The sequence below is a fragment of the Notolepis coatsorum genome (genome assembly GCF_963971535.1).
Source record: "Notolepis coatsorum genome assembly, chromosome: 18".
In the NCBI taxonomy this organism is placed as follows: domain Eukaryota; kingdom Metazoa; phylum Chordata; class Actinopteri; order Aulopiformes; family Paralepididae; genus Notolepis; species Notolepis coatsorum.
Window position 1 is genome coordinate 78,753,707 of NC_140182.1, and position 225,188 is coordinate 78,978,894.

Genomic DNA, 225,188 nt, shown 5'->3' on the forward strand with positions numbered 1-225,188 from the left:
TCTGAGTCAGGGCCTCGTGTCCTCATTATATACAGCAGGGGCCAGGGGCCCTCACACGCCTCCTCTCCGAGGCTCACTTACCTGCTGTCGGTGATCGGGCAGATGCGGAGGCCCAGGTGGAAAAATAGGAGTCATCCTTTCAGTTGATTCGAATCCGTCAGAGGGGGGGCAGGTTTGAATTACGTCTCTTTCAAGCTGGTAAAGTTGCACTGAAATCCATCCACGCGTCTATTGTCCTTTACCATACATTATAAAAGAGGCGCAGCCGGCGAGCTCGCGTGTAGTACCACCCTACACCCTACAACACCCTACACCCAGACACCCCGGTGCGCAGTCCAGGACAGACACATTAAAACTGGAGTTGAAACTCGACGCCCCCTAACATTGCTCGGAAAGACTCAGGCTACACAACGAAAATATATTTATTAATATTTCAGGAGTTCATTATAAGTCTCCCCTTCGAGGAAAGGCCCGATGGTGCGACGGTTTGCGTTTGTGCATCCAAGCGTGTCAAAAGAGGCGCCTGGCGCCGGATGTACAGTATGGAATAACTGCATTTAGAGTGATGGACATCCTTGCATCCTGTATAAAATGTACCATTAAAGATTAAATGCACACGTCACCTTTTTGTTTTAGACTAGTCTTAGTTTTGTATTGAACCAAAATGGGCACAATATAGTCAACTGTTCCAAATGGATACAATTAATTTACTTTTAACATTAAAAAAAAATTCCCATATGTGTTTTCCCCCTCTAATATAGACTTGAAAATGCCTCAACTGTTACCTTGTGGTTATTTTGGATCAACCACCAAATTTATAGGGACGTAAGTCAACACACACACACACACACACACACACACACACACACACACACACACACACACACACACACACACACACACACACAGTGTCCATACCAGAAATTAATGCTATATGATAATTGTGCGTCCAATATAGCTATATTTTGCTGTCGTAAATGTTGTACAAATAAAAATATCAATTGATTAACAGTTCCCATGCAAAGGTCTTGATATATTTCTATATTTTCACTGTATTTATGACGTCCTGGATCGATACGATATTCTAGGAATAATATACATCAATTCACAATCATAATGACATCACATCACACATCCAACTCTTATACGAATATAAGATTATGAGCATAATACATTTGCTTTGCCTTTTGGTGGAGTGTTCCTTTAAGAGTTTATAAAACAAAAAAGGTTTATTGCATCTACATTTAAATTTAAATCAATGGTTTTAACTGAATTTCAAATGCATTCAATTCCACACTATTCTAAATATTTTCAGGCAACAGTTGTTGTTTTTTAGATTATTTCCTATGTGGTAGTAGATAGTAGATGTGGTAGTACTCATAGATATATATATCTATGGTAGTAGGCCTACTCACCGCGGTTGGACGCCACCAAAATTGTCAAGTGTGAATAGGCTATCTACGGTATATGAACGACTGTCATCTAGTGGAGACGGATATGGATGCAGCCTGAGCACTTTCTAATTCCACCGATTCGATTCAAAACGAAGAAAATAAAAAAAAAAGTGTAAATGTAAGAGTGAAGTGCAATAATAATATACAATGTACAGGTAATTAAACTGGGTATAAAATATATAAATTAGTACTACCGAGTATAATGCTAATCAGTATGTACAGAGTTGTAATATGAATATGTAGTCAAATATGTAGTAGCAGTACTGTCTATCTGTATGTCATGTATGTCATATATGTTATGATGAATTGAAAATGGGGGACCCTGATGTAAACAAGTCGAAAGTCTTTCTCTGGTCTGCATCCCCTTAACAATTGTATGTATTGAGCTGTACTGTACTGTACCCATTCTGCAATCTGTTAATAAACTTTTCAATCAATCAATCAATCAGTCACTCAGTGAGTATATAGTCTACACAAAGACACTATGGTATAGTAAGTCTTACTGGCCAGCAGCGTAACTAGTAAAGAGTAGGTAAGGGGAATCTACAGATAGATATATAGTATCTATATATGTAAAAATGATACGCAGGTATGTACAGATGTGGATATATATATATATATATATATATATATAGCAATAATAAATATAGGGATAGCATCGGGTTAACATCGTTTTATGTCCAGTGAGTCTGATTGGACTGTGGTTTCATTCGTACATGCGGGAGTCGGGACCAATCCCATACAAACCGTGGCCTACCAAATATCAATCTTAATCAGGCCCAACAATGTGACTCTTCTGACAATCATTTGGTCGACACAAGCATTCACAAACAGCAGAGTTTATATTTTTGTTTATTTATTTATTCAAGTTACAAGGGGAAGCACATTTAGTTATTATTTTTTTGCATTTAAAATTGGGAATATCTGGACCTGTATCGTTGATGCAAGGGTTAAAAGACAAAATAAAATAAAAAATAAAAAGAAGAATTCAACCAAACACAGGCTTCAAATAAGTATTGCATTAATAGAATAAAAACATGTATTAATACGGTGATGAGTAATATCCACATGTTGACCACTAATAAAGCTGCACAATATGCTTGGTTGTTTTCACTTTATTCTTGTACATAGCAAAAAAAAATAAAAATCTTGCATGAAGCCATAACACCCCTAATAGTCATATTCATTTGGGAACTACTGCCAATTGTATCCGTTTTCTCAACTAAGGCAGTTTTAACTCTGGATCTTTTAAACGCGTTCTCATTCCACGATGGAATGTTCATTGTCACGCTGACCTCACAGCTACGTGTTAACAGGTATAATATTTAGCAGGTTTGTGGCGACACCAGATCTCATAGTTTTCACGATAGGCTAAACCCCTTGTCACTCCTGACGTCATCGCCGGGAGTCTATAAATAAAATGAAAGGGATTAAATAAATTCAAACAAACTTTTTTTTTCTTTTTTTTTTCAAGATGAAGAAATTAACCTTATGTCGATGGTGAAAAGATTACGATGAGATTATAAATTTCCGTACAGAAATCACACATAATACAAACATCTGCCTCGGGGGGGGGGGGGGGGGTACAAGCACATTACGAGCTGTCATGTCAACACTATTGACAGCTCAACGTAGCCTCGTGCGCATCTGTCATGGTCCGTTCTCACACAAAGCGGCCAAGTACAGCGGTGCGGCTGCGTTCAATTAATTTCCGATGTAGAGGAGTGCGTGCCTCAGGTACACGCAGGGTGCTGCACGCGCTCTTCTACATCAGAAATTAATTGGACGCTCCTCTACATCCATACATTGGTGAGAACGGACCGTTAGAACAGTAATATGAACCGCCACGGTAATACCTCATTCTTTTTTCCCCAACCCTCGCTATAGAGGGTACACACACATTTACAGGCACACGTCGTTATGAGGTAAAACACGTCTTGTGTAAAGACCTGGAACAGAAACCTAACTATAGAAGCCTTAAATTAGTTTTCTCTGAAACAATACTTAAATATGCCCTTTGCAGATGCCATGTCTAGATTCTCAAATTTTATCCCAGAGATGGCCTCCTCAAGGGGGTGGGGGAGGGGGGGCTGCCTCTTTATCATCATGATTAATCTGTCCTCTTGTTCATTATACTGATGCCCCAAAACATCACCTTTAACAAATAAAACCAAGCCTGTGGGAGATTCTTAATTTATATATATATATATATATATATATTTTATTAGACATGAGTGAGTCGTTCGAATTTGGTCCCACTATTTTGGCAGCCATGGGCGAATCCACAGAGTAAATCCAAAAAAAAAAACTGTGTGCTCTCGTTTAAAATAAGAGAAAAGGGATTTACACATACGATTGGCGAGTGGCAGAAACCGAGAGCACTTTCTGTATGAGAGAACTAGGTGAATAAACAGGTGGGAGCTATTGCTGTTAAAGAGTTCACCTGTAAAAAGACACCGACAATAAGGACAGTACATTTGCATAAGAGAGAGAAAGAGAGGGTTGCAAAATGTCTTTGGAGGATCCAATTAGACGAATTATAAAGAGTCATCTCAAATCGAAACAAAGGTGTCTACTTCTCCTCTTTACAGGACCATTACGTTTTTTTTTCTTAAACTAGTGAGTTATACATTAGATAAACCATACGTTATGTTAGGAATCACCACCCGGCAAACTAACTATCCCTATGCAAGTCAAACACCTATTATAGTTGAACACAAGCAATAGGCAACGTTGAGAAGTTCCAACAAGGACCTGGTTAAAAAGGTGCTGTAAGCGGTATTTATTTTGTTAAAATAAGTAGCTCTACATTCTGACAGCCATCACTGTTATAGAGCGTTTGGTCAGTAACAGGTCTCCCAGTCCCTCCGCTCTGCAGTAAACACAACATAAACGTTCTGGTATCCTGTTCCAACTTTATCCAATCAAGCTCTCCCAGATATTTTTACTTATTTCAAGAAATCTTGCCAAGCCAGATTTTCCTCACTACTTCTCGTTTCAGTACTTCTCGTTTACTGCAGAGCAGGAGGGACTGGGAGACCCATGTTACTGACCACCAGACACTCTATATCAGTGATGGCTGTCAGAGATTGTAGCGCTATTTAACACATATTTTAACAAAAAGATACCGCTTAGAGCGCCTTTAAATCTCCCACCCCACGCCACAAACACCAAACCCGGCGCGACCCTGCCCGCCCCTCACACCCGTAGGCGCCCCCCCTCCCTCTACTACAGCCTTAGCTCCACAAAGCCCTACACCACTTGACTTTTGTATCATGCCACGATATACAAGAAAAAAAAAGATACTCAGAGAATGACAAACACTTTCCTAAAACGGAGAGGAAGAGGAGGAGATGGAGGACGAAGACACTGGGAAAGACAAGGGACATTTTCTTTTTTTTTCTTTTTTGCGAGCCTCGTCTCCTCACATCCGCTGGGCATCAGTGAACAGTGTGTAATGGATATAGGTGAGTCACACGCAAGCACGCTCACGCACACATTATGGTGTGGCATTTTGGGTGAAAGGGGGTGGGGGGGGGGGGGCTGCTGGTGCTGCATGTGTGTGTGGATTGGAAAAGGGATGTTTACACAAGAGTTTCCATAACAACCGGGTGCGGTGGGTTCCGTGCGTGGGTTTGCATACTGGCCCGAGGGCCACACAGAGGACAAAGTCTTGTCGAAAGGGGTCACCTGGGGCCACGCCGACCGAGTCTAAGTGGCCACGCCGTGGGGAGGACGCTGGGTCTATAACGGCACCCCCGTGCCTTCACACAAGGGAAAATAATGAGAAATTACAAACGCTCGCTGGTTGAAAGTAGGATTTCCACACTCTTTCGATGGTGCGAGCACCAGGAAAACAATGTGATCGTCACCCCGCAGTTCTCTGACGGAGAAGAGACGGGGATAACTGTGCCCCCGGTGAACCGATCAAATTAAAATATCAAAAACTAAATAAAGCGAGTTAACAATAAAAGAGGCGGTGGTGTGGGGCTGAGGGACTAGCGGTGGCGGGGGTCGAGTGTAAACAAGTCTAGACTCTGTCTTGACATGGTAACGGCGACCAGCCAGATAGTCTGAGGGGGACCTTCTGCCCCCTACACTGGTCAGTTTGGTCTGGCTGGCTGGGGAGCAAAGGTCAAGCAGAGGGGGGAAAGCCTCAGCAGAGGGAGCAGCCAAAAAATAACGAGAGAAATTAATGTTTGACTCCTTTATGGTCTGGGTCGGTTCTCAGTGGGGGTGGGTGGGTGGGTGGGGGGGGGGGGGTGATGAGTAATAATGAAACCCTAAAGGAGGCAAGACGTTCTGCTATTACAAATCGCAGATCCTCGTGTAGCCATAAAAATCCTTGCTTCTTTTGTCATAAAAAAATTGTCTCGTTTAAATATGAATATAATAGCCAGTTTCTGCTCCTCAGGAAGTGATAGTCTTGGGTGGTGAAGGGGGGGGGCTCCCCTTCACTACAGCTCCATGTCCTGCGCCTCGTCCTCGGAGAAGTCTGACATGGAGCTCTCGGACGAGGAGTCTCCCGCTCCCTCCTCCTGCTCCTTCAGAGCCTCCTCTGTGGCGTACTTCTGGATGTACTCTGGGACACACACAGGGGGGGGGGGGTAAACATTCAGTAAACGTCGAGCCCTAACAGTGACTTAGTAATGGTGCCATGGCTGGGGTCCTTAGTCAGGGCTGTCTTGGCTGTCCCAAGGTCCAGACTAAAATAAATAATAGGTGCCCTGGCCTGGACCTCTGTGGTCACAGGAACATCTTGGAACATCTTGCCTGAGGTACTGAGGCTAGCAAACTCAGGATAATCTTTCTCGTAAAAACACTTTCTTTATAACTATATAACTGATCGGGCATACAGACCCTCATCTGCACACTTGATCAGACCTACTTGCTCAGATGCATATATTCAGAGTTAATTATATAGTTTAGACTGCCTATTTTACTTTTCTACTATACTATAATTTTATTGCCTGTATTATGTCTTCTACTCTTACCCTACCCATACCTGTACCTCCCTCCACCATGCTGCTATGATGCCTGAATTTCCCCAAGGGTATCAATAAAAGAATATCTTATCTTAATAAAGTTTATTGTCCTTTATAGACAATTTAAGACAGTATTATGAATTATGGAATGACCCGATGGTATTCCTTAAGCTAGAAAAGATCAAATATTCCATTAGAGGGTAAACTCAATAGTTCCATACTACATGGGACCCCTTAGTATCTTATTTTGAAAGGCCTTTTAGCTCTTTGGTGGCCACGCCCTTTCCCCATCTGTACTCAATAGTGCCAGCGTTATTGACCATTTTAGCGATGTTTGCAGACCCATTGTGTGTTCTGTATTATAGCTATGGAGACAATAGTATGACTAATCAGTTCATTTCTACACTGTAGTTTGTAGTTTATTACACGCTAAACATCGCCCATTTCCAAAATAATCCAGTCTTTTTCCATAGATCGCAAGATATGACGCGTTATATGCAATAAGCCCAAATCGTTCTGGTTGATCACTTGAAACCTCAAATCAAAAAGGTATATACTAGGGCTGACCCCTATTAATCGATTAGTCGACTAATCGGTCGAAAGGAGCCGTAGTCGACTGGCCAACCTCTTAGTCGAATATAATAAAAATAAAAAAATAATATTAAAATTTTTATATTTTTTATCATTCTTTCCAAAAGAAGAGGCCTAGAAGCATGGCTAACGCTAATGGCACGCATACCAGAGGCTAACTGCCTACGAAAACAGGCACTGAAAGAGGATTTCACCCATCTAATGAACACACGACTAGACAAATATCAAGATGTATCCATCAGTGGACCAATTGCATGCTTTCGCAGAGGACAAGAAGCCTTCAGTCGACTCCTTCAGACATTAAGCACCCCCCACAGCCCAAATGGAATGATAAATTAAAAAAAATAAAAAAGTTTTAAAATATTATATATACCGTAATTCCTCTAATAGTAACCGGTATTCAATTAAAAACCGGGTCTCTATTAATGACCGGGTGCGCTGTTGAGCTAAGCAATTATAAGCCGGCCTCCTAATACAAGCCGGGTATATTTTGTTATTGTTGTTATATGCTGGCCTGGCTGTGCAGTAAATACCATATAATGGTATGGTGTTAATGTTTACAAAGAGAGTAAGCCTACCTCAGAATTGTATAAAACAAAGTTATTATTATTATTATTATTATTATTATTATTATTATTATTATTATTATTATTATTATTATTATTATTATACCAGTATTGTGATTGCACTATTTTACTTTATTTAACTTTTTTTGACCACCTGTAATTGCACTGTTTACTACCGTATTTCATACAGTACTTGGTTTCAATAAATGAACCCAGTACATTTTACTGGGTTCAAACTGACACAAAATGTTGATTTATTCATTATGATCGGTTTGAAAATTAGAAATATAGGCCTCTCTCTTATACATGCCTCCTCCTAATACAAGCCTGGTATCCGCTACAGTTGAAACAAATACAAGCCGGGGTTACTATTAGAGGAATTACGGTATATATATATATATTTTTTTTTTAAGTCGACAAATAGTCGACTAACAGCAAATTTTGGCCAATCCTAGTCGACCATCCAAATCCTTAGTCAGGGACAGCCCTAGTATATACCATGTACATATGTGCCTTCACAAAATCATCAAGGGGGGGGGGGGGGGGGGGGGGGGGGTGTTTCAACTAGAAACTGCGATCGTGTTTGTCGAGCATGTTTTACGTCCGGTAAAACACGACACTGATCGTTACAAAAACATGTTTCAGGTTCGGTAAAATAGACAGAATATACCTTACCTTAGCCAGAAGGTATTCCAGAAAGAATAATTCCCAGTGATCGCATCGCCATCGCGATTACCTGTGTATACGTCTACTCGTGTATAGGGGAAATAGGCTTCAGGCAAAAAAATCTCGAGGCGATCGCTGTGTCTGTCTGTCTCCGAGGACAGCCCTTGCAAAAAAGAAAAAGAGAATAGGTGTATCCACACCAAGCCATTCCAGTTCAAATGGTAGGCGATACTGCCACCTGGTGAGATTCGATCGTCATTGCAATTCCAACGTAGGCAGATGAGCCAGGGACACCTAGAGGGCTCCGGCTGACCGTATAGAAGGAAAAAGATCCAAGGATCAAAACCAGAGAAATCTCAGGTATGGCGCTCAACGCATGGCGAGATAACCCGACATATCTCGGGTATGGCGCCCAATGAGTTAAGACCCGTCCCCAAAATTAAACAGGAACTGTAACTCTCTCCTTTGTAGGGATGGGTACCAAACTCGGTACTTTTAAGGGTACGGACCGAATTACGACGCTACTACAGAGTACCGATTCACGTTAGATCAATCGGTGCCACATCTCGATACCTAAAAATTGTTAGGAAATAATCAAAATTCCAATGACACGCAATTGTCATTTCATTATATAGACACAGACCAGCTTGGACCTTCAATAACTCAAAATTGTTATTTCATAATAGACACAGACCAGCGCGGACCTTCAATGACTCGCATTTGCATTTCATAAGACACAGACCAGCTTGGACCTTCAATAACTCGCAATTGTCATTTCATAATAGACACAGACCAGCACGAGCAACGGGTCCAATGAGTCTAACAAATTAAAATATAAAAACTAACTGAATAGTAGATGATAAACATTTAATTTCATTAGCTGAAATAACTTTGGGTGCCAAAAACGGCTTAATACGTTTCTGGGTAGTTTTTCCTTTTTTTCGATATTTTTATTCATTATCCATCCAGGGAGCCTGGTGTTACCATAGGGAATGAGTCTGAGATCACCAAAGTGCAATACTGGCCGCATCCAGCTAGACGGTGGTATCGAGCACCCTTTGAAACCTTGTATCTTGGCCTGTGCGTCGATCTAATGTCTCCGGGTCGGCTTTTTCTTTTCGGGCAAGGGGAGCGGTTATAACGGTCGGATTGAGAAGAATCAAATGCTCCCGATGCATGATGTGTGGTGGATTATGTTGGCGACACGATAAGACATCAATACTTGGAATCGCGATCAGATAATTGGAATATTCTTTTTGGGGTACATCCTAGTCAAGGTAAGGGCTATATGATATCAATCTTGCGTTGATCCAAGCATGTCTTCACCTCGATCCGAACGTGTGTGTGTGTAACGTTAGTCCACAATGTATGCCTTTGGTGACGATCAAAGCATCAAAAAACAACCCCCCCCCCCCCACCCCCTTTCATGCATTCATGATGAAAGATAATACCTATGATATAGATTTGATTTAATAGCGGGTCCAGGCAAGAAACGGCAACGGTTATAGTATAATACACGCATAAGGCTATTCCTCAGAATTTTGAGAATTACCCCAGACCGATCTAAAAACGATATAACGCGCGAATGTATGCATGGAAAATGTATCTCTTTTTTGCATCTTGACCGGAAGAAAGTCACTGTCAAATGACCATAGTATTGTATCCATAGCTATAATATAGAATATAGCTCTACAAACAAGGTGACTGACTCCTATCTTTTAAAGCGTGGCAGTGAATAGATGGGGCCCGAAAACAGTGTGGCACCCAATGTGTTAAGTCTACTATAAGCCATTCTCCATTTCTGCATGTGTGTGTGTGCGCTCGCGCTAGGGCTGCACGATTAATCGATTTTAAATCTACTATAAGCCATTCTCCATTTCTGCATGCGTGTGTGTGCGCTCGCGCTAGGGCTGCACGATTAATCGATTTTAAATCAAAATCGTGATTTGGAATGATGCAATTATCAAATCGCAACAAAAAAAATATCGCAATTTTTGGTTTTTGATTTATTTAACCAGGAAGTCCCATTGAGATACAAGATCGGTTTGGGAGAGGGAGGTAAGGGGTTTTAGATTGTGTGTTGTGAAGTTTAGACTTCAGAGAGGGAGAGTAAAGTACAGAAAAAAAGGTACCGTTGGGTACCGGTATCGATTCCCAGGTAAAAAGAAAAATTCTCAGGCTCTGTGTCCCGAAAAGACCCACTGCGTAGGCCAGATGCAAACCGCATTTTACAATAAACCTCTGTGGGGCTGTAAAAAAAATTATAAATCGCAAATTTAATCGCAATCGCAATATCTGTCAGAAAAATCGCAATTAGATTATTTCCCAAAATCGTGCAGCCCTAGCTCACGCATTCTCGCGTCCCATCTCTGGTCTTTGGAAAGACCAGATGAGGTTAGAGGACTTTGATAGTATTTACTGAGGATGGCCAGATAATGTTGATATTTAAACTTAAAAGAATAATACATAATACATTTATACATGATCATGCTACATTAAAAAATGGTTGTAGGAACGGTTTGGGAGAGGGAGGGGTTTTAGTTTATGTGGTGTGATAACAATGTTGAAATTGAGAAATTTAGACTTTAGTTTAACAACAGAAATAACATTTTTGTTATAATGAAAGTACCGGAAAAAGGTACCGTCAGGTACCGGTATCGGTTTAAATGTGAACGGTACCCAACCTTAATCCTTTGTGATTGGCCTTTCCCAAGAACCGCTCACTGTGCTCTCAATATGCTAAGAGCAGTGTTTCCCAACCGGGGGTACGCGTACCCCTAGGGGTACATGGGTGGTCGCCAGGGAGTACATGAAAAGATTTTTTTTTTAATTATAAAAAAAATAACTTTTTTTTCCCAACTTTTTTTTTATATATATATTTTTTTTTAACAAGTTCAGCATTTCATATTACCCATTCTCCGCCAGGCATTGTACCCTTCTTATACCATCCTCTGCCAGCTCTATTTGTCTATGGAGATGTTCACCTTCTTTGCAGGGCTATAACTTTTTAAATTGTATTGCTAAATTGACATTACTATGGCCCATTCAACATCAATTATCTATCGTTCAGGGTGTAGGAACGTTTTACTTTTTCATTCACACATTCATACTAAAATACTGTCTAGAGTAGAGCTGCCGCGATAACCGCATTACCGCGGTATCGCTGTTGCATCACGCCCACCGCAGAGTTGGGCTGAATACCGCATCACCGCTGATTTTTTTAATAATAATAAAGTAGCGCCCAGACGTTGGACTTGCGGCTCTGCAGATATACCCTACTAGGTTCCAAGCGACCCTATTGGGTAGAAGTGGTACCAGAAAAGTCATGTGAAACATTGCAGACCACTGATTGGTCAGAAGAGAGACGCGTCACACATTGGAGTCTCTGAACAAAAACAGAAAGCCGCCATCTTTACTGCCTCGCTAAGGATGTATTTCATTCAGGATTTGTTTGCGACAGCACCAAGTGTAATAAACAGAAAAGGATGGATTCACTGTGTATTTGGCCTCATTTATTGATGAAACAAAACAGACATCAACCCAATTTACCACAGAGCGGAAAGTTTAGTGTCACAACAAGATCGCTGATGTGTTAAGTTTGTTGTTATTAGCCTAATACTAACGTCAGCAGATATACACGAGAGGTAACGTTAAACCCGGGTTGCTTGGTAGAATAGACACAATGAGGTAACGTTAGCTTTAGCACAATAGACACAACGAGAGTCTGGTTAATGTTGTTATTGATTGAAACTGTGTTAAACTCTGGCTTGCTGCAAGCCCTCGGACATGCCCACGGAGCTTTCAGTGTACACAAGCGGCCCCGCCTGCATCCCCACACGGAGACAAACAGAGTTTTTTTTTTTTTGTGCGCACTGTGCGGTAATAACCGCGGCGGTAGGAAATATTTCGCAAATTTGTGCGGTAAGGAAAATATCAATACCGCGGCAGCTCTAGTCTAGAGTATAAATATGTTTATCGTTTTCTGCTGTATTTCATAGAACGTGAGATAGCCATTTATGCATATATTAGATCATCAAATGCAGTTGCGATTGACGCCAGATTAAAAATGTCAACTGTACATGGTCCTAGACATTATGACATAATTTATGTAGTATGGGTGATATATATATCAGAGCAGTTTGTATGGTTAATAATAATCAAAAACGCTTTGCTCAGCGTGGAGCAAAAAGATCGCTATTATGGGATGTTGATCTAGATGAACCATTTCCGGGTTGTATAATACTATATACGTCCAAATAATGTTGTTTATTGAGTTATGGCAACGTATCGATTATCCAGTGTGTCGAGATGGAGTCCCGGGAGCGATAGCGAGTGGCGGACGGAATAGGGGGGACACCAAGCACTTCCGGCCCCGCTTCCGGTTTGGCAACTCGCCGATCGGCCACCAGGTGGCGGTATTGAAGCGCTGGAGAGTTGAGTGGAGATCTACAGCACCAGTCATGGCTCCGTGGGTGAAATGTGAATACCATGACGTTGAAATATTGATCTCGATGACGTCGTAATCCGTCATTGGCAGATTAAGCATGGCGAGGAATGACGTCTTAATCCGTCAATGGCGGAGAATGGGTTAATTCCCACAGTGGCATAAAAAAGTGTCTTTTCAGTACCGGTATATAGATTGTCTGTCAGTATAGTCATATACTGTGCCTGCTTGCGGTTGTGATTTTTTGAGATAAATCATTGTTTAATAATAAAATGTGTGGCAAACAAGGTATGTTTATCTCCGTTATATTAGTGAGAAATAATGCAACCTTGGCCCAAAAAGCTAGTACTCCTGGACATTCCCACATCATATGTATGTATGTTATGTATGTCATATGTATGTAAAGAGGATATATTTGAGTGTATATGGAGATACAATGTGCTTCTCCATATTCACCCATGGTATGTCAGAATCATTATTGAACCATCTTAGCAACGGCCTGAGCATAAAAGAGAAATAGTACTGTTCGAAATTATGAACCGATAGCCGTCCTGCTTTTTCTACTGTAAAAAAAAATGTATGTACAGGGAAACTGTACCCAAATAAAGAATAATGCATGCCAAAATTGGGGGAATTCAAATTAAGTAATAATTTGATGGATATAATATTATTATTGGCTATACTTGTTCTATCGCGCAACGTTCAGCTTCCCACCGGACTGTCAGGCGTTACACCGAGCATCATCATAGTGTAGCTAGTTAGCAAAATATCAAGCCTCTTTCAAAATGTCTGTTAACATTATGGATCAATGGCTGAGTCGAGCTGGTTCATCCAGCAACAACAGCACATGTGATACTGCTGAATCAGGAGAATATAATTTATTTATTATATTCTACTATTGTGGTTTAATTTAATTTACTGTACTTTTGAATGTATATGACAAATAAAACATGAACTTTAAAGTTTGAAAAGGTCTATAAATAAAGTTTGTTCTTGTGACTGACATAAAACTGACATGAAATATGATGTCCAACGGTCACTCTCCACATTACAGTTGCAATAGTCTTTCTACTATTACCCTGCCCATACCCTGTACCACCCCTCCCCCATGCTGCTAGGACGCCCGAATTTCCCCAAGGGGGATCAACGAAGGAATATCTTATTACCATGTTTTCCCTCATTGTTACACCAGTCGGTCAGTGTGTGTTAAGAAAAGGGGCCCCCACCTTTGATCTTGTGTTTGTAGTCCTCTGGCCGATGCAGGTACATAGCGGCAGCGTCTCCATTCAGGGGGTCGATAGGGTTCGGGTAGGCGAGCAGCTGGGGGAGGAACGACTCGAAGATGTTGGTGAGATCTGGGGAGGGTTTGGAGAGAGAAATCCAGTTAGTACAACAAGCGCAGCGCACGGTCAGAACAGCTGAGAGGATCGTTGGTGCCCCCCTCCCCTCCAGGACATCTACAATACACGCCTGGGCCGCAAAGCACTAAGCATCACGGGTGACATCACCCACCCCTCACAAAGTTTTCTCACTCTCCTGCCCTCCGGGAGGAGAATGAGGAGCCTCCGAGCCAGGACCAGCAGACTAAAAGACAGCTTTATACACCAGGCTGTCAGGAAGCTGAACTCTCCCAGCTCTCCCCCCCGCTCTCACTCTGCCACCACAGAACCTGGACTAACCCCACCCCCCCTCCCCACTGCCACACACACACAAACTCACTGCCACTATTTATTTTAGTTTACTGCCATATCCATCATCTCACTGCCACTTTACTGCCACTATTGTATTCTACTACCATTATTTATCAGTTATACTTACTATGTACCACTGCTGCAATTTTTTTGTTAAGTTCTCTTTTACTTCATATATTTATTTCAATCATACATAAAAAAAAAATAGCCACCGTTTATACTGTATATATAGTCCTGTATAGTGCATGTACATCATGTCCCATGTTAATAGTGTCCTATATGTTACTTTATGTTTATATTAAATATTTTTTTATATACACCGTGGGAAGGGGGAAATGAAATTTCACTTCTCTGTATGTCTTGCACATTATGAGAAGAGACAATAAAGCTGACTGACTTTGAGTAGGTTGAGAGGTGACATGAAACTCTAGGGGTGACAGTGGCTCAGGAGGTAGAGCGGTCGTCTGGTTATCGGAAGGTTCCCGGTTCGATTTGCGCCCCTCCCAGGCAGCATGTCGAAGCGTCCTTGAGCAAAACATTTAGCAGGTTGGCAACTTGCATGGTTGCCTCCGCCGTCTGTGTATGAATGTGCGAGTGAATGTAAGGAACAAAATTGTAAAGCACTTTGGATAAAAGAACTATATAAATGCAACATGTACCATTTTACTCTGCAGGTGGAGAGGCCTTGCTCTCGTAATCCACCATGATGTTATGCCGTTATGAAAACCACCACTAGAGGTCTCTGTTGTAACAGTATGCTCCAACTCCAATGTTGTTCTGACCTGTGTTCCAGTGTAATCAATGTTGCAACAAGTCACAGTGCTTTCATCATTAGGGTTAGAATCTAAAATCTATCTTTATCTGCTAACCAGAGTTTCACCACTAAGAGTAAACTCACAGCTCAAGATAGGATTTCGCAACGGTTGAGTTCCAGATGTTGACATTTAAAACAGGTGAAAAGTTCTAAGATCTAATCTGGTTCAGATGAAACTAGTGGTATTACACCCCCACACCATATCCTGAGTAAATAGAATAGATGCTGCTGACTGAGGAATAGTCATTTGATTAAAAAAAAGAAAAAATGATTTCAGGATTCACTCAAAGAGAGGGGAAGAGGGAACTACATTAGGAAAACTGGACAGTTAAGGGAGATATATCTCAGAGGACCCCTTTTAGGACATGGCCAGGTTTGCCTGCTTAGAAATGTAGTTAACTGCAGGTGAGTATGTTGGCGTCATAACATAAAACATAGCGAAACAACTTTTAAATACATAATAGAAGAATCAAGTTTCCCAGGGTTGTGGAGGTCACAAAACAAAAATCGTTTTCACATCGTCTATTCAATATTTTAATTGTAATAACCACAAGTCTGTCTCTATAACAGAAACAATCTCCCAGGTTTTTGGAATCTGGCACGAACATATAAATGGTTAACCATCTGTAGTGTGGTAGTGAAAGGGGTAAACCCTTTGTCATGTGGCAGTGAAAGGGTTAACCGTCTGTAGTGTGGTAGTGAAAGGGTTAACGTCTGTAGTGTGTAGGGCTGTCTTAAATACTTCGAAGCTTCGTTCGATGGGCATGGGATTCGAATATGAAAATAAAATTAGATTAAAAAATATATACCGGTATATATGATTTTTTTGTTTTTTTAAATTGCTAAATCAGCTCTGCCTCTCTTTGTTAACTACAACAAGCAATGCGGTTTGTTATTTAAGATGAGGTCGGACTCGGCACTGACAGATTTGTGTTCATTGTGCTGCTTTTATAAAGCCTCAAATGACGGCTTACAATATTTCATGAAAGCAAAGTGTTTTGTTTGTCTAAGATTTAAAAAGGTTTAAACTTTACAGCACTGACAAAGTTGAACAAAGTGGTGTACAAGTTCTCACATCATCTCGAATCTCGGCCCCGAAGCTTCGAATTCCAAAAAAAAAATCGAAGGTCAGCCCTAGTAGTGTGGTAGTGAAACAAATTTGTACATAACCTCATCAAACAAACAAACAACAAACTCATTGGCCGCCAAAAACGAGTATTCTCGTGTTTCGTCGCCAACCGTTCAGCACCAAAAACGAGTTCTCTAGTTTTTAGATCCTTTGATCCCCATTCTAAACACTCGCTCGGAGCTGCCTGCGTCTCCCTGGCACCGCTGCCTACGTTAAAATTGCAATGACAATCAAATCCCGCCAGGTGGCAGTATCGCCTACCTTTTGAACTGGGGATATCAGTTTGTCTTTCAGTACTAAGGTACCCCCGGCTGCTTCCCCCTCAAAGTGAATCAGGACATAGCAATCGGTCGGAGATTTGATGCCTCAAACCTATTGTTTCCCGTATGATAGCCATGCCCAATATACACGAGTAATTGCGATGGGACGATTTTGGAGTACCTTCTGACTAAGGTTAAGGTCTATTTTAGGTAACCTGCTGGTATTTTTTTAACCTAAAACATGCTTTTGTATCGATCACAGTGTCGTATTTTACCGAACCTAAAACATGCTTTTGGTAATGATCACAGTTTCGAGGTAAAACGACCCCCCCCCCCCCCCCTTGATATACGTTGACATATATGGTTTTGAAATATTTGGAGTTTCAGGCGAGCAACCCGAACGATTTGGGCATATGCACATAACACGTCATATCTTGCGATCTAGACATCCAGACATTATATGTACTGGAGATCCCCTGTCAACTCTCTAACGGTTCAAGAGCGCCATCTGGTGGCCGATCGGCAGATCGCCCAGGGAAGAAACAGGGAAGTGGAAGTTGGTGCTCATTTCAATTTGGTCCGATCACTCGCTATAGGTCCCGGGACTCGAGCTCGACACAATGGATATCGATCCGTTGCCAATAACTCGATAAACAACATGATTTGGACGTATATAACCTGGAAATGGATCGGGTATTTCTATATCCCAGAATAAAAAAATTCTGTTCCACGCTCATCTCCCAACGGCGAGAGGAAGCTACGGTGAGTTTCAGCGTTATTTTGTAATGTCTTCTATACTAACTGCTCCAATGATCATATCACCCACACTAGATGAATGATATAACGTTGCCCACGGAATTATAAACGACCCCCCGCCCAACATCAGATCATACGTAGTAACTTCTAGAACCACGTCCAGTTGAAATTCTTTATCTCGCGCCGATTGCTATCAAACTGTATACAATCATCAATATAATGCATTTAGGGCTATAAATCACGTTCTGGAGAAAGCTGCAGAAAACGATAAAAACATACTTATACTTTAGACCGTATTTTAGTATGAATATGTGAATGAAAAAGTATAACGTTGCTACACCCTGAACAATAGATATAAGACTTTGAATGGGCCATGGTAATGTCAATTTAGCAATACAATTTAAAAAGTTATAGCCCTGCAAAGAAGGGGAACTTCTCCATGTTAAATAGGGCTGGCGAGGGATGGTAAATTATGAATTTAACCCCGGCGATCAAAGGGTTAATAATTAATAAAATTATAAAATTTTATAAAATGTTCAATCAATTAATCAATCAATCAGGGAACATAGGACCCGGGGGAACATAGGGATGATCCCGTATTTTAAGGTCCCCAGAGTTTGCTCTGAACAGGGTGAATCTACATTTTGCAATGATGCCCCTCTAGTTCATGGAATGAACTCCAACAGTCCTTAAAGCTTGAGGTTCTCCCCTCTGTTGCAGAGTTTAAAACCTTGATCTCCAACCTTTGTCAATCAAGTTGTTATCCTAACTGAGGTTCCCCTAATTTACAGTCACGTCGAGTGTACATGCACAAATAAGCAAAAAACATGTAAAATCACACAGCATATATCATAACAGAGACAATAAGTCGAGGCAAAGAGCAAGGATAACCAATCAATTAAAACATTTACAACTTGATTGACAATGATTGGAGATCAAGGTTTTAAACTCTGTGGCGGCTGGGTGGCGCAGCGGACATTGCGCTCGTCATCAACGCAAGAGACACCGGGTTCAAATCCAGCTGTCGGCGTTGCCTCCGGCTTGGGCCGGCCGTCATACTAACTCAATTAGCAGAGTTAGCGGGTGGAAGTCGATGGGTGGTAATCTGGACGTTGTGGACAGCGACTCCTACAGGTCGGTTGGGGGACGCCTGCACAGCAGAGACAGGAAATGGCGGGGGTAGTGAGCCTCCCACACGTTACACCTCGCCAATGAAAGTCCGCGCTGGCAGGTGAAAAGATGAGACAGGCTGCCTCCTCGTGTATCGGAGGGGACACGTGATGCAAGGCTTCTATCCTCCCTACAACCGGCCAGTGGGGGGCATATGCGAGCAACGTTCAAGACAGGGGAGGGGAAAATTGGCACCGCGAAATTGGGATGAGAGAAAAAATAGAAAAGTGGAAAAGTGGATAAATAAAAAAAAAGTTTTAAACTCTGCAACAGAGGGGAGAATCTCAAGCTTTATAGACTGTTGCGAGTTAATTCCATGACCTAAAGGAATCATAGCAAAATGCAGATTTACCCTGTTCAGAGCAAACTCGAGGGACCTTAAGGACCAGCCAGTCACTAGAACGGGTTCCATAATTCCATTCTAATAATGTAGTATAAGGAGGTAGCTTACCAATAAGGGCCTTAATAATTAACCAGTGTTATACCAGTGTTGCACCTCTCTCCTCTGCATCAGAGAGGGCCAACCAGCCTTCTCATAAAGGACACAGTAATGAGTGTCGTACCGATCATTAGTGATGAATCTGAGGGCAGAGTGATAGACTTGAGTCCAGGGATTTAAGGGTTGAGGCCGCAGCATGCCTAAAAATGACATCACCATAGTCCAGGACTGATGAGAAAACTTCTTTGACAACTCTCTTCCTACTAATCAAAGGAAAGCTGGTTCTGTTCCTGTATCGAAAGCCAATTGTCTGTCACAACTCTGAGGCAAGGTATTTACATATAACCATGTCTAGCTTATATGTATATACACACACACACACTATACTAGCTTTGGTTCAGCATATAAACAGCTTCCCGTAGCGAACGGCACAAATGACCCCGGAGCGCTCGATGTTCTCGATGCACAAACAAAGCAAATTGCCAAGCCAATGAAACACCGGCGAGCTCAGAGCCCAGAGTGCGGGCCGAGGAGGTCCGACTTCCTCTCTGTTCCACCGGCAAGCTCAGAGCCCAGAGTGCGGGCCGAGGAGGTCCGACTTCCTCTCTGTTCCACCGGCGCGCTCCGAGCCCAGAGTGCGGGCCGAGGAGGTCAGACTTCCTCTCTGTTCCACCGGCGAGCTCAGAGCTCAGAGTGCGGGCAGAGGAGGTCCGACTTCCTCTCTGTTCCACCGGCGAGCTCAAGAGCTCACAGTGCGGGCCGAGGAGGTCCGACTTCCTCTCTGTTCCACCGGCGAGCTCAGAGCTTCATATGGAATGTTCACACATGGGCAAAAGAATGCATTGCTGACTAATCACTCTTGAGCTTCCTTGAAGGACTAAAATGGACCATGTGTGAAAATAACCTCTAGGTTTGAGAACAGCCCGGTAAGTGGCCTCACAGGTTTGGGAACATTTAATATATATATATATATATATATATATATATATATACAGTATATATCCATCTCGCTGGGCAGGGCGCGACCTCAATAAGAGCTTGTCAGTTATCACTGACGTGTTAAAGAGGCTAGAATAAACAGTAGAATAAAGCTTATACACCTGCATATAACCCATATAACTCTATGATGGCATGTACAATAGCACTGTATATATGTATATTTATTTATTCTTACCGTATCCACATCATACTATATCTATATCTGTATTCATTCCTCAACTACTCTTACTAGTTACGCTGCCAGCCAGTAATACTTAGTACCATAGTGTCTTTATACCTGTATCACTGTACATACCATTAATACTACACAAGCCTGTACATACATCTGATTAGCACTATTACTCAGTAGTATCAATTTATATATTTTATACCCAGTTTAATCACCTGTACATTGTATATTACTATAGTACTTTACTGTTACATTTGCACTCTGGTTGGATGCCAAACTTCTTTTCGTTATACCGTACTTGTGCTGTATGATGACAATAAATTTGAATCTAATCTAAAGACGACTCACTTTCTCAGTCAAACCGGCTTGACTGGTTATAAGATGACACCAGAAAATGTAACCAGTCTCTACTGGTGATTAGTAACTGTAGTTATCACATACCGTAAAGGGCTGTCCATGTCTGGTTGATGACATCTAGACACACCGTTCCTGACCTGAGAATCATTAAGACAGGAGTTTAGTCATTTGTTAAAGCAGAAGCAAAGGAGCTACATGTCAGTCTATTAAAGGGGCACTTCACCAAAAGAAAACGCTGATTTATTTTGCACATAATCTCACACATTTTCAGTTTGACAATTATTGAGAACATATATTACAGTAAATAAAATGGTACTTCTTACTGTCTTTTACTATTATAAACATTACTATTATACCTATACTACTACTTATCATGCTAATATGTCTACACTACTATGCACTCAAGAGTGTAACACTCAAGTTCGATACTATTTGACAAACAATGCCACTGAACCTTAGCTGCCAGAGATGTACCCCTCCTGCTGACTTGTTGTTCACAATTTGTAAGTCATTTGAATAAATGCATCAGCTAAATTAATAAATGTTAATTAGTTTGAATGTGGCCACCAGTGTTGTCGTTGGGGACGTTGAATCCTTGTGTTGTGATAATGTGAATGTGTCTGAGATTATGTGCAAAATAAATGAGCATTGTTTTAGGTGAAGTGCCCCTTTAAGTGAAGAGAAACCAAAACGAGAGACAGTGATTTAAAGAGAAATCCCAGCCTTTCATCAGGACCTTTCGAATTTCAAAATGTGGAACTACTCAACTACAGTCAAACACCTTAATTTATAATACTAACCATTATCAGAATGCAACTATGACTGTGGCTGTTAATACGTATATGTTTTCTTAGTTAGATTGCTTATCCGCACCCTAAAACGCATACAGTACATAACTGACGGTTGAGATTGGACTACTTACGCTTCATCGATGTTGGGATGAAATATTTTATTCATGAACCCTATAAAAACAGAAGCACATACTTTCCGTCATTGCAGTGGAATAGGCCCTTTTCACAGAGGCCATTTTGACATGTCATCGCAGGGTAAACATAGGTTAAGATGAGATAAGACAAGATATTCCTTTATTGATCCCCTTGGGGAAATTCGGGTGTCATAGCAGCTTGGAGGAGGGGAGGTACAGGTATGGGCAGGGACCAGGGTAATAGTAGAAAGACATAAATATAGGCAATATAATTTGATCAGACTATAAAAATATGAGGGAAAAATAAACATTGTAAACAATATAATTAACTCAGAATATATAAATATGAGGGCGGCTGAGTGGCGCAGTGGGCAAGGCGCTCGCCACTAACGCAGGAGATGCTGGGTTCGAGCCCAGCTCTCTGCGTTGCTTCCGGCTTGGCCGGTCGTCATACTAACACAATTGGCAGTGTTGGAGGGTGGGAAAGCCGTGGGTGGGGATTGGACGTTGTGGATAGCGACTCCTACAGGTCGGTTGGTGCGCCTGTACAGCAGAATCAGGAAGTATCGGGGGCAGCGTGAGCCTCCCACGCGTTACTCCTCGCCACTGAGAGCGACAGCTGCCTCCTCGTGTGCCGGAGGGGACACGTAATGCAAGGCTTGATCCTCACTGCAGCCGACCAGTGGGAGGCATAGTCTAGCAACGTTCAAGACAGGGAAGGGGAGAATTGAAGGGAGAATTGGCGAGGCGAAATTGGGATGGGAGAAAAATAGAAAATAAGGAGAAAAAGTGAATAAAAAATAATTTATATATAAATATGAGAAAAATAAACTGTAAACTAAAGGTGTGTGTATGCCCCATCGGTTATATTATACATTTCAATTAGGTGGGCCAGAACTATTTCAGAGACACAATACCCAGGGCCCTGGCTCCGGCACACCTAAATGGAAGGGAGCCATAATTAATGCTGTAGCGTTAACTACACCCGTGTTTACCCTGCGATGACATGACAAAATGGCTGCTGTGGAAAAATAACCTATTTGAAGGAGAACAGATGCTGGGAGAGGGAAATAGAGCACAACCAATAATGTGGTTAGAAGTGCTAATTCCAGGATTTCATCAGGGTATCTGCAGGTTTCAACAAGTTAAACTTAAGACATTTTTAATACCACTTAGAGCAAAATGTTATACCAATTTCACAACCATACTAGCAAAAGAAATACATAGCGACACTGAACTGGCAGCTGCACTTACGTTCCAATTTAAATTCTTGCGCATTCCATACAAGCTCACCAGACGCAAAAAAAACAATGACTTGAATACAAAAACATAAAATTTTATATTATTTAATCTCTCGACAGGCTTAATACCTTTTAAGCCTTAAATAGAGAATTATGAATTAAATACTTTTTAATACCCGGCAGATACCCTGTTCATGTTTCATGCTCAACAAACCTACCTATTGATGGGGATTTGAAGGGATATTTGTCTGGCAGGTCGACCCGCACCTTCCACACACCTTCTTCATAAGCCGCTGAAAGACAAGATTTGTTCACGAACAGTCCAACAACAAAACATAAATAAACCCATTTAAACTAAAATGGCCACCAGGCCAAACAACATAATCCACTGTGTTAAAATCCACCTTTTCTTTTCAAAGCAAGAGTGATAACAAAGTAGAATGCTTCAACGGTGTGTAGATTTCAGGACAAAGTGTAATGCAAGTGTAATGCAAGAACGTAATTCCAAGAAGAATCAAATCTAACATGTAGGAGGAAATGTCAGAAGGTGCTTACTTTCTGGTGGTCCATGGAACTTCACCACAAACTCGTTGAGTCCACTCAGGATGGTGACCTCATGCTTGCTCTCAATGCTGAACTCCGGTCAAGGAAGAGACACGCCGGACCAGAAGTGACACCACAGAATAATAAAAGGGAATCGACAACTAGGGACATCCCGATCAGGTTTTACTGCCCCCGATCCAGATCAGAGTAATTTAATATCGAGTACCTGCTGATACAGAGTCCCAATCACATATTAGTATTTTCCTAGATAATACAGCAAAACAGTGCACACTTCAAGTCTATTAAAGTTAGTAAAACCATTTCAATGTAGGTAAAATATGCTTGGTAATTGAATAATTCTGCTTAAAGAAGAAAATTGACTATATCACAGCTTTCCCTTAATGGTTTTCGTTCATATTTTTAACAAAAGGATCCGATTTGATTGGGCTAAATACGAGATAAAATAAGATATTCCTTTATTGATTGGGCATCATCATAGGAGCATGGGGGGGGGGGGTATAGGTATGGGCAGGGTAATAGAAGAAAGACATAAATATAGCTATAGGCAATAAAGTTAGCTATAGGCAATAAAGTTAGATCTGAATATAGAAATGAGACAAATAAACAGTGTAAACAAAGGTGCAGATGAGCGTCTGTATGCCCTATCGGTTATATTATACATTACAATATCCGATCAATTCAATCACGCCGTGATCGGCTCCGTCCACATCCACTCTGAAAAAGACGGCTGGATAAATCGAAAACCAACCGGGATCCAAACGATGGAATGCGACACGATTAAGAACAAAGACGGACTCGCTCTCTCGAGCCGGAAACACGCCGGAGCACAAGGTCAGACGCACTGATCAATATAACATGGCACACATGGCATCGGATCAATAATGCAGGGATCACCGATGGACCGGCTGAGCTGACACCACGCATCTCAACTTACCACCTCCACCGACCTCACACTCGACCAGAGGACCAGAGTTCACAGGACTCAGCGGGATCACCTTAAGACGAGACTAAGAGAGCGGCTTCTCGCATCACAGGGGAAACAAAGAGCCTTTTAGACTCATTTATTCATAGTATATTTGATTAAAGGGGCTGTAAGTGTTGTTTTTTGTTCAAATAGGTCTACATATTGAAATAATAGCTCTACATTCTGACAGCCATCACTGATATAGAGTGTCTGGACAGTAACGTGGGTCTACCAGTCCCTCCGCTCTGCAGTAAACACAAAATAAATGTCTTGGTGTCCTGTTCCCACTTTATCCAATGGGGAGAGAACTCCACAATGCAAAAATAGTCTGACAAAAATAAGAAATAATGACTAGTTTTATATGTGCTTGAAACAAGTAAAATAATCTGCCAGTACAGTCAGCTAATTTGGCTTGGCAATATTTCTTGAAATAAATAATACAGTAGGGCATTCTACCGAATTAGTTCAAAGTGCTGTCCCACAACAAGAAAAACTATTTAACAAAACAATTAAGTTACTATTCAGACAGATATTTACTAAGAATATGTTATGATAGGTGCGGCTGAGTGGCACAGTGGGCAAGGCGTTCGCCACTAACGCAGGAGATGCTGGTATCAAGCCCAGCTCTCGGCGTTGCTACCGGTACGGCAGAAACAGGAAGTGTCGGGGGCAGCGTGAGCCTCCCACGCATTACTCCTCGCCACTGAGAGTTCGAGCTGTTGCGGTGAAAAGATGCGACAGGCTGCATGTGACATGCAGTGTTGTGCTAGTTACTGAAAAATAGTAACTCAGTTACTTTACTAGTTACTTAATTTCAAAGTAACTTCGTTACTGTACTAGTTACTTACACCCAAAAGTAATGAGTTACTGTGAAAAGTAACTATTTCGTTATTTAAAAAAAAAAATTTAAAAACACAAACAAATGTTGTCCCGAGTCGATATAATAAGAAGTGCGCCGGTTGAAGGAACAGCCTTGATGTCGCCGGAGCGTTTCATTATAACCATTATAATTCAAGGGTACTACGACTATGCGTGCACCTCATGGTACCAAAGCACCTCAAAGGCGCTTAAAACAAAATTACAAACATCACAAAACAAACTGGTCAGACTACTACTTGACCTGAACCCCAGAACCCACCTCACCCCTGCCCACTTTGACAACAACCTAGGATGGCTTAGAGTAGACGACAGAGTACAGCAACTTGCAATGGGCCTGGTCTACAAGATACACTATACGACTAAGGTACCCATGTACATGTCAAAATACTTCCCAAAGGTCAGTGAATACCACAACCACTACACCAGAGGAAGCTCAACAAATCATGTAAAACCCAGATTCGGCTCAAACAAGGGACTAAACACGTTTCGCAATTATGCCACAACAATGTGGAACGCCCTACCCAAAGCTAGGGGTAACAGTACTGTATATTTGAATACCGTTTATGTCACAAATGTATCAGTACTAAATACCTATATGTCCCTATGCCATAAATGTCATGTATGTTGTGTATGTCATAAATGTCTATATGAATTGAAAATGGGGGACCCTGATGGAAACAAGACAAACGTCTTTCTCAGGTCTGCATCCCCTTAACAATTGTATGTATTGAGCCGTACTGTATTGTACCCATTCTGCAATCTGTTAAATAAAGTTCTCATTCATTCATTCATTCACCATCTTGCAAGTTGCAACGTTGTTTAAGATATCAATCAAAGCATTGCAACGTTAGAATAGTTAGGATATCAATTGTGCATGAAAGGACTATATTTATATTGTTTGATTAGTATTATGAGATTCCCTGGCAGATTTCGTACAGTCAAAATCCGTTGATCAACTTGAGTTTCAGTGAACAGTGAACACATTGCACTCACCAAAGTCTGCGGTGGTCGAGATGTAGTAACGTTAGTCCAATTGACTCCAGCAGCGCCTCAAACATGTTCTTTATCTCGTTTCCATGTTGTTAGGCCTGCCACGATAACACATTTTGCTGGGCGATTAATTGCCCCCGAAAATATCGCGATAAGCGATATTATTGCGACCGGTTAGAGAATTTTTTTGTTTTGGAGAAATTTATTTCCCAAAAGTTCTCAATTTTCTTTAAAAAATTCACTAATATAATGATAATAGCATAATAATGCAAGGACACCGTTTCAAAGTGCAATAAACTTTTATTTAACATTGGAAGACATTTTAAATATCCTAAATAAAAAAAATGCTCAGTTTGATTGTTTATTATGAAACTGGAAACAAGCCCTCTGTCTGGCTTTTTGTGTCATCCTTTTAACATGTACATGTATTATTAATGTACCTTGCGCCGCGGTACCATGTACAAAATGTTAATAAAGTGTGAGAAAAAAACTGGAAACGTAATAAATAAAAAGGCAGTGAAACAATAATCAAATAAACACCAAAATATATACTATCTCTATTGGAATGGAGACTTCAGCACAAGATAAACTAGGGATGGGCAAAAATAATCCAGATCGATTGATCACATGATGTACTCGAGTACTCGTGGAGGAAAACGCTGTACAAAATAAACGTATTTTCCGGTGTTTTAGACTTTTATTTTGAAGCCCACCGCTCCGTCTTTTCCGGTGTTTTAGACTTTTATTTTGAAGCCCACCGACCGGAGCGGAAGTATTGTTGTTATTATCCTAGCAGCCAACTTGTCTCGTCCGGTTCTGTGTTTTTGAGCTAATGATAAAACAAATGTTGAGATTGTTGGTGAACAACTAACTTTAGGTTAGTTTTAACGTTAGCTACTAACGTTAGATGCAGCTACTACAGGCAATCAACGATGAGGAGGAAGCATCAAAGCCGTATATAATAGAATAGCCGTGGTGCGTACTAGGCACGAGAGCGCAACTGTGTTATAATAAATTAATTTATGTTTAACTTGTCCCCGTGTCCAGTCCTTTGACCACCCGTTCATTGTAAACAATGATGCATGTAATTGTATTAACGTTATTCTGTGTTGTAGCTATGCTATACGTTGTATTTAGTTTGTTAGCTATTTAGCTAATGTTGTTAGCATTGAGTGAGCATCAACGAACGCTAGATCTTTAATCTTTATTTAGCAGTCCAGTTTCTCCGGGCAGTAGCGAGTAACTACTTCGGTCTAAAAATAGCTAACGTTACACTACAAATAACGCTACTTGGTTAAAAGGAGCAACACTATTGAGAAATGTAGTTAAGCTATGTGGCGTTGCCCCACGGAGCTCCTGTGCTGTGCTCTGTAGTAAGGCCAGCGGCCCCCCACACGGAGAGTGACTGACGAGGGGTACTGGTTCCGCCTCATTAAAACAAACGCGCAAATAGCAATTAATCGCGCCCGTCAAAATCATTGCATTCATTTTAATTATCGCGCCGATTAATCGATTTATTGCTTATCGCGGCAGGCCTACATGTTGTATATTAATTATCTCTCCAAGTAGTTGCTAAATGGTTTGTTAGTTCGCTACTACTGTTTTGTTTACAATAGAGAGGGTCTATTTCTTTCCATAGCCGCATTTCTGGTTTGCGCATTTATGATTGGCCAGTGGCCACTGACTGACGCTCTCTGGTCAGAGAACGTCAGAGAACGTCAGTCAGTGGCCAATCAGAAATGCGAAAAACAGAAATGCGGCTACGGAAAGAAATAGACGCTCTATTGTAAACAAAACAAACTCAGGCTAAATCAAACGGAGTTAGGAGGAGGCTCGCTATGAATCTACATAAAAAGAACGCAGTAACGAACTAACAAACGATTTAGTAACGGTAACAGCGTTACTGAATTTAAAAAGTAATGCGTTAGAGTACTAGAACGGCAAAAAGTAACTTCGTTATTGTAACGCGTTACTTTGTAACGCGTTAGTCCCAACATGTGACATGTGATGCAAGGCTTCTATCCTCAGCCGACCAGTGGGAGGCAGTCTAGCAACGTTCAAGACAGGGGAGAGAAGAATTGGAAATATGAAATTGGGATGAGAGAAAAATAGAAAAATGGGGAGAAAAAGTGGATCAAAGGAAATATATGTTATGATCTATTTAAACCCAAGGCATTAAATTATATTATGATGAGCTAAATATATACAAAATCATCATTTATAGGGTACTTTATATTGGGAAGTAACTGTCCCAAACGCGTCTAGTTTTTTACCAACGGATTTCCAGTTCCGCGTTCTGCGATCTGATTGGCCACTGACGTTTCTGGTGTGATCTGATTGGCCACTGGCGTTTCTGGTCATGTGACATGTGCGCCCAATCGCGTGACGCGCCCATTTCCGCCTCTAACAGCCTGCAAACTACCTAACGCCTAGTTTATCACTGGTTAAGCTTAGGCGACTCTTTCGAAGTTGGTTAAGGTTAGAGTTTGGAATCAGGGCTGGTGTTCTATCGCCCTGCTCTAAGACAAACTCTAACCTTAACCAACTTCGAAAGAGTGCCTAAGCTTAACCGGTGATAGAAACAGGCGTCACACGATTGGCGCAACCAGAAACGTCAAATCAAATCAAATAAAATGTATTTGTAAGGCCCGACAACACACGTTAATTTCCCCATGGGCCGTACATGTCTTCTTTAAACAAGTCAAGAAGAAACATAACAATAAGTCAAGAACAGAACAAGAACACCATAAGGTCTAACAAATTTCAAATAAATGCAAATAAATGAAAGAATGCAAGCACTCCCAGACATACCCCACGCGAAGGTAAGGAAAAACTCACTAAAACCTAACAATAGGGAAAAAATGCTCCACAGGCAGTGTGGCCAATCAGATCGCAGAACACGAACGCAGAACTGGAAATCCGTTGGTAAAAGTAATCAGGCGTACCAAACCCTGACATGTAAATTTCAATGTATGTAAATAACTTTTTTTAGATTTAGTTCAATGGTGTAATTTCAAAGATCTTCATGATTAAGTTTAAACAGAAGTTGAACGATTTAGATTTATTGTGAGTTTAATTTTTTTATTAAAAAAACTACTCAAAAAACCATGTCCCTAGTTTTCATGTCACTACCGAAACACAGGAGTTTTAGTCCATTGGCTGAGCCTGGTTTTTAGCCACACCCCTGCATTTTTTACCAGGCATTGACACTGCCTCCCTGTCCCTCATGGCTGCATGGTAAGTAGCTAAATCCCATACTTTTGAAATAAATGTGTTCCAAATTCTGAAAATCGGTGTGTAACCATAATAATTGTCACCACCAAACACATATATTCTTCAATTAAGTAAACTTTTTTGGGGTTTCATGCAGAATATTATGTTTTTATGTGTGTACACCTCTTCAAATATGTGTATACTAGCCATGTGCTTGCTAGCATTCTTTAGTTATGCTCAAAGTTAGCCAGAAACAGTCACTACCGAAACATATGGTAACGTTTTGGTAGTGACAAAATGGAATGGTAAGTAGTTAAATCCCATCATTTTGAAATAAATGTGTTCCAAAGTCTGAAAATCAGTGTGTAACTTTAAGAATGGAACATATATTCTCTTCAATAAAGTCGTTTTGGGGGTTTTATGCTAAATATTATGTGTTTATGTATTATGCAGTCACTACCGAAACACTGGATGTTTTGTAAAAAAAATTATATTGAGTTATAAACTAAAATGTTATGATAATGATTGATTAATGCATGTTAAATTTCTTGCTCTTTTTAAATAAATGTGTTCCAAAGTCTGAAAATCGGTGTGTAACTTTTTTTTTTATCCACTTTTTCTCCTTATTTTCTATTTTTCTCCTATCCCAATTTCGCCTCGCCAATTCTCCCTTCAATTCTCCCCTCCCCTGTCTCGAACGTTGCTAGACTATGCCTCTCACTGGTCGGCTGCAGTGAGGACCAAGCCTTGCATCACGTGTCCCCTCCGGTACACGAGGAGGCAGCTGTCGCATCTTTTTACCTGTACCGCGCAATCTCTCAGTGGCAAGGAGTAACGCGTGGGAGGCTCACGCTGTGCCCGTTACTTCCGGATTCTGCTGTACAGGCGCACCAACCGACCTGTAGGAGTCACTGTCCACAACGTCCGATCCCCACCCACCAGCTTTCCCATGAACGACCAGCCAAGCTGGTAGCAACGCCGAGAGCTGGGCTCGAACCCAGCATCTCCTGCGTTAGTGGCGAGCGCCTTGCCCATTGGGCCACTTAGCCGCCCATCGGTGTGTAACTTTAAGAATTGTCACCACCGAACATAATTCTCTTCAATTAAGTAAACTTTTTGGGGTTTCATGCGAAATATTATGTTTTTATGTGTGTACACCTCTTCAAAGATGTGTATGCTAGCCATGTGCTTGCTAGCATTCTTTAGTTATGCTCAAAGTTAGCTAGAATTGGCACTACCTAAACATATGGTAAAGTTTCGTAGTGATGTGATCATTTCGGTAGTGACTAAATAGAATGATAAGTAGTTAAATCCCATCATTTTGAAATAAATGTGTTCCAAAGTCAGAAAATCAGTGTGTAACTTTAAGAATGAAACATATTCTCTTCAATAAAGGTAAACGTTTGGGGGTTTTATGCTAAATATTATGTTTTTATGTATTATGCAGTCACTACTATTTAGTTATAAACTAAAATGTTATGATACCGATTGGTTAAATGTACGTTCAATTTAATCAATCATTAACTCTGAAATCAATATGATCAGTGTTATGCATTTTACAGAGAAAGATTGCTTTTAGATTTTGATCTAAATGTATCAATTGAACTTAGAAATTTGGTAGACATTTTATTTTTAATGATTTAATTGTGAAAACCTTCAAGAATAATTTTCAAAAATTATAGTGTGTATTACTATGTTTCGGTAGTGACCATTTTTGGGGGGGGAAAACATTCCAAAAGATTCTGAAAATACAATATAAAAATTGCCGGTATGCTCACTATGATACTTTAGATATGGTACAATATATATTCTGACAATTTTGGGAATAAACATACAAAAAATTCTAAATATTTCCCACCTGACTTTCAACCAATTTGGTAGAATGGCCCATATATATATATATATATATATATATATATATAGGGTTATCTCTCCTGATTGGATGAAGTGGGAATGGGATACCAGAATATGTATTTTCTGTTTACTGCAGTAAGAGAGTGGAGGGACTGGGAGACCCATGTTACTGACCAAACACTCTATATCAGTGATGGCTGTCGGAATGTAGAGCTACTTAACACTTGTTTTAACTAAATAATACCACTTAGAGCGACTTTAAGTCATCTTGGTAGGAAAACAGCTGGTGACTGTAATCAAACAGGTGATCGTCATCAAATGACAACCGTGACCGAAGAACAATCTTGATGGCATTGGGCCAAACGCATCACCAGTCATGAGAACACTAGGAATACTCCTTTCTCAAGAACAGGGCGGCACTGTGACGCGGTGATCAGCACTGTTGCCTCACAGCAAGAAGGTCTTGGGTTCATACCCCAGCAGGGGGCCTTTCCGAGGAGTTTACATGTTCTCCTCGTGTTCTGTGGGTTCCTCCGGGTACTCCGGTTTCCCCGACCCCCACCATAAAGAAAGACATGCATGGCATGCTGGGTACATACTCCTGCCGTTGCCCTTGACCGAGGTACTGGCATTGCAACTGCAGATGGTCCCCGGGCATAAAAATGACTTATTCTTCTTCTACATGATGTCCGACTCGATACAAATAGAACCACGCTCACACAAATAAATCTTTTCGGACTCAAACTATCCATATGGATGAAATTACTTCGGGGCATGACGTGAGGTAACGCAAATGACAACATCCGCGAGTAAACACAAAGAAGTACATAAACATTACGAGTGACGGAAGAACAACACAGGGTCTTCCACCTAACCGAAGGAACCACTCGTCGCCACGGCCGTAGCACTGGCACGCGGCAGGCACGGTTCAGATAAGGATCGACATGCTGCTGAAGTCAGATGCTGGTAGGTGAGGTGGATTACACCTGTTTACCCTGTGATGACATGACAAAATGGCCACCGTGGAAAAGGGCCTATTTGAAGGAAACGGGACAGATGTGGGGGAGGGGGAAATAGAGTATAACCAATAATGTGGGTAGAAGTGATCATTCTAAGCTTTCATCAGGGTATCTGCAGGTTTCAAAAAGTTAAACTTAAGACTTTTTTAATACCTTAGAGCAAAATGGAATACCAATTAAAAAAAATAAAACACAGCATCACTGACCTGGAGGCTGCTAATTTAAATTCTTGAGCATTCTATACAAGCTTTCATGCTCTTCAAACGTTTCCTAACCTATCGATGGGGATTTGAAGGGATATTCACTCTTTACCTGCTTTTTGTAGGTAACTGTTAGCGGGAGGAGGGGCGGCTGGCAGCTGGGAGAGGATGTGTCATAATTACCGGGTGTGGTGGCGGCGGTGACAGCAGGAGACGATATTGAACGTCTGACAACAAAAACAACACAGTGGAATGACAGCCTACTGTGTATCTAAAGAAAAACATAGTCCCACGCACCAACGAGAGCGGCGGTTAACCCCGTTCCCTCATCCTCTCGTAAATCACTCTCTTCTAATATGACAACCCGAGTCGGCTTTAGATTTATCTTACACACAAATACGTCCCGTTTAGACAAACCGCCAAACCATGAGGACTATGGCTAGAAGACAAACAGTGGGGCCGAGGAGTTACACGAGCCACCGACCGTATGCTGGAACATTATGGCTGAGAGGCATTCAGATCATCTACCAGGCAGGCAAATATGCAATTTTTCTATTAAAAAAAAAGTTAAGTGGTGGTGGTTACATTTTGGACGGGAAACCTTTCAGTCTCCTATGGTGGAACACAAATATCAGACGAAATAGCTTGGATCTGAGAATGCAGTCTCTCGAAGTATAAAGATTAGATTCAATGTATCGTCATCATACAACACAAGTACAGTACAACGAAAATAAGTTTGGCATCCAACCAAAGTGCAAATGTAACAGTAAAATGCATTATATACAATGTACAGGTGATTAAACTGATAACATATACATGAGTACTACCGAGTAATAACACTAATCAGATGTAGAGCGGCTACGTGGCGTAGTGGGCAAGGGCTCGCCACGAAATGCTGGAGACGTTGGGCTCGTCAGTTCGAGCCCAGCGCTCCACATTTGCTTTCAGTTTAGCTGGTCGTTCATACTAATACACATTGGCCGTATTAGGGGGTGGGAAACTGATGGGTGGGGATCGGGCGTTGTGGACAGCGACTCCTACAGGTCGGTTGGTGCGCCTGCGCAGTAGAATCAGGAAGTGTCGGGGGCAGCGTGAGCCTCCCACGCGTTACTCCTCGCCACTGAGAGATCGAGCTGCGCAGGTGAAAAGATGTGACTGCTGTTACCTCAAGTACCGGAGGGGACTTGTGCTATGTATGACTTAGTCCACATTGCAGCCGGCTTGTGGGAGGCAAGAAACAGCGTCCGTGACAGGGGAGGGTTGAATTGGATGATACGAAATTGGGATGGGAGAAAATATAGAAAAATGGGAAAAAAAGTGGATTAAAAAAAACACTAATCAGATGTATGTACAGAGTTGTAGTATTAATATGTACAGTCCGTGATACAGGTATAAAGACAGTATGGTAGTAAGTCATACTGACCAGCCAGTGTAACTAGTAAGAGCGGGTAAGGGATATTATGTACAGATAATATAGTATCTATAGAGATATGTAAAAAGGATGACGACAGATTATATATATATATTAGGGCTGTCAAAATTAATGCTTTAACTCTGTAGATTAATTTCAATTATTTAAAGCGTTAAAAAAAAAGTATCTAGATTAATCTATGGAGTGAAAAATGTTCAACGTTCTGAACTTTCAGCAGTATATTAGCTTGTTCTTTTTTTGCATCGACTCATGCACCTTTTTGAAAAACATTTGACATGAAGATGGAACACATATGTTGTTAATATGATTTATATTACTGGTAGTTCATACAAGACATTATGGTCCAATAAGCCAATCTGCACTTTAACATAGGCCTTGGTTGTTTTTATTTGATAGCGCCGCGGATATAAGAAAGCGGTCTAGCTGAGTCAATGTTGATGGTTGTTGAACATTTGTATTTCACAGGAGAGAAACTGTATTCAAAGAAAGCTATTAAAATAGTCTTTGAATCTAAATATACTTTCTTTGTGTTGATTTTACATTAATTCCATGATTTTACTCAAGTACATATCTGTTACAAGCTTCGGTTTTAAGTAGAAAAATCCTATTTTTAATCTAGATTACAGAAAATTGTGAGATTAATTAGTTAAATTTTTTTGTATCTATTGACAGCACTATATATATGGCAAGAATAAATATAGTGCATTACAAGGCTTAATGGTGCTTGCTCACACAAGAAAGACAAAACAACAACACATCTAGAAGTCAGGGAAGATGTGACCATGACCTATAACAGCTGGACCTATAAAAAAACATGTACCAGACAGAGGTGTGCAGTGAGAAACTGGCACCATGTCTTTTCACCACCAGTAGTTGTCCATAGAGCCCCAAGACCTGGCCCGTTAACGATATTCACACGGCGGCCATTTTGCTCTTATGTCATGCTCAGGTTGGGTTCCTTTTCTGCCCACTCATGGAAATTTAACCACACAAGCGGCAAACCACCACTCTGCCAAAAGCCCACATCATATGAGAATCCCCTGTATTGATCTCTTCCTGTGATTTTTTTTCCTACTTTTTCTCCCCATTTTTCTATTTTTCTCCCTTCCCCAATTTCGTATTGTCCAATTCTACCCTCCCGTCTCGAACGCTGTTAGGCCATGCCTCCCACAAGCCGGCTACAATGTGGACGAAGCCTTGCATCACGTGTCCCCTCCGGTACTTGAGGAGGCAGCCTTCACATCTTTTCACCTGCACAGTGCAATCTCTCAGCGGCGAGGGAGGGACACGCCGCCCCCGTCGCTTCCTGATTCTACTGTGCAGGCGCACCAACCGACCTGTAGGAGTCGCTGTCCACAACGTCCGATCCCCACCCACCAGCTTCCCACCCCCTAATACTGCCAATTGTATTAGTATGAACGACCAGCCAAGCTGGTAGCAACGCCGAGAGCTGAGCTCGAACACAGCATCTCCTGCGTTGGTGGCGAGCGCCTTGCCCACTGCGCCACCTAGCTGTCTTCCTGCGACTTTCTATTACAAAATGTCTAGACTAAAATATGCTTAAAGTTCACTTCTTTTTAAGATCTATACTACCCTGGAAGAAAGAGATATTGTAATAGTACCTTCCTGGCTAAATAAAAGATAAGCACATAGCTAGCTCTTCATAGACCTTAGATGTTTCTCAATTCCATTGTAGACATTTGTTTACTGGTGAGAAATGGACTGAGATTGAAATGGAATGGACAGGAGTACAGAGTTTTTTTACATGCTGCACATTCATTCATTTCTTGTATGCTACCATGTCACTAGTCAGTGAGCTTGAGACATAACCCTGTAAACAGATAAGACATGGCAACCAAGATTTACAGGTCCACTTTACTGCCCACTTGCCAATCGTTTAATTTTATTTTATTTCTAACCATCATCTGGTGCCATCTGTGAAAGTAAATTCCTCCTTTTATTGGCCTAAATGTAAAATATGATGGCCTTAGCCAAGGGAGATACATTTTTGCAGAGAGGGGGAGGAGATAGAGAGTGGGAAGGGAGATGGAGTGTGTGAGAGAAAGGGGAGAGAGCGAGATCACAGCTGCTGCAGCAGTGTCTCAGCTGCCTGTGGAGAAGGAAAGTTTCTCTGCTTCTAGTCGCTTATCAAACCCAGAGTTCTAGACTATATCAAACCCAGAGTTCTAGACTATATCAAGCCCAGAGTTCTAGACTATATCAACACAGAGTTCTAGAACTTCTAGACTATATCAGGAAACCCAGAGTTCTAGACTATATCAAGCCCAGAGTTCTAGACTTGCCCAAAACAGAAACTCTAGTGACTGCTAGAGAGAAAGAGAGTTGAGACTGATGATTATTTAGTTGTCATATTATGTTAAAATATAACCAATGTGTAAACTATTCAACACTTTTACACAAGTGTTAGTTTTAAATCATACAGGACACACTCAAATATTTGTCTTGCCATGATATGTCATGTAACACAAAATATTAAGATGAAACATAATGAATGTACAGTACACCCTTACAAGCGATGTAGACCCATACTTTGTTTAGCTCGTTCGGATTCCTGGCTTAAGTTTATAGGCAGCCCAAGTCGACTGACTGGTATATTCCCAACCCCCCACCCGCTGGCTGCGTGTAGTGTACAGCATGCGCTGTTGTTCCTCGATCAGCTGTCTCTGAAGTCCCGCCCTCTACCATGTTCCGGATGGTAACAGGCTAACCAATCAGAGAGCGTGCTCTAGCTGCAGGACAAAAACAAAACAATTCAGCTCACGCTGTCTGAATTCTTCATGCAAACAGTGGGTAAAAAAAACTGTCATAAACACTATGATACCAGTCTTTAGAAGCTAGTTAGAATATTATATTAGTCGTGGAACTAGTAATCGTCGAAATAAATCAAACTGTTACGGTTAGTATTAGGGCAACTTGCCACTCAAAAACATTAGGGGGTGGATTTATCAAAGGAAAATATCATTATATTTACTTGGTTACTATGGTTCGCGTTGTTTGTTTCAGATTCCGCGACTTCAAATGTCTGGATTTTATTTTTTTTGCCTACCAGCCATGACTTCACAAAAATAAAAATTGAATATTTCATATTATTTTCTACCGTGAAAGTGTCACCTAGCGTTACCTGGGGTATTCATTTCCCAGTGATTTAATACAGGATAAACAGCTCAGAGCTTAGAATGTGTAGCTGCCCACTTGACATTTCACTTAGCAAAAGGACAAAGACTGTCTGTAAAATCAACTCAATGCAAACAATTGACATGTAATGTATACATATTCTCACTCAACTCAGCGTCGTCACACTGGAAGAGTTGAGCTCATTTGCCTTCGAAAATCATGTGTAAAACTAACAGAACAGACGAGTGACCTGGTTAATCCTTCTTTGCATTGTAACGCTATGCGGGCGGGGTAACAAATTAACGTTAAACGGGTAACGCGTTAGCTAGCATTAACCCCACTGAGCTAACAACTAACGTTAACCAGCATTGTTGCTACATCGCGACATATTTTTGCAATACACAGTCGATACGCAATACCAGGTGTCCATTTGCGATAACGTTAGCAAAGTTGGCTAACTAGCTAACATTAGCTAACGTTGGTTCGCAACCTAGCAATCTTGATTTAGCAACTTAGCAGGTCAACCAGCTAGCTAGCTAACGTAACGCCAAGCGCAGCATAAAGCAACGACGATGTGTGGCAACAACCAAAACAACATTTTCACACTTTTGACATCAACATCCAGCTAGCTAGCCGTCTCACAGCTAGTCAGGCATATTAATACACATTCAACGAACGACAGACAACAATAACTATCATTATAATCAACGCGAGAGAGCTGTCAGTCTTCGAAACGAGGAAAAGCCAGACATTTGGTCTCTCGTCGAGACACTGTTGTTTATGTACTGAGAAAACAAGGATACAGTTTCACCACGTCGGTATCCATTCGCCTCTTGCCCGGACTTGGAGACGACATTTTTGTATTCCTCTTTGAGAAGTGATCTGAAAAATCTAGTGTAACCCCTCAACTTGACAATACAACTCCCTCGCAATAACTTCCAGTTTGTCCATAAACGAAATCTTAGCTATCGCATTTATTATACCCACTTTCTCTCAACTGTGAAAACGTCCAGCCCTGTCTTGTTGTGTCCTCCTGTCCCGAGGCTCGTATCCCTCTGCGAGTGACATCAACCTCCAGCGACATTGACTAGTGAGAGGAGGGGTTGAGATGTAGAAGTAGGTTTCGCTGAAATAATAGACTAGTGTGTGTCTCGTTTCGTTGGGACAGAGATTCGCAGGAATTGTGGGAGCGTTACCGAATAACGTTCGTTCGACGTGTGCTATAATTGTTTTTATTCGGATGCTGACGTTGCCATAATAGTGGGGTTGCTTAGGGTTACTTTATGGAGAAGAATATTTTCTGGTGCATGTTCTATGGCTTTTATATCTATGCTCTTGTAAATTGTAGTCTTTTCACTACTGTAAGCCATTGTTGATAAAAACACTGCCTAAATTGAGAAGATTAGATATCATGTTTAGCATAGTCCACAGTCCTACCGAGTATGTAAAATAGCACACCGAACTTTTTATATGATAATTACAGTAGGCTTATTGGAAAATATTCTTAGGGGCTCTGTCTACCTGGATCCATGTGAGGTCCCCTGCCTGATAGGAACATTTAGTCCAGAAAGACTTAACCAATCCAATGACTAATTATTTTTGATAAAACTACTGCTACAGTGCCAACAGCTTTTTCACAGCATCACTGTGAAAGTCACACTGGCTGTCTGGACATTGACCAGCTCTTAAGATCAGCTTGACATAATCTGCCTGTCAGCATATTGACCAGCTCCTAAAAGCAGCCTGACATATCTCCCTCAGGAATAAAACATTTTTGTGCACTGATATGTAATCCATACGATGTGTCCTTAACACATAATTTTCATGTTTTTCTAAATACTGTGACCACAGGAATCTTCTCACATCAATATGGAGTCACCTGCTGCCAACACCTTAGGAACACCTGGCCTAGACACGGCCTGTACCCACTTTTGATGTAGATGTGGAGCATCTAGGGTGGTGAGGGAGGGGGCTTAGGGTGTTAAATGCATACCTGTCAACCCTCCCGCTTTTCCCGAGATTCTCCCGTATTTCAACCTTGTCTCCCTGCCGTCCTCCCGTTAAAATATGTTCCCGTATTTTTCCTGTTTTTATTTATTTATACAAAATGGCTGCAATTCCCCTCCATGACGACCGGCAAAGGTTAGCACAGGAAGTCAGACCGGAAGACAGTTGCCGAAAAACTGTTGGGCAAAGTGGGGTTGTTCCCGGAGAGCTCACTCTCGGCCGTGGTTTCTCACACAGCACCATTCTTTAGTCCAAATAATACCCTATACTTTATACTATATTATTGTCATTCGTTTAATGTAAAGTCAGTCTTACATTGGCACTGCTTTAATGTTGCATTTACCTATAATCCATTGCTGTATTAGACCCATGTGGCAGTATAACTTTTGTAAAGTAATGAAGCGCAAATGTAAAGTTAATCAATACACAATGAAACAATATCTTTATCTATATCACATGTCAAAACTACTTTAATAAAACAAGATTTCAGTTTTTCATTTCTACTCATTCATCCAAAACAAGACAGCAATTCTATTTCTGCATGCACCGGGAGAATTTAGCTCAGATTTGGAGTTGATAGAATGGACATTGCTGTTCTTAGGAAATGTTGCACATGGTGGAAATAATGGAAATGAACATTTCTAACATTAACATTTAGTGTATGTTTAAAGTTGATACATTGAGGCATGGTAGAATTTCACTTTATATTACAGCAGTATCTGTTTTTAACATTACAGTGTCTGACACTATAGACACATGTTAAAAGTCAAAGTCAGAGTTAAGAGTTAAGATGGCGCCGCTACGTCCGGCCGCCTGTCTGTGCGCTCCGTCGAGACTGTGCTTACTTTTGCTAATATTTATAGTTTTAAGAGTTTTGTCTGTACCAACAGTAGGTGCATTTAATGTGTATGACCGTCAGTCACTTATAGACATCGGATTACGGGAAACTTACCGACTAGATTACTCCCTGGATCAGCTTTCTGAACCGCAGCAATGGCCTGGTGAGATCTTGAGGACACCAGGACCAGGTCTTGACCCCAGGAACAAAGGAACCATCAGACGGCGTGGGAAGAGAGCTGGGATCCGTAACAGACTGAGAACCAGACGACACCGAACGCCACTACCCAGTATATTGCTAGCCAATGTACAATCGATTGACAATAAATTAGACGACATCCGAGCAAGGATTAAATTCCAGAGAGAAGTTAGAGATTGTAATGTTCTCTGCTTCATTGAAACGTGGCTGTCGCCAGAAACCCCGGACCACGCCATCCAACCGGCCGATCACTTCTTCATCCACCGCAAGGATAGAACAGCTGAATCCGGCAAACAGCGCGGAGGTGGGATCGCCTTCATGGTGAACAACAATTGGAGCGATCCAGCCAACGTGAAGGAATTATCGAACCACTGCTGCCCCAACCTGGAATATATAACAATCAAGTGTCGTCCTTTCTTCCTTCCGAGAGAGTTAACGGCGATCATCCTTGTAGGAGTGTACATACCACCGCAAGCCAGCGATAGTGTCGCGCTCTCCAGACTTCACGATGAGGTAAACAAACTCCAAGCCGCGAACGTTAACGCCGCCATTGTAGTAGTGGGTGATTTCAATAGCGCCAATCTGAGAAAGGTTTTGCCTGACTTCTATCAGCATGTGACTTGTAACACCAGAGGCGGTAACATTTTAGATCACTGTTACTCGCAATTCAAGGGTGGATACAAGGCTCATTCTGCTAGTGGCTTTGGGAAGTCTGATCATGCGGCCATCTTTCTTTCTCCAAAGTACAAACAAAGAATCAAGAGCACACCTGTAGTCTCGCGAGAGGTGCAGAAATGGGATGTGACGTCAGAGGAGACGCTCCAAGCTGCGTTTGGGTGCACAGACTGGGGGGTGTTCCGCGACACAGATAACATTAATGTCTACACGGAGACAGTGCTGGACTTTGTTCGTACTTTGGTGGAAGAAACAATCCCCACTACCACAATTAAAGTTTACCCAAATCAAAAACCCTTGGTAGACAAATCCGTCCGTGAAGCTCTGAAAGCGCGCACCAAAGCATACAACGACGGCCTGGTGGCAGGCAACATGAATGACCACAAGGTGGCGCGATACAACGTAAGGAGGACAGTAATAGAGGCAAAACGGCACTACAGGGATAAAATTGAACTCCAGTTTGAACAGGCCGACTCCAGAGCTATGTGGCAGGGGCTCAAAACGATGACGGACTACAAAGGCACCTCCCTCAAACTGAACAGTGACATCTCCTTAGCAAATGACCTCAATACCTTCTATACGAGGTTTGATGCTGGTAATAACAACACCAGCCCACAAGCCACGGCAATGGGGGGGGGGGGGGGGTCTGCTGCTGATGGAGACTCAGTGTTCAGGGTAACAGAGCATGAGGTGAGGCGGACCTTTAAAAAAGTGAATATCAGGAAGGCAGCAGGACCGGACGGCATCCCCGGCCGCGTCCTAAAAGTCTGTGCCGACCAACTGGCCCCGGTATTCACTGACATATTTAACCTGTCCTTAGAACAGGCTGTCATCCCCACCTGCCTGAAGAACTCCACTATTATCCCTGTACCCAAGAAATCCAAGCCTGCTTGCCTCAACGACTACCGCCCTGTAGCTCTCACCTCCATAGCCATGAAGTGCTTTGAGAAGCTAGTAAAGGGCTACATCTGCTCCTCCCTCCCCATCAACATGGACCCCCTGCAATTTGCATACCGCCCCAACAGGTCCACGGAGGACGCCATAGCCCATGTGCTGCACACAGCAGCATCACACCTGGACAAGAGGAAGGGGAACTATGTGAGAATGCTATTCATCGACTACAGCTCGGCATTCAATACCATAGTCCCCTCCAAACTCATAGCCAAGCTCAGGGACCTGGGCCTGAACTATAACCTCTGCCAGTGGGTCTTGGACTTCCTGACGGGCAGACCCCAGGTGGTGAGAGCAGGCAACTGCACCTCCTCATCCATCACCCTCAACATAGGGGCCCCCCAGGGCTGTGTTCTGAGTCCCCTCCTCTACTCCCTGTACACACACAACTGTGTGGCTCAGCGGAGTAGCAACACAATCATCAAATTTGCTGACGACACAGTGGTGGTGGGCCTGATCTCTGCAAACGACGAGAGGGCCTACCTGGATGAGGTCAAGGTCCTGGCGGGATGGTGCCAGGAAAACAGCCTCTCCCTGAACGTCAGCAAAACAAAGGAGATGATTGTGGACTTCAGAAGGTCGGGGGTCAAGGACTACAGCCCCCTCAGCATCGACGGGGCACCGGTTGAGAGAGTGAACAGCTTTAAGTACCTCGGAGCCTACATATCCGAGGACTTGACATGGACCACACACATTGACAGTGTTGTGAAGAAGGCACGACAACGCCTCTACTTCCTCAGGCGCCTAAGGAAGTTCCAAGTCAGTCAGAAGATCCTTAAGAACTTCTACTCATGTACAATAGAGAGCATCCTGACTGGCAACATCACCTCCTGGTTTGGGAATAGCACTGCACAAGACCGAAGCAGACTACAAAGAGTGACGCGTTCAGCCGAACGCACAATTGGAGGGGGGCTCCCCACCCTCCAGAACATTTACAACAAGCGGTGCAGGGGCAAGGCTAAGAGAATCATTAAGGACTCCAGTCACCCGAACAACTGCCTCTTTGAACTGCTGCGGTCAGGCAAGCGATACCGGAGTCTCAAGGCGAGCACAGAAAGACTCAGATGAAGCTTCTATCCCCAGGCCATCAGGCTGCTCAACGAACAATGAACACTACACAACAACCATCAAACGCACATAGCACACACATCCACACGCACACACTCACTTTAAACAAACACACTGTAGCACCCACTCCCCACACTTTATAGCACACACTCACTTTAAACAAACACACTGTAGCACCCACTCCCCACACTTTATATTTATTGATAAAGGATTGCACTACAACTCGTACACCTTACTGTAAATTGTACCTCATCCCATTTCTGCTTTGCACTATATAGTATTGTATATTAGTACACTGCATAGTATTGTATATTATATGGTAACTCAGTTACGTCTATTCTGCATCGAACATTGTACATATGTCTATACTGAACACTGTGACCTCATTTTCTACTTCTAATTTACATGCTATACTATGTTATTGATACTTATCTTGTAGCACAGTCTCTGGAGCGTAACAGTAAGAAGCATTTTGTATAAAAGTATTCTGTACTTCTGTATGACAACTATTAAAGAAACTTGAAACTTGAAACTTGAGTCAACTTAGTCATTTTCCAATTTGTGCAAGACATACAGAAAAATTCAATTACGTGCCCCCCTTCCCATGGTGTATATAGAAAGAGACAATAAACACAAAAGTAACATAGGACACAATATACAACACACAGGACTATGTACAATATAAACAGTACCTACAATTAAATTAATGAATTAATTAAATAAGAGGTCAAAGAGAACTTAGTGTTCCTTAATTTGTGTCAACGTTATAAAAATCCTATTGTATTCAACAAATTAATTATGATACACCACAATGTGCCCTTTCTATCTATTCTAAATCTATGGCCTTGCGATTCCACGGCTGCGCAGTGCCGACAAGAGCAGGCGCTCCATCTCCTCTACAGAAACACTGACACTTCCATTCATTTAATGCAGGGATGGATGTACACAGCATTTCACTTTCAACCAGGTATCTGATTAATTTAATGTAGCAATTAGTAGTTCACCCAGTCCTTGGGTACATACAGGTTTTGACCAGCAGATAGCAGCGACGAGGCAGCTCAGCAGAGAGCAGCTGTCAACAAACATCCTAACAGAAAATATATACATACAAGGGGGAGGAGACTACATTGGGAGGCGGCGGGGGAGGGGGGCGGGGCGAAATCTCCAGTTTTTTCAAATCCCAATGTTGACAGCTATGGTTAAATGTACTATCTGTTTTATTTATTGTTATCTAGTCATTGTTGTGTTGAGTCGAAGTTTTTGGTGTCTTTTTATGTATTATTATTATTGTTATTATGTTGTGAATTGTGTTGTTTCATGTTTGAAAATTAAAAAAATTTGATCACAAAAAGATGTGGAGCATCTAGTTTTTAGCGAAGTCTGTCTGTACAGACAGGTGTATGTTTGTCTGTCAGTCTGTCCCAAGAACTTAAAAAAAAAAGTGTTTGCCACGACATGTGATAGAGACATGCAATTTGCCATAATGATAGATAATGTCCCAACGCATCACCACAAATATCACACCAATTGGCCTGTTGGTGGGGCTATAATCAAGGGTCAAATTTCTAAATGCCATATGTACGTTATGCTGATTGACCCAAGATTCTGTACACATGACCACCCATGTCCACCATTTCGTTTTTTTTTAAATAACTATTTCCCCTAATACTCCTTGGTTGTCCATATGATTCTCACAAAACCTGTTGTGTGTCATCTAGGGACAAACGTCTTTCATTGTGTGATTCTGAAAGCCAAACCATGTGACCGCCACATCACATCACATTGACAAAACATGTTGTAAACAGGAAGTGAAATGTCACTGGAACGCTTTGTCTGATTTTCACAAAACATCACACACTTGCTTCTTCCATGAAGGGGAAGAGGTGTGCATAGTCTTGTGTCATTTGAATAACTGAATGAAAATGAACTTGAAGAAGTCTTTATTAGTAGCACACATTGCTACAGCGAACACACACGTGAGATGGGCGACACACACATGCATTTTTGGGGGGGGGGTCGCTGATGAAATTTCCTCTCTGCACTTGACCAATCCTGTCATCCTTCCCCCCAATGGCAGCTGGGAGCAGCCATTTTTCTGGAGGGGAAACTCTTGCGAGAACAGGAAGAACTTGCAAACTCCACACAGAAAGGCCGGGAGATACCCCACCTGGGTACCGGGCAACCTGGTTCCCCAAGCGGGAATCGAACCCACGACCTTCTTGCTGTGAGGCGACAGTGTTAACCGCTAGACCACGTGCCACATTTGAACACATGCTGGTGCTATTCACAAAAGCTATTCACAAAAGCATAATAATGGATACAGTGCTCAGGTTAAATCTCATATCCTGGCAGCAAGAACCAGTAGAAATTAAGGGTTTCCTGCAGCCAAATTGGTCGCATTATCATGAATTTTGTGCTTGTTTCAGTTTATTCCAGAGAGTATATTACTCAGACTACTTTACATTGCAAGAACTTGGCAAGATTGGCAACATAACTAAGCCAGTTGGGGACCCAACTTAATTCGGGGACCCAAGTGGTAGCCTAGATGTAGCTGTTTGACGGCATTACAGATTCTACCTTTAAACTTCCTACAACCTACCTTTGAATCCAAGGATGTTCATTGAAAAACACTGAATATACACACCTTCTAGCCTGATCACCCAAACACTTTGTATGACAATTCCCAAATTGCTGATGTTGAAGGCAGAGGTTCTGTGTAGGATTGTTAGTAACTGTCTAACTGCATATATAACTGTTTACACCAGTAACTGTCTACCTGCATATATAACTGTTTCCACTAGAGGGCGCCCTAGGCGGAGACACTCAGGAGTACTACCAGGTGGCGAGTATAAGTAGCTATGTCTCCTCCCACTTCTTTCTCTTCCCCCTAGTCTCTCAGTGAGAGAAGACCTGTATAGTAACTGCTCTGCCATGTGAATAATAAACCACGCCGATTAAAGGCTCAAGATAGAAACCATGCCTCTTGACCACATTATTGTCGCCCTATAGCCGAATTCTGTTAACAGGTTATGGGCCCAGATAACGCCGGGGCAAAATAATAAGGGTACTGTAGCAAGCTTAGCTGAAGTATAGGCTAGGTTAGCGCCGGGAGCACCGCGTGGCTGGCTAGACGCTAGGCCAACAAGAGCTAAAGCTAAGCCTACCACTAACGAAGAGGATGGAAAACAAGAGAAGGGGCAAATGGCCATCATTCAATGGAAAAGCAGAGAACTATGAGCTCTGGGAAGAGCGCATGCTGTGCTGCATGCACGGTGCGGGGCTGAAGGAGACGATCCTGGCGGCCCCCACGGGAGAACTGACGGCGGAAGAGCAAGCCCTGGACGACCAGCGTAACGCAAACGCGTACTGTGGGTTAGCGCCGCTGCTCGACGACACCAGCTTGGGGCTGATATTCCGCAACACTAAAGACAGAGGCCGAGAAAGCCTGGAGGTATTGAGAGAGCATTACATAGGGCGAGGAAGACCCAGAGTCGTGGCTCTCTACATAGCATTAACGGGCCTGAGGAAGGGGCCCACCGAGACTGTGACCGAATACGTCAACAGAGCGGAGCAGATCACGACGCCATTGAGGAATGCCGGAGAAGCACCAAGCGATGGGCTAATGATGGCGATGATGATGAGAGGACTACCGGAGCTGTACAAACCGTTCACACTCCTGGTAACACACGGCTCAACGGACATGACGTTGGGACAGTTCAAGGCTAAGTTAAGGAACTTCGAGGCCTCAGAAGATGCCCACCCAGCCGCCGCGGAGGCGGGAGAGAGGGTGCTAAAGCGACGCCAAGGGAGAGAACCAGGACCACGATGGAACTGGCTGAGAGAAAGGCCATCGGAGAAGTGACTGCACAAAGACTGTCTGGTGTAGCTTCTGCAGATCCACAGGGCACACAGACAGAGCGTGCATGAAGAAACACGACCAGAGCGCGCGATATGCGCATGGACGAGACGACGGCCATGGACGAGACGGAGGCCACGGACAAAATGGCGGCTACAGACAAAATGGCGGCTACGGACGAGACAGCGGCCATGGACGAGACGGAGGCCACGGACAAAATGGCGGCTACGGACGAGACGGCGGCCATGAACGAGACGGAGGCCACGGACAAAATGGCGGCTACGGACAAGAAGACGGCTGTGGACAGGATGACGACAGCGGACACGATGGCGGTGACGGTCGACGTGAGACGGATCGAGACGACGTCCGGAGAATAACGGGACAAGAAGACTGCGCTTTCGGGGCGCGGACGGCGGGCACCGCCAGACGGGCCCAGCTGCAGCGGGCCCAGAGAAGGGGACTGATCGTGGACACAGGTGCGTCGTCCCATATCATCAACGACAGGAGTCGGTTCAAGAACTTTGATGACACTTTCCACCCGGAGAGGCACAGCATGGAGCTGGCGGACGTGTGTACAGGGGCAGTGTTTGTTTACTTTCTCAAAGCAAAGAGTGACACACTCCAGGCCACAGAGAAATTCCTGGCAGACGTAGCCCCTTATGGTACAGTAAGATGTCTGAGATCCGACCACGAAACCGAGTTCACAAACAGAGAGTTCCAATCACTGTTGAGAAGGTATAAGATAAGACACGAGACGTCACGTCCATATCCCCCACACCAGAATGGCGTGGCAGAGAGGGAATGGCACACCCTTTTCGAAATGGCTAGGTGTAAGCTAGCAGATAGTAACTTACCTAAGAGCCTATGGCATTATGCGGTACAAGAAGCCGCTTACATCAGAAACAGGTGTTTTAATAAGCACTCAGGCACCACCCCGTATACAGCGCTGACAGGAAAGAAGTGTAATCTAGCCAGAATGCACCGATTTGGATCAGTGTGTTATGTGTACCCGCAGGACAGGGGAAAGCCCAAGTCCAAGGGTGTAAAAGGATTTTTCGTAGGACACGACAAAGGAAGCCCTGCTTTCCTAGTTTATCATCCCGGTAACGGGAGAGTGCAGAAACACATGCTAGTCAAGTTTGTCACGAAGGCAACACGTGAGAGCGAGACACAGACAGAGGAGCCAGAGCTGGACTCCAGAGTAAGGTGTGTAGAAACAGAGACACATCAACCCAGTGTACTTAGTACAGTCGTGCAGACAGACAGTCAGCAACCCCCAGAGGGCGATGACGAGGAGCACCCGAGGGTGACGTCAAGTGCCCCAAGCAGTGGGAGGTATCCCTCAAGGGAACACAAACCCCCAAAATATCTGACAGACTCTGCCAGGAAAGGGAGTGACGAGGAGGACAGTACACCTACCCCCGTTGAGTACTACTACAGGGTAGTCAGTGGGGTAAACCCAACCTTTAAAGAGGCCACATTGTCCCCCGCAGAGGGCAGACATACAGTGGGAGGAAAATGGGTGTATTCAACCAAGTTACCAGAGGGCAGACAGACAGTGGGAGGGAAATGGGTGTATTCAATCCAGGAGGGTATTGAAGGCCACGGCAAATACAAAGTATAGTTCGTAGAAAATTGCTTAAATGCTGAGGGAGGGTACCCCATGTTTAAATAATGAAGAAGGGTGACTAATTGCTTGAGTGCTGAAGGAGGAGTAGAATCCAGGTTTGAATGTCTGACTAGAGACCATGTTTGAATACTGAAATGAGTCCTATGTTTAAGTACAGAGGTGGGTGATTTACAATGTTTAAATACAGAAGTGAGTCAATGTTTAAATACAAAAGAGGATCTATGTTTAAGTACAGAAGTGGAGGATTTGATCACCGCACCAGACAACAATAGAAAGACCTAGGCAGGTTAAACCATTTTATAGATATGGACGTAGAACAGTCTGCTAATTGTGTAAAAATATCCCAGAAGAGATATGTGGAAAAGATCCTGAGATGTTTTGACTGAAGTAAGAGATGTATAGAAAAACTGTGGGTAGGTTCATTTAGTTAGACAACCTGTACTCGCCCTGACCTATGTTTTGTAGTGAGTAAGAATGTCATAGTATTTTTGCTGACCCCACAGAGAAGCATTGAACTACATCAAAAATATGTTTTTCGTTATCCCAGAGGTGCTGCAGACGGACAGCTGTGTTTCAGAAAAGACAACAAAGGTTTAAGGCTTAAAGCCTACAGTGATAATATCAGCCTGTGAAGCTGAGTATATGTTTCTAGCTATGACAATGTAAAAATGTGTTTATCTAGAGCAACTGCTCGAAGTGATGGAGATAAGGTTATGAATATATTGCTCAAAATGCAGTAAGTAATTGAAATGTATCCTCTATACCGAATATGGTGTTTTTGAAGAATGGGCGTTCTGTCAAAACCGTTTAAAATGATGGACATTGTGTATATATGGAGACTGTTGTTTATGAGGACAACCAGGGGACCATTGTGATTGCTAGGAACCCAATGTGTCAACATATATGTAAACATGCCATTATAGAAAATATCATCTCATCAGGTATGTCATCAGAGAAGAAAGAATGCCACCGGTTTACTGCCCAATGGACGACAAAGTAGCAGACACTATGAGGAAACCTGTTTCAAATTAAAATTGAAGGGATTTGCAAGGGTTATGTTTAATGTGAAGATATTGACTGTCATACCCTGTTGATGTTTTTGGGATTATATTATTTCCTTTGTAAAAATGTTTTTCTAAGAAGTCAGCCAGTATGCTAAACCCTAAGTGGGAGTGTTGAAGGCAGAGGTTCTGTGTAGGATTGTTAGTAACTGTCTAACTGCATATATAACTGTTTACACCAGTAACTGTCTACCTGCATATATAACTGTTTCCACTAGAGGGCGCCCTAGGCGGAGACACTCAGGAGTACTACCAGGTGGCGAGTATAAGTAGCTATGTCTCCTCCCACTTCTTTCTCTTCCCCCTAGTCTCTCAGTGAGAGAAGACCTGTATAGTAACTGCTCTGCCATGTGAATAATAAACCACGCCGATTAAAGGCTCAAGATAGAAACCACATTATTGTCGCCCTATAGCCGAATTCTGTTAACAGCTGACATCCTCAAAAAGGCTACCACCACTACCAATGGCGTGAGCCAAGTCGACCCATATTATTCAAGTTTGGTGATTACAGCTAATTTTTCACATCATTAAAGGTAGAATCTGTAATGCCTTCAAACAGCTACCTCTAGACAAGAGAGCCCTGCTTGGTATTGAACCTTGTTTACACTTTTTGTTTTGGTCTGATGTGTGGGTTGGAGTTGAGTGGGGATGGGGGGAGGGGTTGCAATTGCTGGAGGAGATCTCGATAAATTCACAGTATGATAAGTTAGTATAATTTCAGAAGAGGGTGGCTGAATAACTCCATCAAAGCCCTCACGAGAAGCCGAGACGGCTGAAGCATTAACCTTTATGGTAGAGAAAGACAACTTCTCCAGTAGTGACTAGAAATCGGTCCATGTTCCTCTCTCCACACCATTTTTGGAACACATGCCACTTCCTGGCATATGCCAAGGAAACTATAAAAGAAGGAAGGGTCATCATGTTAGAAGACTAGCGTTCTATGCTTTGCTTGGTGTCAAACGTTGGTGCCAGTTCTATTAAAGTCTGTATTAAAATTCTAAATATACAAGCTATCTGAGGAAATATACATCAACCAATATATCAAACGTTAACTAATATTTTTTAATAATATCTGGACTTTGGAGAAGTCTATATTCGGCATGCAGGTGTGACGGATCATACTGGGTCTGCGTTGTGTTTGATGTTAAATGAGAATGTCCCGAGGGGGAGTCGAACAGGGGGCTCCCGCGTCCGCGGGCGACGACACAGGCCGCTGCACTAAGAAGTGAATTCACTCCTAACTACCGTACCTATGCGTCTGTTAACCCTGTTATGGGGAAGTGAGTTTAATTTACCAGCCCGCACTGCCACAGTCACTCGTCAACACACCTGTTTCCGTGACTGTGGACATACCCACGGGCTTCCCCGTTACACTCACCTCCCTAAACTCACGCCCCTCAGGACATCCGGGTCACTGGGCACCACTGTGACGGATCATATTGGTCTGCGTTGTGTTTGATGTTAAATGAGAATGTCCCGAGGGGGAGTCGAACAGGGGGCTCCCGCGTCCGCGGGCGACGACACAGGCCGCTGCACTAAGAAGTGAATTCACTCCTAACTACCGTACCTATGCGTCTGTTAACCCTGTGTAGTAGAATTCCAGCCAAACTGGTGTTTATTGTACTGTATATCATGAAGCACAGAATGGCGAAAACACAGAGGTAAGATACATACACTTTTCTCCCCCCCCCTCCTAAAGTACAAGAAACGAGACACCTCTGACTTAGTAATGCAGCTGTTGGTTCAGGCTTCCTCAAATCTCTGTGGAGGGGGGTTGAAACAAGCAGACGCTTATTGAGTAAGAGATAGTGTCTCGTTTGATCCTTCCTGGGAAAGTCAATAACATGGGTGATTTTACAACCCAGGGCCCTAGGCCATCTGGTCCAACAAAGAAACTGCCATGGGAAGATGCCAGTTTGTCTCTGCTGAAAACAAAAGAGCAGATAACCATCTAAGATCAAAAGAAAAGACCATTTGAAACCACATCGTGACGCAATTCGATGTAAAACGTCACGATAAGGAGTTAGCCAATGAGAATTGAGAGTAAGTGTCCTCCAATAGGAACACTCGAGGAGAGGTTGGAAAACGCCCGCTTGCCGTAACATTAGAGGCGGAGCCTAAATTTGATATTAGCAGACTCCGTGCTAGTAGAGGAACAACAACCCACCCGAACAGAGACCCAGGAAGCGACAAAGAACACACACCCTTTTTCTCCACAACAGACTGAGGAAACCACGCAGCAGAGAGACGGCCGCGAAAACCTACCATCTGAAGAAGCCGAGACGAGACATGCCCATAGATATTGAATATTTAGCCTAAAGTCTGGTGAACCTCGGCATAGTGAGGTCTTCCATCAGGTTTTATTGCAATTGTTCTTTCAAATCTTTGATTTGTATTGATTGAAATCCTTTTTATTAAACACGGGTTCCTTTTCAAACTGCTCAGAACTCGATTTCTTCAACCGCCGCGCCGTGTTCTCTGAAGGTGTACGAGCAGAAAACCATCACATACATGGTTATCTGCATTTGTAGCTAAGTAGTACTTCAAAGAGCTTTTTAAGGTTTAAACACAGCGCAGAGTACGAAGATTAAGCTAGGAAGTTACTACAATTTTGGTGCTGTGGCCCTTGAATAGAAACGTCCGTTTTGAACGAGAACAAAGGAGAATTTTTTTTTTTTTTTTTTCCTCTTTCTTCACCTCAAACAACGACAACAACAACAACAGATCGTCTTCGCGTAGCTCGGAGAGTTACCAAAGGTGAGTGTTATGGAGTGTACGGGTGTTCAATTCGAACCAACGGGGGGGTTGCTAAAAGTATGACTGTAATTAGATATTAAATGAAATGTTCTGACCAAGGGGTAGCGACTCAAGGCTGTGTGTGGTTATGGGTCCTGTGAGCAGGATTTTTAACCACGCTGTGCTGTCGTATTCCTTACAGTAAGAGAGTTAAGCACAATTTTGCGTAGTATTTTCTACAGTAGAAATTTTAGCATAAGTGAACGAGACGCTGCCCGTGGTCGGAACATAAGAATAGGTATGGAAGTATTTAGGAACAATGTCTAGGTTTGTGCTCAGGGTTAAGCAAGGGGAACGTGTGCATAGTACGCCTTATAGTATTGGCTTAAGCACATTTTGCGTAGTATTTTCTACAGTAGAAATGAAGCATGAATAGAGTCTAGTTTTACCCTGGGCACCGCCGGACGTGTTAAATTTAAACAACGATAGGCTGTGAACATTAGAAGGGTACTTAAGCGGGACTCGTATGTTGCAAGCTATGGTTAAACAATTACTAGTGTATGATGTTTGTGTATGAGTGAAAAGCGTTATGGTTAGGTTTAACATGTGTGAAGTATATAGATTAAATCTGTAAAGTGGCACTTATAATATGACTGAGAACGGTTTTTAATATTGAATCGGGTACACACGCGACGTCCAAAGTGCACACACGCAACGGCGAATGCGCCACCCAGCTTCGTGGTGGGGGGCGCGTGCGTGTCGTAGCGCGCAACATGCTACAAACGATGGCTCGTTGTGGCTCGCCTGTGGACGGTTTAATACTGTATGTTGTGAATGGGGCGATAGGGGTGAATGTTTATGGTTAGGAGTGAATGGTGGGATGTGTGAGAGTATGGTTATGTAATTTAAGTCACCGATTGGCCGTGGGGGAGTTTAATAGAAACGCCGGTTTTCCGAGGCCCGTCGGACGCAGCAGCGGTTAGCTGCTGTATTAGCCTCTGGGCACCGGAGCGAACGGGGGGTAAAGTAGACGTAATTCGAATGTATAAGGTCGATCGATAGTGTCTTGGGATTGCGGGGATATGTAGGGCACTTAAAAGTTTTCATATTCGTGGCGGATAAAACCAGTTATGTAATGTTTAAGGTGATCGGGATTATCTAGAACCCGACCCGGAAGTCGTTCTAAGCTCGCCGGAAATGACGACGGAGGGGTCAAACTAGTATTTTACTATTATGTTTTTATATTTCTAATTAGATCACTACACTGGCGTTTTGAGGGGAATAGGATTCTGTTGTGGGGTATGTGGTATTATATTAACGTTGCGAGGGGACGGCCCGCGCGGCGGAACGGGTCGTTGGGAACGTTTTTATGGGATCATGGGGGAAGCTAAGCTAATGCTACCTAGCTGCGCTAAACGGCTAAAGCGGTCGCCGGATGTGACGTCGTAAGCGCGCGCTAGGTTGAAGCTAACGAAGCTAATATGCTAAGCTAACATGCTAAGCTAACTGTGCTGACGTCATGGCATGACGGGACTCTCGGTATGTCTCGCGAGGGGGCGTCCATCTTGGAAGGGGCGCCGAGCGTCCATCTTAGAAGGGGCGCCGAGCGTCCATTTTGGGAGGGTACCGAGCGTCCATCTTGGTAGGGGTGGCGAGCGTCCATTGTTAAGGGGAAGGTGGAGTTTATTGGGAATGCAGTAGGGGGCAGAAGTGTACAGGATGAATATGTTTGGATTCTGCTCACAGAACGTTTTCATTGTACACTCTCTCTCCCCCTCTCTTCTTCTCTCTCTCCCCCTCTCTTCTTCTCTCTCTCCCCCTCTCTCTCTTTTCTCTCTCTCTCTCTCTTCCTCTTTCTCTCTCTCTCTCTTCCTCTTTCTCTCTCTCTCTCTCCCTCTCACCTCCCTCTCTCTTTCTCTCTCTCTCTTTCTCTCTCTCTCTCTCTCTCTCTCTCTCTCTCTCTCTCTCTCTCTCTCTCTCTCTCTCTCTCTCTTCTCTCTTCCTCTTTCTCTCTCTCTCTCCCTCTCCCTCTCACCTCCCTCTCTTTCTCTCTCTCTCTCTCTCTCTCTCTCTCTCTCTCTCTCTCTCTCTCTCTCCCCCTCTCTCTCCCCCTCTCTCTCCCCCTCTCTCTCCCCCTCTCTCTCCCCCTCTCTCTCTCTCCCTTTCTCTTTCTCTCTCTCTCTCTCTCTCTCTCTCTCTTTCTCTTTCTCTCTCTCTCTCTTCCCTCCCCTCCCTCTCTCTCTCTTTCTCTTTCACCCCCCCCTCTCTTTCTTTCCTTCTCTCACCCTCCCTCTCCCTTTCGCCCCTCTCCCTCTCACCTCCCCCTTCTTTCCCTCTCCCTCTCTCTCTCTCTCTTACCCCCCCCCCGTCTCGCTCGCTCCCCTCATTTCAACACCGCCTCTCTTCCATGTACTTCCCCCCCCTCGGCCCCCCCCCCCCCCGAAACGCTTCTCTTTCTCTCCTAGGTTAGGGCCTGTATATAGAGTTTTTTATGGGTTTCAAACGCGGTGTAGTGCTAGGTATATTGTTAATTGCTGTTTACTGTAAGGTTTCAAAGGCGGTAGATTGAGTTTGGGACTTATTAAGTTGGTTAGGTTACATAGGATGGACAATTGTTAAGTATTTGCTGTGTGCTGTGGTGATGTTTGCGGTTATAGTAGTTTGTGTGAATGTTATCAGGGTGTGTGTGACGTACGTGTTCAAGTCTCTCGGCGCGGCTGGTTCTGCGTCTGGGGACCCACACCGCTCGGTTGCGCCTGCGTATGCAATGATGGTGATGAAGGTTGGCGCGGAGGGTGGCAGGGTGGGTGTGGGCGTTCCGATAAAGCCGTGGTGCCCGGCGTCCGCGCTGGCGACTATTCTCTGATCTGGGTGGTGGACATTCAGGGTTGGGGAGTGGGAGGGCCGGGGCGTGCGTGTGGGTGTGAGGCGGGGGACGTTCCTGGACGACCGTGCGTTGCAATTGACGGGATAGGATTGTGTGTACAATTGTGTTTTTTTTCCCCATAGTAGGTACGTTTGGAGGGCTGTGTGATATGGGGCGGTGTGCCCGGGGTTCGGTGTTGGGTCTGGTCGGCTATGTGTGGCCGTCCGGCAGGGCACTGGACTCTGGGGATACTGGCCTGGAGCACGGGAGAGGTTGCCGGGATGCTGTCTGCTGTGTACCTGTGGTGAGGTGGGTTTAGGCCGCTGTGGAGAGGCTGTCAAGGTCTTTTCAGAAAAACAGGGTCGACACCTCACGGCGTGCGTGGCGCGGCGTCTGTGGCATTCTTTAGATTACCTCTGGGGGACACGTGTCTGGGTGACAGGTGTCCCCTGGGGGGTGTGGTACTAAATAATGGAAAAGAATGTAAAAAATGAATGTAACTATATTAATCAAGATGTTTTGGTTTTCCGAGGAGTATCAAAATTGGAGCAGGATCAAGCGGAAGTAAAGGAGAGCGGAGATTCAACAAAAAATAGGAACCCAGTGTGTTGACAGAGATCGAACGAGATAAGCTGTATCGTTATATCGTTATTTTCAAACAGATCACACTGTGTCTTGCTAAATATTTTAGTATAGTGTTGCCCGACATTTCCAATGCATAACGAATAGTGGAGATAACAGGGAAATGCCACTGTATTAAGTCTGGATGTTTTTGCTTTCTTCCCATACAGGTGCTCGACTGGACAGGAGCTCTGAACGATTTCCATAACCATCTGGGGAAACGGGCCGGCTGTAATGAGCCTTGGTATAAGTATGAATGATAAGCCAGTTATCAATCCTTGTCTGCACAGTAAAACGTTGACAGTGTGAGTGTTTTAACTCAAGTAAGTAGAAATAGGAAAGACAGAGAAACTTGTTTTTTCAAACGGTAATTACAGGAGTGTTGGAAGTGGAATGAATGACAGGAACATAGGAAGTTCACCTTAGTGGAACATTGATAGGAACAACTGGAGCGGTAAATGCAATATTATTAACAATAGAATAACAACAACAACAATATGGAAAAGGGGCTTAGTGATCGGGCCATTGGGGGGAGTAGGCCGAGAGCCTCTGCAGACATTTCCCAGATAGACTTTACCAGTGATAATGATCTGATCAATATGGACTTCTCTCATGTGACCAGTACGACAAAAGGACTGGCAATGTTGACTTTGGTTCCAATACAGGGGAGTGAACCAGTGACGACGGTGTTACTCCAACCAGAACCGATTCAAGCTGGAGTGTCCATTGCAGGCGACTGCAGTTTAACCAAGGTACAGAAAAAGAGACTGAGGAGGGCAGCGTTGTTACAGCGGTCCCGTGAAATCCACTCTGGCCGGATGGCTGGAACTGAGACCGACAGCAGGTATGGAATACACGAACAGCTTCTACAGCCCCCATGTCCAACCTGCCCTCAGCACCGAAGCCAAGATGAGAGGCGGGAAGAAACACATTCCATTCGGAGGACACAACGACTTTGTGGTCAAACCCAAACACATGGTGATGGAGAACCCCTCCCCCATCAGGCCGTTCCAGTACGTGTGTGCTCCAGACAGCGAGCAGACCCTCCTCGCCGCCCCGGCCCAGTTCCTGCTGGAGACCTTTCTGCAGAGCTGCTGCCACAGGCTGTTCCCCAAAGCCGTCCGGAACAGAACCAACCCTGTGCTGTCCATCGACAGCTACCTCAACATCGGCCCAGCCCAGTGATGGGAAGTCAAACCGCCGGTGCTGAGATGGGGGAAGAGGCAGCATCCTATAGACAACAGAGAGCGTTTGTGACAGCGTTCGAACAACACGAGGCAGTTCATCGAGATCTGATGAAGATACAGCTGGAGATTGGTCAAGCCGCACACGAGATTCAGAGATTGGGACAAGAACTGGCAAGAAAGGCTGCGCTACTAGAAGCGACAGCTGTTGAGATCATGCTTCAGGCGTCTGACCTAGGCCGCCGTGATCAAAGAGTGCCCTGTGCTCCGTTGCCCGGACAGGGAACTGGGCCGCGATACAAAGAGTGGCAACCACGGCCGAAAGGAGGAGGCAGACCCCGGAATCCGGGAGGATTCCGGCCACGGGTGGTGGTGTGTTGGACATGTGGCGTGACTGGTCATATCTCACGGGAGTGTGCGAACAATGGCCCGGCTAGCTCAGTCGGAAGAGAATGAGACTGATTAAAATAAGGATAGAGATGAGGATACATAGATAAAGTTTGATTAGGTGTGCGAGTTACTAAAATGGTTTGGAAGACTAACCAGGGTAAGTTGGGGCTATAGAGGGATGACGTAACTGAATATTGCATGAGCTAATCAAACTAACAAAATTAATGGTTTTAGACAGGAACAATGGAACATTTAATGTTAGACAGAGTTGGAAACAAAGGACTATTTAATTTTGTTGCAGGGGTATTTATGCCTCTAGATGATAGTTAATTCTGTTGGATGAGTGTGTAGCATTTAGGCACTCACAATTTTTTTGATTATTTACAATTTTCTTTGTTTTTGTTTGACTATATTTTTTAGGAACTGGCTGGCTGGGAGGGATCTCTCGCTGGTCAGGGATAGCAGGTGGTGGTGACACAGCGAGACTGGTAGGAAGTCTGATATAATGAGCTGGAAACTGAGAAATGGACGGGAGCTGGTTCATGGTTTGTTTTCCGCTCATTAAGAGTCCAGATGTAGAATCTGGGGAGTTGTGTCACATGTTGGGTTATGTTAAGTGTTGGGAAAACATATTTCTCTGTCTATAGAAAGCTCTGTAGGTTTCTGGTCGTAAATTGGCCAGATAGTGTTCATGTAGGGTGCAGACATGTGAATTTGATGATTGACCTATGGGAGGCTCTGCACCGGCTTGTTGAAAGCTGGCGGAGTGTGTGTGATGAGTGTTTAAAGAGACTGTGGTTTGTTGACCATGCACATAGGGGCTGTTGGTGATTGGCCTCGTCTAGAGCTGGCTGTCCGGACCGAGGAGCTGTCGGGAAACAAGGTATTGATAGTGAAATAATGAATATTCCACTTTTAAGGGTGTGGATAGTTGTGTTGAGCTTGAGATATTTGATCTAGTAAAACAGTACAGCACAAATAAGAAATGAGACAAAGGTGATTTGATTGGATGCTAACGTAAGAAGCTGTAAAATACATAGATAAATGATTTGGAGAATTATGTATTGTCAAAATGCGGAACAGTAGAGAATGTATCTGCGAAAATAAATGTTTCCAATCTATTATGTGTTTTGTAAATAATAATCCAAAAATGCAAATAAGGACAGAGGGAAAATCGTTTCCCTCTGTGGAAAATTGAATTAAAAATAAGCTGGTAATGATCTGTCAACACACAGGACTGATTTGGTTGAACGCTCTCCCTCTAGTACGGATGGCTTGTCGTTCGTGCGAACTTCGCGGTCTGCGTTTGACACCGCACGAAATGATGCTAGGTCGCTGCATGGTAGTACCAGGTTTGCGCGCGACAGGCAAAGGTCCGAGTTTGGACATCCTGGACAACGACATGCGTGAGTACGTAAAATACATGTCGAAGATACACAAAAGTATTCTGGTTCATGTCTCCAGTAGACAGGAGCATGAAACCGGGGATGAGGTGAATAGGCAGACTACACCTCAAATCATACCAGGCGACTACGTTTATGTCAAAGTATTTAGACGCAAGTGGTTTGGCGCGAGACGGGAAGGGCCATACAAAGTCGTTCGAGCCACCGAGAGGGCTTTACAAGTTGAAGGATCGCCTATGTGGTTTCACGTTACTCATTGTGTAAAAGCAACCAATACGGACCAAGAATGGGAACCTGAACCACAAGACCTTGACGGTAAAACCGGGGCGTCGCAACCATTACACGAAGGCGAAGTGAAGGCGGCGCTAACCCCAAACGATGGGGAAAACCCGGATGATTATGGCGAGCCAGACCGAGGGGGCCACGATTGGCCACCAGTAGAAGATGAAGGTTTTTTACAGGAACCAGACAGAGGAGAGGATTATGAATTGGAACATAATAACTTCTCCTCTGTGGACATGGAGAAGGTACTAGAAGAGCCAGAGGAACCAGTGCTTAGCACAAGCCCGGAACAAGATACTCGACCACAACGAGTCATCAAGAAGCCTAAACGATATACATAGGCAAAGGAAGGGATAGTGTAACTGATAGGCCTTGGAGAGGGCGTGTACATATTAATTTTTGATTTTTGATTTTTCATTAGCTAAGCTCTCTCCTTTTTTAGAAATGTTTAGATAGTAAATGCAATGTAAGGTCTTTTCTTTCAGAGTGAATTGCACAAAACAGACACATTTGGATAAAAAACACATAAAGTATAGTCTAAAACCTGGTAATTGGTACGATCATCTTTTTGTATAAAGGGACGGACCTAGACGGAAGTGAAATTGATATAACTGATAACATTGTATATAACCTGCAAAATGAGTGGAAATTGTTAAACGGTGTGCGTGAATAGAGAACTGTGTAAATAAAAGATGGGTCCATAGTCGGTCAGTGGGGGAGGGAGTAATGTGGGTGTTGAAAGCAAATGATACTAACAGATATGGAAAATGAGTCAGAAGGATTCTGGAAACAGTAAGGTTAAGGTAATTGTAAACAGTTTGTTTGAGGAATTACTAACATGTATCTTGGGGATTATCAATCCCCAAACCGGGGAAACTGTAGTAGAATTCCAGCCAAACTGGTGTTTATTGTACTGTATATCATGAAGCACAGAATGGCGAAAACACAGAGGTAAGATACATACACTTTTCTCCCCCCCCCTCCTAAAGTACAAGAAACGAGACACCTCTGACTTAGTAATGCAGCTGTTGGTTCAGGCTTCCTCAAATCTCTGTGGAGGGGGGTTGAAACAAGCAGACGCTTATTGAGTAAGAGATAGTGTCTCGTTTGATCCTTCCTGGGAAAGTCAATAACATGGGTGATTTTACAACCCAGGGCCCTAGGCCATCTGGTCCAACAAAGAAACTGCCATGGGAAGATGCCAGTTTGTCTCTGCTGAAAACAAAAGAGCAGATAACCATCTAAGATCAAAAGAAAAGACCATTTGAAACCACATCGTGACGCAATTCGATGTAAAACGTCACGATAAGGAGTTAGCCAATGAGAATTGAGAGTAAGTGTCCTCCAATAGGAACACTCGAGGAGAGGTTGGAAAACGCCCGCTTGCCGTAACATTAGAGGCGGAGCCTAAATTTGATATTAGCAGACTCCGTGCTAGTAGAGGAACAACAACCCACCCGAACAGAGACCCAGGAAGCGACAAAGAACACACACCCTTTTTCTCCACAACAGACTGAGGAAACCACGCAGCAGAGAGACGGCCGCGAAAACCTACCATCTGAAGAAGCCGAGACGAGACATGCCCATAGATATTGAATATTTAGCCTAAAGTCTGGTGAACCTCGGCATAGTGAGGTCTTCCATCAGGTTTTATTGCAATTGTTCTTTCAAATCTTTGATTTGTATTGATTGAAATCCTTTTTATTAAACACGGATTCCTTTTCAAACTGCTCAGAACTCGATTTCTTCAACCGCCGCGCCGTGTTCTCTGAAGGTGTACGAGCAGAAAACCATCACATACATGGTTATCTGCATTTGTAGCTAAGTAGTACTTCAAAGAGCTTTTTAAGGTTTAAACACAGCGCAGAGTACGAAGATTAAGCTAGGAAGTTACTACACCTGTTATGGGGAAGTGAGTTTAATTTACCAGCCCGCACTGCCACAGTCACTCGTCAACACACCTGTTTCCGTGACTGTGGACATACCCACGGGCTTCCCCGTTACACAGGCAGACACACAGGAACACACACACATGCAATTAGTTGGGTCACCGATGCGATTGAGTCTCTGCACCAATCCAAGTGCTCCTGTCCGTCTTCATCAGGGACGCGACAGCGTTAGTGATCTGTTGTGCATGTTTTTCCATTGGGTTTCTCTTATCGGGGGGGGGGACCCTTGCAAGCATGGGGAGAACATGCAAACTCCACACAGAAAGGCCTGGGAGATACCCCACCTGGGTACCTGGCAACGCGGAAACCTGGTCCCCAAGCGGGAATTGAACCCTGGACCTTCTAGCTGTGAGGCGACAGTGTTAACCACTACACCACCTTGCTGCCAGTCAACAATGCAACAAATTGACGAGGATTCTGATATCCGAGGGAATAACCTGTTTAAATCACAGGTCACGAGGAGATGGCTGATCCCATTCAACTCAATGTCGGTTGAACCAAAAGTTTCCACACTTGGCACCAAATGTGCGCTACACAGTGACGTAATGACCCTTCCTTCTTTTATAGTTTCCTTGGCATATGCGGCGATAGTGAAAGGAGCTTGCATGCTCTGAAAGGTTCTGATGACCTCAAGGGAGGACCGTCAGTCGCTGGCCAACAACGGGCAGTCGGCAGATCGAGCCTTTCACTTGGGACAACGCTCCCCCGTAAATGGGAATGGGCTTAAGGGGCTGACGCAGACAGCCGTATCAGTGCTGGAAACCACAGGATAAGGGTTCATTTCTCTTTCCTCATCCTCTCCAGTAGACTACTGATCAGTCGGCAGTGTAAACGAGTGCTCTCGGTCATAGTACTGTAGGTGAGTGAAAGTGTCCATAGCCAGCGGTGGTTGGTCCTGCGCTCTGCTAGCGAACTACACACAGGGGACAATGAATGGTCTCTTTGGATGCAAAGATGTCCACTTTTTCTTCGCTGAAGCGGCGACAAATCGTGCAGCGAAGGGAGCGGCTCCCGCCTACCTCCGGTCAATGGTCTCTAACTACACACCCTCAAGACCCCTCTGCTCTACATCTTCTGGCCACCTCAGACCCACTCCTATCCGAGCTCCGGGAGGGTCATCAGCCGGCTATTTTCGGGCCTTGCTCCATAATGGTGGAACGAACTTCCCACCACAGTCAGTACACAACCAATTTTCCACTGTTGACTAAAACACATTTCTTCAATCAATATCTGAAATATTCTTCTACTATCATGCACTCTTCCACTAAATAATCTTCCTTGCCTATATTACTACCTACTATACTAATATGTCTTTACTACTATGCACTCAACACTGCAGCACCCAAATTCCAACACTGTTTGAACATTGTTCATCAAAGCATCAGCTAAATGACTAAATGTAAAATGTAAAAATGTGAATGCCACTCGTCTCTTAGGGGACCACCACAGGACACGAGATCCGCTTCGCCATTGTTCACCCCCACAATGGGGAGGGCTTCGAGGGCGCAGAGGTGGGTCAAGGCCTAGAGCCATAACTCCACTGCCTCTCGGTGGACGGTCCATGAGCGTACACAACCCTGCCTGTAACGAACAATGCCACTGACCCTTACAGTAGCTGCCAAAGATGTACCCCTCCTAGTGACTTGTTGTTCACAATCAGCAAGTCGCTTTGAATAAAAGCCTCAGCTAAATGACAAAATTGTAAATTGTAATCCGCAGTGGTCTGACTGTAGGACGTGCTGGCCTTTCACCAGCCTGTGAAAGCGTTTCAGAATGCATAAAACTGTGCTCAACTGTGGATGTTGATGTGGCTGGTCTGGGACTCTGGCCACCGGCATCCCACAGAATGGGTTTGGCACGTCCTGTCCCAGTCCATTAGAGACGTGTCCATGAATGCGGTGACATATAATGTGACTGTGCCCATCGGGACCCCCCCCCCCCCCCCCCTCGCCAGGGTGTGGGGGTCTCCCCAATGGTTCAAGTTGCCCATGACTGTCAAGAGGATGGATAGCATCCTCTTTTTGTGGTGCACTGTGTCCACTTTGAGACAAGTGAACTAATATATGTAGCCTATGCGCATATGAAGTAAGCCTAGTGTCATCACTGGATGGGCCACTAACATCAGACAGAGCAGTTGCATAACGGTGAGGGCTGTAAAGGCCCTGATGTCTGCCACTCAAGCTAGCTGAAGGGAGATCAAGAGGGGGTTATGCTTGTGACTTACTGTCACCCTGCACCGTGGAACTGCCGTTAGTGGCATTAGTGGTGAGGGAGAAATGGCTGGAGTTGTGTTTGTGGGTTTCAATTCTTGCCCTTTCTGTTATGTCATGGTAGCTTGTGGGCTCAAATGCACAACACTGGAGGCAGAATACTGTTTAACCCTGTAGGGCGTTTATTACCGTGTAGAGGGGGGGAAATTACGCACACGTAGTACGCGAGCTGAAGTGCAGGGGATGTGTGAGGCAGGTATGGAGGGTTGAGCTGAAGTGCAGGGGGTGTGTGAATGTGAAGCAGGTATGGAGGGTTGTGGAGGTGAAGCCGTAACACTTTCAAGAAAATGTAATGCGTTCGGTCAAACGCTTTTTTCCCTGTTATTTTCAAACACACTGCATTGTCGTCAGCCAGTCACTTGGCTTCTGTTGGGGCTAGGAGGGGTTGCTCTGCTGCATGGAAGGCAGCCATTGCCTCATTGAAACATGAGCAAACCTTTGTCAGAGAGGGGACCGGTGAGTGTTAGGATAGGGGTTGGCGTTGTCACCAGCTTGGCTGGCCGTTCACACTAATACAATTGGCAGTATTAGAGGGTGGGAGAAGCTGGCGGGGTGGGTCCGGGTCGTTGTAAACAGCGACTCCTACAGTTCGGCCGGGGCGCCTGCTAAGCGCGGATAGGATCTAAGTGGGATAGTGTGATCCTTCCACACGCTACGCCCTCTCAGTGAGAATCCGCGCTGCCAGGTGAAAAGAAGCGGTTGATTGGCTGGACGTGTGTCGAAGGAAGCACGTGGTAGCCTCCACTCTCCCAGACCGACTGTGGGGGGTAAGTGCGCAGCGACCAGGAAGGGGATTTGGAATTGGCATAACGACTAACATTGGGATGGGAGAAAATCTGAGGAAAAAGGAGGGGGAAAAAGATCAAAAAAAAAAAAAAAGGATAGGGGTTGGCGGAGCCCAATTGCAGAACACAGGAGGAGAGAGAATGGAGCGGTTTAGGTTGGTTTTAATTGTTACCCCCCAAGCAGACAGGTTTACAGGTCAAGAATGTGCGACAGGTACAAGAATGTTCATTAGACGAGGAATGGTGCGTTCCGTTCGCGTTCCGTGCGTTCCGGGGCGTCCAGGTGAGCGAAGTACCGGAGCGGTGGTCCTGGGGCACAGAGAGAACAGGATTAGGACAAGGTAATTCAACAAGGCTTGAGTAGCAAGGCTAGGGTTAGTTGTCGTACCTAGGAAGTTAGGTTAACACTCCGACGAGGGTAGAGCAGGATCCGTGGGCTGAAGTACCATCTCGCTGACGAGGGAATCCCTCTCAGCCGTGTCAATTAGCCCACTGGCAGCGTGGGAACCCGGGGATCGGATGCTGCCCATATAAGGGTGTGAGAGGATGAGGGGTGAGGAAGGCTTCCGCCGTGATGGTGTGGAAGGAGGAGGGGTGAGGAAGGCTCTCGCCGTGATTATAACAGTGAGGAGCCTGGTCTTCTGCACCTCAGCCAGGGTTGTCTGTGTCAGCCAGAGATTTCTCTCTAGGTCATCAAAGACCATGCCATGACTGGGCCAGCAGTGCCTGGGCCAGGAATCAGTGATCACTCAGTGTGTCTTTCCCCATTGCCAATGACGATAGGGCAGAGGACAGCAGAGCTATGTTGTTAGCAATTTCCATACTCTGAGCTGCACAAGCATATGACTTGTCAGCTAGGGAAGCAACATACTGGAGCAGACACTGCTTTGGCTGTGGCTTCCTGTCTTGATGCCAATCAGCAAGCAGACACAGAAAGGCAGTCAGAGAGGACTCTGGGCACGGGATACACACTACCTGAGGAGTCATTCACCCCCAGCAGGATCTTGGCAGGCAGTGTCTACGTAGGGATCAATGGGCACGGAAGCACGGACAGAGCCGTGTCCTTCTGGTAGACGGGTGCTGGCGGTAGTTATTGACCATACCGTCAGGCTTGGGGCAGAGCGGGGGCACAGGAATGTGAATCCCCTTCACCACCACTGCAGCCACGATAAGCTCTGGGAAGTCTGTATGTAGCTCTCGCATAGGATAAGATAAGATATTCCTTTATTGATCTCCTTGGGGAAATTCGGGCATCATAGTAGCATGGGGGAGGGGAGGTACAGGTATGGGCAGGGTAATAGAGTAAAGACATAAATATAGGCAATGCAATATAATCTGAATATAAAAATACGAGAAAGATAAACAGTGTAAACAATATAATTAACTCTGAATATAAAAATATGAGAAAAATAAGCAGTATATACACAAGGTCCTATACCCTAACTGGCATGATGATACTGTATGTCACTGTAGTAGTCCGTGCAGGTTTTGGTGGTAAGAGTTAGACACACTTAGTGGTCAGACATTCGTAATAGTTCTTGATTTCCGCGGCCATTAGTGGAGTGTCAGGCGGGGGGGGGGTTTGAGTCTGTGGCAACACCAACTGCTCGTTCGGGAGGTGCTTCAACGTCTCCTTAAGCATCAACTATTTGTTAAGGCAGAGAAGTGTGTGTTTCACACTGACACCGTTTCCTTCCTGGGCTTTGTGTTGACGAAGGGTGATCTTCGCATGGATCCAGCCAAGGTGAGTGCAGTCTTAGACTGGCCATGGCCTTCGTCGCTCAAGGAGTTGCAACGTTTTTTGGGCTTCGCAAATTTTTACAGGCGCTATATTCGCAATTTTAGCGCCTTAGCCAATCCATTAACAGCTCTCACTAAGTCCTCTCTCCCTGGCTTTGAATTGTCGCCTAGGGCAGAGTCGGCCTTCTGCGACCTCAAACGTCTATTTACCTCCGCCCGGCCTGTACTGATCCGCCACAATGCAGAGACTCCGTTCATTGTGGAGGTGGATGCCTCTGACATCGCGGTGGGATTGCGCTTTTTTTTCATGCCAGCTGTCTCCGGCCGAGCGTAACTACGACGTGGGTAATCGGGAATGGAGACATTGGTTAGAGGGGGCGGCACATCCTTTCATAGTTTGGACTGATCATAAGAACTTGGCTTACATCCAAGGGGCTAAAACGCCTTAACGCTCGCCAGGCCAGGTGGGCGTTATTCTTCACTCGATTTCGATTTTCCATCTCCTATCGACCCGGTTCCAAACCGGACGCACTGTCTTGCCAGTTTGATCTTCCGGGCCGGGAGGAGAAGCCCCACCCTATTATTCCACAGGCCTTGATTTTGGCACCCGTGTCATGGGGCATAGATAGGGTGGTAAGATCGGCACTGACACGGATGTATGTGCTGCAGTGGGCGCATACATCCTCTCTCACCGGCCACCCTGGGGCCGCCAGAACCCTGGAGTTTATCCGTAGGAGGTTTTGGTGGCCAACAGAGGAGGGGGATACACGCTCCTTTGTAGCGGCCTGCCCGGTGTGCGCGCGCAGTAAGACCTCTCGCCGTGCACCGGCGGGTCTTCTCCGGCCGCTTCCTATTCCCAAACGTCCCTGGTCGCACATATCCCTGGATTTCATTTCTGGCCTTCCTCTGTCGGATGGGTTCACTGCCATCTTTGTGGTAGTGGACCGATTCTCCAAGGCGGCTCATTTCATTCCCCTTCCCAAGCTCCCCTCGGCTCGGGGGACGGCTGACCTGGTGGTGCAGCACGTCTTTCGGGGTCCATGGGCTTCCAGTGGATATTGTGTCCGACCGGGGCCCTCAGTTCGCCTCCAGGTTTTGGAAGGCGTTCGCCGCCGGTCTCTGTGCCTCCGTCAGCCTGTCGTCTGGGTTCCATCCGCAGTCGAACGGGCAGACGGAGCGCGTCAACCAGGATCTGGAGGGTGTCGGTTGCCCGGCGATGTGGAGTAGGAGGTTGGCCTGGGCTGAGTACGCACATAATACCCTTCTCTCCTCCTCTACTGGTATGTCTCCCTTTCAGTGTCAATATGGTTTTCAACCTCCTCTTTTCCCCGAACAGGAGCAGGAGGCTGAGGTGCCATCGGCCCAGGCACATGTGGCTCGCTGTCGCAGGACGTGGAACAGGGTGCGGGCAGCGGACGGCGCTGCAGAAGGCCTCTGTTAACACTTTCAGTGCCAGCAGGGGGCGCACGATTTAGTGCTTGAATGCCCATCATCCACTTCAATGTTAGCGTTAATAACGCCTAATCCATGTTTTAAATTATGGCTATGTGTCTAATCTGCCCGTCGCTTATCAATGACTCATTTTCCAGTTAACATTGTCGAAGCGGATTGTTTTTTTATTGGTTCATTTCCGTTTTATAGCATTTAGAAAAGCCCTCGTTTTCAAAGAAAATAAAAAGATTCCATAATAAACGCCCTGTACTGGAATATTCTAGAATACACAAAAACGTTGTAATTTTTCGGCCTATTTAGTTTTCAAATAAACGCTAGATTATCGATAGTATAAGTGTACGTATGCACGCTGGGGCCGCAAGCTGAAAATCGATTACCTCATTTCCTCAACATCACACACACACACACACACACACACACATAGGTCGAACGCTGAGAGCTCAGCGAATACAACTCTGATTATCCTAAGACTTGTAAAATAGATTCCTTACCTCAGATCAGATGTTCTCCAAAAAGATCATTCCAATTCCTGATCGCCATTCCAAAAATCGATTGCTTTTATTGATCCAACGCTGGGTGCTCGAAACACATATTCCACGCTGTTCTGAGGGACCAGAATGACTGCAATCGGCTCGGATTACATGCCTGAGAAGTAAAATGTGGATTCCGGATTTTTCTTTTCTCATCCATTTTCATTGAGTCCATTCCAAAAGTGTGCATTATCATCTGGGAGACGATAGGGGGCGCTTTTTTCACATCTGAGCTCCTGATGGGTCTGGTTTCCCAACGAGAGACTCGGTTGATGAAATATGAATTCAGATCGCTAATAAAAAAATAACACGCTAATTGTCATGGTGGGCATTCAGGGGGCGGGCTGATAACACGTGTTATGTCGTGGTGGGCTCTCAAAGTGTTAAGGCTCAGCGGCAGGCTAACCGTAAGCGTCGTCCGGCTCCGGTTTTCCGTCCTGGGCAGCGGGTTTGGCTTTCCACCCGTGATCTCCCTCTCCGGGTGGAGTCCAGGAAGCTGGCTCCTCGCTTCATAGGCCCCTTTAAAGTGGTTCGTCGGGTGAACCCTGTGGCTTACAGGCTGCGGCTCCCGGCCTCTATGAGGGTTCATCCGACATTTCATGTGTCCCTGTTGAAGCCATTCCTCTCATCGCCCTTGTCCCCGCCACTCCCTGCGGTTCCTCCGCCTCGCATTATTGATGGTCAGCCTGTCTATACGGTGCGGAGGATCCTGAGTTGTAGGCGGAGGGGTAGGGGGTTTAAATTGGCTGTCACTGCTAATTGATTGGAATGTTTGGTTGGTGACTACTTATTCTTTCTCTGTTCCCTTGTTTGTTGTCGAGGCTTCAGAAAACCGTTAGTGTGGGAAGGAGCTGGTCAGAGTTTGCTGAGCCATTTGCGATGCACTTATATTCTCGCTGCTCTGTGTGTTTTAATAAAGACACATCCTTAGAAATAGCTACCTATCTCCGTCTCTCCTTGTCTCCTCCACCATTGGACTCACTACTACTCACCCCCATACGTAACACTTCTATGTAGGTTATATTTTCACTTACCCTGTGTGCACAACAACAGGCACTTTTGTTCAACCTACCCAACTGAACTTCAAAATCCAGATTACGCAATGTCAGCAACCCAGTCTGTCAAGCTCTAGGGCATAGGTGTCAAACTCACGGCCCGCGGGCCAAATGCGGCCCGCCACGTCATTTGATGTGGCCCCCCAAGAGCTCAGGTAAAAAAAAATTATTTTTTTATAACATTAATATTGGGTTAAAAAATAGCAGTGTTAAAATAATTGTGGGTTAATGCGTTAATAAAGCTTTGACTTTGACAGCCTTAGTTATTACACATTCTTTACACATACATGTATGTTGAACATCTGAGGTATTGATGAAGTAACAAAGGAAAAAAGCCAAAAGCACTTACTCCTCAGACATTCTTTGACAATTTTACAGCCCAAAATACAAAAAAGATCCAGGCAGAATAGGTAACAAAGGGTTGAAGAAATATTGTCTGAACTGTCAGATGCAAACTGGCTGTGTGACATAACCGAGCATCTCGCTCAATTGAATAAGAAGCTGTAGGGACGCAAACAAGTCCCACCCAAAACTTGACCAATATAGTTGTGAACTGAGAACCCTTATTTTGTTATTTTTGAGTACAGTTACAGTTGTGTGTTCATGCAGACACATAATAGCAATTTCATTACGAATTGAAAATGGGGGACCCTGATGTAAACAAGTCGAAAGTCTTTCTCTGGTCTGCATCCCCTTAACAATTGTGTGTATTGAGCTGTACTGTACTGTACCCATTCTGCAATCTGTTAATTAAAGTTAATTAAACTATCTTCTATTAGTTGGATGTATGGCCTCTGCAAGGTTGTGTGCAGCCATTTGTTTTTGTAACATCTGCTACATCTGTCCCATGTGTTCTTTGCAGCTCACAGTTGTTAGTTCTGCCCCTCTTGACTGTGACAAAAAGGTTTTGAACAAACTTAATGTCATTTGATGATATTCTTCTTTGTTATTTACTTGAATGGTTTGATCATTGATTGATGGAGTAATATGGGGTTCTGATAAACTAAAATTATTTGTTAAAATAACATAAGCTAACATATATTTTTACATTTATGCAAATGCATATGCAATATGTATAACTTGAATAAGTGTGAGGTTTCTGTCCTTGCTTTCTCACTCGTTCTGTTCCTTTAACCACCCTCGCTTTGTTTTCATTCATTTTTTCTGTCAAGTATTTCAATTCCCTCGTTCACACGTTTCTCCCCGTTGACGTCATCTGAGACGTCGCTGATTGGTTCTCTCACTTCCCCACGCTTGTCAATCACATTCCCCAGCTGTCACTGCTTTTCAATCAATCGATCCCTCATTATTTATACCCCGTTTTCCCCACCCTAAGTTGTTGGATCGTCTTGATTTGTCGCTGGATGTTTTTCCCCGTTGCTGCTGTTTCACTGTGCTGTTCTCCAGGAATTCCTAGAAGCCTTCGCTTGGATACCTGCTCCGTGGCGCGCGCTCGCCTCCTCTGTTGTTCCTGTTCCTTTTACGCAGCTCGTCTGGGTGAGTTTTCTAGATTGACTGTCTTGACCTATTTCCGATTTTCGTGTGTAACCTTTACACTGAAGTCTACCACCTTTTTGTCAAACAGTCACTCACCCAGCCATTATCGATTTTGCTCTTTCCTTTATGGAATAATATTTTTTGGGATCTTCCACCTCCCTCTGTGTGTTTGCTCACGCCGAAGATATTATTTCACATTTGGACAGTGTTTGGATTTTTGCTCACTGTGTGTTTACACGAAGATATTATTTCACATTTGGACAGTGTTTGGATTTTTGCTCACTGTGTGTTTACATGAAGATATTCACTTGGGCTGTTTTTGGAATATTGCACATCACTGTGTTGTTAACACGAAGAATATTACACCCTGTCCTCCTGCTCGTTTCAAGTCTGCTCTGTCACTGACTCGTTCCCTCTCTCCCTCTCTCGGTCTTGCACAACATCTGAGATCCGCCGTGAGAATTCTGCAGAGCGGTACAGAGGTCTGCTCCTGCTTCCCAAGACTACCCTTCCGGGAGAAGCTGCAGAGCAGCAGAACTTTGCCCCTTGTTCATTGTACCTGTTCTTGTTGACCTGCTTTCCCTGTTTCACTTATTCTTATTACCAAATAAACAAGCCCTCGTATTTGGCAACTCTGAATCCTACTCTCTTGTGTCGTTAGCGTTTGGGGTCGGTGTCAAACCATAACATTACGATCCAACCAATATGACGACCCCAGCCGACACAGAGGGGGTCAGAACCGCACTTGCAATTCAAGTCGAGTTGACCAGGGATCACGGTCTCCAACTAGAGCGGGCTGCGGCTGCGGTGCAGAACCTCAGGGACCAGGTCCTGCCTATGCAGGGTTCAATGGCCGCTATGGCGGGACAACAGTCCGAGATTCTCGCCCAGCTTAACTCGCTGGGCGACGCCGTTAATACCTTTCATCTCTCACACCCTTCAGGAGCATTCCCCGCAGCCCCAGCAGATCTCGCACCTCGGGAACCCCTTCTCTCCGTCCCACGGCTGTTCGACGGTAATCCCGAGGAGTGTGCCACATTCATCATGCAATGTGAGTTGGTTTTCCGTCATCAACCAAGCCGTTTTTCTGCTCATGGGTCCCGAGTGGCTTATATAACCAACCTACTTTCAGGCCATGCTGCCCAGTGGGTCACTTCCTCCTGGGCAATGGAAGCAGATTTTTTGTTCTCCTACCCAGACTTCGTGGCGGAGCTCCGCAGAGTGTTCCACCATCCAGCCCGAGGTCTGGACCCTGGAGCCCGGTTGGGGACCTTCCGACAAGGGAGCAGCAGGGTGACGGACTATGTCATGGAGTTTCGACTGGCGGCGGTGGAGAGTGGATGGAACGAACCTGCTCTTCGCCTAACCTTCATAAGGGGGCTCAGTGACGCAGTCCGGGACCAGCTCGCTACCAGGGAGGTGCCCGACTCCCCCGAGGAGCCTTTTACCATCTGGACGGACCACAAGAACCTAACGTTCATCCGCGCTTCCAGGCGCCTCAACGGTCGGCAGGCGAGATGGGCCAGTTTCCTCAGTCGGTTCGACTTCTCGCTGACCTTCCGCCCCGGTTCCCGCAACACGAAGGCCGACTCCCTGTCCCGGATGCACTCCAAGGGGGCTCCACCCTCTGAGGACCCATCTCCCATCATCCCGGAGGCCCGAGTGGTTGGAGCCATCACCTTGGGCATCGAGGGTGTGGTGAGGCGTGCCCTACGCTTCCAACGTGCTCCAAGCAACGTCCCTAGGAGCCGTCTCTTCGTCCCTGACTCTGTCCGGTCCCAGGTACTGCTGTGGGGCCATACCAGCCGGTTCGCCTGCCACCCAGGCGTCCATCGCACGTTCTCCTTCCTGGCTCGTCGTTTCTGGTGGCCCACCATGCGGAACGACGTCAAGGAGTTCGTATTGGCCTGCGCGGTCTGTGCCCGCAGCAAGGCCTCTCACCAGGCACCCTCCGGGCTCTTGCAGCCACTTCCCGTTCCAAGCCGTCCGTGGTCACATGTGGCGCTCGACTTCTTCACTGGTCTACCCTCCTCCCAGGGGAACACCTGCCTTCTGACCGTGGTGGATCGATTCAGCAAGGGGGTCCACCTCGTGGCCCTCTCCAAGCTTCCCTCAGCAGCCGAGACGGCGGACCTCCTGACGCACCACGTGTTCCGCCTTCACGGTTTTCCCCAGGACATCGTCTCTGACCGGGGGCCCCAGTTCACCTCCCAGGTATGGCGGGCTTTCTGCAAGGGATTGGGGGCAACGGTCAGTCTCTCCTCTGGCTACCATCCCCAGACAAACGGGCAGACGGAGAGGATGAACCAGAGCGTGGAGTCTGCTCTTCGGTGTGTGGCAGCCGAGAGGCCGGCATCCTGGAGCCGTTTCCTTCCCTGGGTTGAATACTCGATCAACTCAATGGTCAGTTCCGCCACCGGCCTCTCCCCTTTTGAGGCCTCCCTGGGCTACCAGCCCCCTCTTTTTCCCGCACTGGAGACGGAAGTGGCAGTTCCCTCCGTGCAGGTCCACCTCGACCGCTGCCGTCGCGTTTGGGAGATCACCAGGACCGCGCTGCTCCGGACATCTGAGCGCGCCTGTCGTGGTGCCGACCGGCGCCGGGTTCCCGCGCCGACTTACCGCCCTGGGCAGAGGGTGTGGCTCTCCGCGAAGGACCTCCCGCTACGGTCCTCGGCCAAGAAGCTCAACCCTCGCTTCGTCGGTCCTTTCGAGGTCCTGAAGGTACTCAGTCCGGCGGCCCTGCGCCTGAAGCTTCCTGCATCCATGCACATCCACCCCGTGTTCCATGTCTCCCGGGTTAAGCCCGTCTCCCTCAGTCCCCTTATGCCTCCAGCTCCTGATCCACCGCCTCCTGTGCTAGTGGATGGTCACCCCCAGTGGCAGGTCCGCCGGTTGATGGGCGTTCGTCGGCGGGGCCGGGGGTTCCAATACCTGGTGGACTGGGAGGGTTACGGCCCTGAGGAGCGTAGCTGGGTCTCCCGGCAGCTCATCGTGGATCCCGGCTTGATCACCGACTTCCATCGGGCCCATCCTGACGAGCCGGGTCGGCCTGGTCGCCGGGTGGCTCCCGTGGAGGGGGGGGTACTGTGAGGTTTCTGTCCTTGCTTTCTCACTCGTTCTGTTCCTTTAACCACCCTCGCTTTGTTTTCATTCATTTTTTCTGTCAAGTATTTCAATTCCCTCGTTCACACGTTTCTCCCCGTTGACGTCATCTGAGACGTCGCTGATTGGTTCTCTCACTTCCCCACGCTTGTCAATCACATTCCCCAGCTGTCACTGCTTTTCAATCAATCGATCCCTCATTATTTATACCCCGTTTTCCCCACCCTAAGTTGTTGGATCGTCTTGATTTGTCGCTGGATGTTTTTCCCCGTTGCTGCTGTTTCACTGTGCTGTTCTCCAGGAATTCCTAGAAGCCTTCGCTTGGATACCTGCTCCGTGGCGCGCGCTCGCCTCCTCTGTTGTTCCTGTTCCTTTTACGCAGCTCGTCTGGGTGAGTTTTCTAGATTGACTGTCTTGACCTATTTCCGATTTTCGTGTGTAACCTTTACACTGAAGTCTACCACCTTTTTGTCAAACAGTCACTCACCCAGCCATTATCGATTTTGCTCTTTCCTTTATGGAATAATATTTTTTGGGATCTTCCACCTCCCTCTGTGTGTTTGCTCACGCCGAAGATATTATTTCACATTTGGACAGTGTTTGGATTTTTGCTCACTGTGTGTTTACACGAAGATATTATTTCACATTTGGACAGTGTTTGGATTTTTGCTCACTGTGTGTTTACATGAAGATATTCACTTGGGCTGTTTTTGGAATATTGCACATCACTGTGTTGTTAACACGAAGAATATTACACCCTGTCCTCCTGCTCGTTTCAAGTCTGCTCTGTCACTGACTCGTTCCCTCTCTCCCTCTCTCGGTCTTGCACAACATCTGAGATCCGCCGTGAGAATTCTGCAGAGCGGTACAGAGGTCTGCTCCTGCTTCCCAAGACTACCCTTCCGGGAGAAGCTGCAGAGCAGCAGAACTTTGCCCCTTGTTCATTGTACCTGTTCTTGTTGACCTGCTTTCCCTGTTTCACTTATTCTTATTACCAAATAAACAAGCCCTCGTATTTGGCAACTCTGAATCCTACTCTCTTGTGTCGTTAGCGTTTGGGGTCGGTGTCAAACCATAACAATAAGTAATAAATACAGAAACAATATGTTTAACAATATGTAAATGAGTAGCACTAGCTACATTTATTTTACATTACATTAACATTTATACAGTCTTTGGCCCTTTGAGGGCAACCATAATGCTGATGTGGCCCTCTGTGAAAATGAGTTTGACACCCCTGCTCTAGGGGAAAGGTTGAGTCCTGGTACTGTTGATTAAAATGGTGCATGCCCCCTCCCTATTTAGTCTCCTTAGTAAATTATGCAAACCTTTTGAACCAGACCATTCACAAATGTTCTTCCTGTGCTCCCGAACAGTTATTTGTGAACACTCACCACTAGAGAGAACCCTCCATAGGGTGATGTAACTGGAATGTATCTGGGGCTGCTCCACAGACAATGAATGGGGCTCTCTGACTTTGTGAGGCCCCGTTTGTGTGAGCCATTACACCCAAATTAGTTTTAGATTCTAGCAGTGCTACAAGGTCTGAACCGAAATTAACATTGTTTGACCTCAAAAAGTCAGAGCCCCATTCCTTGTCTATGGAGCAGCCCCATATTTCACATCCCAGTTACATCACTGATTGGTGTGTTCTTTCTAGCTTTAGGAGAGAGTGGTGCGTGTTCAAAAATACTGACTGAACCGTCCAGATCTGGCACTGGAAAAACATAAGGAATTCTTAAATGGGTGACATTCTGCTTTAAATCCAGTCAACTACATAAGGACTCACTTTAAACAAACAACTCACTGCAGCACCCACTTTAGAACACCTAAACACACTTTATATTTATTGGCAAAGAATTTGCACTACAACCCATACCTCATTACACCTTACTGTAAATTGTACCTAAATTGTACCTCATCCCATTTCTGCATTGTAGTACTGTATATTGTATTGTAACTCAGTTACTTTTCTACTCTGCATTGTACATTGTATATATTATATATTGAACACCTTTGTCTACGTACTTGACTTCTATTTTATACTTACTATACTTATTTTATACTTATCTATTTTTATCTAGCACAATCTCTGGAGCAAAACAGAAAGAAGCATTTTATATAAAAGTATTCTGTACTTCTGTATGACTGACAACTAATAAAGAAACTTGAACTTGAAACTTGAAACTACACATGTGTCTTGAATATAATAGAGCTTGTGAGGGGGAGGGGGAGTGGGGAAAGAGAGCGCGGGGGATAACATTTATGAATGTTGATTAGAGCCTGGCCCTTGACGTAAGTGAACCACTTGTCAAGGCTCTAGTCAACATTCAATCACGCCCCCTTCCCTCCTCCTCCGCTCTCTCCCATCAGAGCCGTATAATTAAACGGCTCTGTCTCCCATGAGCTCAAAATACCGGAAGTGTTGCAGTGGTCTGCATACACAATCTGCATAGTCCACTCTGATTGGTCGGGTCACCCCAGCTGGCTTCAAGTTGCAGCAGGTGTAACCTCGTTCACAGTGTTATCTCCATGAGATACAGCACGTGTGGGCTCGCGCGGCTGTAGTGTTTTGTTATTTTGGTCAGACAGACTCGGACGCTGCAGTCTCATGTCTCGACATTTGAATTGTCACTACTAGTCTGTTTTTAACCCGCCGTTATACGTCGTTTGAAACATGTCTTCGGCTGAGCATGTTGATAACTGCGCCAACAGTCAGCTGAATAAGTTCGAAAAACTGTCGTGGAGGCCCTCCATCCGCGATTCAGGTTTGTAAACAAAGCCAGCTGGTCTGCAGCTAGCTAGCAATCAAACAATGTGGGCACTGGGCAGGCTAGCTAACATTACTCGTTCCGTTTCTAATTTGATGATAAAATAGGTTGTAACGATGAACCTGTCGACGCGTTTGCTGACTTTGGAGCAAATATAAAATGTTTTCCCCATAGACCGAAAGCTAGTTAGCTAGAGTTGTTAAATCTCTGCTACGGAAACAAAATTAAATATCTGTCATATCATATCTGTTGTAATATTTCGGCCATGCAATATATAATAATGCCCCTTCGTAGCTTTCTAACGACAAACTCAAAGGTTAAAATGCAAATGCAGGAATCTAGCGTGCAGGCAACCTTATATATACAACCTTATAAGACGAAAGTCTTTCTCTGGTCTGCATCCCCTTAACAATTGTATGTATTGAGCTGTGCTGTACTGTACCCATTCTGCAATCTGTTAATAAAGTTTTCAATCAATCAATCATATCAAATAATGTACACACATTGCATGCTTGTTTTCTATGTTTTGTTTGTTGCGAGCGTGTTTCGTGATCTCTTGAGTGCATCACGTTGTGTTTTTACTGTTGATATAGTTCTGTCTGTCTCCCTGTTTGGTGACTGGCAGGTTCTAAAAATGCTCGCAGCATCTTCTCACCCTCGTGCCCCAACCTGCGAATCCCAAACCGTTTTCTGAGAGAAGGTGGGTAACAACATAGATACAGTTTCTACGTCAAATGTATATACTCCCTTTTCTTGACTCCTTCTGTATCACAAACAGTACTGTATTTGCAAATCTGGTATGTCATAAATGTATAGATGTAGCAGTACTGACTATCTGTATGTCATGTATGTCATATATGTCTATATGAATTGAAAATGGGGGACCCTGATGGAAACAAGACAAACGTCTTTCTCAGGTCTGCATCCCCTTAACAATTGTATGTATTGAGCCGTACTGTATTGTACCCATTCTGCAATCTGTTAAATAAAGTTTTCATTCATTCATTCATATATAGAACACTCTACACGCCACCGTGTTCCTCAGTCTCTCCGCTCTAGTGTCACAGACTAGAAATTACACTTCAAAAAGGATTCCCAACATTTCTTACTCAGCCTGGTAAGGTTGAGTAAAAGTGTTTATTAATCCCCTTGGGAAAATTCAAGTGTGTAGCAGCATGAGGGTTACAGCCAGGTAGGATAGTGGTGCGTGTCCACGGTTTTGGAGCCTGATGGCTACTGTCACGTTTTAGACTCTGATACGTGAAAGTTGTGATAAGATATTTAAAGATAAAAGAGATTAAACACATTTGAGGGTATTTATTATAAAAAGTGAATAAGCAAGGTACAATTGAAATCAAGTTGGTACAACCGGCCGGTCGTGTATAAAAGAAAAACGGTCAAGTTGTACGTATATCAGTCAGTGAAGTCCAGTCCGTCCAGCCAAGCCCAGATTAAGAATTCGGAGGCCTCTGGGCCAGACTCTTGTGGAGGCCCCCACAGCCACACACACATGTGCATGCCCGCACAGTGGTGTTTTTTATGTAAAACATTGGTGGGGCAGCCACCAACCAAGGCTACAAACCAGTAATCAAAATTACAGTAATCCTGCTACTGATGCGTTTTTAACACGTCAACAAACCGCTATCCATCGAGAGAGAAAGTATAGTTGAGGACTTTTAAGTATTGAAAATGTATTATATTCCCTGTCTGCCAAAGTTATTGACAGGGTACCACACAATATATTATACTTTATTGTTCAGCTAAAAACAAGCCTACAAACATCACAAAACAAACTGGTCAGACTACTGCTTGACCTTACTCCTAAAACCCACCTCACCCTGCCCATTTTGACAACCTAGGATGGCTTAGAGTAGACGACAGAGTACAGCAATTTGCAATGGGCCTGGTCTACAAGATACACTACACCAGTAAGATACCCATGTACATGTCGAAATACTTCCCAAATGTCAGTGAATACCACGACCATACCATGACCACAACACCAGAGGGAGTTCCGCAAATCATGTTCAACCCAGATTTGGCTCAAACAAGGGACTAAACATTAGCAATTATGCCACAACAATGTGGAACGCCTAGGGGTGCACCGATGTATCGGTCGGGTATCGGTATCGGCCGATAAGTGCCTTGTTGACTGCAATCGGCCGATGGCAGTAGCCGATAAATTCAGTCGCGTCCTGCACAACGGCGCCTCCCCCACACACACACACAAGCTACTGCATCAAAGTTACTACTAAATATTCAACATTCTCTTTTGAGACTCCGCTTCAGACTCTTATCATTTGGCACTAAAAGCTAAACATTGTCACCGATATGGCTGTCCGCAACATGTCATTAATTGTGTACGCGAGGTGGTCGCTCAGTGAATACGTTAACATGAGCTAGTTTAGCTAGCATGAGCTACCGGGAGATGGAAGACTAACGTTACTGGTGAAAATGTGATTTACGTTGGAATACTCCTTTGCCAACTTGCTGTACTTTGCTTGCAGGTCTGCAGCCATTATTGCTGGATTATGAATAGCCCCAACTTTAGCCAAGGTAACATTATGGCTAAACCTTTAATGTTAGTTAACGCTAGCTTTCGGTTAGCTGTTCAATGCTATTAATAACACAACCAAGCGAACCCATCACAGCTCCCCGTCAACACCCCTCTCTCGGGAAGATGGCATTTAAGAAAGTATCTGCTGTTAAAATGACACAAACATTCGTTTTGTGGCATTAACGTTATATAGTTAGTGTTACACGTTCAATAACATCAGCATATTATTTACCCGAAGATAGCAAGTAAGCAAGGCATTACTCCGTTCATAGCTCAGTTCCATTCCGTTGCTCATTCCGTACCCAACTACCCATTCTGATCTGTTAATAAAGTTTTCAACCAGACAAATGTATAGAAAGGCTTTGTTTTATTATAACATTTGTTGCAGTAAAATCATTGTGTCTCGTTTGGTCATCTTGTGGAGCGCTGGTCGGCGGGCAGCTAACGTATTAGCTTGTTGTGGTTCTCGCAAGCAGATCAATGGCGGCATGCCCGGAAGTAGAAAATGAATAAACGCTTGCCGATTGGTGGTAAGAACAGCAGGAGGTGGGTGCTAGCGGTGTGACGCAATTGGCAGAGTCGACTGTCAATCAAAATGGTTCTATTGCATTGGTTGAGAGCGCTGGTTGAGAGAATAGTATCCATCTGCACGATGGATAGCCGGTAATTAGGCCTAACAAAATTAATAGTTGGTTTCAGGTTGGTTGTCAGTTTGGCCATGGGTAGGTAGGGAATTTATTTTATTTTATTTTTTTATTTTATTCTTTCCCACGGCGACTATGGATAGGGAATTTCTTTATTTAATTAAAATGTTCACAACAACATGGATGCATGTACTCTGCCAGCATGTTTAATATCCATAATACTAAATGTTTGACTAAGATTTCTATGAAACTTTATTTAAAAAAAAAAAAAAAAACTCATAAAATATATTGGGTCGCACCTAAATCGGCAGGGTCGGTCGGCAACCTGAAACCAACTATTAATTTTGTTAGGCCTTACCGGTATTTGACCGGCAAAATCTGTTGAAGTCCGACATATTTAATCTCTCCGGTCTTAATGTCCGGTGAAAATAATTCCCTCTAAGCACAATTTGATTATTTGAATTGTATTAAAATAGGCTAAAATTGGGCGGCTACGTGGCGTAGTGGGCAAGGCACTCGCCACGAATGACGGAGACGCTGGGCTTGCCTGTTCGAGCCCAGCGCTCCACATTGCTTTCAGTTTAGCTGGCCGTCCATACTAATACACATTGGCCGTATTAGGGGGTGGGAAACTGATGGGTGGGGATCGGGCGTTGTGGACAGCGACTCCTACAGGTCGGTTGGTGCGCCTGCGCAGTAGAATCAGGAAGTGTCGGGGGCAGCGTGAGCCTCCCACGCGTTACTCCTCGCCACTGAGAGATCGAGCTGCGCAGGTGAAAAGATGCGACTGCTGTTACCTCAAGTACCGGAGGGGACTTGTGCTATGTATGACTTAGTCCACATTGCAGCCGGCTTGTGGGAGGCAAGAAACAGCGTTCGTGACAGGGGAGGGTTGAATTGGATGATACGAAATTGGGATGGGAGAAAATATAGAAAAATGGGAGAAAAAGTGGATTAAAAAAAAATAGGCTAAAATTAAATAGCCTATGCGATGAACGAAACAATCATTACATTTGTTTCATCGTTGCTTCTAATAATGACAACGACGTTGTCAGCGAGAGCTTAGTGCTGGGTTTCCGAATGCATGTGCAGCTGCAGAGCCGGAGCAGCAGCGGAGTGCAGTACTCCAATTCAGCCATTGGCAATTCAGCTGTTGGGTGGGGGGCGCTGCTGAGCGGTCCCCAGATAGAGCCAGAAAACAGCTGAATCTGCTGCTCTGCATCGACATACTCTCGCAAATAAGTCATTGGGAGGTGGAGAGAGAGAGAGTCGTCACGCAAACCCACGATAATGTTGCCGTCTCTCTCTGCCAAATTTCTCAGTTCTTCGCTTGATATAATTAATACAAATGTCCAATATAACGGAATTCGTTAGCTCATAAAAATGTGATTATAACAGACTGCTGTTTATTAACACTTTGGTTGCCTTGGGTTAAATTAATGATATACCATAGGTTGCCGGCTCTATTTGTCTATGGAGAAGTACCCCTTCTTTGCATGGCTATAACTTTTTAAATTCTATTGCTACATTGCCATTATTAGGGCCCATTCAAAGTCCTATATGTATTGTTCATTGTGTAGCAACGTTAAACTTTTTCATTCACATATTCATAGTAAAGTATGGTCTAATGTATAAGTATGTTTTCATCTCTTTCTGCAGCTTTCTCCAGAACGTGATCTATAGCCCCAAATGCATTATATTGATGATGCAATACAGTTTTATGGCAATCAGCGCGATATAAAAAATTCCAACTAGACGTACTTCTAGAAGTTACTACACGTCATCTGATGTTGACCGGATGGGCTAGGGGGCGTTTATAATTCCGTGGGCAGCGTTATACCAATCATCTAATGTGGGTCAAATGTTGATAATAGCAGTTAGTATCGAAGACGGTAACGTTACACGCTGAAACTCACCCCAGTCTCCGCGCGCCGTTGGGCGATCATCGTCGAGTTGAAATCTTATCATTATGGGATGTAAATTTACCCGGTCCATCTCCAGTTTGTATAATGGTATATACGTCCAAATCATGTTGTTTATCGAGTTATTGGCAATCGATCACTGTGTAGTGTGACGAGCCAGAGTCGCGGGACCTATAGCGAGCGCCGGAAGTACTACGGTCGTCTAGGACAACCTCTATTCAACATCCTGTTTGGCGATTGCGCCGATCGGCCACCAGATGGCGCTCCTGAACCGCCAGAGAGCTCAGTGGGTCCTGCTGGTGGATCTCAGGCCAGCGGAGGGGACATATGAATCCGATCGCAGATTTTTGAAATATTGATGTAAGGACGCTGTACAGCGTCCCCCGGCAACTTGAGCATGGCCAGCAATGACGTGAAAAGACGTTTCATGGCAGTCAAAGTGTTAATGTCGGGCGACTGCCCACAGACACCTATTTGATTTAAAGTCGGCAGCAGCACGGAGTCTCGGGACTTATTTTATTTGGAATATAATGACTATACGCAAAAGTAGCCTAGTTTTAAGTAAAAATATTATAAATCTACATGCCTTGATGATGTCATTCTTTTGTTTTGTTGTCATTCTTTTGCCTATCAATTGTTTTTAAGCTCAATAAACTCTGACCGGAATTTCTCTCATTTGACCGGTAGATTGAAATCTACCGACACTGAGGCCGGCAACAATATTTTCTAACAGAAACCCTGCGCCAGACGATACTGGGAGAGGGATAGTGCTACATGGCATGGTGGAATTAATACCATAAACGTATTTCTTGATGTTTCCTTTTTTTAAGTAAGTAAAGAGGCCTACAAATACAAACATACACATACAAATATACAGTAGTTTCATTAAAAAAAAAAAAAATTACAAAAAGAAAATATTAAAAAAAATTACAAATACTTATTTTTTGCCACAAATATCGGTATCGGCCGATTGTGTTAGTTGAACAATCGGTATCGGTGCATCCCTAGGAACGCCCTATACAATTTGAAACCCTACCCTCCTTCAAAACCGCCCTCAAAGAGCACCTACAGGTGGCTGCAATTAAAAACTGGCCCCTGTAAATGTCCAAACCCCCGCCCCCACCCAACCCCCTCCAATGTACAGTTTCTTCCCCTTCGAATGTATATATTTCTGTTTCTCATGATCTATGTCTCTTATACAGTACTGTATACTTGTATGTCTTGTATGTCATAAATGTATCATAAATCATGAATTGAAAATGGGGGACCCTGATGTAAACAATACGAAAGTATTTTTCTGGTCTGCATCCCCATAACAATTGTGTGTATTGAGCCGTACTGTAGTGTACCCATTCTGCAATCTTAATACAATTTTCAATCTATTTTTAAGGAACAGCAGTACTGTTGGGCTACTGCTGGCCATTCATCAAGCGAGACATTGCTGATTGTTTATTTATTTTATAAGACAAGACAAGACTATAGGCGTGTTCGAGATTGATTTCGGCTCGCCTCGAAAATAGACGAGTAGACAAGTGCAGCCGGGGGAGGAGTCAGAACGTCGGACACTTCAGATTTGACAACAGCCTCTCGCCTAGTCTCGCATGGCAGATACGTTCACGTTCCCACACACACATACTACACACCTGTCCAGCTCATTATAATGCGACTCGAGGGCCGTGGGCACAATTGGATCACATTCAAATGTACAGCACACCATATACTGCTATAGTGGAATATACTATTCATATATACCATAATGTATACCATCTTGTTGCGCGCTCCTGGCCACCGCAGCGTGCACAATATATATATATATATGTATATTGAGGCAAAACAGAATTATATATACAGTATATATTGAGGCAAAACAGACGACGCGTGTGTGTGGGATACAGTATCAGCTCAGCTGCTGCATCGTTAATGAACTATACTATAGATTTATATGGAATTCGTTATCTATCTAGCGATTGGGTTAACTGAGAGCCAGATTGCTTAGAGGAGTACTGTACATAGAGCGGTAATGCTCAGATTGCTCATTGAGTCATGACTATAAATTCAAAACGTAATTGTCGTATTTATTATCATAATTATTTAATTCTGATGATGGAAACAGTCAGTCTGTAGAATCGACTTGAAGAAGCAATCACCATTTGTTCAGGGGGGTTGATATGTTATTTTGATATAAACTCCGACAGCATTCATTACTCTGATAAAAATAATTTGGTGTCTGACAGCTTGAAGTTTATCATGATGATATGATGATAACTTTATTTGAGGAAGCTCTTGGTACCCAAACTCCTGTATCCAATAATAATAAATATATCTTGATAGACGGGACCCGTACTGTATTATTGTACCCATTCTGCAATCGGTTAATAAAGTTTTCAATCAATCAAACGTCTCATAACTTCCTCTTGTGGGCGTGGCTGGTGACAACCAGGTGACAACTTTTCTGAGCCAATAGGGGCTTTGCGCAGAGATAGCAAGTCGTTTCCCATCATGCATTTGCGTGGAGCAGTCGGGTGAGAGGTACTGTGGAGCCTCGCTCTGAAGGCTGTGCGTGGCTCGCTCCCGCGAGATTTCCGCGCCTCGTCTCGTCAGATTTTCAGAGCAAGTCGGACAACATTCTAACAGTCATGCAACGCGCTTGGCGAGGCCGTAGTAAAACCTGCGCAGATCTGCGTCCGCCTAGCCAATCTCGAACACGCCTAACGACTACCTACCAACTGCCTAGCCAGCCATGTATCAATCTTGGATGTATTGATAACGTTACCACACTGACTGTATCAGTAGCAAGCCAAGTTACTTACTGTTCTTTGTGCAGAAAAATGTTGAACGAAGTTGGAAGTTGTTGCGTCTCCATCTGTGATTTCGACCCGCACGTTTTGCGTACTGCAATTCGTTTTTTGTTGACCACCACGTAAGCAAACAAAGCAATCTTTGGTATAATTTTCGCCTGGATCCGTCGTTCTGAATTGTAACGTTACTTCTTCTCTCGCGCAAATTGATTGGATGCTGTCAGATTGTTTCAAACAAAGTGATAGGATCTTTGAGCCAAGACACAATTTACATTTAACTAAAACGTTATTTTCTTTGTGCTCAACAAAAGACAAATAGTGCAGTGTTTCCCACAGGATTTTCAGAGACTATGGGGGGTGAACCTCCGACCCTCTAGGGCAGGGTGGCCAACCAGTCGGAGACCAAGAGCCACAAAAATTACTGTGGTACCACAAAGAGCCACACCCAGGGAACAAACTTAACTTTTTGACTTACCAGCCATTTGGCTGGTAGATTTTAAAAACTACCAGCCAGGCAGATTTTTTACCAGCCAAAAATTTAAAATAGCTTTTTAGTATATCGCCATGTGTTATTATTACTATATAATACTCTCATATGCTATTTTCAATTAATATCATAAACAACATAAGGAATATTAGCATAATTTTGAGTGGACTGAAGGAATGAGTCAGCGTTAATAGTTTTAAATGCAAATAATTTATTGAAACATAGAAGTGGGGTCGGACACACACACACTGTTTCAACTCACCACCCCCGCATCATATTGTAGTCTAGTCTGTCTTCAAACTTCCACTCCTCTCGAAACCTTTTTATATTTGAATATCAACATTATCTGTGCATCCTCAGTAATCCTGAGTTTACTACAATATACTCCTCTCCTGAGTCCTGACTAGTGACTTCATCGTCTTTCCAAACGCACGCAAACACACAGAGAAAGGGAGAGTGCCCCCCCCCCCCCCCCCCCCCATTTCCCTTTCCCCAGTCCACACTGTCTGCTGTTCTCTATGGCTCTGCCGCTGATCAGGATTAGCTTGTTAGCTTACGCTAACATAACGTTCATTTCGGGCGATGTGGGCATAAAGGAATGGCGACGATGCAATGCATGTTAGATGCATTTGACCCGTTGTGAGAAGAAGAAAAAACCACAGACTTATTTCGGCTCGCAAAATAGGCGCACTGCTGTGTAGCTCTGCTCTCAGGGAACAAACTAAACTTTTTGACTTACCAGCCTTTTGGCTGGTCGATTTTAAAAACTACCAGCCAGGCAGATTTTTTACCAGCCATTGGCGGTTGGCTGGTACTTATTTTGTTCCCTGGCCACACCATATACCAGCGTTTCTCAACCTTTTTTTTCAGTCACGGCACCCTTCATGTGTTTATAGATCTCACCCTCTGGCCTCTGAAGTTGCTAATGTCTTTTTAATTTGGGCCTCACAGGGTTAACCTCTTAAGCCCGAGATATACAGTAAAAGTGTATATTTTCAGCATTACGTTTGTTTACCAATTATTTTAACTTGTTATTAGTGAAATATACGATTATAGAAATCTCAGGGCATTGAGTCGGAAACCGGCGCATATTGACAGGAGGAAGTGGCACAGCCAAAAGTGAGTAGTCTTTTGTAGGAAGAGACTCGGGGCTTTCAAATTTCGAAAAACTACCCTACCCAGCTCACACCAGCCCCTGTCAATCATCTGACCTTTTGGATTTACTTTTTTATTTCTCTTATTTTTTGGGATTATCTCCCACAAACCTGAACGTTATTGCCATAAAACAGAATGCAGTTAGTTTCTCTACCTTTCTGTGAATGTCTTGCAAAAAACTGTTGCAATACGATGAAAAATTGTGGCGAAATTTACATTATAAAAAAGATGGCAGAATTCAGTACTGTATCTACAAAACCTTTTGTTTAATCATCTTCCCTTTATTCATTTGCTTAGATTTTTCAGGTCTTTTTCCCACCTCTCCCTACTCTAAAAATATTATTGTCAAATCAACACTCAGGATATGGAATCAGTTCAGACGACATTTTGGTTTACAATCTTTTTCTTTACTAGCTCCAATTACAGCTAACCCTGTTTCCCCCCCCTCTGTGATGGATAGAGCTTTTCTCTCCTGGTCCCCTCTTGGTATTAGAACGTTCAGTGATTTATATATAGAAAATATTTTTGCATCATTTGAACAACTGTCTGACAAGTTTTCTCTTTCGAGGTCGCATTTCTTCAGATACTTGCAAGTCCGCAGTTTTGTACGTAATATCAACCCACAGTTCCCCAAACTCTCAGAAGCCACTCCTATTGACACTTTACTAAAGCCTACACTGGTCACAAAGGGTATTATATCTGTCCTGTATGGCTTGATTTCCTCACTGCGTCCTACCTCATTAGAAAAGATCAGGAGGAGATGGGAGGAGGACCTGAGTGAGGACATCACAGAAGACCTGTGGGAGGATATTCTACACCGGGTCCACTCCTCTTCAATTTGTGCCAGGCACGGACTGATCCAATGTAAAATTGTTCACCGTTCACACTTTACTAAAGTCAGGCTAGCCAAGATCTATGACAACATTGATCCCACCTGTGACAGATGCCACCGTGCCCCTGCTACACATAGTCACATGTTTTGGTCCTGCCCTTCCCTACATAACTTTTGGTATCTCAAATAGTATTGAGATCCCAATCAGCCCGACTACCATAACTGCTTGCTTTGGTGTCTCTATCTCCCCTACTACCCTGTCTTTGCCACGATATAAAGCTGACCTGGTGGCATTTGTTACTCTCCTGGCTAGACGTCTCATTTTACTGCATTGGAAGTCACCCACTCCTCCATCTCACTCTATGTGGCTCAGGGATATTTTGCACTTCCTTAAGATGGAGAAAATAAGGTGTCATAAGGGGTTCTACAGCTAGATTTTATAAAACATGGGGTTGTTTCTTTACTTATGTTGGGGAACAAGGTTCAATCGACCCCCCATAAATAATGCTCACTCCTAGCCTAGCACTGTCCAGTCGATTGACCTATCTACATGTGCAAATTAACCTGATGTCTACCTTCTCACAAAAAAAAAAAAAAAAAATGTTCCATTCCTCTATTTCTGCTGTACAGTCCTTGTCCTGAGTGTACATATCTGTTTAATTGACTATGTCCGAAACAATATCTATATTTATTTTGTGGTGTACTCGCTTTAGTCTATATATTCAACAGACCTATACTTTGACTACTTATACGTAGCTTTGTGCAATATGTATATTATTTACATTCAACAGACCTATATTTAGTCTATTTATACATAGCTTTGTGCAATAGGTATATTGTTTATCCAACAGACCTATATTTTGACTACTTATATGTAGTTATGTGCAATACGTCTGGCATAAAATTATGTGTACAATTTGACCTTGTGCTCATCTCATATTGCAACGAAAACTTCAATAAACAAAGTTTTGAAAAAAAAAAAATCTATTTGACCAGTCTTGGGGTAATCAAGAGTTTTTTTTCACATATCTCAACGTGTCCCCTATATGTGTGTGCTGACCAGGAAATAGATAATCGATTTTTCAGCCCGCTTCTCTAGCGTGCATAAGTACACATATACTATCGATAATCTAGCGTTTATTTGAAAACTATCCATAAATAGGCGGAATAATTACCATGTTTTGTGTATTCCACTAAAGGGCGATTCCTGTGGAATCTTTTAAAAATTGTCTGGAATTTTCAAAAAAAAAGCGTTTTTCAAAATGGTATAAAACTGAAATGTACAGATGAAAAAACGATCCGTTTCGTACATGTTGACTGCAAGCAAGTCATTGATAAGCGACAGGCGTATTAGACACATAGCCATAATATAGAATATAGAAATAGCTCCACGAAAATCATGAAATATCGGAAAATCGGTCTCAAATGGCTGGCATTCAAGTGATAAATTGTGCGCCCCCTGCTGACACTCAAAGTGTTAACATTAGCGCTTGCAGTGGTCCTCCGTGTGTGTGTGTGACCCTCCTATGCATTTCATATGGGAGTTGAAGCTGAGCCATTGACCCACATCCTTCACTGTCAGGGTTATATTTATTATGGACAGAAGTTGTCAAATCATTACTCAGCAACTGTCAACCGTCTGCACATGTGTCAATATAGTGTATTGTGGTGACCTATATTAAGAGACATTCACCAAGGTGGGCTTGTGCCTTAAGAGTGTGGGTTGTACTGGTTAGGGGAAAGGTTAAATGCCACTTCCGGTTCCGGGTGACTGGTTGTTGTTATTGTAAATGCTATGTGCAGGATAAGTAAAGTACTCAACTCGACCTACGTCTCTGGCTCACTACTTTCTTATTGCCACATTGGTGACCCTGTGAAGAACATTTGTTAACGTTAAACATTAGCATTATGTCTCAAGACAACGGCGTCGCGCAACCGCAAGCACCCGCGCCGAATGCTAACGACGCTAATATGTTACAAGCAAACATTTACGCTGCGACCGTCAAGTTGCCCGACTTTTGGCAGCATAATCCCCGGCCGTGGTTTCAACACATCGAAGCCCAATTCCAGCTGAGAGGAATAACGCAGGACATAACCAAATACTTCCATGTGGTGGCGGCGTTGGATGCTTCGGCGCCGGCACGGGCGATGATGCTGTTGGAGGATCCGCCGGCAGCTGACAAGTACAATGTGCTAAAGACATTCCTTCTGAAGCTGTATGAACTGTCAGAGTTAGAGAAAGCGGACCGCCTGCTGTCCCTCAACGGCATCGGTGACGGCAAACCATCAGAGTTGATGGAGAAGATGCTGGCTGTGCTGGGATCAGCAGATCCCTCCTTTCTGTTCACGCACATTTTCCTACGGCAGCTTCCATTGCCTGTGCGCACGGCACTGGCCAGTTCCCTCCTCTCCTCCACCAAAGACTATCGCGGCCTGGCTGCAGAAGCAGACAGGGTTTTCCTGGCCAACAGGCAGCAGCAGTTTGTCCATGCACTGCTGCCCCACCAGGGCACCTCAGCCCCACCACTGGATGCTTATACAGACACCGCGGCTGCGGTGACAGCCCGACGCCAACCCGACGACGGGCTCTGTTATTACCATGCCAGGTTTGGGGACAGGGCCACGCAGTGTCGCAAGCCATGCAGTTTCGAGGGGCAGGGAAACGCCAGGGCCGGCGCTCATTAGTGGCTGTGGGTGCCGGCCATGACTGCAAGCTGTTGTTCATCACTGACGACTCCTTGTCCGGCCGGCGGCTGCTGGTGGACTCAGGCGCACAACGCAGCATCTTATTGCCACAGTATTAACATTACTATTTTACTGCGTTTCTGCGTTTGCGGTGTTCCTCCGTGCTAGCATATCTTCCATCTCTTAGCTAGGCCTATCTGCAGCCTTCGACACAGTCAACTATCGGATCCTCCTCGCGTCCCTCGCAGGAATGGGACTGGCTGGCTCTGCACTGACATGGCTGACATCATACATCAATGACCGCTCCTACCAAGTGTCATGGAGAGGGACCCTGTCGGTAAAGCTGCCACGATTACGGCATTACCGCGGTATCGCGGTTACATCACGCCCACCCAAGAGTAGGCTGAATATCGCATCACCGCTGTTTTTTTATAATAATAAAGTACCCTCCTCTCGTTGGGCTTGCGGCTCTGCAGATATACCCTACTCCTCTATCGAGGTTCCAAGCGACCCTATTGGGTACCAGAAAAGTCACGTGAAACATTGCAGACCACTGATTGGTCAGAAGAGAGACGCGTCACACGTTGGATCAGAGCTCATCACAACACGGCTAATAACGTTAGCTTTAGCTCCCCGCCGGAGTGGACTACCATCGCTCCTCAGGAGTACTAAATGAGACATAATGATTTTACTGTCTGCAACGAATGTTATAATAAAAGCCCTTCGTTCTATACACTTGTCTGATTGAAAACTTTATTAACAGACCGCAGAATGGGACAACTCGGCACGCTCTGAGCAAAGAAAGGAACTGAGATATGAATTGAGTATTTCTTGCCTTGCTATGGTCCGGTAAATACGCTGATGTTATTGAACGTGTAACTATATAACGTTAATGCAACAAAACTAATGCCTTTATTATAAAGTAGTAACTTTATAATAATAATAAGAAGAAAGGGTCGGGGGGGTAACCACCCCTGCCCGCGACACCGAGTGAACGGCGCACAACCAGAGGGGAAACTTCAAATCCGTGTTTCACTTTCAATAACGAATGCGTGCTTGCCGAATCCCAAACAATATTCATGCTGCAAAGTCATCCTCTAAAGATAGACATTTAGACTAGAGGCAGGCTATATGCTATAAAGAGTAGACTACTAAAAGAAAATGCATTCAAACTTTTTTTTTAATTTTTTTGTGTGCGTGCGGTAATAACCGCGGCGGTAGGAAATATTTCGCAAATTTGTGCGGTAAGGAAAACATCAATACCACGGCAGCTCTACCTGTCGGCCACCCGCCCCCTGCGGACGGGTGTCCCCCAGGGCTAGGTCCTAAGACCCCTTCTCTTCTCCCTCTACACTAAATCTCTGGGTAACATTATCACCTCTCATAGGGCTGGGCGGCGTGAATATTAAAGGCAACCAACTTGTGTTCAGCGTTTCTCTGATTGGCCACACGGCCAATCAATCCACTAGCACGCGGCCTTGCGGCAAGAGAGACAAGAGAGACGCGGCAGTCGCGGCAGAGTGGCTGCGCATGCGCATATATGTATGTATAAACATATCTACTAGAAACACTGGTGTTCTGTTGTGCGACTGTGCTAAACTCTTCCACCACATGACCGACATTTGACATACAGTAGTACACCTCCTATCTATGTTGGGATTATGTTTGGTCATGACAAAACAATAAAAATCGCTACTGTTAGTAAGCTGCCACCACCCACTTCAATGACAGAGCTCTCATATTTGCGAATGCATAAACTATATCTTAAATTATGGCTATGTGTCTAATATGGCTGTCGCAAAGTCATTGATAAGCGACAGCCATATTAGACACATAGCCATAATTTAAGATATAGTTTATGCATTCGCAAAATATGAGAGCGCTTGTCATTGAAGGGCTTCCTACAACGGAGGAACGGCCGCTGCTGCTGCTGGAGCTGAACCGAGTCAAGCCGCGGGCGGCACACGCAAGCCGGGGAAAAAACAACCGCGTCGCCCCGCTGGCTCTTCAGCAAGAAGCCTCCACAGCTCCAGTTAACCTAATTTATACCGTAATGAATCATTAAAAAATATACCGTTAACTGGAATATGTTGTTTCTTTACACATATGTTGGATTATGTAATTGGGTTGTCATGACAAAACAATAAAAATCGCTACTTTACATCAGGGTGAACGCTGTTACACTGCCACCACCCACTTCAATGACAGAGCTCTCATATTTGCGAATGCATAAACTATATCTTAAATTATGGCTATGTGTCTAATATGGCTGTCGCGAAGTCATTGATAAGCGACAGCCATATTAGACACATAGCCATAATTTAAGATATAGTTTATGCATTCGCAAAATATGAGAGCGCGGTCATTGAAGGGCTTCGTTCTACAACGGAGGAACGGCCGCTGCTGCTGGAGCTGGACCGAGTAGAGCCGGCGGCGGTGCACGTTAGCCGGGGACAAACCACCGCATCGCCCCGTTGACGTTAAAAACGCGAAATAACGTTACTGATGTACAGTGACACCCAGAGTTTCTAGTTACAGTAGTGACGCGTGACTCGAGATAGTCCTAACACTGTAACAGTGTTTATTATTAAGAGTCAGATAGTCCTAACAGTGTTTATAGTCCTAACACAGTGTTTATTATTAAGAGTCAGATAGTCCTAACAGTGTTTATAGTCCTAACAGTGTTTATTATTAAGAGTCAGACAGTCGTAACAGTGTTTATTATTGCGAGTCCTAACAGTGTTTATTATTTCATAACTGTATAAAAACGCGAAACATAATAATCAGTCAGCAGCGCTCCACTGCTACCGCAGCCCAACACAAGTGCGTTGGAACAGCAGCCCAACACTACACAAGTTGGTTGCCCGCGCTGCCGCGCTTGCTCTTTGGATTTAATTTGGGACGTGGGACGGCTGCGCTTGCCTGCGCGGGGGGGCGCGGCCAATCAGAGAAAAGCCGAACACAAGTTGGTTGCCTTTAATATTCACGCGGCTGGGCGATATAGAAAAAAAATCTTATCGCGATAACGATATGATAATGTTATCATATTTCTCTATCGATAATTTTTTATTTATTTTTTAACAACAGATGTATGTTTATTTTGCAGCAATTCTTTGTCGTTGCCGCCATCTTTAGTGTTACATCCCCTCACACTCCAGTTCTCAGGCTGCAGCTGGTTTAAAAGCGAAAGTAAACCGGCTTCTCTGCTGGCTGTGGCTCCAGGGGAGTTGAACAGTTCTGGCTCTGCTAGTTTATTTTCGATCTTTTGGCGCTTTTTTGGTGGACAAACCACTGCACATGTGCACCGTGACTGGAGTCTAGTTCTGCTAGCACACATAGCCTACTGTGTACAGACGGTTTCAAACTGTATTTTAAATTAGAAAGCAAACAAAATAAATGGACTTGAGAAAAATTAATCTCAATTTGGTCAGTATTGTCATTTGGACAAGCAAAGCCATTACTTTAAGTTGCAAGAAAGACAAGTCTGTCCACTGTCTCTGGTTTTAAAACTTCCCTGTTGCAGGTCAAAAAAAAAAAAGGATTAAAAAATAAAAAAAACGATTTTTCGATTTTTTTTTTAAATTTCGATATTCGATATCGATTATTAAAATATATCGTGATATTTATCGTTATATCGCCCAGCCCTAACCTCTCATGCCTTCTTGTTTCATTGCTATGCCGATGATACTCAACTCTTCCTCTCCTTCCCTCCCTCAGATATCCACGTCTCCGAGCGAATCTCGGCCTGTCTGTCCGACATATCCAGGATGACGACCTCAAACTGAACCTAAGCAAAACAGAATTGCTCCACCTGCCGGCCAAATCCTCCCCCCTGACCGACCTTTCCATCACAGTCGAGAATGCAGCTGTGACCGCGTCCCCGACCGCCAAGAACCTTGGTGTTGTCCTCAACGACCAGTTGAACTTCTCCGCTCACATCGCAACGACAACCAGAACCTGCAAATTCCTCCTGAGCAACGTCGGAAGGATCCACCCCTTCCTGACAAAAGAAGCCACCCAACTCCTCGTCCAACTCCTAGTCCAATCAACAGTCATCTCCCGCCTCGACTACTGCAACGCACTGCTTGCTGGCCTTCCGACCACTGCCACCAAGCCTCTTCAACTCATTCAGAACGCAGCGGCCCGCCTGATCTCAAACCTACCGAAGTCAGCCCATGTCACCCCACTTCTTAGGGACCTGCACTGGCTCCCGATTGCCGCACGAATCCGCTTCAAGGCCCTCGACCTGGCATACCGTGCGGCAAAGGGAACCGCTCCCGCCTACCTCCGGTCAATGGTCTCTAACTACACACCCTCAAGACCCCTACGCTCTGCATCTTCTGTAGACAGTACTGCTACATCTAGACATTAATGACATACCAGATCTACAATTACAGTACTGTTTGTGATACAAAGAGTATATACATTTGAGGGGGAATAAACTACATTGGAGGAGGTTGGGTAGGTGGGGGGTTGGGTAGGTGGGGTGGTGGGGGGGGGAACTGTACGTTGGAGATGGTTGGGGGGGGGGGGTTGAGTAGGGGGGGGGGGGAACTGTACATTGGAGGGGGTTGAGTTTGGACATATACAGGGGCCAGTTTCGGATTGCAGTCTCCCGTAGGTTTTGAAGGTTGGTAGTGATTCACATTCCTTTACAGCTGTGGGTAGGGACGTTCCACATTGTTGTTGCATAATTGCGAAATGTGTTTAGTCCCTTGTTTGAGCCGAATCTGGGTTTAACATGATTTGTGGAGCTCCCTCTGGTGTTGTGTTTGTGGTATTCACTGACCTTTGGGAAGTATTTTGACATGTACATGGGTACCTTAGTGGTGTAGTGTATCTTGTAGACCAGGCCCATTGCAAGTTGCTGTACTCTTGTCGTCTACTCTAAGCCGTCCTAGGTTGTCAAAGTGGGCAGGGGTGAGGTGGGTTCTAGTAGTAAGGTCAAGCAGTAGTCTGACCAGTTTGTTTTGTGATGTTTAATAAATTTTTTAGCGCCTTTGAGGTGCTTTGGTACCATGAGGTTTGATTGAACATTTTATTAACATATTGCAGAATGGGTACAATACAGTACAGCTCAATACACACAATTGTTAAGGGGATGCAGACCCGAGAGACTTTCGTCTTGTTTACATCAGGGTCCCCCATTTTCAATTCATCATAACATATATGACATACATGACATACAGACAGAGACAGTACTGCTACATCTATACATTTATGACATACCAGATTTACAAATACAGTACTGTTTGTGATACAAAAAGAGTAAAAGTATATACATTTGACGAAACTGTACATTGGAGGAGGTGCGGTGGGGCCGGGATGGGTAGGCGGGGTGGGGGGGGAACTGTACATTGGATTATGAACGAAACCTTATTTGATTCCAAGAAGAGGGTCTCGTGTATTACTGGGTTAGGACATTTACTGTACATTGGAGGGGGTTGGGTTAGGACATTTACAGGGGCCAGTTTCGAATTGGAGTCTCCCGTAGGTGCAAGCATAGTCGTAGGTTCGGCTGATTTGAACATTTGTTTTATCAATTGGCCAATTTAGATTGTCCTGGATACTTCTGGTCCAAAATAACGCCTCAGGAGTTTAACCCAGAACGGTATATATGACCCTCAGACGATGCCAGTTAATCATCACACATGGTGAACTCGAGGTCACCTACATCCACAGCAAGTGATAAGCGGTCTATGTTGCAAAACATGAAGATCCAGTTCTTGGTAAGGCTAATAGTCATAACTGCAACTCTTATTTTGAGACTCTTATCTTTTAAGCTTGCCACCTGGTAGGTTAGCATGCAACACTCTAGGTTTATGCTATATCATTGACGTTTTCTATATGCTCTTAAAGGAAAACTCCAACATTTTGGGAAATTAGCTTATTTAACATCTTCCCTGGAGTTAGACAAGAAGATACATACATTTTCTGTCTCTGTGCATGCATTAGGCTTGGGGAACAGCCGCTCCGTTAGCGTAGCTTAGCTTCATCACTGGAAGTGGGGCAGAGTTGTAGCCTCAAGTTCCCTACAGTCACGAAATACACTCCAAATACAACTCTAAAACGTTCCTGTAAACATGTTGTGACCTGTGTATTTACCACGTGGAGAAATAAAAAATAATTGAATTAGACAATTACGTTTCCTAAGCAAATATACTCTGAACTATTTTTTGCCTAACCACTCCTCTCTGGGCGCAGTCAGTGATTTCAACGTGAAGCCGTGTTTGTTGACATTCTCATTCATTCAAAGGATCCGAACCGATTGAAGTTTATGGATACCATGACTTAAAATCCTCTTACCTTGACGATTAAAAGCCTCCCCAATTTAGAAAACAGTATTCCAATGGCTGGTCTTGATAGGCTGCTAGCTAACGGAGCTAACTAACAAACACAGAACCGGGCGGACACTAAAGCAAATAACGAGAGCAATAACTTCCTATCTGGGGGGTTTCAAAATAAAAGAGCGACGTCTATAGCAGCGGAATATGTTTATTTTGTACATTATCTAACGTTAACACGAACCTAAACTAACGTTACAACTAACCTAAAGTTCGGTTCGGATCCTTTGAATGAATGAGTGTCAACAAACATGGCTTCACGTTGAAATCACTGACTGCGCCCAGAGAGGAGTGGTTAGGCAAAAAAAAATTCAGAGTATATTTGCTTAGAAAATGTAATTGTCTAATTTAATTATTTATTTCTCCACGTGGTAAATACACAGGTCACAACATGTTTACAGGAATGTTTTGGAGTGTATTTCGTGACCCACTTCCAGTGATGAAGTTTAGCTACTGTACGCTAATGGAGCGGCTGTTCCCTAAGCCTAATGCATGCACAGAGACAAAAAAGGTATGTATCTTCTTGTCTAACTCAAGGGAAGATGTTAAATAAGCTAATTTCCCAAAATGTTGGAGTTTTCCTTAAACACTTCCTCTGCTCTGGAGGAATGAATCATCTGCTTCATCTTCCTCCTGGAGGAATGCATCTTCTGCTTCATCTTCCTCCTGGAGGAATGCATCTTCTGCTTCATCTTCCTCCTGGAGGAATGAATCTTTTTTTTTTTTTTTTTTTTTTTATATGTTTTTGGTAGATTTGATTTTATTTCTTTACTACCGGGCAGTCCGGTAGTAAAATAATGGGAGATAGACGGGGGAAGACATTCGGCAAAGGTCGCCGGGTCTGGGAGTCAAACCCGGGACGGCCGTGTTGTGATGCAGTGCAGTACGTGGTGTGCGCCCAGGAAGGAATCTTCAGCTTCATCTTCCTCTGGAGGAATGAATCTTCTTCATCTTCCTCTGGATGAATGAATTTCAATCTTACATTTAAGCTGAAGCTCACTCCATTTCTTCCTTCCATTATCTTCCATCTTTACAATACTGGTATCATGAGTTTATTAGTCATGGGAAATTTCACATCACCGCAGCAACCCTATTTTGCGCTTGCTTGTCACTTGACTCGGCAAACATCTGTTTAAGTTGATTTCTGGGTTCGCTGCAGAGGTGGAGGGGGCAAAATAGTCGAAGAGTAGAAATGTAGATAATCTTAAGGGGAGACACTGCAGGTGAATAGGCAAATATACTTTTTTTGTTTTTGAGATTTTGTTATATTTTGCTTCCTAAACATGTCTTCTATGAAACTAGTGACAATAAAATGTCAATAACACACATTTAGTTGTTTATTTTACTTCATTTTGCCTTATTGCATCCATAAATGTGCACATATTTAATGGGGAAGTGCCTCATTTGCATATATAAACATAAAATTCTGAAAACTAGCAATATATTTTTTCTTAGTTTATATGTACATAACAAACTGGGAAAGTTTCATAGTGATATCTACAGTATTCAAATTTTTTTTGAGCCTGTGTGTAGTTCTGTTCAGTTCAATAACATCATTATTATTATTATTATTCAGTTATCAGGCATGTGTTTAGGTTGTCTATTACTAATGGTTTGATTAGGTATTGTGTTTGTAAATATCTGTTTCAAAAATAAAAGTGTGGCATTTTACAATACAGAACTTTGAAGGTGTTTTCCCAAAAATGAGTTTTTAAGAGTTTTTCCTCATACTCTGAGACAGAAATCTCCACTTCAGTAACACTCACATACACCAAACCTTCCAGTTCTATTCATATCTATGTTCTGAAGGTATTTACAGAAGGGTTTGTTGATATCGCATTCATACCCTGATTTATATCACATTTTATTCCTAAAAACATGGCGAAATATGGAATTTTACCATAAAAATTGAGTATTTTCTTGATTTATGGAGTGATAAAAAAAGATATCCAAAATCCCCTCTGTAATAACCTTTGGCTCTAATATGTCAACAAAATGAAACTAATTTTGAAAATGGCTTTATCCAATGTTCAGATTTCTGTCCTGGAATTATATGCAAATTATTGCATATTTAAGTAGATCATGCCTCATTTGCATATTTAAACATACAATTTCAGAAAACTTGTAATACAAAAAAGTCTTGTCTTAATATAAGTAATCAACTGGGGACGTTTCATTGTGATATCTATTAGTTAAATTTTTTACCCTATTCACCTGTAGTGTCTCGCCTTAATTGCATAGTTTAAACACTGGGATTACCCACATGGTGGACAATGTGTTTATACAGTTTGGGTCGTTCTCATACTTTTCCTCCTGTCTCTTTGGCTGCCTTTCATTTCTGTTGGAGGTGCGGGAGGTTTGTCTCAACCATAGAGTTGTATAAAGGTCACAGTACGCAGCACAAAAGGTCAAGGTTGAATTCTTGAGTGCATGGCTGCTCGCCAAGCGGCACACTCGGCTGCACCTGTGAGTTGCTCGGTGTAGCAGAACGCTGTTGTATGGCTTGGATTTCATTGTGGTGTTGGGAGTAATTGTATCCTATCCGAAAGCCCCATTACTCATTCTCAGAATAATTTAGAAAATATATATATATATATATATATATAATTATTAAGGATTCGGATAAAGGGAAATCCAGCTAGCATGAAATGCCAACGTATAGCAAAGTGTTTAATTGTTTTTCAGAGTTATGCAAATTAGGTGTAAAACTAGCAGTTATGAATCCATATTCGCCAAAGGCTGTTTGAGTGCGAGACTGCGAGTACTGCTCTTGGTCACTGACTCCAGATCAGCACTCATACTCTGGGAAACTTTGTTTTATCAAGTGTCTCAGAATCACTCCTAGGAATCATGCCGATTGTTTGACTAGGACTGAAAATAGTCCTACCTCTTGAGTAGGACATGAGAGGTACTTTATGAAGCTTCCGACATCTACTTGCATTACGGAGTATAAGTTCTCCTTTGAGAATGAAGCACATACTGTTGTATCAATTCACTTGGGACGTGCCCTCATGTACACTTGGGGCAATGCTATGCGAGCCACCCATGACATGTCCAGGGAAACCACTGATTTGCATAAACCCTGCTTTCTAAAAAAATTCAGCTGCGATCAAGCAGCTAGTTTAAGGCCATGTTTAGACTGAGTCTCAACAGAAACCGCAGAAGTCGTCTTGCGGTCTCACTTTAAATTGTGCGTTTAGACTAGTGTTTTGGGAGGGAATTATTCGTGCAGACGAGGCTGTAAAAGTGTAGTCGACTTGAGACGACGGAGCCCCGCTGGCCGCTACACTGCCTCAGGTAGTTGAGACAACCAAGCGTGCTGTGAAGACCCGCCCTACTCTGTCTCTGATTCACAGACTGTGGGTGGGGGAATGTGATTGGACCAAAGCAGTCACTCAGACGGTGGCTCCAGTCACTAGATGTGATAACCGCTGGACTGATTCTTGTGTATTTAAAAGTACTGCCAATGTGGTGGTCTCCGTGGATAGAATCAGACATGCTTGTTTGCTTTGTTTACGCTTCTAGGCTACTGGCGCATGCCTGTGATGTAAGCAGTACGCGACAAGAGCCTTGAGAACGGTTTGACTGTTCAGATGATAGCGCGAAGGTGTATAGTTTCTAGGATTTCCACCCATGAAGGTGGTTTCACTTTTTTGCGGATTCTCACCGCAAAAACGCTGTTGCCGTATGAACAAAAGGCACATCCGGAAAAAAAATCCGGATTCACCCGCGAGCGTTTCCGTCTAAACATGGCCTAAGTCTGAAGGACAGACAGGCGGTCGGTCGATCACTTGTGTAATTCTGAAAGTTGCTAGGCCAGACCATGTGACCACCACATCCAATAGAATTTTGAACAAAGAAATTAAGTGTTACTTGTGAACGCTTTGACAGCATCATGATTCACATCCTGTTGCATCATCGGTAATGCTAGAAACTACCCCTTTGTTACATGGCAAACCTCAATCAATCTTTCTCAAACCCCACCCCCTTTTCTCGATCCTCCAATCACAACCGTTGCTTTCCTCAGATGAACAAGAGGGTGGGATTTGAGATCGGTCAACTTTGTTGTGATTTGTTTGTGATTGGAGGATCAAGAAAAGAGGGCAGGGTTTGAGATGGGTCAATGAATGAACTAAACCCTCTTTGCACTGCTGCGGTCAGGCAAGCACTACCGGAGTCTCATGGCCAGTACAGAGACTCAAAAGGAGCTTCTATCCCCAGGCCATCATAATGCTCAATGGGCCTCATTCAACAATACTCTTATTATTTTTCTTATATTCTTGCTTACCTGTCTGTTAAGAGAACAATAAGAAAAGCCACCGCCACATTCATCAAGCTGTTCTTAACGTCCAAATCTGTTCTTACCCAGGTCTGTTGCATGCTGAATCACTCATTCTTAAATTCAAATGCGTGTTCGCGATGAAAACATTTGCATACAGACACGCCCACCATCTCCTTATGAGGCGTGTGTAAAACAGCCGGGTTTTGGCATCTGATCGCTGTCTCTGATCCATTGAACAGGAAGCGATTTGCGACTGATCTCAAAATGACACACAAACAAACACGTCTCGCGACTTAGTGCATGTGTGTTCCTGTGGGTCGCTCATCGCATGTGTGTGTTAATCTGATGACGAATAAAGACTTGTACTTGTACTTATACCGCGTACTGTATAGTGCGAAATAAATCGTTCCAGCAAAGTAGGCTTTGTCAATACTGAACGACTGCGTGCTTGTCAAGAACCAATCGCGCAGTAGGTTGGGAAATACTGGATCTGTCACCCGTCATCTCTCTCTGAAAGGTCCCTGTGGCTAAAACCCTGAATGCGCTCAGAACTTGTAGGAGCAGAGAAGAGAGGAGATGTTGTAAATATGCGTACGCCTGGGCAGCCATCATCTAACTGTTCTAACAGCAATATATAATCAATTTCGGAAGAACGCACGCAATAAGTTATAATAATAATTATTATTGAAAAGTTCTGGGTTTATAAAGTCGTATTTGGGGGCAATTGACCAATGGTTTGCTTTCAACCCATGAACTCCTTCCCCTCTCACCTTTTTATATATTTTTTTATTGTATCTACAAAAACTGTATTGTTTTGTAAAGTGTCTTTGAGCATTAGGAAAAGCGCTATATAAATCTGATGTATTATTATTAGGAATGGTAGGCTTTTTTAAATGTTTCTCATCTGGGTAAGAGTGCTCTCGACCACTCTTAGAATTTAGTCTTGCCTGAGAGAAAAGCAACAATAAGAAAACATTGCTGAATCCCAGGTAAGAACAAAATAAGAGGAAATGCTAGTTAAGAACAAAATCTGTTCTTATATCGCTTCATGAATGAGGCCCATTGACTCTATGCAACACTAACTCATCCATCCTAACCCATCTACATTCATTGCACACACATCCACATTCACTTTAAACATTCACCTTAACATTAACTTTAGACACTTTAACACTACACCCTATTTTATCTATATTACAAAAAGATGTGCACTACGATCGCTACCTCATTTTTGTACTGTAGGTTATTTTGTATATTGTTTGTTCTTTAAATTTGTTTTACTGTATGAAGCACAATCTCAGGGGGCTCATACAGAACCAAGCATTTCACTGTAATGTACATGTACCGTATATGTGACAAACAAAACTTGAAACTCTTCCGTCTCCTCCCTCAGGACACTGTGCGCCCCCGGCCCGCAGCGGTCACCGCTGTGTCGCGGATGGTGCCAACCTGTACGTGTTCGGAGGTTACAACCCAGACTTCAAGGAGGCGGGCGGCTCCGAGAACGAGGACTACCCTCTGTTCAGGGAGCTGTGGAGGTTCCACTTCTCCACGGCCACCTGGCAGCAGGTGCGCACAGAGGGCTACATGCCCGCAGAGCTGGCCTCCATGTCAGGTACTTCACTCTCTACCCTACTGTGGAGGAATATACCATGAGTAAGGATGTACTCAGACAAAAGTAGATGTAGTTCAGGCTCCACGGAGTACATTACTTGCCACACCGGCATAGTGTTTTTAATATATTTTTATATATTATCTGTATATATATGTGCCCACAATATTCATCAAATAAAAAAAAACTTAATTGGTAAATGATGAACATTATAAAGTGTCTGAGGACAGCAGTTCTATTTTATAGGTGCAGCAGACCAGATTGGCTTAAGTTTCACTTTCACTGATGTTAAAGATCAAAGTAAGAGCTCTACAGATATTGAAAAATTAAATAAAAAATCTGATCCGAGTCACGTATCAGAAAATCAGTTTCTGGCCACTTTTGCCTGCCGTGTGAACGTAGCCTTAGAGATGCTGCTTTGCATCTAAAAAGACTAGTTCAAGGACAGACCTTCCTCCCCCTGTGGTGCTGATTGGAGTGATCTCTGCTTAGGACTACACTTGTCTTCAGAGAGGTGAAAGGTCAAACATTTATTTGGGGAGCAGCTGGGTAGCGCAGTGGACTAAGCACTCTCCTACCACGCAGAGACTCTGGGATCGAATCCAGCTGTCAGCGGTACCTCCGGCTTGGTCAGCCGTCCCTACTAACACAATTGGCAGTGTTAGCGGGTGGGTAGCCGGTGGGGTATGTGTCCTGGTTGTTGTAAACTGCGACTCCTACTGGTCGGTCGGGGCGCCTGTTCAGCAGGGAGGGGATCTGGTGATCCTCTGCACAACGTTACGCTCTCCCAGTGAAACTCCTCGCTGTCGGGTGAAAAGAAGCGTCTGGCGACTCCACATGTATCGGAGGAGGCATGTGGTAGTTCTACACGTCCCCAGGCCGACAGATGCGCGCAACGACCAGGAAGGGAATTGGTATAACGACTCAATTGGGATGGGTGAAAAATACAGAAACCCCTAAAATAAATAGAATCATTTATTTTTTAATAAATCTATATATATAGAGAGAGAGAGAGAGAGAGAGAGAGAGAGAGAGAGAGAGAGAGAGAGAGATTTTGGATATGTTTCAATCATTCAGAAGTAAATTGATTTGAAAAGTTTGGTGTACTTAATATAGTTTGAATATGTTTCGTCTTTGCGTCTCCCAGCTGTTCTACATGGCAACAATCTGCTGGTGTTTGGCGGCACCGGGATTCCATTTGGTAAGAACAACGGCAACGATGTCCATGTCTGCAACGTCCAGTACAAACGATGGAATCTACTCAACTGTAGAGGGAGGAAGCCCAATAGAATCTACGGACAGGTAGTGTTGTTCTACTTACACTTAGCTGGAAATATGTAGCATGCATTGCTGTATGATGTTGTGACGGGCATTAGTGTGGCTGCGCTGCACATCTAACCTGCTAGAGATTATGCCATTTAAGCCTATTCATCACGTATTATGTTTTTATATTTATTTGTAATTTGTGCGCTAGGGCTGTCTTCAACTAAATAAATTCTTAGTCGACTAGTTCGATTAGATTCAAATGTATTCAAAATGTATGTACGGTCATCATACAGCACAAATACAATACAACAAAAATACGTTGAGTGAAAATGTAACGTAAAGTACAATAGTAATATACAATGTACAAGTGATTAACCTGTTCCACCCGTGGAATATTTTCGCCTAAAATATATACCTAGGTAAATGGAATATTGCTCCACTTCTACAAGGACCATTTGCATATTCTTGGTATCTAGGTACATCTATGGACCTCAGGGAATGTATTCAGTGTCCGAAATATTGTGTCTATTACTAGGCTTGCTTAAATTGTGATGAAACAAAGGAGAATATGAATTATGATTTTTCTTTGACAGTGAATAACACCATGATAATAATGACCAAACTTAAAAAACTGCCACTGATCTTGTTCAGTACCTTCTTGAGATCATGTGTAGGGAACCGCTCCCGCCTACCTCCGGTCAATGGTCTCTAACTACACACCCTCAAGACCCCTACGCTCTGCATCTTCTGGCCGCCTCAGACCTACTCCTATCCAAGCTCCGGGAGGGTCATCAAAGAGAAGCCGCCTATTCTCAGTCCTTGCCCCACAATGGTGGAATGAACTACCCACCCCAGTTAGGACAGCCGAATCCCGTCCAATCTTTCGCCGTCGACTAAAGACGCACTTCTTCAACCATTATCTGAAATAATAATAAAAAATAAAAAAGAACCCTAACTAACCTTACTGTCATGCACATGTCCTAATAAACTAACCTACACTGTAACACGCAACACTTTGATGAACATTGTTACTCAGCTGATAGAGTTGTACCCTTCCTGATGACTTGTCGTACAGAACTTGTAAGTCGCTTTGGATAAAAGCGTCAGCTAAATGACTAAATGTAAATGTAAATGTGTACAAAAGATCTAAGGAAATTAATAAAGGGAAGATGATTAAACGGAAGGTTCTGTAGATACAGTACTGAATTCTCCCATCCGGACCAATGCAATTTGAAATATTATTATAGAATATGATGCTTATAAATTACCTTATTATAGCCAATTTGCACATTTATATATATATATACATAATCTTTCAAATGCCCGAGTTCAATTTGGATTTAGTATATAAATCCACAAATAGCCCTTTTACACCGCCCAGGCTCTGGTTCAAGCTCCAGCTCCGTTCTGAACCCTCTGAACCTTGGTGCTCTCTGGCGAACCAGCCCGCGTTTACACCCATTTAAGCAGAACCAACATTCCACCGTCTCCGTCATCAATGGGGTGTTACTCAGGCGGAGGTCAAAATAATGCGTGGAGAAAGGCTTAGCGAGCCTCAACGATGGATTAGTCACTCACAGTTAACATCTGACTGATTAGCTCAACTGGTTGCCTAAATATTAAAGGCAACCAACTTGTGTCTAACCACGCCCAACTTGCGTCTAGCCACGCCCCTGCGGCGCCGCGGAGCGTAGCGGCAGAGCGGAGCTCATTATATGCCAGTAACCGCCCCTTATTCAGTATCCAGAAATAGCTCATGGATCCTACGGCTCGTTGCTCGCTAGTTCGATTCCCTTCAATTTTTTTTTGTTTTTTTTTTAACGTGCATTCGCGTTCTTTCGCCGTTAAGTTTAGGCATAACTTTAAGCATTGTTTCGGAGTTGGTTAAGGTTAGGCATTGTTTCGGAGTTGCTTAAGGTTAGAAGGGTTAAGTTTAGGCGCTGTTAAGGAGCTGGTTATGGTTAGAGTTTGACTTAGAGAATGGCAATATTTTTTAACATGCATTCATTTCGCCGGTTAAGTTTAGGCATTGTTTCGGAGTTGGTTAAGGTTAGGCATTGTTTCGGAGTTGCTTAAGGTTAGAAGGGTTAAGTTTAGGCGCTGTTAAGGAGCTGGTTAAGGTTAGAGTTTGACTTAGAGAATGGCAATAGACAGCCTATTTCCGCGCTGCAGCGCGAGGCAATAGACAGCCTATTTCCGCGCTGCCGCTCTCTCGCGCTGCCGTGGTCTGGGCGTATTGGCCAATCAGAGAAACGCTAAACACAAGTTGGTTGCCTAAAATATTCACGCCAACTGGTTACTGGTTCCTATGGTCACAGGTTCAAGTCTCTTGGTTCACAAATGTATTTTTTTTTACGTTAATTCATTTATCCACTCTGGTTGGATGGTGTATTGTACTTGTGCTGTGTAATGACAATGCATTTTAATCGAATCTCATTTTGAAATCGCTACGCTGCCTATGGACACAACAGTGGCAGAAAGCTTCGGAGGTGTGGCATTGCACCATGCTGATCCACTCAACGGGTAGCGATTTCAAAATGAGATTCGATAAAAAATTTATTGTCATTATACAGCACAAGTACAATACACCATCCAACCAGAGTGGATAAATGAATTAACGTAAAAAAATATATATATATTTGAACCTGTGACCATAGGATCCACAGCCAGCGGACTTAACAGTTGAGCTAATCGGTCAGATGTTAACTAAGTGTGTCTGACTCTTCCAAAACCTGCACGGACTACAACGTATATCATGCCAGTTGGGGTACCTACCTTGTGTATACTGAACCTTGTATATACCGTTTACTTTTACTCACAGTATATATTATATCCTGATTTAAATTCTATTCTATAAACGTGTGGAGAATCATGAACCTGCATGCCATTTCTAAGGTGGAAATTGAAGGCTCATGTCGATGGATTCAGAATGTGAATCGTGACATCCTTAGTATCTCTCTTGCTTTACTTTTCCACCCTCACTCCTAACCATCTTGTCAACCCTCCAGGCAATGGTCATTATAAATGGCTATTTGTATGTGTGTGGAGGGACAACGGGCTACCTTTACAGCACAGACCTGCACAGGCTAGACCTGACCACCAGGGAATGGACCCACCTCAAGCCTAACAATGTCCCCACAGACCTGCCTGAGGAGAGGTCAGTCTGTAGAGAAATTGAATAACAATTAGTCTGTCTGTGTGAATCTTAAAAACTTAGAACAGACGTATATGGTTCTTTATTGCGGCGACGGTAGCTCAGGAGGTAGAGCGGTCATCTGGTAATCCGAAGGTTCCCGGTTCGATTCCCGGGCAGCGTGTTGACCCCTAATTGCTCCCGCCTCCGCCATCGGTGTGTGAGTGAATGAATGTGAGGAACAAAATTGGAAAGCACTTTGGATAAAAGCGCTATATAAGTTTACCATTTATTGCAAGGGTTAATTTAATCAACATGGGTATAAACCATTGTTTTTCAAATTTTATTTTGTATTATCCAATCAGGTACAGACATGAGCTAGCTCACGATGGACAGAGAATATACATCCTAGGAGGAGGAACGTCCCGGACATCATATCCGCTAGACAAGGTACAGAGCTGCTGTGTGAACAATCTGGATGACATTACGATAAACGTATGGTTATACATTGTATTAATAGTGCTGTATCTCTTTATCAGATTCACGCTTACAACCTTGAGACAAATTACTGGGAGGAAATAGCCACCAAACCTCATGAAAAAATAGGTTTGTGAGCTACACGGTGCTTTGCCTTGGTAAAATTGTCACATTAATTGGAGACGGTTGAATTGACCGTATTCCCTTATGTCATGCTCAGGTTGGGGATTTCCTTCCACCCTGTTCCCACCCAACCTGAGCATGACATAAGAGCAAAATAGCCGCTGTGTGAATATGTTCAATGGCTTGTGATTAGAAGACACTTAAGTTAGTTCACATATTTATATTTATTATATTGCCTATATTTATGCATTTATATTATTACCCTGCCCATACCTGTACCCCCCTCCCCCGTGCTGCTATGATGCCCAAATTTCCCCAAGGGGATCAATAAAGGAATATCTGATCTTATCTTATCATAAGTGAAACCGTTCTGTTTTGTTTACCAGGATATCCTGCTGCACGACGTTGTCACAGCTCTGTGCAGGTGGGAGAGGGTAAGACAACATATACAATTCTTTCTTGTATTCATTGTTGTCATTCTTGTATTCATTGTTTTTTCTTAATTGTGCACTGTTGAGTCTGAGCTCGAAACACAAACATGTCATTACCTGCAATTCCCCTGTATTGTTGTGCATTTGACAAATAAATAACTTGAACAATATACACAAACAACATGCACACACTCTGGACATGCCTGTGTAACTTTTAGTTGACGGTCTCCTCCTAGTTGACTGTCTCCTCCTAGTTGACTGTCTCCTCCTAGTTGACTGTCTCCTCCTAGTTGACTGTCTCCTCCTAGTTGACTGTCGCCTCCTAGTTGACTGTCGCCTCCTAGTTGACTGTCGCCTCCTAGTTGACTGTCTCCTCCTAGTTGAATGTCTCCTCCTAGTTGACTAATCGCTCATTAGGGTCTTAGTTTTTCAGGGGTGTGTCGAGAGACACAGTGCCTCTACATTAGTGAATCGTGGTGTGTCCATTCCTGCGAAAACACTATTATTTTTGCAAAAGGAATCACGGGTCACGAGAAGGCTACAATCAGAAGTGTATCTTGTGTGAGCTACAAATTTCTCACATTGTATGATAACATTGGAATGATACGGCGGCTGGGTGGCGCAGCGGACATTGTGCTCGTCACCAATGCAAGAGACACTGGTCTCGAATCCGGCTGTCAGCGTTGCCTCCGGCTTGGGCCGGCCGCCATACTGACTCAATTGGCAGAGTTAGCGGGAGGGGAGGCGAAGGGTGGTAGTCTGGTTGTTGTAAACAGCAACTCCTACAGGTCGGTCAGGGCGCCTGCACGGCAGAGACAGGAAACTGGCGGGGGCAGTGTGAGCCTCCTACACGTTACTCCTCGCCAATGAGAGTCCTGAAAATCTGGCAGGTGAAAAGATGTGACTGGCTGCCTCCACATGTATCGGAGGGGACATGTGATGGGCTTCTATCCCCCCTACAACCGGCCAGTGGGGGGCACATGCAAGCAACTATCAGGACAGGGGAGGATGAATTGGCACAACAGGAAATTGGGATGGGAGAAAAATCACGGAAAAAGGGGGAGAAAAAAAGTCGAAAAAAAAAAACATTGGAATGATAGAGAAGATTAGTAATGTTAGAAAACGATAGGTTATGACTATAACCTAGTTCTGTTAATAGTGGTGACGCTCGGCGTCACTCATGCACTATCGCATATGTGCACGCGCACTGAATAAAATTCCACAATGTACCTTTATCCCAGTATTCGTCTGACCACACCCCTCGTTAGCTTACCTTCATAAGCAGGTATGTGGTCACCTGCTCTCCTCCTTTCCAAGCTTTCACCACAAGGTGAGATCAAGGGCGTCACCACTATTAACAGAACTTGGTTATAATAACCTATCGTTCTGTATACATAGTGGCTCCGCTCGGCGTCACTCATGCACAAGGGAGGCTGAGCGGGAGCCACCGGCCGACAAATACACCCCGCTGAAGGCCCCCCACAACCATCAGAACAGGGAGGGCCGAGCCCCCCCGACCCCCCCTAATGGAGGGCACCCCCCCCTATTGGAGGTTTCCCGGGAGGGCGACGGACCTGACCGTGCGAAGAGGCACTCAAGCAACTCAACGCACAGGGTGAGCAGACCGTGGCCTGACCCCACGACTACACACACGCACAACCCGCATTCCACCCGGGAACGAACGGAGGGAACAACCTCGTTACTGCCCCCAGAATCACAGGGTCAAGGGCAAACTCAACCCCGTGGCAAGGCCGTAGCAGCGGAGCGCGAAGGAAGGCCCAGACCCACCAAAGGGACTGGACCCCCTGGAACGGGGGCCCGGAGAAGTCCATGATGCCAGCATCAAGACCCCACCAGGTGGGCACTTAGTGACCCCGCCCCCCACATCGCCAGCGTATTCGGACAAAGGCCCCTCAGCCGAGCGGGCCCTGTCCCCCCAATAGTACACCGCCTGGCACACTGACCCTGCAGAACAGGCAGTCAGCATGGCCGTAAGCACACAAAAAAGGTTAACCAACGGAAGCAGGCAGCGCACCGGGGAAAAACCAGGCAACAGGCTGTAACCTGAGCCTGGAGCACTGCGGACGAGACGGGCGCCAAAGGAGTCAGCTGAAAACAGCCGCCCCGGCGGAAGGGGCGTATGCTGGCGTTGTTGCATGACCAAGCCTCCATTAAAAAAAAAAAAAACACCCAGACGGGTTGAGGCAGAGAAGGCTGACACGATTGGCAGACGTCATGAACGTGCAGGGGCACCCTCAACCGGGTAACCCGGGAGTTGACACTGCTCCAACACACCAGGGAATCAACCACCTTGGTGTTACCCAATGCGGTGGTTGTTCCTATAACCCCTCAAGAAAAAACTCAAACACACCTGTGGGTATACACCGGCTATACCGCAGTACAAGTGTTTCAGTTTTCAAAAAAGGGTTAACCCAGGCCTACGGGTCGACGAAACATTACTTCGGACCGGGCCCGGCGATACGGGAAGCACAGGTTCACCAGAGGAGGTCAAAGACCACCCCAACAGGCCCCTCTTTGCCATGCGTGAGAGAGGAGCGAAAAGAATGGAGAACCAGCCCCAAGCACTTCCCAGGCGGTCTCCCAACCAAGTACTAACCAGGACCAACCTGCGTAGCGGACAAGATCGAGCGTGTACAGGTTGGCATGGCCGTAAGCCATTACGACAGTGCAGAGTACAAAATGTACCCAACCAGGGTCTCCATAGCGCTTAACCCTGTGACACCCGGACCGACCTGGCATTTTCCCCCTGAAAAAGCCCAAGTCCCTCAGGGTACCAGAACAGCAGACCTGCATCCCCGGCGGACAACGGGTTTAACTGATCCGGACCAGCGTGACCAGAACCAGTCCCGTGCCCTAACCACGCCGACATGCCTACTCCAGGAGAAGGGGCAGATATGCGTGTTGATCTTAAACATGAAAAGAAGGCGCCACCCAGACGTTCGGTGCGAACCGCGCCCGGTGGCCCACCCCCAGGGCGTGAGACCCCTCTACATATGTTCAGATCCATTCCGTCATCATCCCCCAGATATGAACGAGAATCCGTCGACAACCAAAACAGGTCCACAATGTACCTTTATCCCAGTATTCGTCTGACCACACCCCTCGTTAGCTTACCTTCATAAGCAGGTGTGTGGTCACCTGCTCTCCTCAACATACATAGGGGCCCCCCAGGGCTGTGTTCTGAGTCCCCTCCTCTACTCCCTGTACACACACGACTGTGTGGCTCAGCGGAGTAGCAATACAATCGTCAAATTTGCTGACGACACAGTGGTGGTGGGCCTGATCTCTGCCAACGACGAGAGGGCCTACCTGGAAGAGGTCAAGGTCCTGGCGGGATGGTGCCAGGAAAACAGCCTCTCCCTGAACGTCAGCAAAACAAAGGAGATGATTGTGGACTTCAGGAGGTCGGGGGTCAAGGACTACAGCCCCCTCAGCATCGACGGGGCACCGGTTGAGAGAGTCAACAGCTTCAAGTACCTCGGAGCCTACATATCCGAGGACTTGACATGGACCACACACATTAACAGTGTGGTGAAGAAGGCACGACAACGCCTCTACTTCCTCAGGCGCCTAAGGAAGTTCCAAGTCAGCCAGAAGATCCTTAAGAACTTCTACTCATGTACAATAGAGAGCATCTTGACCGGCAACATCACCTCCTGGTTTGGGAATAGCACTGCAAAAGACCGAAGCAGACTACAAAGAGTGACACGTGCAGCCGAACGCACAATTGGAGGGGGGCTCCCCACCCTCCAGAACATTTACTACAAGCGTTGCAAGGGCAAGGCTAAGAGAATCATTAAAGACTCCAGTCACCCGAACAACTGCCTCTTTGAACTGCTGCGGTCAGGCAAGCGATACCGGAGTCTCAAGGCGAGCACAGAAAGACTCAGAAGTAGCTTCTATCCCCAGGCCATCAGGCTGCTAAACGAACAATGAATGAACACTACACAACAACAACCACCAAACGCACATAGCACACACATCCACACGCACACACTCACTTTAAACAAACACACTGTAGCACCCACTCCACACACTTTATAGCACAAACACACTGTAGCACCCACTCCCCACACTTTATATTTATGGATGAAGGATTGCACTACAACTCGTACACCTTACTGTAAATTGTACCTAAAATTGTACCTCATCCCATTTCTGCTTTGCACTAGATAGTACTGTACATTAGTACACTGCATAGTATTGTGTATTGTATATTATATGGTAACTCAGAACATTGTACATATGTCTATACCGAACACTGTGACCTCATTTTCTTCTTCTAAATTCATGCTATATTATGTTATTATGTTATTTGATACTATCTTGTCTAGCACAGTCTCTGGAGCGTAACAGTAAGAAGCATTTTGTATGAAAGTATTCTGTACTTCTGTATGACAACTATTAAAGAACTTGAGGTCGTTGGAAGAGGAAAAACCTCCATCCCAGTTGCTTTATAAAAACGCTGTTTTAACCTCAAGCAACCAAGGCGTGCCAGTCATTCGCCTGATTACAGAACACCCCGAGCTAGCACTATACGTGCGTCGGGACACAACCACATCAATGAACAGGCTATTTAGACCTGTCATTGAATCCCCAAGGCGCCCAGGGGAAGGACAAGAGGGGTGTGATGCTTCCTAACTCCAACTCTTCTTAATAGAAAAGAAGGAAGCACCAACAGTATGTATCCCAGTCTACACAGCCGGGGGTAAAATGTTTTCACATTTTTACATCCCACCACCCTCCCATAGGGAGGAGACGGAAATCTCCAGAGAGACTTCCCACGCGAGCTGTACAGATTGAAAAGAATATATTGCACCTTGAGCCATGTAAAAGTTTGGTTTTAGGGCTCTCCGGGGAGGAGGCACTGAACCCATACACACTCAATAATCGAATTGAATCGAATACACACACAATAGAGTAGGACTCCTTCTTGAGGTTCCACTCACCTTGACAATCTGAGGAGGAGGCTCTGTACTCTGAGGAGGCTCCCTCACATGGAAGGAGAGTCCCAACTCACAGAAGGCCCGAATAGGAGCTTCGTGAGGAGGAGCCCTGACCACCCCCCGAAACAGATCCATCATATGGACCTCAACAGCACACGGAAGTCCTACCAACAGAGACGCGCACAGTGACGTACTCTATGGCGGGAATTTCTGCGGTGCACACGCCCAATATTCCAGGGCGTGGGACCAGGAAACTCCCTCCCCCCCCCCCCCTCACCCTGTAACGTGCCGAACCGCAACGTGACAGGAACCTTGAAGGACAGGTGGGTTTACCCCTGACCAACAGAAAAAAGGGGGAGAAAAGGTTACCAGTTCACCCCTTTACGACCCCACACCCATGATACGATGTAATGACAAAAAAGAGTATGACGCAGTCATAGTCAGCTCCATGAAGCGTCTAACAGCTTCACACAGCGCATGTGCCAACCTGCTATCTGATTTTTACTAAGGAAAAAACACAGAATAGAGAGGGCCCTCTCAAGAGCCCCGGTATCAGACTTACACATGTGCTTCTGTGGCCAGCCCAACCCAGTTGTAGGTCACACGACACACACAACCCATTATCACCTACAAAAAATGGCAAAAACACTCTACAGAGGAACGCCGTTTTTCATAATTAGAGAATACACAATTCTCGATTGGTATCGGCCACAGGCCTTGCTAAGCACACACGAAAAAGCGACCAAACAATCTTTTCTTTAGGAAAATAAAGTTTCTCAAGCGGTTAGCACAACCCCAACAACTAAGCTAAGGGTTACATCGTATCCCTACCACACAGTGACACAATATAGTGTAACAACATGTCTGAGAGGAGGATGAAGAAGTCTCCAGGGAACCGGGGGGAAACACAACCCTCCTACTTTACCCTTAATACGGCCAGTTAAACAGGTAAACCTGTTAATATGTGAACACACTGTTCATTGTCATTACAGGCTGAGAAAAGAATCATTCTTTACTCATATGTCACTAAGCATAGCTTTATAGGTTAGTTTAACCCCCTTAGTTGTGAGTACACGGTACATGAACACACAATGTGTCTCAACACAACAAACCAGATCATTTTCACATCTGTAACAATAACCCGATTTGCATGGAGACCAGTGACGAGACAATTCACACATAACTCGCGTTGTATCCTAAATGTAGTGCAGCAACACTCGTTTTGGAAAACATCGTTATTTACAAAACATTTAGAAGGGAAAGCAAGAAGAAGTGTTCAAGGTCTGGTCAGGACCTTGCCTACCGGGAGCGCAGATCAAGCGAATTGCAGTCTCTAACATGGCACCGAAGTAACACAGCCTCCTGTGTTTGACGACACGGGCAGCTCGCTGCTCCAACCCGCCGCTACAGTGCTCCTTGTTGACGCAGTCCTCGCCGGCCTGGCTCAGGGCAAGTTCGACAAACATCCTCTGTCAAAGATGACGTCGTAGTCAAGAGTGTTTAAAACATGTTATAGTCACAGCACGTTCAACAGTGTAGCATTAAGCTAACGGCCGCTCTCGGCCGATAGCAGCAAGCTAACGTTACCTAGCCTAGTAACACAACAGGCTTGGTAAACACAGCGAGCTAGCGCCGCAGCTAACAGCTGACTGGCTACACAGTAGGCCACAACTAGCACGCAAGCTAAGCAGCTATCACCTGAACTCGTACACAACGATACAACAAGTCACACTCAGACAGGCCGCCGTTCTGAAACCCTCCTCACCCTTTAAGAGAGAAGAGAAACGAGATGTTAACACAGTTTTACAACGGTGATTTTACCAACATCCGACGGAGCCAGCACAAGTCCCATAGCTGTAGCTGACTTGAACACAGATCTTCCGATAACGAACATCTATGCCCATATTTCCTCGTGAGGGTATACTCTCATTTGTATATGAAAGACGGGGCCTACACGGTGACAGAGAAACATCCACTCGTCCAGAAAACACAGGGATCACCAGTGTTACTGGTCGTGGCCCACTAGTTAACTATAATGGGCTTCAGACCAAGGTCCTCCGCCGTTGCCTAAGAGGCTGAACAAAGGACCCTAATCTGGGGCCGGTTTTCGTAAACATTGTCAGCTAACCCCCATAGCACTAACAGACAAGCGGCGCTCGCAAGCAACATTACTCACCAACCTGGAACCCACCGCTTATCACAACAGCGGCGCGTCCTACAGTCCAGCTGTATCGCTGGAGGGTTTCACCCCAACCAGCCGCAGCAAGGAAGACTGTAGTTGGGAGGCATGTAGCGGCGTGCTCCCAATACGAAAACCGGTGGAGGTTTTTAGAATGATCACCATCTTCCAGACACTCCAGTGACGAAGACAATATCGCCGTATTTTCTCGAAAATAGTGAGAGAGAAAATAAAGATATGATGTCAACGTATCTCTTGTTTTCAAACTCTTCTCCTACCATCACATCACGTCAAGTGGGGATCTACCGAAGGCACTTCCTTGTGGTGAAAGCGAGGAGGAGAGCAGGTGACCACACACCTGCTTATGAAGGTAAGCTAACGAGGGGTGTGGTCGGACGAATACTGGGATAAAGGTACATTGTGGAATTTTATTCAGTGCGCGTGCACATATGCGAGGATAGTGCATGAGTGACGCCGAGCGGAGCCACTATGTATACAGAACTGAGGGGCAGAGGGCTTATTAAGTTTGATAAATCTAGGGATCTATGCACAAAATATATTCTTTTCTAGCAAATTAGTTATATCAATATTGTGCTGTCAGAACCGTCTTAAGTTTGTAGGTTAAGTACTAACCAAGATATTTAACATCAATTTCCCCAATGCCATCTACTTGTCAACAAGGAAATGCACACATGAAATGCGTATTATAAGCTGATAAATCTAGTGATATATTTTTTCCCCCATCAAATCTTAGTTACAGCAAGTTTGTTTGCAGGTATTGCCTATTACTAAGCTACTGTAATCAGTGTTGTGATTATAGGTGACGTATTTCCAAAACGCAGCATCGATGGAGATAAAATAGGATAAGACTAATACCTGGCATTACTTTAATTTCATAGTGGATTGAAAATCAAATGCAAGCCTATTCCTCGAGATGAAAAGAGCAACAACTGCATGGCAATAATGATGAGTCATTTGGAACCCTCTGGAACCAATCTTCTATTGGCACTGTGAAGTAGCACTGAACCTCCCAATTATGTACAATACTGTATGTAAGGAGGGATGTGAGTGGTTCTACAGTTTCAACAGACATGTTCATATTCAGGCTGTATTGTTATTAGGTCACCATTTATCTAATTATCAGACAAATGACAATTAAATTCATATTGATTTACATTGGGTTGAATTACTTTAATAGGAGCAATGTGAACTTGATATTTCAGATTCTCTCCCTCCTATTTAGTCAACATTATAATTGACTGCATTTTGAGCAGGGCTGTAGACTATTCATAATGTAGAGCTTTAGACTGCGAGTACAATGGTCATATGCAGCCTTTTTTTGGGGGACGGGACTATTTGACTTGTTGTATTGGTGGGGGTAAAATGGCCTGGTCACGCCCCGTAATATACGACAAGCGTCGTATCTGGTTTTCTAGTCAGTCAAGTCAAATTATGGGCCTATCACAATAATATGTACCAACATGCTTTGGTCTTTTGATGACCAATAGATTTGTCATTTTATAGATGCAGTAAGAATCTTTTTGGATTTTGAAATAAAGACTGTGTAGACTCGACCATGAACAATTATGTGGAATAAATAAAGTATTGTTTTGTGGTTGATTTTACAAGGTCCTCATTGCTCGACTGTGCTGAAGGAGGGCAGTGTAGACAATAATTGTGTGGTTTAAGCTATACAGTCTATTTCAAATCATTACAAATCTCAAGTTGGCACATCTTTTAAATAGACAAATAGTCATAGAATTTTGTTAATTAATTAGTCCAAGTCATTCTTTTGTGTCTTTCTGTTGCTCCGTCCAGAGGTGTTTATCTGTGGGGGCTACAACGGGGAGCTGATCCTGTCTGATCTGTGGAAGATCCACCTGCAGACCTTCCAGTGGACCAAGCTGCCTGCCATCATGCCTGAGCCGGCCTACTTCCACTGTGCTGCGGTCACTCCGGTCAGTACGGTGCAGTACACTCATACTTTCACTACATACTGTCTACAACACATGCTCTGAGTCAGTACTGTCACTACAACACATGCTCTGAGTCAGTACTGTCACTACAACACATGCTGAGTCAGTACTGTCACTACAACACATGCTGAGTCAGTACACAACACATGCTGAGTCAGTACACAACACATGCTGAGTCAGTACACAACACATGCTGAGTCAGTACTGTCACTACAACACATGCTGAGTCAATACTGTCACTACAACACATGCTGAGTCAGTACTGTCACTACAACACATGCTCTGAGTCAGTACTGTCACTACAACACATGCTCTGAGTCAGTACTGTCACTACAACACATGCTCTGAGTCAGTACACAACACATGCTCTGAGTCAGTACTGTCACTACAACACATGCTCTGAGTCAGTACTGTCACTACAACACATGCTCTGAGTCAGTACTGTCACTACAACACATGCTCTGAGTCAGTACTGTCACTACAACACATGCTCTGAGTCAGTACTGTCACTACAACACATGCTCTGAGTCAGTACTGTCACTACAACACATGCTCTGAGTCAGTACTGTCACTACAACACATGCTCTGAGTCAGTACTGTCACTACAACACATGCTCTGAGTCAGTACACAACACATGCTGAGTCAGTACTGTCACTACAACACATGCTCTGAGTCAGTACTGTCACTACAACACATGCTCTGAGTCAGTACTGTCACTACAACACATGCTCTGAGTCAGTACTGTCACTACAACACATGCTCTGAGTCAGTACTGTCACTACAACACATGCTCTGAGTCAGTACTGTCACTACAACACATACTGAGTCAGTACTGTCACTACAACACATACTGAGTCAGTACTGTCACTACAACACATACTGAGTCGGTACTGTCACTACAACACATACTGAGTCAGTACTGTCACTACAACACACATACTGAGTCAGTACTGTCACTACAACACATACTGAGTCAGTACTGTCACTACAACACATACTGAGTCAGTACTGTCACTACAACACATACTGAGTCAGTACTGTCACTACAACACATGCTCTGAGTCAGTACTGTCACTACAACACATACTGAGTCAGTACTGTCACTACAACACATGCTGAGTCAGTACTGTCACTACAACACATGCTCTGAGTCAGTACTGTCACTACAACACATACTGAGTCAGTACTGTCACTACAACACATACTCAGTCAGTACTGTCACTACAACACATGCTCTGAGTCAGTACTGTCACCACAACACATGGTCTCTGTTACAAAGGGTCAGATTAAACCCAATATATATATTTATTGCTTGAGATCCCATGTATAATATTTGTATATCGTTTGATATCCCTTGTATATTCTTTGTATATATACACGGAATATCCCTTTACCTAGGTACAAACCAGACCATAATACTCGTTCTCCTATTGGACAGCGACCCCTAGGCGCCAACGGCCATACCCCCAATGGCAAGTTCAAAGACAACGCCAAGGCATGTCTCAACATGTCCAGGTTTGCGCAGTAATACGAGACAGAACTGAGGTTGGCACTAGATTATTCACCTTACGTATAAATACGTCGCAGGTGGATACAGCAGTAGAGTATCCTAAACGTTGAAGCCTTCACCACGATACAACGTGCCGTGAAGTGGGCCTCTTTGCCCCTGAATAGAGCCTTGAGAACCGCGTGCGAATATATAGCTAAAGTGTCAGAGTTTAACGCCGTATCGTCGAGTTCGACTTATTCTATTGTGAAGTAATAGTCTATTATTTATAGTGTATCGTGCGGCTACCGTTCTACAGTGACCAGCATTACCACCGGTTCGTCGTACCTATAGCTAGTGCACTTATCCAGGCTGGGCGGCCTAAACTCGCGCCACCACCCGAGGAGTCCTAGACGAGAACCGTTGGATATGTACACCGGAGAACCTACACCGGCGAATGCAGAGCCTTTTCCGGCTGGATTATATTGCTTTGGTACCGTGGCTGCTGGAACAGAGAACCGTCTACCCCACTGTCGTGTGGGATCTACCCCTGTGAGGAGCACCCTCGAGCCCGCCTCTAGGACCAGAGGCTGGCTAGCTTTCATCCATGCTGTCTTGCATACTGGATTATAACTGCTGCTTTGTCTGAGGACCAAGGGAGTATTGCACTGGCTCCTGTATCTGGAGCCTCGTTATTCCGCGTTGATCCAGACTTTGCTCCCGAACATTCCTCTACCCTGCCGGCTTACAACCGGAGGGAACCCCCTAGTGTCTCCAGCTGACTACGAGTGTGCCTTATGCAATTACTATGCTACAGGTGGCGTCAGTTATACCCATCTTACTATTCTCATGGACTTACGCTCTTGACCTACTTTAAGTGTTCTTCGCCTTACAAGCGCAATTATAATTCTCAATCTGTAACCTACCGTTGCTGCTCTAATAATAATAAATACCTCTAACTAGAACTTTCTTTGTCATTGCCGTATTCTTGTGTGGGTGTTCACCAGATATATCATGTACTGTATGGCCAGTAATTAAAGTACATAACTAAGTAGTGGTTTAATAATACCATACTCTCAATACAGTCAGGGAATTGTACCCCTCAGTTACAGTCTCAGTCAAGGACCTCTCCACTTTACATTACAGATTTTACTTAACTAAGATTTAGATTATTTAAAATCAGGAGCTTGTAGACTTAACTGCACACACAATTTCATGGAATTTGCACGTCATTTAGTGGTTAGTCGTCAAAGCGCCAATCTTAATTAATGCACCTTAAAGCTGTGGCTACATTGATCCGTTGTGTCTATCCGTCTACGTTTGCTTTTTAAAATACATTTTCAGTGAGGAGTACTGTATCGGTTTGTTGGATAGGGTTGACGCTGTGTCCCCCTTCCCCCAGATTTGTCCATTTTGATGGGACAGAACATTTTGGAGAAGGTGAACATTTGGAACTGATGGATAACATTACCACGACTATTAGGTTCTAATTTAAAAATAAACCAATGTACATTAATAACTTCTATCAAATTTCTATCCCTTCATTGACTGATGTAGCTGCAGCCTAGTCAACACCTTTTTATTTTATTTTAAATTAACCAGGCAGATCAATTAAAGACAAATTCTCAGAGGTAAGGGTAATAATAATCAACCAAATACAATTACAAGGTATGTAATGCATGAAGCGGAACAGACAAATTATAGTTAAAATATTTACCCTGTAGCGGCTGGGTGGCGCAGCCGACTAAGCGCTCGTCACCAACACGAGAGACACTGGTATCGAATCCGGCTGTCAGCGTTGCCTCCGGCTTGGCCGGCCGTCATACTGGCTCAATTGGCAGAGTCAGCGGGAGGGAAGCCGGTGGGTGGGTCCGGGTCGTTGTAAACAGCGACTCCTACAGTTCGGTCGGGGCGCCTGCACAGTGAGGGAAGGATCTGGAGGGAGGTAGTATGACCTTCCACACGTTACACTCTCCCAGTGAGAGTCCGTGCTGCCAGGTGAAAAGAAGTGGTGGGCTGGGTACACATGTGTCGGAGGAAGCATGTGATAGTCTCCGCCCTCCCAGACCGACGGTAGGGGGTAGAGTGCGCAACGACCAGGAAGGGGATTGGGAATTGGCATAACGACTAACATTGGGAGGGGAGAAAAACGGGGAAAAAGAAAAAAAGATAATAATAAAAAAATAATAAAGATTTACCCTGTTCAGAGCAAACTCTGGGACCTTAACTCAGTCTGCGCCAACGTGTATACTCGTTATTGGGCGCCATGCGCTGAACGCCAACAATGAGTAAACTTGCTATTAGATTCTTTGATATTTTTCCTTTGATCTTTTTCCTTCCCCTACGCTCTGCATCTTCTGGCCGCCTCAGACCTACTCCTATCCAAGCTCCGGGAGGGTCATCAAAGAAGCCGCCTATTCTCAGTCCTTGCCCCACAATGGTGGAATGAACTACCCACCCCAGTTAGGACAGCCGAATCCCGTCCAATCTTTCGCCGTCGACTAAAGACGCACTTCTTCAACCATTATCTGAAATAATAATAAAAGAATAAAAATAAATCTAACCCTAACTAACCTTACTGTCATGCACTTGTCCTAATAAACTAACCTACACTGTAACACGCAACACTTTGATGAATATTGTTAATCAGCTGATAGTTGTACCCTTCCTGATGACTGTCGTACAGAACTTGTAAGTCGCTTTGGATAAAAGCGTCAGCTAAATGACTAAATGTAAATGTTTGATCCCCGCTCTACAGACTCGCCCGGAGCGCTGAATCTTTTTGGCACAGCCACATACGCTGGAACTGCAATGCACGTGTCTGTCAATGATCCCTTTCTGTCCTGACTCGCTCTGTGGGGAAGGAGCTCTTCCAAAGCAATCGAAAGCAGATCTGCTCGCCTTAGAACCTATAGTGTCGAGTAGACGCGTGTAATTACATATAAACTTGTAATCGTGATCACTGATGGGATCATTGGAATTTCGGGGTAAGACTACTCTATTATCGCGAAAACAGTCACGAAAAGCTGGCCTACTGACCGCAGGATTCACGGCCAGCGTGGCAGACAGAGTTAAGGACCAGCCAGTCACTAGAATGATTTTTATGTTCCAAAATTCGATTCCAATAATGATGTAACCATGCATCTATCTTTCACATAACTGGAAACTGATACTTTACTCCGTTCTCTCTGGTCCAGGCTGGCTGTATGTACGTCCACGGCGGCGTGGTCAGCATGTCTGAGAAGCGCAGGACGGGCTCCCTGTACAAGGTGTGGCTGGTGGTGCCCAGCCTGCTGGAGCTGACCTGGGAGAAGCTGCTGAAGGCCTTCCCTCGCCTGGCCCAGCTCTCCACCCTGCAGCTGCTCAACCTAGGTCTCACTCACTCTCTGATCCAACGTCTCAGGTAGACCCACGTGCCGTCACGGGTCAAAGGGCAGAGGTCGAGGTTTCCCTGATAGGATAGTTACTGAGCCTCTGGTCGCCTGATGACTAGGACTGACTTGATTTTCAGATATGAACAAAGGTCTGAGAAGAATGGAGCGAGGAGACGAAGTGATGTGGATCGATGACTGCGGTCATTCTTGAAAACCAAAACTTCTGATGCCTTTTCTTCCCCTCTCTCTCTGTCTCATTTAATTGTGCACTTGGTTTCTAATGCCATGTTTTTAAAGGTGCTGTAAGTGGTGTTTCTTTTTGTTATAATATGTGTTAAATATCTCTACATTCTGACAGCCATCACTGATATACTGTAGAGTTTCTGATCAGTAACATGGGTCTCCCAGTCCCTCCGCTCTGCAGTAAACACAAAATACATTTCCTGGTATCCCTTCCCACTTTATCCAATCAGGACAGAGAACCTTATTTCAAGAAAGCTTGCCAAGCCACATTTTCTTACTGCTCTGGCAGATTATTTTATTTGTTTCCAGCACGTGTTTGGTTTTTATTTCTTATTTTTTCTGTCAGACCATTGTGTGGAGTTCTCTCTCCTGATTGGATAAAGTGGGAAGGGATACCAGGAAATGTATTTTGTGTTTACTGCAGAGCGGAGGGACTGGGAGACCCATGTTACTGACCAGACAATCTCCATGATGGCTGTCAGAATTTAGAGCTATTATTTTAACATGTACTGTTAGACCAAACACCTTTTAAGTGTGTGCCTGCATGAGGTCACACTCCATGGGACATGGCTTGATTCAGGATTTGGATTTCTCATCAATCAGGAGCCACGACTTGCTGCGGAGAGAGAATCGCAGAATGCAGATTTAAAAACTGTCCCCCCTCCATGCATCTCAGACGTCTTCTTGTGCTTCACGTCCCCCTGACCTGTCACTCTATTTAGAGACGTGCACAGCTAGAAAAGGGAAGAGTTGAATGTTTCAAAGACACTTTTTTTTTTTTTTTTTTTTTTTTATTCAAAGCAACAATTTATTGACTAGCTAATTTGGCTTCTGACCCTGTAAATACAGCTGGTCAAGAAGCGGGGATCGCTGTTTTATTCACTATCTGTCTGAATTGACTATTTGTTGAAGTCTAGTGATGATACCTGAGATTTCAGTCTAGTGTCTGTGACGTGTGCACAGTTCAACTGCTGCTATGCCCACTGTGACAAACGAAGCAAATGCAGGAAAGATTGTTTTTTAATAAGGTCCAGTACTCTGTGACACGATTGTTCCTGTTTCCCCTTAGAATCTATTCTCGTAGTTCCCCCTTCTGTCGTAAGTGTTTCCACCTGATGGATATGAAGTCTTTCCATTTGAATCACTCTTTTAATTTTGGCTTGTATCCTAGGGGTGGGCACACAAAATTTCCCGAAGTATCGTATTTGTGAACTCAAATTATGGGGTAGATTAGGGGGATTAGTTAAAATTATTTTAGTCGTCTCAGAAGATTTGAGTGAAAAGCCAAACAATTCTTAAAGATATAATCATTCTCTGAGAACATTGGGCCTCATTTGTGAAATGTTCTTATGCAGGCTATTTGTAATTCCTTGCTCCTGACATCTATTGTGTACCACTTGTAATTGGCCATCACCCAGTCTGGCAAAGACATTAATATTACAAGAGGTACACAATAGATGTCAGGAGCAAGGAATTACAAATAGCCATCAGGCTTTGCCTCCTGTCTGTAAGACCAAATTGAGGGCTATAAAACTCCGATAGTGTGTAAGAAACAAATTTGTGTAAGAACATTTAATGAATGAGGCTCATTGATCTTAAAGGTTTGCTGGAATGTTAAATATAGTATTGATTTGATTATGTTGTAATGTGTGTGTGTACAGCACTTCCTGATGGTCACAATAGCGTAGATCGGGTGAACAAAACAATTTGACAATGTAGTTGACACCTTTCCTCACCACCAGCCATAATTCATATTTAAAAAGACAAGCCGGTCTTATCAAATGTTAGGGATGATGATGTGGTCGTTGACTGTGTGATCTTCACAACCTGAGCCTTCTGTCACGTCACTGTGACCACCCCTCCAGTGCCTAAGCCGGCCTATCTCTCTTCCACAATCTCAGTGTGCGTCCAGAGAAACATTTGTAAATTGCCAGGGAGCCGACGCGTCTGTCTCTTTGTAATTTCACTCCAGATTGTTTATTGAACGTGGTGTGAGACTGTACTGTACCCGTAGATCCACAACACCAGAGCGTTTATTGAACGTGGTGACACTATTGTACCCGTAGATCCACAACACCAGAGCGTTTATTGAACGCAGTGAGACGAGACACAGAGCGCTATCGGTCCCTCATCCAGTGCCTTCAGCTCATTCCAGAAATGTCACAAATGATTTTAGCGTTAAAGATTTAAATTTGTGCATTTATACTTTTTTTTTTTTGTCAAACGATCTTCTCGTATCCTTGTTTCCTGTTATATACTGGAATATGAGCCATTTTATATTTGTTTGTTAAATCCTGTTCGTTGAATCTTCTTGGTCAAACCGCTCTTATGAAATCCCTGCATCTTTGAAAGTGAATATTGCTTACAGCTAATTATTTTAGAGTTTTTGATTTGACATTTTCTCTTTTGTATTGGTAAACTTGACCAGTGTTGCAAGCTGACACGCTGTTGACTTTACTAAGCATTTTTACTTTTTCATTTTATTTTTGTCCGTTTCCTTTTGTCAAACATACTCAGGAGATATTAAACTGTGATCAGACGGATTGATTTTCTTTTCATATGCATTGCCTGTAAGGACTGTAGTTTAGTTGCCAATTCGAGAATATGCTTGATTTTATTGCCGTGACCATTGTAGACCATAGAATCCATACTGATTCTTCTAGTTGCTTTTGGCTAAATGTACATCGTTTTTATTTACCCGTGTGTTAATGGATCTTAATCACATTAGATCTCGTTTTCAAGTTCAATGTCTGTTGTGTTAATGGATCTTAATCACATTAGATCTCTCTTGTTTTCAAGTTCAATGTTAGTTGTGTTCTGTCAACCGAGAATGTTCCACCTCACTTGTTGTTTATAGCTTTACTTTCTGCACAGAACACACCTTCCTCACATTCAAATCAACATGTGACACCTCCGTTGCAGGTTTGACAAGTTCTGCCTTTTTTTTGTAAGCGCAGTTTCCACTGTTTGCCTTCTTTCTCATAAATGTATAGCCTTGCTTAAAGACAAACGTATGTTTGCATCAGTTTTAATTGAAGGTTACCTTTTGCATGTCAATATGGTCTGCATGATGTCACCTTACATATTGTGTATGGACCCGAATCGAATGTCTCTTCAAAGACTTGTACTGAATTTACTGTTACGTTTTGTAATTCTGTCAATAAATGCAGGCCTACTGGCAGCAGTGTTTTCTCAACATGTTTGTTTGATTGATTCACCCACCACTTGCCAAGATGGCCTGTCACACAGACTCTGCAACACAAACACCAGTGTAAGGTGCTAGTTATATGACTCTTGAAATAATGTCATCTAGTGACTCAGGAGGTAGAGCAGTCGCCTGGTCATCGGAAGGTTCCCGGTTCCTCCCGGCAGCGTGTCAAAGTGTCCTTGAGCAAGACGCTTAACCCCCAATTGCTCCTGATGAGCAGGTTGGCACCTCTGCCGTCTGTGAGTGAATGTGAGGTATAAGTTGTAAAGCACTTTGGATAAAAGCTCTATATAAATGCAGCTCATTTAGCATTTAGTCCTCAAACTCAATGTAATTTTAATGAACATTTGATGCAGAGTAGTTAGTTACATTACAGTATATACAACTCTTGACAAAACTCACTTTTAGAAGTATATAAAACTTATATTAAATGTACAAAAACACCCTAGATGGATACCCCGGGTCCTAGTCTTGTTATACTATGTTATCCATTATCACCATAAAAATAGTCTCTCGAGCCACTTCTTATTCACCTACGTTACACTGACCATGGTTTGTAATGACTATTAGGTACAGTATATTAGGATATGTACGCTTTACAGTGATGGGAGTATTATCTCAGTGCAATCGGGAAAACATACAGTACCTAACGAAGTTAAAATATTTCAAAGGTATGGTTGTGTATTCAGGGAAAGGTGTAGCTCGAGAGAACATGCACAATAAAATCTCTAATGCCTGATTAAATAAAACAGTCCATCTTAAAACAACAACGTTATCTGCACATTTGTACCGACATAACATCCCTGCCAAGTTGTCCGTGAGGGGGTGAGTAATTTGCCACGCAATAGCTCCTGGGGACAGTTGGGTGTGCAGTGGGGAAGGGGAAAAAACAAAATGACACGTATCGGATCCACATAAACGGTCAAAAGTTAGTTGTACAGAATTTAGGCTACATTCGTACTGCAAGCCTTTGTGCTCTTCTGATTTATTGCTCAGGTCAGATTTATTTTGTTTGGCTGTTCAGTGTTCACATTACATTTTTACATTCACATTTAAAAGAATGTAGCCAATATCAGATTACAGTGTGAACCGGTTCCGCTCCTGAACTGACCCACATGCACAAATTAACAATAAATAAGATGGATGTAAAAAAGATTGTGACAAATGTCAATCTTGAGTGACGTAAAGGTGGCATGACTGTTCAGACTGAGGTCACTGATATGATGAATATGATGAATTGAAAATGGGGGACCCTGATGTAAACAAGACGAAAGTCTTTCTCTGGTCTGCATCCCCTTAACAATTGTATGTATTGAGCTGTACTGTACTGTACCCATTCTGCAATCTGTTAATAAACTTTTCAATCAATCAATTCAATCAAAAACTCACATTGCAAAAAATCTAACCTGTATCTGATTTTCACATAATGAAAGTGGCCCGAATTGGGAAAAGAACAGATTCCATGTGATTTGTGCTGTTCACACTGTCATGAAAGAATCAGATCGGAGTCACATATGAGCAAAGAAATCAAATTTCTTCTCATTTTCCCTGCAGTGTGAACGTAGCCTTAGACTCCATAAAAAAAGAAAAAAAAACATTCTGGAGTGCATCAAGTAAAAAGTTATATCCCTGTGGCAAAGTGGCCCCACCGTCAGCAGCCAGCAGGAGATGGAGCGAAGAAGTAGAGAGCCAGTAGAATCAAGTAGACGACCACCAGAGCCGTGCCTGGTTGAAAATCAAAACGGCACTCAGCATCACTCTTGTAGTAATAAACATAAAACCTAGAAAACCTTTCATGACCTCAGAGAGGCATTTCACCTTGCAGCACAACGCATGAATCACCTGGAAAACGTGTTGACGTGAAGAAATTTGCATGCAAATGTCTCTTGTGTTACGTATATAACATGGGTGTTTACTTGGATCAGCTACTTAGTCATTTCTATAAGGCTCTGCTCATGAAACGTCCCTATTATCTCTGCTCTTTGATAGCTTTTAAATACAGCACATATAGGTCACAGGATCACTTAGCTTTAGATACACCACATGTAAAAACTGAGCTTGGCAAAACTGGTTTTAAATACTATGCTCAGTACAAACGGAATGAACTACAAGAAAACATTTTGTCATTTAGCTGACGCTTTTATCCAACGACAAAAACCTTGAAGTTGGAGCATAAATATATAGAACAAATCTCGTTCTTATAGAGCTCACCTATGTAAATAAAGGACAAATTAAAATATATAAAAAATATATATATATTATAGCTATATACTAACTTGTAGTGTGAAATTCTCCAGAACTCTCGTGGCAGAGCCTGAGGCAATAGCAACCCCTCCTCTATCCCCACTCAACTCCAACCCACACATCAGACTAAAACTAAAAATGTAAACAAAGTGCAGTACCAAGACAGACTATTTTGCCTAGTGGCTGTTTGACGGCATTACAGACATGGTATCTGCTGAGTATTAAAAATACTTAAGTCTTAAATTCTCAATTTCAAATTCTCAAGGCCTTAAAAGGTATTCAAAAAGTCTTAAATTTCATTGGCACAGTTATTAAACTTTGGTGGGGGGCAGCCCGGCTGAGATGAAATAATATAAAATATATGAAATGTGTTTGTATTCAAGTCGTCTTTTGTGGGCCAAGCGGGAGCTTGGTGCGTCTGGTGAGAGCTTGTATGGAACGCACAAGAATGTAAGTGCATTTTTGCTAGTATGGTTGTGAAATTGATATTACATTAAAGTGGTATTAAAAAGGTCTTAGAAAGTCTTCAAATGAACTTGTTGAAACCTGCAGATACTGTAACGGTCACAAATGGGCCTATTCTATTTCTGTTGTTGTTTGGTTGCAGTGCCGTGTTTGGTCACTGGGTGGCGCTCCATTGTTTGTGCCTAATGTAGCTACAGGTTTGGTTTTATTTAACCTGAGCCAGTGATTTCTCTTCCTGCTTCACCTGACGTCTGACAGCAGCGTCAAGCGTCAACTTGTTATAATTATTGATCTAGTAACGATGTGGCTAGTGTTTGTGATCACCATTTTATTTATATAGTTGTGTACATCGTAGGGTAATAGTCCTTTTTTATATTGTTGTTAATAAACGGGTATGTACAGAATCCCAGAAGATACGTCTGGTGGGCTACTTCTATCCTGGTGCTATTGTTTTCGTTCTGACAAGTTGACGTTCACACAGCCAGACACGTTACAATACCCTATACAGATGTATATACATGTATGTCTTCACATGTCTTCACATCCGTCGTGTGAGCACGACACAACCAGGTCAAATCCTTGGTGCATGTAAACGCACTTGGCAGTAAAAATCTATTCTGTTGTCTGAAAGGATGGTGAATGGATGACTTCCTATTGGAGATTGTGTCGCCACTTACCTTGAAAATAGTCTGACTTGCCGTCCATGAAGATGTAGTTGACTACTATCACGCTGAAGATACTGGCCCATAGGTGCAGGTCACTGAATATGAGCACGAAGCCCACATCCTGAACAAAACGATAAGACACGTCTTTATCTTCAGAAAGCTATGAACTGCAAACAATATAATAGGTATTTGTGTTGATAATAGAGTTGGTCTCTATAATAGAAAAGGAGATCATCTTACATAGAAGGCGTTGAATAAGACCAGTAAGGGAATCTGGAGCATGCAGACCTGCACAGCAATACAGCTGCCCACCTCCAAGCTGGAAAAGGATGGGATTTTAGTTTGAATTTAGTTTTGTTTATTTGACAAAAAGCTAAAGTAATAAAAAATTACTTGTTTCCATCATGGTCCTTGCTGTTACTGGGACAAGACAATACACATACAGATACCGATATTTACATGAAAACATCTTAAAAAGACATAGTTACCTATGACAATACTACCTGCATTTCAGATACATAAAAATACTACTAAAACTAACGTTTTGCTGCAGCTGAGCTACCGCTACACACTTACACCATGTTGTTACACCAGGGAAGGTCACAATGCTAGCTCTGGTGTGGTGACCATGTTGGTGTTAAAGGGGAACTATCTCTTACTATTTCTTTCACTATTTGGGCAATTTTCTAATCAAGTACTCTAAAGCAGCATTTTCTGCACTTCCAGATTCCAAGCTGTTTTTGGCTGGGCTCCACCCATACTCCCAATGCGCTTTGAGTGACAGTCACCCACAGTCTGCACTGGCAGAGAGATAGAGAGGGAGACTAATTAATTTCGCGGCGGGGGGGCATAATCCCACAGGACAATGCATTGGTAACTTGTTTCAAATGACGATATATACCCCCGTGAATATTATTGCACGGATCAGAATGCACGTGGGAGCGCGGCGCGCTTTGATATTTTGCAACAGGTTGACGTGACACGAGTGCTGATAGAGAGAGCGAGAGAGAGAACGAGCGAGCAAGAGAGAGAGGGAGAGATAGAGAGAGGGAGAGACAGATAGAGAGGGAGAGAGAGATAGAGAGGGAGAGACAGATAGAGAGGGAGAGAGAGATAGAGAGGGAGAGAGAGAGGAGAGATCCTCTGAGAGCGCGTGTGTGCTTCCCCCCACACACACGCAATCGCGAGTATGTGTAAATGCTCTGAGACGAGTGGCACCGTATGAGAGCCTCTCTCTCCCTCTCTCTATCTGTCTGTCACTCCCTCTCTCTCTCTTTTTCTCTCTTTTTGAGGAAGTGTCAGTGACAGGGAAACCGCTTTCACATTATTTCCACTCGCTCCGTTGTTGAGCGAATTGTTGATTGTGGGCGGTGGCTACAACCACAGGAGTTGAGGTATGCAGATCAGAATCCTTACACGTCACAGGTAAGCTAAATTCAGAATGGCTTAGTTCACTGGGGGAGGACCTTGTCTCATCTGAACTGGAAGAATGCGCAATTTTTTTTATTTGAGACATAGACAGTGTTGGTACAACCCCACATTGCTAGAAAACAATGCTAAACACTGGAAAATGCTATTTATATGATAGTTCCCCTTTAAACCAGGACAGCACAGGTCACAATGCTAGCTCTAGTGTGGTGACCATGTTGGTGTTACACCAGGGCAGGTCACAATGCTAGCTCTAGTGTGGTGACCATGAGTGTCACCACTCCTCTGGAAGTGGTCTTTTGCCTCTTTTCCATTGCATAGTACCTACTCGACTCTACCCTACTCTACTCACTTTAGGTACCTGGTACTTCGTTCGTTTTCCACTGCAGGTAGTATTCCGTTTCATCTCCGTGTGGGGAGGCGGGGCCGCTGGCATACAGCATGAGAGCTCCGTGAGCATAGCTATGTCCGTGGGGGCACAGTTTCAATCAATCAATCAATAACAACATTAACCAGACTCTCGTGTCTATTCTGCTAATGTTAACGTTACCTCTCGCGTCTATTCTACTAGCGTTAACACATTGGGCGCCAGGGGTTGTACCCATCAAAGTACCCAGTCTGCCACCGTTGAAAGCCTATGGAGATGTTTACTTTTTTTGCAGGGCTATAACTTTTAAAATGTTATTGCTATAATATATTGACATTACTATGGCCCATTCAACATCGATTATCTATCGTTCAGGATGTGGGAACGTTATATTTTTTCATTCATACATTGTTGTGTTAATAGCGTCGAGAATATAAGTATGTTTTTAATCTTTTCTGCTGTAATTCCAAAAAACAGTAGTTATAGGCCCTGAAGCATATGATAGATTATCGATTGGCGTTTCTTTCCTATACACGCTATATAAAAAAAATGCAAATGTATATGATCGGTATACATTATGCTTCATCATGCGTGAAGGAAAGGGGGGGGGGGTCGTTTATAATTCCTTGATCGTCAGTAACGGCTTTATTTAGTATGGGTTGATATATTGATCAGATGGTTTGCAGTGAAATGAATAAACAATCGAGCTGAAAATAACGTTACTGTCCTCTTACCGTTCGCCGATGAGACTGGAGGAAAAAGATCCCAATTATTTGACGCCAATCTCCTAGATCCATTTCCGGTTTGTATGGCGCAATAAACGCCGAAATCATATAGATTATTAAGTTTAGAAAGCGATCCAAATGCACTATAGTGTTTGTCTGGATCCACGTAACAAAATATCACTGCCGGAGGGATTTCCTCGACGCACCGATCGGCACTTCCGGTTTTGGCGAGAGTGTAACTCGCCCGACCATCCAACAGGCGGCGGTATTGAGGCGTTGCAATCTCATACAGGGTCCCACTGCAGTCCGGAGGTTGGCTGGATGAATTATGAATGCCATGGCGAAAAAATTAAATATTGATCCCAAAAACGGCGTAAGTCGTTCTTGGCGTTCAACGCATGGCGGGCAAAAGCGGCGTAACTCGTTCTTGGCGCAGGATGTGTTAACGTTACCTCTCGTGTCTATTCTGCTAACGTTAACATTACCTCTCGTTGTGTCTATTCTACTAGCGTTAACGTTACCTCTCGTGTCTATTCTGCTAACGTTAACGTTACCTCTCGTGTCTATTCTACTAACGTTAGCATTAGGTAATAACCGGTTTAAAATGGATGATGATGATTACCTCATGTTGTGTCTATTCTACTAGCATTAACGTTACTAGTACAAACAATCAATAGCGAGTTATATTGATCACGCTATGTACACTAGTAGCCACAATGCTAACTCTTATAATGGTAAAAACGCAATCACATTAGCACATAAGCTAACAATAAGCTTAACAAATCAGCTATCTTTTTGTGAGACTAAACTCTCCACTCTTGGTGGTAAATTGTGTTGATGTTGGTTTTGTTTCATCAATAAATGAGGCAGAATACACAGTGAATGTATTCTTTTTTGTTTATTGCACTTGTTCCTGCTGCAAACAAATAATGAAATCCTACGCGAGGCTAAATAAAGATGGCGGTGTTGTGTTTTGTGCAGGACGCTTCTCTCTTCTGACCAATCAGTGGTCTGCAGTGTTTCACGTCACTTTTCTGGTATCGCTTCTACTCGCTTGAAACCTCGACAAAGCAGGTACTAAAAAAGTACCCAAAAAGTACCCGGTACCAGGTACTTTTGGCAATGGAAAACCGAAAAGGCAGAGTAGAGTAGAGTAGAGTCGAGTAGGTACCATGCAGTGGAAAAGGGGCATTTGAGGTACTCTGGTGCTCTGTTGTTATATACATGAAGGGCCACTCTGAGCTGCAGTTGAACTGTCCTATCATTCAGGGAAAGCCAACCCAGCTGCAGTTGAACTGACCTATCCTTCAGGGGAAGCCAACCCAGCTGCAGTTGAACTGACCTATCCTTCAGGGGAAGCCAACCCAGCTGCAGTTGAACTGACCTATCCTTCAGGGGAAGCCAACCCAGCTGCAGTTGAACTGACCTATCCTTCAAGGGAAGCCAACCCAGCTGCAGTTGAACTGACCTATCCGTCAGGGGAAGCCAACCCAGCTGCAGTTGAACTGACCTATCCTTCAGGGGAAGCCAACCCAGCTGCTGGAAATGCTGTTTTCCTACGCTGTCCCTCGAGGACAGACCCAGCAGACCCAGGTAGATAATCTTTATACCGTTGCTGAAAATAATAATTCAACTGTATGTTTCCCCAGGTGGGACCTACCTGAGGCTGATGTTGTTCTGGAGGGCAAACTGGATCCCATTGACAATCTCTGGGATCTCAGGAACCATAGCAACAATGGTCACCCCTATGAAATACTAGAGAGAGATGGAGAGGAATGTTGAAGCTACAATCTGCAATTTTATTTCATGTCCTTGAAATAAACATTGGAGTAAAATAGACCTGTACTTTGAGTTATGATAGGATAATAAAACATTGTTTTTTTTGTATACTTGTAGATAAAAAAGAAAAAAGATTTGTATTGCTAACATAACTCAAAATACTTATTTTAAGAAATCTTGCCAAGCCACATTTTCTTACTACACTGGTAGATTATTTTACTTGTTTCAAGGACACATCTGCTTAACATTTGTTTTTATTTCTTATTTTTGTCAGACCATTTTTGCGGTGTAGAGTTTTCTCTACTGATTGGATAAAGTGGGAACAGGATACCATGTATTTTGTGTTTACTGCAGAGTGGAGGGACTGGGAGACCCATGTTACTGACCAAACACTCTACACTCTACATCAGTGATGGCTGTTGGAATGTAGAGCCAATATTTTAACAAACAAAAGAAATACCACTTACAGCACCTTTAACAAGACGACCACTGGCCCATGATAAGATAATAGTAATAATAATAAACTTTATTTGTATAGCACCTTTCATACAAGCAGTGCAGCTCAAAGTGCTTCACAGCAGAAAAAATAAAAATAAAAAAATGAGCACAAAATTGGCAGATCAATGCATAAAGTGCAGACATAAAATAAGTATAAAATGAACATAAAATAGATAGGCCTCTTTGTTTCTGGTTTGATTAAAGAAAATAGCAGGTGTCTATCAGCTCTTTACCTGAGAGACATTGGGCTGGCTGAGGATGGGCTGGATGTGCTCTGTGGCGAGGTCAGCGCATGCAGACATGAGCATAGTGGCCATGATGAGGATGACCAGAGACCGCCAGCGGGACCAGTGGACCACGGCCCCGTGATTGCTGCTCACTGCATGGACGGACACAACGACATGACGGTGTGATGTCACAGCGTTAAGGTTGCCGTGGTGATGTGAAATTTCCCCAGACTAATAAACTCATGACAACACAGGTGTTACCGGTGACTAGTATCCATTTGTTGGACAGACAGAGTTGACGTTATGTTCTCATAAAAAAAACAAAAAAAAACAATGGACAGTAATACCTTTCGTAAATTTTCTATCCGTTCATTGACGTATGAATGTAGCACTAGCTGCAGTCTTATTTAGCACATCGTACAAACATACTGTTGCTGGTCTGGACTGGTCCTCAGCTCCTCTCCAGTCGAGCTGCAGCAAGGTTTAATCCAGAATAACCTGTTGTCTCTAGAGCCTCATTTCTCTCCTTCACGCAAAGTAAAATCTTTTTGAATGTGGGCACTGATATGCAAACATTTTGTAAATAGGTTTTATTTCTATAAAAAATGTATGAAACATACACTGGTGGGGGCGGTGGGCAAGTAATGAACTCGGTGGAGCCTGAACACCAGTATCACAGACTATCACAGACTATCACAGACTACCACGGCAAGTCTAGACAGCAAGCATGACTTTCCCACTGGTTCTTAAGTTACTTGTGGTGATGGTGGTGGTCAGCCAGGGTGGGCAAGATTACATGAGAAGTGAAGGAGTGGAAAGGACTGTGGTCATACGTCACAAAAAAAACTGTTGTATCAGTGTTTTTGTGGTGGTTTTCACCACAAATGTCATTGTCTGATACTGTGGCAGCGCCTATGTATGGGAAGCCTTACATATACCTACATAACCTTACATATACTTGCCTATATTTATTGTAACGTATAATATAACCGATAAATCTGCACCTTTGTTTACACGGTTTATTTTTCTCATATTTTTATATTCAGATCTCATTTTATTGCCTATATTTATGTCTTTCTACTATTACCCTGCCCATACCTTTACCTCCCCCCCTTTCCCTCCCCCATGCTGCTATGACACCCAAACGGGATCAAGAAAGGAATCTTATCTTAAACACTGCATGGCAGTGATGGTATGACAGTGATGTGCAGTCCTGAACAGTAGAGGGCGCACCATGTTGTTTTAGCCTTTGAACATTTTAAAGGGGAACTATTTTGCTATTTCTTTCACTATTTGGGCAATTTTACACTATTCCTGTGAGTCTATGGAACACATCTGTAAGGTTTTTTTCAATAAAATTCACTGTTTTGTATTTTTAATCAAGTACTTTGGTGCACCACTTTCTGCCCTGCCAGATTCCAAGCTGTTTTTGGCTGGGCTCTGCCCATACTCGCAATGCGCTGAGTGACAGTCACCCACTTGCACTGGCAGAGTTTGGGGGAGAGAGAGGGAGAGAGATAGAGAGACAAAGAGGGAGAGACAGAGGGAGAGAGAGAGGGAGAGACAGATAGAGAGGGAGAGAGGAGAGATCTCTCCGAGAGCATGCGCGTGCGCGTGTGTGAGCGGCTCGAGTCGCGAGTGTGTGTCAAAAGCAGGGGGATCGCTCCGAGACTCGCACCGTATGAGAGCCTCTCTCTCCCTCTCTCTATCTGTCTGTCTCCCTCTCTCTCTCTTTTTCTCTCTTTTGGGGAAGTGCAAGTGTCTGACAGGGAAACCGCTTCCGCATTATTTCCACTCGCTCCGTTCTGGTCATAACTTCAATGTTACACTAACTTCCTCGAATTATTGATTGTGGGCGGTGGCTACAACCACAGAAGGAGCTGAGGTATGCAGATCAGAATTCTTACACGTCACAGATCCGCTAAATTCAGAATGGCTTGGTTTAGTGGGGGAGGATCTTGTGTCAGCTGAACTGGAGGAATGCGCCTGAATGAGAATTTCACACCTAGTCAGTGTTGGTACAACCCCACATTGCTAGAAAACAATGCAAACCGGGGCGCCAGGGTGACGCGCCACGTACAGCGTTGCGGTGCAACACGGCCGCCCCGGGTTCGACTCCTGGACCCGGTGACCTTTGCCGAATGTCTTCCCCCTCTTTCTCCCATACTTCATCTCTCTCTTTGCCGGACTGCCCGGAGAAAAACAATAAAATCTACCAAAAACATAAAAAAAAAAATACAAAAAAATACAAAAAAATTAAAAATGGAAAAAGGCCATTTATAAGATAGGGGACCTTTAAAAGAGCTGTTATGAGGGAGAGAGTGAACGTGGGTGAGACAAGGTGAGTGGGTGAGAGAGAGAGAGAGACACTTACCATGTCCGTCTCCGACTTGGATGTTGTAAATATAGGAGTGAGTCTTCAGTGTGAAGATGAGACCAATGATGTAGGCGGAAGGTAGGAGGACAGAGACGGAGTAGATCAACGGTCTAAGGACACACACACACACAAAGTGTGAGGAGAGAACAGATAATACACAGGGTATACATGTCGGGGCATATTATTTCATTGCACTACACTGTATATAAATAGTTAATAACTTACTGAATATGGTTATGGAACAATGTACTGTTGTCCTGTTGAAAAGAAGAAAAAAAAGTGTTTAAACTATAACTGTCATTATACATGTACACGTATTTAAATGTTTGGGTAACACGTGTAATTACACTGAACTTACGATGTAGCTCTGTATAAATCCGTACGTATAATATATTTACTGGCTCCTACTGGTACTTAAATGTAGGTACAGCAGAAGAAGACAAGGCAACGAGGAACAGTTGTGGATCTAGGGTACTGTAACTTCCTGACATTTACCCTGTGTGTGAATTCGGCTGTACCTACATTTAAGTACCAGTAGGAACCGGTAAATCGGACTGTGTTATAAAGTGTTACCAATATTTGTAACAATGTCAGGAAACGTTGCATGTTGTAACTTTAACGGCATAACTGACCAGGTCATAGTGACAGTTGTAACTCTAACAGTGTAACTGAGCAGGTCATAGTGACAGTTGTAACTCTAACAGTGTAACTGAGCAGGTCGTAGTGACAGTTGTAACTCTAACAGTGTAACTGAGCAGGTCGTAGTGACAGTTGTAACTAACAGTGTAACTGAGCAGGTCGTAGTGACAGTTGTAACTCTAACAGTGTAACTGACCAGGTCGTAGTGACAGTTGTAACTCTAACAGTGTAACTGAGCAGGTCGTAGTGACAGTTGTAACTCTAACAGTGTAACTGACCAGGTCGTAGTGACAGTTGTAACTTTAACAGTGTAACTGACCAGGTCGTAGTGACAGTTGTAACTCTAACAGTGTAACTGACCAGGTCGTAGTGACAGTTGTAACTCTAACAGTGTAACTGACCAGGTCGTAGTGACAGTTGTGGCAGATGAACGGTCCGCTGGCATTGCTGCTGGTGTTTCCTCCGGTGGAGTTGGTGCAGGCCTCGCACACTAGGTTCCCGTACGCCTTGGAGAACAGCGTGGGGGCAAACACACCTGCCATCGACGATGTGAATAAAAAACTTTAATGTATGTGCAGCTACTGTAGGTAACGACATACAGTACTGCACTAGGGATGGGTCCAAAGATAATTGATTGACTTTTGAAAGTTGAAAAGTTAAATATTGTGATGTCTTTAATAATGTAAATAAATTCAAGCTTAATTTTTTATAATTTCACAATTATAAGTTCAAACTGACTATCTTAACAACATGTGCACCGTATTCAATCTATAATGACAATGAGCAGTATACTGTATGCCTAGTAATAATACCTAGAATACATATCAAACGAATAAAACACCGCCCCAAAGACAGAATAATCAATTGCCAACCGCAGAATAATCAACCACCAGAATGTGTCTACTGTATGTGCTCATCTCTTTCAGGTACAACAGAGATGAAGAGCAGAGCTGACTATGTGAGCAGAGCAGAGCTGTCTATGTGCTCAGGGCAGAGCTGTCTATGTGCTCAGGGCAGAGCTGTCTATGTGCTCAGGGCAGAGCTGTCTATGTGCTCATCTCTGTCAGGTACTTGCCTCCAACAGAGATGAAGAGCAGAGCTGACTATGTGAGCAGAGCAGAGCTGTCTATGTGCTCAGGGCAGAGCTGTCTATGTGCTCAGGGCAGAGCTGTCTATGTGCTCAGGGCAGAGCTGTCTATGTGCTCATCTCTGTCAGGTACTTGCCTCCAACAGAGATGAAGAGCAGAGCTGTCTATGTGCTCATCTCTTTCAGGTACTTGCCTCCAACAGAGATGAAGAGCAGAGCTGACTACCTGTATGTGAGCAGAGCAGAGCTGTCTATGTGCTCAGGGCAGAGCTGACTATGTGCTCATATCTTTCAGGTACTTGCCTCCGACAGAGATGAAGAGCAGAGCGGAGCTGACGCCTGTGGAGCGACTGTTGAACCTCTGCTCACTGTGTTTCAGTCCACCGATGATCATGCAGACACCCTGAGGGAGAGAAGCGGCAGCAACAAAACAACTCTCTGTGTGTTAGTTGTAGCAGGAAGGCATGGGGCTGGACCTGCCATCTTAACACTCTGAGTGCCAACGACGAGAAATCTCGTTATTAATAGTTTTTTTTTTTTATTTATTACCGATTTCCATTCATTTTTCATCAATCTAGCCTCACGTTACCACTGGCACTCTCTCTGAGCTCGAACAGGGAAAATACCGCCCCCTATCGTCTCCCGGATGGTAATGCACCATTTGGATTGGACTGAATAAAAACGCATGGGGAAAAGAAAATCCGGAATCCACATTTTACTTGTCAGGCATGTAACCCGAGCCGATTGCAGTCATCCCCGACCCTCAGAACAGCGTGGAATATGTGTTTCAAGCAACCAGCATTGGATCAATAAACACGATCGATATTTGGAATGGCAATCAGGAATTGGAATAATCTTTTTGGAGAACATCTGATCTGAGGTAAGGAATCTATTTGACCAGTCTTGGGATAATCAGAGCTTTTTTCACAGATACATCAACGTGTCCCATGTGTGTGTGTGTGTGTGTGTGTGTGTGTGTGTGTGTGTGTGTGTGTGTGTGTGTGTGTGTGTGTGTGTGTGTGTGTGCTGATCAGGAAATAAGAAAATCGATTCTTCAGCCCGCTTCTCTAGCGTGCATAAGTACACATATACTATCGATAATCTAGCGTTTATTTGAAAACGATTCATAAATAGGCCGAAAAATGACAGTTTTTTGTGTATTCCAGTAAAGGGCGATTCCTGCAGAATCAAATTTTTTTTCTGGAAATTTCCAAAAACTAACGTTTTTCAAAATGGTATAAAACGGAAATGTACCGATTAAAAAACAATCCGTTTCGACAATGTTGACTGCAAGCAAGTCATTGATAAGCGACGGGCGTATTAGACACATAGCCATAATTTAAGATATAGTTTATGCGTTCGCAAATGTGCTCGCCCTCTCATTGAATAGAGCGTTGGCACTCAAGCGCTAAATCGTGCGCCCCCTGCTGGCACTCAAAGTGTTAAGAGCTTTTGGGTGTTCACACTTAATCCTTTCACTACCACACTACAAATGGTTAACCTTTCACTACCACACTACAAAGGTTTAACCTTTCACTACCACACTACAAAGGGTTAACCTTTCACTACCACACTACAGAAGGTTAACCTTTCACTACCACACGACAGAAGGTTAACCTTTCACTACCACACTCTCTCTCTGGCGTATGTCCTCAGACCTTCAGCTCTGTTGAGGCAAGCCAGTCCAACGTGTCATCATCCAGGTCGATGCGTTGGCCGGTGTTTGGTCAGCTGCTTATTATGTGTTCCACAGTTTGTAATAGGTCCCTGCATTCGCAGTGTGCACTGTCCACGAGACTCCATTTCTGCATTGCTGCTCCGAAGCGCCCTACGCCTGTCCTCAGGCGGTTGAGGGTTGTCCATTGCTTTCGGGGCAGGTGCTGGCCAAGAACATCTGTGGGATCTTTAACATAGTGGTGAAGCCTGGATGGTTCTGCAGACTTCCACTGGTCCCTCCCTCTTACCTTGACCCAGGAGGCCTTGGCCCCAAATCAAAAAGAGAGATGCTAACAAATAATCTAGGAAGCTTAACCACTTGGATTAAACCGGAGGTGACAAGTCTCTGTGTCATCCTGGACTCAGATTTGAACTTCAACGCCCATTTAAACAAAGTTACCAAAATAGCCTTCTTTCATCTCAGAAACACAGCGAAGGTACGACCATTCATAAATCAAAATGATGCAGAGAAGCTAATTCATGCTTGTATATCTAGCCGACTAGACTACTGCAATGCACTATTCACTGGTCTCCCCAAGAAAACTACTGAAAGACTCCAGCTCATTCAAAACTCTGCAGCTAGACTACTAACTAATACCAAAAGGAGGGAACACATTAGTCCTGTCTTAGCTACTCTACACTGACTTCCTGTAACTTTTAGAATTGATTTTAAGGTGCTTCTCCTCACATACAAAGCTCTAAATGGACAAGGATCCAGATGCATCATCAGATGCAGGTCTATTAGAGGTCACCAGAAAGAGTCAAAAGAAGATTGGTGATGCAGCCTTTGTAAACTACGCCCCAAAACTGTGGAACGTGGAACAATATTAGGGAAGCCAATACATTAGACATTTTTAAAAGGCATCTTACAACCTATCTCTTTACCAAAGCATTTGACTGACTTTACACTATTATACTGTACTATTTCTCTGTGATATTCCCCATGTTTTAATGTTTTTATTCTCCTTTATTTTATATAACCGAGGATTTTATAGTATGTCTGCACTTTATGTGCTCATTTCATCATTCATGTCTTTTACATTCTACTAAAACTGAATCAAACCATAAACAAGGTGGCCTGTTGGGATGTTAGATCCTAATGTGAAAAACTGTGATTTTATATGTCTGCTCATTTTACTTATTTTAACTTTTAACTTTTATCTTTACGCCCCACTATCCGCTGGGTGCATACTATAACCTTATCATGTTTTGTAACAGAAGCCTATTGAAACGTGAGGTTCTGATATGAATTGATTAATATATCTGCATTATTTTATCCCACTTTATGCTTTGCTCTTGCTGCTTGTTTTACACAGATTTAATGTTTTATTTCTTACTGATGTAAAGCACTTTGAACTGCAATCCCATGTATGAAAGGTGCTATACAAATAAAGTTATTATTACTCAGCGGCGGCGAACACCAGAGCCTCTTTGTGGTGGCTCACCATGTGGTGCCGGCTAGATGGCATATCAGCGTGGCACAGGCAGTTGTCTTTGCCTTGACACTGTCCAGGTGTTGTTTAAATGACAGTGCTCTGTCAAACTTCCCACTTGCTTGAGCTTGAGGCGCCAATTCTTCAGGTATGAGGACAGGATGTTCATATCTGCCGAAAGGCCCTCTTCTACTGCTTCCCACGATGGTTTGCTGAGTAGAATGGCCAGATCATCTGCATAGCCATACTTCCTTGATATCGTTGCAGGTAGGTCATTAATGTAGATGTTGAACAGCATAGGTGCCAGTACTGAGCCCTGAGGGACTCCGTTCTTGAGCTTTCTGACCCTGCTGCTTTGGCCGTTGCTAGTGAATAGCCGAAAGCTGTGGTTGTCAAGTGAAACAAATGTCTTTACAACATCCAGACCACAGCGCTAGCGCTCCTCCAGCTCAACATCGAAGGCCTCACCTTCACCAAGATCAACATCCTTGAGCAAATAGCCAGCAAAAACAATGTGACCGTGATCATCCTGCAGGGGACCCACACGGAGAACAAGAACACGCTGAAGGTGAACATCTACAATCCACCTCCAAGCAGACTGGTCCCATCGTCGCTGCCACATGTCCGGTGACTTCAACAGCCATCACACAGACTGGGGTTACAGCAGCTCCAACGCTAATGGCGACTTTCTGGTAGACTGGGCCTCGACCGTCGATATGACACTCCTGTACGATCCAAAGGAGCCACGCACCTTCTATTCTGCTCGATGGAACAGCACCACCAACCCAGACCTGGCATTTGCTAAATGTCACAACAACCAGCCACTCCCAGTAAGACGCATCCTGGACATGTTTCCCCGGTCACACCACCAACCGTTGCTCATTACCACTCCATCCCTGGTCCAGCCTGTGCAAGGGAGGGATGTCAAGAGATGGAACTTCCGGAAAGAAAACTGGGCAGGCTTCACTAAACAAGTGAACAAGGCAGCTGCTGGTCTACCACTCCCGTGCCCCAACAACATGAACAATGCCTATGAATCGTACTGTAAGATGCTGCTGGCCGCCGCCAAGAAGAACATCCCCCACAGTGTACGTAAAGCTTATGTACCCTGCTGGGACGACGAATGTGAAGAGCTACTTCGCGCCCATACAGAAGCAGAAACCAGCGAAGGCAGGGACAAAGCAGCAGACAAACTATTCTGCAGACTAAACGATAAACATAGGCAACGTTGTCAATTGAATTCACACAGACCTTTAACACATTGACCGCCAGCAGCAGGGGGCGCTGATACCCCATTCATCGCCAGGTCTTTAATTCAATGGATATAGTTTTAGACTGTGACATTTTGCGAGTGCTTAAAATATATCTTATATTATATCAATCGGTCTAATAACGCCGTCGACCCTCAGTGAGTTGCTTCTAGTCAACATGCCTGAGACAGATTGTTTTTTCATCTGTATATTTCCGTTTTATACCGTTTTGAATAGAGTATGGTTTGGGTGTTTTTCAGTAATTCCAGGAAAAAGGCGAGAAAAATGCATTGTACTGTAATCCAGTCATCACGTTGTAATTTTTCGCCTGATTATCTAATCATCCTGAAATCAACGCTAGTTTATCATTAGTATGTCTCCTCGTCCATACATGAAATGATCGTCGTAGCGGGGCGCTCGCAGAGGCTGCAGCTATGAATTATGAAGTAAACTCGTTGTTGGCGGCCATTGTGTTAACAAGCTGACCGGAAGATCAACAACTCCAGCACAGTGTCCCATTACTGCAAACTCAATTGCGTCGCTCCTGCTGAGTAATGGCCGCTTCCCTAACGCAGACAAGGATTTCGCTAGAAGAATACTCATACTCACCGGTATGAAGAGGATGCAGCCGAGCAGCGTGCCAGTCAGCGCCGCCTTGACGACCTCCTGCAGACAGGGGTTGGCCGCCCGGTGACCTCTGAGTAGGGCTGTGATGTAGAAGGTCAACTCTGTGATGGAGCCAAAGGTGGCGTTCACCACCGCACCCACAGCGAAATTACTCTGGGCGGAGATACTGCAGATAATGCAGAAGCATTAAAAGTGTTTGTATGTGTGTGTGTGTGAGTGAGTGAGTGAGTGAGTGAGTGAGTGAGTGAGTGAGTGAGTGAGTGAGTGAGTGAGTGAGTGAGTGAGTGAGTGAGTGAGTGAGTGAGTGAGTGAGTGAGTTTCAGATTCATCACTAATGATCGATACGACATCACTGTGTCCTTTATGAGAAGGCTGGTTGGTCCTCGCTGATGGAGAGGCGCAGCAAACACTGGTATTTGTTCATTTTTAAGGCCCTTATTGGTAAGCTACCTCCTTATACTACATCATTATTGGTAAGCTACCTCCTTATACTACATCATTATTGGTAAGCTACCTCCTTATACTACATCATTATTGGTAAGCTACCTCCTTATACTACATCATTATTGGTAAGCTACCTCCTTATACTACATCATTATTGGAATGGAAGTTTGGAACCTATGGAACCCGTTCTAGTGACTGGCTGGTCCTTAACTCATTCAAAGCCACACCCATATGACCAAATTAGGGCTTGTAGGCCAGCGCTTTAGTCAATGGGAGGACGGGGATATTTGCGAATGCTTAAACTATATCTTAAATTATGGCTATGGCTCTAATACACCCGTCACTTATCAATGACTTGCTTGCAGTCAACATGTACGAAACGGATTGTTTTCTCATTGGTACATTTCCGTTTTGTTTTGGAGATTTCTAGTAATTCCAGAGAAAGACAGGATAATAGCCCTTTAGTGGAATACACAAAACACGTTGTCATTTTTCGGCTGATTTATGAATCGTTTTCAAATAAACGCTAGATTATCGATAGTATGTGTCCTCATGTACGAAGAGAAGCGGGGTCTGAAAAATCCCTTCTCCGTTGGTCGGCGCGAACCTCACACACACACACGCGCGCGCGCGCGCGCTCCGATGGCGGAGAAAGGAACATCTGATTACCCCAAGATTCGTAACATAAAGGCCTTACCTCACATCTGATGTCATGCAAAAAGATTAATCCAATTCCTGATCGCCATTCCAAATATCGATTGCATCCATTGATCCAACGTTATAGTCCAAAACACATAATCCACGATGCTCCCAGTCGGGGGAGTCAATGCAATAGTATCCAGCTGCATGCCCGAGAAGTAAAACCTGGACCGGACTTATTTTTTTGATGCCCAGTCCAATCCAATGATGTGCAATACCATCCGGGAAACGATAGGCGGCGGTATTTGCCCTTTGCGAGCTCAGACCCATTCCCAATGATAACGTCAGGCTGGATGGATGAAAAATTTATGGATATCGCTAATAAGAGAAATAACGATTAAAACCCGACTATACTCGTGATTGGCACGCAAGCGATGGCGAGTTAACCCAACTATACTCGTGGTTGGCACTGAATGGGTTAAGGTCCCCAGAGTTTGCTCTGAACAGGGTGAATCTGCATTTTGCTGTGATGCCCCTCTAGCTCATGGAATGAACTTGTCTTGTTCTCTTATTGTTACGATTTTATAAGCTTTTTTTTTTTTTTGGCTTATATCTGTATGTACACTCGACATGACTGTAAATGAGGGAAAACTCAGTTGCCTTTAGAGTTTAAATAAAGTTAAAAAAAATTTATCCACTTTTTCTCCTTATTTTTCTATTTTTCTCCCATCCCAATTTCGCCTCGCCAATTCTTCAATTCTCCCCTCCCCTGTCTCGAACGTTGCTAGACTATGCCTCCCACTGGTTGGCTGCAGTGAGGACCAAGCCTTGCATCACGTGTCCCCTCCGGTACACGAGGAGGCAGCTGTCGCATCTTTTCACCTGAACAGCGCGAGGAGTAACGTGTGGGAGGCTCACGCTGCCCCCGATACTTCCTGATTCTGATGTACAGGCGCACCAACCGACCTGTAGGAGTCGCTGTCCACAACGTCCAATCCCCACCCACCGGCTTTCCCACCCCTAACACAGTGGCCAAGCCGGTAGCAACGCCGAGAGCATGGCTCGAACCCAGCATCTCCTGCGTTAGTGGCGAGCGCCCACTGCGCCACTTAGCCGCCTGAGTTTAAATAAAGGTTTGAAATTAAATGAAATTACTCACCTGGCGATGCCCATACCAATGTAATATGACAACGGTATGATCGAACAGACAGCGATGGTAAACTTGACGTCAGAGCTGGCGTAGTGGTTTTCCTTATCTATGTAGCCAATCACAATGGACACTATGACCAGAGGGAGGAGGTCTGACAGAGTCAAGGATGTAAAGAGGACTTTATGACACACACATTTAAATACTTATTTGAATCCACAGATCAAATCACATGTACATAGCATTAAAATTGTATAAAAGTTCCGTTACAACGGGCGAGATGTTACTCAATGTTAAATGACTCAAAATGCCATATTTTGGCACCAGGCTGCTGTCTTCCCCCTTCCAAAAGAGACACACATGCACATGCATGTACACACACACACGCACACACACACACACACACACACACACACACACACACACACACACACACACACACACACACACACACACACACACACACACACACACACACACACACACACACACACACACACACACACACACACACACACACACACACACACACACACACACACACATTGTGACTCCTTGTCACACCTTGGGGTAAAGGATACTGACGGCAAACACATTGATCCCATCTACAGTATACTTGTAGTAGTACCAGTTAACAGCGTGGTAACAGCATAGTAGCACCCTGGCCTCACCACCTTGATACTAAATAAATAAAACACAAACAAACAAACAAACAAACAAACAACAAAACAAATGCAACACAGTTGTTTACATTGAATGACAGAACAAAAAAACAGTAAAATCCCCACAGGATTCCGTACGGTGCATGTCACCTTAAAGGGCATTTCACCAGAAACTGTCCGTCTTCAACAGATTTTGCATATGGTGTTTTAGAAGTCAGCTGTCAGGGTTCTCACCCTCACCAAGCCCTGGCAGCACATCACCCCCACCCTCATCCACCTCCACTGGCCAAGTCCTGTATCTCATATATCCAAAATCCCTCCACGCCCCCCCAGTACTTATCTGAGCTCCTCCACCCCTACATCCCCTCCCGGAGGCTGCGATCCTCAGACAGACATCTGCTCTCCACCCCCCACATCCGTCTACAAACTTTTGGGGACAAAGCCTTCAGTGTGTATTAGTACTACTGGCATTGTTGTTATAATCAAATGTTTGTTTAGATGTTTTATGATTCCAGGTAACATGCATTATTGTTTATGGAAAACTCATATTTTACAGATTTATCGATGAAGTCAACTATTCGATTAGTCAAAAAATTGCCACCATTTGCAAAGTACATTATATAACAAGCTACGAGGTTGAAAACGTTTAGTAAGGTTTTCTCTCAGTAAAGAAATCAAGTTATGATATCATTTCATTGAGCAATAATTAACACAACACAAGTATTTAGCATCCTCTGATGAAATTTTTGGTGACATACCCCTTTAACAGACCAGGTCCACGTCTCTCTCTCTCCTACCTTTCTGTGTGTGTAGTTGGAGACAGAGACATCCTCAGGGGCCATGAGGAGGACGGTGCCCAGAGTACGGGCGTTCATCCTGGACACAGGGATGGTGAAGACCAGGGTCCAGGAGAGGAAGCAGGCGAGCGAATGGACCAGGGCCAGGAGAGGGTAGCCCAGGAACAGCCACACGTAGGTGCTGACACGACGCTACATCAATGATCAGAAAAATCAGCGACAACAACAATAATTTACCTATGTCAAGCCCCGCCCTCTTTAACTCATTCATCGTCATACGCTTTCTGTATCTCTGCCGCTCCAGACCAGATTAAAATGGTCACTTTCGTGGTGTTTCACGATGTTTGCAGAGCTGTGTGTGTGTTCTGTATTATAGCTGTGGAGACAATGGTGTGGCTCATTTGGCAGACACTACTTGTAGTCCAACATGGAAATAAGAGTTTGTTTCTACACACTGTAGTTTGTAGTTTATTACCGGTACACGCTAAACATCACCCATTTCCTAGATAATTCAGTCTTTTCCCATAGATCGCGAGATAAAACGCGTTATATGCAATAAGCCCAAACCGTTCTGGTTGATCCCATGAAACCCCAAATACTCCCAAATCAAAGGTATATACCATATACACATGTGCCTTCACAAAATTATTAAGGGGGGGGATAGGCTTACCCCGAAAATCGATCGTTACAAAACACTTGGTTTATGTCCGGCAAAGTAAGAAACTGTGATCGTTACAGAAACATGTTTCAGTTTCGGTAAAATAGACATAGGGGATCCTTACCTTAGCCAGAAGGTAATCCAAAAAGAACAAATCAGCGATCGCGATTACTCGTTTATATGTAATTACATGTGTTTACGGGACAGTATAGGTTTTGAGGCGAGCAGATCTGCTTGCGATTGCTTTGCAAGAGCTCCTCCCCCTCAGAGCGAGTCTTGATAGTCCAATTAATTCATTGTCTGTCCTGATCCCTTTCGATCCGAGTTCAAAAGGTAGACGATACTGCCATCTGGTGAGATTCGATCGGCATTGCAATTCCAACGTATGTAGCTGTGCCACAGTGATTCAGAGAGCTCCGGCCGAGTGTGTAGAATGGGGATCAAAGGAAAAAGATCAAGCGATCTAATAACGAGTATACTCGTGATTGGCGGCCAATGAGTTAAGATAGGTCAATTATATTTTCAGAATAGTATTAAAGGTGCTATAGATAACATTCAGCCACTAGATGTCACACTAGAGCACCTGCATCATGTTGTAAACAACAACATACATTTTGGACCTGCACAAAACTTTTCAATGATAAATTCATTAATCAGTCTTTTGGGGGGGGGGGGGTACTGATATTAAACACTGTGAGGTGATAAAATCAGTGACAACAACTATAATTGACCTAGCAACCCTCGGAAGTCGCAGCTATTTTGTGATTGTAAACCTGCCTACGGGTTTGGCAATCTCTAAGGCAGGGGTCAGCAACCTTTTTGACATGGAGTGCCTGTTTGAAATATAGTTGTAACTAGTGTGCCTCAACAATATTCCATGCATCGTAATTTTTTTTCTTCTCATAATCGGGTCTTTTTAATGATAATTTTTACATTATTACATCATTATTGTTATTGTTATTATTAACAATATTATTATAATGGTTGTATCAACCCTAAATCTGAGTTGGGGGGGGGGGGGAATGCAATGCAGACAAACAGCTGCATACAGTGCGACCATTTCACCCATTCATTTTTGGACACATCACACACCATCGAGCTATGTGCTGTCATAGCTCCACCTACAGGCCTAATGGAGAACACCAGGAGAACACCAGGATGTGAATGGAGGGTGAATGTGAGGTATATCGTGTAAATAAGTTTTGATTGATCGCAAGACTACACTGTAAAAAATAATTATAATAAGTTACCAGAACTTAAAAATATTGAGTTCAGTTACTGTGCATTAAGGTTTTCATTTTTCAATCCATAATAAGTTAACAGAAAAATAAGTACACAACCACATTATTTCAACCTAATAAAAAAACTATGTTTATTGTCATTGTTTTAAGAACACAAGTTGACTTGGTAATACTCACATTTTGAGTAAAAAAATGGCTTTTAACACTTTGATCGCCATGGTTAAATTCATAATTTACCATCCCTAGCCAGCTCTATTTGTCTATGGAGAAGTTCCCCTTCTTTGCAGGGCTATAACTTTTTAAATTCTATTGCTAAATTGACATTATTATGGCCCATTCAATGTCCTATATCCATTGTTCAGGGTGTAGCAACGTTATACCTTTTCATTCACATATTCATACTAAAATATGGTCTAAAGCAGGGATCGGCAATAGGCGGCCCGCGGGCCGACATTGGCCCGCCAGCAATAATTTCTGGCCCGTCAGATTATTTTGAGAATATGATATTTATTTTACGCGCAGGAAATATTCACTCGGGACGCCAGGGTGTCTTTTATTGTGAAGCTGTATCTATCTACCGGCAGTCATCAAAAGCATGTCTGTCACTATAGCCAATTGAAATGCTAGAAATGGTCACGTGGACTGGGAGAACCAATGTACATGTATATTTTCCTAACGCACTTTCACTTCCGCGTTCGAGATGGAGCGAGTAACAAAATGTGTTAAAAAAACAAAACAAACGTCTTTTGCAACGGGGAAATATAACGCTTCTTTTAATAAACAGGAGCCATACTTAAAATACGGGTTTATCGCAACAGGTCGGTGATTCTTGCGTGCCGAGCCGACGTCCTCTCTGCATAATATGTGGCGACAACAACAACAGCAGCGAGGCAATGATGACAACTGTGTTCAAGTTGGCATATAAAGTAGCTGCATTCAACGGCAATCTGGAATTGGAGGGCGGCGAGTGGATATGTGACATGTTTCAAACATTAGCAGGGATTTTGGAGGACTTAACAACAAACAAGGTATGGTGAGTCGTGTTTTCATGCATTCTGTCTTCTGATCTGTTCATCACGCGCCGCGGTGATCTGCAACAGCTGAATGAATGAATGAATGAAAACTTTATTTAACAGATTGCAGAATGGGTACAATACAGTACGGCGCAATACACACAATTGTTAAGGGGATGCAGACCAGAGAAAAACGTTTGTCTTTTTTCACTATATTAAATTAGCCATTGTTTTTTATCCTGGCCCGCCAAGCAATGGCTTGGGGGAAATCTGGCCCGTGGCCAAACCTAATTGCCGACCCCTGGTCTAAAGTATAAGTATGTTTTTATCGTTTTCTGCAGCTTTCTCCAGAACTTTATTTATAGCCCCAAATGCATTATATTGATGATCAAATACAGTTTGGTAGCGATCGGTGCCAGATAAAAAATTTCAACTGGAGGTACTTCTAGAAGTTACTACGTATGATCTGATGATGACCGGATGGGCGGGGGGTCGTTTATAATTCCGTGGGCAACGTTATATCATTCACCTAGTGTGGGTCATATGATCATCAGAGCAGTTTATATGGAACACGTTAGAAAATAACGCTGGATCTTACCGTATCTTCCTCGCGCCGTTGGACGATCAGCTTGGAGTAGACAGTTTTCGATTATGGGATGTTGATCTAGATGAACCATTTCCAGGTTGTATAATACTATATACGTCCAAATAACGTTGTTTATTGAGTTAGGGCGAGCGATTGATTATCCAGTGTGTCGAGATGGAGTCCGGCTAACGATCGCGAGTGCCCGGACGAAATATGGATGAGCACTTCCTGTTTGGCGCGTCACTTCCTGTTGGCCGATCTGCCGATCGGCCACCAGATGGCGCTCATGAACCGTTAGAGAGTTGAGTGGAGATCAGCAGTATATCTCAGGTCCCCGGAGGAGAAATATGATTTCGATCACAGATTTTTGAAATATTGATATCAAAGACGTGTTACGGCGTCTTCGGCAGAATGAGCATGGCGGGCAATGACGAGTTACGGCGTTTCCGGCGATTAAAGTGTTAACATGTGCAATGTTCAATGAAATAGAAAAATAAATAATAAAATGTGTTGAATAATCCCACTGGTCACAATGGTGACCGTAATAATGTTTTTGTTATAAGGCTCTGCAAATGTTACTGAATGATGTAGCAATGTATTTCCAGCTAAATTGAAATAATAAACAAATAAAGGGTCTCAATTAAATATGTGGTAGTAAAAAGAACCTGTGGGAGGATTTCAACAAGATAAATGCGACAACAGTGCAAAATATTTCACTATAATATTAAAAAAAAAAAAATTATATATATATATATATATATATATATATATATTTTTTTTTACTGCTACCCCCTGTGCCTATGAAAATGCCCCCGCGTGCCTATGCAGGCACGCGTGCCTAGGGTTGCCTACCCCTGCTCTAAGGGTTAAGCCCCACACTCTTTTCTTGATCCTCCAATCAAGAAGACTGGAAGATCAAGAAAGGAGGCCTGGCTTTGAGATAGGTCAATTCTATTTTGAGAATAGTATTAAAGGTGCTATAGATAACATTTAGCCACTAGTGTGACATTTAGATGTCACACTAGACTAGAGTACCAGCATGTCATCAGGTGCATTCCACGTGTGGAAATGGGAAGTACATGCCTGCTTCATGTAAACAACAACATTCATTTTGGACCAGCAAACATTTTTTAAATGATAAATTCATTAATCAGTCTTTTTGGGGGGGGGGGGTATTTTTTATTAAGCACCTTTCTAATGTAAAAGCTCTGCAGATGTCATTTTTAAATTATATATAGCACCTTTAATCTATGTTGTTGTTTTTAAATAATATTTTCATGTAACTTACTTGAAAGGGGCACTTCACCAAAACAATACTGATTTATTTTGGACATAATCTACACACATCCAATAGCTACTGAGAGTAAATGACTGTGAATATGGCCACCAGTGATGCCATCTGGGACATTGGATCCTTGTGTTGTGTTAATTACAGCTCAATTAAATTACAAGTTAGCAGTCCCTATAAAACAAGGTATTGCTATTTCTTCATCTACATCATTTTATTGAGCTCAATAAAATCCCAGATGACATCACTGGTGGCCACATTCAAACTAATTTACTCTCAATAACTGTCAACCTAAATGAATGGGTGCTGTTTCCAGTTTTTAGATCTGTGTGAGATTATGTGCAAAATAAATCAACATTGTTGTTCCACGGCAGAACAACATTAGCTATTAGCTTAGTTTCGTTTATTTCAGTTCAGTTTAGTTCATTGGTTATTTGACAGGTTCCATGCACGACATGCTTTTGAGGCTCATTTGCACCTTGTGGAGACTCACCCAGTAAGGCTTCAGCGGAGGCCCCTCCTGCAGCTCTGGGAGCGGCCCCTCTGTGGGGGAAGGCAGCAGGATGGGTGTCTGCTCCTCCACCGACTCACTGTGGGGGAACTCCTCACAGATGGTCCATGATGCACCTCCGACCTGGAGTGGTAAATGGTAAAGAATGGTAAATGGTGCATTTATATTGTTCTTGTATCCAAAGTGCTTTACAATTTGTTCCTCACATTCATCCGTTCACTCACACATTCACACACCGACGGCGGAGGCGACCATGCAAGGTGACAACCTGCTCATCGGGAGCAGTTAGGGGTTAAGTGTCTTGCTCAAGGACACATCGACACGCTGCCCGGGAGGAGCGGGAATTGAACCGGGAACCTCCAGATTGGTTTGATAATAAATTGTCTCTCAATATTAATAAAACAAAAATTATGGTTTTTGGTAATCAAAAAGAAATAGAGGGGGATATCGAGTAAAAAATATGTGATGTAAAAATAGAAAGAGTTTCTGAGATAGAATTTCTAGGGGTAGTTATTGATCAGAAATTAACATGGAAACAACATGTTAACTATATTCAAGGGAAAATGTCTAAGTCAGTAGCAATCCTGTATAAATGTAAGGATATATTAAACTATAAGGCCTTGTACATCATTTACTGCTCAATTATACTTCGTTACATATCTTACTGTGTGGAAGTATGGGGGTCGACATTTAAAAATTGTTATGGTTTGACACCGACCCCAAACGCAACGACACAAGAGAGTAGGATTCAGAGTTGCCAAAAACAAGGGCTTGTTTATTAAGACTAAATAAACAGCACAGACTTGGAAGAGTTCAAACAAAGACTGGAATACAAGCAAGGATGAATGTTGCTGCTCTGCAGCTTCTCCCGGGATGGTAGTCAGGGGAAGCAGACGCTGACGTCAGAGCCGCTCTGCAGACTTCTCTCGGCAGAATCTCCGAGGTGGTTGCGGGACCGAGAGAGAGAGAGGGAGCGAGTTAACTCAGAGTGCAGGTGGAACAGAGCAGGTGAACAGGAGAGGTGACTGTACCCGAAAACAGAGTTATCCAAGTGACTGAATCTTCGGTGTAAATACACACGGTGAGTAACGTTCCAAACACAATCCCAAGTGATAGATATCTTCGGTGCAAAATAAACACTGTGAGCGAAGTCCCAAAATACAAATCCAATGTGATAATATCTTCGGTGTGTAAACACACAGTGGGAGATGTTAGGCCAAAATATTATCCCAATGAAACAATCCAAAAAAGGCTAAACGCTGGGTGAGTGACTGTCTGATAAAAAGCTGGAAATCTTCAGTGTTATATAAACACACGAAAAACGGAATTGGATCAAAGACAGTCATAAAAAACTCACCCAGGCGTTGTGCGTAAAGAGCGTTGGAACAGAATGGAGCGAGCGTGCCGCCTCGGGGAAAGGGTGTCCAAGAGGAATGCTTCTTGAATATCCTGGAGGCAAAGCACAGGGAAACAACAGCAGGCAGCAGGAACGGCGAATGCAACTGAAATATCAAAACGATCCAACAAAACTTGAATGGGGAAACGGGGTATAAATAATACGGGAATGCTTAATTGACAAGCAGTGACAGCTGAGGGATGTGATTGGCAAGCGTGTGGTTGGGGGAGCACCAATCAACGACGTCTATGGGAAGAAGCGTGTGAATAGGGGAATGCAATGATTAACAGAAAACAAAAGGAAAAGAGCGAGTAGGCTTAAGCAGCAGACCAATCATCACAGTACTTTAAGAAGCCTGTGGTGGGGAAAGAACCAAACCTTACAAAAATACTGTAAATTCGATAGTCTTACTGCAAAAACGGGCCATTCGGAGCGTTTATAAGGCTGGTTACTATGATTGACCACACAAATCCACTGTTTATAAAGTCTCATGTTATGAAATTTAATGATTTACTGTTCAAAAAGCTAAGAAAGGGATTAAAAGGAGATGTATTTCTATTGTTGGGGTTAACTTGTGGAACAATGCTGTTCTGTATCGTTAGTGGCTTAGCTTGGCATCGCTACTGCACTATCTCGCGTACGTGCACGCGTACTGAATAAACCACAAATGTACCTCTAATACCAGTATTAGTCTGACCACACCCCTCATCAGCTTACCTTCATAAGCAGGTGTGTGGTCACCTGCTCTCCTCCTTCTCGCTTTCACCACAAGGAAGAGGTGCCTCGGTAGATCCCCACACTTGACACCATGATGGAAGAAATTGGATTAGGAACAGCTTGGGAAACAAGGATACGTTGACATCATATCTTTATTTTCTCTCTCACTATTTTCGAGAAAATACGGCGATATTGTCTTCGTACTGGAGTGTCTAGAAGATGATGATCATTCTACAAACCCTCCACCGGTTTTCGTATTGGGAGCACGCCGCTGCATGCTTCTCAACTGCAGTTCCTTGCTGTGTTTGTTGGGGTGAAACCTGTCAGGCCACAGCTGAACTGTCGGACATGCCGCTGTTGTGAGGAGCGGTGCGTTCCAGGTTGGGTGAGTAGTGTTTGCTGGCGGGCTCCACTTGTCTGTTAGTGCTATGGGGGCTACTTGACAAAGTTTATGGAAACCGGCCCCAGGCTAGGGTCCTTTGTTTAGCCGTCTAGGCGACAGAAGGCCTTGGTCTGGCGACCATTATAGTTTTAACTAGTGGGCCGCGACCATTGACACTGGTGATCCCTGTGTGTTCTGGACGAGTGGATTCTCTCTGTCACCGTGTTAAGACCCCATCTTTCATATCCAAATGAGAGTATTCCTTCACGAGGGGATATGTGCATGTAATGTGCGATAGCGGCAGATTCATGTTCAAAGTCAGCTATACAGGCCAGTTGGTACTGTGCTGATTCCGCCGGACGTGTTAATGTCACCGTTGTGAAGCGGTGTTGACGTCTTGTTTTCTCTTTTCTCTTAAAAAGTGAGGAGGGTTCAGAACGGCGGCCTGTCTGGGTGAGTGTTATGTCATTGTTTACATGTTCATAGCTTACGGTTAGCCGGTCGGTGGCCTGGCGCGGGGTAGCTTGGCTTCTCGCGCGCCGCCGGGAGCTCGCTCCTGATCGCGTGCGTCGTAGATCGGCGTCTCGCGAGCGGAAGCAATAGCACCCGAACGGTTGGAGCAGCCGTTAGCTTGATGCTATTCTGTTGAACGTGCTTTGATTTTTAACATGTTTTACACTCTTGACCACGACGTCATCCTTGACAGGGGATGTTCGTCGACCCTGCCTGAGCCTAGACGGGGATTGCGTCAACAAAGAGGACTGTAGCGACTGGTGGAGCGGCGACGCTGCCCGGATCGAACAACACGGGACGGCTGTGTTCTACGGTGGCTTGTGACTGCACTTCGCTGATCTGCGTTCCGGGCAGGTACGGGGTTGGCCAGACCTCATAACACGTCTTCTGGTTTTACCTTGCTAAATGTATTGTGAATAACGGTGTTTTTTCCCAAAACGTGTGTTGTTGCAATGCATTTGAGATACGTTGCGGGTTGTGTGTGAGCTGTTTTTGTCACTGGCAGTTAGCTTCTCCGTGCAGGTCGTGATGTATTGATCTGGTTGTTGTGTGAGAAACATCATGGTGTTTATGTGTACCGTGTACTCACTACTAAGGCAACTAACCTATGAAGCTATGCTTGGTGACGAGTGAGTAAAAGAATGTTCTTTCTCAGACTGTAATGACAATGAACAGTGAGTTCACACATTAACAGGTTTTCCTGTTTTAACTGGCCGTATTGAGGGTAAAATAGGAGGATTGTGTTTCCCCCCCCGGTTCCCTGGGGACTTTATCACCTCCTATCAGACATGTTGTGCATTAATTGTGTCTTTTGTGTGGTAGGGATACGATGTAACTCTCAGCTTGATTGCTGAGGTTGTGCTAAATCTGCTGGAGAAACTTATTTCCTAAAGGGAAATTGGTTTGGTTGCTGTCATGTGTGCTTAGCAAGGCCTGTGGTCGATACTAATCAAGAATGATGTATTCTCTCATTGTGAAAAAAACGGCGTTCCTCTGTTGAGTGTTTTTTGCCATTTTTTGTAGGTGATGATGGGTTGTGTGTGTCATGTGACCTACAACTGGGTTGTACTGGCCACAGAAGCACATGTGTATGTTGGACCGGGGTTCTTAGAGCCCTCTCTATTCTGTGTTTTTTCCTTAGTAAAAATCAGATAGCAGGTTAGCTCGTGCGCTGTGTGGAGCTGTGAAACGCTTCATAGAGCTGACTATGACTGTGTCATATTCTCTTTTTGTCGTTACGTCGTATCATGGGTGTGGGGTCGTAAAGGGGTGAACTGGTAACCTTTCCTCTCCCCATTGTTCTGTCGGTCAGGGGTACACCCCCTGTCCTTCAAGGTTCCCGTCACGTGGCGGTTCGGCACGTTACGGGGGGGGGGGGGGGGGGGGGGGGGAGGGAGTTCCTGGTCCCACGGCCTGGTATATTGGGCGTGTGCACCGCAGGAATTCCCCCGCCATAGAGTACGTCACCGTGCGCGTCTCTGTTGGTAGGACTTCCGTGTGCTGTTCAGGTCCATGTGATGGATCTGTTTTCAGGGGGGGTGGTCAGGGCTCCTCCTCACCAAGCGCCTACTCAGGCCTTCTGTGAGTTCGGACTCCTTCTTCCATGTGAGGAAGCCTCCATCAGAGTACAGAGCCTTCCTCCTCAGATTGTCAAAGTGAGTGGACCCTCTAGAAGGGTCCTTTTCTATTGTATGTATATTCGATTCAATTCGTTTATTGAGTGTGTATGGGTTCGGTGCCTCTTCCCCGGAGGCCCTAAAACCAGTTTTTTACATGGCTCAAGGTGCAATATATTCTTTTCAATCTGTACAGCTCGCGTGGGAAGTCTCTCTGGGGATCCCCGTCTCTTTCCTATGGGAGGGTGGTGGGATGTAAAAATGTGAACATTTTTTACCCCGGCTGTGTAGACTGGGATACATACTGTTGATGCTTCCTTCTTTCTATTCCAGAAGTGTTGGAGTTAGGGAGTGTCACACCCCTCTTGTCGTTCCCCTGGGCGCCTTGGGGATTCAATGACAGGTCTAAATAGCCTGTTCATTGATGGGGGTGTGTCCCGACGCACGTATAGTGCTAGCTCGCTGTAAACAGGCGATTGACTGGCACGCCTTAGTTGCTTGTGGTTGAAACAGCGTTTTTATAAAGCAACTGAGATGGGGGTTTTTCCTCTTCCGGCGACCACATCCCATGACCTGGGTGGGTTGTCGACGGATTCTCGTTCATGTCTGGGGGATGATGACGGGATGGATCTGAACATATGTAGTGGGGTCTCACGCCCTTGGGGTGGGCCACCAGGCGCGGTTCGTCCCGACGTCTGGGTGGCGCCTTCTTTTCATGTTAAGATCAACACGCATATCTGCCCTTCTCCTGGAGTAGGCATGTCGGCGTGGTTAGGGCACGGGACTGGTTCTGGTCACGCTGGTCCAGATCAGTTGAACCCGTTGTCCGCCGGGGATGCAGATCTGCTGTTCTGGTACCCTGAGGGACTTGGGCTTTTTTCAGGGGGAAAAATGCCAGGTCGGTCTGGGTGTCACAGGGTTAAGCGCTATGGAGACCCTGGTTGGGTATGTTTTTACTCAGCACTGTCGTCATGGCTTACAGCCATGCCATTCTGTACGCGCTCGATCTCGTCGGATCTCGGCCGCTACACAGGTTGGTCCTGGTTAGTACTTGGTTGGGAGACCGCCGGGGAATACCAGGTACGGTGTGCTTAGGGGCTGGTTCTCCATTATTTTTCGCTCCTCTCTCACGCATGGCGAAGAGGGGCCTGTGGGGGTGGTTTTTTGACCTCCTCTGGTGACCCTGTGCTTCCCGTACCGCCAGGCCCGGTCCGAAGTGATGTTTGCGACCCGTAGGCCTGGGTTAACCCTTTTTGGAAACTGAAACACTTGTACTGCGGTATAGCCGGTGTATACCCGCAGGTGTGTTTTGGAGTTTTTTCTTGAGGGGTTATAGGAACAACCACCGCATTGGGTAACACCGAGGTGGTTGATTCCCTGGTGTGTTGGAGCAGTGTCAACTCCCGGGTTCACCGTTTGAGGGTGCCCCTGCACGTTCATGACGTCTGCCAATCGTGTCAGCCTTCTCTGCCTCGACCCCTCTGGGTGGGGGTTGTTAAATGGAGGCTTGGTCATGCAACACCGCCAGCTTACGCTCCTTCCGCCGGGGCGGCTGTGTTCAGCTGTCCCCTCTGGCGCCTGTCTCGTCCGCAGTCTCCAGGCTAGGGTTAACAGCCTGTTGCCTGGTTTTTCCCCGGTGCGCTGCCTGCTTCCGTTGGTTAACCTTTTTTGTGTGCTTACGGCCATGCTGACTGCCTATTCTGCAGGGTCAGTGTGCCAGGCGGTGTACTATTGGGGGGACGGGGCCCGCTCGGCTTACGGCCATACCGACCTGAACACGCCCGGTCTCGTCCGATCTCGGAAGCTGGGCAGGTTCTGGCCTGGTTGGTTCCGCCTGGGAATACCAGGTGCAGTAACTGAGGGGCCTTTGTCCGAATACGCTGGCGATGTGGGGGGCGGGGCACTACGTGCCCACCTGGTGGGGTCTTGATGCTGGCATCATGGACTTCTCCGGGCCCCCATTCCAGGGAGTCCAGTCCTTTTGGTGGGTCTGGGTCTTCCTTCGTGCTCCGCTGCTACGGCCTTGCCACGGGGTTGGGTTTGCCCTTGACCCCGTGATTCTGGGGGCAGTAACGAGGTTGTTCCTCCGTTCGTTCCCGGGTGGCATGCGGGTTGTGCGTGTGTGTAGTCGTGGGGTCAAGCCACGGTCTGCTCACCCTGTGCGTTGAGTTGCTTGAGTGCCTCTTCGCACGGTCGGGTCCGTCGCCCTCCCGTGACGTCCCTAATAGGGGGGCTACCCTCCATTAGGGGGGGTCGGGGGGGCTCGGCCCTCCCTGTTCTGATGGTTTTGGGGGGCTGTCAGCGGGGTGTATTTGTCAGCCAAGTGGCTCCGCTTGGCCTCCCTTGTGCAGTAGCGATGCCAAGCTAAGCCACTAACGATACAGAACGTTAGGTTATGACTATAACCAAGTTCTGTTAGTTAGGGGCGATGCTTGGCATCGGACGCCGCTGCAGCCCTTGTCCTCACCTTGTGGTGAAAGCTTGGGAAGGAGGAGAGCAGGTGACCACACACCTGCTTATGAAGGTAAGCTGATGAGGGGTGTGGTCAGACTAATACTGGTATTAGAGGTACATTTGTGGTTTATTCAGTACGCGTGCACGTACGCGAGATAGTGCAGTAGCGATGCCAAGCATCGCCCCTAACTAACAGAACTTGGTTATAGTCATAACCTAACGATATACATTTAAGAATGAGTCATTCGCTTTTGGTAAAAACTGCCAAATCAAAGATTTTTTTTATTATACATTTCTTTTTATTTTCCATTTTCTTTTCTTTTTTTGGAGGCCAAACCCGAGAGAGTCCGGGTTAACTCGCCATGCTCTGGGCGCCAAACCCGAGAAATCTCGGGTTTGAATCGATATTTCTTTTATTCGCTATATCCATTCATTTTTCATCCATCCAGCCTGACCTTATAATTGAGAATGGGTCTGAGCTTGCAAAGGGCAAATACCGCCGCCTATCGTCTCCCGGATGGTATTGCACATCATTGGAATCCCTCTGGCTGGGGCTGTGCATCAATCTAAGAAGTCCGGTCCAGGTTTTCCTTCTCGGGCATGCAGTATCGTTATAACACATTGACTGGGGACACTCGGAGCAGTGTGGATTATGTGTTTTGGATATATAACGTTGGATCAATAAACACGATCAATATTTGGAATGGTGATCAGGAATTGGATTAATCTTTTTGCAGGACATCAGATGTGAGGTAAGGACGTTATGTTACGAATCTTGGGTTAATCAGATGTTTCTTTCACTGCCATCGGAGTGTGTGTGTGTGTGTGACGTTCGCGCCGACCAAAGTACGGAGAAGTGATTTTTCAGACCCCGCTTCTGTTCGTGCATGAGGACATAATATCGATAATCTAGCCTTTATTTGAAAACTATTCATAAATCAAGCGACAAATGGCACGATTTCTAACGAAATACATTAAAGCTCGATTTGCTGGAGTTTATTGAGATGAGACAGAACACTCTAGAAATATATTGATATTCATCATGGTATAAAACGGAAATGTATGAAAGAATTCTCTGTTTCGTGCATGTTGACTGGAAGCAACTCATTGACGATCACCGTGTTATTTAGATCTATTGCTATTATATTTGATATATTTTAAGCACTCGCAAATAAGTCCTATCCTACATTGGATAAAGCACTGGCGCTGAAGGGCCACAGCGCCCTCTGCTGTTGGCACTGGAAGTGTTAACAACAAAACAACATCAACAATAATAATAATACTGACAAGACAATAAGAAATAATAAATACAGGTTAAAACTTAATTAATAAATACAAAATACAAAATATACCAAGTAGAAAATAAAGACACCGCAAACAACACAAAAGACATTAGACATTAGACAACAGACATTCCTCCCCCCCTCCCCAAGACCGCCGGGTCCCCCAGGACCAACACCCCACCCCCACTCCGCCGCTACATTGAGCTTTTAACCACCTCGGCCGCCGCAGTCCACAATTCAATACCTGCTTGTCCCACCCATATGGAAGCAAATGAGTGCCATAAGTATTTGAATTTAATCAGACACCGCATTTATAGCATTGAAAATAATTACTTTGAAAACATGTATAATAACTTTGAAAACATGTATCTGAATTTTTTCAGACACCGCATTTATAGTTCCAGACACCGCATTTATAGTTTCAGACACCGAATTTATAGCATTGCAAATAAATACTATGAAAATCATGTATCTGAATTTTTTTGCTCAGAGTTTACCAAAAATGCAGTGTTAATAAAAAAAAGTCGAATGCATAATAAAATTCAATGTAAAAATGCAGTGTTCATAAAAAAATTCGAATGCATAATAAAATTCAATGTAAAAATGCAGTGTTCATTAAAAAATTCGATGCATAATTGCGGTGTATATAATTCGATGTCAAAAATTGCGGGGTGTGGATTTCGACGTAAAAAACCCAACATCCGGGTTACCCAGACAGGATAAAGCAATCGAGCTGGATGTGATCGAACTGACTTCTGGCCTATCACTGCACGGCTTTGTCAGTCATGTGATCACAACAACCCAGGAAGCCTTTCCTCCTGACGACAAAGAGAAGAGAAGGTGGCTGAAGCCTGAAGTTGATACAGTAAGTTTGATCTCAATGATAAACAATAATTAACAGGTAGGCTAACGGCAGGCACCACTACGAATTGAAAATGGGGGACCCTGATGTAAACAAGACGAAAGTCTTTCTCTGGTCTGCATCCCCTTAACAATTGTGTGTATTGAGCCGTACTGTATTGTACCCATTCTGCAATCTGTTAAATAAAGTTTTCAATCATTCATTCAGGCTAGGCTAACATTAGGTACTACTACTAGTTAGGTAACGTTAGCTAGAATCCAAATCGAAAATCAAGAATCCAAATCAAAAGTCTTATATAAGGTTATGAGATGAACATGTATGTTATGTAGGTTATGAAATGAATATGTATGTAATATGTAATAAAAACGCAGCTCAACGCATACATTTGATCTAGAACCCCGTTTGTTGTCCCCTAACTGTTATACGAAGATGGCCGGCGGTCTCGTGACAACCAGAATACAAAACATTACCTGTTGTTATTGTTAAGTCGCTATCTTGTGATAGTAACATGGTCGTGGTGTGAATTACCTGGCTCTAAATTAAAGTATTTTTGGATGACACAACACAGTAATAAGAAGGATGGCAAGTGTATGATGGCATGCATGTACAATAATGCTGTGTATACCCTAATTATATTTATTCTTAATGTACTGTATATATCCACATGTGTTTGTACATATAACTGCATATAAACCTTTTACATATCTGTAGATACTACTATATCTATATCTGTACATATCCCTTACCTACTCTTACTAGTTACGCTGCTGGCCAGTATGACTACCATAGTGTCTTTATACCTGCTGCATCAATGTACATAATAATACTACAACTCTGTACATATATATGATCTGATTAGCATTATTACTCAGTAGTACTGATTTATATATTTTAAACAATATAATGAATTAAGGTTTTGTTTTATTTGTCACATAAGGTACATGTACATTACAGTGAAACACTTGGTTCTGTATGAGCCTCCTGAGATTGTGCTTCATAGAAGTTTTTCTAGAAGTTAGACATCTCTTTGATCCAATGACCTTGTAGTAGACAGAAATCTATTTGTTTGTTTCTTCATATCACAGTTTACAATTTATTTTCTTTTTGCAGGCATGACTTCACCCCAACATCCCCTGAGTGGAACATGGAAAGAGTGTTGACCTTGATGTTTATCGTTGTCTTTCAACCATATTGTTTGTTACTGTTTAATAAATTGTTTGTTACTGTTGATGTTTAATAAATGTTTATCGTCGTCTTTCAACACCCTGCCTCAGACTCCTATCCATGGTAACTCCCAGCTATTACTAAAGTTGATTTCAAGACGTGACTCGGGGGCGTTCCAAGGGTGCGTTCCAGCAGAGGTGTTCATTGACTCCAGTGTTTATTATGTATTTTCACAGCAGAAAAACACTCAAGTTATTCCTTTCTTCCGTTCAGAATCAGCCAGCCTGTTGTATATTGAACAGCCCAGTATATGTATTAGGGATGCACAGTATGGACGTTTTTTCAGCCGATAACGGATCACTACCTGCTGCTCATGGCGAATACTGATAACTTCATAACCTGTAGTTTATACACAACTGAGGGTCTACAGATCTAAAGGACAACAACCAATCAGAGCACTTGTCTGCCATAAAAACATAATACATCTGTAAAATAACAAGGGAACAAAGGTGAATTGTGCCACATTTATTTTAAACGTGTTTTACGTTTACTCTGGTGTTTAAATTTCTGTGAATATAGTTTGTATTATGTACTGTTTACATTTTGTACAATCGTCGTTTCTGTAAATGAGGGAAACCTCAGAGGCGTACGATTTTAAATAAAGGTTGAAATGAAAAAATTTGGTTACAGAAAAAGACCTAACCTCTCTTTCTCAGTCATCAGATAGAACATGCTCACAACATTGAACAGCAGCAATGTAGATGTCACAGACTGGGATGCAGCTCGTAGGTCAACAGCTTCTCTTAAAGCAGCCATTAGTCCATCAGTCAGTGGGCTCTCTGTGTTTGGGACAATGACACTAGAGTGGCCATCAGGAGCAAATCCACTGTTCTCCCACTCAATCTGAGGAATATCCACACCCTAAAAACAACAGAAATAGAAAGCCTTATTTGTGGTATTAATTATCTTGATAGACAGCAGCAGTAAGGTGGGCACTTATGGCTTTTGAAATCTGTATGCTCCTACTCATTTATCTTTCTGTTTTCACATACTGTAACTCATTTTCTAGGACTATAAGCCCTAAACCACTGCCCATGTTGTTTAGCAAATGTTCATGGCTCTTATTCTGACCTACACTTTTGTAATTCACTCAGCATATGAATTGTTCCCACATGTAAGAGAAATTAAATTTTCTCATCAGGAAACCTTTCTTATGCATTTGACACATCCCAACTTTTGCCATACAGTATAACTATGCTATAGTTCAAATATTTTCACCTATTTACCTTGCTGTCAGATAGCCCTTTCTGGTGGGGAACAGGCTTTATAGCCACCTACAGTATGCTCTCTTAAAAGGGTGCTCTGGGATGAAAATACAGGGGAAGTTCAATGGAGTCTGGTAGGTGTTTGCAAGAGCATGGATAGCGGTTTCAGTTTTTGAGTGGCTGAGGGATCAATACTATTGAAAGCATTGAAGTTGTAAAAATTGGACAAAGTTACCTCCATGTTATCAGAAACTGGAATTGGGTGATGGATTCGTCCCAGCTCCCACAGCTGATTTAGGGTCATATGGCCTTCTGTTCTTATAGGATGATTTGCCCAGCCACTGCGCAATGTGTCCAGGTCATCGTGAAGCCGTGGCAGGAACACATAATGGCAACAGAAGAGGTGTGTAGCATTGCCAATGTTGAGGAACCCCTCTTCTTCAAGGTAGTGTAGAGCATCATAGTAGATGACTGTAACAGCTGTCCACATGTCTCGCCATAGCCTCTCTATCCTGGAAAATTGCGAGTTTACCAGAACATTTTAAAGTTAAAGGACAGGGAATGGCAATATTTGCATTTGTGGCAGATTTGACATGGAATTATTATGTATGTATAATAAACAACTGATCATGTAAGATCTCAGCAGTTTCTTTTGTTGAGAAAAGGTTTCCAGCAACAACAAATGCACAGATGGATTTTATTTTAAATGCAATCCAATGATCTGATGTTCATTGTGTGTATTTCTTTATCTACCCTTTCATGAGTCATTATTGTCAGTCCAAAACAAGAGATTATGTTTTTGTAACATGTTTCTAAAACATTATCTCGTGTTATTTACATACTAAGACAATAGGTGTGACATACAAATGTAATTCGACACACACTGCCCAGCAAAAACTGTAAATTTTTTTTTTGCAGCAAGGAAGAGATTGTTTAATTTGCATGATGAAGAGGTCACAGTTAAGTACCCTTTGACTGACATCAACTCCCACCGTAGAGAGGAATTTTACCTCACACTATTGCAAATAACAGTACTGCTTCTAGTAGGTATATGTGTAGCAAACAGTACAGTTCTGGCATGGCAGCAGTGAGATGGTGTCTTTCAACTAGCTTATATACAATATAATATATACAATAATACAATAAATTCACCAAACACTACACAATACCAATGCTGTAGACTGATGAAAATATAATTTATTTATCTGGCCTTCTTCCAAGAATCTGTCAAGAAGTTTGGTTTCCCTCTTAGGTAAATATTTCCTGAGGCAGTGGGGGGCCGTTGAAACCAACACTTAATGTGGTCTTTGTTGTAATTGTTGGTATATTTTAGGGTACGAGCTGATCAGGGGGTGGAAAATGTGGACGTTCCACGTCTCATGTTTACAGTCCGTGGCACTGGAAGGGGCAGCTTTATATCTGGCAAGAGTGTTCACAACCAACGGTAAGCCCAAAAGATCAGAGATTGCTAGTTGAAAGACACCATCTCACTGCTGCCATGCCAGAACTGTACTGTTTGCTACACATATACCTACTAGAAGCAGTACTGTTATTTGCAATAGTGTGAGGTAAAATTCCTCTCTACGGTGGGAGTTGATGTCAGTCAAAGGGTACTTAACTGTGACCTCTTCATCATGCAAATTAAACAATCTCTTCCTTGCTGCAAAAAATTTTTTTTACAGTTTTTGCTGGGCAGTGTGTGTCGAATTACATTTGTATGTCACACCTATTGTCTTAGTATGTAAATAACACGAGATAATGTTTTAGAAACATGTTACAAAAACATAATCTCTTGTTTTGGACTGACAATAATGACTCATGAAAGGGTAGATAAAGAAATACACACAATGAACATCAGATCATTGGATTGCATTTAAAATAAAATCCATCTGTGCATTTGTTGTTGCTGGAAACCTTTTCTCAACAAAAGAAACTGCTGAGATCTTACATGATCAGTTGTTTATTATACATACATAATAATTCCATGTCAAATCTGCCACAAATGCAAATATTGCCATTCCCTGTCCTTTAACTTTAAAATGTTCTGGTAAACTCGCAATTTTCCAGGATAGAGAGGCTATGGCGAGACATGTGGACAGCTGTTACAGTCATCTACTATGATGCTCTACACTACCTTGAAGAAGAGGGGTTCCTCAACATTGGCAATGCTACACACCTCTTCTGTTGCCATTATGTGTTCCTGCCACGGCTTCACGATGACCTGGACACATTGCGCAGTGGCTGGGCAAATCATCCTATAAGAACAGAAGGCCATATGACCCTAAATCAGCTGTGGGAGCTGGGACGAATCCATCACCCAATTCCAGTTTCTGATAACATGGAGGTAACTTTGTCCAATTTTTACAACTTCAATGCTTTCAATAGTATTGATCCCTCAGCCACTCAAAAACTGAAACCGCTATCCATGCTCTTGCAAACACCTACCAGACTCCATTGAACTTCCCCTGTATTTTCATCCCAGAGCACCCTTTTAAGAGAGCATACTGTAGGTGGCTATAAAGCCTGTTCCCCACCAGAAAGGGCTATCTGACAGCAAGGTAAATAGGTGAAAATATTTGAACTATAGCATAGTTATACTGTATGGCAAAAGTTGGGATGTGTCAAATGCATAAGAAAGGTTTCCTGATGAGAAAATTTAATTTCTCTTACATGTGGGAACAATTCATATGCTGAGTGAATTACAAAAGTGTAGGTCAGAATAAGAGCCATGAACATTTGCTAAACAACATGGGCAGTGGTTTAGGGCTTATAGTCCTAGAAAATGAGTTACAGTATGTGAAAACAGAAAGATAAATGAGTAGGAGCATACAGATTTCAAAAGCCATAAGTGCCCACCTTACTGCTGCTGTCTATCAAGATAATTAATACCACAAATAAGGCTTTCTATTTCTGTTGTTTTTAGGGTGTGGATATTCCTCAGATTGAGTGGGAGAACAGTGGATTTGCTCCTGATGGCCACTCTAGTGTCATTGTCCCAAACACAGAGAGCCCACTGACTGATGGACTAATGGCTGCTTTAAGAGAAGCTGTTGACCTATGAGCTGCATCCCAGTCTGTGACATCTACATTGCTGCTGTTCAATGTTGTGAGCATGTTCTATCTGATGACTGAGAAAGAGAGGTTAGGTCTTTTTCTGTAACCAAATTTTTTCATTTCAACCTTTATTTAAAATCGTACGCCTCTGAGGTTTCCCTCATTTACAGAAACGACGATTGTACAAAATGTAAACAGTACATAATACAAACTATATTCACAGAAATTTAAACACCAGAGTAAACGTAAAACACGTTTAAAATAAATGTGGCACAATTCACCTTTGTTCCCTTGTTATTTTACAGATGTATTATGTTTTTATGGCAGACAAGTGCTCTGATTGGTTGTTGTCCTTTAGATCTGTAGACCCTCAGTTGTGTATAAACTACAGGTTATGAAGTTATCAGTATTCGCCATGAGCAGCAGGTAGTGATCCGTTATCGGCTGAAAAAACGTCCATACTGTGCATCCCTAATACATATACTGGGCTGTTCAATATACAACAGGCTGGCTGATTCTGAACGGAAGAAAGGAATAACTTGAGTGTTTTTCTGCTGTGAAAATACATAATAAACACTGGAGTCAATGAACACCTCTGCTGGAACGCACCCTTGGAACGCCCCCGAGTCACGTCTTGAAATCAACTTTAGTAATAGCTGGGAGTTACCATGGATAGGAGTCTGAGGCAGGGTGTTGAAAGACGACGATAAACATTTATTAAACATCAACAGTAACAAACAATTTATTAAACAGTAACAAACAATATGGTTGAAAGACAACGATAAACATCAAGGTCAACACTCTTTCCATGTTCCACTCAGGGGATGTTGGGGTGAAGTCATGCCTGCAAAAAGAAAATAAATTGTAAACTGTGATATGAAGAAACAAACAAATAGATTTCTGTCTACTACAAGGTCATTGGATCAAAGAGATGTCTAACTTCTAGAAAAACTTCTATGAAGCACAATCTCAGGAGGCTCATACAGAACCAAGTGTTTCACTGTAATGTACATGTACCTTATGTGACAAATAAAACAAAACCTTAATTCATTATATTGTTTAAAATATATAAATCAGTACTACTGAGTAATAATGCTAATCAGATCATATATATGTACAGAGTTGTAGTATTATTATGTACATTGATGCAGCAGGTATAAAGACACTATGGTAGTCATACTGGCCAGCAGCGTAACTAGTAAGAGTAGGTAAGGGATATGTACAGATATAGATATAGTAGTATCTACAGATATGTAAAAGGTTTATATGCAGTTATATGTACAAACACATGTGGATATATACAGTACATTAAGAATAAATATAATTAGGGTATACACAGCATTATTGTACATGCATGCCATCATACACTTGCCATCCTTCTTATTACTGTGTTGTGTCATCCAAAAATACTTTAATTTAGAGCCAGGTAATTCACACCACGACCATGTTACTATCACAAGATAGCGACTTAACAATAACAACAGGTAATGTTTTGTATTCTGGTTGTCACGAGACCGCCGGCCATCTTCGTATAACAGTTAGGGGACAACAAACGGGGTTCTAGATCAAATGTATGCGTTGAGCTGCGTTTTTATTACATATTACATACATATTCATTTCATAACCTACATAACATACATGTTCATCTCATAACCTTATATAAGACTTTTGATTTGGATTCTTGATTTTCGATTTGGATTCTAGCTAACATTACCTAACTAGTAGTAGTACCTAATGTTAGCCTAGCCTGAATGAATGATTGAAAACTTTATTTAACAGATTGCAGAATGGGTACAATACAGTACGGCTCAATACACACAATTGTTAAGGGGATGCAGACCAGAGAAAGACTTTCGTCTTGTTTACATCAGGGTCCCCCATTTTCAATTCGTAGTGGTGCCTGCCGTTAGCCTACCTGTTAATTATTGTTTATCATTGAGATCAAACTTACTGTATCAACTTCAGGCTTCAGCCACCTTCTCTTCTCTTTGTCGTCGGGAGGAAAGGCTTCCTGGGTTGTTGTGATCACATGACTGACAAAGCCGTGCAGTGATAGGCCAGAAGTCAGTTCGATCACATCCAGCTCGATTGCTTTATCCTGTCTGGGTAACCCGGATGTTGGGTTTTTTACGTCGAAATCCACACCCCGCAATTTTTGACATCGAATTATATACACCGCAATTATGCATCGAATTTTTTAATGAACACTGCATTTTTACATTGAATTTTATTATGCATTCGAATTTTTTTATGAACACTGCATTTTTACATTGAATTTTATTATGCATTCGACTTTTTTTTATTAACACTGCATTTTTGGTAAACTCTGAGCAAAAAAATTCAGATACATGATTTTCATAGTATTTATTTGCAATGCTATAAATTCGGTGTCTGAAACTATAAATGCGGTGTCTGGAACTATAAATGCGGTGTCTGAAAAAATTCAGATACATGTTTTCAAAGTTATTATACATGTTTTCAAAGTAATTATTTTCAATGCTATAAATGCGGTGTCTGATTAAATTCAAATACTTATGGCACTCATTTGCTTCCATACACCCAGCCACCCAAGCAGTTGATATCTCCAAATAAATAACGTCCAGCAATGTCAGGGACCAGTGAATTACCGTGAGATTCTCAGGTTCATTCCATCTCATAGCGATAAGCTTTTTGGCTGCTGTAACGCCTGCCAGAATAATTATTTTGTGTTGTATGGATGTTGGTAATGAAGATATATTGTTTAGAAGTAATGTTGCTGCCGTGAGTGGAATCGATATGTTACAGATGCCCGAGAGTCTAGCTGCTATAGATTTCCAGAAATGGGGCGCCCGAGTGGGGCACCGCATACAGCACAACGGTGCAACGCGGCCGACCCGGGATCGACTCCCGGACCCGGTGATCTTTGCCGAATGTCTTCCTCGGTCTATCTCCCATTCTTCCTCTCTCTCTCTCTCTCTCTACCGGACTGCCCGGTAGCAAAAATATCTATAAAAACCTACAAAAACAAGGGCGGCTGATTGGCGCAGTGGGCAAGGCGCTCGCCACTAACGCAGGAGATGCTGGTATCGAGCCCAGCTCTCTGCGTTGCTACCGGCTTGGCTGGCCGTCATACTAACACAATTGGCAGTGTTAGAGGGTGGGAAAGCCGGTGGGTGGGGATTGGACGTTGTGGACAGCGACTCCTACAGGTCGGTTGGGTGACGCCGGTGCGGCAGAAACAGGAAGTATCGGGGGCAGGCAGCGTGAGCCTCCCACGCGTTACTCATCGCCACTGAGAGTTCGAGCTGCTGCGGTGAAAAGATGTGACAGGCTGCCTCCTCGTGTACCGGAGGGGACACGTGATGCAAGGCTTCTATCCTCACTACAGCCGACCAGTGGGAGGCATAGTCTAGCAACGTTCAAGACAGGGGAGGGAAGAATTGGAAATACGAAATTGGGATGGGAGAAAAATAGAAAATGGGGAGAAAAAGTGGATAATATTTTTTTTTTACTACAAAAACATAACTTGTCCAATGGGGGGTCCGGGAGGGGGGGGTACGAGCTAGAGCATACGTGTGTAGGGTATTAGATAGCAGGTATTAGGGGTATATCCTGTATAAGTCATTTAACTAAATGGTGATTTCATTGGATGTGCACTGTTAATAATGCTTGTATATCTTATCGTGTGTTGTCATGTTTGTTTATATGTCTGTTTAAAAAATTATAAAAAAATCCGAAAGGACAAGTAACATTTACAGACATAACAGAGAGCATAAAGTGCACCGGGACTCGGCCACCAGTCCCATAGCAAACAGTTTCCTAGGTGTGAGATACGTCCTATGAATATAATTAAAATGAATTTGTTGGTGATTAGGGTTACGGGAGGCTAATATACTGTAGCATTTGTCCAAACGTCGTCCCAGTCAAACTCAGGGTCTAACTCTGGGATGTCCCCTCGCCAGACTGTATCTAATGTTAATGTGGAATTGATTAAACGTATATAAAAATCTGAGACAACCCCTCTTGTGGTTGCCCTGTCACCGATAAGCCAGACAAAAGGGTGTGGGTGCAATGCCTGAGCCCACGGTACACCTGAGCACCTGAGACCTGTTAGATTCTGATCAATCGGTCAGTATCACGTCTTCTTGTGTTATCATCTCTCCATCCACTCCCTCTGCGTTGTGTAATTTTAATGATCCTGACGTCTCCTATACTGGCTGTACCATCCTTATCTCTCCCCGTTAGTGCAATCCGCAACCGTAGTAATTCTCCACCTTCGTAAGAATTCGACACTTTGACAACGTACTACCTTACAAGGAAAAGCGTTGTTTATTTTCATAAACAGAAGCCTCAGCTCAGATGTTAACAGATTGTATTGTCCTTGAAAAGTCTATTTTTTTTTTTTTTTTGTCTTTTTCCCCCTCCATTTTCCTCCGATTTTCTCCCATCCCAATGTTAGTCGTATGCCAATTCCCAGTCCCTTCCTGGTCGCTGCGCTTTACCCCCCACAGTCAGATCATTTGGGAGAGTGGAGGCTACCACGTGCTTCCTCCGACACACGTCCAGCCAATCACCGCTTCTTTTCACCTGGCAGCGCGGATTCTCATTGAGAGGGCGTAGCGTGTGGGAGGACCACACTATCCCCCTCACGTCCAATCCGCGCTTAGCAGGCGCCCCGACCGAACTGTAGGAGTCGCTGTTTACAACGACCCGGACCCACCCCGCCAGCTTCTCCCACCCTCTGATACAGCCAATTGTATCAGTGCAGACGGCCAGCCAAGCTGGTGACAACCCCGGAGCTGTGAGCTGGATTCGAACAGGCGAACCAAGCTCACAGCTCCGGGGCTGGTGACGAACACAATCTCCGCTCGACCACCTAACCGCCCTTGAAAAGTCTATTCTAATGATCTCTCCTTTAACCCCGCTCAGGGATCCTCGCGGCCTGGTGGGTATTCCAGAAGCCTGTCATCGTGGTCGTGCCACGTCAGTCCTCCCCTCCTCTCCCCGCGAGGGGAGGGGGAATCGCTTCCAAGTCTCTGATGGTTCCTCTCTCCTCTGAGGTTCGTTTCTCAGTCGTTCTTAGTCTCAGTCTGCCTTACACCCGGAAGAAACTAATTTTTCTATATTCTCGCCATAGCAACGACAGCCATGACAACAGCTTTAAGCTTTAAACACATTTCAAAACGTATCATTACTGTGTGTCAAACCCCCCCCCATCGCTCTGCTCTCTGTCTCCCGTACCGTTATCTTGTTGTGTTCTAGATCTGAATGTCAACACCCCGCTCGCTGGCAGTGTGCTGCTCCCACTGACTGCCAGCCACTAGACCGCTTCCTCCACCGTTCAAACCGCCACCACCGTCCCCATGCACATTTCGACCTCTCTGACCCAGGCCCCTTTAGATGCGGTCATCTCCCCCCAATCTATACATCACATACATTGAAAACCACCACCGGTTTCTTTCATTAGTTTGAGTCTATTGGAAGAGGGAGGGGAAGCATTGTGGAGCTATTTTTTTTTGTATTTTTATACTGACTATTTATTTTATTTATACTGACTAGAATTTATACTAGGTAGTATGTTAATTTTAATTATGGATGCTCGGGCCTGTCCAAATCAAAGATTGTTGAATGATTGTGCATATTGTATTGTGTGATGACTGAATAAAACTACTACCGGTACTACTACTGTCAAGACTTTTGGTTTATTTAATGTAAGGATCAGATCCATGTAAAGGGGTCTAAATTTAACAGGTGTTTGTGCTTGTGAGCATGCGCAGTTGGCGCAGCTGCCTTTTAAATGGTGGCTGATGTCATTCTAACTAGACTACTAGAGCAGGGGTGGCCAACCCGCGGCTCGCGAGCCGCATGCGGCTCTTTGCCCGTCAATGTGCGGCTCTTCCATCCATACATTTTCTTTTTTACTTTTTTTTTTTTATGCCACTCATTCCATAAGGACGTAGAATAAACATTTAAAAAAAATTAAATGGTCCATTTGCATGTTCTTGGTATCTGAATCTAGGGACATATATGGATCAGTGTCAGAAATAGTGTGTCTGTTACTAGGCTTGAGTAAATTGTAATGAACCAAAGGAGAATATCAATTATATTTAAAAAAAAAAATAAAAAAAAATCTTTGACTGTGAATAACACCATGCTAAAATTGACCAGACCTGAAAAATCTAAGCAAATGAATAAAGGGAAGATGATTAAACAGAAGGTTTTGTAGATACAGTACTGAATTCTGCCATCTTTTTTATAATGTACATTTCTCCACCATTTTTCATCGTATTGCAACACCGTTTTTTGCAAGACGTTCACAGAAAGGTAGAGAAACTAACTGCGTTCTGTTTTATGGCAATAACATTCAGGTTTGTGAGATAATAAGAGATAATCCCAAAAAATAAGAGAAATTAAAAAAGTGAATCCAGAAGTCAGATGATTGACAGGGGCTGGTGTGAGCTGAGTAGGGTAGTTTTTCGAAATTCGAAAGCCCTGAGTCTCTTCCTTCAAAAGACTACACTCACTTTTGGCTGTGCCACTTCCTCCTGTCAATATGCGCCGGTTCCCGACTCAATGCCCTGAGATTTCTATAATCGTATATTTCACTAATAACAGTTAAAATAATTGGTAAACAAACGTAATGCTGAAAATATACACTTTTACTGTATATCTCGGGCTTAAGAGGTTAACCCTGTGAGGCCCAAATTAAAAAGACATTAGCAACTTCAGAGGCCAGAGGGTGGGACGTATAAACACATTTACTATCAAATAGCATTGTGAGGCTGAACAACAGGACCAATTGACTGATGTGTTTAACATTTTTTAAATAAACATTCTTTTTTTAAATGGCTAAAAGTAGGGATGTCCGATATTATCGGCCTACCGATATTATCGGCCGATATTGGCATTAAAATGTGATATCGGAAAATATCGGTATCGGATAATTTTTTTTATTTTATTTTTTACATTTTATTTAACATTTATTTACCCAGGCAAGCAAGTAAGAACAGATTCTGATTTTATTTATTGTCAAAAGTATGCATAATGTTGTGTTAATTCCACGACAAGAGATATGTAATGTTAATTACCTGAAATGATTCCTTTTTTTTCGGGGGACCCTGCATATATCGGTAACGGTTGATATCGGTATTGGAAATTAAGAGTTGGACAATATCGGTATATCGGTAAAAAAGCCAATATCGAGCATCCCTAGCTAAAAGTGATTTTGTAATTTTGCAACCGTGGGTCTCACAGGGTACTTTTAACCCTGTGAGGCCCAAATAAAAAAGACATTAAGGCCAGAGGGTGAGACCTCTAAACACATGAAGGGTGCCGTGACTGAAAAAAAAGGTTGAGAAACGCTGGTATATGGTGTGGCTCTTTGTGGTACCACAGTAATTTTTGTGGCTCTTAGTCTCTGACTGGTTGGCCAACCCTGATTGATTGATTGATTGATTGATTGAAAAGTTTATTAACAGATTGCAGAATGGGTACAGTACAGTACAGCTCAATACATACAATTGTTAAGAGGATGCAGACCTGAGAAAGACTTTCGTCTTGTTTCCATCAGGGTCCCCCATTTTCAATTCATCATATGACACACATGACATACAGATAGACAGTACTGCTACATCTATACATTTATGACATACCAGATTTTCAAATACAGTACTGTTTGTGATACTAAAAAAATCCAGAAGAAGAGTATATACATTTGACATAGAAACTGTGCATTGGGGGAGGTTGGGTAGGTGGGGTGGGGCTGTACATTGGAGGTGGGGGGGGGGGGGGGGTTGGGTAGGGGGGGGGGACACTGTACATTGGAATACTGACATACATTTGACATGGAAACTGTACATTGGAGGAGGTTGGGTAGGTGGGGTGGGGTTGGGTGGGGCTGTACATTGGAATACTGACAAAGCCATGCTTGGTCTTTATTGTCCAACTGGGTTAGGACATTTGTAGGGGCCAGTTTTGAATTGCAGTCTCCCGTAGGTGTTCTTTGAGAGTGTTTTTGAAGGTGGGTAGTGATTTACATTCCTTTACAGCTTTGGGTAGGGCGTTCCACATTGTTGTGGCATAATTGCAAAACGTGTTTAGTCCCTTGTTTGAGCCGAATCTGGGTTTTACATGATTTGTGGAGCTCCCTCTGGTGTTGTGATCGTGGTATTCAATGACCTTTGGGAAGTATTTTGACATGTACATGGGTACCTTGGTCGTGTAGTGTATCTTGTAGACCAGGCCCATTGCAAGTTGCTGTACTCTGTCGTCTACTCTAAGCCATCCTAGGTTGGCAAAGTGTGCAGGGGTGAGGTGGGTTCTAGGAGTCAGGTCAAGCAGTAGTCTGACTAGTTTGTTTTGAGATGTTTGTAATTTGGTTTTTAGTGCCTTTGAGGTGCTTTGGTACCATGAGGTGCAAGCATAGTCGTAGTACCCTTGAATGAGTGCTCCTGCCAGAGTCTTCAGGGTATTCTTGTTTACCAGGGAGGAGATCCGGTACAAGAATCGAGTTCGTTGATTGACTTCTTTTATTACATTGGATGCCATTTTGTCACAGGAAAGATTAGCCTCTAGGATGGAACCCAGGTAGGTAATTTCATCTTTCCTTGTGACAATATTGTCACCCACTGTAACTGAGAAGCCGTCTGTTTTGCTGAGTTTGTTATTTGAACCGAAGAGAATGGACTCTGTTTTGCCCATGTGTAATGATAAGTTTGTTGTCGGCGAGCCATATGCAGATTTTGCCTAGTTCCGAGCTGAGGGTTTTTTCAACCTGTAACTTGTTCTTGTCAGAGATCAGCAGGGCTGAGTCATCCGCAAACAGGAACAAGTTGCAGTCACAAGCTGACGACATGTCATTTGCATAAATTAGGAACAGTAGTGGTCCTAGTATGCTTCCTTGTGGAACACCACAGTTCACTGTGAGGGGGGGGGATAGGGTACCGTTTACCTCCACCATCTGTTCTCTCCCCTCCAGGTAGGATTGTATCCAGCTCACTGATAAACTATCAAAACCAATTGCTTTTAGCTTGTCAATCAGAATGGTGTGATTGACAGTGTCAAAGGCCTTTTGTAGGTCTAGCATGACCATGCCGCAGTATTTGCCCGCGTCCACCTCTTGCTTGATGTGGTCGTTCAAATAGAGAAGGCATGTGTCAGTGGAGTGGGATATTCTGAAGCCAGATTGGAATTCGTAGATTAGATTTTTATCCGTAAGGTACTTTTCGACCTGTTCGTATACTATTTTTTCCATGACTTTCGAGATGGATGTAAGGATAGAAACAGGGCGGTAGTTGCCTGGGTCTAATTTGCTGCCCTTTTTGTGCAGGGATGTTACTCTCGCTATTTTGAAGTCCTTGGGGACGTGTCCCTGTTTTATGGAGAGGTTTATTATGTGTGTAACTGAGGGGTACAATTCCCTGACTGTATTGATAAGTATGGTATCATTAAACCACTACCGCTTGATGTACTTTAACTTCTGGCCATACAGTACACGATATCTAAGTATGATGAACACTTTCCCACATATGAAATCAGGTCCACACAAATATAACAGTCAAAGGTTTAATATAGCAAAAGGTATATACAACATTCACTTAATTACATTTATGATTTGAATGCACTTGTAAGGCAAATGAGTATTCGTAGGCAAATCAACACTGAATGTCCAATCTCTGGTTACGCAGGAAGCAAGTATACAACCTGGTTCTTTAGGGAACTATAGCGATGGTACTTAAGGATTATAGCGGGATACTAAAGGGGTCCTGCTGGTTGTAAGTCAGTAGGGGGGGGGGGTTTGGAGAGCCGTCAGCTGCATCCCATCTGGCCAACGATTCCTGGGGAGAATTCAGGTACAGAACACAGTGCCCGCAGGATCTTGATCCACAGATGAATACACTTGGGCCCTCTTGTAGACGGTAGCTGTAGGCTGTAGGTCCACAACGAAGGAGAAGCGAGGCGGCCTCGGTCTGGGTTGAGCGCCGTCTCACCTGGGCTCCTCTCGGGGGTAATTCCAACACTCACCGGCGTTGGCTGTTATCCGCTCCACAAATCAAAGCACCCAAAGCAAATAGATATTCCATGCCGTATAGGCTCAGCAGTCGTCCGGGTAGGTAATCCAATGTGCAGGTCCCCCTCGGTCCTCGTCTAGAACTCCTCGGATGCAAGCACCACACGTGGTCTGCCCAGCCTGGTTAAGCTTCTAGATAACACGAGGAGGCGATGGGGGTGCTACTCACTTTAGAACTCGATACCGCACGATGCACCATACATAATAGACTATTATTAACTTAATAGAAACGTCCCACTCGACGGTACAGTGCCAAACTATGACAATTCAGCTATGAATTTACACGAGGTCTCAATGCCTATTCTGGGGCCAAATAGGCCATACTGCACCACACGTGGGTCGTGGGTGAGGCTTCACGTCTGTTACTAGGTTGGAGGGTAAAGGACTAATGGACTAAAAAGAAAGTTCTACTTTACTTGCGCCATATTTATATGCACGGTGAACAAATAGTACCATTCGTATTTCGGTAGCCGTATTCCTACGCGGAACCGGGGCTAGTTGGGACATGTTCGTCGGCACTATTGAACTTGACTCAAGGGGCTTGTCTGCTGGCGCCAGGTTCTTGTCCAATGAGAGAATGAACTATTATGGGCTGTAGTAGACTAAAGGGATATTCAGTGTATATGTACAAAGAATATACAAGGGATATCAAACGATATACAAATACTATTAAATATATATCCATAAATAAATATATATATTCGGTTTAATCTGATCCTTCACAACAGCCGCCCCCTAATTAGTCCCACCTAATTAGCTAAGCAGAGACAGATTAACCGCACTGTCTACCACTCAAGGTCCGCTGTAAGGGTCAGTCAACTCACAAAGTCGTGGGGTCATGGTCGTCATCGATAGTGTCTGGGAGTCTTGGCAGTTCTATTAGCCTCGCCACGGGTCGTGTGTAAGTCCGCCCTTGGACGAGCACTTCAGCTGCTCGGACCTTGCCATCGGCACCGGTGATCACTTTGCTTACGCGGCCAGCCGGCCACATAGCTCTGGGTAGTGACTGGTCGATAATCATGACGACTGTTCCTTCTGTCAAATTGTCTCTCTCTTTTACCCACTTCTGGCGGGTCTGTAGAGACGGTAGATAGTGGAGTAGGAAGCTATTCCAAAACTTGTCAGCCAGTACTTGACTGTACCTCCACATTCTTCGGCCGTTCGCTTCTTCAGGCCTGTACATTGTCTGGGGTAGCGCGGGGTCCAGCCGCCCCATCAAGAGTGTGTTGGGGGTGACTGGGTCGACATCTGCTACATCACTTGAGACGTAACCGAGGGGCTTGGAGTTCAATACTCCCTTGATCTCCGTGAGGACTGTCATTAGGACTTCTTCCGCCACAGTCTGGGCCCCAAGCACGGCGTACAGGGCTGTCTTTATAGAACGTACTTCTCGTTCCCAGGTTCCACCGAAGTGGGGTGCGTTCGGGGGATTAAACTGGAAGTCAATATGGGATGGAGCGAGGTGGGTCTTAAGTTCTGGGCCCATAGCTTGGAAGCTCTCTCTCAGCTCTCTTTCTCCGCCTTTGAAGTTTGTCCCGTGATCAGACAACAATGTAGACGGTTTTCCTTTCCGCGATGTGAATCTTCGGAAGGCCATAAGGAATGAGTCTGTGCTCATGGTTGGAAGGAGTTCGATATGTATCGCTCTGGTGGTCATGCATTTGAATACAATACCCCACCGCTTCTCGGTTCCTCTTCCTTTCTTGATATACAACGGGCCAAAACAGTCCATGCCTGTGGAGTGAAAGGGCTTGTCGCCGAGTCGGAGGCGACAGGGAGGTAGGTCAGCCATCCGGGGTATGCTGGGCTGCGCGCGCCACTTTCGGCAGTCTAGACAGGTTCGCTGGAAGCGTCGCACTGCTTCTCTCCCTTGAAGTATCCAATAGCGACGTCTGATCTCCGCGAAGACTCTCTCTGCTCCTGCGTGGTGCACATCCTCGTCGTATTTCTTTATGATCAGCTCTGTGACCTTGTGTCGGCTGTTCAAGACTATCGGGTACTTAACGTCATCCGGTAGGTCGGGGGCTCTCCGCAGACGACCACCCGCTCTGATGAGATTATGGGCGTCACTCTCGGGTGCCAGGTGGAGCAGTCTGCTGTCTGATGGGACGGGCTTTCCTCCCTGTAGACAGTCTAGCTCATCGGGGAACGAGTCTCTCTGGGCTCGTTGTAGTAGAAGAAGTTCTGCTTCTTCGTAGTCAGCTGCTGAAATGTCAGTGGTGGGCTGAATCTCTGGGTGGTGCCACAGGAATGTCTTTAGCTGCGCACTCTGTAGGGTGAGGCAATCATCTATGTTGGGGTCTGTGGAGGCGACTGTGCTCAATCCACAGAACATAGGTTTCTTGTTTTCAGCCTCCTCTTTACTCGCCTCCCGTGGGGTGGGCGTAGGCCACTCTTCTTCCGGGAGCTTGAGGAACTCTGGTCCGTCACTGTAGATGTTGTGACGGGTGAGGTCATCTAGGGACATTCCCCGGGTGATGACGTCAGCTGGGTTGTGTTTGGTGTCCACATACCGCCAGCTTGCTGCTTCTGTTAACTCTTGAATCTCTGTGACTCTGACTCCCACGAAGACCTTGTATCTGCATGAATCAGACTTGATCCATGTGAGTACTGTCGTAGAGTCTGACCACAAGATTGTTCTTTGCACCGGGATGGTGAGTTCACGTTGGATTAACGTGGCTAGATGCGCTCCTGCTAGGGCTGCGCAGAGCTCTAGACGCGGGATAGATTGTTGCTTTCGTGGGGCTATTCTTGAGCGAGCCAGGATGAAAGCGGTGTGTATCTCTCCTCCCTTCTCTTGGGCACGCAAGTAGGCCACAGATCCATAGGCTACTTCGGAGGCGTCGCTGAAGACGTGTAGATCCATCTTGCATGTCTCTGGCCTCACTGTGGGTGGGAAGTAGCTGCGGCGTATGTTGACGCCTGGGAGTGAGCGGAGTTCCGTCTCCCACTCTCTCCATGTGGAGGCAAGGTGTGCGGGTATTGGGTCGTCCCAGCCCTGGTCCTTGTCCCATAGTGCTCGTACAATCATCTTTGCCCTGGTGGTGTAAGGTAGAATACATCCCAACGGGTCATATTGTCTGGCGAGTGTTCTGTACACACTCCGTCTGGTGGTCGGTATCGCCGTCGACCTTCCCTGCTCCGTGGTCAGGGGTTTGTGTCTATAGTGGAGCGAGTCTGTTTTGAAGCGCCAGACTAGTCCTAGTGTCATTTCTTGGGCTTCTCCTGGGATGGTCGCCATCCAGGTCTCGCTACTGGCTGCCTTGTCCGCGGGGGAGAGGCTGCGCAATACTTGCGGGTCGCTGCTGGCCCACTGCCTGAGATCAAAGCCGCCTTTGATCAGGGAGGCGCGTAGCTTGAGTAGGAGAGCCTCGGCTTCTTCTTGGGTCGAAACGCTTTGTAAACAGTTGTCCACGTAGAAACTGTTCTTCACACTGTGTCGGACCTCTTCATCTGCTGCTGGGTCCTCTGCGACGTGTTTCTGCAGTGCAAATGTAGCACAGCACGGGCTGCATGTGGTTCCGAAGGGGAGGACTTCCCATTGGTAGATGGCGGGGTGCTCATCTCCGATCCTCTCTCTCCATAGGAACCGCAGTAGGGGCTTATCCTCCTCCACTAGTCTCACCTGCAGGAACATCCCTTTGATATCCCCGCTGATAGCCACCTTGTCCTGGCGGAAGCGTAGTAGCACGCCTAGTAGAGAGGGGCCGAGTGTGGGGCCGGGCAAGAGCTCTTTATTCAGATTCTGGGATCCGATCTGGTAGCTGCAGTTAAACACAATGCGATCCTTGCCGTTGTGGTGGACCTTGTGGTGCGGCACGTACCATGATTCGGTCGTCTGATCGGCCTCTTTAATGTCAATCTTCATTACGTGTCTCGCTGTGATTAGCTTCTCAATCTCAGTGCGGTACACACTCTCTTGAACGGGGTCTTTGGCTAGGCGCCGCTCTGTGTTCAATAGATACCGCTCCGTAGCTTCTTTCGTGGCGTGAAAGGTGGGCATTCCCTCTCGCCTCAGGAGTGGAGTTGTGTATCTCATCACTCCGCCGACTGTGACTCTCTTTGTCCCTTGCTCGAGGAGGTTTATGGCGTAAATGTCTTCTTCTGTCACTCTGGAGTGGAGGCAGCTAGTGGCTGCTGTTCGGTTGAGAGATTTAGCGAGGGGGCCTTGTAGTGTCCATCCTAGGCGGGTCTCGACTGCTGCAGGACAGCCTCTGGGTCCTGTATGGACCCGGTCTATCGGGACTATGAGGTCTGCATGGTCGGAGCCTATCAGCAGGGTCGGGGTGGCGCCGTCTATGAGCGGGATAGGTAGTTGACGCAGGTGCACATATTTATCCATCAGTTTGGCGATGGGGTAGGTGTACTGTGATAGTCCTATTTCTTGGCTGGTGAAAGCATTTGTAATCCTATACCGTCTCTCTGGCTGCCCGCTTGCTGCGATAGTGAAGGAGACATTCTCGCCTTTTATCGTCTTTAAATCTCTTCTTATTGTCCGAATCGTCATCTGGTTCTCGCTCCCCCGCAGTCCCAGCTGGGCCGCAGCGGATGCGAGGAGAAGGGTCTTCTCTGACCCGTCATCAAGGACGGCGTAAGTGTCCATGACTTTATCTTGGTGGCTCAATGTTACACGGACTACCTTTAAGAGCACCTGGGCGCCGCTGCTGCTGGCGGGGTCAATGTACATGACACTTGCCTTTGTGCTGCTCGATGGTGCAGGTGCAGGCTTTCTTCTGTTACTGTCGTGTAGGACATCTAGGTGGGCTCCGTCACACCGACTGCACCTCTTCTTTAGGCGGCACTCGGCTGCCATGTGACTGCGCGCACATCGGTAACAGCGCCTGTTGGACTTTATCCATTGACTCACTTCTTCTGCATTCATCTTCTTGAACAGGTCACATTGTGACAGCCAGTGTTCCTTCTCGCAGTACGGGCACACCATCTTCCACTTCTCTTTTCTCGAGGGGGTACTGTGGTTCTTACTGCTCGGTACTGATTCTGATTGGTGCATGACAGTCACTGATCTTCTTCCATCGTTTACTCTCCTAGGTCCCTCTCTGGAGCTTGGTGTGCTCCGCACGAATGTATCCAAGCGTAGGCTGCTGACTTCTCTCGTCAGGAAGTCGGCTAAATCGAGGAGGGATGGTTCGGGACCGTTAGGATCACGTGGTCTCTTTTCCGCCTAAAGCGCTCTTGTCTGGCGGGCGGCAGCTTCTCTAAAATCCTCTCGACGTTAGAGTTGGCGTTTAGCTCGTGCATACCCTTTTCTCGTTGCGCTCCCAGCATCCCTACCAGGGACTGCACTTTTATAGACAGGTCGTCTAGTGAGCGATTGTCTGTTGCTGGGGGTAGGCGGTCAATATGCCTTATCTCTTGGATTACGTAATCCCATATACGTCCATATCTCTGGTCCAGCGCTGCTAGAGCCGCGGTGTATGGGGTCGTAGAGGTGGCATAGGCTAGCGCTATATTGTGCGCTCGGGGTACTTTCAGGTGCTTCAGTAATATTGCATACTTGTGGCGTTCGTCAACGACATCCACCATCATTGTCTCTAAGCACATCCGGAGCTCCGTGTACTGTGCTCGATTCTCATGGGTGAAGTCTGGAAACGTCGGTGTGCCAATGTATGACGCCGTGGATGGCTGGCACATCGGTGAGCGTTGGGAGAGAGGCCTCCTAGGCGAGTCTCCTCTTGCGCCTCTCTGTGGGCTGGTACCGGCAGGGTACCATGGCCCGCTGGTCCAGGTGCTGTTCCTCAGGGCTGGTCGTGCGTCATGCTCACCCGTGAATAGAGTCGGGGGTCTGTAGCGCAGCACCGCGGGGGTATAGCCTGGGCTGTACTGGACCTCCTGGTCCGGTGGAGTACTGTGCTGTCGTCGGGCTTGGTTCTCCTCCTCTCCCTCTTCTTCTTCTGTCAGGTCCTCTAGATCCTGTAGTCGTTTATTTAGCCTCTCCGCAGTGTATGCTGCTCCTTCCTTGTAGCTGGGTCTCGCTTGGACCGGTCGGGGAAGGGGGTCTGCGGGGGGTATAGGCTCTCTCTGGTGGTCAAGTTCAGGGTCGCTTGGTCGGTTAGGGGATGCTGCCCTTGACTGTTGTCTCGACGAGGCCCTTGAACCCCTGACGGAGGGAGAGGGTGTTGCCTTGGTGATCAGCTGCTCCATTAGCTGCGCTTGTAGTCTGTCGCGCTCGCCCTGTAGTCTGTCGCGCTCGGCTTCGCGCTGGATGAGAGCGATGTCGCGCTCTGCTTCTCTTTGGGCACCGTCAGCGGCGCGCTGGGTGTCGGACCGGTCTCTTGCCATATTCTCTTCCGTCTGAAGGCGTCTCATCTCCAGGCGTATGTGCTCTTCTTCGCTCCGTTGCTGTGTTTGGAGTCGATCGCGTTCACCCTGAAGTCGATCGCGTTCACCCTGGAGTCGATCGCGTTCGGTAGAGGCTGTCAGGCTGACGAGGAACGCCTGTGACAGCATCCTCTCCGCCTCGCTGGGGGAAGACGCTTGTAGAGGTGAGCCGCTCCTGGCTGTACTCGTTGGGGAGTCCTGGAGCTCTATCTCCTCGGCGCTCTCCTCATCTTGTTCCATGCAGGGTTCCACCTCTGGAGGGTTGTCTTCCTCCCGGAGCTGGTCGGGGACTACTTCTTCGGTATTGGCGGGGGGTAAAGGCATGTCTGTTCCCTCCTGGTCCCCACCGTGAGCTTGGTCAGTTACATTAGAACCCACTAGGGCCTCTGTGGTCGGGGTATCCTGGTCGTTAAGGTCAGACATAATTTTACTTTCTACTTTTACCGCGTTTACCGTCTGTAGAAGGCTAGGTAGTTGACTGACAGCGTAATCCTCTAAGTACTGAGGTGTCTGTCGTCTGCGCCGCGGGCGTTCTACGTTAGGAGGACCGTTTCGTGGAGTGTTCATCATAGGCCATTTCAATATTAATAACACTATATTAATATTACACTAGTTACCCTCCGGCTCGAAGGACCAATTGTAACTGAGGGGTACAATTCCCTGACTGTATTGATAAGTATGGTATCATTAAACCACTACCGCTTGATGTACTTTAACTTCTGGCCATACAGTACACGATATCTAAGTATGATGAACACTTTCCCACATATGAAATCAGGTCCACACAAATATAACAGTCGAAGGTTTAATATAGCAAAAGGTATATACAACATTCACTTAATTACATTTATGATTTGAATGCACTTGTAAGGCAAATGAGTATTCGTAGGCAAATCAACACTGAATGTCCAATCTCTGGTTACGCAGGAAGCAAGTATACAACCTGGTTCTTTAGGGAACTATAGCGATGGTACTTAAGGATTATAGCGGGATACTAAAGGGGTCCTGCTGGTTGTAAGTCAGTAGGGGGGGGGGGTTTGGAGAGCCGTCAGCTGCATCCCATCTGGCCAACGATTCCTGGGGAGAATTCAGGTACAGAACACAGTGCCCGCAGGATCTTGATCCACAGATGAATACACTTGGGCCCTCTTGTAGACGGTAGCTGTAGGCTGTAGGTCCACAACGAAGGAGAAGCGAGGCGGCCTCGGTCTGGGTTGAGCGCCGTCTCACCTGGGCTCCTCTCGGGGGTAATTCCAACACTCACCGGCGTTGGCTGTTATCCGCTCCACAAATCAAAGCACCCAAAGCAAATAGATATTCCATGCCGTATAGGCTCAGCAGTCGTCCGGGTAGGTAATCCAATGTGCAGGTCCCCCTCGGTCCTCGTCTAGAACTCCTCGGATGCAAGCACCACACGTGGTTTGCCCAGCCTGGTTAAGCTTCTAGATAACACGAGGAGGCGATGGGGGTGCTACTCACTTTAGAACTCGATACCGCACGATGCACCATACATAATAGACTATTATTAACTTAATAGAAATACGTCCCACTCGACGGTACAGTGCCAAACTATGACAATTCAGCTATGAATTTACACGAGGTCTCAATGCCTATTCTGGGGCCAAATAGGCCATACTGCACCACACGTGGGTCGTGGGTGAGGCTTCACGTCTGTTACTAGGTTGGAGGGTAAAGGACTAATGGACTAAAAAGAAAGTTCTACTTTACTTGCGCCATATTTATATGCACGGTGAACAAATAGTACCATTCGTATTTCGGTAGCCGTATTCCTACGCGGAACCGGGGCTAGTTGGGACATGTTCGTCGGCACTATTGAACTTGACTCAAGGGGCTTGTCTGCTGGCGCCAGGTTCTTGTCCAATGAGAGAATGAACTATTATGGGCTGTAGTAGACTAAAGGGATATTCAGTGTATATGTACAAAGAATATACAAGGGATATCAAACGATATACAAATACTATTAAATATATATCCATAAATTAATATATATATTCGGTTTAATCTGATCCTTCACAACAATGTGTGTGATGACTGGGGTGATGGCGGCTGCTGAGTCTCTGAGGAATTTGGAGGGGATGTTGTCATGGCCAGTGGCCTTGTTCGGTTGGAGGGCGCTCAGTTTATTGAGTACCTCATCTGTAGTTACCATTTCCAGTTTGAAATCGTCTTTGTGGACGCCTAGGTTCTTGTAGTATGCTACTATGTGTTCTACCCCATACTGCCCTGAGTGGGAGGGTAGTTTGTTTACCAGTGTTGTGGCTATGTTTGTGAAGAAAGTGTTTAAGTAATTGGCTACATCCAGTTTGTCTGTGATGAGCGTGTTGTCCGTCTTTATGTTTATGTTTGAGAACCTGGTTTTAAGTTTTTTACTGCAGCCTAGTTGATTATTGAGTAATTTCCAAAGCATTGACATTTCCTGAGCATTGACAGGAACACAGGAATTGATTGAAACTTTATTAACTTGGCTATGTCACATATAAACACAATGTAATGTATCACGTTGGCTGCTGGCTGCTAATGCAGCCTGCGGATAATATTTGCATGTGCACAGGGTTGTTGGTGATGGTGGCTAAATGAATGAATGTTGTGCCTGAATGTTTGCCGCTAGCTTGTGGCTAGGCTAGCGTACTTTGCGGATGGTGCACGGCTGAGCTAGTGTCTGTGGCTTTGCCGGTCCGTCACGGTGAGATTCATGTGGCGGAACTTTGGTGTGTGTGTGCTCCGATTGAATGAGAGATGCTGTCTTGTCCCGTTGTGTGGGTTTGCGCCGTGTTTGAGACGACGATGTTTGAATAGCTTGTGTGAGATGCGGAGGAGGAAGTAAACATTGCCAGGCATTCTGGTAAATGTAGTTATTGTAGTTCTCCCTCGTTCACCCACTCTTAAAGGGGACATGACATGCAGGTTTGATTAATATGTATGACATGTATAGTGTATACAGTATATTCAATAGTAGTATTGATAGTATATTAATATATATAATATAACTATTAATATTATGTTCAATTAATGTGTATGCTACTGTGCATTTTGTTCCGTTTCACGGGTTTTTGACCTATGGACAGTTAAGCTATGGTCAGCTATAACTACAAGCTATGGACAGTTATCTGTGGGAATTATAACTATAACCTATGGACAGTTACAGTATCTAAAGAAAGAAACTATCCCAACTGGTCTGTTTAAATAAACAAACTAATGACTAACCATTGAGTCATCCATTGTGTGGTGCCTGTCAGACCCTTTCGGAGGGTTTGAAATAAGAACATTTTTGAAAGATCCGAACAACTACTACTACTATTACCAGACGACTGCTCTACCTCCCAGCGTATCTCATGAAAACAACAAACATACATCCAGTAGATCACTTTAGTCTACCCTCATACTATAGTCTACACATCTACACTCTGTATGACAGCATGTACTTTATATTTACATTTATATATATATATATATATTTTTTTTTGTATTCTCTTTTCCCCCCTCCTTTTTCCGTTTTTCTCCCATCCCAATGTTAGTCGTTATGCCAATTCCCAATCCTCTTTCTGGTCGTTGCGCACTCTACCCCCTACCGTCGGTCTGGGAGGGCGGAGACACTGCCAATTGTGTCAGTATGGACGGCCGACCAAGCCGGAGGTACCGCAGCTGGATTCGATCCCACTGTCTCTACGGTGGTAGACAGACGCTTAGTCCGCTGCGCTACCCGGCCGCCTACATTTATATTCTTATATTTACTGCATATACATATATCCATATTTGTCTGAATATACCTGCATATAACCCCTCTATATACTTACTTATATATGTTGTACAGTTATACTGATGTTTTGTATACTCAGTGTAGATTAAAGTATGCAAATATACACATCGAAGACTGAATCAAGCTGAACAATTCTGGTGAAGACGTGTTAGAAACAGTGTTCAAAACACCAATTGAAGCTTCGTTGCTGCAGATTTTGTTCATGTCCGATGTGATTATTTTAGCCGCAGAAGAAGAGCAGACTTCTGCTTTCACAGAAGTGTCAGACACGGAGAGACTGTGTTGAAATTAGAGAGGTTGCGGTACTTCTGCTTAAGTTTCGGTTAGTGGTAAATAGGAGACTAGGAGACTCAATACAAAACTCTTACCTTCTGCACCGAGTTGCCGAATGGCCACAGGAAATACCACGACAGCTGCCAGCAAAGCTTACCTGAGAAGAGAGAATGTATGAAGCACAATCTCAGGAGGGTCATACAGAACCAAGCATTTCACTATAACCTTATTTCAGTTTCAGTTTAAAATATTTGAACAGGGACAAATAAAACAAAACTTGAAACTTGAGAGGAGGAGGAGGAAGGAGAGGATGAAGGCAATGCTTTGTTACATTATCATCATGCTAGATCAACTGTAATAAAACAATAATAAAAGGAAGCTGAAAAAGCGGTCCGTACCATGTGGTAACCCAACAATAGTGATCAACATGAGGATGCTGACCAGGAAGTACATGAGAGAGACCCACCAGCCGAAGAGGAACACATAGGCTATATTGCCACATGTGAATAGATGACCTGATGCCAGGGAGACAAGTGAGAGGCATGGTTAGTGACGGAGTGACTTACTTCCATGTGAGCCAGCTCTGATCTTTAGACACGTTATTTAAAGGTGCTGTAAGTGGCTCTACATTCTGACAGCCATCACTGATATAGAGTGTCTGGTCAGTAACATGGGTCCCAGTCCCTCCACTCTGCAGTAAACAGATCATACATTTTCTGGTATCCTGTTCCCACTTTATCCAATCAGGGAACAACACGTTGGACAAGCCCCCCCCCCCCCCCCACCCCCACACACACACACACATGCTCAGATCCGCACCTGTATGTGGTTTAATGACATTAAGTTCAGAGTAGAGCTCCTTCACCACATCTGATCTGGCTTCAAATGGACGCTCTGTCACATGGCTCTTCCATTTTCTGAAACCAAACTGACAGCATGGAAACACAAGAATTAACCGTGTGAAATGGACTATTTTAAAGTCATCAGTCTTATTTTGGGGTGAACAGCTCTTTGTTTGTGGAAAATGTACTGTTTTTCATTTACGTATATATGTAACTATGTCCTGTAGCTGTTGACTAGTTTGTTATTTCTTTATGAAATGCTCTTCATTATGTATGTATGTATGTATGTATGTATGTATGTATGTATGTATGTATGTACCAATCCGATATTGGTATCGGTATCGGCCGCCGATATCACTAAAATAACTGGATTGGATATCGGTAGAATTTTATTTTGAAAATTGGATTTTTTTAATTATTTTTTTATATTATAATAAATAAAATAAGAAATAACAATTCAGTACATTTATATGTGTTAATTTGTTACATTTAGTTTCACTAAGTTAGGAAAGTAATGTTTTAAGTCAAGACTGATGTTGCCTTGCACAAAAGAATGATCCCAGTCTCTTCCACACAGTGACAGAGGCATACAGTTTATTAATTGAATGAATGAAGTTTATTTTCTGTCTTTGTTTACAAAAAAATCAAAAACACACTTGTGATCCTTTACAATTCTTAAAAACAAAATATATTTGAATATAAATCTTTTTTTTTAACTTGGAATTTTTTATATATTTTTTTCTTTTTTGAATTTTTAACAATGGGTATCGGATCGGTATCGGCCGATACCCAAACCCAGGTATTGGTATCGGGACTGAAAAAGTCGGATCGGTGCATCCCTAGTATGAATTAATGTAACTATACCCTGTGGCTCTATTCTAGAGCTGTTGTTGGTTCCCCGGCCACACAGGAACGTGCACACATAGAGCCCAAGGGGTGCTTGAGCACCTGCCTTTTTGAGCCTCATAAAAAAAGTGCCAAAAGTTTTCTTTTTTTACCGTTACGCATATAGACTGCCCTTCCAACTGAAAAATGTCAGAATAGAATAAAAATATTAGGTAAAGAAAGAGAGATGCCCCATATTCCATTGCAGTTTGCACAGCCTCCTCAGCGTGCCTCTCCGCGGACCTATATATTTTATGCATAGCGTGGGTGGTGATTTTTTATTTGATTTTTGATTTGAATCTTTATTTCGAACATGCAATGAATACAAACAAACAATAACAAAAAGCAAAACAACTCAATCTGCATGTTCGAAAAGGAGTAGGAAGAAGTATACACTTATTTAATCCTACCCCTTTTCCATTACTCAAATGAGTGTACTATTTTAAACATAAAAAAGAAAAGAAAGAAAAGAAAAAGAAAAATATATATATATATACAAAACAAAAAAACAAAAACTATATATGTATAAAAGAAATAAAATAGAAAACAAAATAAAAATGTAAACACCCGTGAATATCAAGTCCCTTCCTCATCCCTGTACCTTGTGAACATAATTTCCTTATACATCAGTTTGAATTGTCTCATGTTTGGACATTGCTTTAGCACCACATTTAGACTGTTCCACAGTTTCACTCCACATATCGAGATGCGATGTGATGATGATGATGATGATGATGATGATGATGATGATGATGATGATAGAAACTGCTGTGGCGATTACAGTTGAATGCTGGTATTACACTCATTGAGGGACACAAAGAAGTCAATTTGGGAATCTCAAATACAAATCGGGATTGGAATAAAAAAATGCATTTATATTAAACAATACAGAATATACAGCACTTCTTGGGGTCTGTAGGGTAGGGCTGGGCGATATGACGATATTATATAAATATCGGGTACAGTTCATTAACGATACACTTTTTCAACGTATCGTGGATATCGTGATGTTTTGCCCAAGAGGATTGTGTCGCGTCAATCTGTCCACACGTTACTCGTTCATATCTCAGCCTGTGCTGAGATATGCCCATTCCGCGGTCTGTTAATAAAGTTTTCAATCAGACAGATGTATGGAAAGGCTTTTATTATAACATTCGTTGTAGTAAAATCATTATGCCTCATTTAGCATCCTGTGAAGCACTGGTCTCCTACTCGACGGCCGCGGGGAGCTAACGTTAGTAGCTTTGTTGATGTTCAGTGTTCACTTCAGCACACGGGACATTCAGGAAGTCATAACGCTTGCCGATTGGTGCTAAGAACAGCAGGGCGGGTGCAAGCGGTGTGACGTCATTGGCAGACTCGACTGTCAATCAAAATGATTATGTTTCCGTCAGAATGAATGAATGAAAACTGTATTAAAAGGTTGCAGAATGGGTACAATACAGTACAGGAGGATGAAGACCAGAAAAAGACTTTCGGCTTTTTTACATAAGGGTCCTCCATTTTCAATTCATCAAAACATTTAGAGACATACATATATACAGTAGTTTCATAAAAATGCTAAAATGCTATTTATTGATTGATTGATTTAAAACTTTAACATATTGCAGAATGGGTACAGTACAGCTCAATACATACAATTGTTAAGGGGATGCAGACCAGAGAAAGACTTTAGTCTTGTTTACATCAGGGTCCCCCATTTTCAATTCATCATATTTCATATCTAAATCATATAATATCTCATATGCAATATATAATCTAATAATCTAAATCTAATATAAAAATGCTAAATGCATGGGTATTTTATTTTGTCTTTAATGTTAGCTTGCAAACTCAAATACTGTCTTGGTAAGCCTCATAATGAATTGTTTGGGGTAAAAAAGAAAAACATCGTGATGTGTATCGTGTATCGCCGAAAGGTCAGAAAATATCGTGATATCATATTTAGGCCATATCGCCCAGCCCTACTGTAGGGTAAGCACTTATTCCCTCCCCCCTGAACATTTATGGAGATGTATGGGCCTTTTAAGTCAGTGATAAAAGTGTCTTTCAAGGATAAGTGAGCTCCTGCACTGATTATTATAGTTCAATATTCAATATTTGATCACCAAAACCCCCCAAAAAGCATAAAAAGGGAGCCCCCCCCGCCCGAAAAGGGCCCTTAAGAATCGTGCTTGCGCGCTATGCACGCTCGGTTAAAACACACACAGGTACCTTTTCAGCGTTTGAGCACCTGCCCCTCTAAAGTCCTGTGCACGTCCCTGCGGCCACATATAAATACTGTGCTGCGCCTGGCCCACTCACACTTGCTAGGTGCACACTTGGGGGTCGAGAAGACCCTTGACAGGATTAAGGCCAGGAGTGAAAAGAGCGGTGGAGAACTATTGTCGCTCGTGCCCAGAGTGTCAGATGGTTGCTCCACGACCCACTGTACGTAACCCCATGATCTCCCTGCCTATCATTTCTGTGCCTTTCAGCAGGATTGGGATGGACCTTGTGGGTCCCCTACCCCGCAGCGCCAGGGTCCATCAGTACATCCTGGTGATCATGGACTATGCCACCCGGTACCCCGAGGCCATCCCTCTCCGCACCATGGCATCGAAAGGTATAGCCAGGGAGCTCATGCTAATGATCACAAGGGTGGGAATACCGGATGAATACCGGGATCTTTATGTCCAGAATAATGAAAGATTTGGCTGGGTTACTGAAAATAACCCAGCTGCGCACGTCAGTCTACCATCCCCAGTCGGATGGTCTAGTCGAGAGGTTCAATCGTACCCTTAAGAGCATGCTAAAAAAGGTGATGGAAGCAGATGGGATGAATTGGGACCAGCTCCTCCCGTATATCTCATGTTCTCTATCAGAGAAGTTCCCCAGGCCTCCACCGGTTACTGTACGGGAGAAGACCGAGAGGGATGTTGCACATAGCCAAGGAGGCGTGGGAACACCAGCCGCCACCCCACTGGAGTTTGGTGGATCACATGGAGGAGATCCAGGAGAGGATGGCCACCTTATGGCCTCTGGTGAGGGATCACATGTCAAAGGCCCAGCAGGCCCAGGCCCGGGTCTACAACCGGGGAACACAACCCCGGGAGTTCAAAACAGGGGATAGAGTGTTAGTACTGGTACCCACTTCTGAGTGCACGTCCCTAGCTAAGTGGAAGTAACTATGAAGTAATGGAGAAGGTGGGTCCGGTGAACTACTGGGTGCAGCAGCCAGGGAGACGACCACGGTAAAAATCTATCACATTAACCTGCTAAAAAAATGGGAAGCCAGGGAGGTGTTGTACTCTTTTACCCCACCACAGATACCAACCGCTGGAAGTGCCCATGGGGGACCAACTCAGCAAGCCCCAGAAGAACAACCTCAGGGAGCTGGTGGAGCGCCATAGGGACGTATTCTCCACCGAACCGGGGAGAACTGAGGTAATTCACCACCACATCCCCACGATCATCGGGAAGAAAGTGAAGCTCCGGCCCTACCGCCTCCCGGAGGCCAGGAGAGAAGCAGTAAGGAAGGAGGTACAGGACATGTTACAGGCAGGTGTTATTGTCGAATCTAATGGGTGGTGTAGCCCCATAGTATTAGTCCCTAAACCAGACGGAACCCAGAGATTCTGCATTGACTTCAGACAGCTAAACGCTATTTCCAAGTTCGACGCCTACCCTATACCCAGAGTAGATGAACTGATTGAGAGGCTAGGTTCTATTCTACGCCAGGTCACGGCTGTTCTACAGGCTTTGAGAGGGGCGGGGCTCACCGCTAACCCAAAGAAATGCCACCTGGGCCTACAGGACGCAGACTACTTGGGGTACACCATCGGGAGAGGGTGTATCCGGCCCCAGGCAGGCAAGGTCCAGTCCATCCGGAGCTGGCCCCGCCCCCAGACAAAAAAGCAGGTACGAACTTTCATAGGCCTAGCTAGCTACTACAGGCGTTTTGTTCCCCACTGCTGACCGACCTAACCCAGAATAAGCTGCCAGACAAGGTCCTGTGGACCGAGGAGACGGAGAAGGCCTTTCAACAGCTGAAGGACAAGCTATGTTCGGAACCAGTGCTGGTGACCCCCGACTTCAGCCAATCTCTGTTGGTGCAGACAGATGCGTCGGAGACTGGGGTGGGTGCCGTCCTGTCCCAACTAAAAGAAGGTGAGGAACACCTGGGAGAAGAATTACTCCATGATAGAGAAAGAGTGTTTGGCCATAAAATGGGCCCTAGAAGAACTGAAATATTATCTGTTGGGACGGCGCTTCACCCTAGTCACGGACCATGCACCCCTAGTGTGGCTTTCATGTAACAAGGACACCAATGCTAGGGTCGCTGGTTCCTATCCTTACAGCCTTTCGTCTTCTCCGTCATCCACAGGTCAGGAGCAGCACACGGGAATGCGGATGCCATGTCCAGGAGAGAAGTGCTGGGAACGTGGTCCGCCCGAGAGGCTCGGAGCTAAGGGGGGGGGGGATATGTGACAGATCACCTCCCCCTCCCATGGATATGTGAAGGATGGGAGATACGTCTGCCAGAGGAGGAGTAGTCAATTAGGTAGCTGATTAGTACTGATAGAATACACCTGCGCAGCATTAGTCACACACATCTCACATGCACACACTGCCGACACACACACTAGCTGATTAGTACTGATAGAATACACCTGCGCATAATTAGTTGACACACATCTCACGTGCACACACCCCAGACACACACACTATGAAGTCACTTGGTTAGTCAGGAGTAAGTTGAGCGGAGTAGGAGTTGGAGTTGTGTTATTGAGGCCCCGTTTAGACGGAAACGCTAGCAGGTGAATCCGCAAAAATATTTTTGCTGATGTGCCTTTCGTTTATACGGAAACGGCGTTTTTACAGGGTGAAACCGCAAAAAAGTGAGACTACCTTCCAGGGTGGAATTCCTAGAAACGCAAAAGCTTTGCGATCTCGTCTAAACTATCAAAACGTATAAATCTGTTAAAACGATGACGAAAGGGTTGTCACGGCTCTGGTCGCGCGTACTGCTTACGTCACAGGTAGCAGGTATGCGCCAGTAGCCGAGACGTAAACAAAGCAAGTATGTCTGACTTATATCAACGGAGATCACCTGAAGGCTACATTGGCAGTACTTTTAACCCTTTCACTGCCACACGACAGAAGGTTACCCCTTTACTATCACACAACCGGCTGTCGTGTGGCAGTGAAAGGGTTAAATACACAAGAATCTGTCCCGCGGCGTGAGACCCGTGAGTGGACCCACTGTCTGTGAGTGACTCTGCTTTGGTGCAATCACATTCCCCATCCACAGTCTGCGAATCAGAGGCAGAGTAGGGCGGGTCTTCACAGCACGTCATGTGGCATATGCGCCAATCGTGTGACAGCGGGTCTCCGTCGTTACAGCGTCGTCTGCACGGAGAATTCCACTCCAAAACGCTCGTCTAAACGTAAAATTAAAAGTGAAACCGCAAGATGACTTTTGCGGTTTCTGTTCACAAAACGCTCGTCTAAACGGGGCCTGAGAGAGAGAGAGATTGAGCATTCAGAGTTGCGACAGTGAGAGGTAGTGAGAGGTGAGGAGAAAGCGAGTAGGTGTTCTTTGTGTACTGACCCTGGACCGGACGACTACCCTGAGTATTGAACAATCTCTTTTTCTGTTTTGTGTTTTTGACCATCGGACTGTCTATGACCATTCTCTTGCTTATCAAACTGGATTTTTGCCTTACCGGTAATTCAATAAATATTCGTATTGATTGATATTGCTCTTGTGTGGACCTTTTGAATTTGTTTGAACCGTGTGTGTGTGTGTGTGTGTGTGTGTGTGTGTGTGTGTGTGTGTGTGTGTGTGTGTGTGTGTGTGTGTGTGTGTGTGTGTGTGTGTGTGTGTGTGTGTGTGTGTGTGTGTGTGTGTGTGTGTGTGTGTGTGTGTGTGTGTGTGTGTGTGTGTGTGTGTGTGTGTGTGTGTGTGTGTGTGTGTGTGTGTGTGTGTGTGTGTGAGAGAGAGAGAGAGTGAGTGACTATACCCTGTAGTTGTTGACTAATTTGTTGGCTTCCACTTCATTCTCTGCCAGGATGGTGGTCTTGTGGATCTCTGCCCAACTCTCGTCAAAGTCATGATGGCTGTGACCTGGAATGAGAAGGGACCCTTGATACCATGCAATGAAGCAACATGGTCTCATCAGAAAGCATAAATAAAGTACTAATCAACCACAGGAAGCAAGGTACATAATGTACGTTATGTTATAGCCATAAGTAATATACAGTATTTACGTTTCGTATCGGCAAAGGTCCAAAACAAACCAGGAGTCAAACCAACAATGATTGTGGTTGTGGGCGAGTGCTCTCACCACTAGACTAGAACACCCACCCACCCTGATACAAACACAGCAATACTATGATTTGATTTGATTTGATTTGAAATCTTTATTTCGAACATGTAAATGAATACAAACAAAATAAATAACTAAACTAAATCAAAACATAACTCAAACTAAATAATAACTAAACAAAAGCAAAACATAACTCAATTTACATGTTCGAAAAGGAGTAGGAAGAAGTATACACTTCATGATGATAATTCATTTGAATGTTTAACAGTTATAAGATAGAAAGTTAAGGTTATGGTTACGGTTAGTTTAAGGTAACAATGTGGTTAAGGTTAGGGTTTGGGTGAGGAAAGTGTGTCTCAGTAGTCTTGAGGTAAAGGCACTTGCCTCCCATGCGAGTGCCCTGGGTTGTACACATTGTACATTTTTGTAAATACGTCAATATATTACTTGGATATTATGGATATAACATAATATACAATATGTACCTTTTTCCTGTGATCGATAAGTACTTTATTTACATATTCTAAGCCAGATCGGGGATGAATGAAGATGTAGTGCCCTTGAAACAGAACTCCAAATGGAACAGGGCCCTGACTTACGTGTGTACGTGGATGGACATTTGGAAGTGCTGTTGGAAGGGCAGCGCAGAGAGAGGCAGGGTGAGGGACAGCTGGCGTCTACTAAATCTGGCTGCTGGCCTCCTCCACACACTCTGTCACAGTATGACCCCGGAAGGTAACCCGTCTGAGGGTCCTGCTCCCCCTGGGAATCTGCGTCGGCGGAGGAGAATAAACAACAAACTAGATGGATTTTATGTCATACAAGGCCGAGCCCCCTCCCACCAAATAAGAAAAGACAAGTCTTGTTATGGGACGTCACGGGACATCAATAAAGGCTTCAGAATCGAATCAACGTGTAGCCAAGACTTTGGCCACGAGCCCAGAGCGTGATTGCACATGCATAATGATTTAGAATTACAGTTACCAGACATGAAAGAGAGGTAGTTAAGAGCTGTACAGATTATCAAAGGTTTCGGGATAGCACGTGTAGCGATTGTGTAGCACTGAAAACGTGGCTCATAGCAAATAGGCCAGAGGGACAAATTTCACTCACGGAGATCATGGTTCAGAGGTCAAGGGTTCCCTAAGCTAGTGGTTAGCGAGCTCACCTCCCAATAGCGTAGGTGGCGGGTTTGCATAGCTTCTCCTGAATTTCCCAGAGGGGATCAATAAAGGAATATTTTCATAATATTCTGTGTGTAATTTCTTTTGGTATTAAAGCGGCCAAAGCACAAAGACTTTTATCACATTTTAATTGGAAAACGAGTTTGATAGTGTACATCTAAACAGCTCTCTGTAAAGATATTTGTGTATTAGCATGAAAAATGTAACTCAGTGTACAAAACATTAGGAGCACATCCCAAGTATTGGGTTCCACCCCCTTTTCTCAAATCCCTCTCTCAAGGCTCAAAAGTCTAACTATAGCGTATCTCCTCCTCACTATCTACGTCTCCCCTTTGTGACTGAGGCGGAATCAATAGATCAAATCAATCTGGATCGTCTTCTTCACCTACAGTAGTCAATGTTTTTTCCCCACTTTAAACCCAGAGTTAAAGAGTCCTCTAGTGTACATCCTGGTACAGATTGGGACCTGGAATCGGTTGTGGTCCTGGTCCCTTCTTCTGTAGTAATATGTTTGGTAGCCTATATGTTTCAATGAGCCTGCGTTCCACAATGAGTTTAAAAAAAACTAACAGAAATATCTATAAATATGGGGGCCTCAATGGCTCGGGAGGTTGAGCGGTCGTCTGGTAATCGGAAGGTTCCTGGTTAGATTCTCGCTCCTCCTGGGCAGCGTGTTGAAGTGTCCTTGAGCAAAACACTTGACCCCTAATTGCTCCCGATGAGCATGTCGGCACCTTGCATAGTTGCCTCCGCCGTCAGTGTGTGAATTTGTGAGTGAACGGGTGAATGTGAGGAACAAAATTGTAAAGCGCCTTGGATAAAATCTGTTATATAAATGCACCATTTACCATTCATCTATACATAGCCCAAGTCTAAAGTATACAAATGCTCCATGGGGTCCTATAACTTTAGATTAATCTGTGTACAAATATACAAAAAAGATATAAACCAACACAACTTTTCGGGACCATACTAGCTTGCAGCACCAGTTTCATTGGTGAATGCTAATGAAGCTAACCTACCATTTCTGGTAAACTGAAGGACAAACTTTGTGTTAACATAAACATTGAAGAGAAGAGAAATTATCAACTGAAATGTCAACAAAATGTCAAAGTACTCCTTTAAGATTAATCATCATGAGATTACTTTATACCTGTATCACTGTACATCATTTACATTTAATCATTTAGCTGACACTTTTATCCAAAGCGACTTACAAGTTCTGTACGACAAGTCATCAGGAAGGGCACAACTCTATCAGCTGAGTAACAATGTTCATCAAAGTGTTGAGTGCTACAGTGTAGGTTAGTATATTGGGATTGTGTTGGGTTAGAATTATTATTATTGTTATTTTTTATATATATATATATATATATATATATTTTTTTTTTTTTTTCAGATAATGGTTTAAGAAGTGCGTCTTTAGTCGACGGCGAAAGACTGGACGGTTTTGGCTGTCCTAACTGTGGTGGGCAGTTCGTTCCACCATTGTGGGGCAAGGACTGAGAATAGGTGGCTTCTCCTTGATGGCCCTCCCGGAGCTCGGATAGTACATATTAATACTACAACTCTGTACATACATCTGATTAGCATTATTACTCAATAGTACACTAATTTATATATTTTATACCCATTTCACCTGTACGTATATTACTATTGCTCCTTTAAGATTAAGATTAAGATTAATTACTTTTGCACATTACTGCTCAATTGGACAGCCTTGTTAAATATTCCATCCCACTAGGGCGGCTACGTGGCGTAGTGGGCAAGGCGCTCACCACGAATACTGGAGACGCTGGGCTCGCCTGTTCGAGCCCAGCGCTCCACATTGCTTTCAGTTTAGCTGGTCGTCCGTACTAATACACATTGGCCGTATTAGGGGGTGGGAAACTGATGGGTGGGGATCGGGCGTTGTGGACAGCGACTCCTACAGGTCGGTTGGTGCGCCTGCGCAGTAGAATCAGGAAGTGTCGGGGGCAGCGTGAGCCTCCCACGCGTTACTCCTCGCCACTGAGAGATTGCGCTGTGCAGGTGAAAAGATGCGACTGCTGTTACCTCAAGTACCGGAGGGAACTTGTGCTATGTATGACTTAGTCCACATTGCAGCCGGCAATGGATCAAAAAAAAATATTCCATCCCACTGTATTGTTATTTATATTCTAATTAGTGTATATACTTGACCACATTGTGCACAATTGTACAGCCCTGGCCTATTTTATTTTACAATTATATTAGGCTATTATTCTATTGTGCTTCTATTTTAATTTAGTCTATCCATTCTATTTTATTCTACCTTTTATTTTATTCTACCGTAATTGTCTGTCTGTTAATGTCGCACCAAGCGACCAAATCAAATTCCTTGTATGTGTAAACTACTTGGCAATAAAGACCTTTCTGATTCTGATTCTGAATTCACCAGTATTTGTGGTGTTATTCACACCCAGTAAACACAGACCTCCCTCCCTTACATTGTTCCCCTCTGTTTTAATACAGTACAATAAGAGTACAGTACAACGGTTTCTTAGCAGAAGGGTGCTGTACTGTAGATCCTCATAGATCTAAAGCTGTGAACGTTATAGTCAACATACTCTAAAACATATCAGTATTTGAGAGACACGTCTTTGTTCTATCATTCTCCTCCCAACGACAAGGACTTGGCATATTCATAATCTAATTATAAATGATTTATTGACAGAAAATGCCTAAAAGTATGACTTTTAAGAGAGATAAATGTTGGGGGCCTGAAACTGCTAAACTTCCTTAAAGATTCATGTGACCCGATGTGACCCGGACATTTCATTACCGTAATGATCTGTGTGCATCAGTGTCCTTTTGCTCAGTATTATTGGGAAGTGTCAGAATGCTGTTTCTGATTAGGCTGACCTGACTACACCCACGGACAGACATACGGACAAAAGCTGGGCTTGTTCACCGCAGCATAATACTCTGGTCTGGACAAACCAGAGGCATGGCTTCAAGTTAGAGACAGGGATGAAGCCCCCAGTCATTTCCAGAGCGTTTCTCTTAAAGGAATAAGCCAAGTTTGAAGAGAAAGCTACGCTATGCCATGGAGAACTAACAGCTGCAGAACTCGAGAACTATTAGGATTGTCTGACCACTAAGTGTGTCTGACTCTTAACCGGTTAACCTGCGCCCCCAAAATTGGCCATTTTAGTTTTAGTTTTTGAGGACTGCATACTTTTTTTGCAAACCAAAACAACATACTTTATACTTATAGCACATGCATGAGCCTGGTCTCTTTTGAAAGTTGTAGAAAAGCTTGTTACTCAAGTTTTTCTGTAGTAGTTAGTAGTCCAGAGGTAGTATGGCTTACAAATCCATACGTACCCATAGCCTGAAGCCTTATGTAGTACATGTCCAAATGTCATAAAGATCCATTCAGAAATGAGTGATTAGGAGTGATTTTGGTAAACTGTACAAAAGAAAAACTTTTCTCATAGACTTCAATTAATTCGGCTGTTTTTCTCTTCCTGTTTTCGCTTGTTAGTTTTCTTTAGTTTTTTAGATTCATACATCCCCACGTGGGGTATCATTGGAAAGCCACACTCATTGGCTACAACTCTCCATAATCATTTTCGAGATCGCCAAATGATTGACGGAACTAGAGCCCCAAGAGTTGGGAGTGGTATTTTGCGCAATACCGTGTAATTTGCACAAGCCTCAAATACCGGCATGTAACTCGAGAACCGCTGAACGGATTTTGTCGGATTTTGTCGCTATGGACAGGCAACAAATAAGCCTTCAATTCGATATATATATTGTATTACAAAATATGCACACCCACTAGAGGTCGCCAAAGTGCCGGTGGACAAATCGTCCTCAAAAGGGCCCACATGTGGGCCCTTGCAGCTTAAGAAACCACCAAAACCTGCACGGACTACAATGTATGGCGTATATCGCGCCAGTTAGGGTACCTTGTGTAGACTGCACCTTGTGTATACTGTTTACCTTTACTCTTACTCATAGCATATATTCAGATTCTAATTCTTTATCGCCTATATTTATTGTAACTTATAATATAACCAATAGGGCACACAAACCATCATCTGCACCTTTGTTTACACTGTTATTTGTATATTCAGATGTAATTTGTTGCCTATATTTGTCTTATACTATTACCTTGCCCATACCTGTACCTCCCCTCCCCTCTCCCCATGCTGCTATGACAACACCCGAATTTCACCCAAGGAGATCAATAAAAGAATATCTTATCTTATCTTTGTAGTGAGGCAATACCCCCAAGTCAGTAGGACTAGTGATGTAAGGTTGTATGTTTCTGTCTCGACTCTTCTGTGACCTTTAAAACGTGTCTCTCTGTTATAGACCCAGGCGTGACTAGACAGCAGGTCCTCCTCTGTGTCCGTTCATAATCCCAGGCAAAGCTTTTCTCACAAATACTGATACGTTTTAGAGTATGTTGACAATAATGTTCACAGCTTTGGATCCATAGGCTACTTCTGGGTACATTTCAGGAGGCAGGCTGAAAGACTGAAAGACAGAAAGAGGAAATGAAAGGCTCAAACTAGGTATTGGTCCTTTTTAAAAGAGGAAGCTACACATGTTGAATCCTGAATCTATCCACATCTGTCTGTACATACCTGCATATAATCCTTGTTACACATCTGTATACTATATCTATATCAGTACATATGTAACGGTTGTGACAACGTCACCTTAAACTTCGATGCCCCGAGTGAGAGTCGAACCCCGGTCTCCCACATCGCAGGCAACACAGACCGCTATACCAAGAGGTGAATTCACAAGGTACCCATGTACATGACTAAATACTTCCCAAAGGTCAGTGAATACCACGATCACAACACCAGAGGGAGCTCCACAAATCATGTTAAACCCAGATTCGGCTCAAACAAGGGACTAAACACGTTTCGCAATTATGCCACATCAATGTGGAACGCCCTACCCAAAGCTGTAAAGGAATGTGAATCACTACCCACTTTCAAAAACACTCTCAAAAAACACCTAAGGGAGACTGCAACTCGAAACTGGCCCCTGTAAATGTCCGAACACAACCCCCGCCAACACCCCCCCCCCCCCCCAACCACCTCCAATGTACAGTCCCACCCCCACCTACCCAATCCAATGTACAGTTTCTACGCCTAATGTATATACTCTTTTCTTTCTGGACTCTTTTTGTATCACAAATACAGTACTGTAATTGCAAATCTGGTATGTCATAAATGTATAGATGTAGCAGTACTGTCTATCTGTATGTCATGTATGTCATATATGTTACGATGAATTGGAAATGGGGGACCCTGGTGGAAACAAGACGAAAGTCTTTCTCTGGTCTGCATCCCCTTAACAATTGTATGTATTGAGCTGTACTGCACTGTACCCATTCTGCAATCTGTTAATAAAGTTTTCATTCATTCATTCATTCATACTTCGCAACGTGTCTATCTGTCTTTTGAGGATGTGAGAGTGAGTTTAACCCATAGCACCGCTACTCACCCCAGCCCTTCTTGACTGCGCTTCACGATACCATCCGTTACACTCACCCTCTCAAACTCACTCCACTCCACCCAAGGCACTTCGATGCCCCGAGTGGGAGTCGAACCCCGGTCTCCCACGCTGCAGGCAACAACACAGACCGCTATACCAAGAGGTGAATTCACTACTTTGCAACGTGTCTATCTGTCTTTGAGGATGCGAGAGTGAGTTCAACCCATAGCACCGCTACTCACCCCAGCCCTTCTTGACTGCGCTTCACGATACCATCCGTTACACTCACCCTCTCAAACTCACTCCACTCCACCCACTTCGATGCCCCGAGTGGGAGTCGAACCCCGGTCTCCCACACCGCAGGCAACAACACAGACCGCTATACCAAGAGGTGAATTCACTACTTCGCAACGTGTCTATCTGTCTTTTGAGGATGTGAGAGTGAGTTTAACCCATAGCACCGCTACTCACCCCAGCCCTTCTTGACTGCGCTTCACGATACCATCCGTTACACATATCCCTTACCTACTCTTACTAGTTACTCTGCTGGCCAGTATAACTTACTACCATAGTGTCTCTATACCTGTATCACGTACATATTAATACTACAACTCTGTACACACATCTTATTAGCACTATTACTTATAGTACTAGGCTAATTTATATATTTTATGTCCAGTTTAATCAACTGTACATTGTATATTACTATTGCACGTTACTGTTTGCACTCTGGTTGGATGCCAAACTTCTTTTTTTGTACTGTACTTTTTTAATCGAATCGAATCTAATCTAATGAATGCTGTTGCTTTAGGACTGACTAGGGACACTTCACGGCTCTTCTCTGTCTTGTCCTTGTTTGTGGCGTAATAAATCTCTTTAATTACAAATGTAGGCCTAATTCTTTGGTTGTTGTTGCTTGAACAACCTGATCCTGTCAGTTAACTTAATAGCCTGTACATCATTCAGATTGGTGCTGTTTTAACACTCGCTTTTAAAGAAGTCAGATCACTCAGATGACGTCAAGGGACTCGAGTAGACCTCGAAGAGAGACTCCTTTAAACAGCCCTTTTAATTTTGACACAGTTGTCACCGCGCGCGCGCGCACACACGCACAGAGCAGTACAGGTAAATCACACTTCTACGCAAAGCTGCATCTACGTCTGTACGTCACACAGCCTCCGCGTGCAGGTACGGTCGGTAACGTAATAACAAACGTATCGTGATCAACGGGTCGGGAATGGGATACCGTTCGATACATCACACGTTTCCTCAGTAGCTATTGTGAAATATAAATGTATTTCAATAAAGCTGCATATTATTTTAAATAACGCGAAACCTACTCGCTGCAAGGTGCAAAGCGAGTGCGTTTATTTATAGCGCTACAAAACATGGTCGGCGACCGTGTTATGTAAAAAAAAAAAAAAAAAAAATTGTCATTGTATAAGTCGCCATTCTGTCACAATAATAGAAGTATCATCACCTTGGCTATCGATAGTCGTCCTTCTCCTCCGGTTTATGATATCAGTGTGCGTGTTCGGTAAAGACATCTCAGCTACTCTCTAACGGCTTCGACCACACAGTGTCGTCACGCGCTCCTGCTCATCTTGCTCATCTTCGAGCTCGAGCTCTCCAGGCGCGCGCGCTGATTCATGGTTTTAGAGACCATGGCATTGTGGGAAGCGTAGGCCTCTATAGCTGAATATTGAATTCAAGTTAGATTATCTACCTACTTTAGTTTATACTATGTCTACCCATATAACTAATGTATGATATCATGTACAATTGTGCTGTATACAACGTATATACATTTATATATTTATATTTACCACATATATCCATATCTGTCTGAATATACCTGCATATTATATTCCTATATACACCTGCATATAACCCATATTTAACTCTGTATGATAGCATGTACAATAATGCTGTTTATACCGCATATATTTACTCTTACCGTAAATATATCTATCCACATCTGTCTGTACATACCTGCATAATCCTTATTACATATCTGGATACTGTATCTATATCTGTACTGTACATATTTATTACCTACTCTTACTAGTTACGCTGCTGGCCAGTATAACTTAATACCATAGTGTATTTATACCTGTACCACTGTACATATTAATACAGGGGGCGACAGTGGGTAGGTAGAGCAGTCATCTGGTTATCCGGAGGTTCCCGGTTCGATTCCTACTCCTCCCGGGCAGTGTGTTGAAGTGTCCTTGAGCAAGACACTTAACCCCTAATTGCTCCCGATGAGCAGGTTGGCACCTTGCATGGTTGCCTCCGCCATCGGTGTGTGAATGTGTGAGTGAATGGGTAAAATGTGAGGAACAAATTGTAAAGCGCTTTGGATAAAAGCGATATATAAAAAATGCAGCCATACTACAACTCTGTACATACATCTGCTTAGCACTATTACTCAGTAGTACTCATTTATATATTTTATACCTAGTTTAGTCACGTGTACATTGTATATTACTGTTGCACTTTACTGTTACATTTGCATGCCAAACTTATTTTCGTTGTACTGTACTTGTGCTGTATGATGACAATACATTTTAATCTAAAATGACGAGGTGTCATTTGTCCAGGCCTACTTTGTTTCTCAAATGTTGACAGGCCTAGGTGACAAGAGCCTGTGTTTAAGTGGGGAATCAGAATGTTTCATACTGTGGCAACCAGGGCAAAGGTAAAAATTTTACCTTTGCCCTGGTTGCCACAGTATGAAACATGTTGATTCCCCACTTAAACACAGGCTCTTGTCATTTGCCATCCTGCTGTTGATCTCCAATGTATCCCACATTTGTGTGACGTTATCCCAGATAACATAGCTTGTCATCCAATTTCCGTTGATATTTAATATCAACGGAAATTGGATGACAAGCTATGTTATCTGGGATAACGTCACACAAATGTGGGATACATTGGAGATCAACAGCAGGATGGCAAATGTGTTACATAGGTAGGCTAGTCATTGTTATTATTGTTGTATTTGTTATTTATTGTAATATCCATACTTTTATTATTATGCACTTTGCTACTAAGTAATCTACTCTGCCTATATTACTACCTACTATGCTAATATGTCTATACTACTAGTACTATGCACTCAAGACTGTAGTACTCAAGTTCGACACTGTTTGATGAACAATCTTACTTGCCCTTAGCTGCCAGAGTTGTACCCTTCCTGCTGACTTGTTGTACACAACTTGTAAGTCGCTTTGGATAAAAACGTCAGCTAAATGACATAAATGTAAATGTCATACCATGTAAAACATTAGGTAAGTATAGGTAAGTTATCTCATTCCTAATATATTATAGTTGATATAGTGCTATATTCACTTATGGTACTAATTAAAATGTCTATGTTCCTCATCTCAGGTAGCTTCCGCCCCTTCGTGTAGAGTCTCCTGAACGCCTGGTTGATTGACTCATCAAGGGGTGGGTGGATAAAACCTGAGGTCACAGTCATTCAGGGCCTTTGGTCATTATTATTATTTGGTGGTGTGTGAACCTGTTGGTTCTGTTGGTCTGCTCAGGGCCGAACCTAGCACATTTGGTTCCCTAGGAAAGATTAACCCTTGCCCCCCCCCCCCGCCTATGTCTACCTATAGGAAGCTCCGCACCTGGGTCTGCTTACCACAGGAGGTTGGTTGTGTCTTGTGACATGGTTGATGCTGTGTTGCTTTGCCTTGCCTTGTTTAGTTTCCTCTTGGTTTTCCTTATTGAGTAGAGTTGAGTTATTGTTTGTTAGTTGTTTATTCCTTGCCTTGTTTTGTTTGCCTTATTCCTTGTTTGTTCATGAGTTCCATTCCCCTTTATTTAATAAATATTATTTACTTAAGCAGTAGCTCATGACAGGCTATGGTATATGGTTATTATATCACAGCTAAGGATCCGTAGTTCAGCCCAACGCAAAGCTAGTTTTTCTCCTCAAACGTGGAGTGATACCGACATGTGAAAAGGAATTAGAATCATAGCTGTGGATATACCATTTATACGCTCATTATACCATGGCTATGAACCAATCAGATTGCTTAATTTGAGCTACCCATTTTATAATTTGAAAATTTCTTGTTATTCCTCTTACCTCCTGCCTGGACTGGTAGTACAGTTACTGAATGGCTCTGGGTTCACAACAACCCTTTCCCATTATTTAACTATGCGACAGAATGGCAGATGCCTAGCCAACTTGGCAAAAAAGAGGGCTGACACCCAAATAATAGGCTCAATCTCGGACTCAAACAGGGTCAGGTCCTTTGACACCAAAACTATTAATAAAGAGTTTGCCTCTTTCTATGCCCAACTCTATAGGACTGAGCGACCCAATGGTGCTCTCTCTGACATGCACTCCTTTTTTGTTGATTTGCACCTCCCTAAGGTATCAAAACAGTGGCGTCATTTCAGTAAAAGGCAAGGTATGGCGAGGAGGGGGGGGGGGGGTGAAGGGGGGTTTTCCCCCCCTTGGTGGAATTTGTTTGTCAAATCAGTTGTGCAATAGTCACTTTTGGTGAGTTGTTTCTATACAATTCAGTTATGACATTTAGGTATGACACAGGACTACACAAGCATTTTTAGTATTCAGATTCAGATTCAGAGTTTTTATTTGCCACATGGAATCATACAATCAGAGTTTCTTCATTACACAATCATAAATAATATTCCATGGACAAAAGAAGCAGGAAGAAGAATAAATCTTATAGTTACCTGCCCCTTATTCCTAAACTAATTTTTTTTTTTTTTTTTTTTTTATTATTGCAAAACAGAAATTATTAAAAGTCAGTACTCAACACACAATGCATAATGAAACTAACAGTCAAGGTGGCTAAAATTACATGCAAGTACAGAAACAAGACAAAAAAAAGTCTATAATAATATTTTACCGTATACAGTGTATATCCAACCAAATTAACAATTATACAAATGCCTTATACAGGATATACCCCTAATACCTATTTTCTAAAACCCTACACACATATGCTCCAGCTCGAACCCCCCCCCTCCCGGACCCCTCCTTGGATAGTACCTCCATTATCCCTCACTCCTAACCAGACACTACCATTATAAGCTAGCTTTTATTCTCTCCACCACTTCTAACCACATTGACATTTTGGATTCGTTGAGACCCAGAATTCTTGCTGTAGATATTTCTTGATAAATCACATCGAGATATGTAAGAGACCAAACTTTCCGGCACATTTTTTCTGGTTGAAACCAGCGTGATGCGATCAGTTTTTTAGCTACTGTGATACCCGATAAAACCAATCTCTTTAGCTGTGGATTTACTGCAAACTCAAAAACATCATTCAAAAGCAATACAGAGGGGTGTACTGGTATATTCCAAGATACGAGTTTTGATAATTGATGGGTCACATCTTTCCAGAATGCCTTAACTGGTGGGCAGTCCCAATACATGTGCATAAATGTCCCTTCGTCTCCATTTGTACATTGGGAGCATTTGAGTCTTGTTTCAGGCCCATTCTGTTCAGTCTTATAGGAGTCAAGTATGTCCTGTGAATATAGTTAAGATTGATTTGTTGATGGTCCGGGTTCCTTGATGTAAGACGGACATTTGCCCATGCTTCTTGCCAATCAAAGTCACTTTCCAGGTCTGGTATATCCCTCCTCCAGACAGTGTCTAGTTGGAGGGTTTCATACGAGGACGTTAGTAATTGATAATAAAAACCTGATACAAAACCTCTCAATGTTTCTCTTTCATAGAAGAATTTGTGGTATCTGTGGTGTTCAACTGGTATGTCTAATGGAACACCGTGAGACCTCAAACATAGGCGTAACTGTATGTAAAAAAGCCATGTGGACTCGGTGAGGTTAAACTTTGTGCATATTTCTCCATAACTACAAAAGCCCTGGTTATTAAAAATATCCCCTAATGAGTGTATGCCTTGCTCTTCCCATATAGGGAATCTTATAGGACATTTTTCCATTAAGAGTGCATTGTTATTGAATATGGGAGTGTGATTATGCCATTTTTGAGGGTTAGGATATTTTTTTTGTGTTTCCCGCCATGTTCGGATTGCATGTGTAATTATGGGGCCAAATTTCCGCTCACAGTGCTTGATTGGAAGTTTAGTGTGTGCTATGTCCTTCAGTCTCTGTGGAGCTACTATGTTTTCTTCCAATTCTCTCCAGGATACCAAAGCCTGGGGATCAAACCATATTGTCAATGGTCTTAATGTGTAAGCCTTAAAATATTGGAAAAAATCTGGAACTGCCATGCCAAAAAAGTATTTTCTTAATGGTCGGCGTACAACCTAATTTATACAAATAATAATGTATACCATTATACAAGAAACTCACAATGCACAGTTAAACAAAGAAAAAATTAAATAATAATAATAATAATAAAGAATAAAGAATAAAAGAAATAGAGAAAAAAAGAAAAGAAAAGATCTCACTATTCAGATCACATTTGATTTTCATACTGACTAAATATTTCTTTTTTATAATTTTTTTTTTAATTGATAAACACTATTACATCCCTTAAGCTCGCTATGGAGAGAATTCCACAACTTTACACCAATAACTGAAGGACACATCTGTGGTACGTGCAAACTGATGTTTAAAATTGTATTTTCTCCTACTAAACTCACTTTCTAAATGAAAAAGATTTTGTAGTTTTTCTGGCAGTGTATTATTTCTTGCCCTAAACATAATTAACATTGTTTGAAACTTAACCATGTCTTCAAGTTTAATTATTCTAGATTTAATAAATAATGTATTTGTGTGTTCTCGATAACTCACTTTATGTGTGATTCTTATGGCCCTCTTCTGTAGTATATATAATGGTTTTATATTGGTCCCATAAGTATTCCCCCATACTTCAATACAATAACTGATATAAGGTGAGATGAGTGAACAGTAGAGTGTTCTCATTGCCTCATACTCTAACACATCCTTTACTTTATTCATAACAAAAATACTCTTGGACATCTTTTTTTTAACGTGTGCTATGTGCGATTTCCATGTTAATTTATCATCCATAATCACACCAAGAAAACGAAATTCATTAACTCTCTCTATATCAACTCCATCTATTGTCAGTACTATATTTTCATCTAGTTTTCGATTGCCAAAAATCATAAATTTAGTTTTTTTCAGATTCAGTGATAGCTTATTTACATCAAACCATTTCTTTAGCTTTGTCATTTCATACACAATATATTCTGCTAGTTCCTTTAAATTATTTCCAGAGCAAAAAAAATTGGTATCATCAGCAAACAAGACAAACTGTAATAGTTTTGAAACATCACAAATATCATTAATATATAAAAGAAAGCGTTTGGGCCCCAAAACCGAACCTTGCGGTACCCCACATTCAATTTTCATGAGATCAGATTTGACATCTGCCAACTGCACATATTGTTGCCTATTGTGGAGATAACTACTCAACCATTCTAGAACCATTCCTCTCACACCATATGAGCGTAATTTAGAAATTAGAATATTATGATCTAAGGTATCCAATGCGTTTTTTAAATCAATAAACACCCCTATTGTTAATTTCCTTTTATCTGTTGCTGTTGTTATTTCTTCAATAATATTCATTAAGGCAGTCGCTGTTGATCTGTTTTGCCTAAAGCCATACTGGCTTTCACTCAGCAGTTTGTTCTTTTCCACAAAACCATCTAACTTATGCGAAAACAGTTTTTCAAGCACTTTTGAGAACTGTGAGAGCAATGACACTGGTCTATAGTTAGTGAAGCTGTGTTTATCTCCTACTTTGTAAAGTGGGATCACTTTTGCTACCTTCATCCTGTCTGGAAAAATACCTGTCTGAAAAGAAAGATTACAAATATAACAGAGAGGTTTGATCATACAATCAATTGTCTTCTTCACTATAATCATATCTATCCCATCACTGTCAATGGATGTCTTATTCTTTGACTTTGATACAATGGATATGATTTCTGCTTCACTGACATTTCCCAAAAACATAGACTGCAGTACTTTACTATCTCCTCTCCATCCTTCCTGTAATGGTTCATCGTGTTTTTGAATGGCATCTGCCAGATTTGGCCCCACATTTACAAAAAAATAGTTGAATTCATTAACCACCTCATTCATGTTTTTTATAGTCTTACTATTACTAATGAAATGGCTATAGCATTTTTATGGACGCTGATTTATTTCCCATTACCTTATTTAGAATGTCCCATGTGCCCTTTATATTATTTTTATTTTCGCCTAACAATCTATTGTAATAATCTTTCTTAGCCCGTCTCATAATTAATACTAACTTATTCTTATACACTTTGTATTTAGTTTCAGCAGTCTTTTTTCTACATTTAATAAAATCTCTATAAAGTTTGTTTTTCTTTTTACATGCATTCTCTAACCCCCTCGTTATCCATGGTTTTCTATTGTCATTACTTTTTTGTTTATGTTGAACCATTGGGCAGTGCCTATCGTAAAGTGTCCGATAGATATTCAAAAAAGTATTGTAAGCAGCATTGACGTCTTCTACATAGACCCCCTTCCATTCTTCATTCAAAAGATCATTCCTGAACATGTTTACAGCATCATCCCTTCTTAACCTTTTATATCTGTACCCATTCTCCTCCTTTGTTCTCTTCAATTGACAATCAAAAGTAACAAAAACAGGTAAGTGGTCACTTATATAATTTATAACTAATCCACTTATGATGTTATCCTTAAAGCTATTAATAAAAATATTATCTATTAATGTAGCAGAGGTTTCTGTTATTCTACTTGGCTTGCTGATCAGTGGATATAACCCTCTTCCATACAATAATTCAAAAAAATCTGCTGAAGCCTTATGCTTAGAAACCTTTAGTAGGTCAATATTATAATCTCCACAAATAATAAATGTCTTATTTCTGTTTACCCTACTCAACAAATCATCCAATGTGTCTGTAAATGTTTCTATCTTTGACCCAGGTCTCCTGTATATACAAGTAACAATTATATTGCTTATTTTTTCCATTTCGATTTCCACCGTTAAACATTCCATTATGTCATCAATAGCCATTGTCATATATCCAACTGGTTTACATTTAAAATCTCCATCCACAAAAAGTGCCACACCTCCTGCTTTCTTACTTGTTCTGTTTATATGATATAGTTCATACCCGTCAATGTGGAAATCAACACCCCTTTCATCCTCCAACCATGTCTCCGATAAGGCTATCAGCTTAAACTTGCCTTTAAGAGTATTCAAATAATCATTAATCTTATCAAAGTTTTTGTAGAGGCTTCTACAGTTGAAATGTATTAACGAAAATGTGTTATCTAATACTATACATTCACTAAATTGTTCCTCAGTATAATAATTACAATTGGCTTCAATGGAATTAAACACATGTCTTTCTGGGTCGATATCGCATTCAAAGTCTTGTATTTTATCATCACATAAATATTCGTCTGTTGATTCTGTCATATTTCATGGAATATATATATATATATTCAACTGCTTTGCATTTCAAGTCACCGTATTCAAGACGCTATAAAATGGGAACGTATTGATGAAAAAATTATTTATTTAAGGCATATTGAAGGGACGGTTTATATAGTGTCAATTGACAATGAGAATGGACAGATAGCAATAATATAAAGTATAGATTTAGCTCTACAAACAGCCTCACGCACAATGAAAGGTTGTTTTGATATGCTGGCCGTATAGAGTGGGCTCTGTCTAATCCCAATGGCCCCGAATGTGTTAAGGGTATGCCATCTGGTAAGGCTCCGTGTCCGGACGGTTTCGGATGCGAATTCTATAAGGAATTCGGTCATATTCTCTTGGATCCCCTGTTGGCAATGCTTAATCACTCCTCTGAGGTTGGAATATTACCCCAGTCCCTAAGGGAGGCCAATATTTGCCTTCTCCTTAAAAAGGGTAAATGCCCTGAAAAGTGCGCCTTCTATAGGCCTCTATAGCCCTACTTAACTCGGACCAAAAATTGCTCTCCAAGATCATGCGCCTAGAAAAAGTGCTCCCTTTCATTATTAATGAAGATCAGACTGGTTTTATTAAGGGTAGGAACTCTACCGACAACATGAGACGGCTCCTTAATATTATAAAAATGACTCGTGAGATGGACCTCCCCGCGGTGGTTCTGTCTCTTGATGTGGAGAAAGCATTCGACCGTGTAGAATGGCCGTATTTATTTCTAACCCTTGCAGAATTTGGCCTAGGAAACACTTTTATTGACTGGATCAAGGTTCTTTACAACTCACGGATGGCGGCGGTCCTGACTAATGGGCTTAGGTCTAACAACTTTCCCCTACAACGGGGGAACCCCCAGGGGGATCCTCTTAGCCCTTTACTATTTGACATAGCCATAGAACCACTCGCTCAGGCCATAAGGCAGTCAGCCGCGATCTCAGGTATTAGGGTGGGTGAGAGGGAGCACAAAATCATTCTTTACGCGGACGACGTACTGATCTATATCTAAACCTGACTCTTCCATTCCATGTCTAACCTGCATGATTTCCACATTTGGAACCTTCTCGGGGTACAAAATTAACTTCTCCAAATCCGAAGCAATGCCACTTGGGACGCTTAAGTCCATCCCGATCCTGCCCGAGCCCTTCCCATTTCGGTGGTCGCCCTCCGGCTTCGTTTATTTGGGAGTGTTTGTGACACCCACCTACGATACGTTGTTTAAGGCCAACTTTCCCCCTCTCTTAGACACCATAAGGGCAGACTTAGTTAAATGGGCCCCTTTACCAATCTCCTGGCTGGGTAGGATAGCCCTCGTCAAAATGAACGTACTCCCCAAACTATTATACCCTCTCCAAATGATTCCAGTGCTGCTGACAAACAAGGTTATCAAGGTGCTAGAAGGCTGGCTAAGCTCATTCATTTGGAATGGGAAGAAACCGCGTCTGAAAATGGCCAAATTACAGATGGATGGTGATGATGGGGGTCTAGACCTACCTAATATAAGACATTACCAACTAGCAGCACACCTTAGGGTACTTGTCGGTTGGTTCAAATTAGACCCACTATCAATCTGGCTAGACATTGAATCCTCGCAATCTAAGTCCCCCCTGTGGAACCTACTATTTATCAAAGACTTTAAGTCTGTTAGGAAACCATGCTCTAACAACCCCATCACGCTATGCTCCATCAAGGCCTGGAAGACCGTCCGTAAGGTGGAGGGCCGAGCTAATCTGACCTCTCCTCTTACCCCGGTCGTAGGCAATCCTGACTTTAAGCCGGACCAAATTGGCGGCGGCTTCAAGACCTGGCATACGCAGGACATAACCAATCTTGGTGACATGTTTGATGGCCAGACCCTAATGTCCTTTTTACAGTTGCAGCAGCATTATGGCCTATTGAAAACGGATTTTTTTTAATATTTACAAATTAGGCAGTTCTGTATCATTAAGGGGCTCCGCTTGGCATCACTCATGCACTCCCTCGCGTACGTGCACGCGCACTGAATAAATTCCACAAATGTACCTTTAATACCAGTATTAGTCTGACTACACCCCTCATCAGCTTACCTTCATAAGCAGGTGTGTGGTCACCTGCTCTCCTCCTTCTCGCTTTCACCACAAGGAAGTGCCTCGGTAGTACCCCACTTGACGTGTTGATTAGTTGAAAAGAGTTGTGACAAGTCTACATTGTGCTTAATTTTTTCTTCTCTCATATCTGTTGTAAAGAAAAAGTTTGGGTCATAATGTATTCTGCAGAGAGTAGACCCGCTAGACCTACTCTTCACCAGCGGTTCTCCATTCCCGCCTCCGTCGTGCGTTCTGGTGCTGGGCTGTTGCCACTTTCATGGTTGCCGACCCAGCCCAGGAGACAGCCGATGGATAGTTTGCCTCTCCGAAGAGCCGAGGAGTCGGTGCCGTCGCTCCGGCGATGGCCTGATCTCGACTCTGGTTCTTCTGGTTCCAGGGAATCGTCCGCTGGTGAACGGTCGGTTGTTTTGGAGCCGGAGGATTTGCGACGCAAACTTTTCGCGTCTGCCCGTTCACGTCGCAAGATGGTAGCGTGCAGGCGCGAACGGCCTGGGTTTGGGGAACTGCTGGAGACCAGCGAGGATGCGTCCGGCTCTGGATTTCCGATGGAAACTGAGGACTTCATGGAAGAGGCGGACGGATTCTTGTATGATGGTCCCGTGGAGGAGAGTATCCCTCCTCAGGAAACACCGGAGGGGGGAGAAATGGCTCCATGGGGCTCCCTGTTCGAGGATGTCGAGGAACCACCTTGGCCTCATCAGCAGGATGCCCTACTGTCGGCCACATCAGACTGTGGCTCCTTGACCAGTTGCAGCCTGCTGCATGTGAGGGATGCGGGTTCGGTGGAGGAAGGTCCGCAGGGGGAACTGCTGGCTTTGTTTCCCGAGCTCATGGCGGTGCCATTGCCTGCACCTGTCCCTGATGATCTCATAGGTCATCGCTGGCAGCGTCGCCTAGTGAGAGGGGTGGACGTTGTCTACCCATTTTCCCCTCAATGGGGGCCTATGTTCGTCAGGGTCAGGCGGTTTCCAACATCATGGGACTAACCCCCACCTACGTACCAGTTACGCGGGTGTCGGGGTTAGTCAAAGGTATGGGGGAGGGCGTGCCTCGGCTTGACAGTCCGATGGCCGCTCTCCTCTGTCCGGATATGGTGTGGGAACCCTTATGCAAGCCGGTCCTCCAGGGGAAATCGGCTAGGCGATTGGTTATCCTGCCAACTCCTATTACAGAGAGGAGTCAAAAAGGCAGCATTTCCCAATAGGGGGTATCTGCAGAGCCGCAGAGCCAGGCTGGACGGGTTGGAGGCAGTCTGGACAAGTATTAGTGGTCTGGACAAGTATTTGCACTACTGCGCACCATTTTCAACTTCACTTTCGTTTACATAGGTACATAGACAGTAATGTTACATCTAGACATTTATGACATGTAATAATAGAGTAAACTTGTAAATAGACAGTAATGTTACATCTAGACATACCAGATCTAGTAATAATAGAGTAAACTTAACTTTCGTCTCAGTAACAATGTTCATAAAGTGTACATCTAGACATGATGTGTACATAGACAGTAATGTTACATCTCTAGACATACCAGATCTAGTAATAATAGAGTAAACTTAACTTTCGTCTCAGTAACAATGTTCATAAAGTGTACATCTAGACATTTATGACATACCAGATCTAGTAATAATAGAGTAAACTTAACTTTCGTCTCAGTAACAATGTTCATAAAGTGTTGAGTGCTACAGTGTAGGTTAGTTTATTAGGACAAGTGCATGACAGTAAGGTTAGTTAGGGTTAGATTTTTTTTATTTAGATAATGGTTGAAGTAGTGAGTCTTTAGTCGACGGCGAAAGATTAGACGGGATTCGGCTGTCCTAACTGGGGTGGGTAGTTCATTCCACCATTGTGGGGCAAGGACTAAGAATAGGCGACTTCTCTTTGATGACCCGACTTCTCTTTGATGACCCTCCCGGAGCTTGGATAGGAGTAGGAATAAACTGTACATATACAGCACTGTTTGAACCTGGCACACAACATACTTCACATGTCATTTTTCTTTTTGTGGAGACGAAGATGATGAGTACCGGTCTTCTCCTCAGACATATAAAATCATTTTTCTTTCACTCTAAAGGAAATATGTCTCACATACAGTAGACCCCCCCTATACTTTGTGGAGACGAAGATGGGAGGCCCGTCTGTGGACCTGATGATGAGTACCAGTCTTCTCCTCAGACATATAAAATCAGTTTTTCAATACAAATACGACTCAAGACACAGAACATTAGTATGCAAAATAAAAAATGAACACAGATTTTGAGTGTGAATGAAAACTTTATTTCAACAAGATTGCAGAATGGGTACAATACAGTACGGCTCAATACACACAATTGTTAAGGGGATGCAGACCAGAGAAAGAAGTTTTGTCTTGTCTTCTCGTACTAAAAACGTGACTGTTAGCACAGAGACGGCTGCAGTTACACACAGGGCCATTTTCGTTTCGTTTTCAGGGTCAGTTTCGCTTTTCAGAACGCAACGTAATGGCAGGCAAGTTAGGCCCAGTCCACACGAGCGCTGGATTTAATATAACCATGATTGTATGTGCGCAGTTGCACTGTTCGGCCACACACAACCGGGGATTTGCTACACTGCAACCCCGGTCTTTGAAAACCGGAGTCCAGGGTGAAGTTATTTTTTTGTATTTTATTTTTTTATTCTTTTTTAAAACAAACATATAAACAAACATGACAACACACGATAAGATATACAAGCATTAATTGTCAGGGCACATCCAATGAGATCACATTTTGGTTAGTTGTTTTATATAAGATATACCCATAATACCTGTTATCTAAAAAAAAAAACCTACATACATATGCTCAGCTCGAACCCCCCCCTCCCGGACCCCACCTTGAGAAGTACCTCCACCATCCCTCGCACCTAACCAGACACTACCATTATAAGCTAGCTTTTATTCTCTCCACCACTTCTAACCACATTGACATTTTGGATTCATTGAGACCCAGAATTCTTGCTGTAGATATTTCATGGTAAATTACATCGAGATATGTAAGAAACCAAACTTTACGGCACATTTTTTCCGGTTGAAACCAGCGTGATGCGATCAGCTTTTTGGCTACTGTGATACCCGATAAAACCAATCTCTTTAGCTGTGGATTCACTGCAAACTCAAAAACATCATTCAACAGCAATACCGAGGGGTGTACAGGTATATTCCAAGATACGAGTTTTGATATTTGTTGGGACACATCTTTCCAGAATGCCTTAACTGGTGAGCAGTCCCAATACATGTGCATAAATGTCCCTTCGTCCCCATTTGTACATTGGGTGCATTTGGAATCTTGTTTGAGCCCCATTCGGCACAGTCTTATAGGAGTCAAGTATGTCCTGTGAATATAGTTAAGATTGATTTGTTGATGATCCGGGTTCCTTGATGTAAGTCGGACATTTGCCCAGGCTCCTTGCCAATCAAAGTCATTTTCCAGGTCTGGTATATCCCTCCTCCAGACAGAGTCAAGTTGGAGGGTTTCATACGAGGACGTTAGTAATTGATGATAAAATTCTGAAACAAAACCTCTCGATGTCTCTCTTGAGTAGAAGAATTTGTGGTATCTGTGGTGTTCAATTGGTCTGTCTAATGGAACACCGTGAGACTTCAAACATAGCTCTAACTGTTTGTGAAAAAGCCATGTGGACCAGGGTGAAGTTTTGCGGTTTTGTGTGGGCATAGCAACCAAGGTTGGAGGGAAGGAGCAGAATTAATTATTCGATATCAGTATAATAACTGGACTTTGAGAAGTCTTTATTCATGCAGACAGACACGCAGTTAGTTGGGTCGCTGATGCGTTTGAGTCTCTGCACTCCCTCCCCCCAAGGGCAGCATCGCTCATCGGTGAACCATCACATCTAAATGCCATATGAACACAACAAAAAGTAGCTCTCATCTGTGTACCTAAAAACAGTTCTGTAGTCTTCATCGCCAAAGCCAGAGGTATGCTCTATGTATTTCGAGTCCAATAATAGAATCTCCTGTATGCGTGGCTTCAAGACCTATAATGGGTATGTAAAAATAAGCACAGCATGTCAGTCAGGTTTCTGTGGGAATGTGGATTCTGCTATTCTCCCAGAACGGCAGACATGATTAAGTTTATAAGACACGCATTACTAATTTCACTTACACATAGCACAAAGTGGTTTTCGGTCCAGGCTGGAAAGACTATTGCATGTTTCATCTTCATGTCAGCCTAATATTTATGAAACATGAGTTTGCCATTAGAGTAGGGATGTGCCATTATGCTTATTCAATTTACTAACTGAATAATTATATTTATTTCATCAATTAATTACACTTACCGGAAATGAAGCTAACGGGTTGATACTTCGGTCCTTCCAGGTAGGAACAACATACATGTCTTCTATATAAATGTCCATGTCCTGATGAGGAAAAAACAAACATGATTATTAATAGTCTGCCTTCAGTACCAAAAGTTACTTTTAAATGTGTAATTAAAAAAGAGGTCATACACGTTTCAGAGCCAGTTCACCAATGAGCTTCAGGCATGCATTTCCAATCTGCAAGAAATCACAATTAAGACATTATAGTGAACATGACTGAAACTCTCCCTTCGGTAATAAATGTTAATCTGTTAGACCATGTGACTACTCACAGTTGAATCCATATAGCTGTTCAACCCAAGGCTCCAAAACTCATCCCGTGTCAAACAAGTTTGTCCTTCCTTCACAATTATTTCTTCCGAAGGCCTCTTTCGGTCCAGGACATAACTGAGCTGAAGATAATAACCATTGTTGTGATACAGATGAGTAGTTTTACATAGAAAGTAATTATTTGTAGAAATTTGCCTACCAGTTGTTGTTGGATAGGGTTTCGGGACTTCGCCCAGGGTTGGTCTGGTGAGTAGTCATTGTCCACTGGAATCTCAAGTTCTACAGGGATGGACATACACAAAAATATAAGAGAAATAGTAACAATGTTTAATAAAACTAATAGTGTAGAGGTAAGAATTACTGTAGGTAGGCATAGGTTTTTATAGGCCTGCTTCTGCTGCAGAAGCCAGGTTCTATGGTGTAATAGTTAGCACTCTTGACTTGGAGCAATTAAGAGTTCACTATTTAAGGTGGTGGGTGGCAGTTTAATATGATTATTGGACAAATCATGCATGGTTTCAGTCAAGGCGGCTAAACTTGAATTTAAGACATTTTAAGACTTTCTAATGACCCATGCATGCAATTCCACTTACTTGTCATTGCTGGGGGCAGACCTGAACCAGCTTCAGGGAGCACACCTTGAGCTGCTTCCAGTGATAGATCAAGGACTGCTTCCTGTGACACTGTAAGCAGATGACAAACACAGCTTAGTAAGGAACAGTGAACTTGATGAATGAAGACATTTATACATTATTTCCTAGATCAATTAAAAACAGGATTAATGCATTAAATATCTTTAATGCAAGTGCAAGTAGAAAATGTACCCAATACAGCCTGGTGGTAGCTGTTTATTGCCACCGCTGTCGTCCCAAATAACTTTTTGATGTTGTCCATTCGCTTCTTGTTTTTGTTGTTGTTGAAGTGTTCTAGGATGTTTCTCATCAGGAACAGATGGGTCGATGGTAGTTGCTGCGTTAAAAAGTAATTGTTCTTTCTCATTTGTGCAAACAGTTGTTCTGCAACTTGACTGTTTACATGTCCTGCAGTTTGAGGGACTATTATTATTATTATTACTAGATCTGGTATGTCTAGATGTAACATTACTGTCTATTTACAAGTTTACTCTATTATTACATGTCATAAATGTCTAGATGTAACATTACTGTCTATGTACCTATGTAAACGAGACGAAAGTGAAGTTGAAAATGGTTCGCAGTGTGCAAATACTTGTCCAGACCACTAATACTTGTCCAGACCGCCTCCAACCCGTCCAGCCTGGCTCTGCGGCTCTGCAGATACCCCCTACTCGCATTTCCCCCCGTCATAGCGGTGTTGCTATGGCGACGCCTTCCATGAGTTGCTGTGTCTTAAGGTGTCGAGTTAGAGCGTAGGGCTCCCGGGTCTGCTGCACTCGATTTATGTAAACCTGAGTCAGTTGGTCACGTGACTCACGGTTTGCATGTCTTTCTCATGACTACCACTCGTGTGGGAAGGTTTTCTGGGAGGGTCTAGTCTTACTCTCTGATTAAAGAAGAGTGACTGGATGTAAAATCATGTGAAAACGGGTTTTTTACTCCCAGCTGTGCAGTTGGGTTCATACGGGTGATGCTTCTTCTTTATTATTATAAAGAGTTGGATGTGTCTAGATGGATTGGAAATGGGGGCCCCTGATGGAAACAAGACTAACGTCTTTCTCAGGTCTGCCTCCCCTTACCGATTGTGTGTTTTGAGCCGTACTATGTTGTACCCTTTCTGCAATCTGTTGGTTAAAGTTTTCATTCATTCATTCATGGAGTTGGTTGCATCCCACCCTCTTGTCGTTCCCCTGGGCGTCTTGGGGATTCAATAAGATGGTCTAAATAGCCTATTATTGATGTGGATATGCCCAACGCACACATAGTGCTAACTCAGGATGTTCTGTTGGACATTAGGTAACTGACTGGTGCGCCTTGATTGCTTGGGGTTAAAACAGCGTTTTTATAAAGCAATCGGGATGGGGGTTTTTCCTCTTCCGACGCCCTGTGTGGTTGTCGACGGGTTCTCGTTCATATCAGGGGATGATGACGGAATGGATCTGTACATATGTGGAAGGGTCTCACGCCCTGGGGGTGGGCTGCCGGGCGCGGTTCGCACCGGAACGTCTGAGTGGCGCCTTCTTTTTATGTTTCAGATCAACACGCATATCTGCTCCTTCTCCTGGAGTTGGCATGTCGGCGTGGTTAGGGCACGGGACTGGTTCTGGTCGCGCTGGTCCGGATCAGTTGAACCCGTTGTCCGCCGGGGATGCAGATCTGCTGTTCTGGTACCCTGAGGGACTTGGGTTTTTTTCAGGGGGAAAAATGCTAGGTCGGTCCGGGTGTCGCAGGGTTGGGCGCTATGGAACCCTTGTTGGGTACATTGTATTCTACTCTGTCGTAATGGCTTACGGCTGTGCCAGCCTGTACGCGTCCGATCTAGTCGGATCTCGGCCGCCATACAGGTTGGTCTTGGTTAGTACTTGGGGTTGGGTGACCTCCTGGGAATACCTAGTACGGTGCTGGGGCTGGTTTTCCATTCTTACGCTCTTCTCTTACGCATGGCGAAGAGGGGCCTGTTGGGGTGGTCTTGACCTCCTCGGGGGACCCTGTGCTCCCCGTATCACCGGGCCCGGTCCAAGGTAATGTTTCGTTGACCTGTAGCCTGTAGGCCCGGGATAACCCTGTTGGAAACTGGAACACGGGCTGCGGCAGCGCAGGTGTGTTTGGGGTTTTTTCCTGAGGGGTTATGGGACCAACCACCGCATGGGGTAACACCTGGGTGGTTGGTTCTCTGGTGTGTTGCTGCGGTGTCAACTCCCGGGTTAACCGGTTTTGAGGGTGCCCCTGCACGTTCATGACGTCTGCCAATCGTGTCAGCCTTCTCTGCCTCGACCCCTCTGGGTGGGTTTTTTTTAGATGCTGTGTTCAGCTGTCCTTTCTGGCGCCTGTCTCGTCCGCAGTCTCTGGGCTAGGGTTCACAGCCTGTTGCCTGGTTTTCCTCGGTGCGCTGCCTGCTTCCGTTGGTTAACCTTTTTTGTGTGCTTACGGCCATGCTGACTGCCTGTTGCAGGGTCAGTGTGCCAGGCAGTGTACTATCGGGGAGGACGGGGCCCGCTCGGCTGAGGGGCCTTTTGTCCGAATACGCTGGCGATGTGGGGGGCGGGGCACTGCGTGCCCACCTGGTGGGGTCCTGATGCTGGCATCATGGACTTCTCCGGGCCCCCGTTCCAGGGGGTCCAGTCCCTTTGGTGGGTCAGGGTCTTCCTTCGCGCTCCGCTGCTATGGCCTTGCCACGGGGTTGGGTTTGCCCTTGACCCTGTGAGTCTGGGGGCAGTAACAAGGTTGTTTCCTCCGTTCGTTCCCGGGTGGCATGCGGGTTGTGCGTGTGTGTAGTCGTGGGGTCAAGCCACGGTCTGCTCACCCTGTGCGTTGAGTTGCTTGAGTGCCCCTCCCGGTAAACCTCTAATAGGGGGGGTGCCCTCCATTAGGGGGGGTCGGGGGGGCTCGGCCCTCCCTGTTCTGTTGGTTGTGGGGGGCCTTCAGCGGGGTGTATTTGTCGGCCAGTGGCTCCGCTTGGCCTCCCTTTGTGCATGAGTGATGCCAAGCGGAGCCCCTTAATGATACAGAACGATAGGTTATGACTATAACCAAGTTCTGTTAATTAGGGGTGACGCTTGGCATCCGACGCCGCTGCAGCCCTTGACCTCACCTTGTGGTGAAAGCTTGGGTAGGAGGAGAGCAGGTGACCACACACCTGCTTATGAAGGTAAGCTGATGAGGGGTGTGGTCAGACTAATACTGGTATTAAAGGTACATTTGTGGAATTTATTCAGTGCGCGTGCACGTACGCGAGGGAGTGCATGAGTGATGCCAAGCGTCACCCCTAATTAACAGAACTTGGTTATAGTCATAACCTATCGTTTATCACCAAGGACACCTCACTGTTAATCAACAGCTCCACCTCGCAGGTGGAGAAAGCCCTCTCCTTGCAGATTTCTAAAAGACAAATATCTATTTTCTATAGTACTCTGAAACCTTAATTCATCTGTATCTTCCCTTGTCACTAAACAGTCCTAGGAAAAAGATTTTGACACAGAGATTACGGACGAGGACTGGCAGGATGCATGGACCTACGCAAAAAAAATCTCGGTTTGCAACTGCACCAAGTCTATTCAAGTTAGAATCTTACACCGCATTCATATAACCCCTGCCCTTAAAAGTAAAATGGATCCCAACGCGTCCCCACTCTGTTTTAAATGCAAGATAGAGATAGGAAACCACGTCCACGGCTTTTGGTCCTGTGTAAAGCTCCAGAGCTACTGGTTCGACATTATAGAGGAACTGTCTGAAATATTCCAGATCCCCATAGAACTAGACCCCCTGTGCCTCTTACTAGACCTCCCAGATATTCATATTGCCAACTTCAAACATAGGAGACTGTTCAACTTGTTGACATTTGCTGCTAGGAAAAACATTATTTTATTCTGGATCAAGGACGAGGTCCCGTCAAAGAGATCATGGCACAATATTATTATGGACTGCATTCCCTGTGAATACATCACGTGCATGTTACACTCTAAACTAGACACTTTCTATGAAATATGGGACGCTTATCTGTCTCATATCGGACTTGCACTGTCTGCCACTGTACTCTGTGGGTTTCCCCATTACCCATAGCCCCCCTATAGACCAATGCTGCCTTGTTTTTGTCTGATTGTGCTGGTATCGTTGCTGAGGGAACCATAATTACTGTAAAGGTGCTTACATATACACGCACACATACACACGCTCACACCACACCACACATATACGCATGCACACACATAGAACACACATCACTCACACACATGAAACATGCATGTGTAAATTACACAGGCATATTAAACATTCACACATAAAACACGCACATAGGTAATGCACACACACACACACATGGGTAGAACACAGATATATAAAGCACACATAGGTAAAACACGCATCTACGGACTTCCGGTTTGCGACGTTCTGGTGAACAGCCACATGAAAGAGCTCCCGGTCATTGAATATCAAAAAAGGAAGTAAAACAATTCAAAGCGAAATAAAAAGTGACAATCCAAGGATATAAGAGAGGAGGAAGGAGGAACACGAGAAAAGGCAAGAGAAAAACGACCCCAGAAGAAGTACAAAGGAGGACACAGGAGATGATTCAGGCTGCCATGACACAGTGGGAAGCTAGCATGCAAGCTAGCGTGGCACAGTGGGCAGCTAGCATATGGGCCGGCATCCAAGCTGAAATGCAGAGCGTATTGGCTAGCCAACAGGCTAGCGCAGTAGCTAACCAGGAGCTACAAGCTAGCTAACAGGCTAACGCAATGGATATCCAAGCTAACACGCGGAACATCCAGGGCAACAGCGATGGACTCAGGGAGGAGTTGGAGAAGGGTCGGGGAATACAAGCTAACGTGGTGTTGGACCGCAGCGAGGCCTGGCCGGAGAAGGAGCTGCAAGCTAACATGAAGTTATCACGGTGAAAATGAAGCAGCAAGGGATACAAGCTAACGGGACGTGGGGCCGCAGCAAGGCCTGGTGGGCGAGGGAGCTACAAGCTAATGTGACGGATCATACTGGTCTGCGTTGTGTTTGATGTTAAATGAGAATGTCCCGAGGGGGAGTCGAACAGGGGGCTCCCGCGTCCGCGGGCGACGACACAGGCCGCTGCACTAAGAAGTGAATTCACTCCTAACTACCGTACCTATGCGTCTGTTAACCCTGTTATGGGGAAGTGAGTTTAATTTACCAGCCCACACTGCCACAGTCACTCGTCAACACACCTGTTTCCGTGACTGTGGACATACCCACGGGCTTCCCCGTTACACTAACATGGCCAACACGCGGACTGGACTCGATGCAAGGTGGGGTGTTCGGAGGAGCATGGAGGCTGGTTCGGGAGAGGCGAAACAGACGGCCCCCGGGGGAGGGACAGGGAGACGCTGGATACAAACGGACCAACCGGGACTCGGGCACCGAGGTCGGCCGGACCATCCGCACACAAGATGCAGGCGCGGAGGTCGCCCGGGCCGGCCAAGATGCGAACACGGAGGCCACACACACCAACCGGGACCCGAGCACCGAGATCAACCGGACCAGCCAGAACTCGAATAACGAAGTCTCACACACCAAGCAGGACTCGAGCACTGAGGTCATACACACCGACCAAGATTCAATACCACATATGCATATAATTAGATAGTGAATGGAGGCAATGATTCAAGACATACTGCAGACAACACACAGACCACTGGGAATACAGACAAGGTGAACACATTAGTTGGGGAAATCGAGACTTGACTCGGGACATATAATACAAATAATACGTACTAGACTAAACTATAGACACTAACACACAGGACACACAGCTAAGAGGACGGGGAACATGGGGAATCACATTCGGAGACCTGATCGGGAGCTCTGGAAATGTACTATCATATGAAAGATAAAAATTCAAATAAAATGTTGGACAATAATAGGGACATTGGAGAACCTCCACAGGGGACATCTCCATCATTATAGGAGGGGCACCTCTCCAGGAGAGCCTTACCCCTCCAACCCGCCAACAGGGGTCAAACAGGGTTAAAAGGAATTACCTGGGAAGTGCCAATTGTCTTTAGTCTTCTTTTATATTATTTCTTCAGAGTTATGTTAGAATAGCAGTTGCTTAGGCGGTTAGGTGGTCGAGCGGAGATTGCGTTCGTCACCAGCCCCGGAGCTGTGAGCTTGGTTCGCCTGTTCGAATCCAGCTCACAGCTCCGGGGTTGTCACCAGCTTGGCTGGCCGTCTGCACTGATACAATTGGCTGTATCAGAGGGTGGGAGAAGCTGGCGGGGTGGGTCCGGGTCGTTGTAAACAGCGACTCCTACAGTTCGGTCGGGGCGCCTGCTAAGCGCGGATTGGACGTGAGGGGGATAGTGTGGTCCTCCCACACGCTACGCCCTCTCAATGAGAATCCGCGCTGCCAGGTGAAAAGAAGCGGTGATTGGCTGGACGTGTGTCGGAGGAAGCACGTGGTAGCCTCCACTCTCCCAAATGATCTGACTGTGGGGGGTAAAGCGCAGCGACCAGGAAGGGACTGGGAATTGGCATACGACTAACATTGGGATGGGAGAAAATCGGAGGAAAATGGAGGGGGAAAAAGACCAATAAAAAAAAAAAAAAATAATAGCAGTTGCTTTAAATGTGCACATGGACAAATATGAAGGACAAGAATTTAAAATGTTGGACATGAAGAGAGGCTTGGAGAGCCTCCTTCGGGGGTATCTTCGTCTCTGGGGGGGGGGGGGGGCTTCTCCAGTGCGAACCATATAATCATTTATATCCATGTCATTTTTTCTTATTGTGTTGTTAGTTTTAATTTCATAAATGTATGCAGTGATGTCGGTGACATGGGAGGTACAGTTGGTTCAGTGGGGTCGGGGGGGGGGGGGCCATCGTTCCGGCGGTTCGACCCGGGGGAGGGGGGGCCTTGCGTGTTGTGGGATTGGTGTGGGGGGGGCAGGGTTTCCTGGGGTCCTCGGCCATCGTGGCCGGGCGGTCTGGTCTCCGGGCCGGGGGGGCATAGTGCTTAGGCCTTCTGCGGACCTGGGCTTGGGGCTCTCGTGGACCGGGGGCCTGGCGGTCGGGCGGGGGCGGGTGGGGGCTCTGGGTGCTCGGCTCCGTGCATGGTGGACCAGGATATGGGGGTGTTCTATCTCTCGGGGAGGAGGGCGGGAGGGGGGGGTTTCTCTCCTCTCACGGGGGTCTGGACGGCTGAACGAGGCCATATTCAAGGGACCCACATCTGTATGTGGTTATGTTATGGATGTCACTGTAAATGTTGTGTTGTATGTCTATAAATGTTAAATAAAAATGTAAGTAAGTAAAAAAAAAAAGAAAAAAAAACATGCATCTACAAAGTACACACACTCATACACTCCGTACACACACAGTCTATCTTTGTCTAATGGTCCTAACACTGGCTGGGAGCCGACTCCTTAAAGGCCACTCCCATTATACTTGTTTTTGACCGCTTGTACCTGAGCAATGTTTATTTTTATTTAATTTTTTATTTTGTCTGTGTCTTGTCAAGTTTGTATTAAGATTTATGTATGGTCCGTGTCCCCTTTTCTATTATGTTCATTGTCATTGTTACTCCTGTTACGGTCAGTGTTGGTATCGTCGATATTATTAATGTCATTGTCATTATTATTGTTATTGTACTGTACTGTGCTGTTCTATGTCTGAAAAGAAAACTAAATAAAAACATTTATAAAAAATAAAAATAAACTATGCGACAGAATGTATTTGAATAAAAACAAGAGCCGTTGACCATATTCACATGGCAGGGTGGAAAGGAATCCCAAGCTGAGCATGACATAAGAAATGCTAAATGGCCACCGTGTGAATATGGTCAATGCACAAACAAATAGTATATGTGGCTTTAATCTGCACATATTTAATTAGTAGCCTATAGAGCCTACAAATCAACACCAAATGTGGACAAAATCACCCACATCATGAACTTACAGTTGAGGCTGTCCTCTATTCAAGATTCAAGATATGTATTTGTCATATGCACAGTTAAACAGACAGTTACACCGTACAATGAAAATGTTACTTTGCTAGTCCCCCCTTCACACA

At 44.0% G+C, this 225,188-nt stretch overlaps 3 protein-coding genes and 1 long non-coding RNA gene across 6 annotated transcripts; 1 reads left to right on the forward strand and 3 right to left on the reverse strand.

Annotated features, from left to right (window-relative positions):
• Positions 1 to 3,038: 3,038 nt before the first annotated feature.
• On the reverse strand, positions 3,039 to 37,973 carry LOC311245551 (ubiquitin-conjugating enzyme E2 H-like). The gene is made up of 7 exons (XM_084335439.1): positions 37,710 to 37,973; positions 23,212 to 23,288; positions 22,875 to 22,949; positions 21,413 to 21,452; positions 20,575 to 20,627; positions 13,933 to 14,061; positions 3,039 to 6,036 (listed from the first exon to the last, which is right to left on the reverse strand). Exons 1-7 carry the CDS (start codon positions 37,760 to 37,762, stop codon positions 5,912 to 5,914), a joined length of 552 nt encoding a protein of 183 aa, XP_084191565.1. The 5' UTR covers positions 37,763 to 37,973; the 3' UTR covers positions 3,039 to 5,911.
• A 37,652-nt stretch (positions 37,974 to 75,625) lies between these two features.
• On the forward strand, positions 75,626 to 120,750 carry LOC311244995 (kelch domain-containing protein 10-like). 2 transcript variants are annotated; one of them, XM_084334732.1, is made up of 10 exons: positions 75,626 to 75,820; positions 76,449 to 76,523; positions 100,923 to 101,144; positions 102,289 to 102,443; positions 105,416 to 105,564; positions 105,906 to 105,990; positions 106,080 to 106,146; positions 106,527 to 106,574; positions 115,536 to 115,675; positions 120,378 to 120,750. In XM_084334732.1, exons 1-10 carry the CDS (start codon positions 75,730 to 75,732, stop codon positions 120,585 to 120,587), a joined length of 1,242 nt encoding a protein of 413 aa, XP_084190858.1. In that variant the 5' UTR covers positions 75,626 to 75,729; the 3' UTR covers positions 120,588 to 120,750. The 2 variants fall into 2 exon arrangements, with proteins under 2 accessions (XP_084190858.1, XP_084190859.1); XM_084334733.1 differs by lacking the exon at positions 76,449 to 76,523.
• A 3,658-nt stretch (positions 120,751 to 124,408) lies between these two features.
• On the reverse strand, positions 124,409 to 201,977 carry LOC311244890 (uncharacterized protein). Of its 2 annotated transcripts, none has more exons than XM_084334579.1 (20): positions 201,849 to 201,977; positions 194,300 to 194,470; positions 193,395 to 193,498; positions 186,482 to 186,590; positions 186,061 to 186,177; positions 185,758 to 185,819; positions 150,501 to 150,641; positions 145,222 to 145,413; positions 144,344 to 144,443; positions 143,775 to 143,916; positions 141,515 to 141,698; positions 136,810 to 136,909; positions 135,821 to 135,954; positions 135,006 to 135,037; positions 134,778 to 134,890; positions 132,410 to 132,555; positions 131,560 to 131,654; positions 127,620 to 127,698; positions 127,392 to 127,500; positions 124,409 to 125,730 (listed from the first exon to the last, which is right to left on the reverse strand). In XM_084334579.1, the coding sequence occupies exons 1-20, from the start codon at positions 201,913 to 201,915 to the stop codon at positions 125,657 to 125,659; spliced, it is 2,271 nt and encodes a 756-aa protein (XP_084190705.1). In that variant the 5' UTR covers positions 201,916 to 201,977; the 3' UTR covers positions 124,409 to 125,656. The 2 variants fall into 2 exon arrangements, with proteins under 2 accessions (XP_084190705.1, XP_084190704.1); XM_084334578.1 differs by having other exon boundaries at positions 150,486 to 150,641.
• Positions 201,978 to 215,774: 13,797 nt separating this feature from the next.
• LOC311244875 lies at positions 215,775 to 216,642 on the reverse strand. The gene is made up of 5 exons (XR_014620721.1): positions 216,522 to 216,642; positions 216,379 to 216,426; positions 216,208 to 216,288; positions 216,033 to 216,098; positions 215,775 to 215,904 (listed from the first exon to the last, which is right to left on the reverse strand). It is a non-coding gene; the product is annotated as an uncharacterized lncRNA (long non-coding RNA).
• Between the last annotated feature and the right edge of the window lie 8,546 nt (positions 216,643 to 225,188).

Bases quoted from the DNA above. Each gene is read 5' to 3' on its own strand.
- LOC311245551 (XM_084335439.1), bottom strand. From the start codon at position 37,762: ATGTCGTCTCCAAGTCCGGGCAAGAGGCGAATGGATACCGACGTGGTG. The intron at 20,628-21,412 runs GTAAGTAGTCCA...AATGATTCTCAG, and splicing joins CATCCCAACATCGATGAAGC to GTCAGGAACGGTGTGTCTAG. The intron at 14,062-20,574 runs GTATGTGATAAC...AACCCTCCCCAG, and splicing joins GACATGGACAGCCCTTTACG to ATCTCACCAACATCTTCGAG.
- LOC311244995 (XM_084334732.1), top strand. From the start codon at position 75,730: ATGTCTTCGGCTGAGCATGTTGATAACTGCGCCAACAGTCAGCTGAAT. The intron at 75,821-76,448 runs GTTTGTAAACAA...GGTGACTGGCAG, and splicing joins GCCCTCCATCCGCGATTCAG to GTTCTAAAAATGCTCGCAGC. The intron at 106,575-115,535 runs GTAAGACAACAT...TGCTCCGTCCAG, and splicing joins CTCTGTGCAGGTGGGAGAGG to AGGTGTTTATCTGTGGGGGC.
- LOC311244890 (XM_084334578.1), bottom strand. From the start codon at position 201,915: ATGTCTTTACCGAACACGCACACTGATATCATAAACCGGAGGAGAAGG. The intron at 185,820-186,060 runs GTACGGACCGCT...CTCTCTTCTCAG, and splicing joins TATTGTTGGGTTACCACATG to GTAAGCTTTGCTGGCAGCTG. The intron at 132,556-134,777 runs GTAAGTGTCTCT...CCGTCCATGCAG, and splicing joins CCAAGTCGGAGACGGACATG to TGAGCAGCAATCACGGGGCC.